Source organism: Hemiscyllium ocellatum, chromosome 11, assembly GCF_020745735.1.
Source record: "Hemiscyllium ocellatum isolate sHemOce1 chromosome 11, sHemOce1.pat.X.cur, whole genome shotgun sequence".
Lineage (NCBI taxonomy): Eukaryota > Metazoa > Chordata > Chondrichthyes > Orectolobiformes > Hemiscylliidae > Hemiscyllium > Hemiscyllium ocellatum.
In genome coordinates, this window is record NC_083411.1 from 72977018 (window position 1) to 73232049 (window position 255032).

At 41.7% G+C, this 255032-nt stretch overlaps 1 protein-coding gene across 1 annotated transcript; it reads left to right on the forward strand.

Moving 5' to 3' along the window:
• Positions 1 to 81251: 81251 nt before the first annotated feature.
• Positions 81252 to 223922, forward strand: LOC132820458 (fibronectin type-III domain-containing protein 3A-like). Its single transcript, XM_060832610.1, has 26 exons — positions 81252 to 81422; positions 138349 to 138480; positions 153733 to 153808; positions 155508 to 155584; positions 164858 to 165095; positions 170249 to 170542; positions 177536 to 177594; positions 181387 to 181544; positions 183018 to 183077; positions 183197 to 183335; positions 184733 to 184786; positions 185084 to 185205; positions 187102 to 187276; positions 188530 to 188616; positions 193177 to 193315; positions 197379 to 197447; positions 201919 to 202037; positions 203703 to 203808; positions 203901 to 204076; positions 204710 to 204823; positions 209781 to 209930; positions 210077 to 210360; positions 210478 to 210690; positions 211339 to 211505; positions 213539 to 213660; positions 221491 to 223922. The coding sequence occupies exons 2-26, from the start codon at positions 138376 to 138378 to the stop codon at positions 221806 to 221808; spliced, it is 3621 nt and encodes a 1206-aa protein (XP_060688593.1). The 5' UTR covers positions 81252 to 81422; positions 138349 to 138375; the 3' UTR covers positions 221809 to 223922.
• The last annotated feature ends 31110 nt before the right edge of the window (positions 223923 to 255032 follow it).

A 255032-nucleotide genomic window follows, 5' to 3' on the forward strand; every position in this document is an offset into this window, starting at 1 on the left:
ACATCCTCAGTGCTTGGGAGCCTCCTGTGAAGCGCTTCTGTGATCTTTCCTCCGCCATTTGTAGTGGTTTGAATCTGCCGCTTCCGGTTGTCAGTTTCAGCTGTCCGTTGCAGTGGTCGGTATATTGGGTCCAGGTCGATGTGCTTATTGATTGAATCTGTGGATGAGTGCCATGCCTCTAGGAATTCCCTGGCTGTTCTCTGTTTGGCTTGTCCTATAATAGTAGTGTTGTCCCAGTCGAATTCATGTTGCTTGTCATCTGAGTGTGTGGCTACTAAGGATAGCTGGTCGTGTCGTTTCGTGGCTAGTTGGTGTTCATGGATGCGGATCGTTAGCTGTCTTCCTGTTTGTCCTATGTAGTGTTTTGTGCAGTCCTTGCATGGAACTTTGTACACTACATTGGTTTTGCTCATGCTGGGTATCGGGTCCTTCATTCTGGTGAATTGTTGTCTGAGAGTGGCTGTTGGTTTGTGTGCTGTTATGAGTCCTAGTGGTCGCAATAGTCTGGCTGTCAGTTCGGAAATGCTCTTGATGTATGGGAGTGTGGCTAGTCCTTTGGGCTGTGGCATGTCCTCGTTCCTTTGTCTTTCCCTTAGGCATCTGTTGATGAAATTGCGCAGGTATCCGTTTTTGGCGAATACGTTGTATCGTTGTATAGGTGTTCTTCTTCCTCTTTTTGCAGTTCTGGTGTACTGCAGTGTGTTGTGGCCCTTTTGAATAGTGTCTTGGTGCAACTTTCATCAACAGATGCCTAAGGGAAAGACCACGGAATGAGGACATGCCGCAACCCAAAGGACTAGCCACACTACCATTCATCACAAACATTTCCAAACTGACAGCCAGACTACTGCGACCGCTAGGACTCATAACAGCACACAAACCAACAGCCATGCTCAGACAACAACTCACCAGAACGAAGGACCTGATACCTAGCATGAGCAAAACCAATGTAGTGTACAAAGTCCCATGCAAGGACTGCACAAAACACTACATAGGACAAACAGGAAGACAGCTAACCATCCGCATCCATGAACACCAACTAGCCACGAAACGACATGACCAGCTATCCTTAGCAGCCACACACTCAGATGACATGCAACATGAATTCGACTGGGACAACACTAGGGTGATCTGGGTTTAAGAGGTTGGGGGGAGGGGTTAAAAGGAAAGGTATGATTTGATGGGAATGCCTCCTTCCTTACTCAACACCAGCTCACACTGACAAAGCTGTTAGGTCATCCATTTGGCCTGGGCCTCCCCTTACCCATGTTAGAACAGCTGGGGCATGCACTTGGCCATTGATTGACAACACAAGAACCTAACTAGGCCCCAAACAGTACAAGTTGCCTGACGCCTTCTCCACCCACTGTAAAATGGCAGCTAGATTGGGAAGAACACCCACTGACTTACAAATTGGCATGGGGGTGGGCAAAGATGGATGGTGGTGGCAAGTTCATGAAATACAGCCTAAGGCATTGCTTAACCAGGTGCTAATGTAAGTCAGAATCGCAGGGCTGAATGGCACTTGATGTCAATAAGAACACAGGCTGGATGTAGTGTGGACAACCTAAGTTTACAAAGAGTAGTATAAGGGGGGGGAATCCACCAAGGAATTGTTAGAAATGTCACATCTAGAGGTGACAAAGGAAAGAAAAGGATAGCATCACTAAAGCAGATTAATTTATCCAATAGTAGGATTCAAATTCCTATTTAATAGCACTTTGAGTTATGCTAAAGCCATGAAAAGCACTATATAAATCCAAATCTTTGTTTTTAATTCTCAATTTTCACACATTTGCTATTTGGATCATCAGGAGAGCAACCAAACTGATCCATCAACATTGTATTCATGTTCATTCTGTTTGTTTCAGCTGCTGATAAGCAGAGTCACCCAACACTTCAGTTATGTACATTTTTGCAACATTTTGAAACACATTTGCACTAAACTGCCATTCCAGTGATCAGGCAATAATTTTGTCAATAGCAAAAGAAAATCCGTTTGATTTTACAGAACCTCGCACTGTTATCTGAAAACCACACTTTGCAATATTCTAAAAGTCCTACTATCCCCATCTCAACATCCAACTGTTACTTCAATGATTTCCTGTGTTTGCTTCTGCTTGCTGACCCAGAATCTCATTTCTCCTTTGTGTGAAAAGTAACTCCCTCATGTCAGGTTTAACTGCTTCTTGTAGTAATTTGAACCTACAGACTCTTTGTCCAGCTGTCATGGGTTTGTCGGAATTAATTTCTCATTCACCTCTCCCTCTACTCATCTGTAAAGTTCACGGACGGTACTCCCTCAGAAAATGAATCTCACAAACTACCTCAGCTGATTAAAAACAGCATCGTCTGACAGCATTGGGATTTTGACCTCTTTACTGAGAACCAAAATGTTATGACTAAATGACCTTTCAGTGCAAGCTGGATTCTAATTACTGTTAAAATTGTTTTGAGTCATTGATGTCATGCTGAACTGCTAACTTCCCATCACCACAAGATGGCATCATGTTACAAAAGAGATAAGTTGCTGTCTCAGAACAATTAAGTTTTATCACTAAGGTTACCTTTAAAAGTATGATCACTTGTAGCCAGTGGCACAGAAACTGTGCGTTGTGCTTTAGTCTTCTAATTAATGGCAGCACCTAGAAATTCACACCACATTGCTATGAAAGGGTAGGACAGCACAACCCCCAGTTAATTATACATGGTAAAATGGTGCCTATTCAGCTTGAAAAGACTTATCTACCACTTAGCATCCCAAAAGGCCAACATTACCAGCTTAGATCTGGTAAACATTGACCTGATTGTGCCCTTTATTTTTATAAATTTCATTTCATTTGATCAACCCCAATTTTATTTTCTGCTTGAAAGAGGAAGAGAGTAAATCTGTTCATTGAGTCATGGTCAACATGCAGTACTTCTTGCTGTGAGTGTACTGAATATAGTATTAATACAGTTAGTATTGAATTCATGCTAAGAAACATGAATCACCACTTCATGTAGCCAAATATGACTAAATACTAACATTAGGGCATTCCAACTATCTTGATATTTCCACAGCTTTGTCCCTGCCCAGCTAAGGAGAGTGAAAAACAGTCAGGTATTGTATCACCAGTTCCCAGTTAGCACGTTTTAGAATCAGGTACTTGAAAGCAGCATGCTGTGACCTGACCCTTCATTTGGGGATGTGGGTTTCTTTTGCTCAACACCTTCCTTGGGTAACCTTGGTTCAATGTTGACTCAGCACATTTTTAAAAAAACACAGTGGGAAGAAACCACGTTAACTTCCTGTGTGATTGCGTGCAGAAACTTCAGTCTGTCTATCGTAAACAGCAACTTACACGGCAATGCACTGAATGTGCTTCAACCAAATTGTCGGGTCACTATGTCTAAGTTCCCAGTCAAGCCAAGGGAAACTGTTGTCACTTAGTTAAAAATCACACAACACCAGGTTATAGTCCAACAGGTTTAATTGGGAGCACTAACTTTTGGAGCGCCGCTCCTTCATCAGGTGGTTGTGTAAGGCACAGAATTTATAGCAAAATTGATGAAAGAGTGGCCCTCCGAAAGCTAGTGTGCTTCCAATTAAACCTGTTGGACGATAACCTGGTGTTGTGTGATTTTTAACTGTGTACACCCCAGTCCAACACCAGCATCTCCAAATCATGTTGTCACTTAAGGGGGAATACCAGCACATTCAGTCAATATCATTCAATGTCAGTTCAGGAGCTTGGACAGAGTGAGACAGACACTTGTGGCAATCAGCTTATCATCCTGACTCTAATCTAGCAAACACACCCACTGAGGTGTCAGTGTCTGAGCTAGTGGAGGGTGCGCGAGAAAGCCTTGCCAGTGCATCCTCTGAGAGATCTGCATCCTCTTTCTCAAATGTGGACGAGGCGGCGTTGGCTGGACTGGTGACCCTGCAGACAGCAAGAGTCTTAAGGAGTTGTGAAAAAGGGGTCAAAGCTTGGGCATATTAAGAAGATATTCACTGAGGTGGTAATGGGAGAATGGCACAGCACATCAGAGTGAATTGTACTTGGTGCCAGAAAATGGAAGGTCTCAGCATCCCAGTATGCGTGGCCCCCATATCCCCCTCTCCTCATTGGGGTTAAAGAGATGAATGCCAGGCCATCCCATCATCTATCTTTGCCCTTTCTGCCCCTCTGTGTGCTGTGTTCTCCTTTAATGAGAAAGGATAGATTGAGTGAAACAAAAGTAGCCGGCATGGTTGTTGTGTTGGGTGCAGGTGGTGAAAGCTGGTGAGGTGCCCGAGAGAGTGAGTAGGAAGCACAAACGCAGGAAGGGTGAATAGTTTGGGAGAATGGGGTGGGTGAGAACCATTCGGGGAAGACGCTATGGGCATGGCTGGTAATGGTTCAATGGAAGGAAAAGGGGAACCGCAAGAACTGGAGTCAGGGGAATAATTTGGAGTGGCAGCAACAGCTGGAGATGACCTATAGTAAGTCACCCAGAGACCTGGGTTCAATTCCCGACTCAGGCAACTGACTGTGTGGAGTTTGCACATTCTCCCCGTGTCTGCGTGGGTTTCCTCCGGGTGCTCTGGTTTCCTCCCACAGTCCAAAGATGTGCAGGTCTGGTGAATTGGCCATGCTAAATTGCCCGGAGTGTTAGATAAGGGGTAAATGTAAGGGTATGGGTGGGTTGCGCTTTGGCGGGTCGGTATGGACTGGTTGGGCCGAAGAGCCTGTTTCCCACACTGTAAGTAATCTAATCTAATCTAATTCACTTTTGTGCTGTCACTAAGACTATCTATTCTAACCCCATTACATCATCCACATTCGCCACATCGCAGCTTGCCTGCAACTGGAACCTTCATCCCTGCCTTCAATATCTCAAGGCTTGACTAGCATCACTTAAACCTGAAGGAAGCCTTGCTTGATTAACTTTTTCTATTTTTATATTAAGCTAATATTGCCAGCTGGCACAGTGGCTCAGTGGTTAGCACTACTGCCTCACAGCGCCAGTGACCTGGGTTCAATTCCACCCTCGGGCAGCTGTCTGTGTGGAGGTTGCACATTCTCCCCATGTCTGTGTGGGTTTGCTCCAGTTTCCTCCCACAGTCCAAAGGTGTGTAAGTTAGGTCAATTGGCCATGCTAAATTGCCCATTGTATTCAGGGTGTGTTGGTTAAGTGTTTTAGCCATGGGAATTGCGGGGTTATGGATCTGTGGGTGGGATACTCTTTGGAAGATCAGTGTAGGCTCGTTCGGCTGATTGACCTGTTTCCATACGCAAGCATTCTATATATTCTATAGTATCATTAACTACCCTTGAAGAATTCCAGAGGTAAATGTACAAGAACAGCAAAAGCCACTGCAAGTGATTCATTGGCTACAACTAGATTGATGAGAATACAAGGAGGTGAGTGGAACTCCACTCAGCTGGATGACAGAAGAGGGGTGTTCCAATTGATTGGTGCAGTAAATTGTGTCAAAGGTTGCAGTCCATTGGTCAAGATGAGCAGGGATAGTTTGCCATTGTTATAGTCATATAGGTACAGAGTTTGTGATACTGATAAGAGATGTCATAGTGCTAAAACAGCAGTGAAAACCTGATTGGAGGCATTCGAACATGGAATTGCTGGAAAGTTAGGCTCAGATAGATGGTGAAAATATATCCCAGAGATGGGGGAGATAGCGTTTTTTTACACAAAGGATGGTAAGTGCCTGGAATGTGCTGGAGGCAGATACAATATCAGTGTTTTAAGAGGCATCTTGACAGTTTATGATGGGCAGAGAATAGAGGGATCAGGGCCATGTAGAGGCAAAAGTTTTTTAGTTTCAAAAGGCATCATGTGTTGGCACAGTCTTAGTGGGCCAAAGGGCCTGTTCCTGTGCTATACCTGTTCTTCATCTTTACTAAAGACTGCCCTGCAGCAATAATAATGACAGCAGCCTTAATGAGAGAAAAATGGAATTTCTGTCCCTCAGGGACAGGTGGTCCCATCACTGACAGCAGCCAGCCAATCAAGTGGCCAGCAGCTGAGTAGTCTCACTAGTGCCAGGGCATAGTGAAGGCCACTGTTGGAACTATAAAGGCATCACAACAAATGATCCATGCTGATTCGACTGAAAGTTAAATCTGGTTGGGAAGGAATTAAGAATCCCGGCAGAGAGGAGTGCAGTGGGGCCTTGTTAGACAGGATGTGGGAAGTTCTCAGCAGGTCTCACAATGACTGTGGAGTTAATATTTCAAGTCCAATATGGCTTCTTCAAAAGTGTTTGTCAAGATTTTTAGTTCTTAGAATTTTGTTTGTTCATCTTTTGAACTTAATTACCCGCTGGTCAAACTCTTTTCTATTGGCCATCAGTTGTACAGTTAATTGTTGAGGAATGTGCATACGTAAGGAACCATGTTTTATAATGTCAGGTATTCTCACTTCATCCATCCAAATACTTACTCAGGAAAATCCACAACTCTCCATCAGTGATGGAAGCAGATTGACGCACACTGAATTTTTGTGACTTGTCTGCTGATAGTCCAACTGCAGTACCTCTTACATTTGCAGTGTATGTGACCTCACTGACAGTGAGCTGTCTACATCAAAAACAGAGCAGATCCAACAAGGACAGGGAAGAATGCTGAATGCTGTTCTCACACCACCATGCCTCATTGTCCACCTCATTCACCCGAACCCTTACTGCCCCTTTCAAAACTCTTTGCCATTGCTCGCTTCTGATCGCTCAGTGGTCCCTCACACCTGGCTAGGTGTCTTCCTCCTGGACTCTCGCTCCCCTTTGCCGCCTTGCTCACCAATGATGCCAGTATGGAGGCAGACTGTGAGCACATAACTGTGACTCCACTGATGAAGAGAACGGGCAGAGCTAGCAGATGCAATGTGACATCCACAAACATTCATATGAATGGCAGAAATTGCAGTGTAATTGCCAATTGTCTGCTATCTTAATCTGTGATATTTAGTACCCTTGTTAAAGTGGCTGCCCAAGATTGCATTTAGCTGCATCAGCCTTAACTTCTGGAATTCCCTCCCTAAGCCTCTCCAGTTCTCCTCCTCCTTCTCCACTGTTAAGCAGTCCTTGACGATGAGCTCATTTATCAATCTTTTGATCACCTGCTGCATTTTGTTCTTCTGTAGCACAGTGTCAAACTTTGTTTCAGCTGCCTTGGGTCATTGTATTACATTAGAGGTGCTTTATAACTGTAAATCGATATTTTCGATACCTTACAAATGCAATTATATTTCAAACCCTGATTGTAAAATCCCTACCTTAGATTGTAACCTATCAATGCTTATATTTTATGTATATCATTCTTCTGATAACTGATGCAATCTTTCTGAGTTTAAATAAAAATTAGGCTGCGTCTGACTGCTGTGATGGATTCGAAACACCATCAATGCTTCATTGTTGTAACTAGCCACAGATCTGATAGTTAGTCTCTTGCTCACAAAGCTCAACACGTGTTATTTCTTTGGAATTTATGTCTTACATCCGTGACTATTTTCAACACTAGTAAGCGTACATAATTCACAAAGTATTGACACTTTTATCAAAGGTACATCAAGTTGTGGTTTTGTTGCCAAATCCACAACAGAGAACGGGATCTTCCTGTACAACTGAGTATGTGTAAAGCATTATAAGCAATTAGAAAAAGAGAAAAAAAATTGAAAAGAGAGCGATGTCAGTTATAAGCAAGTATCAAGTTTCATCATGTGTAATACATGTTCTTCTGCGTGAATTATAAGTGAAACCGTTGCCTCCTGAAAACAGATTAATCATTTTTACCATCAGGCTTCTTGACTTCTCACAAGTTTTAGAAACTTGGCTCAAGGATTTTGTAGACCCACTAATGAACTGCATTAACCCTTCCTGGGATCCAGCTGCATCGTTGACATTGTACAAAGGTCTTTGAAGTGAGTTGGTACTATTGACATGAAAGAGAATTGTTACAGGCGGGAATGACTGTCAACAGTTTCTCTGTGACTCACTGCCTATGGTATGTATATTCCCATGAGCCATGAAGAAAGGGGGTAATTTAGTCTCTTTGTAATAGGCCTCTGCGTAATGGCAGTCAAGAACTTAGCATGTCCCTGAGACCAGCTATTAAAATACCAGATGATTCGATGTAGGAACAAAGAACTCTGAAAACTTGAAATAAGGAGGGACTTATCATGTGGAGGGGGACAATATAGCAGAGAGTGAGTTGCTTCAACTCTCTAGGCCTCTGCCTTTTAGTTGGTAGTTTATTCATTTCATTCTTGAGCTTAATTCTTAAAGGCAAATAAAATCATATCTTTTAAAGAGTAAGAAAGAGCATCCATTTATATAACTCTTTTAATGCTTGTTAAAAGCACTCCCCAACTAATGGGCAACTTTTGAAGTGCAGTCACTGCTGTTTTATGGGTAAACGTGGCAGCCAATTCGCCAGATGGGGTCATGGATCTAACACGGCATGAAGGATGGTGTGTGTGTGTGTGTGTGTGTGTGTGTGTGTGTGTGTGTGTGTGTGTGTGTGTGTGTGTGTGTGTGTGTAGGAATTTACCCCTTGGGAGGGTGACTATGGAGGAGGCTTGATCCTTTTGAAATTTCTGACCGACTTGTTGTTTATTATTAGCCCCCGCAACCCCCCACAAGACCCAGTGTTGCCTTCCCCTTCGACATGAAATCTGATCATTACTGTACACTGCTTGGTCGCACTCAGTGACTGGAAAGGACTTCTTTGGGAGTTTTGGGAGGATTCTTTGTAAATCTGAGTTCACTAAAATAATGGGAATTACTGAGAAAACTGTAGAAGACTTTTTTTTTGGCATGTGAGGATTAGTAGTAATTCTTTTATATGAGTTATACATTTTGTACACTGCCTGAAAAGCTATCCTAGGCCACGTCTGCTTCTGTCACACTCTATGTCATTTTGATGTTGGTTTTGGAATTCCTAACAGTCTTTGTGGGACCTAAGGGTCAGGATTGGTAGACCAGAGTATCTAATATTTCTAGACTGGCATGTCAGATTTCCAGGCTCGCAATGCCCACTCATAAAGTCGCCGCAATTTGAAAGGAGGAGAGTGCAGTTTATTTGTCCAATAGCACACTCAGATATATCTGGGAAAATCCTGGCTCTATTACAATAATTTAGATTGGGATCCAGCCATAACCAGCTGGCAGAGGAAGCAGGCTAGAAACTGTACTCATTGACCCACAGGATCGGTCTCCATGTCCCCCATGTCTCCACTAGACAGAGTCTGGAGCCAGGGTGAAGGGCATCGAAGAGTGTGGCGCTGGAAAAGCACAGCTAGTGAGGCAGCATCCGGGGAGCAGGAGGATTGACTTTTCAGGCATAAGCCCTTCATCATAAGCCTAAAACATCGACTTTCCTGCTCCTCGGATGCTGGCTGACCGGTTGTGCTTTTTCAGCACCACACTCTTGACTCTGATCTCCAGCAGCTGCATTCCTCACTTTCTCCAGGGTGAAGGGTGTGATGATGTTGTGGAGGGATTAATTATGAAGGCCTGAGGATCGAGAGGTCCAAATTGACCTTGTAACTTCCAGGACTACCATTGGCATAACATGGCCCACAGGGAAAACTCAAATACAAAATTATACTTTTTAACTCTTTGTTATTCGCTAACGGGATGTGGGCATCACTGGCTAGGAGACCATTTATTGTCTGTGCCTAACTGCCCTGCAGAAGGTCATGGTGGCAAGTTGTTTATTTGAATAGCTGCAGTACTTTGAATGTAGGTACACTCACAGTGCAGTTAGGAAGGGCATTCCAGGACTTTTACCCAGCAATGTTGATAAGGTAATGGCATAGGCCCAAGTCGAGATAGTGAGGGCCTCGGAGCAGACCTTGCCCGATGCTGATGTTCCTTTGCATCTGTTGCCTTGTCCATCTCGGTGGTAGAGGTCAAGTATTTGAAAGGTTCTATTAGTGGGTTAATGCAGTGTATCCTGAAGATGGTACACATTGATGCCACTGTGCCTCAGTAGCAAAGGGAATGAATATCAAAGGTGACAGATGGGATCCCAGACAAGTGGTCTGCGTGGTCCTGGATGATGCAAAGCTTTCTGAATGTTGTTGGAGCTGCACTCATTCAGGCAAATGGGGAGTATTCCATCGCACCCCTGTCTTGTACCTTCTAGGTGATGGATAGGCTTAGGGGAAACAGGAGGTGAGCTAATCATCTCAGAATTCCTAGCCTTTATCTCAATATCTCCCTTCCCACATACTTGATTTGAGAGGAAAATTAAAAATTGCAAATTGGCTCCTGACAATGTCATCAGAGCCCACTTTGGAAAATTTAAAGAACATTCTGCCAGATTGAAACAAATATCTTGCTTCTCAGTTCAGAGAGCAGTATAAATAGATTACTAGGCAGAAAGGAAGTCCTTCTCATTACTACTGCAAATCCTCCAGCCCCACCATTCAGGATCCTAACTGTCAGGAGATAACATTGAGGCCATTTGCCTTCAGTCACTCATTGGGATTGAGAAATTCTCGACATTTCCCATATAGAACTCAGAACAGTACAGCACAGGAACACGACCTTCGGCCCACCCATGATGCTATTCTAAACTAATCCATCTGCCTGCACATGGTCTGTGTAACTCTATTCCCTGCCTGCTCATATATCTGTTGAAATGCCTCTTATCTGCTTCTACCATCTCCCCTGACAGCATGTTGCAGACACCTACACTCCAATGTGAAAACCTTTCTTCGCACATCCCCTTTGAAGTACTGCTGAAATTGCTGGAAAATAAAATAAATAAAGTAATAGTTCCCTGGTGCATTCTCCATGGCATGGTCTTGAGCAATCAGCGTTGACTTGCCAATCTTTCTCTCACCTTAAACCCATGCCCCTTAGTATTTGACATTTCCATTTTGGGAAGGCTACTCCGATCCATGCCTCTTATGATTTTATACACTTCTAACAGGTTGCCCCTCGGCTCAAGTGAAAACAATTCAGCCGCTTCTGATAGTGAATACACTCCAATCTAGGCAGTGTTGGGTAATTCACTTTTGCACCCTCTTCAAAGCCTCCACATCCTTCCTGTAGTGTGGTGACCAGAATTGCACATACTACATTAATTGTGGCCTAACTGATGTCTTGTACAGCTGCAGCATGACTTGCCAACTTTTGTACAAAATGCCCCGACTGATGTAGGCAAGCATGATGTACTCCTTCCTGTGTTGCCACATTCAGGGAGATATGGACCGGCACCCCAGGATCTCTTTGTACATCAATGCTCCTAAGTGTCCTGCCATTTACTTTATACATTCCTCTTGCATTTGACCTCCCAAAATGCACAATAGGCAATAGGTTTGGTTTGAACCAAAGCCTTTCTAATTTCATCAGTGGTTATGTGGATTTTCCATTTAAATGATAGAAGTGGTTGAATCGAGTTAAGGACACAATAGAAAGGATCCTGCTTTAACAAGTTAAAGAGCCTATGGAGGCAGTTGGTTATCTTCCAGGCCTCATTGATTTATTAGATGCATTGCTAACTCTGGATTTAAATGAGCCCTTCTTATAGTTTATCTCATTATTGTGGATCCTAGTCAATGATTCCTTTCCATAACATGATGGCACATTTTACATGAAGAAACGACTGCAAAGAAAGGAGTATGGAATGAGTCATGAAAGCGTAAAAGCAGGCCATTCAGCCCATTGAGTCTACACCAACCCTCCAAAGAACATCTCACCCAGATCCCCAACCCCTATCCCTGTAACCTTGCATTTCCCATGGCTAAAGCACCTGGCCTACGCATCACTGGACACTTAAAGCAATTTAGCATGGCCAATCCACCCAACCTGCATATCTTCGGGTCTTGGGAGGAAATTGGAGCTTCCAGAGTAAACCTGCACAGACACAGGGAGAATGTGCAAACGCTGCATAGTAACCTAAGGGTGGAATTGAATTGGAGCCACTAAAGCTGTGAGGCAGCAGTGCTAACCACTGAGCCTCTGTACCTCCCAATCTTTACTGTGTACTTTCTCATTCCCAACTTTATGGTGACTATCTCCTGCCATTCCAGAGCCAACATCCTGATATAACCTTGAATGCAAGAAGCTGAGAGAAAACATCTCTAGCAGTAAGTTCAATACTCAAGTTGTTATCGTCCAAATTCTGAGTGGTAATTCTAAATCAAACACGGTGTCCATGAAAAAAAAGCCCGAAGCTCTTATTCGTTAAAAGACCCACTCAAAGTTCACCATGGATTTATATTTGTATTCTGATTTGTTACATGCTGTGAGCCGAGAGTTTGAAGTACTGCTGAAATTGCTGGAAAATAAAAGTAAAATAAAATAATAGTTCCCTTGTGCATTCTCCATGGCATGGTCTTGCGTAATCAGCGTTGACTTGCCAATCTTTCTCTCATTCAATATAAATGACTGCTCCTTTTGAAGTGTGACATTCCAGAGTGTGTCTCGATGAACCCAGGATGAGAAGGTTCAACAGCCTGTCTTCCTTTATCAAGAATATTATCAAGGCATGCGGGTGTTTTGCCAGGGAACGGGAAGCTAGTTTGTGTACATGCAGGGAGTTAAATCCCCTGAAATCGTCAGTCAGTCTGAAGTCTGATGTTATTCCATCCTCTTCCAGGTTTCTGTCAGATGGGATTGAACACGAGCGAAGATCTATCAATTATCGATGTTATTAATTAAAAAATGATAAGAACTGATTTAACCGCCCATTTCTGCATGTCCCAACCAGCATTAACACCAGTTGCTCTATCCTCAGCCACATCATTCTCCACAGGGTAGAGCAGGAGGACGGAGATCCGCATGGGGATCACAAGGTCGAATCATAGAATCCCGACAGTGTGGAAGCAGGCCATTCAGCCCATTGCGTCTACACCAACCCTCTGAGGTGACACGGTGGCTCAGTGGTTAGCACACAGCGCCAGGGATGCAGGTTCAATTTCAGCCTTGGGCGATTGTCTGTGTGGAGTTTGTACATTCTCCCCGTGTCTACGTGGGTTTCCTCCAGGTGCTCCAATTTCTTCCCACAGTCCAAAGATGTGCAAATTAGGTGAATTGGCCGTGCTAAATTGCCCATGGTGTTCATGGATGTGTAGGTTAGGTGCAATGGTCAGGGGTAAATATAGGATAATATGGTAGGGCAATGGGTTACTCTTCAGAGGGTCAGTGTGGACTTGTTGGGCTGAAGGGCCTGTTTAGAACATAGAACAATACAGCGCAGAACAGGCCCTTCGGTCCTTAATGTTGCGCTGACCTGTGAAGTAATTTCAGCTCATCCCCTTACACTATCCCAAAATCATCCATGTTTCCATGCTGTACGGTTTCCATAATTTGTAAGCCCCAGTGCCACAGAAGGGTCAAGCTTTCTTGGCGAGTTATTGTTGAAGATAGCAGCCTCACGGAACAGGATCACTCCAACATGCTGTTGCATTGCCAGTAATCACCAAGGTACCCAATACTGGAGGATCTCCACTCATAGGCCTCCGCTTCTTGCCAAATGCATGGCTTTCCTTTGTGCACCGGAGGAAAAGAAAATGTGTGTGTGTGTGTGTGTGTGTGTGTGTGTGTGTGTGTGTTCATAGTGGCATACGTTGAGAGGAGGGAAACACAGAAAAAAAAGGAGTGAGAGTAGGCTATTCTGCCCTTCCAGCCTGTTCCAACATGCAATATGACCATGGCTGATCATCCAACTCAGTGCTCTGTTCCCACTTTCTCCCCATCCCGTTTGATTTCTTTACGCCGAAGAACTATATCTAACTTCTTGAAAACATTCAATATTTTGGCTTCAGTCTCTAGGTGAAGAAATTTCTCCTTATCTTAGACCTTAGTGGTTTACCCTGAATCTTCAGACTGTGATCCCGGGTTCTAGACTCCCCAGTCATTGGGAACATCCCTCCTGTCTAATTTTTTAATACTTTTTTAATAGATTTCAATGTGACTCCTGCTCCCCCATCCCCCACCATTCTTCTAAATTCCAGTGAATAGCGTCCTAACATCATTCAGTACCTCTTCATTCGCCAGACCTGCCATGCCAAATGGGCATTTGTGAAGGGTGACTGTGGGGCCTAAGTGCAAGGGGACAAAGGACAAGAGTAAGTCGAAACGTTGGGCATTCAAATAGGGTGTAAGTTAAATTGCAGAGAGAGGGGAGTGAGTCGGGTTGGAACTCATGCTGTCCTGAGAACAAGTTCCCAGGAGAATGCTGGGAAAGTCAGAGTGCGCGGCTTGATATCCAAATAGGTTCTGCCAGTTACCTTGGAGAAACTGAGGACTGCAGATGCTGGAGATCAGAGTCGAGAGTGTGGTGCTGGAATAGCACAGCAGATCTGATGAAGGACTTAGGCCTAAAACACTGATTCTCCTGCTTCTCAGATGCTGCCTGACCTGCAGCACCACACTCTCAGCAATGCCAGTTAGCTCTTCAACTCTCCAGAAGCTCAGAATGCTCTCAGTGCATTGATTCGAGGTTAGAGACTGGAGGGGACACATACTCTGGTGACTTCCTCTATCCTTGCTGTTGATTCTTGCCAGGCTAGCCAAACTAACCTCTTCATCCCATCCTTCACAGTGATTGTGTCACTGCCTTCCCTCAGATCCATCAGGTAGACCTCAAGATATGTCAAGGAGGCCTGGGAAGCAGTCTTCCTTGGTCTCCTCCCCATCCTTTTAGCTTTAGGTATCAAGATGCAGACGGTGGTATTTTATCCAGGCACATGGAGGCAGGAAGGTGAGTAAAATTTGAGAACAATGCCATAGGCTGGTTATGCCCACGCATATTGCCTGCAGTTACTTTCCCCCCTGAATAGGCTGAGTCTGATATCTGTAAGGAGAAAGTGAGGACTGCAAATGCTGGAGATCAGAGCTGAAAATGTGTTGCTGGAAAAGCGCAGCAGGTCAGGCAGCATCCAAAGAGAAGGAGAATCGACGTTTCGGGCATGAGCCCTTCTTCAGGAACCCCAACTGGAAGCAGCAGGAAACCACCTGAGCTGGGCAATTAAACAACTGACTGCATTCAAATCTACAATTTTCCCAGTGTTTTACTGGCCCCATGTCAAAGTGGCCCAGCACCTCAGCAGGGAGGTGCAGTGCAGTGGGAGTGTGGAGCGGCCTGGAGATTTCAAACTTTTCTCACCTCCATCAGCAAAACTCTCTTCTGCTGGCAGCTGTATGTCATTGTATGAAGATCTTCTGGAGACCAATGTCTCACTGTGGCACAGTAGTTAGCACTGCTGCCTCACAGTGCCAGGGAACCGGGTTCAGTTCCTGCCTCGGCAACTGTCTGTGTGGAGTTTGCATATTCTCCCCATGTCTGCGTGGATGTCCTTCGGGTGCTCTGGTTTCCTCCCACAGTCACAAAGATGTGCGGGTCAGGTGAATTGGCCATGCTAAATTGCCTGTAGTGTTAGGTGAATGGGTAAATGTAGGGGACTGGGTCTGGGTGGGTTGCTCTTCGGAGGGTCAGTGTGGACTTGTTGGGCCGAAGGGCCTGTTTCCACACTGTAAGTATTCTGATCTAATCTAGTCTCCCATTTTGCTAGGTGTAGTGCAGTAGCCACCTCTTCCTGTTGGACAGATCATATGTCTACTGCATCTGTTCCAGACCTTCTGCATTCCACTTAGCAGCAGCTGGAGTGGGGGTGCCAGCAACCAGCAGCCCGAAGCAGCCTAGTGCAGAGCATGACACCTGCCAGTGGCCAGATCACACAGAGGCTCCTTACACTGGTTTGCTGCGGAGTGTCCTTTGAGAAACACTGTGATGTTCATCTTTTAAACTCTTGCTTTTCTGCCCGGTTCTACTGTGCAAAACTGTGATGTAACTTTTTCTTAATTTCTCGATTCTGTAACTAAGGATTGTACTTAGGTAGTCCGAACCTAAGATGGTGCTGTAAGTGGTAACTTGTAAACTTTTCACTCTGCTCATTCGAATACGTGTGACAGGAAAGTTAACTCAATTCAGTTCTCACTGGAATACAGTGAAGGCTGCCTGCCTACCTCCCTCAAAATGACTAAATCAAACTCTTGCTTCCTCAGGCTGTCCACCATCTCCAGGTAACATGAAATTTAGTTGCATGGAAGACCCAAAGATTATGAAGCCTCGGGCGACTGTCTGTGTGTAGTTTGCACATTCTCCCTGTGTCTGAGTGGGTTTCCTTCATGTACTCCGATTTCTTCCCACAATCCAAAGATATGCAGGTTAGGTGAATTGGCCATACTAAATTGCCCGTAATGTTCAGGGATGTGTACGTTATGTGCAATAACCAGAAAGAAATGTAGGTTAATAAGGTTCTGGGTGGGATACTCTTCGGTGGGTCAATGTGGACTTGTTGAGCCAAATGGCCTGTTTCCACACTGTAGGGATTCTTTATTCCACTAGCATTAGGTTTTTACAAACAGGAAGGGTAATTAAGGATAAACAAGTAACTGCATGCACAGACTGACCATGTTGGTTATGAAAACAAAAAATACCAGAAATCACAACGGTTCAGGCAACATCCATGGAGAGAGAGCAAGCTAACTTTTCTGGGCTAAATGACTCTTCATCAGCGCTAATATTCGTTATCCTAGACTGAGGAATACCTTTGTCCATCTGCTTTTCCTTCTCATCAGAACAGTCTCCACCAAAGGCACACTTTCATTTTCAGTGAGAGTCAATTTGGCTTCTCAGACTGCCATCTCCGACATTGCCACCTGCTGGTGGAGGTCCTGGACAATTGGTCAACCTCCTTGCTCAATGCCTTCCCTCTCTGTTACCATCTGGAAGAGGAGGTCACAGACAAGTGCTCAGCTCTCTTGCTCCATGCTGTCCACCACCACCACCACTGCTTCTGGAGGTCATGTCCCCTCTATCCATTTATTTAGCAAATTCCCAAAGCTAAGTGATCAGCTTCTCATTTACTGAATGTAACATAATCAGTTCATCACTTGGCCAACATTCCTCAACAATATGCAGCATTGTTTCAGTCTTTCCACAAGTGCATAATAGCTTTGCACTAAGACCCCATTGACAGAGATTTGTTGCCCAGGGACTGTGGCCAGTCCTGAATCTATTTATCAACAACACAACAACATAAGAGCTAGGAGCAGGAGTCGGCCATCTGACCCTTCGAGCCTGCTCCGCCATTCAATATGATTATGGCTGATCTTTTCATAGATTCAGCTCCACTTACCTGCCTTCTCACTGGAACCCTTAATTCCTTTATTGTTCAAAAAGACCTATCCTAGCTTTAAAAACATTTACTGAAGTAGCTTCAACTACTTCACTGGGCAAGGAATTCCATAGATTTACAACCCTCTGGGTGAAGAAGTTCCTTCTCAATTCGGTCTTCAATCTGCTCCCCCTAATCTTGAAGCTATGCCCTCTTCTCTTAGTTTCACTGGCCAGTGGAAACATCCTCTTTATGTCTATCTTATCTATTGCCTTCATAATTTTATATGTTTCTATAAGAACCACCCCCCCCCCACACATTCTTCTAAATTCCAATCAATATAGTCCCAGTCTACTCAGTCTCTCCTCATAAACCAACCCTTTCAACTCCAGAATCAACCTCGTGAACCTCCTCTGTTCCCCTTCCAGTGCCAGTACATCCTTTCTCAAATAAGGAGACCAAAACTGCACCCAGTACTCCGGATGTGACCTCACCAGCACCCTATACAGCTGCAACATAACCTCTCTGCTTTTAAACACAATTCCTTTAGCAATGAAGAACAGAATTCCACTTGCCTTTCTAATTACCTGGTGTACCTGTAGACCAACCTCTGTGATTCATGCATAAGATCACTTAGTTCCCTCTACATAGCAGCATGCTGCAACTTTTTACCATTCAAGTAATAGTCCTTTTTACTGTTATTACTACCAAAATAGATGACTTCACAATTTACTAACATTGTATTCCATCTGCCAGACTTTGCCCACTTGCTTAAAGTATCTATGTCCCTCTGCAAAGTTTAACAGTCCTCTGCACACTTTGCTCTGCCACTCATCTTAGTGTCATCTGCAAACTTTGACACACTATATGTGGTCCCCAACTCCAACTTATCTATGTAGATTGTGAATAATTGTGGTCCCAATACTGATTCCTGAGGCACACCACTAGTTACTGATTGCCAACTAGAATAGCACTCATTAATCCCCACCCTTTGCTTCCTGTGAGTTAATCAATCCTCTGTCCATGCTAATACATTACCCGTAACACCATGCATCTTTGCCTTATGCAGCAGCCTCTTGTGTGGCACCTTGTTGAAGGTCTTTTGGAAATCTAGGTACACCACACCTACTGGGTCCCCGTTGTCCACTGTGCTTGGATTGTCTTCATAGATTTCCAAAAGTGGTAGTTCAATGACCATCATTGGGGTTTGCCATGAGAAACTTCCGGGGGGGGGGGGGGGGGAGCAACGGATCAACATTTACACTCTGTCCCATTGTCGACATCCTGACCCTGAGAGAAACAAAAACATTTTCCCAGTCAACTGAATTCTAAGAGAAAATTCAAGAACTATGAAGGAGTCCTGTTTTGGAATTTCAGTGGATCCTGCATTCTAGGCCTGCATTAATTGCTCAGAGAGCAGTTAAGAGTCAACGCTGTTGAAGGTCTGGAGTCACATGTAAGCCAGATCAGGTAAGGATAGATTTATTTCCCTAAAGAAAACATTCCTAAAGTGAACCAGACTGGTTTTATGATAATCAGTTGCCATTTGTATTCCAGATTTTTATTGAATATAAATTTCACTATCTTCCTTGGTGGCATTCAAAATGATGTTTCCAGAAGAACTGGCTCAAAGGTAGAAGACAAAGGGTGATGGTGGAGGGTTCTTTTTTGGACTGGAGGCCTGTGACCAGTGGAGTGCCATAAGGATCAGTGCTGAACCCACTACTTTTCGTTATTTATATAAATGATTTGAATGTGAGCATAAGAGGTACAGTTGGTAAGTTTGCAGATGACACCAAAATTGGAGGTGTATTGACAGCGAAGAAGGTTACCTAGGATTGCAATGCTTTCCTTTATTGGTCAGAGTATTGAGTACAGGAGTTGGAAGGTCATGTTGTGGGTCTATAGGGAGTTAGTTAGGCCACTTTTGGAATTTTGCGTGCAATTCTGGTCTCCTTCCTATCAGAAGGAAGTTGTGAAACTTGAAAGGGTTCAGAAAAGATTTACAGGGATGTTGCTAGATTGGAGCATTTGAGCTGTAGGGAGAGCCTGAATAGGCTAGGGCTGGTTTCTGTGGAGAGTCGGAGGCTGAGGGGTGACCGTATAGAGGTTTATAAAATCATGAAGGGCATGGATAGGGTAAATGGACAAGGTGTTCTGTCTGTGTGGGGGTGTCCAGAAATAGAGGGCATATGTAAGGGTGAGAGGGGAAAGATATAAAAGAGACCTAAGGGGCACCTTTTTCATGCAGAGGGTGGTATGTGTATGGAATGAGCTGCCAGAGCACGTAGTGGGGGCTAGTAGAATTGCAACATTTAAAAGGCATTGAGATGGGTATGTGATAGGAAGGGTTTGGAGGGATATGGCCAGGGTCCAGGCAGGTGGGACTAGTTTGCGTTGGGATATCTGGTCGGCATGGATGAGTTGGACCAAATGGTCTGTTTTCATGCTGTACATCTCTATGACTATGACTCTAAGGTTAACCTGTTGCTCTGGATTACAAGTCTGGCAATATTACAACGATGCCAATACCACAACCACCTCCTTTTAATTCCTGGAGATTTGGCATGTTACCTATTGTATCTATATACTGCTTGGGACACCCAGACTCCCAACAAGACGAACACGCAGGAATTGCAAATTACTACTGACTGGTAATGGCAGAATGAGAAATTGTGCTGGATCTTTAGTGCTTCTTCACCTCACAGTGGCCACCATGTCACGTGACTAAAATCTACAATTGTTGAATTGCAGTTTTGTGACAGTTTTGCCTTCTCGCTGCAGTTGCTATCTTAACATCACAACTGTAGCAACCCCAGACCTTAGCAGCAAAAAGGTTACTAGGTGAAAATGGGTACTAGAGATGCTGGACATTAGAGTCAAGGTTAGTGTGGTGCTGGAAAAGCACAGCAGGTATGGCAGTATCTGAGGAGCAGGAAAATCGATATTTCAGGCAAAAGCCCTTCATCAGGAATGAGGTTGGGAGCCTCAGGAGTGGAAAGATAAATGGGAGGGGGGTGGGGTTAGGGAGAAGGTAGCTGGGAGTGCAATAGGTGGATGGAGGTGGGAGTAAAGGTAATAAGTCAGAGAGGAGGGTGAAGTGGATAGGTGGGAAGGAAGATTGACAGATGGGACAGGTCATGAGGACCGTGCTGAACCAGAAGGTTGGAACTGGGGTAAGGTAAAGGGAGGGGAAATGAGGCAACTGATGAAGTCCACATTGATGCCCTGGGGTTGAAGGGTCCTGAGGCGGAAGATGAGGCAATCTTCCTCCAGGCGTCAAGTGGTGAGGGAGTGGCAATGGAGGAGGCCCAGGACCTGCATGTCCTCAGCAGAGTTGAACGGGAGTTGAAACGTTCTGCAACGGGGTGGTGGTGGGTTGGTTAGTGTGGGTGTCCCGGAGATGGTCATTTGTGGATTTGCAGGTGAAACTTTGATGGATATGGAAGGCTCCATTGGGGCCTTGGATGGAGGCGAGGGGGAGGTGTGGGCGCAGGTTTTGCAATTCCTGCGATGGGAGGGGAAGGTGGCAGGAGGGGACGGTAGGTTGTTGGGGGGCATGTACCTGATCAGGTAAACATGGAGGGGATGGTCTTTGAAGAAAACGGATAGGGGTTGGGAGGGAAATATATCCTTAACGGTGTGGTCCATTTGTAGGTGGCGGAAATGTCAGCGGATGATACGGTTTATGTTTAGATTGGTGGGGTAGAAGGTGAGGACCGGGGGGTGGGGGGTGGGGTTCTGTCCTTGTTCCGTGTTGCGGTTGGAGGGTGCGATTCGAGGGCAGAGGTGTGGGGCATGGATGAGATGTGCTGGAGGGCATCACCAACTACGTGGGAGGGAAATTGCAGTCTTTAAAGAAAGAGACCATCTGTTTTTTGTCTGTCATGGAACTGGTCCTCCTGGTAGATGCAGCGGAAGCAGAGCGATTGGGAATACGGGATAGCATGTTTGCAAGAGATAGGGTGGGAGGAGGTGTAATCCAGGTAGCTGTGGGAGTCGGTGGGTTTGTAGAAAATATCAGTGTTGAATCAGTCATCATTGGTGGAGATGGAGAGGTCTAGAAAGGGGAGGGAGGTGTCTGAGATGGTCCAGGTAAATTTAAGGTCGGGGTGGAATGTGTTGGTGTAGTTGATGAACTGTTCAACTTCCTCATGGAAGCACGAGGTGGCGCCAATACAGTCATCAATATAGCGGACAAAATGTGGGGAGTGGTGCTGGTGTAACTCTGGAAGATAGATTGTTCTATGTAGCCGACAAAGACACAGACATATCCGGGGACTACGTGGGTGCCCATGTCTACCCCTTTCGTCTAGAGCAAGAAGGTTGCTGTCTATCTCTCTCTCTCTCAAAAGTATAATCTTTAGACAATAACTCAGTCTTTGCCTGTAAAACTGGACTAATTCTCCAAGTAAAGGAAATACTTTTGCACTTTTGACTGCAACTCAGCTCCCAGGAGAGAATTGCAGCAAGTTCAGCCAACTGAAAGACTCCCAATTGGTCACTGATTTGTTGGAACCCCAGTCATATAAAACTCATCCAAATATATTTGATTTTTTTTTAAAAGAAATTCATAAGTTGAAATTTCCTTCTTGCCTTTCTCTTCCTTTCTACCTTGTATGCCTGTGTTTGAGTGAATTAGTGAAGCAATTACTGTGTGTTTTCAATGTCTTGTTAAGTAAATCCCACCTTTCATCTCACTTTAAGGGATTTCATTGTGGGTTTATTTTGAAGATTGAAGCTCAGAAAGCCAGAATTTGGGGAATACCTTGCAGCCAACCTCAGGAAGTGACTGGAGTAAAAATAGAAAGGAATAAATCAAACATTACCTCATTGTCGCAGGCTTAAGAGGAGGAAAGTGATCCTCATTGAAATTCATTGCATTCCTACTTTATCAGTGAAAATTACCAAAGAATGTATTCGCTGTCAGTGGCCGCACATTCAAATTTCAGGAGGAGCAGTTCTACATCTTAACAAGTAACATTTGAATTGACTTTCATACAGTCAAATGCTATTAAATATTTTGAGGTGTCAGTAGGTATTTACTAATGCATACACTCTGAACCCAGTGCAAGAAATGAACAACTTGCCCGTCAAACTCTGCAGGTTCAGGGCAATGAGCCATCCCATCATTTTTGGAGACATGGAGGAAAGCATTATTGCATCTTTTATGGAAATAGCAAAACCGACATATAGTGAGAAATTGCCAAGTACTTGTAAAGTAACATCAAGATCTCGATCAATCCTTCCAGATCCAATTTTCACATAAGTGGTCAACCGTAGTCCTGTGGTGGTTGTTTTCCCTTTGAGTCAGAAATAGTGGGTTCAACCTGCACTCTCATTTCAATGCAGTGCTGAGGGAGTAGTGTCCTGTCGAAGGTCCTGAGGAAGTGATGAAGAGGATTGCTGAAGGCAGAGCAGTGGATGTGACCTAGATGGACTTCAGTCAGGCTTTTGTCAAGGTTACACATGGTAAACTGGTTAACAAGATTAAATCACATGAAATACAGGGAAAGTTCCCATGGGAGACTGATTAGCAAGGTTAGATCTCATGGAATAAAGGGAGAACTAGCCATTTGGATACAGAACTGGCTCAAAGGTAGAAGACAGAGGGTGGTGGTGGAAGGTTGTTTTTCAGACTGGAGGCCTGTGACCAGTGGAGTGCCACAAGGATCGGTGCTGGGTCCTCTACTTTTTGTCATTTACATAAATGATTTGGATGCAGGCATAAGAGGTACAGTTAGTAAGTTTGCAGATGACACCAAAATTGAAGGTGTGGTGGACAGCGAAGAGGGTTACCTCAGATTACAACAGGATCTTGACCAGATGGGACAATGGACTGAGAAGTGACAGATGGAGTTTAATTCAGATAAATGCGAGGTGCTGCATTTTGGGAAAGCAAATCTTAGCAGGACTTATACACTTAATGGAAGGTCCTAGGGAGTGTTGCTGAACAAAGAGACCTTGGAGTGCGGGTTCATAGCTCCTTGAAAGTGGAGTCGCAAGTAGATAGGATAGTGAAGAAGGCATTTGGTATGCTTTCCTTTATTGGTCAGAGTATTGAGTACAGGAGTTGGGACATCATGTTGCGCTGTACAGGACATTGGTTAGGCCACTGTTCGAATATTGTGTGCAATTCTGGTCTCCTTCCTTTCGGAAAGATGGTGTGAAACCTGAAAGGGTCAGAGAAGATTTACAAGGCTGTTGCCAGGGTTGGAAGCTTTGAGCTATAGGGAGAGGCTGAACAGACTGTTTTCCCTGGAGCGTCGGAGGCTGAGGGGTGACCTTATAGAGGTTTACAAAATTATGAGGAGCATAGATAGGATAAATAAACAAAGTCTTTCCCCTGGGGTCGGGGAGTCCAGAACCAGAGGGCATAGGTTTAGGGTGAGAGGGGAAAGATATAAAAGAGACCTAAGGGGCAGCTTTTTCATGCAGATGGTGGTACGTGTATGGAATGAGCTGCCAGAGGATGTGGTGGAGGCTGGTACAATTGCAACCTTTAAAAGGCATCTGGATGGGTATATGAATAGGACGGTTTTGGAGGGATATGGGCCAGGTGCTGGCAGGTGGAACTAGATTGGGTTGGGATATCTGGTCGGCATGGACGGGTTGGACCGAAGGGTCTGTTTCCATGCTGTACATCTTTATGACTCTATAGCTATCCATTTGGATACATAACTGGCTCTAGGTAGGAGGCAGAGGGTGATGGAAGAGGGTTATTTTTCAGAGTGGAGGTTGTGACCAGCAGTGCACCACAAGAATCGATGTTGGTCCACTGCTTTTCATTGTTTATATAAATGCTTTGGATGTGAATATAGAAGGTATGGTTAGTAAGATTGCAGATGACATCAAAATTAGAGGTGTAGTGGACAGCCAAGAAGGTTACCTCAGAGGACAATGAGACTTGATCACGTAGGTCGCTGGGCCAAGGAGTGGCAGATTGAGTTTAATTTAAATAAATATAAGGTGCTGCATTTTTGAAAAGCAAATTAGAGCAGGACTTATACACTTAATGGTAATGTCCTGGGGAATGTTGCTGATCAAAGACACCCTGGAGTGCAGGCTCATAGTTCCTTGAAAGTGGAGTCTCAGGTAGATAGGATAGTGAAGAAGGTTTTTGATGTGCTTTCCTTTATTGGTTAGAGCATTGAGAATAGGAGATGAGAGGTCATGTTGCAGCTGTACAAGACGTTGGTTAGGCCACTGTTGGAATATTGCGTGCAATTCTGGTCTCCTTCCTATCAGAAAGATGTTGTGAAACTTGAAAGGGTTCAGAAAAGATTTACAAGGATGTTTGCCAGGGTTGGACGATCTGAGCTACAGGGAGAGGCTGAACAGGCTGGGGCTGTTTTCCCTGGAGTGCCGGAGGCTGAGGGGTGACCTAATAGAGATTTTCAAAATTGTGAGGGGCATGGATAGGATAAATAGACCAAGTCTTTTCCCTGGGGTCAGGGAGTCCAGAACTAGAGGTTTAGGGTGAGAGGGGAAAGATATAAAAGAGACCTAAGGGGCAACATTTTCATGCAGAGGGTGGTACGTGTATGGAATAAGCTGCCAGAGGAAGTGGTGGAGGCTAGTACAATTGCAACAGTTAAAAGGCATCTGGGTATATGAATAGGAAGGGTTTGGAGGGATATGGGCCGGGTGTTGGCAGGTGGGACTAGATTGAGTTGGGATATCTGGTCGGCATGGACGAGTTGTACCGAAAGGTTTATTTCTGTGCTGTACAAATCTAGGACTCTAAGAGGATGGACAGGTTGATGCTATTCCCCTGAAGCATCAGAGGTTGAGGGGTGACCTTATAGGGTTTATAAAACCATTAGGGGCATAGGTAAGGTACACAGACAAGGTCTTTTTCCAATAGTAGAGGAGACCAAAACTAGAAGGCATATGTTTAAGATGAGAGGGGAAATATTTAAATGGGGCCTAAGGGGCAACCTTTTCACAAAGAGGATGGTCAGTGTATGGAATGTGTTACCAGAGGAGGTTGGTCCAATTCCAATATTTAAAAAGCATGTTGTGTATGAATAGGGAGGGTTTGGAGGGATATAGGCCAAATGCTGGCAAATGGGACTAGTTTAATTTTGGATATGTGATTGGCCTGAGCAAGTTGGACCAAACAGTTTGTTTCCATGCTGTATATCTCTATGACCTCCATCTCTCCGATGAGGTGCAAAACCTGCCCTTTCTGATGAATGAAGATTTCATCACACAAGCCTTCACCTCCAGTCGCTTAACCATGGCAAACAACCGTCCTTACTTTTCCCAACATTTTTGGTAGCTAATAAAGAGATATAAAAGGAAGTAAAAAAGCATGATGTGTTTAATAGCCCTATGATTGTTCCTCAATTTTGTTCTTATAAGTGCTCAATAAATGAATCTTTCATTCCCAAGAGAGTTTGAACGATCCCCTTAGAGTCAATGACCTGTCAGAATCCAGTATCACAGTGCTATGGAACAGCATTACTGAAACAACAAATTCGACCCAACCAAACCAAGTATTCTTCAAATGAAGTAATAACAATCCATTCCAGTAAAACAAAAGAAACCTTGACGGTCTGTCCTGAAATGGCCTCACTGATTTTAATGCGGGCCAGGAATTCAGAATAACTCAGACTGGCTTCAGTCCAAAACCACCCACACCAATCTGTAAGGGACAAGAACGTTGAGTCTAGACAACTATTGTTTTCAAGATAATCAGCTTAGATAGCTATCTGTCCAGCCTTCAGGACAATTACAGTCTTGCCCCCACCCACTCCTCTAATTTCTTCTTAGCACACGGTTCCCTCCTCCTGAACCATTCCCACCATGAGTACAGGATAAAAACAAACACTTCTATCTTCAACAAATCACCAGCTTTTCAGAATTAGGTCAAGTTTTATATCGATAGTGGGAGTTTTGAAAGCAAGCAGTTTCTTTTTTTTTGTATTAGTAGCAACCGTGCGTCTATTTGGGAAACAAAGCGTTCTGATTCAGCGCTCCAATTCAGCAACAGAATTGTAGTATTTCCAATTGAGGGAAATTTGATTCTGTGATAGTAAAAGCTGTTTTGTTCAGGGCAAGTTTGAATTAGGACACTGGCACGATTTGAAGTCAAAAGACTGAATTGTCCGGTTCAGAATACAGTCAAGGAGGAGAGAGGACTATCTGCCCCAGGTATAGGGGCAATTGTTGCCATAATTTCTGGGACAAAACATACCAGGAAATAGAAAGGAGAAGACAGAGAGGAGACAATCTAGCAGGAGGAATCTGAACCCTGAGTAGAAGGTTGGTGCAAATTTTGAGATCATGGATCTGCTTCAGCAACTCCCCGATAGTAGCCTGGCTGATTCAACATCATTATAACCATCTCCCAGAACCCATCAAAATATCCCCTTGACTAAAATTTAATAATAAAAAAAACACCAATAAAAACCATCACAAAGTTTTTTTTAATCAAACAACATATCCAACTTTTATAACCATATGATTGGCTACCCTCGTGCATTCCCTTAATATTTGACTTCCCTCAGTGTTTGGGTGAAATATTCTGTTCCCTGATGGGGTATGAGCAGTGAAGAGTATAGTGTCAAAATATAGATATTGAAAAGGTCACAATTTCAATGTTCAGAGACATTTTTGCATACCTCCCCTCAAGTCTTTACATTGTGACTTCAGAATCTTTGAGGGGTGACTGCCTTATTTCCATTTGTGTGCAACCCAACAAAGCTCCAAATTGCCTTATTTATATACCAGTTTTAATTCTCATCTCCTTCCCTGAGAAAAATGATGGCGCAAATCCCAAAGGGATAAGTCAGAGAGGGGACCTGGTGGCTGCAGCCTGCTGAATGTTTGGCCCAGCCATCATTCATTGGCATCTCAAAACAATCTCCCTGCAGCCCCCATAGCCACCAACCTCCTGGATCCTTTATCCAGACGAGTTGGCACTGCTAATAGCCAGCATCTTCATATTGCCTTGCCTGCTCTCGTGCCAACTTAGACACCACTTCAACTCTTTGCAAGTTAGGGACAGCTAAGACTTGCTTTCCTCTGCTAGGTCACTTTGAGTGCAGGGACACACAATCATCTTATAAATCTGAACTTAGTTCGCTTTCACTCATTCACTCACTCACTCATTCCTATTTACCTGCAGGCGGCCAGTCTCTGGTGACTTCACTTTGTTTACTTTGCGCATATCTGCTGACTTCACCATTGACCTACAGGCTGCCATCCTATGTGACTGACATCACTTTTTGATGCAGAGGCAGACAGCTCATCATGGTAGGGAGCACAGAAGAGTCAATGAAGTGTACATGTTGCTGTATGGCACTCTGCTCTGTCAATGTCACACCAGCAGCTAATGCAGCAAACACACAACATGTGCCTCAAGAAAATGGTCATATGTGTGAAAGTCAAATGTCTACACTCAATCAGTCAATTGGCCTATCTGATTCAGTCCAGGGGCTGGCCAAGATCAGTCTGCCATACAGTCCTATCCAAGACCATAGATTTCTGTCTTGTAGTTGGGGTTTTGATCAGGATCAGTCCTATAGGTTAGTGCAACCAGTCTGGGAATTAGTAGGTAGTTCAGTCAGGGTGCTGTGGAGATATCAGTCCAGAAGGTGAGCCATATTTTTTTTCCCTGCAAAGCGATGGATTGAGCATGATGGAAGAACAGTTAGTGGTGATGGAAGACCCAAATGTGGCGAGTGAGTAGAAAGAGCAGAGTCCTGGAAGGGTTAATAGCTTGGGAGGATGAAATGGGTGAGAGCCACTGAGTGGACGTGACTCATAGGATCCTGCATATTGTAGTCCTTGAGCCTGAATGAGGCCCATGTGCAGTGGTAGAATTAGAGTGAGTAGTGGGTTTGTGAGAAACAGGCAGATGATAGTGGAAGGCTCACTGGACCCAAAACGTTAACTCTGATTTCTGCGCACAGATGCTGCCAGACCTGCTGAGTTTTTCCAGCAATTTCTGTTTTTGTTTTGAGGAATTTACCCTCTTGAAATACAGAAGATTACTGAACTACTTCTTCTACTGCTAGGCACCTGCTTCACTGATGCTCGCTGATGATTACACAATGTTCAGTTCCATACGTGATTCCTCAAATACTGAAGCGGTCCATCCCTAAATGCAGCAAGACCTGGACAAAATCCAGACTGGGGCTGATAAGTGAAAAATTACAGTCACATCACTCACGCTCCAGGCAATGACTATCTACAAAAAAACAGAATCCAGCCATCACCTCCTGACGCTCAGTGGTGAATTCAGAAAAGGTATTGCTAAAATCAATATCATGGGAGATACCATTGACCAGGAGCTGAACTGGATCAGCTATATAAATACTTTGGTTACAAGAGCAGGTCAGAGGTTAGGAGTCTGTGCTAAGTAAGTCACTTGCTGACTCTTCAGTGTCTGTCTACCATCTAGAAAGCATGAGACAGGTGTATGATGGAGTACCCCCCACTTCCTGAATGAATGCAGCTTCAATGACACTCAAGACATATGACATCATTCAGGATGAAGCCGTTTGCTTGATTGGCATGAACATTCACTCTCTTCATACCAATGCACAGTAGCAGCAGTGTGTACCATCTACAAGATGCACTGTTAAAAAAAACACCAAGGCTCCTCAAATTGCAGTTTCCAAAGCCACAACCTCTTCCATCTAGAAGGACAAGGGCAGCAGATACATGGGAATCCCAGCCACCTGCAAGTTCATCTCCAAGCCACTCACCATCCTGATTTGGAAATATATCGCCGTTCCTTCACTGTCACTGGGTCAAAATCTTGGAATTCTTCCCCTAATGGCACTGTAGAGGGGTGCCTACGAAAAGTGGACAGCAGCAGTTCAAGAAGCCTGTTCACTACCAACTTCTCATGGGGAACTAGAGATGGGTGATAAATGCTGGCCAGCTAGTGGTGCCCTCATTCCGGAAGTGAACAAAATAAAAACCAAGTCCTGATTGCTACACTACAAATGCCAGTACAAGTGACATAGAATGCCTATGTCTAAACTGCTACTAAAATTGGAACATGCAGTGACGGTGTTCCTAATCATTGCTACACAGTTGTTCTTATCTTGCTCCTGTGTGTGCTACGGATGCCCAGCTGGCAGCTCTTGGGTATTCAGAAGTATCAATCTCAGAGGGCGAGGGTCAGGCAGGAAGGAGTTACAATATCACTCCATCTGAAACTTCCACTCAACTCCACATCTCAGTGTGAGCATCAGAAGAGAGTTGAGATTGTGCAGAAGGTGGTCAGTTAGCCTAATCCTGCAGCACATGTCTAGCACCAGATGACATAGATCTATCATCTTTGAGCTCACCTTCAGGAACCCAATCTCCTCAACAGGGGTCCAGGGACAGGGCTGTACAGACCTCCATAGGGTTTACCCGAGCTGTGTGTACTACTATCTCCTACAGCATAAAATGAACAGACGTTTAGTGGCTGTGACATTGTGTTTGGTTGATGTGTCTGTCATTAGTAAGTAACCAGAGATGTAAACAAACAGCAAGAGCTGGCTGGCTGACTCTCAGCATTGGTAAGAGTGTGAGGCTGAGGTACAGTATAGGAACTTTACACATGAGTCCACAATGCCAGTAACTGCTGTCACGTGAGTGATGTGGGGGTAGGGCATTGAGCAGCATAAACTTGTGGCATGTTGTGTGAGGGTGCACAATCCCAACTGACCATCTGTGCATGATTCCTGTACTTTCAGATTGCTGTTGCCATGCCCTTGGTAACAGATTCTGAGCAGTGACCTCCACGCCCACACTGTGTTCTCCCTCGGTTCGAATATATACAGGGGCTTCCTGCCCTCAAGGAGAAATATAGTCTCTGTCCTTGATCCCATCCTTGGCACCAGAATGTTTAAGGCAGTGTAGGAAGTCTGGGAGCCTATTACCTTACAAAAACAGAAATAGCTGCAGAAACTCAGCAGGTCTGACAGCACCTGTGGGAAGAAAGCAGACATAATGTTTCGAGTCCGGTGACTCTTCATCAGTACTGTTAGTAGCTGGAAAAAGGTAAAGTTAACAATCACACAACACCAGGTTATAGTCCAACAGCTTTATTTGGAAGCGCTGCTTATTCATCAGGCAAAGAAGATGCTTCATCACCTGATGAAGGAGCAGCACTTCGAAAGCTAGTGCTTCCAAGTAAACCTGTTGGACTATAACCTGGTGTGTGTGATTGTTAACTTTGTCCACCTTGTTCACACCAGCTCCACCAAATCCCACAAAAAGGTAGAAGTTGGTAGCGGGATTGGATAGAAGTGAGTGGATAGGTGGAAATGGAACCCAGAGAGAGAGAGAGACAGAGAATAATATGAAAGGGATCAATAAACAAGGAGATTATGGATAGCAGGCCAGAACAGAAGAAAAGCTGAATAAGTGATAATGAGAGCTAAGAGTAGGAGACAAGGGTGAGTTGTACAGAATGTAACCTACATAGTGTGATAAAAAAAATAAAAGAACTGGGAATGCGATAAATCAGAAATTGCAGGAAAAGCTCAGCAAGTTTGGCACCATCTGTGGAGAGACTTCAGAATTAACATTTCAGGTCCAGTGACCCTTCCTTAGGACATGATGTGATAATGGGCCTAGGATTACATGAAAATGGGTGACTATGTTCAAAACTATGGCACACTTTCCTCATTCCTGAAGAAGGACTCATGCCCGAAACGTTGATTCTCCAGCTCCTTGGATGCTGCCTGACCTGCTGCGCCTTTCCAGCAACACATTTTCAGCTCTGATCTCCAGCATCTGCAGTTCTCACTTTCTCCTATGTTAAAAACAAGCCAGGCCACAACAGGACAGAGTATGGGGTAGGTAATTAGCATGGAAGGATGCAATCAAGCTCAAGACTTATTAAACGTGATGTTGAGTTCTAGACAATTGAGGGACCCTAAGCGGAAAATGAGATGCTGTTCTTTGAGGCTCACTGGAGTACTGCAGCTGACCTGCGACAGAAATGTTGGCCAGGGAACATGGTGGTGTGTTAAAGTGGCAGGTAACTGGAAGCTTGGGGTCATCTTTGCAGACTTTCCATTGTTGTTCTGATTTCTGCAATGTTGCTAATCCTTCCTTTGGCTATGCAACTTCCTTGTCGGCGTGTGAACGATGTTGATTGGACACTCCTGCTGAGTGCAGAGGCTGCAGACTGCATTTATAAGAGTAGCACAGCAACCAGTGTTCCCTCTTTCGTTTGCTGTGGGCAATCTATTCATTCAAGTACACAAACTCTTTAAGTCAGCTTGTGCTGCTTGGAGGAAACATTGGCAAGAGCTGCTCAGGTCATACGCCAATCATTAAAATGATGCGTGTACACTTTGTTGTGAAGGGGAGTGGGCAGGTGATAAATCATAAACCTCACACCTAAAGAGGACAAGGTGATCCGATTTCTTGCCCTGAATGTTTTATTGCATGTTGGGGCCAAGCACCTTGATTACTTGGATTTATTTTAAACTCTCTACTGCAAAAGATTACATATCGGCAAATCAATAATTACCTGCTTTTATCCTGTTTGCTTTTTTAATGGAGATAGTCCTTTTGAATGTGTTAATGTCCCTGTTAAATTTTTGGTAAAAGAACAAAGAGCAGGCTTTTATACATCAGTGATGAAATGGATTTTTCCCAGGATTGCAAAAGTGGCTGATACTGGAGTCAGAAAGATAGGTGGATCGTGTGTACAATGGGCTTCTGTGTCAGTTGAACTTATGTTGTGCTATTATTGAAGGAAAACACTCGCCATTTGATTGGGATTTCCACAATAAGTGGACATTGAACTTTACAGTCAATGGAATATATTTGAAGTCACTTTAATCATTTTTATAGGATACTAAACATAGAAGCCAATGTATGCACAATAAGCTCCCACAATCAGCAATAATCAGGTCATCTGTCGTGGTCATATTAACTGATGGACAGGACCATCAGGTGATATCAATCAATGATGAAGGAGCAGCGCTCCAAAAGCTAGTGCTTCCAAATAAACCTGTGGGACTGTAACCTGGTGTTGTGTGATTTTTAACGATGGACAGGCCAACATGGATAACTCACCTAGTGCAATGGAGTTTTTTTGTACCTGTCTGAAATGACAGACAACAGAGGCATTCAAGAGTGTATTGGATGTTCATTTGGATAGAAACGTCGTGCAAGGGTATGGGGAGAAAGTAGGAAGTTGGCAAGAGGTAAGAATCAAAGAGTGTGGCGCTGGAAAAACTCAGCAGTTCAGGCAGCATCTAAGGAACAGGAGAGTCGACGTTTCAAGCGTAAGCTCTTCATCAGGAATTCAGCTCTTCAGTAGGTAAGAATGCGCATTCGAAGGGCCGGTACAGACATGATGGGCCAAATTGTTTTGTTCTGAACCACAATGCACCGTAATTCAGTGACAGGGCCTCAGTTTAAAGACAACATTGCTGAACTGCGGTATCAGCTAGAATCATAGAACATAGAACATAGAAGGATACAGCGCAGTACAGGCCCTTCGGCCCTCGATGTTGCGCCGACCGAATCCTACCTAACCTATACTAGCCCAATAACTTCCAAATGCCTATCCAATGCCCGCTTAAATGACCATAAAGAAGGAGAGTTCACCACTGATACGGGCAGGGCATTCCATGAACTCACAACCCGCTGTGTGAAGAATCTACCCCTAACATCTGTCCTATACCTACCACCCCTTAATTTAAAGCTATGTCCCCTAGTAACACCTGACTCCATTAGCGGTAAAAGGTTCTTAGTATCTACCCTATCTAAACCCCTAATCATCTTATACACTTCTATCAGATCTCCCCTAAACCTTCTCTTCTCCAATGAGAACAGCCCCAAGTGCCTCAGCCTTTCCTCATAAGATTTTCCTACCATTCCAGGCAACATCCTGGTAAACCTCCTCTGCACTCGTTCTAAAGCTTCCACATCCTTCCTATAGTATGGCGACCAAAACTGCACACAATACTCCAGATGAGGCCGCACCAGAGTCTTATACAACTGCAACATGACCTCAGGACTCCGGAACTCAATTCCTCTGCCAATAAAGCCCAGTACACCATATGCCTTCCTCACAGCACTATTTACCTGGGTGGCAACTTTCAGAGATCTGTGTACATGGACACCAAGATCCCTCTGCTCATCCACACTACCAAGTAGCCTACCATTAGCCCAGTAATCCATCATCTTGTTATTCCTACCAAAGTGAACGACTTCGCACTTAGCTACATTGAATTCCATTTGCCACATTTCCGCCCAGCTCTGCAACTTATCTATATCCCGCTGTAACCTACCACTTCCTTCCTCACTATCCACAACTCCACCGACTTTCGTGTCATCCGCAAACTTGCTTACCCAGCTTTCAAGTCCTTCCTCTAGATCATTTATAAAGATAACAAAAAGCAATGGTCCCAAAACAGATCCTTGTGGTACACCGCTAGTAACTGCGCTCCAAGATGAACATAATCCATCAACTACTACCCTCTGTCTCCTTCCAGCCAGCCAATTCCTAATCCAAACCTCTAAAGTATCCTCAATGCCATACCTCCGAAGTTTTAGCATTAGCCTACCATGGGGAACCTTATCGAACGCCTTACTAAAATCCATATACACAACATCTACTGCTTTACCCTCATCCACTTCCTTGGTCACCTTCTCAAAGAACTCAATAAGGTTTGTGAGGCACGACCTGCCCTTCACAAAACCATGCTGGCTATCCCTGATCACGTTATTCCTACCCAGATGTTCATAAATCTTATCCCTTACCATTCTCTCTAAGACTTTGCCCACCACTGAAGTCAGACTCACTGGCCTATAGTTGCTAGGGCTATCCCTACTCCCTTTCTTGAACAATGGGACCACATTCGCTATCCTCCAGTCCTCTGGTACTATTCCTGTTGACAACGATGACATAAAAATCCAGGCCAATGGCTCTGCTATCTCCTCCCTAGCTTCCCATAGGATCCTGGGGTAAATGCCATCAGGCCCAGGAGACTTATCTATATTCATCCTTTCCAATATTCCCAAAACCTCTTCCCTGCATATTTCCAGGTCATCCATTCTAATTATTTGTGATTCCATATTCACATCAGCAACAGTGTCCTGTTCCTGAGTGAATACTGATGAAAAGTACTGATTTAATGTCTCTCCAATCTCCTCCGCCTCCACACACAACTTCCCACTACTATCCTTGACTGGACCGATACCTACCCTAGTCATCCTTTTATTCTTGACATACCTATAGAAAGCCTTTGGGTTTTCCCTAATCCTACCAGCTAAAGACTTTTCATGTCCCCTTCTCGCTTCTCTTAGCTCTCTCTTTAGCTCCTTCCTGGCTACCTTATAACTCTCTATCGCCCCTACTGAACCTTCACGCCTCATCTTTACATATGCCGCCTTCTTCCCTTTCACAAGGGACTCCAATTCCTTACTAAACCACGGCTGCCTCACAAGGCCCTTTACACCATGCCTGACTGGTACATACCTATCGAGGACACGCAGTAGCTGCTCCTTGAACACTCCCCACATCTCATTAGTGTTCTTCTCTTGAAGCCTGTTTTTCCAATCCACACATCCTAAGTCATGCCTCACTGCATCATAATTTCCCTGCCCCCAGCTATAGCTCTTGCCCTGCGGCACACGATTATCCCTCTCCATCACTAAAGTAAAAGTCACCGAGTTGTGGTCACTGTCCCCGAAGTGCTCACCTACCTCCAAGTCCAACACCTGGCCTGGTTCATTACCTAGAACCAAATCCAATATAGCCTCCCCTCTTGTTGGCCTGTCGACATATTGTGTCAGGAAACCCTCCTGCACACATTGTACAAACACCGACCCATCTAATAAACTCGAGCTATAGCTCTCCCAGTCAATATCTGGGAAGTTAAAGTCCCCCATAACAACCACCCTGCTACCTTCACTCTTTTCCTGAATCATCCTCGCAATATTATCCTCTACTTCTCTAGGACTATTAGGAGGCCTGTAGAAAACACCTAACAGGGTGACCTCACCTTTCCTATTTCTAACCTCAGCCCAAACTACCTCAGATGGCAAGTCCTCTTCCATCGTCCATTCCACTGCTGTGATACTGTCTTTGACAAGTAATGCCACGCCTCCCCCTTTTTTACCCCCATGTCTGATCCTACTAAAACATTTGAACCCTGGAACGTGCAACAGCCATTCTTGTCCCTGTTCTACCCACGTCTCTGTAATGGCCACAACATCGAAGTCCCAGGTACCAACCCACGCTGCAAGTTCACCTACCTTATTCCTTATACTTCTGGCATTGAAGTATACACACTTCAATCCACCTTTCTGGTTACAGTCACCCTCCTTAGAGATCGCTGCATTATTCCTAACCTCCCTACACTCAAGGTCCTGTACCCTAAAGCTACAGTCCTGGTTCCCATGCCCCCGCGGAGTTAGTTTAAACCCTCCCAAAGAGCACTAGCAAACCTCCCCCCAAGGATACTGGTGCCCCTCAGGTTCAAGTGTAGACCATCCTTTTTATAGAGGTCCCACCTTCCCCAGAAAGGACCCCAGTTATCCAGAAACCGGAATCCCTCCCTCCTGCACCATCCCTGTAGCCACGCATTTAACTGCTCTCTCTCCCTGTTCCTCGACTCTCTATCACGTGGCACGGGTAACAAACCAGAGACTACAACTCTGTTTGTTCTAACTCTGAGCTTCCAACCTAGCTCCCTGAAAGCCTGCCTTACATCCTCACCCTTCTTCCTACCTATATCGTTGGTGCCGACGTGGACCACGATCTGGGGCTGCTCCCCCTCCCCTTAAGGACCCGGAAAACACGATCAGCGACATCACGTACCCTTGCACCTGGGAGGCAACATACCAAACGTGAGTCCCTGTCGCCCCCACAAAACCGTCTGTCTGTACCCCTCACTATCGAGTCCCCAAGAACAATTGCTCTACCTTTCTCCACCCTACCCTTCTGAGCAACGGGGCCAGGCTCCGTGCCAGAGGCCTGAACCTCGTTGCTTGCCCCTGGTAAGTCATCCCCCCCACAAGTATCCAAAACGGTATACTTGTTCTTGAGGGGAATGACCGCAGGGGGTCCCTGCACTGGCTTCCTCCTCCCACTCCCCCTCACTGTCACCCATCTATCTTGAACTTTCGGAGTAACTACTTGCCTATAGCTCCGATCTATGACCTCCTCTGCCTCCCGAATGATCCGCAGTTCATCCAACTCCAGCTCCAGTTCCCTAACACGGGTTTGGAGGAGCTGGAGATGGGTGCTCATGTGCTCATGTCCTGGGATAGGTCTTGTCCCCACAGCCAGCTGACTGAGGTCACAGTGTTACTCATAACAACAGTTGTGCACAGTGACAAGTGTAATCTTCAATCCCAATATCTGAAACAACAATTATTAAACAAATATATTGCTCAAAAAGGGAACAAAACTATTTCAGTTTATCATATTCTTGAAGAAGTTTGAAACTTTCTTCGATCTTTCTCGTAAATCTACTTTGGTTAAAACTTAAAGAATAATACTTTAATGGAAAGAACCAGGTCTCTCCCCTTCACACATTAATTTACACCCTTTTTACACCCTGACTATTAACAACCCTTTTGTCTTTTGCACAGGACCCCATGTCATCTGCCGTCTTTCTCCTCCTCTGTCTTTGCCAAACATTTTTTTAAAAACCTGTTTTCCATCATATTTCAGATTCTGAAGAGACATACAGGACTTGAAACATTAACACTATTTTTCTTTCTCCACAGCCAAACCTGCTGAGTTTCTCCAACATTCGTTGTGTTTGCTTCAGGTGTCTGGCATCTGCAGCATTTTGCTTTAAGTTTAGTGACCAGGTTTTGTTCAATTTTATGACTTTGACAAATACAATCAAACAAGATTGCAAAGAAGCTGCTTGGATCATGCACCATTCATTTTAACACAAAATTATAAGTTTCACAAATCTAGGCTTCTGACAAAGAGCTTATCACTTGGATTGCATTAGGATCAGATATTGTCAATGCTCCAACATATTCACAACACAGCGCCTTTATCAGAAATGAGAGATCCCAAGATGGGGCAGCACAGTGGCTCAGTGGTTAGCACTGCAGCCTCAAAGCACCAAGGTCCCAGGTTTGATTCCAGCCTCAGGCGACTGTCTGTGTGAAGTTTGCACATCCCATGTCTGCGTGGGTTTCCTCTGGGCGCTACAGTCCTCCTACAGTCACAAAGATATGATTGTATTTGTCAAAGTCATAAAATTGAACAAAACCTGGTCACTAAACTTAAAGCAAAATGCTGCAGATGCCAGACATCTGAAGCAAACACAAAGAATTGGCCATGCTAAATTGCCCATAGTGTTAAGTGCATTAATCAGAGGGGAAATGGGTCTGGGTGGGTTACTCTTCAGAGGGTCGGTGTGGACTGGTTGGGCTGAAGGGCCTGTTTCTACACTGTAGGGAATCTTAAAACAAAGACTTTCCAGGAACTTTAAACGTCAAAGTATGACACCAAGCCATGTCAGGTCAGATGACCAAATTCTTAGAACCAAATGAGGTTTATTTTAAGAAGTATCTCACAGGAAAACATGAGAGATGCAGAAAACAAAGAAGTTGGTGGGGTTAGACAGGGAACAGTTGATGGAGGGGTGAAGGGAGGGCCTTTCAGATCTTAGGGCTGAGGCCACCGAAGATATGGCTACTAACAGCGAAGCCATTAAAATCTGGGATGCACAAGAATTTAAAACGAGAAAAGTGCAGATATCTTGAAGGGCTGGAGAGATTTGGAGAGGTGAATGCATGGAGGCAACAAGAATGAAAATTTTAAAATCAAGATATCATTTGACCAGAAGCTGGCAAACCAGGGGTGATAGTGGAACAGAACTTGTTCAAAATTGGTGTCCAAAGTAGTGATGGCAATTACTACTTTGTAGTGGTCAAAATGCCATTAATGTTTACTACCAATAGGAGGAGCTCCACAGATGCAACACATCGTTGTGTTATGTCTCGTAGCAAATTTGAGGTATATCTTTAAAAGACATGTTCATGGTGTCACCATGGTACCATGGCATGTGACCTGATAGTATAATGGTCTCAGTCTCCACCTTACTGAGTCCTCTTGACATGATAAGAGAAGCATACAATAGTTATTTTGACTAGCTTAGTTCAAGCCCAGATACTTTAGTGCTTGTGTTTGTAGTTTACATATGTAGATATCAGGTACTGCCATAAAAGTTAATTGAATTCTTCAGGTCAATGCGATCCATGTCTCATTAATTTGATAAAGGAGTTAATATAAATATACCAAAATAGGTGAAGGTTATCAGTTTTCTCGCCATCGCATATCAATTTGTCGTACTTTATTCTAAGCTGTCAACAAACCATGGAATTTGCCTCCAAGTCACAGACCAATCTGAGTTGGAATTATAATGTCATTCCCTCACTGTCGTGGGATCAAAATGTTGGGGAAAAAAATTTAAATAAATGTTTTCACACTAGCCTTTTGTTGTTTTGGAACTGTGTTTGGATGTTTAAGTTCTTGTAACATTGCAAAAACTGGTCATTTCTTTATTGTTTAGCCATTTTTTTACAGAGCAACCCTACTACATAAGGTGTTCTAAGTAGTACATTAAGGGTTAACTAAGCAGTGACATTTCTTGCCACATATCATAGACCAGTAGCAGCAGGTCACGATAATGGACTCAGGTCAATGGGTTTACTTAGCCTTTAAATTCAAATTTTGCATGAGAAGGTAAAAGACTAGCTGGTTGTTAACACGCTGTTTGCTCAGTCTTGAATCCAGGCGTGTGTTCTGTCTGCAGTTATTAGGTTGTAAAGATATCCCTCAATCTCAAAGACGTCACAATTCAGGAATGATTAACCAGTAAACAACACAAAATGAAATATCAAGCAAAATATCAAGCTTCACATTAGGGCTTTGCATTTTGGAAAAAGTGGTTATATCAGATAGCGCACAGCTGGGATTTTAGAAATTAGTCAAGCAGTGGCCAAAGTTAAAGGTCAATAGTTGCCTCATTTCTTTCCATATCCTGGAGTGACTAGAGTCTGTAAGGTATGCGTCACACCTGTGGTATTCTGATTCAAAGCCTAGTGAAGGCTCACATTACATTGTCAATAGTCTGTGGGAAACAAGACAAGGCTAAAAAGGGTTCTTGTGGTGCATTGGTAGTGTCCCTATCTCTCGGCTTGAAGGTTGGTGTTCAAGTTGCATTTTGCCCTGTGGATATGACGAAACATGTCTGAATAGATTGAATTAAAATGATAACACTCGAATGATCTGATGATGCTGGAAATCAGAAACAAAAACAGAAATTACTGGAAACCCAACAGGTCTGGCAGCATATGTGTACAGGAAGCAGAGTTAACCTTTCAGGCCCAGAACTGATGGTAGCTAGGACGCGGTGGGGGGAAGGGAAGAAGTAAATGCTAGGTGGAGATGGAGCCTGAAGTGAGAGAAAAATAGGTGGAAAAAGGACTGGAGTAAAAAGTGAGGTCTGCAGATGCTGAGATCAGAGCTGAAAATGTGTTGCTGGTTAAAGCGCAGCAGGTCAGGCCACATCCAAGGAACAGGAAATTCGACGTTTTGGGCATAAGCCCTTCATTCCTGATGAAGGGCTTATGCCCGAAATGTCGAATTTCCTGTTCCTTGGATGCTGCCTGACCTGCTGCGCTTTAACCAGCAACACATTTTCAGCTCAGGAGAAAGGACTGGGTAAAGGTCAGCCTGAGAGAATGAAAAGCTGCTAATGGGGATTGTTAGTCCGTGGCAATGATTAAAAATGATAATTTTTAATACGAGGTTAAATTTTTCCACTGTGGTTCAAGTTACACTATCATGGCCGATAGCCAGAAGTGACCTTGTATCAGTTAGCAGTAGGAGCTGGAGGGGCAGAGTCTCAACAGTGGCCAATCAAGTCACCCACCTACCCCTGCTCAATACCCTGCAATTACTTACTGAAACTGGAGGGCCTGCAGCCTCACAACATCACTACTAATAGTGGCCATTACTGAGTCTACAGCTGCATGAGGAACCTACACTGAGGAGTAGAGAATGTGGAACCAGTCAGACAGCACTCAGTTTTTCGAGGGTTGGGAGTTGTCCATCACAGAACACTGTTAGCAAAATGCCTCACAGAGGTGGAAAGTATTTCTTAATTGGCCTCTTAAGTAGCACTATTGGCTTCAGTTGAGCTGCCAGTTTTCCCTGCTGTTTGCAACATGGCATAGCAGTGGGTAGATGTTGAACAAACCACAAGACATGCCCTTGCTATTTTGCCAGTCTTCCCACCCCACTACCCATCCACTGTGGCCGGGAGAAAATCCTGATTCAATTGTTAGCTTCTGTTGAGTGACTGTTGTGATATTTTATTTGGTTAAGGAAAGAATGTTCATTTTATTTTATAAGGATGGTCATGAAGGGTTGAGTAAGTCAAGTCCAGAAGTAAACAGTGGTACCAGGTAAGTTAGATCTCTGTGATCCTGCCTGATCTGAATGGCGGGGTCTACTAACTTAAATAAAACTTTCTGGACTCCGGTCCATTTCATGTTTTATGCTGATGGTTCAGAACCCCAAAATATTTATAAACTATTTTTATTTACGATTTCAGAATGTTACAAGAGGACTGCTACACAGACAATAATTGTAGGGATTTAAAAAAACCATCTGTTCAGTCCATTGGATGGAACACCTAAAAGTGTCATGGAACAGATTAGACAATGATCTCTTGTGACATAGAGATACCAGAAAACTACTGTCTGTGGATTATGTCCCAAACTGTAGACACATTTTGTGTTTTTCCGTTTGGAGAATATATAAGGAAAGAGGTTAACATGCGGTTTCAACTCTTCTTGAGTGGACCAGGGGGACTGAACATTTTTGTGTGTACTACCCTGGGTTTGAGTGTTAACATAGTGGAAGAACTGACTCACACCTCTTAGGATGGGGTGTTCTGATATGGTAAGGGACAGTGGGGGTTGGGGGGGGGGGGTGTGACTGCAAATCAGGCAGATAAAGAGACTCAGAGAACGTGAGTGCAGGAATGTCAGCCTCTAAAATTGTCTAACAGTACTGAGGTTCTCTCAGCTTGTTTGGATGAAAGTCAAAAGTGAGTACTGCAGATGCTGGAGATTAGGTTCAATGGTTAGCACTGCTGCCTCACAGCATCAGGGTCCCAAGTTCAATTCCAGCCTTGGACAGACTGTGCGGAGTTTGCACATTCTCCCTGTGTCTGTGTGGGTTCCCTCCAGGTGCTCTGATTTCCTCCCGCAGTCCAAAGATGTGCAGGCCAGGTGAATTGGTGCATTAGTTGGCACCTAACTAATGTAAGGTGCATTAGTCAGAGGGAAATGGGTCTGGGTGGGTTACTCTTCGGAGGATTGAAGTAGACTTGTTTGGCCAAAGGGCTTGTTTCCACACTGTAGGGAATCTAATCTAATTAGAGCCAAGAGCGTGGTGCTGGAAAAGCACAGCCAATCAGGCAGCATCCAAGGAGCAGGAAAATTGACATTTTGGACAAAAGCCCTTCATCAGGATGAGAGCAGGGGCTGTGGGATGGATGAGTTAAAAGATCATAGCACTGTGGTACAGGAAGCCATTCAAGTGAGGTGCAGGGAACCATATGGTCAGGAGGATTGACATTGTTCTCTGCAGTAAAGAGTGGGAATCCAGATCCGTGCCAAGTGCCAGGGTTCAGGATGTCTGTGATGGGCTGGAAAAGAACTTGCAATGGGAAAGGAGGATGCGGTCGTCATGGTCCAAATAGGCACCAATGACATAGGTAAGTCTAAGAAAGTTGTTGTCCATAGCCTGTAAGAGTCAAGAGTGTGGTTCTGGAAAAGCACAGCAGGTCAGGCAGCACCCGAGGAGCAGGAGAATCAATGTTTCGGGCATAAGCCCTTCATTGGGAATGAGGCTTGTGGGCCAGGGGGGCTGAGAGATAAATGGGAGGGGGTGGGGTTGGGGGTGAAGGTAGCTGAGAAAGCAATAATTGGATGAAGCTGAGGGAGGAAGTGATAGGTTAGGGGTGGAGGTAATGGACAGATCCAGAAGGCGGTGCCGAGTTAGAGGCTTGGGACTGGGATAATAGTGGGGGTGGGGAATGAGGAAGCTGTTGAAATCCACATTTATCCCGTGTTGTTGCAGGGTCCCAAGGCGGAATATGAGGTGTACTTCCTCCAAGGGTTGGGTGGGAACGGTTTGGCGGTGGAGGAGGTCCAGGACCTACATATCCTTGATAGATTGGAGGGAGAGTTGAAGTTTTCAGCCTCGGAGCGGTGGGGTTGGGTGAGTGTGGGCGTCGCAGAGATGTTCTCTGAAACGATCCTTAGTCCAGGAACTCCCCACGTACATTCATGACACCACCCACACCCTTCACCTCCTCCAAGATTTTCATTTCCCCAGCTTCCAATGCCTCACCTTCATCACGGGCATCCAGTCCCTGTACACATTGATCCGCCATGATGAAGGTCTCCAAGCCTTCTATTTCTTCCTCTCACATCGTCACAACCAGTAACCTTCCACCGACAACCTCTCCACCTGGCTGAACTGGTCCTCACCCTCAGCAACTTCTCCTTCCAATCCTCTCATTTCCTTCAAACTAAAGGGGTAGTCATGGGCACCCGCATGGGACACAGCTATCCCTGCCTTCTTTGTCGGGTACATGGAACCATCCATTTATGCAGCTCCATTGGCAACATCCCCCACCTGTTCCTCCCCAACATTGATGAGTGTATCGGTGCCACCCTGTGCTCCCATGAGGAGATTGAATAGTTCACCAACTTTACCAACATCTTTCACCCTGACCTCAAATTCATCTGGACCATCTTGGAGACCACCTGCCCTTCCTGAACCTCTCCATCACCGTTTCTGGCCACCTACTAACCACAGACATCTATGACAAGCCTACCAATTCCCACAGCTATCTAGACTACACCTCCCTCCACCCTACCTCCTGTAAATACACCATCCCTTGTTCCCAATTCCTCCGCCTCCACCATATCTGTTCCCAGGATGACCAACTCCACCTCAGAAAGTCCCAGATGGCCTCCTTCTTCCATGATCACAACTTCCCCTCCCATGTGGTTGATGATACCCTCCAGCACATCTCCTCCTTCATGCACCACTGTCCTTGAACCCCACCCCTCCCAGCGCAACAAGGACAGAACTCCCCCCGGTCCTCACCTTCCACCCCACCAACCTCTGCATACATTACATCATCCTCTGCCACCTCCAAACGGACCTCACCACCAAAGATATATTTCCCTCCTTTCCCTATCAGCACTCCAGAGAGAGCATTCCCTCCAAGACTCCCTCATCAGTTCCATACCCCCCACCAGCCCACACCCCACTCCTGGCACCTTTCCTTGCCACTGCAGGGAGTGCAAAATCTGCGCCCACACAACTCCCCTCATCTTTGGCCAAGGCTCCAAGGGATCCTTCCACATCCGTCAGGAATTTACCTGTATTTCTACCAATGTCATCTACTGCATCTGTTGCACCCGGTCTGGTCTCCTCTACATCGAAGAGACAGGACGCCTTCTTGCGGATTTTTCACAGAACATCTCTGGGACACCCACACCCACCATCCCCACTGCCCCATGGCTGAACACTTCAACTCTCCCTCCTACCCTGTCAAGGACACGCAGGTCCTGGTCCTCCTCCACCACCAAACCGCTACCACCCAACACCTGGAGGAGAAACGGCTCATATTCCGCCTTGTGACCCTGCAACCACACGGGATAAATGCGGATTTCAACAGCTTCCTCATTTCTCCTCCCCCCACATTATCCCAGTCCCAAGCCTCTAACTCGGCACTGGCCTCCGGAGCTATCCATCACTGCTCCCTCTGACCGATCACCTTCTCCATCACCTTCATCCACCTACCGCTTTCTCAGCTACCTTCCCCCCAACACCATTCCCCTTCCCATTTATCTCTCAGCCCCGGCCCACAAACCTCATCCCTGATGAAGAGCTTATGCCTGAAACATTGACTCTCCTGCTCCTCGGATTTACCTGACCTGCTGTGCTTTTCCAGCATCACACTCACGACTCTGATCTCGAGCATCTGCAATGCTCACTTCCTCATAACCTGTAAGAACCAGACTAAGAAGCGAATCTCTGGATTATTATTTGAGTCATATGCAAATGAACACAGGGTAAACAAGGTTGGAGAGATGTTTGGGTCGCTGAAAGCCGAGCATTGGACGGATGGGTTCCAATGGTTCCAGTGGGCGGCACGGTGGCACAGTGGTTAGCACTGCTGCCTCACAGCACCTGAGACCCGGGTTCAATTCCCGACTCAGGCGACTGACTGTGTGGAGTTTGCACGTTCTCCCCGTGTCTGCGTGGGTTTCCTCCGGGTGCTCCAGTTTCCTCCCACTGTCCAAAGATGTGCGGGTCAGGTGAATTGGCCATGCTAAATTGCCCGTAGTGTTAGGTAAGGGGTAAATGTAGGGGTATGGGTGGGTTGCGCTTCGGTGGGTCGGTGTGGATTTGTTGGGCCGAAGGGCCTGTTTCCACACTGTAAATCTAATCTAATCCATGGGGTAATGACTCCAAGTGGGATCTGTACTGTTGGGACAGTCAACACCTGAACCATACAATGGGTGTTCTTATGAACTGCATAACCACAGACATAGAGGGGGCTTTAAACTAAACCATGGGTGCAATAGTCCAAAGTTGGGAACTTTGTGGTGATTCAAAGAGTGGGACAAAAACAAATGAGGAAGGAACTAATCTGGGAAATCATAAACAGACAATGTCAGGAAGGGACAGAAAGTGCAGATTACAAAATAATAAAAGTTCCAGAAAGTGTTCTTTTACATTGGAAAATAATTAACGTAACTCTTTTACTCAAAAAGAGAAAGGGGTGGGAATAGGGAAAAAAGCAGGGAATGTCAAGCTTAATGTCTATCATAGAAAAAAAGTTAGAAGCTACTATTATAAACATAACAGAAGACTTGAATAAAATCAAAGCAATCGGGCAGAGCCAACATAGTTTTATCAAAGGAGGATATAGACAGACTGGAGAGTTGGGCGGAAAAGTGGCAGATGGATTTCAATCCAGACAAATGTGAGGTGATGCATTTAGGCAAGACTAAATCTAGAGCGAATTATACAATGAACGGAAGAGGCTTGGGAAAAGTTGATGGGCAGAGAGATCTGGGAGTGCAGGTCCATTGTACCATGAAGGTTGCTGCACAGGTGGATTGAGTGGTCAAGAAGGCATATAGTACGCTTGCCTTCATTGGACAGGGCATTGAGTATAAGAGCTGGCAAGTCAAGATAAAATTGTACAAGACATTGGTTCAGTCACATTTAGAATACTGTGTACAGTTCTGGTTGCCACATTCCCAAAAGGATGTGGACACTTTGCAGAGGAGGTTTACAAGGATGTTGCCTGATATGGAAGGTGCTAGCTATGAAAAGAGGTTGAGTAGATTAGGATTGTTTTCATAAGAAAAGAGGAGATTGAGGGGGGACCTGATTGAGGTTTACAAAATCATGAAGGGCATTGACAGGGTGGACAGAGACAAGCTTTTTCCCAGGGTGAAGGATTCCATAATGAGAGATCACGCTTTCAAGGTAAGAAGTGGAAAGTTTAAGGGGGATACACGCGGTAAGTACTTCACACAGAGGATGGTGGGCGTCTGGAACGCGTTGCCAGCAGAGGTGGTAGAGGCAGGCACTGTAGATTCATTTAAGATGCGTCTGGACAGATGCATGAGTAGGTGAGGAGCAGAGGGAAACAGATGCTAAGGAATTGACGACCAGTCTAGACAGTACATTTGGATCGGCTCAGGCTTAGAGGGCTGAAGGGCCTGTTCCTTGGCTGTAAATTTTCTTTGTTCTTTTGTTCTTTGTTCTGGAAATCATTTTTAACTAATTTCTTTGAGTTCTTTGAAGCAGTAACTTGTGCTGTGGTTAAAGAGGAATCAGTTAAATTATATTTAGATTTCCAGAAGGAATTTGATAAGATTATTGTGAAAAATGAAAGCTGTTTGTTTGGAGGCGGGTGGGTATATATTGACATGGATAGCAGATTGGTTGTTTACGAGGAGGCAGAGAGTAGCAGTAGGTGGGTCCTTTTCACACTGGTAGGATGCTACGAGTGGTGTACCACAGAGGTCTGTAGTGGGCCTCGACTCTTAACAATTTATATCAATGATTTGGATCAAGGGATCTAATGTAATGGGAGCTAAATTTGATGATGACACAAAGACAGGTAGGATCATTAGTTGTTAAGAGAACATAAGGAGCCTACAAAGTAATATAAGACAGGCTGGTGAGTGGAAAAGATCTGGCAAATGGAGTGGGAAAGTGTCAAATTATCCATTTTGGCATAGAGAGAGTTAAAAAAAAGCATATCTAAATGGTGAGAGGTTGCAGAGCTGTAGGGAGTGCTAGATGCCTGATCGCATTAATTGCAGAAAGTTAATTTATGGGTACAGCAAGTAATCAGGAAAGCTGATAGAATGTTTTTTCTTATTGTGAAGGGAAGTGAATGTGAGAGGTTAGGCTTCAGTTATACACGGCATTGATGAAACCCTCACATCGGGAGTATTATGTACAGCACTGGTCACCATACTCACAGTCGGATGCTGATGCATTGGAAACAGTTCAGAGAATATTTACTAGACTAATACTTGGAGATGAATGGATTCTCTTATGAAGAAAGGCCAAACAATCTAGACCTGTATTCTCTGGCGATTAGAAGGGTCAGAGATGACCTAATTGAAATATAAGTTCCTGAGGGAATCTGACTGGATGAATGTTGAAAGGATGTTTCCACTTGTGGGGAGATTTAGAGCTAGAAGTCATGTTTAAATATGTGTTCACCTGTGAAGACAGAAATGAGGAAAATAATTTTCTCTCATAAGGTTGTCAGTCTTTGGAATTCCCTTCCTTAAAAGGATGCAGTGTCTTTTTTAATTTTAGGCAGAGGTGGATAGATTCCTGATGACCAAGGGGATGGAAGATTATTTGGGGCATGCAAAAACGTCAAGTTGAGGAAAATCAAATCCTGAAGAAGGGCTCATGCCTGAAACGTCGATTCTCCTGCTCCTTGGATGCTGCCTGACCTGCTGCGCTTTTCCAGCAATACATTTTAAGTGAAAATCAAATCAATCCTGATCTTATTGAATAGAGACAAAAAAAACCTGCAGATGCTGGAATCCAAGGTAGACAACCTGGAGGAACACAGCAAGCCAGGCAGCATCAGGAGGCGGAGAAGTCAACATTTTGTGTGCAACCCATCTTCAGTACAGGGGGTGCGTGTAAGGGGAGCTGTAATTAAAGGGGGTTGGGGACGTGCGGGGTGGTGAGGTAGGGCTAGGTGAACACAGGTAGAAGGTATGACCTGGATGGTCGATGGGAGGAATGAAACCGGATTCATTCCCATCGACCAACCAGGTCGTACCCTCTACCTGTGTTCACCTATCCCTGCCTCACCAGCCACCCACAATCCTGAAGAAGGGTTACACCCAAACTTTTGACTCCACCACCTCCTGATGCTGCCTGGCTTGCTGTGTTCTTCTAGCCTCTTGCTTGTCTACCTGATCTTATTGAATGGCAGAGCAGGCTCGAAGGACTGAGCGGCTTACATTTGTTAGTTTCTTATGTTCATATTATTCATTAATAGAGCTGTAAAGTTGTTCAACATTTTTAGATGGGTGAGCTTTACAAGGTTAACAGGTTCTGAGGGTGCATTAGGGACGTAGTTGCTTTAGGAATCTTCTGGATAGTGTTAACACAATAACTATCCTTGGCACATTTCTGTATTTTCATCCAAATGTTCATTATCTTACATAGAGCAGAGATACCACTGGCTATGTCTCAATTGTGGTTTTAGAAAGCTCTACTTTTGTCAGTCTACTATCCAATATCACTGGTGCCCACCCTTCATTGCAACACTGTACACCATAGGATCTCAAAGGCACTACCTGCAAAGATGTTGTGCATTTTTAATAATCATTGTTGAGAAATGGGAGCATTGTTTAACCCTTTCAGTCAATTTTATTTGGGTCAATCATGATCAAAATTTTCTCTTTTATTTGCTAACTGTATGCAATTCTTATATCATGCAGAAAAATGTTAAGTAAGGATTGTACTCCAGCACTACATCTGTTGGCAACAACTCAGGCTATCATTGAAGAGGAATGCAAGATGTTTCTTAAATACAGAATTTTTAAGGTTCTGTATCTCGTGTATATTGTGAACATGCAATTCACCATTATAACAATGGAAATTTGCTGGAGTTGATAGTGCTTGAGACTGTTCTGCTTTGACTTTGTAATGTTGGTAGATTATTGCACACGCTTTCCTTGTTTTTGTCCTCACATTGCAGTTGCAGTTATTCATTCCTACTTCGCTTATCTCTAAACTACTGATAACAGTGGCAGAGTTTACTTTTAAAGCTTTCCCCTCTATAGTAGAAACATTCCAGTGAGTCAAGGTGACTCAAATCTTTCTGTTCTGCAGAAATAATTGATAAGTACAACGGAAAAATCTGCAGCCTTTTAAAGAGCTTTCTCCTGACATCTTGTGAAAAATTTTTCCATCCGATTTTATTCTCGAGCTGCTATTATATTTCCGTTTCAAATCCATTTGGCTGGAGTTTTTACTGACTCTAGTGACAGACTAGGAAATGTCTCCAGTTGTGGAAATGTTAGGAACACGGCTGCCCACCGAGTTCAGGCCAGTGGGCAATTTGAACAATTAAAAGGCAATTCACTGGGCCACTGGCAAAGTGGTTTTCTCCAGTGTGGAAAGGCAGTGGGGTTTGGGTACACCATCAAGCCAGCTGCTTCAGCATTCCCACTCCCCCACCTCCAAGCTTGCCACCCTGCAAGCAGCCAAGTTTCCTATGTAATCACCAGTCAGCAAAGTATGTGAAGGGCAATGAAGATCAAACATACATTACATCCACTGCTGCTTCAATCCTTTCAATCTCTACAGTCATGCAAGGAATCACAAATTCCTGCAGGCAGTCTGCTGGGGCTGCGGCCAATACTTACTAAAATCTAAACTTAATGCGCACCCAACTGTTCCTGCACCAAGGAGCTTGTCGCTAAATTTCTAGCATGCTGTTCAAAACACTTCATGTCTAAAATGGTGAAATGTCTGGTTGCTTTGAAGCATGGTTATTCAGTAACTGTATGCTGGGCTGGGTTTAATGTCTCTGCCTCTGCTTCAATCTCTGAAATGATGCCCAGAGATATGTAAAACTGCTGTCTCAGGGTAGAACATATAACAATACAGCACAGAACAGGCCCTTCGGCCCATGATGTTGTGCTGAACATTTGTCCTAGCTTAAGCACCTATCCGTGTACCTATCCAATTGCCGCTTAAAGGTCACCAATGATTCTGACGCTGCCACTCCCACAGGCAGCGCATTCCATGCCCCCACCACTCTCTGGGTAAAGAACCTACCCCTGACATCCCCCCTGTACCTTCCACCCTTCTCCTTAAATTTATGCCCCCTTGTAACACTCTGTTGTACCCGGGGAAAAAGTCTCTGACTGTCTACTCTATCTATTCCCCGATCATCTTATAAACCTCTATCAAGTCACCCCTCATCCTTCGCTGTTCCAATGAGAAAAGGCCGAGCACTCTCAACCTATCCTCGTACGACCTATTCTCCATTCCAGACAACATCCTGGTAAATCTCCTCTGCACCCTCTCCAAAGCTTCCACATCTTTCCTAAAGTGAGGCGACCAGAACTGCACACAGTACTCCAAATTTGGCCTTACCAAGATCCTGTACAGCTGCAACATCACCTCACGACTCTTGAATTCAATCCTTCTGCTAATGAACGCTAATACACCATAGGCCTTCTTACAAGCTCGATCCACCTGAGCGGCAACTTTCAAAGAGCTATGAACATAGACCCCAAGATCCCTCTGCTCCTGCACTTTACTAAGAACCCTACTGTTAACCCTGTATTCCGCATTCTTATTTGTCCTTCCAAAATGGACAACCTCACACTGAACAGGATTGAATTCCATCTGCCACTCCTCAGTCCAGCTCTGCATCATATGTAAGTCCCTTTGCAGCTGACAACAGCCCTCCTCACTATCCACAACTCCACCAATTTCGTATCGTCTGCAAATTTACTGACCCACCCTTCAACTCCCTCTTCCAAGTCATTAATAAAAATTACAAACAGCAGAGGACCCAGAACTGATCCCTGCAGAACTTCACTTGTAACTGGGCTCCAGGCTGAATATTTACCATCTACCACTACTCTCTGAATTCGACCGGTTAGCCAGTTCTCTATCCAACTGGCCAAATTTCCCATTATCCCATGCCTCCTGACTTTCTGCATAAGCCTACCATGGGGAACCTTATAAAATGCCTTCCTAAAATCTATGTACAATACATCAACAGCTCTACCCTTATCCATATGCTTGGTCACCTCCTCAAAAAATTCAGTAAGACTCATAAGGCAAGACCTACCCCTCACAAATCTGTGCTGGCTGTCCCTAATCAAGCAGTGTCTTTCCAGATACTCATAAATCCTATCCCTCAGTACCCTTTCCATTACTTTGCCTACCACCGAAGTAAGACTAACTGGCCTGTAATTCCCGGGGTTATCCCTATTCCCTTTTTTGAACAGGGGCACAACACTCGCCACTCTCCAGTCCCTTGGTACCACCCCCCATTGACAGTGAAGACGAAAAGATCATTGCCAACTGCTCTGCAATTTCCTCTCTTGCTTCCCACATAATCCTAGGATATATCCCGTCAGGCCCAGGGGACTTGTCTATCCTCAAGTTTTTCAAAATGCCCAACACATCTTCCGTGCTAACAAGTATCTCCTCTAGCTTACCAGTCCATTTCATACTCTCCTCTTCAACAATACAGTCCCTCTCATTTGTAAATACTGAAGAAAAGTACTCATTCAAGACCTCTCCTATCTCTTCCGACTCAATACACAGTCTCCCACTACTGTCCTTGATCGGACCTACCCTCATTCTTGTCATTCTCATGTTTCTCACATACGCATAAAAGGCCTTGGGGTTATCCTTGATCCTACCCGCCAAAGATTTTTCATGCCCTCTCTTAGCTCTCCTAATCCCTTTCTTCAGCTCCCTCCTGGCTATCCTGTATCCCACCAATGCGCTGTCTGAACCTTGTTTCGTCAACCTTATATAAGCCTCCTTCTTCCTCCTTACAAGACATTCAACCTCCCTCGTCAACCAAGGTTCCCTCACACGACCATCTCTTTCCTACCTGACAGGTGCATACATATGAAGGACACGTCATATCTGTTCCTTGAAAAAGGTTCCACATTTGAATGACATCCTTCCCTGACAGCCTATGCTCCCAACTTATGCTCCTCAGATCCTGTCTTGCAGCATTGTATTTACCCTTCCCCCAATAATAAAACCTATGCTGTTGCACGCACCTATCTCTCTCCATAACCAAGGTGAAAGTCACAGAATTGTGGTCACCATCACCAAAATGCTCACCCACTAACAAGCCCATCACTTGTCCCGGTTTGTTACCGAGTAACAAATCCAATATGGCCTCCCCTCTGGTCGGACAATCTACATACTGAGTTAGAAAAGCTTCCTGGATACACTGCACAAACACCACCTGTCCAATCTACTTGATCTAAAGAGCTTCCAATCAATATTTGGGAAGTTGAAATCGCCCATGACTACTACCCTGTGGCTTCTGCACCTTTCCAAAATCTGTTTCCCAATCTGTTTCTCCACATCTCTGCTGCTATTGGGGGGCCTATAGTAAACACCCAACAAGGTGACTGCTCCTTTCCTATTTCTGACTTCAGCCCATACTACCTCCAAAGGCAGATCCCCCTCAAACTGCCTTTCTGCAGCCATTATACCATTTCTAATTAGCAACGCCACACCCCCTCCTTTTTTACCACCCTCCCTAATCTTACTGAAACATCGGTAATCAGGAACCTCCAAGAACCATTCCTGTCCCTCTCCTATCCACGTTTCCGTGATACCACAACATTGTAGTCCCAAGTACCGATCCACGCCTTAAGTTCACCCACCTTATTTCTGATACTCCTTCCGTTGAAGTATACACACTTGAGCCCATCTCTATGTGCGCAAGTATTCCCTGTCAGTGCTACCTTCTCCACAGCCTCCCTACATTCTTGGACATCTTGAAAAACAGCTAACCTTCTTGCTGGACTACAAGTCCAGATCCCATCCCCCTGCCAAATTAGTTTAAATCCACCCCGAAGAGTGCTAGCAAACCTACCTCCCAGAATATTGGTGCCCTTCTGGTTCAGGTGCAACCCGTCCTGCTTGTACAGGTCCCATCTTCCCCAGAATACAGTACAATTGTCCAAATACCTGAAGCCCTCCCTCCTACACCATCCATGCAGCCACGTGTTCAACTGCACTCTCTCCCTCATCCTTGCCTCACTGTCACGTGGCACTGGCAACAACCCAGAGATGATGACTCTGTCCGTCCCAGCTTTTAGCTTCCAGCCTAACTCCCTGAGCTCCTGAATGACCTCCCCAGGCAGGCAGGAAAGAGAGGGTAGGTGACAGCAGAGGTATTAAGATAGGAGTACAGTACAGAATTGAATCCCTACATTGTGGAGACAGGCCATTCGACCCATCAAGCCCTCACAGGCACTCAGAAGAGCATTCCACATTTCATCCAGACCCACCCTATCCCTGAAACCCTACATTTCCTGTGGCTAATCTACCTGGCACATCCCATGGACAATCCATCTAACATCTTTGGACTGAGAGAGGAAATTGGAGCACCCGGATGAAACCCATGCAGACACGGGGAGAATGTGCAAACTCCACATGGTCACCCGAGGATAGAATTGAACCTGGGTGTCTGGTACTGTGAGGCAGCAGTGCTGACTGCCCATCTTGAGCACTTCTACAGTAAGAATTCAAACAGTATTACTCTGCAAACTGAGATTATTCGCTGCAACTATCAATGTTAGGATCGTGGCTAAAATGGACTAATAATTTTGGACTTAAGTCCAACATCTGATTTTAACACCTGGGACCTCTCTCAGATTGAAACAGTCTTTAGAGTCATAGAGATGTACAGTATGGAAACAGACCCTTCGGTCCAAGCCGTCCAGATATCCCAACTCAATCTAGTCCCACCTGCCAGCACCTGGCCCATATCCCTCCAAACCCTTCCTATTCGTATATCCATCCAAATACCTCTTAAATGTTGCAATTGTACTAGCCTCCACCACTTCCTCTGGCAGCTCATTCCATACACGTACCACCATCTGCGTGAAAACGTTGCCCCTTAGGTCTCTTTTATATCTTTCCCCTCTCACCCTAAACCTATGCCCTCTAGTTCTGGACTCCCCGACCCCAGGGAAAAGACTTGGTCTATTTTTCCTATCCATGCCCCTCATAATTTTGTAAACCTCTATAAAGTCACCCCTCAGCCTCTGACGCTCCAGGGAAAACAGCCCCAGCCTGTTCAGCCTCTCCCTATAGCTCAAATCCTCCAACCCTGGCAACATCCTTGTAAATCTTTTCTGAACCCTTTCAAATTTCACAACATCTTTCCGATAAGAAGGAGACCAGAATTGCATGCAATATTCCAACAGTGATACTCTGACCAATAAAGGAAAGCATTCCAAACTCCTTCTTCACTATCCTATCCACTTGCGACTCCACTTTCAAGGAGCTATGAACCTGCACTCCAAGGTCTCTTTGTTCAGCAACACTCTCTAGAACCTTACCATTAAGTGTATAAGTCCTGCTAAGATTTGCTTTTCCAAAATGCAGCACCTCGCCTTTATCTGAATTAAGCTCCATCTGCCACTTCTCAGTCCATTGGCCCATCTGGTCAAGATAGAACATAGAACATAGAAAAATACAGCGCAGTACAGGCCCTTTGGCCCTCGATGTTGCGCCGATCCAAGCCCACCTAACCTACACTAGCCCACTATCCTCCATATGCCTATTCAATGCCTATATAAATGCCCATAAAGAGGGAGAGTCCACTACTGTTACTGGTAGGGCATTCCATGAACTCACGACTCGCTGAGTAAAGAATCTACCCTTAACATCTGTCCTATACCTACCACCCCTTAATTTAAAACAATGCCCCCTCATAATATCTGACTCCATACGTGGAAAAAGGTTCTCATGGTCAACCCTATACAAAACTCCTAATCATCTTGTACATCTCTATCAAGTCACCCCTAAACCTTCTTTTCTCCAATGAAAACAGCCCCAAGTGCCTCAGCCTTTCCTCATATAATCTTCCTACCACACCAGGCAACATCCTGGTAAACCTCCTGTTGTAATCTGAGGTAACCCTCTTCGCTGTCCGCTACACCTCCAATTTTGGTGTCATCTGCAAACTTACTAACTGTATCTCTTATGCTCGCACCCAAATCATTTATATAAATGACAAAAAGTAGAGGACCCAGCACCGATCCTTGTAGTCACAGGCCTCCAGTCTGAAAAACAACCCTCCACCCAACTACCCTCTGTCTTCTACCTTTTGAGCCAGTTCTGTATCCAAATGGCAAGTTCTCCTTGTATTCCATGAGATATAACCTTGCTAACCAGTCTCCCATGGGGAACCTTGTCGAACGCCTTACTATATAAGTCTATATAAATCACATGTACTGCTCTGCCCTCATCAATCCTCTTTGTTACTTCCTCAAAAAACTCAATCAAGTCTGTGAGACATGATTTCCCACGCACAAAAGTCCTTGCCTTTTCAAATACATGTACATCCTGTCCATCAGGATTCCCTCCAACAACCTGCCCATGACCGAGGTCAGGCTCACTGGTCTATAGTTCCTTGGCTTGTCCTTACCTCCCTTCTTAAACATTGGCACCACATTTGCCAACCTCCAGTCTTCCGGCACCTCACCTGTGACTATCGATGATACAAATATCTCAGCAAGAGGTCCAGCAATCACTTCTCACAGAGTTCTCAGGTACACATGATCAGATTCTGGGGATTTATCCACCTTTACCCATTTCAAGACATCCAGCACTTCCTCCTCTGTAATCTGGACATTTTGCAAGATGTCACCATCTATTTCCCTACAGTCTATATCTTCCATATCCTTTTCCACAGTAAATACTGATGCAAAATACTCATTTAGTATCTCCCCCATTTTCTGTGGCTTCACACAAAGGCCGTCTTGCTGATCTTTGAGGGTCCCTATTCTCTCCCTAGTTACCCTTTTGTCCTTAATGTATTTGTAAAAACCCTTTGGATTCTCCTTAACTCTATTTGCCAAAGCTATCTCATGTTCCCTTTTTGCCCTCCTGAGTTCCCTCTTAAGTATACTCCTACTTCCTTTGTACTCTTCTAAGGACTCACTCAATCTATCCAGTCCATACCTTACATATGCCTCCTTCTTTTTCTTAACCAAACTCTCAAATTCTTTAGTCATCCAACATTCCCTACACCTACCAGCCTTTCCTTTCACCCTGACAGGAATATACTTTCTCTGGATTCTCATTATCTCATTTCTGAAGGCTTCCCATTTTCCAGCCGTCCCTTTACCTGCGAACATCTGCCTCCAATCAGCTTTCCAAAGTTTTTGCCTAATACCATCAAAATTGGCCTTTCTCCAATTTAGAACTTCAACTTTTAGATCTGGTCTATCCTTTTCCATCACTATTTTCAATCTAATAGAATTATGGCCACTGGCCCCAAAGTGCTCCCCCACTGACACCTCAGTCACCTGCCCTGCCTTATTTCTCAAGAGTAGGTCAAGGTTTGCACCTTCTCTATTAGGTACATCCATTTACTGAATCAGAAAATTGTCTTGTACGCACTTAACAAATTCCTCTCCATCTAAACCTTTAACACTATGGTGGTCCCAGTCTATGTTTGGAAATGATGAAAAGAAGCAGTGATTGAAGATGGTCACAGTAATCACCTGTCCAGGTTGAGAAAGCCTTCATGGAACAATTCAATAAAACAAGCTAGTTTGAAAGGAAATGAACATATAATTAAAATGCCTGAAACCACTTATTGATGGTCTATTATTTAATTAGATTAGATCCCTACAGTGTGGAAACAGGCCATTTAGCCCAACAAGCCCACACCAACCCTCCAAAGATTAGCTCACCCAGACCTATTTCCCTCTGAGTAATGCACCTAACACAAATTAGATTAGATTAAATTCCCTATGGTATGGAAACAGGCCCTTCGGCCCAACAAGTCAACACCGACCCTCCGCAGAGTAACCCACCCAGACTCGTTCCCCATATTTCCCTCTGACTAATGCACCTAACACTATGGGCAATTTAGCATGGCCAATTCACCTGGCCTGCACATCTTTGTGGGAGGAAACTGGAGCACCCGGAGGAAACCCACGCAGACATGGAGAGAATGTGCAAACTGCACAAAGACAGTTGCCTGAGGCAGGAATTGAACCCGGATCCCTGGCGCTGTGAGGCATCAGTGCTAACCACTGGACCACCATGCCGCCCCCTTTTTTTTCTAGAATCTTTTTGGCACGCCCAATTCACCTGACCTGCATATCTTTGGATTGTGGGAGGAAACTACAACACCCAGAGGAAACCCACGCAGACACAGGGGAGAATGTGCACACATACAATCGCCTGAGGCTGGTATCGAACCCGGGTCCCTAATGCTGTGAGGCAGCAGTACTAACCACTGAGCAACTGTGCCACCCTAATTACCACCTTACTCAAAGATTCACCTGTTAGAATGAAAGACTAATCTGCCAATTATCCCAGCTGGGTGAAAATAATGAAGCCAGAGACAGATTTATACAATGGAAATGTATTTTAGGTAATAGATTTCAGGGATGTGGATACAGAAAGAAATGGATTCATAACAGCAGAACTGGAAGGCTCTTCATCACTGTCTCCAGTTTCACCCACTCAATTAAAAAAAAGCCTGATAATAAAATAAATTGAACAAATACTCATTCATTCTACAGATTTTGCCATTGCTGAGAATACAAATGTCAATTAAAGTACCATGATCTCTGGTTTCAACATAATTCTGCAAGGACTTAAGTATTTTTTCAAACTGCCATTACTTCATTTCTTTTGTACTAGACACTCTCCCCCTTTAAACACATACCTGTGTTTGTGTTAAATGTTGTGTTTTCTTGTTTTCCTCAGGTTCCTGAGCAATAAAACTCACCTTCCGTATACATTGCATCATCCTCCGCCATTTCCGCCACCTACAAACGGACCCCACCACCAGAGATATATTTCCCTCCCCACCCCTATCCCCTTTCTGCAAAGACTGTTCCCTCCTCGACTCGTCAGGTTCACACCCCCGAACAACCCAGCCTCCCATCCTGGTACCTTCTCCTGCCACCGCAGGAATTGCAAAACCTGCATCCACACCTCCTCCCTCACCTCCATCCAAGGCCCAAAAGGAGCCTTCCACATCCATCAAAGTTTCACCTGCACTTCTACACATCATTTACTGAATTCGTTGCTCCCCATGTGGTCTCCTCTATACGCAAAGCACTTCAGAAAACTATTCCAACAGTGGCCTAACCAGTGTCCTGTACAGCCTTAACCTGATCTCCCAACCCCTGTACTCAACACTCTGACCAATAAAGGAAAGCATATTAAATGTCTCTTAACTATCCCATCTACCTGCTACTCCACTTTCAAGGAGCTATGAACCTGCACTCCAAGGTCTCTTTCTTCAACAACACTCCCTAGGATCTTACCATTAAGTGTATAAGTCTTGTTAAGATTTGCTTTCCAACCTTCCAGCTCAGTACCACCCTCATGACCTGTCCCACCTGTCAATCTTCCTTCCCACCTATCCGTTCCGACCTATCATCTTTTCCCTCACCTCCATCCACCTATTGCACTCTTAGCTACCTTCTCCCCAGCCCAAACCCCACCCCCACCCACCCCCGAGGCTCCCAGCCTCATTCCTGATGAAGGGCTTGCCCTAAACGTCGATTGTCCTGCCTTCCTCGGATGCTGCCTGACCTGCTGTGCTTTTCCAGCACCACACTCTTAACTCTAGCATCTGCAGTCCTCAACCTTCGCTGATATATTCTTGTACTGTTTCCTTAAACACTCTAGATCATTCTCTGAGTTCCTCCCTCTCTGGTGCATATATCCTGATGAGGTCAACTTCGACAAGGGACCCTTGGAAATGTCCACTTTCATCCTCAACCGAGGATTCCCCAACACCGTTGTCGACAGGGTCCTCAACCACGTCCGACCCATCTCCCGTACTTCCATCCTCACACACTCTCTTCCCTCTAGCAATAGGGTTCTTCTTGTCCTTACTGACCAACCCACCTGCATCCACATCCATAGGATCATTAACCGCCATTCCCACCACTTCCAGAGAGATGCCACCACCTGGCACATTTTCCTTTGCCCTTTGTTTGCCTTCTACAGGGACCATTTCCATCGGGACACCCTGGTCCACACTTGCTTCACTCCCAACGCTATCCCGCACGCTCCACCGCAGCTCAGCCACACAGCACCTTCTCATGCAACTGCTGAAGATGCAAAACCTCCCCATTTACCTTCTCCCTCCTCAGTACCCACAGGCCCAAACATGCCTTCCAGGTGAAGCAGCACTTCACACAGTCAAGCTGACTGCATTCATTGCTCACAATGTGGTCTCCTCTACACTTCATAGAACACCTGCGTTCTGCCCACATAAAGGACTGAGCTGCCAGTTCCCCGCCATTCCAATACATCACCCTGTTCCCCTGGCCAACATGAGTCTCAGGCTTGCTGCAGTTCTCCAGTGAAGCTCAGCGCAAGCTGGAAGGACAACATCTCATTTTCCACCTGGGGACTCTGCAGCCTTCTGAACTCAATATTGAGCTCAATAGCTTCAAGAACTCTCCCATGTCCAAGCCCCCTACCCCACACACCAGGCCTGTTATCACATAGTGTGTAATATCAGACAATCTATTGTTAGCCACTAACAGTCTCCATGAACAGCTATTCACCCTCCCAGTCAGACCGTAATCCACTCCTTTGTCTGTCTAACTGTTCTTCTCTCTCTTTAGGCTCTATCACTACCTGTTGTTTACTCCTTATCCCCTCCCCACATCTGATCTTCTGCATATAAACCAACATTTTCCTAGCCGACGTTAGTTCGGAGGAAGGGTCACCGGATACGAAAAGCTGCCAGACCTGCTGAGCTTTTCCAGCAACTTCTGCTTTTAATTTTTTAAAATTGTTGATGCCAACTAAGGGAGTTCAAAAGAGAGGAGCCAAATCACCCCTCCTCACCTGGTTGTAACATTCAGGGCGTCTTTACAATCATTGTCTACAGCTCAAGCTTAAACACTCTCCTTATTTTGCCATCATTTTCTGTATAATCTGTTATTTCACATAGAAAATAGGGGATGGGGGGGATTGTGAATAACAAAGGAGAGCCATTTCACCACCTCCCCCACCTCCACATCTGGAAATTTAATGGTTTGGGGGATCTGTAACAAATGGTGGGAAGAGGAAGGAAGGGAGAAAAGAAGGGAGGGAAGAGAGGAAGGAAGGGAGGGAGGAAGGGAGGGAGGGAGAGGGGGAGGGTGGATTTATTGTCACTTTTTTTAAAAAACGCACTGAAAAGTGTGAATTGTCATCATGCTCCAGTGCCATTTTGAATTACTGAAAATATTAAAAGGTAGCGCTAAAACAGAGCCCATCTTCCTCTCTTCATGTTCCTACTCCATTGCTCTGCATGACATTGGCCAGGATCTCTTGCTGATTTCTGCCTCTATCCCTTCACAAGTTACAACACATTCAGAACATAGCATCACTAACAGTAACACATTGTACTGAATAGTGTCGTTATTGCAGTAAATGTGATCACGAAAAATTAAGGGATATGGACAGTAGCTGGGAAGAGTATCAAGCACGTCAGCCATGATTGTATTAACTAGTTTCAAGAGATCATGTGGACTGTCTGTATACCTATTACCAATGTTCTCATTTTCTTTAAACTTTACAAAATTTGATACCAAACCATGTAACAGATCCTAGGATAAGTGATCACCATTTTGGTCAACACATTAGGTATTAAGGTGTAACATAAAGGAAAAGAGAGCGCGTTTAGAGACATGTTCCAGAGCATTTTCTTCAGCAACTGAAGGTACAGCCATTAATGGCTTATCAATTCTAACAAGGCCTGTGTTACAGAATAGAGGTGAAGGAGCACAGAGATCTGTGACTACTGCATTTATTTGTCCAATTATTAAGGAACACAAAGGTTATGGGTAAAGGAGAAAATTGGAATTGAAGATTATCAGACCAGCCATGATCTAATTGAATGGTAGATGAGACTTGATGGACTGAATTGCCTATTTCTGTTCCTACATCTTAAGTAGGAAGGTATCTTTTCTCTTCTAAATGAACGTTATCAGGCATTGTTAAATGTAACTGCATATGTCTTTCTGGAACCCTACAGATTTAGGCTCCAGTTCCATATGATCTGACATCACTACAACATAGCTTGTTAACAACAAGCCCAGTAGTTATTCTTACAAGTGTAATTAACTCTTTACTTTACATTGTAGGGCTAAAGAGGGTGGCAGAGAAAGGATTTGGACCACAATGTTGAGAATTTTAAATTGAAGTGTTCCACACCAAGATCCAATCCATTCAGAGGAATGATATGTGAGTGGGACTTGGTACAAATTATGGCCACACTTCCTGTCTTTGCCAACTTTCATTGACCCTGGTGAATTTTTTAAAAAATCATGCCCACGACGTCATTGGCACATTTCCTTTGATGATCTTTCAATGAGTTCTTAGCGAAAAGCAAAATTGAGATAATTGTGCCATTGGTGGTCAATCTGCCACCATCTGTTTGACATTCCCTGCTATAGCTGAAGCTAGGGAGACACAAGGAGAGGATTCTCTGAACAATATGGCACTCCAAATGGCACAACTAGAGGTGTACACTATTTCTGCTCTCTTGCTTCCCCGTGCAAGCACAATAAAAATGGATGTGCCCATGTAGGGACAACATGTGCAATCTTGTGTCAGGGGACATTTTTCACTGGTGATTTGTTGCCAACAAACAATATTGCAGCTACAGGTGAATAATAAAAAACGTCCCCTGGGCAAAACAGAGCGGTTCTTCATCATAGTCACAGCTTTCCTTTCAGTTTCTTTAGAATTAATGTAAGACTGGGTGAACACAAAGGTGGGTGTTTTGCAAAATTAAATTTCACTTACAAATGTTCCACTTTATTCACGTATGCATCATTGTGGTTTATTGTGTCTTGCATACTCAGAGAACTAAATGTACTGGCACTTCATCAACCCAACCATCAGTTTGCTCGCTCAATCATTAATGAAGTGTCATTGAAAGAGCTACTAAGCAGCACCGGCTCAGTGACGCCCAGTTTGGGTTCCACCAGGGCCACTCAGCTTCTGACCTCTTTACAGCCTTGGTTCAAACTTGGATAAAGAGCTGAATTCCAGAGGTGAGGTGAGAGTGACAGCCCTTGACATGAAGGTTGCTTTCGACTGAATGTGGCATTAAGGAGCCCAGCAAAATATTGACTGGGAATAGTTTGGTTCAAGTACTTCAAATGGGTCAGTTTTCGTCCAATGTGTGCAGGAGGGTATCCTGACGTAGTATGTAGACAAGTCAACAAGGGGCAAGGCCACATTAGACTTGGTAATGGGTAATGAACCCGGCCAAGTGTTAGAGTTGGAGGTAGGTGAGCACTTTGGTGATAGTGACCATAATTCGGTTATGTTTACTTTAGTGATGGAAAGGGACAGGTATATACTGCAAGGCAAGAGTTAAAGCTGGGGAAAAGGCAGTTACGATGCAATTAGGCAAGATGTAGGATACATAGGTTGGGGAAGGAAACTGCAGGGGATGGGCACAATTGAAATGTGGAACTTATTCAAGGAACAACTACTGAGATCTGGGCAGGGAAGAAGTTGTCCAGCGAAGGAGCCATGGTTTACTAATGAAGTTGAATCTCTCTTCAAGAGGAAGAAGAAGGCTTATCTTAGGATAAGATGTGATGGCTCAGTTAGGGCACTTGAGAGTTACAAGTTAGCCAGGAAAGATCTAAGGAGAGAGCTAAGAAGAGCCAAGAAGGCACATGAGAAGTATTTGGCAGACAGGATCAAGGAAAACCCTAAGGCTTTCTATAGCTATATCAGGAATAAAAGAATGACGACAGTAAGATTAGGGCCAATCAAGGATAGTAGTGGGAAGTTGTGCATGGAATCAGAGGAGATAGGGGAAGCGCTAAATGAATACTTTGGTTGAGAATACAATGTGGTAGAGGAGAATAATGTGATACAGGCTACTAGACTAGATGGGATTGAGATGCATAAGGAGGAGGTGTTAGCAATTCTAGAAAGTGTAAAAATAGATAAGTCCCCTGAGCTGGATGGGATTTATCCTAGGATTCTCTGGGAAGCCAAGGAGGAGATTGCCGAGCCTTTGACTTTGATCTATATGTCATCATTGCCTACAGGAATAGTGCCAGAAGACTAGAGGATGGCAAATGTTGTTCCTTTGTACAAGAAGGGGAGTAGAGACACCCCTGAAATTATATACCTGTGAGCCTTACTTCGGTTGTGGGCAAAGCAATGAAAAAGGTTATAAGAGACAGGGTTTATAATCATCTAGAGAGGAATAAGTTGATTAGGGATAGTGAAGGGTAGATTGTAGCGAGCTTTGAGAAGATTTGTAGCTCAGGTTGAAGTAGGTGGTGCCTCACAAACCTTATTGTGTTCTTTGAGAAGGTGACCAAACAGGTGGATGAGGGTAAAGCGGTTGATGTGCTGTATATGGATTTCAGCAAAGCATTTCATAAGGTTCCCCATGGTAGGCTATTGCACAAAATATGGAGGCATGGGATTGAGGGTGATTTAGCAGTTTGGATCAGAAATTGGCTAGCTGAACGAAGACATAGCGTAGTGGTTGATGGGACTTCAGCCTGGAGTTCAGTTACTAGTGGGGTACTGCAAAGTTCTGTTTTGGATCCACTGTTGATTGTCATTTACATAAATGACCTGGGTGAGGGCATAGAAGGATGACACTATGGTTGGTAGAGTCGTGGTTAGTGACGACTGATGTTGTAAGTTACAAAGGGACTAGATAAGCTGCAGAGTTGGGCTGAGAGGTGGCAAATGGAGTTTAATATGGAAAAGTGTGAGGTGATTCACTTTGGAAGGAGTAACAGGAAAAGAGTACTGGGTAAATGGTAAGTCCAGATGAGCAAAGAAACATTGGTGTCCAGGTACACAGATCCTTGAAATTTGCTACCCAGGTTGATAAGGTTGTTAAGACGGCATATGGTATGTTAGCTTTTATTAGCAGAGGGATTGAGTTTCAGAACCATGAGGTCATGCTGTAGCTGTACAAAACTTTGGTGCGGCCACATTTGGAGTATTGCGTACAGTTCTGACCACTGCATTATAGGAAGCATGTGGAAGCTTTGGAAAGGATTCAAAAGGGGATTTACTAGGATGTTGCCTGGTATGAAGGGAAGATCTTTCAAGGAAAGGCTGAGGTTTGAGGCTATCTTCATTACAGAGAAGAAGGTTGAGAGGTCACTTAATTTGCACGGTGGCTCAGTGGTTAGAACTGCTGCCTCACAGCACCAGGGTCCTAGGTTCGATTCCAGCCTTGGGCAGCTGTGTGAAGTTAGCACATTCTCCCCGTGTCTGCATGGGTTTCCTTCAGGTGCTCCGGTTTCCTCACACAGTCCAAAAGATGTGCAGGTCAGGTGAATTGGCCATGCTAAATTGCCCATAGTGTTAGGTGCATCAGACAAAGGGAAATGGGTCTGGGAAATGACCCTCTTTGGAGGGTCGGTGTAGACTTGTTGGGTTGAAGGGCCTGTTTCCACACTGTAGGGAATCTAATCTAATCTTAATTGAGACATATAAGATCATCAGAGGGTTAGTTAGGTTGGACAGTGAGAGCCTTTTTCCTCAGATGGCAATGGCTAGCACGAGGGGATATAGCTTTAAATTGAGGGGTGATAGATATAGGACAAACATCAGAGGTAGTGTCTTTAGTCAGAGAGTGGTAGGTGCGTGGAACGCACTGCCTGTAACAGTGGTAGACTCGCCAACTTTAAGGACATTTAAACGGCCTGTACTGTGCTATAATGTTCTATGTTCTAAAATTGAAATAAATGGGAATCGAGTGGCAACTTCTCCGCTGGTTAGAGTTATACCTGGCACATAAGAAGATAGTCGTTGTTATTGGAGGTCAGTCACCTCAGCTTCAGGACTTCAGTGCAGGAGTTTCTCAGCACAGTGTCCTGGGCCCAATCTTCTTCAGTTTGTCAATGATGTTCCTTTCATCATAAGTCAGAAGTGGGGATGTCTGCTGATGATTGCACAATGTACAGCATTTTCCACGACTTCTCAAAATATCTGGACAATATCCAGGCTTGGGCTGACAAGTGGCAAATAATATTTGTACCACACAAATGCCAGGCTATGACAATCACCAACAAGATACAATCTGACCATTGCCCCTCAACATTCAACAGTATTACAATCACTGAATCCCTCACTATCAATATCTTGGGGGTTAGCAATGACCAGAAACTCAACTGGACTCGCCACATAAATTCAATGACTACAAGAACAGGAGAGAGGCTAGGAATATTGTGACGAGTCACTTACCTCCTAACTTGCCAAAGCCTGTCCACCATCCATAAGGCACAAGTTAGGACTGTGATGGGAAACTCCCGACTTGCCTGCATGGGTGCAGCTCTGACAGCTTGACACCATCCAAGATAAAGCAGCCCGCTTGATTGGCACTACATCCACAAGCATCCACTTCCACTACGGATGCTCAGTAGCAGCAGTGTGCACTATCTACAAAGTGGACTTCAGAAATTCACTCCGACAGCATCTTCCAAACCCACGGCCATGTCCATCAACAAGAAAAGGGCAGCACATAAAAGAGAAAACTCCCACCTGCAAATTCCCCTCTAATCCATTCAGCATTCCTGACTTGGAAATATATCACTGTTCCTTCACTCTTACTAGGTCAAAATCCTGGAATTCCCTCAATCCACAACTGGTTGACCGAAGTTATTCAAGAAGGCAGCTCACCATCACCTTCTCAAGGGCAATTTGGGATGGGCAGTAAATGCTGATCCAGCCAGTGAGCCCACATTCCAAAAAATGATTTACAGATCGGGGGGGGGGGGGGGGGGTGCTAAATGGCTTACTCCTATCCCAATGTTTCAATGATTCGTGCACAAAATGGTTACTGGCAAGTAAGCCACATTTCTTTTACTGTGGAAAAATTATGACTTTTTAAAATTTTTATTTTTCACTTTTTATTGAATGCCCAGTTTAGCACTTTTGTTGTACTCACCACTCTGTGGGTCATGACAGAACTTGCAGGCTCAATTAGCCCTCTCTTCAGGCACTGTAAAGGGCATTTTCTGAGGTCATTCTCAACGGGTATAGTTCATATATTGTAGCTGAACTCAAAGCCCGCGTAAGCCAGCCAAGTACCCGGAGATGTCAAGACATTTAGAAATGCTGACTCTGCCTTTAAAGACTGCCATTTTGTTACCTTGGCTGACCAATCCCAAACCACCCCTCCCCTCCAGCCCACCACCACCCACAAGATGCCAGTCCATTTCCACTTCACTCATCGACATGCTTCAACCCATTGTCTCAACTCCCAGAAAACCATCTCAACTCTTCCATGATCCATTCCACATGACATCCTCACCAGTGACGGCCTCGAGAGTCCTGTGCCTTTATGGAAGTTGCCTTTCTCCTGTCCCCTACCTCGTGCCATAGAGGCAAAAAGAAAAGTCTTCCGTGCGACTATACCAGGCTGACCGGTGCATGCCACTTTTAAGTAAATGTGAGATTTTGTGCTAAGAGGTTCTTGCATCAATGATTTTATCCTGAAGGTGGATTGTAATTTTAAAGGGTATTTACGCCAATAAGCATAATGGCACGCAAATACTTTACAAATATGAACCTGCTATCGGCCTGCATGAGACTGCACACACGGATTAAACACAATTCATTCCATCTCTGCATCATTTTGGGAAACCAAAACTTGGCAACCCTCCTAATTAAATCACCACACGATAGGTTTCCTGCTTTTCTGGGCTCCAAACAATCTACCCTGCATGAGGACGAGTCTCCTTTCCTGCCTTAAATTCTGCAACTTTGGCTTTGGCCATTCTTTAGCAAATTAGATAATTCTGAACAAGTATCTTGTTACTTAAACAAAACAACTTTCAAAGAGAAGAAAAAACATTTTAATCTTAAAAGTGTATTTAATATCAATTTGTAGTAAAAGGACCAAGCATCATCTTACCACAGAACAATAGCACATTAAAGGTATCATATTCAGCTCCTTATAACATATCATACCATCCAAATTACAAAGAGCAGTGCCGCAGGAAATCATTATGAATCACAAATGCATAAATAAAGCATCCTAAGTAACTCAGTCAGACAAGGAAACAAACCCTGGTAAATTTGTCCCTTGGCAGTGCCCTTACTTATGTGGCATTCCCCTGCCAGATCCATGACCATCTTTAAGACAACTTCTTGTTTGATTCTCTCCAATCAGATGTCTGACTGTGCCACAGTAATGAACCAGCTCTTAACCATGTCACAAATGATATCCTCCTTGATTGTAACAAAGGTAAACCATCCCAGTTCACCTCTCAACCAGCCTCAAGCTGTTGGCATGGCTGATCAAATCAGTTTTCTTCAACATCTCTCCACTGCCAGCCATCTGGATAGGCCTGTACTGGTCTGGCTATAGTCTTAAAGAATCATCGAGCATCATTTGTAAAGGTTTATCACTCTTAAAATCATTGTCTTACACCAGAAAAACTCTCTCTTTTTGACCCCTTGTTATTCCTTCTTCACATGGCCATTTACTGACTAAATATGAATATACGGCATTCATTGTCACCTTTATGCTAGTGACACAATCTCTACTCACCACCAGCTCTCTCAATGCCACCACAGGTATCAGACAGCAATTTAACTTTCAGTATTGAAGAAGAAATTTCCTCCGGTTAAAGATTGGGAAACTGAACCCATTGTCTTTGTGGCGCACTCCAAACTCAGTTCCCTAAGTAACTGGCGGCATCTCTCTCCTGGCAACAGTTTGCAACAAAACCAGGTGCTTCATGGTGTCAAATAAATATAATACTATTGTTATTCACCTTCACAACATTAGCCAATGCACCCCACTTTAGCTCGTGTGCTGCCCAGACTCTCATTTACTCAGTTTTTAATTCCCAGCTGGCCTCTTACATTCTATTCAGCTGTCCAATCTCTGCTGCTTGTGTCTTACATGTACTAAGCCTGGCTCCCAATCCAGCTACGCTTTTCTTTCATATTGCACAACGAACTTGCCTCTCCTTACCTTTGTAGTTTCTTTCGAGCCCCAGAACCCTCAAGGTATCGGCACAGATCTAATTCTGGCCTCTTGAGCATTCCTGACTTTAATTGTTCAATAATTGGTAACCAAACCTTCCAAAGCCTTGGTTCTACTTTTTAAAGTTTTCTCCTGAAATCTCTTTAACCAAGCATTTGGTCATTTGATCTAATGTTGTGTTGCATGGCTGGGCAACTAATTTTGCTTTCAGATGTTTCTATGAAGTGCCCTGGGATGTTCTAAATACACTATATATACACAAGTTGCAGTAAGCATTGATAAAGTTTCGTGTCACTTTGTATCATCATAAACCCCATTCTTGAGTAATATTAAATGGAATATGAAATGCACAACTTTGTTACATATATGTACAGCAACAGTGAAAAAAGTGTAATTCATGGAGTCATTTTACAAATAGTTAATTTAGAGTTAGACACCATCCCCACTTACTAGACACTACTAGTTGTTTAATTTACAAATGTCCTTTTTGGAATATTGGTCCAAAGTGAGCTGATGTAACTATGTTGTGGTTCTCCAGATTATTTTCTTTTCAGATGTCTTCATTTCCCTCCTGAGAATGCTGATTCATTGTTAGAATATGATTCTTGGAGTCTCAGTCACACAGCGGTTCATTGTCAATTATTCTGATTGGAGTGCACAGAATTCATTGCAATTTTGCAAAGAAGGAATGACTTGCTTTCTGCACTCATTACTCACCCTGCTGACTGTCTTTGGAAGAAGTGAGAACCAAAAGTCAACAAACGAGAGCAAAGGCAAGACCATGAAGAATTTCTTACAAACACAGAAACATAGAAGACCGGGTTAGGAACAGGAGGCAGCCATCATCGTGATCATGGCTGATTGTCCAACTCAACAACCTAAATCCTGCTTTCTCCCCATAACCTTTGGGGTTTCATTCGCCGCAAGTGCTATATCTAGCCACCCATTTAATATATTTAATGTTTTGGCATTAACTACATCCTGTGGCAATGAATTCCACAGGCTCACCACTCTGTGGGTGAACAAACATATCCTCAACTTCATCCCAAATGTTCCACTCCAAATCCTCAGAGTGTGATCCCTGTTTCTGGATGCACCCACCATCTGGAACATTCTCCTTGCATTGACGCAGTCTAGCCCTGTTATAATTTTAAGTCTCTATGAGATCCCCCTCCCTTACTCATCTGAACTTCAGTGAAAACAATCCTAATCCAGTCACTCTCTCCTCATATGTTAGTCCTGCCATGCCCAGAATCGGCCTGGTAAACCTTCGTTGCACTCCCTCATGAGCAGGAGCATCCTTCCTTAGAAAAGGAGACCAAAACTGCGCACAACACAATATTCTCGGTGTGGCCTTACTAAGCCCCTGTATAACTGCAACAACACATACCTGATCCTGTACTCAAAAGCTCTCACAATTAAGGCCAACATACCATTTGCCTTCTTTACCACCTGTTGCACCTGCACGCTTACCTTCAGCAACTGGTGCACAAGCACACACAGGTCTCGCTACACACTCCTCTCCTCTCTCCCAATTCACAGCCATTCAGGTAGGAATCTGCCTTCTTGTTTTTGCTTCCCAAGAGATTAACCTCACAGTTATCCAAATTATACTGCATCTGCCATTGACTTGCCCACTCACCAACCTGTCCAGATCATACTGAAGCATCTCTGCATCCTCATCACAGTTCACTATCCCACCCAACTTGATGTCATCTACAAACGTGATATACATCTGTCTCTATTGCATGCACATTGCCATTGCATTTTATTAATTTTATTATTTAGAACAACCAGTCAACAGTAAAATATTCAACACCTTATTACCGCCTTACATGGTTGTGTGCTGGAAGCGAAAACCTTCTTTGGGTGAAGTGCTTCTTTTATATTTAATTTACTCAGATTGTGAGAAAACAAAAGGGTAGATATTTGGAAGTGATGAAATTCGATGGCTGCAGAGATAAGGCTGAAGAATGGGACCAGCTGGGTAGCTCTTTCGGGAGCCAGTACAAGTACATTGCACCAAATGGCCTCCTTCTGAACTGTAAAATTCTCTGATTCATAAAAATCCTTTAGTAAAATACTTAACGGTATCTAAGAAAACATGAGATTTTTAAAAAGTTCAACCTTTTTGTTGGTTTTCTATATATAAAATTATTTTTATTTTCTAAAATAAAGGCAATGATAGAAACAGTAATTCAGCAGGTCTGACAGCACCCTTGGAGAGAGAATAGGAGTGGATGTTTTGAATCAAATATGCCTTTTTCAGAGTTCTAGAAATTAGCCATAGAGCCATACCGCACGGAAAGGGACCCTTCAGTCCAACGAGTCCATGCCAGCCATATTCCCAAATTAAACTAGTCCCACCTGCCTGCATTTGGTCCACATTCCTCCAAACCTTTCCTGTTCACGTACTTATCCAATTTCAAGTATCTGCATCTTCCACTCCCTCGGGCAGTTCATATCACACACGACCCATTCTCTGTGCAAAAAAAGTTGCCTCTCACGTCCTCTTTAAAACTTTCTCCTCACCTTAAAAATATGCCCCCTAGCTTTGAATTCCCTCACCCTTGGGGAAAGACACTCGGTATTCACCTTATCTATGCCTCTCATGATTTTATATATCCCTAAGGTCATCCCTCAACCTCCTACACTCCACTGAAAAAAAAACTCCCAGCCTGTCATATTTGACTCAAAACATTTCTTACTCCAAGATAACAGTAAGGAAATGGGACAGATCATTTAGGACAGAGATGATGAAAAGTTTCTTTATCGAGAGAGCGGAGAGACTGTGGAATTCTCTGCCACAGAAAACAGTTAAGGCCATAACATTGAATATTTTCAGGGAAGAGTTAGATAGAGTTCTCATGTTGAAGGAATCAAAAGGTATGGAGAGAAAGCAAGAACTCAGTTCTGAATCTGATGATCGACCATGATCACATTGAATGGTACCATGGGTTTGAAAGGTTAAATGGCCTAATCCTGCTCCTATCTTCTATGTTTCACACCTGAGTATTTCCAGAATTTTGCTTTATTTAGTTTCCTTGAATTTAACAAATGAAGCTATTTTTAAGTAATAACTTGCAGTTTAACTTTGAAATCTTGGTGCTCTATTGTGTCATTTTAATTTCACTCATAACTACAGGACATTATTTCTCTTTGCCCTGGACTCCCTAGAATAACTATGTGTTGCTAGCCTTACTAACGGTTCCACTTCCACCTAACGCAACATAACCAGCATGTTATCTGCTATGGTCTCTCACTCCCAACATTAAATCATCAGCAAAACCACCTGTTTCTACCTCTGAAATATTACCCACTTCTGTCCACAATGGAACTGTTGCTGCAGCTCTTATCCACACCTTTATGGACTGATCTGAAGCATGCCAAAGTGGCCTCCCAATCTTATCTAAATGCAAAGTCCTCCTCAATCGAAACTCTCTCATCAGCCCGAAATCTTTGCTGCATCTTACTCATGGCCCAATTCTCTCACCTGCTCCCTGTTCCAACATAATTCAGTTGGAGTTAGCATACAGAAACAGACAGGTTGAGATACAAGTCAAAATATTGGAAGTCTAATGTTGACCCTAACCTTCCACCACCAATTCGCCCATGTCTGGATTCGTGGAGATCTGGACATGGGATGGGTACCGAATGCTCTACACAGGGGTGGGCTGCAAATCTAAATATTTCTATGAAGCTGCAGTACTCTAATTTACTTGTTGGAGGGAGGAGAGAACAGCTTAAGGGAAAAAGGAAGTACATTTACAGCACTGGTTGTGGAGCAGGTGGAGTTTCCACACTCCCTCAGTTTCCCAATGCCTTCCATCACACTCAACAAAAGAAGCCCGGGGTTGGGAATTCAGTCCTCAGGGTTTAACATCCCATTCCTGGATTCAAGGATTGATCTTTGCCAGGATCTCTCCAGCACCAGGGATGAGAGATTTGTTGGACTTGGAGCCAGAGGTGATGAGTCAGCCTAATCAGTACTTTTCCTTAAACCCCTCCTTCCCTTTCCTTATCCTCTTTATGATAAAGTTCAGAACACTGCAAATGGTAAAACTATATCCACACCCTTCCACTTCAATTCACATCCTCTCTGTCATTTTCTAATGTTGCACTTGCGTGACAATGTTTGTGTTCCTGTAGCCTGCTCCCAATTTCTCCCCAGTTGACCGGAAGCCAAATCTGCCAAATAAGCTGACTTATCAGTCAAAGAGCTGCTAAGTTCAAAAGACAAAGCACCTTGGATTATATGGCAATAGCCCTGCCAACATAATAACCAGCTCCTATCAAGTTAAAAACGTCATGAGTTGCAAGCCCTTCTTGGGTGTATCTTATGATCTCCAGACCTCAAGAAATCTCAAGTCATGAAGTAAAACATGGGCAAGGAAACCTACCAATTACAATGTACTATCCATCCTCAGCTGATGAATCAGTACTCTTCCATGTTTAACAACACGTAGAGAAACAGTGAAGATGGCAAGCATGAAGAATGCAATCTAGGTGGGCGGACTGCAATGTCTACCACCAAGAGTGGCTTGGCAGCAGCACTACTGATTGAGCTAGTTGGGTCCTAAAGGTCATAGCTGCTGGACTGGGTAGGCGGTAGGTAGAGAGGGAACCAACAAGAGAGAAATACATACTCGAACTCATCCTCATAAATTCTGCCGATTGTAGATACACTTGTCTATGACAGTATTGGTAATAGTGACCACAGGACAGTCCTTGTGGAGGCAAAATCTCACCTTCATTCTGAGAATGCCTTACATCATGTTGCATGGCACTATCACTGTGCTAAATAGGAAAGACTTTTAGCGATTCAAGCCGAGGCACCAATAAGAGACATTGGGCCATCAGCAGCCGCAGAAATTTCTCCTCTGCAATCTGCAACCTTATGGCCTGACATCTCCCCCACTCAACCATTACCATCAAGCCAGGGGATCAACCCTGGCTCAATGGAGAGTGCAGGAGGGCATGCCAGGAGCAGCAATAAGCATACCTAAAAATGAGGTATCAACCTTGTGAAGCTACCAAACAGGACGACTTCACTGCCATACGTATAAACAGCAAGTGATAGTCAGAGATAAGCGATCCCACAACTAACGGATCAGATCGATGTTCTGCCTACCACATCCAGTTGTGAATGGTGGTGGACATTTAAAAAAGTCACTGGATGATGCGGCTCCACAAATATCTCCATGCTCAATTCTGGAAGAGCCCAGCACATCAATGCAAAAGCTGAGGCTGAAGCAATCGTCAGCGAGAAGTGACAAGTGGATGATCCATCTCCACTTCATCCAGTGGTCTCTAGCATCGCAGATAGCAATCTTCAGTCAATTTGATTTGCTCCACCAGATATCAAGAAACAGTACAAGCTATGGGTCCTGACAACATTCCTGAAACAATACTGTAGACTTGTGCTCCGGAACTTATGACATCTCCAGCCAAGATCCTTCAGAACAGTTACCTCATTGACAACTCTACAAAATGGAAAACTGCACAGGGTATACCCTGTCCACAAGAAAGGACAAATCCAACCTGGGCAATTACCACTTCATCAGTCTACTCATCAGTAAAGTGATGGAAGGTGTCCTCAACAGTGCTATCAAGCAGCACCTGTTCAGCAATAATCTGCTCAGTGACACTTCGCTTGGGTTCTGCCAGGGCCACCCAGCTCCCAACCTTGTCACAGCCTTGGTTCAAACATGGACAAAAGAGTTGAATTCCAGAGGTAAGATGAGAGTGACAGCCCTTGGCGTCAAGACTGCATGTGACAGAGTGTGGCATTGACTCCAGTTTTGCTTGGGCTCCTCAAAGTAAATGAAGGAGTAGTACCTGGAAGAAAGAAAGATAGTTGTGGCTGTTGGACGTCAGTCACCTCAGCTCCAAGGACACCTCTGCAGGAGTTCCTCAGCCCAACCATCTTCAGTTGCTTCATTAATGACCTTCCCTCCATCATTAGGTCGGTAGTGGTTGTTCAATATTTGCACAACCTCAAATACTGAAATTCATAAATGATTTTTAAAAAATCTATTGCTTGTTTGACCTTGTGTGCTGTATTCACCTGGGACCTGATGTTTGTTTTGTTTTAAAATCTGATTCACCATTAACATCAAGACCACAACCAACATAGTACTTACTTTTTGCAAGTGCATTGCTGAAAATCTTCATTACACTGCCTTCGACACCAAAGTCAAAGATGTCGCAAAGACCAACGTCATCTACAAAATTCCATGCAAGGACTGCCACAAACACTACATAGGACAAACAGGAAGAAAGTTAGCCACCAGGATACACGAACACCAGCTAGCCACAAAAAGACACGACCCTCTCTCCCTTGTAGCCCTACACATGGATGAAAAAAAACCCCACCATTTCGACTGGGACAACACATCTATCCTGGGACACACTAAGCAAAGACATGCCAGAAAACTACAACACCATAAACAAACACAGAGATCTAGATACCATCCATCAACCCCTCAGAAAACAAACAGGAAATGACATCACCACAAACCCCAGGAACCCCATCCAGGAGAAAGATATAAATAGAAAGCAGGAGACAACAGCTTTGCTTCACTTGGAGGTCACCACTGATGATGTTACCTAGCCAGGTAATGAAATGTCTGGATATCAAACCTACAGCTCAGCGAGGTTACACCCTAAATGGCTACAAATCTTAACTCACTGAATAGATCATTAGTCATCTCTTTTATTCTTACTTCTCCCCAATTTCAACTCATTCTTCTTCATTAAATATTCTGGGATATTTCATTTTCCAAACACACACTCAAAATGTCATATCAGTGGTTTTCTTTTGAAGTTTAAATTAGTCCAAAGAGTAAGAAAGGAGAAATATCAGTTCACTGTTAGTTATTACTGAAATAAGTTCACTTGTTTCCCCTTTTCCCAGAACTTAACACCGAATTAAGGAAACATAATGCTGGAACTTTGAACTAAGTTACCAAGAGGATAAAGAATTGGTGATTGTAAATTCAGGTTATACACTGAATATTTAAATTCTTCTTGTATGATCGAAGGGTTAGCTCTGGATTCAATGGCTGAAATTGAGGAGGTTATATTTCAGTAGTTGGTCAGAACATAACTGTTTCAGAAGGCCTCAGGAGTGAAACCATTGAGCAGTAATGGTGTCCTCACTGTAATATACAAGTTCGTGTTATTTTACATTCATTCCAAAGTGTGATACCATGTGCTCCGATTCAAATACAAATAATTGTACGTAAATTGTGATCAAAACAGGACAAACTAGATAGAAACCAGCAGGAAGCATAATTTCGGCCAAATTAATTCATCGTAGTTCAGAACAATGTTTTACCAACTACAGACAGAAAGATGCAAGAAGGTGCATTAATGTAATTATATCACAGACAGCAGGCATCCTAATCATTTGAGAGTCAGTCAGTCAGTTACGTGCTTTGAAACCAGGGTTAGCTGATTTTCTGATCAACTGTGGTTTTAGTTAAATTTTCTGAGAGATATGAAGCTAGAGGTCACAAATTAAACCAGCTGATTTGGAGCTAAGTGGTTGTTACAGTGATAAGCCGAAGCAAGAGCTGCGAGAAGCAATTTCAGCACACTGACTCTCTCCAACAGCAGCAGCAGCACACTGACCCTCTCCAACAGCAGCAGCAGCACACTGACCGTCTCCAGCAGCAGCAATGTGCACACTGACCCTCTCCAGCAGCAGCAATGTGCACACTGACCCTCTCCAGCAGCAGCTGCACACTGACCCTCTCCAGCAGCAGTAGCAGCAGCACACTGACCGTCTCCAGCAGCAGCAGTAAGCACAGTGTCCCTCTCCAGCAGCAGTATGCACAGTGACCTTCTCCAACAGCAGCAATATGCGCACTGACCCTCTCCAGCAGCAGCAGTATGCACACTGACCCTCTCCAACAGCAGCAATGTGCACACTGACCCTCTCCAGCAGCAGCAGTATGCACACTGACCCTCCACAGCAGCAGCGAACTAACCCTCGCCAGCAGCAGCAGTATGCACACTGACCCTCTCCAGCAGCAGCAGTATGCACACTGACCCTCCCCAGCAGCTGCGTATTAACCCTCTCCAGCAGCAGCAGTATGCACACTGACCCTCTCCAGCAGCAGCAGTTTGCACACTGACCCTCCATAGCAGCAGCGAACTAACCCTCGCCAGCAGCAACAGTATGCACACTGACCCTCCCCAGCAGCAGCAGTATGCACACTGACCCTCTCCAGCAGCAGCAGTATGCACACTGACCCTCCCCAGCAGCTGCGTATTAACCCTCTCCAGCAGCAGCAGTATGCACACTGACCCTCTCCAGCAGCAGCAGTTTGCACACTGACCCTCCATAGCAGCAGCGAACTAACCCTCGCCAGCAGCAACAGTATGCACACTGACCCTCCCCAGCAGCAGCAGTATGCACACTGACCCTCTCCAGCAGCAGCAGTATGCACACTGACCCTCCCCAGCAGCTGCGTATTAACCCTCTCCAGCAGCAGCAGTATGCACACTGACCCTCTCCAGCAGCAGCAGTTTGCACACTGACCCTCCATAGCAGCAGCGAACTAACCCTCGCCAGCAGCAGCAGTATGCACACTGACCCTCTCCAGCAGCAGCAGTATGCACACTGATCCTCCCCAGCAGTGGCAATATGCACACTGACCCTCTCCAACAGCAGCAACGTGTACACTGACCCTCCCCAGCAGCAGCAATATGCACACTGATCCTCTCCAGCAGCAGCAGCATGCACACTGACCCTCCCCAGCAGCAGCAGCAGTATGCACACTGACCCTCTCCAGCAGCAGCAGCAGCATGCACACTGACCCTCTCCAGCAGCAGAAGCAGCAGCAGCACACTGACCCCCTCCAGCAGCACCAGCAGCATATACACTAACCCTCTCCAGCCGCAGCAGCATGTACACTGACCCTCTCCAGCAGCACCAGCAGCAGCATGTACACTGACCCTCTCCAACAGCAGTAGCAGCAGCACACTAACCCTCTCCAGCAGCAGCAGCATGTACACTGACCCACTCCAACCGCAGCAGCATGTACACTGATCCTCTCCAGCAGCAGCAGTATGCACACTGACCCTCTCCAGCAGCTGCGTATTAACCCTCTCCAGCAGCAGCAGTATGCACACTGACTCTCTCCAGCAGCAGCAGTATGCACACTGACCCTCCCCAGCAGTGGCAATATGCACACTGACCCTCTCCAACAGCAGCAACGTGTACACTGACCCTCCCCAGCAGCAGCAATATGCACACTGATCCTCTCCAGCAGCAGCAGCATGCACACTGACCCTCCCCAGCAACAGCAGCAGCATGCGCACTGACCCTCCCCAGCAGCAGCAGCACGCACACTGACCCTCCCCAGCAGCAGCAGCAGTATGCACACTGATCCTCTCCAGCAGCAGCATGCGCACTGACCCTCTCCAGCAGCACCAGCAGCAGCATGTGCACTGACCCTCTCCAACAGCAGTAGCAGCAGCACACTGACCCTCTCCAGCAGCACCAGCAGCATGTACACTAACCCTCTCCAGCAGCAGCAGCATGTACACTGACCCACTCCAACCGCAGCAGCATGTACACTGACCCACTCCAACCGCAGCAGCATGTACACTGATCCTCTCCAGCAGCAGCAGTATGCACACTGAATCTTTCCAGCAGCAACACATTGACCCTCTCCAGCAGCAGGAGCATGCACACTGGCCCTCTCCAGCAGCATGTACACTGACCCTCTCCAGCAACAGATGCAGCATGCATACTGACCCTCTCCAGCAGCAGCAGCAGCAGCACAGACCCTCTCCAGCAGCAGAAGCAGCAGCAGCACACTGACCCTCTCCAGCAGCACCAGCAGCAGCATGTACACTAACCCTCTCCAGCCGCAGCAGCATGTACACTGACCCTCTCTAGCAGCACCAGCAGCAGCATGTACACTGACCCTCTCCAACAGCAGTAGCAGCAGCACACTGACCCTCTCCAGCAGCACCAGCAGCATGTACACTAACCCTCTCCAGCAGCAGCAGAATGTACACTGACCCACTCCAACCGCAACAGCAGCAGCATGTACACTGATCCTCTCCAGCAGCAGCAGTATGCACACTGAATCTTTCCAGCAGCAGCACATTGACCCTCCAGCAGCAGAAGCAGCACACTGACCCTCTCCAGCAGCATGTACACTGACCCTCTCCAGCAACAGACGCAGCATGCATACTGACCCTCTCCAGCAGCAGCAGAGACCCTCTCCAGCAGCAGCAATACACACACTGACCCACTCTAGCAGCAGCAGTATGCACACTGACCCAGTCCAGCAGCAGCAGCATGCAGTGACCCTCCCCAGCAGCAGCGTACTAACTCTCTCCAGCAGCAGCAGTATGCTCACTGACCTTCTCCAAAAGCAGTAGCACAATGTCTCTCTCCAACAGCAGCAGTATGTTCACTGACCCTCCCCAGCAGCAGCAATATACACACTGACCTTCTCCAGCAGCAGCATTATGCACAGTGACCCTCTCCAGCAGCAGAAGTATGCTCACTGACCCTCTCCAGCAGCAACAGTATGCACATTGACCCTCTCCATTAGTAGCAGCAATATGCACAATAACCCTCCCCACCAGCAGCAATATGCACACTGACCCTCTCCAGCAGCAGCAGCAATATGCACAATAACCTTCCCCAGCAACAGCGTACTAACCCTCTCCAGCAGCAGCAGTATGCACACTGACCCTCCCCACCAGCAGCAATATGCACACTGACCCACTTCAGCAGCAGCAATATGCACAATAACCTTCCCCAGCAACAGCGTACTAACCCTCTCCAGCAGCAGCAGTATGCACACTGACCCTCTCCAGCAGCAGCAGTATGCACACTGACCCTCCCCAGCAGCAGCATGTATACTGACCCTCTCCAGCAGCAGCAATATACACACTGACCCTCTCCAGAAGCAACATGCACACTGACCCTGATGAAGGGCTTTTGCCCGAAACGTCGATTTCGCTACTCGTTGGATGCTGCCTGAACTGCTGTGCTCTTCCAGCACCACTGATCCAGAATCTGGTTTCCAACATCTGCAGTCATTGTTTTTACCTGTACACTGACCCTCTCCAGAGCAGCAGCAGTATGCACACTGACCCTCGCCAGCAGTAGCAATATGCACACTGACCATCTCCAGCAGCAGCAATATGCACACTGACCCTCCCCAGCAGCAGCATATGCACACGGATCCTCTCCAGCAGCAGCAGTATGCACACTGACCCTCCCCAGCAGCAGCAGTATGCACATTGATCCTTTCCAGCAGCAGCAGTATGCACACTGACCCTCGCCAGCAGCAGCAGCACACTGACCCTCTCCAACAGCTGCAGCACAATGACCCTCTCCAGCAGCAGCAATGTGCACACTGACCCTCTCCAGCAGTAGCAGTGTGCACACTGACCCTCCCCAGCAGCAGCACTATGCGCACTGACCCTCCCCAGCAGCAGCAGCAGCAGTAGCAGTATGCGCACTGACCCTCCCCAGCAGGAGCAATATGCACACTGACCCTCCCCAGCAGCAGCAGCATGCACACTGGCCCTCGCCAGCAGCAGCAGTATGCACACTGACCTTCTCCAGCAGCTGCCGTATGCACACTGACCCTCCCCAGCAGCAGCAGTATGCACACTGACCCTCCCCAGCAGCAGCAGTATGCACACTGATCCTCTCCAGCAGCTGCAGTATGCACACTGACCCTCCCCAGCAGCAGCAGTATGCACACTGATCCTCTCCAGCAGCAGCAATATGCACACTGACCCTCGCCAGCAGCAGCAGTATGCACACTGACCCTCTCCAGAGCAGCAGCAGTATGCACACTGACCCTCGCCAGCAGCAGCAATATGCACACTGACCCTCCCCAGTAGCTGCCGTATGCACACTGACCCTCTCCAGCAGCAGCAGTATGCACACTGATCCTCTCCAGCAGCAATATGCACACTGACCCTCGCCAGCAGCAGCAGTGTGCACACTGACCCTCTCCAGCAGCAGCAGTGTGCACACTGACCCTCTCCAACAGCAGCAGTATGCACACTGACCCTCTCCAGAGCAGCAGCAGTATGCACACTGACCCTCGCCAGCAGCAGCAATATGCACACTGACCCTCGCCAGCAGCAGCAATATGCACACGGATCCTCTCCAGCAGCAGCAGTATGCACACTGACCCTCTCCAGCAGCAGCAGCTGCTGCAGCACAATGACCCTCTCCAGCAGCAGCAATGTACACACTGACCCTCCCCAGCAGCAGCACTATGCGCACTGACCCTCCCCAGCAGCAGCACTATGCACACTTATCCTCTCCAGCAGCAGCAGCAGCAGCAGTAGCAGTATGCGCACTGATCCTCTCCAGCAGCAGCAATATGCACACTGACCCTCTCCAGCAACAGCAGCAGTATGCGCACTGACCCTCCCCAGCAGCAGCAGCAGCACACTGACCCTCTCCAGCAGCAGCAGCAGCACACTGACCCTCTCCAGCAGCAGCAGCAGCACACTGACCCTCTCCAGCAGCAGCAATGTGCACACTGACCCTCTCCAGCAGCAGCAATGTGCACACTGACCTTCTCCAGCATCAGCAGTATGCATATCTACCCTCTCCAGTAGCACACTGACCATCTCCAGCAGCCACAGCATGTACACTCACCCTCTCCAGCAGCAGCAGTATGCACTCTGACCCTCTCCAGCAGCAGCAATATGCACACTGATCCTTTCCAGCAGCAGCAGCAGCACACTCACCCTCTCCAGCAGCAGCAATGTGCACACTGACCCTCTCCAGCAGCAGCAGTATGCACTCTGACCCTCTCCAGCAGCAGCAGTATGCACTCTGACCCTCTCCAGCAGCAGCAATATGCACACTGATCCTTTCCAGCAGCAGCAGCAGCACACTGACCCTCTCCGGCAGCAGCAATGTGCACACTGACCCTCTCCAGCAGCAGCAGCAGCATGCACTCTGGCCCTCTCCAGCAGCAGCAGCAGCAGCAGCAGCAGCACACTGACCCTCGCCAGCAGCAGCAGTATGCACACTGACCCTCTCCAGCAGCCGCAGCAATGTGCACACTGACCCTCTCCAGCAGCAACAGTAATATGCTCACTGGCCCCTTCAGCAGCAGCACCCTGACCGCTCCAGCAGCAGTACCCTGACCGCTCCAGCAGCAGCACACAGACCCTTTCCAGCAGCAGTACACAGACCCTCTTCAACAGCAGCAGCATGCACACTGACGCTCTCCAGCAGCAGCTATATGCCCACTGACCCTCTGCTGCAGCAGCAATAATATGCCCACTGACCCTCCCCAGCAGCAGCAGTATGCCCTCTGACCCTCTCCAGCAGCAGCAATAATATGCCCACTGACCCTCTCCAGCAGCAGCAGCTAGATGCCCACTGGCCCTCTCCAGGAGCAACAGCTATCTGCCCACTGACCCTCTCCAGGAGCAACAGCTATATGCCCTCTGACCCTCTCCAGCAGCAGCAATAATATGCCCACTGACCCTCTCCAGCAGCAGCAGCTATATGCCCACTGGCCCTCTCCAGGAGCAACAGCTATCTGCCCACTGACCCTCTCCAGGAGCAACAGCTATATGCCCTCTGACCCTCTCCAGCAGCAGCAATAATATGCCCACTGACCCTCTCCAGCAGCAGCAGCAGCAGTTATATGCCCACTGGCCCTCTCCAGGAGCAACAGCTATCTGCCCACTGACCCTCTCGCGCTGCCCCGGACCAGCCTACGATAGGGGCGTGGCCTGTGCGGGTGCTGCAGCGGCGCGCATGCGTCCCCCGCATTCCAAGATGGCGCCGGTGGTACGGGGATTGCCGAGCGCTGACGTCTTGGGCAGTGAGTGAAGGGTTGCTGCTGGTGGGGGAGTGGGAGGAGGGGAAGGAGAGACAGGCAGACAGACAGAGCGAGGGAGGGGAAAAAAGGACAGCGGATGAAGCTGCGGAGGCCCTGCAGGACTGGCTTCAGTAACTTCGGCGGGGTAAGTTGGCTGTGAAGCCGGGTTGCTGTGTATTGCCAGACCGCTGGAAGTTTGTGTGGAGCGGGTGGCCCCTATTCCCACCCCCCCCCCCATCCCTCCCATTCAGCAGCATTACTTTCCACAACGTCGGGCTGCAAATGCCACGTATACTTAAACTGGCTTAAACTGTCCCAGTGCCATTCAGGGCATGGGGGTGGGTGGGTGGTGAAATCGCCTTCACCTCCCTTCCCCCCCCCCCCACCCTCAGCTCCACCTCCCCCCTCCCAGATCCAGTTTACCTGCAGCAGTGGACAGGCACCAGCTCGCTGTTCGCAGCACTGTACTGACTTTTATTTATTGACGTTATCCTGAACTGTTTCTCCCCCCCCCACATTTTATTGAGGCTGTGGTTGCAGTGCTTGCGAACCGAACGCCTCGGCAACTTGTGCCCAACAACTTGCCTTTTAAAAACTCTCAGTCGGCATTCTGGCTATTATTTTCATGTGTAATTTTTAATCTAGCTTCCTCGTTGAATGAATGTTGCCCCCTCCCTTCTCCTGCTCTGTAAACAGGCCTTGTTTATTGTACTTTTCGTTCCTGATGTGGCCGTTATTGTAGTAAGTGCTTCTTTTTTCCTTGTGCAAAGGGAAGCTTTTGAATGTATTTTTAGAGTTGAGATCATGCAAAATCTTGGGTAAAGAAAACTGATTTGAATACAGTAAAAAGCGGCTCGCTTATGTCCTGTGTTGTTTTGTATACGTCACCAAGAAAAATGTTCTGGCTGTCTAAAGGGAAGTTTTAAACTGTTTAGAAAGGTCTGAAATATGGTAATTAAAGGTTGTAGAGCTCTCTTTAGAAGAAAAACATTTTCAATAGCCAGAGCTAAAGTCTGAACCAATTAATATTGCCAATTGAGAGAACCTGTTTTTGTATTTTAATAGTTTTGATTCTTCACCAGTGAAAGGCTATTTTAATTTTTCACAGTTCTGTATGTGCACTTAAAGTTGCATATTCTGTGTGATTTGTTTTATCTTTTGTATGGGTTGCCAAAAATTATCAATATTGATACCAAACTCCATTCCTTCTAGTTTGGCTTTGCCAATCGGATTCAGAGAAGACTGCACTCCTTAACTGCTGTTATTTGAATCAGATATATTTAAAAGCAGTAGTATCTTTAATTTGGCTTATCATTTTCTCTAATGGTTTAAACAGATTTTGTTGAGATGGCACAGTGGTTTAAGTGGACTCCTTCTGTGCTGTTTCTTTCTGGCACACAGGCTGCCTGCAAGCTAATTCTACACTTCTAGAAATTTGTGTAAATCTAGGCACAAGTTAATGTTAATTATGCGTAGGTGTTAGAAACTGTTCCAAGTTGGTGTATTTTGCAATACTGTCAGAACCTCATTTATTCAAAAATATTTTGGAATTGGCAATGGAAAACAATTTTTTTAATATAATTGGCTATTTATTTTCCTTCAGGCAGTATCCTGTAATTAAATCTCCTGTCCTGGTTATTTCAAGCATATGCTGTTTTTATCTATGGATTCAATTTTATATTTCAAGTAGCTGCTTTAAAATTTCAACTGTGGATTGTGTCAAATATTTAAATCTCCTTACTATATAATAATCATATAACGTCACCTTTAACTGTCCTGAGGCATCTCTCAGATATGCAAGGGAGGTCCTGTGCTAAGAAAGGAGAGATTCTGCGGGTGGCTGAAATCTTTCTCAAAGTAATGTATTTGAAGTATTTTGAAAGAGCAGAGGAAGAGTTATTGAAGTTCTCGAACAATGGTATTGACTCCTTGATTTGAAGCTTTAGTCGGCTTTCAGCACCTCTCCTGTGTAGCTGTTCCCCAGGTGCCTTCCCAGACACTAGTTGTTAAGCAATTTAATTAGAAGGAGCTTTCCTGCCAAGCTCAGTCATTCTTTTCCTGGCATCCATGTCCAATGCGCACTTTATAGTGAGTTCTAGTACGGTGAGGTTGAAATTCTGGCTGATTTTCCCCTTTTTCCAAACTAAGCTGGCTCATTGGGAACTCAGCATTCTTTGGAAAAGATATCTGGGAATTTTTAAAGATGTTTGATTCATCTATCATGGGTTTGACTGAGAAAGTTACTGCTCTCACCTGGGCATTAAATGTCTTAAATGTTAATTTTTCTTTGATCTCACTATGGTAACGCTCACTAGCGCAAATAATGGAAGCAATCCATACTGACCCTCCCCAGCAGCAGCCTGTGGAGGCAGGTTCAATTGAAGAATTCAAGATGCTATGAGTAATTATTTGGCTATGAATGGTGTGGAGGGATATGGGGAAAAGGCAGGAGATTGACAGTAGATAATGTAATGATTGCAGGCATGATGGGCCAAATGGTCTACTGCACCTTTGTGATTCTGTGATCAGCCCTACCAACAAATTCTTCCAAACACTGGTGGGCTGCTGCACAAAAATGTAGTGTACCTCACATGGAGTCATAGAATCATACAGCACAGAAACAGACTGTTTGGTCCATGTCATCCATGCTGACCAGATATCCTCAACTGAACTAATCTCATTTGCCTGTGTTTAGTCCATCTCCCTCTGAACCCTTCCTATTCATGTACTTGTCCAAATGTGTTTGTAATTATACCAGCCTCCGTCACTTTCTCAGGCAGCTTGTTCCATATATGAACCACCTGTCTGAAAAATTGCCCCTCATGTCCCTTTGAAATCTTTCCCCACTCACCTTAAACCTATGCCCTCTAGTTTTGGACTCCCTTACCCTTGGAAAAAGATCGTGGGCTATTCACCTTATCTATACCCCTAACAGTTTTATGAACCTCTATAAAGTCACCCCATAGTCTCTGACACTCCAGGGGAAAAACATTCCATCCTGTCCATCCTTTTGTTAGAATTCAAACTGTCCAGCCCTGGCAACATCCTTGTAAATTTTTTTCTTTAGCCTTTTCTGTTTAACAGTATCCTTCCTATAGCAGAGTGGCTAGAATTGTAAGCAGTATTGTAAAAGTGGCCTCACTGGTATCTCTGCGACATGATCTCCAAACTGTAGTACTCAATGCTGTGTGGCAAGTGTGCCAAACGCCTGCTTCATCGCCCTGTCTACCTGCGACACCACTTTCAAGGAATTATGAACCTGCACTCCTTGGTCCCTCTGTTCAACAGCACTCCTCAAGGCCTTACCATGAACTGTATGAGTCCTGACTTGGATTCCCTTACCAAAATGCGACACCTCACACTTATTGAAAGTTAAACTCCATCTGCCACTTCTCAGTCCATCGGCCCATCTGATCAAGATCTCATTGTACTGTTAGGTGATGTTCTTCATAATCCACAATACCACCAATTTTGGTGTCCTCTGCAAACTTACTAACCATACCTCCTACATTCTCATCCAAATTGATAAATTGATGAGCAACAGTGGACCTAGCGCCAACCTTTGCGGCACACTGCTGGTTACAGGTCTCCAGTCTGAACAACAACCCACTACCACCACTCCTGTTTTTTACCATCAAACTGATTTTGTGTCCATTTGGCTGTTTCTCCCTGGATCCCATATGATCTAACATTATTTACAAATCTACCATGTGGGACCTCATCGAGCACCATGTTAATAACTAAGTGGGAAACATCTACTGTTCTGCCTTCATCTGTCACCTTGGTAATTTGATGACTTATGTATTTAATGAATGTGACCTGAACAAGTATGTTCAATATACTACAAGTCTGGGTGCTTATGAATATTCAGAGTTGAATAAGTAGCTTGGTGTCTAGGCAGATTGTGATGACTTTATGCATATACCACCTATACCTTAACGGCTGTCGTTGTCCACCACTAGATTGTAACGTGTAAGGTTTAATGTACACTGCCATCTCTGCTTTAACTCCGATATGTGCTGATAAAGCTGATTTTGCTGAACTTGCACTATAACTATGTAACCAACTACACACATAGCATTTCAGGCTACTTTAGTTATTGTTGGGTTTGATCCTGAAATCTTGTGCAGTCTATTTAGTTTGTGCTGTAGAGTTTGAATACCAGTTTCAATATTCATAGACTTATAGAATTCCTGCAGTGTGGAATCAGGCCATTTGGCCTAACAAGTTCACACTGACTCTCTGAAGAGTAACACATTCAGACCCATTCCCCTACTCTATTACTCTTCATTTAGCCCTAACTAATGCACTTAACCTACATATCCCTGAACACTATGGGCAATTCCCTACAGAGTGGAAACAGGCCCTTCAGCCCAACCAGTCCACACCTACCCTCCGAAGGGTAACCCACCCAGACCCAATTCCCTCTGACTGATGCATCAAACACTATGGGCAATTTAGCATGGCCAATTCACCTGACCCGCACATCTTTGGACTGTGGGAGGAAACCGGAGCATCCGGAGGAAACTCACGCAGACACGGGGAGAGTGTGCAAACTCCGCACAGTCACCTGAGACTGGAATCAAACCCGGGCTCCTGGTGCTGTGAGGTAACAGTGCTAACCACTGAGCCATCGTGGCATACTAATCTATGCAGATGATTGTTTTTATGAAGAGTCAAAAGGAATACTGATAAGACAACAGAAACAATCTCTCACTGCAAACTCAATATTTTACTATCTTAGGCTCTGTTTTTGTTTTGTGCTGACTAGGCACCCTTTCATTTGTTGCATGTCTTTTAGCAATTCATTGTTGCCTGGGATATGCTTATATGCCCTTTGTGACTCATCTGTCCATAACCACATTGATTTCCTCTTACGTGGGATCTTTTTGATTAATTCTGCAAAGACCAGACCTGGGTTTATGTGGAACATAAAACATTACAGTGCAGTAAAGGACCTTTGGCCTTCAATGTTGCATTGACCTGTGAAACTAATCTGAAGCCCATCCAACCTACGCTATTCCATTCCTGTCCATATGCTTATCCAGTGACCATTTAAGTGCCCTTAAAGTTGGAAAGTCTACTGTTGTGGCAGGCAGTAAAAGGTGTGAGATGATTCATTTTGGAAGGAGTAACAGGAATGCAGTGTACTGGGCTAATGGTAAGAATCTCAGTTGTCATACAGATGTACAGCATGAAAATAAACCCTTCGGTCCAACCTGTCCACGCCGATCAGATATCCCAACCCAATCTAGTCCTGCCTGCCAGCACCCGGCCCATATCCCTCCAAACTCTTCCTATTCATATACCCATCCAAATGCCTTTTAAATGTTGCAATTGTACCAGCCTCCATCACTTCCTCTGGCAGCTCATTCCATACATGTACCACCCTCTGTGTGAAAGAAGTTGCCCCTTAGGTGTCTCTTTATATCTTTCCCCTCTCACCCTAAACCTATGCCCTCCAGTTCTGGACTCCCTGACCCCAGGGAAAAGACTTTGTCTATTTATCCTATCCATGTCCCTCATAATTTTGTGAACCTCTATAAGGTCAGCCTCTGACGCTGTAGGGGAAACTGCCTCAGCCTGTTCAACCTCTCCCTATAGCTCAAATCCTCCAACCCTGGTAACACCCTTGTCCTTGTCAATCTTTTCTGAACTCTTTCAAGTTTCACAACATCTTTCTGATAGGAAGGAGACCAGAATTGCACACACTATTCGAACAGAGGCCTAACCAATGTCCTGTACAGCTGCAACATGACCTCCCAACTCCTGTACTCAATACTCTGACTAATAAAAGAAAGCATACAAAACGCCTTCACTATCCTATCTACGTACGACTCCACTTTCAAGGAGCTACGAACCTTCACTCCAAGGTCTCTTTGTTCAGCAACACTCTCTAGGACCTTACCATTAAGTGTATAAGTCTTGCTAAGAATGCAGCACCTCGCATTTATCTGAATTAAACTCCATCTGCCAGTTCTCAGCCCATTAGCCTATCTGGTCAAGATCCTGTTGTAATCTGAGGTAACCTTCTTCACTGTCCACTACACTCCAATTTTGGTGTCATCTGCAAACTTCCAAAGTATGCCTCTTATGCTCACATCTAAGTCATTTATATAAATGACAAAAAGTAGAGGACCCAGCACCGATCCTTGTGGCACTCCACTGGTCACAGGCCTCCAGTCTGAAAAAGAATTCTTCACCACCACCCTCTGTCTTCTACCTTTTGAGCCAGTTCTGTATCCAAATGGCTAGTTCTCCCTGTATTCTGTGAGATCCAATCTTGCTAATCAGTCTCCCATGGGGAACCTTGTCGAACACCTTACTGAAGTCCATATAGATCACATCTACCGCTCTGTCCTCATCAATCCTTTTTGTTACTTCAAAAAACTCAATCAAGTTTGTGAGACATGATTTCCCAAGCACAAAGCCATGTTGACTATTCCTAATCAGTCCATGCCTTTCCAAATACATGTACATCCTGTCCCTCAGGATTCTCTCCAACAATTTGCCCACCACCGACGTCAGGCTCACTGGTCTATAGCTCCCTGGCTTGTCCTTACCGCCCTTCTTAAACAGTGGCACCATGTTAGTCAAACTCCAGTCTTCCAGCACCTCACCTGTGACTATTGATACAAATATCTCAGCAAGAGGCCCAGCAATCATTTCTCTAGCTTCCCACAGAGTTCTAGGGTGCACCTGATCAGGTCCTGGTGATTTATTCCACCTTTATGCGTTTCAAGGCATCCAGCAGTTCCTCCTCTGTAATCTGGACATTTTTCAAGGTGTCACCATCTATTTGCCTACATTCCATATCTTCCATATCCTTTTTCACAGTAAATACTGATGCAAAATGTGAATTTAGTAGCCATTTTCTGTGGCTCTACACAAAGGCTGCCTTGCTGATCTTTGAGCGTCCCTATTCTTTCCCAAGTTACCCTTTTATATTTGTATAAACCCTTTGTATATAAATATATTTGTAAAAACTCTTTGGATTCTCTTTCGTTCTGTTCGCCAAAGCTATCTCATGTCCCCTTTTTGCCTTCCTGATTTCCCTCTTAAATGTACTGCCTTTATACTCTTCTAAGGATTCACTCGATCTATCCTGTCTCTACCTTACATATGCTTCCTTCTTTTTCTGAACCAAACCCTCAATTTCTTCAGTCATCCAGCATTCCCTATACCTACCAGCCTTTCCTTTCACCCTAACAGGAAAATACTTTCTCTGGATCCTTGTTCTCTAAGTTCTGAAGACTTCCCATTTTCCAGCCGTCTCTTTGTCTGTGAACATCTGTCCCCAATCAACTTTTGAAAGTACGTGCCTAATACTGTCAAAATTGGCTTTTCTCCAATTTAGAACTTCACCTTCTAGATCTGGTATATCCTTTTCCATCATTATTTTAAATCTAATAGAATTATGATCGCTGGCCCCAAATTGCTGCCATGTAGATGAGCAGAGGGGTCTCGGTGTCCAGGTACATGGATTCTTGAAAGTTGCCACCCACGTTGATAGGGTTGTTAAGAAGGCACATAGTGTGTTAGCTTTTAGTAGAGGAATTGAGTTTTGTAACCATGAGGTCATGCTGCAGCTGTACAAAACTCTGGTGCGGCCGCACTTGAAGTATTGCATACTGTTCTGGTCACTGCATTATAAGAAGGATATGGAAGTTTTGGAAAGGGTTCAGAGGGATTTACTAGGATGTTGCCTGGTGTGGAGGGACAGTCTTGCGAGGAAAGACTGAGGGACTTGAGACTGTTTTCGTTAGAGAAGAGGTTGAGAGTAACTTAATTGAGACATGTTACATAATCTAAGAGATAGGGTTGTCAGAGCCTTTTTCCTCGGATGGCAAGGCTAGCACGAGGGGTCATAGCTTTAAATTGAGGAGTGATAAATATAGGACAGATGTCAGAGGTAGTGTTTTACTCAGAGACTTAAAAGTAGTTCTGTGATTTACATATTAATGAACCGAAATCTGCAACCCATTCTAAAAAATGAAAGACTTAGCAGCAATCTAGGTTTGTTCAATGTATAGTTTTAATTGCATGACACTGAACCTTTCCTATAAATTCTGCCTTATGGTCCTGTCCCACTAGTTACCCGATGAAGGAGCAGCACTCTGAAAGCTAGTATTTCCAAATAAACCTGTTGGACCATAACCTGCTGTTGTGATTTTTAACTCTGATTTCTTTGGACACTTTTTACGCCACCTAACTGCAATTAATTTACATAGTTAGGCTGAGTGAATGTGGCTACTTTTGCTGCTGAAACATTTGAAATATATTGTAGTCATACAGATAGAAAAGATCTGTGAATCCATAGTGTTTTAAAACGACCTGGCAATGCAAACTTGTGCAAGGAAGCATTTGCCCCGTACTACTTGCTTTCTGATTTGATGTTCTCATCATCTTTCTGTTGTTACTTTTACAATGAAGATCTGAAATTGCAAACTAATGCTATGATAAACTAGGCAAAAGTGAGGACTGCAGATGTTGGAAATCTCAGTCTAGATTAGAGTGGTGCTGGAAAAACACAGCAGGTCAGGCAGCATCCGAAGAGCAGGAAAACCGACGTTTCAAGCAAAAGCCTTTCGTCAGGAATGAAGGCAGGGAGCCTCCAGGGTGAAGAGATAAATGGGAAGGGGGGTGGGGCTGGGGAGAAGGTAGCAAAGAGTACAATAGGTGGATGGGGATGATAAGTCAGAGAGGAGGGTGCAGTGGATAGGTGGGGAGAAAGATTGGCATGTAGGACACGTCATGAGGATGGTGCTGAGCTGGAATGTTAGAAGTGGGGGAAGGGAAATGAGGAAACTGGTGAAGTCCACATTGATGCCCTGGGGTTGAAGTGTTCTGAGGCGGAAGATGAGGTGTTCTTCCTCCAGGCGTCGAGTGGTGAGGGAGTGGCGGTGGAGGAGGCCCAGGACCTGCATGTCCTCGGCAGAGTGGGAGGGGGAGTTGAAATATTGGGCCACAGGGCGGTGGGGTTGATTGGTGCGGGTCTCCCAGAGATCTTCTCTAAAGCGCTCTGTGAGAAGACGTCCAGTCTCCCCAATTTTGAGGAGACCGCATCGGGAGCAGCGGATACAATAACTGACATTTGCGGAAGTGCAGGTGAAACTTTGATGGATGTGGAAGGCTCCTTTGGGCTTTGGATGGAGGTGAGGGAGGAGGTGTGGGCGCAGCTTTGCAATTCCTGTGGTAGGAGGGGAAGGTGCCAGGAGGGGAGGGGGGGTTGTTGGGGGGCATGTCCCTGACCCGGTAGTCAGGGAGGGAATGGTCTTTGCGGAAGGCGGAAAGGGGTGGGGAGGGAAATATATCCCTTGTGGTGGGGTCCGTTTGGAATTGGCGGAAATGTTGGTGGATGATGTGGTTTATGCGAAGATTGGTAGGGTGGAAGGTGAGGACCAGAGGGGTTCTGTCCTTGTTACAGTTGGAGGGGTGGGGTTTGAGAGTGGAGGTGCGGGACGTGGATCAGATGTGTTGGAGGGCATCTTCAACCACGTGGGAAGGGAAATTGTGGTCTTTAAAGAAGGAGGCCATCTGGTGTGTTTTGTGCTGGAACTGGTTCTCCTGGGAGAAATATGGGATGGCATTTTTTTTACAGGAGGTAGGGTGGGAAGAGGTGTAGTCCAGGTAGCTCTGGAAATCAGTGGGTTTATAAAAAATGTCAGTGTCAAGTCGGTCGTCATTGCTGGAGATAGAGAGGTTCAGGAAGGGGAGGGAGGTATCAGAGATGGTTCCGGTGAATTTAAGGTCAGGATGGCAAGTGTTGGTGAAGTTGTTTAACTGCACAACCTCTTCGCTGGAGCATGAGATGGCGCCGATGCAGTCACCAATGTAGCGGAGGAAGAGGTGGGGAGTGGTGCTGGTGTAACTACGAAAGATTAACTGTTCTGCGTATCCAGCAAAGAGACAGGCATAGCTGGGCCCAAGTGGGTGCCCATGGCTACCCCTCTCATTTGGAGGAAGTGGGAGGATTCGAAGGAGAAATTAAGGGTGAGGACCAGTTCAGCCAAACGAATGAGAATGTCAATGGAAGGGTACTGTTGGGGACATTGGGAGAGGAAGAACACGGAGGGCTTAGAGGCCCTTGTCATGGCGGATGGAGTTGTAGAGGGATTGGATGTCCATGGTGAACATAGGGCGGCACGGTGGCACAGTGGTTAGCATTGCTGCCTCACAGCGCCTGTAGACCCGGGTTCAATTCCCGACTCAGGCTACTGACTGTGTGGAGTTTGCACGTTCTCCCCGTGTCTGCGTGGGTTTCCTCCGGGTGCTCCGGTTTCCTCCCACAGTCCAAAGATTAGCGAGTCAGGTGAATTGGCCAAGCTAAAATTGCCCGTAGTGTTAGGTAAGGGGTAAATGTAGGGGTATGGGTGGGTTGCGCTTCGGCGGGTTGGTGTGGACTTGTTGGGCCGAAGGGCCTGTTTCCACACTGTAAGTCTAATCTAATCTAAAATAAGGCGTTGGGGGCCGGGGAAATGGAAGTATCCTATTTGTTTCATTTTAGCCTACTTGACTCTGAGTGAGAAGATTGATAGATCAAACCTAGGTTTATAATCTGGGTGAATAACTGAACTCTCGGTTAAGTACAAATGCAGTGCTCCAATGTCAAAGATCTTGTCACCACTTTCATGTGAAACTTGCCAAACTCAGATGAATTTTCAACAAGGAAGTTACTCAACTAACATTTACTATTCAACCAAAACTGTTGAAATAATTAACCAGTTATTTTGATGGTGTTTGAAAGACCTCGCATGTCCATAAACTGAGTTGTTTCTGCCTTACAAATTAGTAACTAAACTCTTTTTAAAAAGATAATTATTTCCTTATGAAGAGGTCTCTTAGGTACTTTGAGTATCTGACGAACTATATAACTGCACCTAATTGGTTTTGTTGTGTAAGTGCATCTTCGTACTTCACTCTGTGTTCAACGTTTACTCTGATATTCCACAATATATATATATTAAGCCCTTTCATCTCATCATTACTACATGGCATCGGACTCACCATTCTAACTTTGCCTGCTCATTAAGAATGCAGCATTTCCATGTGCACTCATAGGGTCAAAATTTTCTTCAACAACTGATTTATTAAACCGCTGAGTTTAGCCTTCTAACTGGCTTCACAGAAAATGGTGCAGAAAGACACAGCACGTTTTGATTAGGATCTTTAAAAAGATTACAGTTAAAGATAGCAGTGATGTGGCACCAAACTCCATTTTAATCTTGGAATTAACTAGAAATAATGGATCTGAAAATGTCGGTGAGGATATTCGTAGCTGATAATTTGAGATTTTCCATACACATTCATTTGTGCAAAGGAAATGGTAAATATTCATAAATCAACAAATTAATATGTACACATGACATAGATCAGATGTGCTGGTTTCTTGATGGAAATAAAAATTGTGAAAGAAATTGTTTTGAAAAATTCCATGAAGTTGGCACTTGAGGAATGGGAAGTAAATAATATTATGTTGGTACTTGTATAGGAGCAGGTCATCTCACAGCTGAACAGGAGAGATGATTGGAAGCATTGTTGGGCTATTAAATGTTTAGAAAGAACTAAAAAGTTGTCTCCATAGATTTATCAATAGGCACTAAATTTGTTAGCTACAGCAAATTCTTTAGACTTAGTAAATTTATCGAGTTAGGTTAGGATAAACTTTAATTTTTTCAAGTTTGATATTCTGCATATTAACTATTTTACCACAGCTCCACTTATGAAACTCTGATGACAATTACGTCTGGTAAAATGAATTATTTAGCCAGCTGAATCAATAACATTCTTATAAACAGTTTATACTTTTAAATTATTTGGAGGAGTGTACTTGAGAAGCATTTTAAAGCTGCTGATGTCACCAAGTCTCTCAACTTGATATGAAAAGAGAAGGCCTTTAAAGTGAGGTAAATTAATTAAGCAGGTGTTATAGAATAATAGGATTCTAATACAAGTAAATGCAGTGTAATCCATAGTTTACAGGAAATGTGTTGTAAACAAAATGAAAGATATCAGTTAACAAAGGTGATGTGATTATCGATTACCTACAGATAGTATATTTACTAGAAATGCAAAACTGGTCAAAATCTAGGATGCTGAAAATGTGTTGCTGGAAAAGCGCAGCAGGTCAGGTAGCATCCAAGGAACAGGAAATTCGACGTTTCGGGCATAAGCCCTTCATCATTCCTGATGAAGGGCTTATGCCCGAAATGTCGAATTTCCTGTTCCTTGGATGCTACCTGACCTGCAGCGCTTTTCCAGCAACACATTTTCAGCTCTGATCTCCAGCATCTGCAGACCTCACTTTCTCCTCGAAAATCTAGGATGCATCATGAGGACATTATAAACAAATTGATTTTATTTGGCGAGCACTTAGCAATAAACAAGTCAAATGTGATTCTGATTTTATTGTCAAGTATTTTACAATAAGAATGCAATAAGATTCAGTGGAAAAACTTCCATTTGTCACCACAAAATTGCACAGTTTTGAATAAGGGGAAGAAAGGAAAGTATAGCTTCAAGAGAGTCCAAGTGTCTTGAGCCAGCTCATCATCGTCAAGGCTGCCTGCGCTGCCATACCTTCGCCATTGTTTCACTGCAGTCTACACCAGACAGATGTGGACAGTTTTTTAAACTTTTTTAAATAAACCATGTTTTCATAAACTAATGTAGAAACAAGAGCTCCAATTACATTAAAACATTTTTAGTTTGCCTCATGTGAAGTAGAGGTAGCCTAGATCTTAGACGCTCGTGAGCAGGACAAGAGTTAAATCTGTATGAGACAAGGAGGGTGATATATGTTTGGAGGCACAAGTGAGGCTACAATACTTATACCAGTATTTTACAGTGGTGTGTACTAAGGAAAAGGAATCTGACAAAATATTGATAGAAACAAAGGCAACATAATGGTTGCTACAAATTGAGGGGTGAAGATATTGGAAAAGCTTGCTGTACTTTATGCTGTAGGAGTTACCTGGTCCAATTAGCTTGCATTCCACAATGCTGAAGGAAGTGAGAGAATGGATAGCAGAAGGACATGCCATCTTCCTGGATAGAAGAAAAGAGTCAGTGCATTGGGAAATGGCAAATGCCGCACTTGTATTCAAGTAAGGATGTATGTTACAGTCTTGGGGTCAGTCAGTTAGTGTTAATGAGATATAAAGCTTTAGAAACTGTCAAGAAAAAAAAAATCCAGCAGGTGATTGAAGACGTTTGACTTAATTAAGGAGCTCCAACATAAGTTTGTAAAGAGTGGGTCATGCTAGGTTTGTAGATGCTACAAAAATAGGTGAAAACGCAAGTAGTGTAGTTAAGACAGTCTACGGAACTTTGTAAGCAGGTTAGGCAAGTGGGCAAAAACCTTGGCAGATGGACTATAATACCGAGAAAATGTGAGGTTACATATTTTGGCAAGGATTAAAGAGGAGATGATTATTTTAAATAGAGAAATACTCCCGTAAGCTGTAGCAGAGAGCAATTTAGGACTGTCATGCGTGGATGACAAAATAAAACGTAGCATACAAGTTCAGATAATAGGGGAGGCTTATTGGATCTAACAATGTTTGAGACACCTAAGTGTGGCAGCATCTGTGGAGAGAGAAACTGAATTAACATTTCAATTTGAGTATGACTTCAGAGCTGCTTTTTATCCTGAGGAAAGTCTCAGCCGACTCATCAGAGATGTTGCCTGACTTCTGTGCTTGTTTCAGATCCCCAACATCTGCAGTGGCTCATCTTTATTAAGCAGACTGTTGACTTTTTTCAAGGGGAATGGAGTATTTTAAAATAAAAAGAATCTTGTTAAAACTATGAGCTGCTGGATAGACCACACCCTATAATTCTGTGACCAGTTTAATGATGCCTTTATCTAAGAAAAGTTGTGCTAATATGGATTTATGAAGTAAAGTTGAGTTGTTTGGGCCTGTACTCGTTGGAGTTCATAAGAATGAGAAGTGATATTACCAAAATTTGTAAAATTCTGCAGGGGCTTGACAAAGTAGCTGCAGAGAGGTTGTTTCTTCTTGTTGGGGTGTCTTGAACCAAAGGCCATAATTGCAGAATAAGAAGCTATCCATTTAAGACAGATGAGGAGGAATGTCTTGGATCAGAGGTTAGTGGAATACTCCTCTGCTGCTAAGGCTGCATCCTTAAGAATATTCATGGCTGAGATAGATTTTAATTAGGAAAAGAATCGAGGATTATGGTAAAAGGCTGGAAAATAGAATTGGGCAATATGATATCAACCATGATCTTATAGAATTGTGGAGCAGACTTGTTGCATTGAATAACCTACCTCTGTTCTTGAGTCTTTTGGTTGTATTGGAATGCAGAATAAAGTTTATAAAATTACAGTTGATTCAAAATGTGAAGTAGTAAAGAGTGAGGCGGGTACTAATCAAGGCACAGACTAGGAGAATGGGTAGACTAGTGGGGGATGAGATTTGATAGATGTGAGTTTTGAGGCAGAGACAATATGAAGGTAATGGTGCAGTTCTTCCAAGTGTGTGCAGGTACTGAGGGACCTCAGTATATGTGCATAATCTTTGAAGCTAGAATTTACCAAGTCTGTGGTTAACAAATGATATGGATCTCGGTCTTCATAAATAGAGATGTTGAGTATTAAAGCCATGCTGAATCTTTATAGAGATGTGGTAAGCCACAGCTAGAGTTTTGCATCTGTTTCTAGCCATACTTCTAACTAGGATGTAATAGTTTCACCAGGGACTTGGAGATAGGAAACTTGGCTAGAAGGTTCGAGAAACTTGGTTGTTCTCTTGAAGCGAAGGAGATTTGAAAAATATTTAATATGGATCTACAGATACGGTAAAACTCTTCCCAAGAGATGCTGATAGCTTCATTAGGGAAGAATGATTTAAAGCTTTGAACAGGAAATGTGGGAAGAACTTTTTTGTGGAGTGAATGTTAATGACTTGGAATTCACTACCCTTGTGGATGGTACGAATAAAAACAATCAATGATTTCGAAAAGAAACTGGATGTCCACTTGAAGGAAAGAAATTTGCAGGGATTTGAAGGAATGTGACTAACTTGATTATTCTACAGAGAGTTAATAGCTATTTAGTAGATTGAATGGTGTTCTTTGCTTTAAAATGACTGTAAATGATTCCTTTTCTCGCAGGGGCACCTGTTACCTGAAATCTTCTGATACAAAATTGTTTCTAAAGTATTAGTTTATGATTTCTTGACTTTTTAAAATTAGTGGAGGTTGATATCTAATATGTTTTGAACTGAAATTGAGATGAATTGATGTCTCTGATGAAAGAATTTGAACTGCAAACTAGACTTATCCTTTGCCAGACTATATAAATTCTGGGCTTCCAGTTGTTTCCTTAATGCATATATATTGCACTGAACATCAATTTCCTAGTTTAACTGTGTTGTATGACTTGTTTTGGGAATTATGACACAAATTGAATTTTCGTGGCAACTATTTTGCCCTTTGTATTCATGGATCATGATTTTGGATTTTTTGTCTCTGGCGTTATTGGACAATTATTACATAATGCATGAATATGCACTGTACAAGGTGTACAGCAAAGTAGTTGATGCTGCATTCATTAGTTCCTTCTGAAGTGGGTCTGGATAAATATCTGGTTTAGAATTGGATTGAATGTTGTAAAAGATACGTTTATGTGGAGTGTAGTTGTTACTACTTTGGTGCCTGATTTGTATGTACTATTGGCACTGCAAAATGTTATTTTTATTCTCGGGCCAGAATTGTGGATTCAAAAAAAAAGCAGTCCTGCAACCCTTCCATAGCTTTAACAATGTAAATGTATGCAAACTGACAGACGAGCAACCTGTGGCTGCCATCTATCCTAAACAAACAGTGATGTAAAAAGCCTAAAGGCAGGTAGTGAGTGAAATCATCAAGTAGTTTGTGGAATGTGCTAATTTCTTTGCTGTTTCAAGGCTGAATATCTTCATTGTGTTCCTGGTTTCCTTATGGTTTAAAATTTCTAATTCTGCATCAAACCAATTTTCTACAGTTTAATTGGGCGGCACGGTGGCACAGTGGTTAGCACTGTTGCCTCACAGCGCCAGAGACCCGAGTTCAATTCCCGCCTCAGGCGACTGACTGTGTGGAGTTTGCACATTCTCCCCGTGTCTGCGTGGGTTTCCTCCAGGTGCTCCGGTTTCCTCCCACACTCCAAAAATGTGCAGGTTAGGTGAATTAGCCACGCTAAATTGCCCGTAGTGTTAGGTGCAGGGGTAAATGTGGGGGAATGGGTCTGGGTGGGTGCGCTTTGGCGGGTCGGTGTGGACTTGTTGGGCCGAAGGGCCTGTTTCCACACTGTAAGTAATCTAATCTAACCTAATGAATAAGACTGAATTCTTTAGACAAGTAATGTTCCTTTTGCACAGATTCCCTTCACCTTAATCTCTTGAATGAACTGTCTAGCCTAAGATATTGAAAGCCTGGATTGTTTTCATGGGCTAAACAACGCAGTGAATAACCTCATGTAACTTTCTGCTCTCCAGATATCACCTTAAGTGGTGAAGGATTTTTCAAGGAGGACCTATGGTTTGTGTTGAGCTAAATGATTTCTGCTTAGGATGACACAGAGGGTATATAGTTGGCATCAGCCTCCTTGAGTTATGCAGTGCAAGTTCATCCAGTCTCAATTACTTGCGCAACTGAAGGGTCACTGAATCCGAAACGTTAACTCTGATTTCTTTTCACAGATGTTGTTAGACCTGCTGAGCTTTTCCAGCAATTTGTATTTTTTAGTTTCTTGTTTACTAGCACTGACTGTTGCTGTGCAAAAAAATATAAGCACAATGAATATACATTGCACCAGGCTCAAATGTAATATCTCTACACAGTTGAATCGATAACATATGCCAGATTTTTATTTTGTCTACATTCTCTAATAGTGTTGGGACAATAGAATGAATAATTAATTGGGAAAGGTGTACCAGCAATAAATATAGTAAATTCCATTGACTTTTACATATGAGATAAAGAACTCATTTATGTTACACCTGTATTTTTTATTTAGAGGGCCTGTTCAGAACTCCCATTCTTCTTATTTCTGGCCTCCCTTCAGTTCTTCTTTGTACTGGGATGATGTAGAGGTGTCTTAAAATTAATCTCACTCAGACAAGTCACACAGTGGCAGCAATGCTAAATCGGAAATGTGGCATCGATGTAAATGAGATGTTCGGCAATGGGGCTGGACATATTGGTGCTGCACGAAGAGAATTTGACGGCACACTACTATACTTGATGCTACTTTCTGCTGGCATGAATGCTTGGCATAGCAAACGTTCTATCCAACACAAACATCCTGTATTTCAAGCTCAACAAATTCAGGGATATTTGTGCCATTATTGTTTATTTTAGATTTTCATCTTGAAGTGACGTTAAGGTTTGCTGAGAGTCATTTTATATGCCAGGAGGTAAGATGTTTAACCTGCTTGCCTGATGATTCTGTTTGCTTTTTAAATACAAATCTGTTCTACAGTGGCCAATTCTACTTGCTTGATCTTCATTTCAAAGCCAGGTTCAGAAAAGATGCATGCAGAGTTTTTGTATCAGATGAAATTGGACAAATTATTCTCTCAGTTCTATGAGCTTGTAACTTGTAACAAATATAAACTGAGGATGACAACTGGCATTTATAGGGCATCCACATCAAAGTTACCCTAAGATGTCTCGGAGGCAATAGAGTTAAACAGCACAAATACCATTTGGTCCAACTTGTCCACGCTAAATTGATCTGCTTGCCTACAGATGGTCCATATCCCTCTAAACTTTTCCTATTTATGTAAGTATCCAAATGTCGTCTTAAATGTCATAACTGTACCGGCATCTCCTTCCTCTGGCAGTACATTCCATATACGAACCACCCTCTGTGTGAAAAATTTGCCCCTCAGATCCCTTTCTCCTCTTACCTTAAAAACGTGCCCCGAAGTTTTGAACAGCCCTCCCTCTATCTTTGCTATTCACATTATCTATGCTGCTCATGACTAAAAATCTCTGTAAAGCAAACCTTCAACCTTCTATGCTCTAGTGAAAAATGTCCTAGCCTATCCTTATAACTCAAACCTTCCATTCCTGGCAGCATTCTGCAAATTCCTTTCTGAGCCATAGTCATAGAGATGTACAGCATGGAAATAGACCCTTTGGTCCAACCTGTCCACGCCGGCCTGATATCCCAACCCAATCTAATCCCACCTGCCAGCTCCCGGCCCATATCCCTCCAAACCCTTCCTATTCATATTCCCATCCAAATGCCTCTTAAATGTTGCAATTGTACCAGCCTCCACCACATCCTCTGGCAGCTCATTCCATACATGTACTACCCTCTGTGTGAAAAAGTTGCTCCTTAGGTCTTTTTATATCTTTCCCCTCTCACCCTAAACTTACGCCCTCTAGTGCTGGACTCCCCGATCCCAGGAAAAAGACTTTGTCTATTTACCCTATCCATGCCCCTCCTAATTTTGTAAACCTCTATAAGGTCACCCCTCAGCCTCCGACGCTCCAGGGAAAATAGCCCCAGCCTGTTCAGCCTGTCCCTATACCTCAAATCCTCCAACCCTGGCAACATCCTTGTAAATCTTTTCTCAACCCTTTCAAGTTTCACAACACCTTTCTGATAGGAAGGAGACCAGAATTGCATGCAATATTCCAACAGTGGCCTAACCAATGTCCTGTACAGCTGCAACATGACCTCCCAACTCCTGTACTCAATGCTCTGACCAATAAAGAAAAGCATGCCAAACGCTTTCTTCATTATCCTATCTACCTGCGACTCCACTTTCAAGGAGTTATGAACCTGCACTCCAAGGTCTCTTAGTTCAGTAACACTCCCTTATGTGATCCTTCCTATAGCTAGGTAACCAGAAGTGGCCTCACCAGTGTACTGAACAACCTCCCGATTCCAATACTCAGTCGTCTGAGCAAAGTAGGCAAGCAAACTCAATGCCTCCTTAATGACCATGTCTGGATATGTGCCTGAAGCCCTAGGCTCTTTGTTGGACAACACTACACAGGCCCTACCATTAAGTGCATAAGACCTGTCCTTGTTTGTTTTGTAAGAAATGTTTGGATATCTAGCTCGGTTGTGTGCATTTGAGGGTTGATGGGGAAATATGAAGAAATGAGAGTGACAATTAAAAAAAACTTAGGATGAAAGTTTTTAACTTTGCATTAGGCAAGTGGTAGCTGATCTAGAATAGCAACATCAGTGGATAAACACAATTTCATTTGTGATATGCTTTCAGCAGCAGAATTTAGATTGGTAAAGAAAATGGCATTAGTCTGCAAATGGAAGCCATTCATTGTCGTTGAGAGAGGATGAAAATGACAACAGAAAATGGGATTTTGAGGTATGGTGGGAAAGTTTTCTGAGGATGGCAGTGGCAACCATTGCAAGAAGCGCCCATCTTCTTCTCTTCTCTCCCCCCCCCCCCACCCCCCCCCCCCCCCCCCCCCCCCCCCAAAAGTAGGAACATAGTGGTGGAACCACGAAAGATGAGTAGCTCAGAAGTACACCTAAAAGGAAGGTTAATTGATGTTAGTCACAGAAGGTTGAGGAGGGCCAGGAGTGATGATGTAATGAAGGACTTAAAACAGCAATTTGCAATACCCATTTATTATTAAAGACATTTCTGATGTGATGCTTGAAGAGAAAGAAAAGAAAATTATGTTACCTGAGGTCTATTTGAATTTTACTAGAGATTTTCATTTTTATATATTCCAGTCAGGCTGCAGTATTTCTTCAAAAACACTCAAGCAAAGGTCTTTGCTTTGAGACACTGCATAAAGATTAGAACATTAAGATGATGGTTGGAGAAGTTTGGTAATGGGAATAAGGCCAAGAGAGCAGAGACTTGGTCTTAGGTGAAGTATAACTCAAATATACAAATTGGGGATCTGTAACTTAACTTGCTAGCTACGGGCATATTTTCTGTGGCACTGCCCAGGTCTTTTAAACTTCTGTTACCTGTCTCCGTTGCCTCTTCACATTCGTCTGTCTCTCTACTGTCACTGCTTTAGCCAACCCTCCTTAGGGTTTAAACCACTTTAATGGGCATTTTTTCTAGTGATACCTAATGTTATAAGATTTATTGAATTCAGTATCATAATTTGCTACGTCTGGCATTGAGTTTAACCTGTCTAATTTGATAACTACAACATTACTATGTCACGGTTGACTCTTTCATGTTAGGTTGTACATTTACTTATGCCTGTTTTATGTGCTGAATTAATTGAGTTTGGCTGCTTTGATTGTTGCTATTACTTTGCAATGAAAGGTTCATACATGTGACCTGTGGTCAACTGAAAAATGATTTGCCTGAGTTGAACTTTTCAGGTTACAAATGTATCGCATATATTTTGCAACATAGTGTTTGATTTATGTTCTGCTTCAAACTGTTTCTGAAGCTGCACTGCTAGTGTTTGCAATCTTATGAAGCTCTTGAATCTTTGAAGATAGTAATTTTGGCTTCACACTGTCCCTATTCAAATCCGAAGCATGGAGGTGCAGTGCTGAGATAGGGTTGTGAAGGTTGGTAAAATGGTGTTTATCCTACCACCTTTATTACCCCTTTGGATGTCATGCCCACATACCAGATTAAATAACTTTTCCACTGAAAAAGCATTTGTGTTACTAAGTTTTTCCATTTAAATTTCCCTGTTTGGAACAGACTTTAAGCTGTTAGTGAACTTTTTCTTTTGATTCCTGGTTTGAACTTCAGGTGCTTGCCTTCAGTGCAGGCTTATTTGCATTGGTATGTTGGACCACAAGTTAATTTGAAAGCATAGGTGACTAACAGTGCTGTGCGGGAATTGGCTGGCCATCTTTTTATGAAATCTATAGCAGTTGTGAGATAGGTTTGTGATAGATTTATCTCCTCTTTTAACATGCATTATGTTCAGCATAGATGATTTGACCAAAGGGTTGGTTTCTGTGCTATATGACTATGACTTTGCTAAGACTGTTGGTTGAGGCCTTAACTTCAGGCAATTGAATGTTAAGGAGATGGCCTTGATGCATTCTGGTGCGCCGGCAGTGTCTTCAGAGGCAACAAGTCTACGGGACTCAGCCAGCTTGTGAAGCCTGCAGTCTTGCTCTCCCTTCCACATGGAGTGGGCCATTAGTGGTGGCATGTTGTGGGATGGTGAGGCCCAGAACAGAACTATAGCAGCGAAGGAAAAGTTAGACTCTTTAAGTTACCTTCCTTTGTTTTTGATTTGATTTTAAATTAATGTGAATTATGCCTGTGCATGGCAATGGTGCACACTTTGCACAGCATTTTATATTGAATAATGTGACAATTTCATTAACATCTCACTATTAAATTTTGAATTTGCAACATTTTACCCATTCTATAAGGTTCTCTTTATAGTTTAATGTAATCTCTAAATATGAGATCAGCTGCCCTAGATAGACTGTATCCAGCTTTAATTGTCTCCTACCAAGCTCAATCCATGGTTGTGCCTCTGTTCTCGGAGATCAAATCATGTTTGGGGGATGAAACACTAATTAAAGAGCAAAGATTCTATCCTTAATTTGGATTCTATTCTCTGAGACAATCTGGCAATAGACAACCTCCATATCCTGATCTATATTGCAGTCTTCAAATCCAATATGTATGCTCTTGCCTCGACTACCAACTAGCGTTTTTATCATACCTATTTCACGTTACTACTAAAACTCTCATCCATGTGTTTGTAACATCTAGTGTTGACTTTCCAAACACTCCTAGCTAACCTCTCAAACTCCATCTTCTACAAATTCCAGCTCATGCAGAGCTCTTCTCTCTGTATTCCCCCCCCCCACCACCCCACCCCCAGTAATTGTTTTACTATCATTCAGTTCACCTTTTTTCACAAATCATAAGATGCCTTCTGTTGCATCCCTGCATTCCAACTCTGATCTTTAATGTTTTGGAATCTTCGCCATAACACATGGCTAATTGTGGCCTGGAAACTGGGAAATTTGTTCATAAACTGCTTCATCTTCATAAAGTTTTCTGTGGTGTCCAGTTACCCCTCTGAAATATTTTGTGATGCTTTACTAGATTAAAGTTACAATGGAGGTGCAAATGACATGAGCTACGTTAGCTCTCTTGAAAACAAATGTTTCAAGTTTAATTTTACTTTCTCAAATGAAGGATTAATTTTTAAAAGAAGCTTTAATGTTCCTTGTGGCTTCAAAAATGACAATTATTTGTCTTACACTATGCATTACTACAGTGGTAATTTATCTTAGTAATCTCCTAATTCTTCCCTGACACAAAGCATAATTTTTACAGAACACAGAAATTCACCATTCAACATACCTGCTTTGGCTGCTAGTTTTTTTGTGGTCCATATTAGTGTTCTGTTTTAACATCTTTCACACTGAATATGTTGAAGCTATTTGCGTTTTTTTGTTTGCTTTTACATTTTATCTTTTTTTAATTCTGCACGCAGCAGGTCTATAATAGAAATGATTGGAAACCAAGATTTATTCTCTCTCCAACTCTTCCTTCTACCCACCCTCTGGTTAAACAAAAATTGCTGTCCCAGATGGTGGCAATTTGAGGTTAAAGCAAAAGTCCAAAATTGAATGTTTAGCTTTGTGGCCTTTGTTTGATTCAAATAATTTGCACTTGATTTTAAGCAATGATGGTTAGCTGTTTGATCGTTGATTTGTTTTTTTTGTAGTGCAAGTTGTATCCAGCAAGTACTGCAGTATGGCAGGAGGACAGTTGTCTACATACAACAACTCTTTGTCACCATTGGAGAACAGTCTTATGACAGAGAGAAATGCAATATTTTAGCGCTGAGGTATAGTGCCATCATTTTTGCAGTTCCCATAACTGTTTGTCCAAAGAAGTGAAAAAAAATTACTGAAGTGTACTGGCTGCTATTCTTTCTCTCTCAGGGGAACTGCTACAGACATCTCTTCATTACTTATAGATTGTCTCATGTGCAATTCTGTTTTTCTGAATTTACCTTTGTGCCACGGGTGTGTTTCTGGGATGTTACTAGATTAGATCTCTTACTGTTTAGCAGTAAAATAACCTATTATTCTATTTGGTTTTACCATAAAGTTAAATTATTCTAAGTTCCTCTTTCTTTTGTTGTATTTTAACTCTAGCGTTTGAATAAATTGTATTTTGCTTAATGTCAAGTAGCTTCACCAATCGAATTGTATATGAAACACAGCACCTCACATTTACCTTTAATATCTACCTTTTAAGATATGTTTTGAGGGGAGTCTATTTATTAATAACAATAAAGGATACTTGTCTTGATCAGTCAAGGCATTTCTTATAAGAGCGGAGAAGTTCTTGCTGGAACCGAATAGGACTTTGGTTAGGCCTCAGCTGGCATAGTGTGTGCAGTTCTGATCACCACACTGGGAAGGATGTGATTGCGCTGGAGAGTGAGCAGGGGCGATTCACTGCTTGAGAGGAAGCACCTTAGCTATGAACAGAGGCTGGATGAGCTCAGGTTGTTTTCTTTGAGCAGAGAAGGGTCCAAATTGAGGTATATTATTATGAGATTACAAGGGGCATGGACAGTGAATGGATAGCAGCTGTTCCACTTAGTTGAAAGATGAATAACAAGGGGGCACAATTTTAAGTTGAAAGCCAGGAGGATTAAAGGGAATTTGAGGATGGTGGGGGTCTGGAATACACTGCCTAGAATAATACTTGAGGCAGGTAATGTCACAACGTTTAAAAAAGCAGTTGAGCGCGCACTTGGAATGTCATTCAGGGCGTTGGGCCTAGTACTGCAAGGTGAAACTCATGCAGCTTTGGCTGTCCAGACTGGATGGGCTAAAGGACCTCTTCTGTACAGTATGATTCCATGATATATACAGAATTGACCAAATGCAATGTTTTCAAGCGTGCTGATGAGACAAAACTGGGCAAGATTGAGTTGAGAAAAATGTAAAGAGGCTTCAGGTGATTCAGAAAAATTTACTGAGTGGACAAGCACAAATGGCTATATAGGAAATTATATACTTAGATGTGAAAAACCGGAAAGTAGTATATTATTTAAACGGTGATATAATTGGGAGTGTGGATGTATAAAGTGATCTGGATGTCCTTTTACACCAGTCAGTGAAAGCAGATAAGTAGATGCAGCTAGCTGTCAGAAAGGCAAACACTTAACATTAGGGTCCTGGGAAGTGTTGCTGAACAAAGAGTGCAGGCTCGTACTTCGTTGAAAGTGGAGTTGCACGTAGATAGGATAGTGAAGGTGTTTAGTACGCTATCTTTTATTAGACAAAGCATTGAGGATAGGAGTTGGGAGGTCATGTTGTGGCTGTACAGGCCACCTTTGGAGAATTCTGTGCAATTCTGGTCTCCTTCCTATCAGTAGGATGTTGTGAAACTTGAAAAGGTTCAGAAAAGAATTACAAGCATGTTACTAGGGTTGGAGGATTTGAGTTACAGGGAGAGGCTGAATATGATGAGGCTATTTTCCTTGGAGTGTCAGAGGCTGAGGGGTGACCTTATAGAGGTTTATAAAATCATGAGAGGTGTGGATAGGGTGGGTGGGTCCAGAACTAGAGACCATAGGTTTAAGATGGGTGGGAAACAATTTAAAAGGGACGTAAGGGGCAACCTTTTCACGCAGAGGATGGTGTGTGTTTGGACTGAGCTGCCAGAGGAAATAGTGGAGGCTGGGACAACTGCACCATTTAAAAGATATCTGCATGGGTGATTTGGAAGGGTTTAGAGGGACATAGGTCAAGTGCTAGCAAATGGGACTAGATTAGGTTAGATATCTGATCGGCATGAACAAGTTGGACTGAAGGGTCTCTTTCTGTGCTGTACATCTCTATGACTTTATGACTCTGTAACATTCCTTTTATTGGTCTTTGTATGCTGTATTGAACCACAGTTCATTGATGATAAGTCCTTCAGTTTAAAGGATCAAAAATGATGTTTGCCTGCAAAAAGAATAAGGTGACCATAGAAGTTTTGAAAATCATAACTTTCTCCACAGCAGTTGGTGCTGTTTGTATTCTGACTGTTGATTGTTTTGATTAGTTTCAAAATTTTAAGAACAAATGGCTGAGGTACATTTAAAAATGTTCTTACGTCTTTATTTAACAATTCATGGGGTACAGATGTCACTAGCATAGGTTATCCCATGTAGAGCAAACATAATGGGAGTGAACAGATGTTTTAAAGTTAAACTTCCTACGTGGTAAAGTAAATCAAACCAGGAATGTAAACAGAACATTTTTTATAGGCTATGGCGAACAGCTAAATTAGTTGACACAGCTAAAAAGAGGTTTTGAATTTATGCCTCTGTAATAGCTCATTAGTATACCAATAAAACTAAATACATTACTGAGGCATAACCTCAAAAAGCACAATTGTTGACAAGCATGCTGGTTGATAAAGCAACAATGGTGGAAAGTGAGTGCAGTAGGCATTTAACTCTATACATGCATTTCCACATTTTTTTTAAGGAGGCAATTTTTGAATATGAATTTCAGTTTCAAATTTGAGCATTCATCATTGAAGTCAGCATAACTTTGTGCCTTCAGGACGGTTCCTTATTTTTTAATGTTTCAAATTATGTCACATGAATTTTTTTCATCTATGTGAATGACCAGATGAGCATCAGATGAATGTCTATCTTGAATAACAGAGCCTCTGACTGTGTGAAGTTTTCATTCAATGATGTGCCAAATTCTTGATAGAATATGTGAAATGGGGCATGAGTGTAAACTCATCAAACCAACCTTCTTTGACAGCACCTTTCAAATCCTCAATACTAAGAAACATATGAGCAGCAGATGCCTAGAATCACCTGAAAGTTCCCATCCAATTTATGTATTATCCTGACTAGGAGCTACCTACATTTTACTCACATTTTTTCATTGTTGCTTAATCAACAGACATGAAACCCTTTTACAAACAGCACTGACTGCCTCTGCAGCAATTCTAAAGGGCTGCCAGCTTCTCAAAATGGATGGGCAACAAGTGCAGGCCATGAGAGCAGTGTTAACACCCTGTGGACACATTTAAAAGAAAAGGACAGTCTGATATGCTGAATTCGAAGGTTTGAAAGAATTGGGCAATTTGTCTGCGTGAGAAGTAAAAAAAATCTTAAATATTGCAAAAACTATACTGTTTCATTTGTTGCGTAAGTTTTTTTTTCTTTGTAATAGTTAAAACATTCAGCAAAATTTTGAATCAGTGCCTCACTTTACAGTTATTTCTACTGTAACCTAAAGGTTATTTATCAATGCTGTAGTCTATTAATTCATCTGGTAACGATGGAGCACCCTAACAGTGAAGTAGAAAGCAACATATGGAGTATGGAAACAAAGCTAATAGGCCATGGTGCTGGTGTTTAATGCCTAATCAACAGGATGAAAAGTGCAAAGCTCTATTTTGTTCCTGTCAATTAGAACAACCCATTATTTCAGTTTATTTGCCATTGTAATCCTTTTCCATATGAACCTCTGTTGATTCTCCAGAGACTCATCTTCATTGATGCTTTTGTGCAGGTGCACCTGGTTATTCATCCATTATTTATGAATCCTTTTAACATACTTTGGGCAGACTCTGACACTCAAACTCATGAGAAGTCCCCTTCGTTCTGCTGCCTCAAAGGCAGAAACGCATCAAAAGCCCATTGTTTCAAGATATTATAATACGTGAAGGTTAGTGACTGTTGCTATAGCATTACAGCCTATTTAATGAGGATTTTCTTAGCCACAACTGTTCAGGCCTATCAAAACATGCTGTTGTGTTAAAATATGCTTAGTGTCCTTCCAGAGGTGAAGGTACTGTGTAACTTTCAGTGCCCAGTCTACAAAATGCATTTTAAATATTTTTCTTATTAATGCGTACTGATGATTTACTAGAATAATCCTGAACGAATTTTGAACCCGATTACGTGAGGGAGCTTGATCTATTGTTGGTAGAAATATTCATTGTTTCATGATAAATTTTGCATGTTATGCATTTGTAATACTATGCAGTTGGCTTAATATTGCACAGTGAATGTACAGTAAATCTGTTTTAGTCACGCTATCACCTACTGAAGATGATTATAATATTCATTTCAACATGCCTCATTTTCCTCAGCTTGCATTGAACTCTTCCCATCTACTGATTTTGGAATATGAAAACAATAGACAAACAGATCACTCACTGGTAGATACCAATTCATCATATGCAGGCTGATTCTCCAGTATCTCCTGCAGTTTTGCACATATGAAGTTAATGTAACATTGGCATTGATTCCAGTCCTTCCTGCAATGTTCATTTGGTCTAATCAAGTGAGGTACTTTAATAACATCTGAGTCATGTTGGCTAGATTGACCAGCTGCATATTATCAAGTGTTTTGTTTCTTCTGAGTTTGAGGCAGTATATGCTTGAGTAGATCTCTCTCTGGATAGTGCTGCTTTAATTTGTGGAAGGTAACTTGGTGGTTTCATAGTCAAGAATTGTTCCATTCTCCTTTGCTTTAAACATAAGCAAGAATTCACTGCATTGAGAGAAGGTCCATTGGAATTAGGGTGTGCCCTTCTAATTCTTGGTAATTTCCTTGGAATAATTTAGACTTCTTTGACGCTAAGTCTACAGAGAACACTTCTAGTTTGATAACTGGCTCGCAGTATGGCTCATTTGCATGTATCAGAAACTGCGTATATTCATGTGCAAGGTTCTGTCCTTTGAAAACAGCTGTTCACACATTGTGCCTTTTTCAGCCAAGCAAAAACTTAGATGACAATGATTCCCTGGTCATTCACCATGGAAAGCCTGGGCTAATCAATTGCTGGAAATGCCTTGACTGATCAGAATTGCCATATCTGATTTGAATTTAAACAAAAACTTGCAAGTTAACTGTTGTCTGGTGCATTCTCAATTGTAGTGCCTCACCCAACCGAAGTATACTTGCTAACCAATCAACATCCTCTGCTCATGCAGTATAAATTTTCATTCCCATTCAAATTTTGTATTCTTGCAATTTTTGTCCTGATGAATGCAAAAGGGAAAATTTCAACAACATCTTCTTGTTTACGATGGGGTGTTGATCAGGTGTATTGTCTGATCAGTATCCAGTAATCTAGTTATGTACAACTAAAGAAATTATTTAAGGGCCTGACTTTAATTGTTCCAATATTAGAATATTTTCCTAACATTTGCTTGTTTGGTCAGATCATCAAAAGATGACCTCATCAGACAGGTGAATGCCAACCCATACGTATCCCCAACTGAAATTACCACCTCAGCAAATATGATTTAACAAAATCAGGGATAATAAATGAAAGAAACTTAAGATTCCTTCATAAATGTATATCTGATTTGATGAGCATACATAATTTTTGTGGTAGCTTAATTTAGAGAAATCTTTATAAGCAAATGTGCTCATCATCTGAGCTCACTTACCACACTTAGTTCCTGTACATATTTTTCATCATGTTTTGCGTCATATGGCAGAATCCTGCCTGATTCAGTTCCTGTCTTTACACTAAGTTCTTTGAAATTTGTGATGTAGCGGCAGTGACTTTACATCAGTCATAAGTTGGAATTTTCTTCCTTCCCACTATAATGAGAATTGTTGTAGTCAAACTTTTGTTTTCTGGCTCTTGAATTAAAATGAGTGACAGGTGGTGCTTAGCTGGTTGCTTTTAAGTTCCAGTTTGTTGCTCACTTACTGATATTTTGGAACTCTGACCTCCTGAGAGATGTGAATGGAAGTGTAAAACTTGAAAACTGAAATGCTTTCAAAATCAATGTATCCTTTCTGAACCATAAAGATAATTTAAAGAGTCATTTTCTATTGGCATGACTCAGCAGCAGATAGACCATAGGCCCACTTGTGAAAGAAATAAACTCAGCACCAATCTAATTGTGTGAACATGGGAACAGTTGGGCCTTGGTGCTCATCTAGATATTGAGGGCTGTATACTATTTGTTGATGCAAATACAGTCCAGCCCTTGCCTAATTATTACAACTGTGGGCTTGCCAATATTGACTATATATCGTGATCAGGCCTTTTTGTTTTCTGCACTGACCATAATCTAAGGTACTGAGACCAGTTGTAGCGCCCCATAGACGGTTAAGGCTATTTTAATATACCGAATCAAAGAATCGCACAGATCAGATCGAGACCATTTGGCCCTTCAGGTCTGTGCCAGCTCTTTCATTAAAACAATCAGTAAGTCTATTCCTTTCCATTATTCCTGATATTTTCCACTTCTAAACACTTGTACCAGGCCTGTGTGTACACTACCATTGAGTCTCTATCTACAACCGTAAAAATGGACATTCTGCATCCTGATCACCAATTAACGTAATAAGGTTTCTCCTCATCAAGTTCATGATTCTATTGCCAGCAATTCACCTTAAGCGGTGCTTATCGACTCTTCAGCCATTGAAAACCCTTCCGAAACCCTTCAAAATGTTAAACATTCTATCAAATCTCTTTTGCTCTGAGGCAAACCTCAACCTTTCCACTGCATTTGTACAATTGAAGTTCTTCAACCCCAGAACAATTCTAGTAGATCTTGGCTCCTTCCTAAACCCTGGTGCTGAGAATTAGCCCGGTACTCCAGCTGGTGAGTCAAATTAGGTTTTTGTATGTAGATTTAGAATAGCTTCCTAGCTTTTGGACAGGTCTCTATTTGTAAACCTAGGATCCTTTCTAGTTTTTCAATATGACCTCCCTTCATCAGAAGTTAGTGTGCATACACCCCAGGTCTGTTTCTCTTGCAGCCTTTTTAAAATTGTTGGAATTTGGTATGCAATTTTTGTCCATTTTTCCTGATTCTTACCTGCATAAATGTATTTTGTCATCTGTCCACCTATTTCAAAAGCTTGACAGTGCCCAATTGAAGTATTATTACCCTCATTATGACTGCACTTACAAGTTTATTGCCACCTTCAGATATTGTACCCTGTATCCAAAGTCAGTAATTGATATCACAAATAGCACTATCTTGATACCAAGTAAGAAATTCTTCAGCTAGAGAGTGGTGAATCTGTGGAACCCATTCCTGCAGAAGAGTGTAGAGGCCAAAGTATTCTATCTATTCAGACAGATATAGATATGTTCTTGATTAGTAAGAGGATTGAAGGCTATGTGGAGAAGTTAGTAGAATAGGGTTGAGAAGCACATCAGCCATAGAATGGCAGGGCAGACTTGATAGGCTAATTTTGCTGGATATTGTGATCTGATGGTTTAACCTTGAGAATCTATTGTATACCTGTATCCATTTCACAAAGCAGTACACATTTTTCTATCCCTTTACCAATTTTGTATCCATGCCACTGCTGCCCCTTTTTTATTCTATAGAAATCAGTTATGCGAATCAGTCTACTATGTGGTATTTTATTTCTTCTTTCAAGGAGTCCAATTGCACAACATTGTCTTATCCTTATTTCAGGAATATAGGAACAGGGGTATAGTTAGTAAGTTTGCAGATGGCACCAAAATTGGAGGCATAGTGGACAGTGAAGAAGGTTACTTAAGGTTAAACAGGATCTTGATCAAATGGGCCAGTGGGCGGAAAAGTGGCAGATGGAGTTTAATTCCGATAAATGCGAGGTGCTGCATTTTGGGAAAGCAGTTCTTAGCAGGACTGATACACTTAATGGTAAGGTCCTAGGGAGTGTTGCTGAACAAAGAGACCTTGGAGTGCAGGTTCATGGATTCTTAAAAGTGGATTCGTGGATAGATAGGATAGTGAGGAAGACGTTTGGTATGTTTTCCTTTATTGGTCAGAGTATTGAGTACAGGAATTGGGAGGTCATGTTGCGGCTGTACAGGATATTGATTAGGCTACTGTTGAAATATTGCGTGCAATTCTGGTCTCCTTCCTGTCGGAAAGATGTTGTGAAACTTGAAAGGGTTGAGAAAAGATTTACAAGGATGTTGCCAGGGTTGGAGGATTTGAGCTATAGGGAGAGGCTGAATAGGCTGGGGCTGATTTCTCTGGAGCGTCAGAGGCTGAAGGGTGACCTTATAGAGGTTTACAAAATTGAGGGGCGTGGATAGGATGAATAGACAAAAGTCTTTTCCCTGGGGTGGAGGAGTCCAAAACTAGAGGGCATAGGTTTAGGGTGAGAGGGGAAAGATATAAAAGAGACCTAACGGGCAGTGTTTTCACACAGAGGGTGGTACGTGTATGGAATGAGCTGCCAGAGGATGTGGTGGACACTAGTATAATTGCAACATTTGAAAAGGGATGTAGATGAGTATATAAGTAAGAAGATTTTGGAGGGATATGGGCCGGGTGCTGGCAGGTGGGATTAGATTGGGTTGGGATAGCTGGTCAGCATGAGCGAGTTGGACCGAAGGGTCTGTTTCTGTGCTGTACATCCTGAGAGTCTATGGACACAGGAGTAGACCATTCAACCCATTGAGTGTCCCCTGCCATTATATTAGATCATGGCTGATCTTTTCTCTCAATTTCCCTTTCCTGCATGATAGCTTATCCTTTAATATTGTTTATCTCCAGAAACGCATCAATTTTTGTCTTGAACATTATTCAATGACTGAGCTTAATAAGTATTAAATTCAAAAGATTGAATTCTGAATGTCCACACTCAGTGTTTCAGTATTTCCAGCTCTGGTTTTAGAGAAGGAACTGCAATGGGGGTAGGCAGAATACCCAGCCTATACAGAGATGGGGGGGATAAGGGCCTTCTGGCTGTGCTGTTACTTATATTTATAACATCCCCAGATTTGTTCTTCAGTAGTAGCTTGGGGAAAAAATATTGCTTCGGAGAGTATTCACTGTCTCCAGAAGATGAAATGCTTCCTCATCAATCTTGCAACCCATTAGGCAAAGTTAGAGTTGGATCTGATGGCAACATTGTGTGTGGCATGAGGACATGAAGGGAAATCCTAAACAGAAGTTGATTCTCTTCTATGGTTTTGTGTTTAATTTGTTTTTTTTTAAAAATGGACAACCATGTGGACTCAAAATTGGATGCTAGTTATGTTGTACTTCAAGAAGCATTCCAACTGAAGCTGACATAAAGAGCTGGAGACGAGACGTCTATTTCCAACCAACTATGACGGGCAAAAGCTTCAAAAACTACAATACTTCGCAAGGAAAACTTTGGGGAAATAAAGCTACACCATCAACTTAATGACCTTCCAGTTAACCCACGAAGATGGCCATCAGCACCTGCAAAACGTGTTCAGGTCACATGAGTGAAATTGAACCTTATTGAATCACTCAAAATACACAATTCTGGGATTCAAAGTCAATTGCTGTTTGACCTTCAGAGAGAGAGAGAGCGCAGGATTCTCAGCTGAGTTGGCAGCCTGCCTTCGATCCTCCATCGCTGTCGCCAAGATGCGGGCTGGAGAGAAGCTGCAAGTTTGTCAGTATAAAGAGAACCGACAGGAGGCAGCCCACCAAGGCAACCTTTATTGAAGACTTGAGAGTGTAGTGCTGGAAAAGTACAGCAGGTCAGGCAGCATCCGAGGAGCAGGAGAATCGATGTTTCGGGCATAAGCCCTTCATTGACCCTTACCTGATGCCCAAAACATCGAGTCTCCTGATCCTCAGGTGCCGCCTGACCTGCTGTGTTTTTCCAGCACTACATTCGACTCTGAGCTCCAGTGTCTGCAGTACTCACTTTCTCCTCCTCTATTGAAGACTGAACTGCAGGAAGTTGTAACTCTGGTGAACTGATATTAATGTCAATAGATTCACTAAAACTTTAATTTATAATTCATCACCTCTCCTGTCCTGTCATCCTAAATTTCCTGAATGCGTGTTTGTTTGTTTTTATGGATGCCTTATCAAAGCAATTCCTCTGTGCCCTCAGTCCTTTGCTAATTAACCCCATCTTTTATCTCACCTGAAAGATTTTTGTGCTCTGCGTTTATTTCATAACTTGGCATTTAAAAACCAATGGAACCCCCTTTGGCTTAGCTCAGCATGGAATGGAAGTAAAAGGGAAAACAGCATATAAAACAGCCCCTTGCTGTCTTGGACTTGAGAGAAGCAAAGCAACCATAATGCAAATCGTACACCACCCCATCGTTCCCCATTTGTTTGTGAAAATTGTAAAAGGCATAAAAAGCTAGTCATCTGTAACACAGCATGAAACCAGGAAGCCGTCAAAAGCTTTCATGTTTTCAAAATGCACATTGAAAACTCAAAATAAGAAGAGTTTTAAGTAAGAGCCTAAGTTGCCTGGTTGACTCATCATTCTTCCATCTATCCATCGGTGCAGTGCACACTGTCACAGGAGCAGCAAATTGACTGAGAATCATTGGACAGCAAATTGTTCTTCAAAGTTTGTAGATGGTGCTAACATTGTCAATGCCTTAGTGAGATCTACAGAAGTAAGGTTGAAGGGTTTGGACTTCCCTGAACTATAACTTTTGCAACTAGTGTATGGAAAATGTCCAGTTTATGTTATATATACTGGCACAAATTCCACATTGTGCTTCTGGGTGCATCCTGCCGACGAGTAGATGAATCTTTTAAGTATGGTTCTAGCAAAAGCCATTGCTGTGACACTAAGGAGCGAGGAGATCCTGAGGTTGTTGCATTTTTTTCTTTTGCAGGGAAAGGGAAGGTCACAAAGATGATGGAGAAGATGGAGAACTAGCTGTAAAGACGCATGAGTTATATATAGGGCAGCCGTGCAATAATTTAGTCATTGTGCACTTGAAAATTGCCACATTCTTAAAAAAAACAATGCTGTATTCAACTGCCTTTTAAAGCAACATTCACAATCATTGCAGCATTGTGGAATTTTGCTTAAAATAATAACATTTAGTGGGATTGATGCAACTGTGGTGAAGTTTACTTTGCTCTTAATTTTAAATGTCAAAAAATACGTAGCCAATATAAGTCACAACCACTATTTTAAAATCTTCAGTAGTGCAATCCATTTGGAAAGGCTATATTTAAACTTAACTTTCTAAGGGCTTACTGACGTTTCCCATAAGACAAAGCTAAAGACCATTGTACGCTTTTAATTAATTGATACAACTTAGAACTCAGAAATACACTGGAGTTTCGTTGTTAACAGATTGGGATGAAGAGAACAAGCCATTTAGTCCAAGGAGAATTGAGATGGGCAACAAAAATGGGCTAACCTTCAGTGACACACATTCCATGAAAGGGAAAAAAATAGATTATCTTGATTGGAGGTAGAATTCTGTAACTTCTGTTTATACTTGGATCAAGTTAGAAAGAAATTGAAGTGTGAAAGCAAATAGTCAAATTTGCATTGAGTGGATCTAGATCATGATCTGCTTCTGAAATCTCATTGCAAAAGAATTCCGATAACTTCACAAATACTGCCAGTGTCAGTGCTTTGCTTCATCTTATTTGTCCCAGTTATAAAGTAAAGAAATAAGTAAATGTTAATATCTCAATTCTCAGGTGAGTGCAATTTTTTAAAAAAGTGAGAAAATGTATACGAAATCAAATGCAATGTTTTAATCTGGACTGTAAAACCCATATGGAAGTTACTATAGCTGTGGATTTGGAGGCAGAGATGGCAAGAAGACAGTTGAACCTGTTGGTAAGGTAATTGATCCCAGTGTTGTTTTTTTCATAGTTTACTGTTGTAACTGTGGCTTTACATTTTGTTGGAAAATAAAACAGCATTATGCAACTGAATGAGGTAGGATTGTTCTGGTTTGGCTAACATCGGACCTTTGTTGTCAGGAGTTGTTTTGGTACTATGCAAAGGAAGAGAGGTGAAGTAACTTACAGCTGTAATACAAGAATGAGAATTTTTATTCGCGCATAAATTGACCATTGAGGCAGCACTATATTGATGAGAATGCTGCTATTATCCATTGGAATTCATCCGTAGGATAGGTCTATTAGCAGACATGGTTGTTTTCTTCGGTAACTTTTCAAGTCTAAACTTGGATACCTATTTTCACTTCACGTGACTGGACCTTGCTCACATACACAGTACAGTATACTTTATTTGCTTAAACCAGCTTTTGATTTTTTGAAACTATAAATCTATAATGTATATAGTGAAATTATGCAACTATTATTATTTTCATTGTCTGTATATTTGTATTTGCTAATATTTTTCAATGCCGAAGTTGATGCATTGAACTAATGTCTGACTGCAAGTTTTGAAACATATGTAGGTGCATCCTTCAACTTGAGGCAGAAAAGCATGACAGATGCCCCCAGATTTTGGATCACCTCTCACCCAACACTTAAAACCTGCACTAGATTACGGGTCTGCACTTAAATTGAAAATTTTCATTGGGTGAATAATCCGTGAATGAGTTGAATCATGAAAAGTGCAGTCCAGGACAGCTGTTCAAAGCAAACAATATACATACTGTCCTTTTGTATTCAATATTAGTGCTGGAAATGCTGAGTAACACCTGGAAATAAAAATGTCTAATGTTTGGAAAATTCTTGTTTCCCAGACTTCTGAGTTTGAGATACTTTACACATGGTCTCAAACTGGTATTTTGTTCAAAATATTTAGACGCTGTGAAATGTTAATGTGAACATGATAAAAATTGGATGAATACATTTTGTCTATCTACAGTAAAGTGCTTTTCCATTATGAGTCTGATACTTGCCCTACAAGCCCGGCCTTATAGGGTGACTGAATTAAAGCATAAAGTTTCAATTGAAACTCTTGTACAACTCAAATCCTATACTGTAGTAATTTAAAAATTTAAATGTTATCAATCAATTTATCAATGTATATAGGACAAATTTAGAACGATCTGTGGTCCTGCCAAATTACTTTTGCTGAAACATTTGCCTTGCTTAAAAACTATTGCAGTGCATTATGGGTGTGCAAATCAGTGATCATAAATGAGGATTTACAAAAATTTTCTTGCGGTTGTAGTTGGTACTTCAGGCTCAAATTTTTGTGATTTCTGGTTATGTATCTCTTCATGTTGATTTGCTCCAATATAATTAACAAGATAGTTTACCAGTGAACAAATAGATGAAACCAGTGGCACAACACTCTCATTTTCTGTTCTGTTCTGTTCCTCAGTCACCTGTTTTGATAAGTGTTGACATCAATGAATATAAACAGAAATTGGGCAAAGGTGTGATGTGCTTCATGAATGATTAACCTGCCCAGAAGTCTTTGGAATTGGCCTTTTAAACCTCTTTGCACCTCTATTGAATTCACTAGGGGAAAAGTTATCAAATCCTGTTTGTTAGCTGATTTCCAGTTAGTTGCTTCTGCATCTCCCTTTCTGGCTTTATCAGTTATTTGTGCACCTCAGTGTAAAGTGCCTTGCAACGTTGCGTTTATTTAATTACTTCAAAAATCAATTATTAGTTATATTCTTATGAAAATGCTTTTAAGCTAATGAATTCAATATCCAACATGGCAATAAGACACTGTTATAGTAAATGTGATCATCTTCTGTCAAGTAATGTGGTTGCCTAGGCTGTATGGCTTAGTATTTTGGCTTAAAGGAATGCTGTTCACATTTTTCTAAAACACAAAAACCTTCATTGAGACAACTGTACTCCTGGTGTGCCAGTTTGCTGAATTTAGGCTGAAGTCTGCACTATTTATTAAAATTTGTCTGTCTGCCTGCCTTTTTTTTTCCAACTTGTCCAGTAAAATGGAATCCCTACAGTGTGGAAACAGGCCTTTTGGCCCAACAAGTCCACACCGACCCTCCGAAGAGTAGCCCACCCAAACCTATTACTCTACATTTACCCCTGACTAATACACCTAATATACACATCCCTGAACACTATGGGCAATTTAACATGGCCAATTCACCTAACCTGCACGTCTTTGGACTGTGGGAGGAAACTGGAGTACCCAGAGGAAACCCATACAGACAAGGGGAGAACGTACAAACTCCACACAGACAGTCATCCGAAATTGAACCCGGAATCAAACCCGGGTTCCTGGTGCTGTGAGGCAGCAGTGCTAACCACTGAACCGCACAACAAAAGAGCCTGCTGGATCACTGTTCTTTATATAACTTTTTGAAACATTAAGATTTGAATGGTGGGATATATTACAGAAATCTAACCAATGCTTTAAAGTGTATTTTCTTCTGAATAAATGTTGTTTCACTAAATAAGCTCCTTGTGCCTTATAACAATTGAGTTAAATTCCTTCTGGCTTCTTGTGATGTACTTTTCAACTGGGTTTAGAGCAGATGTACAATTACAGAAGTTAGTCCAGTGATACCTGTTTATTATTTGAACAATGCAGTCAGTCTCAGATGTTCTGAATTCAAGGGTCACAAGTTGTTCCCAAGCACTTGGCTGTTTTATTTAGCACTAATGATAAATATTGGGTGCTTTCATTCTGATAGAAGTTCACAGAATTATGGGAAGCATAGAATCGTTTTCCCAGGTGGAAATGTCAATTACTAGGGTACATAGATTTAAGGTAAAGGTGGGTAAGTTTAAAGGAGACGTGAAGGGAAAGTTTTTTTTTACAGTGTACTAAGTACCTGGGATGCACTGTCAGAGAAGGTGATGAAGGCAGATACGAAATCAAAGTTTGAGACGTAGGGTCATAGAGTCATACAGCATGGAAACAAGCCCCTCCATCTAAATCATCTGCACCGACTATTCAAAGTTAAAAATCTCACAACACCAGGTTATAGTCCAACCAGTTGACTTGGAAGCACCCGCTTTCAGAGCGCTGCTTCATGTGATTGTGGAGAATAAGATTGCAAAACACAGAATTTATAGCAAAAATTTCCAGTGTGATGTAACTGATTATATATTGAAAAAGATCCAATTTTTTAAGTGTCTCATCTTTTAGAATGACCATATTGGTATCAGTTCGTTCATATGTAAATCGCAAAACTTTTTTTTAATTCAAGTGCATTTTAACAATTGGTATCATATCAGCTCAGATAAGGTATTGAAGGTGTTAACCCCCTATGAGGCTGTCTGTGCCACAATGGTCAGATTGATTCTAATCTAAAAAACGGATTTTCAGAATCTTATATGGATTCACACAGTTTTCAAGCAAAGAAAATGTAATTCTGCAAATGCAGGTTTGATTTTATACACCTCTGTAAGCAGGCCAAACACCGTCTTTACCATCCTGTGCCTCCACTTAGAACATTGAGGCTAGGAGTTAGGATAAAAGATTGCACCTGCATAAGATATCGGTGCTGCCACTTTTCGGTTACTGTTCGCCCTTCTGTAGAAAAGATATTGTTAAATTCAAGAGCTTGCAGAAAATATTTACATCTTTACAGAGGACTGAATTTCTATGCTGTATGACTCTATGCATGAATAGGCAGGGAATAAAGGAATATGGATTGCGTAGAGGCAAAAACTCTTTGGTTTCGAAAAACATCATGTGCAGTGTTCTTTCTTCTGTTCTTTGTTCTTTGAATCAAAAACTATTTATTGTGTTCTAAAAGATAAATGTGCCTGTCCACTTGGTCTGTGATGCTTGCAGAACAGTCCACCTGAGTGTTCCATTGAAGGCAGTGAGATTCTCTATTTTAAATAGATCTCAGTGGTTTATAAGCTGTCCAACTTTGGGAAATCTGGATATGAACTGAGATAAAAGCAGAAAATGCATAAACTACCCAAAAGGTCAGGTGAGAAAGAAAATTTTGGAATTTGATAGTGAACCTTTGGAATTAAACACCCCAGAGGGCAGACAGTATTCTTGATATGGTCATACCAATGCTTTGTAACTGAAGCAGAGCCTCTACTTAGTTGATCAATAGCATTCTCTTGGCCTTCGTCACTGGCTGTGTCTGCTTATAAATCTTTTGTGACATGCATGAGAGCACCTAGATTCCTCTGATCTTGCAACTTTGCAGTCATTCTCCATTTAAATAACACACTGCTTCTTTATTCTTCCTATCAACTTGACAGCTTTTCATTCTCTCAAATGTTCCACTTGCCAGATTTTTGCCTAGCTACTTAACAAGATTACAGTCTAATATTAATGTTATGTCATCTTCACAACATACTTTTCTTCCTGTCTTTTTCACCTGCAAACGTAGTCACCTTGCTTTCATTCCCCTCATCTAAATAATTGATATAAACTGTACAAGTTGAGGGCCCAGTACAGAATATTGTAGGACTCCACTCCCCACATTCTATCAATCTGAGGAAAGCCCATTTATGTATACTACTGTTTTCTGTTACCCAGGCCTGTCCATGTTTATGTGTTACCCTGTACACCAGAAGCTCTTAGTTTGCACAATAATGTTTGATGTAACAATAATGTTTAAATGCTTCCAACACAAACACCTGATGAAGGAGCAGCGCTCCGAAAGCTAGTGCTTCCAATTAAACCTGTTGGATTATAATCTGGTGTTGTGACTTTTTAACTTTGTGCACCCTAGTCCAACACCGGCATCTCCAAATCATTCCAGAAATCCAGTACAGTGCATCAATGAGCTCTAGTACATCCACAATACATGTCACCCCCTTCAGAGAATGCCAATAAAATGAATAAATACAAAACTCTTTTCACAAAACCTTGCTGACTCTGAATTAACTTGAGTTGTTCCAATGTCAAAGTTTGCTCAGTACTGCTTCCTTTGTGATTATGCTTTCACCGCATTGCTCTTTAATTTAAAATCCAGATTTTCAGATATTGTTTGATTATCTGTTAATTCCCTGTTCTCATCCTGTGGAGGACCAACATTAATTTTACTTGATTTCTTTTTTAGATACTTACAGAAGCTCTTGCTGTCTATTTTAACATTGCAGTCTATATGCCTCTGTTTTTCCCTGATTAACTGTTTAATCATTTTCTGCCAGTCTTTGTGTAATTACTACCATATGACCTGCCACTCAGTTTTGCACACCGTGATGTTTTTTCCTGACGTTTTATGCTTGCTTCATTTCTTTAATTAACCATGAATGGTGCATCCACTCCATAGGAATTTTCTTTCGAGTGGGAGAGTGTGCTTATTCTGAATAGACTGAAATATCCATTTAAATATTTACCACTGCTCATCTGGTATATCTCAGCCTAATATCCCAATTTGCTTCAGCTAACTCAGCTTGCATGCTCATGTTGTTGCCCATACTTACATGTTAAATACTATTCTTAGACCAATATGCTTTCTTTTAAACTTAAAAATCATGCAACACCAGGTTATAGTCCAATAGGTTTAGTTGGAAGCACTAGCTTTCGGAGTGCTGCCAACCACCTGATGAAGGAGCAATGCTCCGAAAGCTCGTGCTTCCAATGAAACTTGTTGGACTATATCCAGGTGTTGTGAATTTTAACTTTGTACACCCCGGTCCAACACCGGCATCTCCACATCATCACTTCTTTTGAACAGGTTGTAAAATGCAATTGTGTTATGACGACTGCTGTCTAGTGGTAGCTTTTTACTGAGGTTATTAATCCTGTTCCATGACATAATTACAAGTCTGTTATGCTTGCTGTCTGGTCAGTTTCAGAATGTGCTGCTCTAAGAAATTATTTCAAAAGCATTCTAAGAGCTCCTCATTGAGGCAACTATTGCTAATATGTTATTTAAAATTTATATCTAGATTAAAATCACTTATTATTTATGTCCCTTTCCCAAAAGTACCCAGTGTTTTTACTTGGACTTCTTGGTACGTCATTCCTATTCCAAGGCCTGTAGATCCCACCCACTTATGACTTATTTCCCCTGCTGTTACTCATCTCCACCCAAATCAGTTCCGCATCCTGATCTCCTGAACCAACGTCATCTTTAACCATTATGCAAATATTGTCTTTGCATTGGCATGCTACTCTGCAACTAATCATCTTGAATATCATACATCCCCAGATATTCTGTACCCAATCTTGTCGTCATGTAACCATGTCTTTCTGCAATGGCTTTCAGATTCTATTTATTAACTTTAATGCATGATAACAATTCAGTTACTTTATCTGAATGTTGTTTCACAGTACAGACCTTTAGTTTTCATTTGTCATCTTTGTAGCATCTAGCTCTGGTGTCTTCTTACTCTGACTCATTCTGTCATAATCTGACCTTTATTTTCCATGATAGTGTGTTGCTGTCTTGCCTCAACTCTATCCCTTAAATTTTGCATTTACTGAAATGATAAAGAAAGCTGAAGGGAAAAATATATTTCATGTTAAGTTTTCATTTTATTGTATCTTTTGTGAAATCCACACTTCATTTGGAAGCTGAGTTAGTGAAATTTGTATTCTGATGTCTTTATTATAATAATTAGTGGGACTTCAGAAATTTCTATAATACATTTCATGACCAGAGGACCATAAGAAGTAAGAACAGGACGAAGCCATTCACGCCCTATCAGTAGGATCATTGATTTAAAATACTAGTCTTAGTCACAATAGTTTTCCTTTCAAATTGGATATAAAATTCAATGGAATTTTGGTCATTGTTACCTAGAATAGCCTTTACTTCAGTCATTAATCAGCTCTGTCACATTACACTATACAAAGTTTAGCACAACCTGCTCTCTGGTTGGTTCATTGAGTCATAGAGATGTACGCACAGAAACAGACCCTTCAGCCCAACTCGTCCTTGTCGACCAGATATCTTAAATAAATCTAGTCTCATTTACCAGTATTTGGTCCATAGCATTCTAAACCCATGCTTTTTACATGCCCATTCAAATAGGCAAAAGTGAGGACTGCAGATGCTAGAAATCAGAGCCTAGATTAGAGTGGTGCTGGAAAAGCACAACAGGCCAGGCAGCATCTGAAGAGTAGGAAAATCGACGTTTCGGGCAAAAGCCCTTCAATACCTTTTAAATGCTGTAATTGTATTAGCCGCCACCACTTCCTCTGGCAGCTCATTCCATACACGCATCACCCTCTGCGTGAAAAAGTTGCCCGTTAGGTCCCTTTTAAATTTTTCCTCCCCCTCTTTATACCTCTGACCTCTAGTTTTGGACACTCCTACCTGGGGGAAAAGACCTTGGCTTTTCATCCTATCAATATCTGTCATGATTTTATAAATCTTTATAGGGTCACTCCGCAGCCTCTGAGACTCCAGGGAAAATACCCCCAGCCTATTCAGCCTCTCCCTTTCACTGAAGCCCTCTAACCCTGGCAATATCTTTATTGTAGGGAGACCATAATTGAATGCAGTATTGCAAAAATGACCTCACCAATGTCCTGTTCAACTGCAACATGACTTCCCAACTCTTATACTCAATCAATAAAGTCAATCGCTCCAAATGCTGCCTTCACTACCCTGCCTGCTTGCGACTCCACTTGCAAGGATCTATGAACCTGCCCGCCAAGGTCTCTTTGTCCCGCAACACTCTTAATTTGTCCTATCAAAATATAGCACCTCACACTAATTTAAATTAAACTCTATCTGCCGTTTCTTGACCCATTGGCCCATCTGATCAAGATCCTGTTGTACTGTGAGGTAATCTTCGCTGTCCACTACACTTCCAATTTTGGCATCATCTGCAAATTTACTAACCATATCTCCTGTATTCACGTCCAAATTATTTGTATTAATAACAAAAAGCAGTGGACTGAGCTCCGATCCCTGCAGCACATGGCTGGTCCAGTCCGAAAAGCAACCCTACACCACCCTCTGTTTTCTATATTCTAGCCAATTTTGTATCCAAGTGGCTAGTTGTCCCTTTATTCCATGTGATCTCACCTTGTTAACCAGTCTACCACACAAAATCTTCTTGAACATCTTACTTGTCTGATAATGTTCACTGCTGTGCCTTCATCAATCCTCTTTGTCAGTTCTTCAAAAAAATTCAATCAAGTTAATGAGACATGAATTCCCATGCATAAAGCCATGTTGACTATCCCTAATCGGTTATTGCCTTTCCCCCCTCAATTTCATGGTGCATTATAAAAATAAGTTTCAGGTTCACAATTGTATACATGGATTGGTGATGTTCCCACAGAAAATGTCAAGACCACGGGTGTAAAAGTTACTGAAATTTTACATTTCTGCAAGACTGAAGTAAATTTTAAGGCACAAGAAAAATGAGAGTAACTACAAGTCGCAACCAGTTGGTTCATGAGTACCTCTAAAATTAGAGCCATTGTCAATTAACTTTTACATTATACCCTTTCACCAAAGGATGAAACTACATTTGTGACAATCACGAATCCCATGCAGGTCATGGTTAAGGAAACAAAATATCAACTTTCAGTATTCTGAATGAAGTTCTGATATTTGTATTAATCAACAAAGAAATGACAGATGCTGTTACTATTAATCACAACAGAAAGGTAGCAATCAGAAAGGGGTCAAGGAAAGTATTATTTGTGCCTTGAAAAGTATTGACTGTAGTCAAAAGTTAGTATTTTCAAAATCTGGAGGTTCACAATTCAACATTGTTAGCCTAAGTTTATCAAGTATGCCATGAACTACACCGGTAGGAGGCTGGAAAAGCACAGCAAGCTGGGCAGCATCAGGAGGTGGAGAAGTTGCCATGTTGCTATATATAGAGGAATATCAACAGGTTAAGTAAGTAGGCAAAGTAAAGATGGAATGTGATGTGGCAAAATGTGCTCCTTGTCAGGAAGAATAGAAGAGCTGAATATTCAAATAGTGACTGCAGCAAGCCATAGCTCAGAAGAATTTGTGGTGTTCTCGAATCATAGAATCCCTTCAGTGCAGAAAGAGACCATTGGCCCCATTGAGACTGCACTGATTATCTGAAGAACATCCTACCCAGACTTAACCACTCACCCTATCCCTGTAACCCCACATTTCCCCTGGCTGGTCGAGCTAGCTTACACATCCCTGGACTCTACAGGACAATTTAACATGACCGATCCACCTAACGTGCATATCATGCATATCATTTGACTGTGGCAGGAAACTGGAGTACTCAGTGGTGACATGATGACACAGAGTGTGCCAGACAGTCACCCAAGGCTGGAATTGAAGCTGGGTACCTGGCAGTGTGAGGCGGCAGTACCTATCACTGCTGCCTCTAGTGCACAAAACACAAAAAGCTAGTACACCAGCTCAGCGGTAATAGGAAAGGTGAATGCAATGTTGTAGTTTATTGCAAAGGGAATGGAGTATGAAAATACGGAAACTTTCCTAAAACTATGTAAGATATTAGTTGGACTACAACTCGAATACTGTGAACAGTATTGGCTACCATTTCAGGATATATGTACTGGCTTTGGAAGCAGTCCAGAGAAGGTTCACGAGGTTGATTCCAGTTGTAAAAGGACTGTCCTATTCAGAGGTTGTGTAGGTTGGACTGGTACTCGTTGGAGTTTAGAAGATTGAGTGATACCTTTATTGAATTATATTGGATTTTTAGGTAGTTTGACAGGTAGACAGAGGTTGTTTCCTCTTGTGGGAGATTCTAGAACCAGAGGGCATAAGCTCAGAAAATCACTTATTTAAGACGTGAGGAGGAATGTCTTCTAAGTCTAAGGAATCTTGTAATTCTTTTTTGCAAAGGTTGGAGATGGATTTCCTCCATGAATAAAAACCTAGGATTATCGGTCATGTTTGAGGGTAGTGAATGTTGTGTCATTATTCAAGAAGGACTGCAAAGAAAGGCCTGGTAACAATAGACAAGTAAGCTTAATATCTCTGGTGAGTAAGTTACTTGAGACGATTGAGGGGTAAGATAAACATGCATTTAGGTTTGATTAGGAGTAATCAGCATGGCTGTGTGTTTGGAAGATCATGCCTCACAAATTTGTTAGAGTTCTTTGAAGTGACCAGGAAGGTTGACAAGGGCAGGACGTTAGACATCTATGTGGATTTCAGTAAGGCCCTTGATAAGATTCCACATGGTAGGTTGCTCTGGAAGGTTAGATTGCGTGGAATTCAGGGAGAGCTGGCAAATTGGATACAAAATTGACTTGATGGTAGGAAGCAGAGGGTGATAGTGAAAGGATATTTGTCAAACTGGAGGCCTGTGCCTAGTAGAGTGCCTCGGGTTGGTGCTGGGTCCATTGCTGTTTATATCCATATTAATGATTTGGATGAGAATGTGTAAGGCATGATTAAGTTTGCAGATGACATAGAAATAAGTGGTATCGTGGACAGTGAGGAAGGATATCAGAGATTGCAGCATGACCTTGATTAGCTGGGGAAGCGGGATTGAGAAATGGCAAATGCAATTTAATATAGGTACATGTGAGGTTTTGCATTTGGAAGGTCAAATTAATATAGGAGTTTCATGGTGAATGGTAGGGCCTTAAGGAGTGTAATGGAACAGAAGGATCTTGGAGTTCAGGTTCACACTTCTCTGAAAGTGGAGTCACAGGTAGATAGGGCAGTGAAGAAGGTTTTTGGCCTTCGTCAGTCAGAGCATTGAGTATAGAAGTTGGGAAATTATGTTGCGGTAATACAGGATGTTGGCAAATTTGCTATAGGAAACATGTTACTAAACTGGAAAGAGTGCAGAAGAAATTTACCTGGATGTTCCCTGGACTCAATGCTCTGAGTTATAGGGAGAGATTGGACAAGCTAAGACTTTTTTTCTTTAGAGCGTAGGAGATTAAGGGGGGGACCTTATAAAGGTGTACAAGATCATGAGAGACATAGGATGATTGTGTCAGCTTCTTTTCTCGGGTTGGGGAATCAAGGACGAGAAGCCGTCTGGTTTTAAGGTTGGAAGGGAAAGGATAAAAAGGACCTTGAGTGGCAATGTTTTTACATAGAGCGTGGTGCGCATATGGATTTAGCTGCCAGCAAGTACATTAACAACACTTTAAAGGCATTTGAGCAAATACATGGAAAGGAAAGGATTAGAAGGATATGGTCAAACTATTGCACTGGAAAAGCACAGCAGGTCAGGCAGCATCTGAGGAACAGGAGAGTTGACGTTTCATGCATAAGCCCTTTATCTGGATGGATATGGGCCAAGTGCAGGGAAATGGAGAAATGGTGGATGGATATTTTAGACCATAAGACATAGGAATGGAAGTAAGGCCATTCGGTCCGTCGAGTCCACTACGCCATTTAATCATGGCTGATGAGCATTTCAACTCCACTTACCCACACACTCCCCGTAGTCCTTAATTTCTTGCGAAATCAATAATTTATCAATCTCTGCCTTGAAGACGTTTAATGTCCTGACCTTCACTGCGCTCCGCAACAACTAATTCCACAGGCTCACCACACTCTAGCTGAAGAAAAGTCTCCTCATTTTCCATTCTAAATTGACCCCTTTTCATTCTAAGGCTAAGCCCATGGGTCTTAGTCTCTCTGCCTAACAGAAACAACTTCCCAGCATCCATCCTTTCCAAGTCACGCATTATCCTGTAACTTCCATTCGATTGCACTCAACCTTCCAAAATCTAATGAATATAATCCCAGGATCCTCAGCCGTTCATCATATGTTACGCTTACCATTCCAGGACTCTCTGCTGGACAAGCTCCAGTGCCAGTATGTCCTTCCTGAGGTGTGGGGCACAAAATCGGATACAGTATTCCAAATGGGGCCTAACTTGAGCCTTATAAAGTCTCAGAAGCACATCGCTGCTTTTATATTCTAACCCTCTTGAGATAAATGACATTACATTCGCTTTCTTAATCAGACTCAACCTGCAAGTTAACCTTAAGAGAATCCTGGACTAGCACTCCCAGATTCCTTTGTACTTTGGTTTAATGAATTCTCTCACCATTTACCTGCCTGTCCACGTAACTTCATATCATTGGCAAACTTCGCCAGAATGCCCCCAGTCTCTTCATCCAGATCAATAATATATAAAGTGAACAACTGTGGACCCAACACTGAACCCTGTGGGACACCACTTGTCACTGGCTGCCATTCCGAAAAAGAACCTTTTTATCCCAACTCTGTGCTTTCTGACAGACAGCCAATCCCCAATCCATGCCAATACCTCACCTTGAAAACCATGGGCCCTCGCCTTACTCAGCAGCCTCCCATGAGGCACCTTATCAAAGGTCTTTTGGAAGTCTAGATGGATAACATCCACTGGGGTTCCTTGGTCTACTTGTTACCTCTTCAAAGAATTCTAACAGGTTTTTCAGGCATGACCTCCCCTTACTAAATCCATGCTGACTTGATCTATTCCGAACCTGCACTTCCAAGAATTTAGAAATCTCACCCTTCACAACGGATTCTAGAATTTTGCCAACAACCAAGGTGAGGCTAATCGGCCTATAAATTTCCATCTTTTGTTTTGATCTTTTGAACAAGGGGGTTGCAAAAGCAATTTTCTAATCATCTGGTATTTTTCCTGACTCCAGTGACTTTGAAAGATCACAACCAATGCCTCCATTATTTCCTCAGCCACATCCCTTAGAACTCTAGGATGTAGTCCATCAGGGCCAGGAGCTTGATCAATTTTTAGATCTTTGAGCTTTTCTAGCACTTTCTCTTTTGTAATGTCTACCATACTCAACACTGCCCATGACTCTCCTTAATTGTTGGGACATTACCCATTGTGAAGACTGACACACAGTACTTCAGTTATTTCCTTATCTCCCAGCACTAGCCTTCCTGCATCAGTTTGGAGCGGTCCAATGTTTACTTTTGCCTCTCGTTTGTTTCTTATGTATTGAAAGAAGCTTGTACTATCATTTCTAATATTACTGGCTAGCCTACTTTCATATTTGATCCTCTTCTTCCTTATTTCTCTTTGTTATCCTCTGCTTTGTAGTCTTTCCAATCTTCTGACTTTCCCAGTGCTCTTGGTCACTTGATAGGCTCTCTCTTTATCTTAGATACATTTCCTGACTTCCTTTGTCAGTCATGTCTGTCTAATCCCTTCGCCGGGTAATCTTTCTTTTCTTTGGAGTGAATCTCTGTACTGTCCTCATTACGCCCAGAAACCCCTGTCATTGTTGGTCTACTGTCTTCCCCACTAGACTCTTTCCAGTCAATTTTCATCAGTTCCCCTCTCATACCCCTGTAATTCCCTTTATTTAACTGTAACACCATTACATCTGATTTTACCTTCTCTCTTTCAAACTGCAGACTCATCTCTACCGTATTATGATCGCTGCACCCTAAGTGTTCCCTTACTTTAAGATCCTTTAGGAATTCTGGCTCATTACATAGCACAAAATTCATAATAGCCTGCTCTGTTGTGGGCTCCATCACAAGCTGTTCCAAAAAGCCATCCTGTAAACATTCCATGAATTCCCTTTCTTTGGATCCACTGGCAACATTATTCACCCATGCCAACTGCATATTGAAGTCCCCCATGATCACTGTGACCTTGCTTTTCTGACATGCTGCACCTGTTTCCCAGTACGTCTTGCGTCCCTGGTGCTGACCACTGATTAGGAGGTCTGTACATAACACCCATTATGGTTTTTTTTGCATTTGTGGTTCCTCAACTTCACCCACACAGACTCCACATCATCTGATCGTATGTCATTCAGCCATAGATTTAATTTTATTCTTAATTGAGAAGGCAACCCTGCCCCCTCTGCCCACTTCCCTGTCTTTTCGATAAGTTGTAAATCCTTGGATGTTTAACTGCCGGTCTTGAACCTCCTGCAACCACATCTCTGATGCCTACTACATCATAATCATTCACAGTAATTTATGCCATTAATTCTTCATCTTTGTTACGAATACTATGAACATTCAGGTAAAGCATCTTAATGCTAATTTTCTTATCCTCCTTAATAATATGTCCTAAGTTATCTTTCCTTTTTGCTTCATTCCTAGTCTCCCTTGAACTTAAACCCTGCCTACATGCTCACCTATCTTTCTACCTGACTGCATACTCACTGTCAGTTTCTCTGTCTCTCCCTCTGCTCCTTCTCCTTGCCCCCCCCCACCGCTAAAAGTTTAAGGTCCTAGTGACCACCCTATTTATCCTTTTTGTGAGAACACTGGTTCCAGATCGGTTCAGGTGGAGACAGTCCCATTGGTACAGATCCCCCTGATTTTAAAACTGATGCCAATGTCCCATGAGGCTTTGGTTGGTATGGACCAGTTTAGGTCAAAGGGCCTGTCTCCTTGCTGTGGAATTCTATGACTTTCTCATTGATTAACAGAAAGTACTCAACGGCTCTTCTGCTCTTACGGCTTATGCAGATGTATGATTTATTTTAATGTAGTGAGTCATTCTAATCGACATGCACTTCCTGGGAGAGCAGTGGAAGCAAATTCAGTTTTGGCTTTCAGAAGAGAATTGGATAAGCATTCAAAAGGAAATTATTTGCAAGGTTCAGGGAAATGCTGGGGAATCAATTTAGCTAAATTACATTTGCAGAAAGTAAGCACAAATGGCTGCTTCCTGTATTCAATCTATGATCCTAATAAATTGACCATGAATCTTTTCATTCCTGTAAGTTTAACTGAAAATATAACTTGTTTTCAATACCACTCTTGCAAAGTTATGATTTTCTTTAACAACTGTTTGGTTAAGAGAAAAAGAATGCCATTGATTATAAGATCCATTGAAAGTGATCATTGAGAAATTAGAAGCAGAAACCAACTAAATGCATACTTGTATATTTCCAGAAACTCAGTTAGAGTTTATTGGTTAACTCCAATTGGATAACTTATTGAATTCAAGATTGTTTACCCTCATAATGGGTCATGTATAAAAAATGCTGTTTTCATAGTGCAAACGAATGCCAAATAACGTACGTACATCTTTCTTTCATCTCCCACCTGCAGTGAGTAGATGTGAACTCTATTTAATACTCTTAATAAGTACAGTACATGTGGCATGTTGACATTGCAGTATTTGAATCAGACAAAACTGTTGGGCCTGGGTGAATGATAGTCATTCCTTTTGAGTGGTCAAAGGAATGACTCATTCACCCAGAATTAGAGTTCAGAATTAGCCTCTGGTTTAAGTTGATATGATCGATTAAAGAATCTTACAGGTTTAAATTAATTATGTGACACGGTGTAGGTTTGATTACCTTAGAACTGCTTTTTTGGTTGAGCAGTTCATTACTGATTTGCTTCATCTAACGTTTCCTTCCTCTCCCTTTAGCAATTATTAAATTTTGGGTGTAAAGTTATTACTACACAATTTAGTAACAAAACTAAAAAAAAGTTTGCCTTCCTCCACTCTGAAAACCAAGTTCTGTTAGTGCAGAATCAGTTTATATTTTTTCTCTGAACTGTAGTAAAATGAAGTGAATAAGTTTCTCCAACGGCATCTTAATTTGTGTTGAAAGATGAAAGAAATCTACAGTGTTTCTTGAGTTATGTTGGCCATTCAAATTGTGGTATGCTCTGGTCTGCAAGAAAGCTTTAGTTATTTTGTGAAATGTGACCTGTTAATTATTTACTTGGTTTGGTATGAAATAAGTTAATGTGACTTCATCAAAATGTGAATCTTGATTCTTTGTATTTTCAGTTTCTATATTTGCTGGTGTTCGCTAATAATAAATATACTTTGATAAAACTAGCTCATAATTCGCCAGTGCCACCTGGTGCTGTTTTCACCACGCTGTTGTCCATACATCATTTCAGATGTAGAATACCCTTTAAATTTGCATCTAATGCAAATACTTGCTATTTAATCCATCAGAAAGACTGAAGTGAAACTTGTGGATTAAAGTAAATCAATACTTTTCAGTAATCTGAAACAGCGGTTGTGCAGGGCTATATGAACTGACCTCTTACCCCTCTCTCCCAACCCCCTGAAAAAAGAACTCAGCCAGACTTTAAGATTAAAATTCTTGGGCAGGACACATTTTATTGACTGCAGGCTGTATTGCTCATTGTGAAAGATCTAATGTAAATATTAGATTGTGTTCTCTCGGATGTTAAAATGCATTTGTATGATGACATTGTCTGAATCTGCAGGTGACCTGAGAAATACATGAAACTAAGCTGTTACATTTGAAAGCAAATACTTAGAACCAAGTAATTTGAATATCTTATTTAAAATAAAACATTATGTGAGGGATATTTCCCCTCTGTCTTTCATTGTTGGTGAGGTATGAATGACAGCTAATTGTATTTGTCTTCTGAAGCATTGTATTGAACAAAAGATCTAAACTGCATTTTTTTTGGAAAATATAACACGTTTGAAATTAAATACTGAATCAAAATGTTCCTTTTAACAATGTGCTTTATTATACATAGTTATCAATCTGCTAACAGAAAATATATTTTATGCTCTTCTATACATGTATATCTACTATATATTGCAAATATGTGTTAAACTGTCCAAAAGACGCTTCCGGACAATAACAAAACAGGTGTGTAACACCCATTGATTGCCATGACTCAGAGGCAAGAAGCTAATTATAGATGAGTGATGGATTGATAAATACTCAAACCCTTATTTGATGCCGTGTGAAAAAGGTACTCCAGCATGAAATGGGTGAAAAGATTATCCAAGTTGTCCCAATGGCTTTTTATTTTCTCCAGAAGAGCAATATGCCAGGCCACCAGTGGTGAATAGGCCTAGTGCTTTGAGAGTGAGGAAGTGGAAAAAGTTAATAGTATCATTTGGAGAAACTATCAGGGTCAGCCAGTAGTTCCACATATCAGGATCATGGCCCATATATGTTTACTGTAAAGTTTTGTTAAATTACTGCACATTTATTGAAGGTGCATGGCAGCTAGTTTTTTTTCATTGCGGGCTCCCATTCCATGGGATAATGTAGCTGTAATAAAAACCTTGGTGCAAACTGATCCAAAAGGCCTTGTGTTCAACTTTGATTCATAAAAGTGCTCACTTAACATCCAATCTGGATTGCATTTTTGACATACATTTCATGGCTTGTTCTCCTTAACCTTGGATGTCAAGATTATCACTTTTTTCACAATAGGAAATTACTGCATTTCTGGGTACAATCCCAAACTGGATTGGGCTCACATGTTATTCTACCTTGATATATTGAAAGAGACCACTATTAACGTCACTGCCTTTTGAGTGTTGGAGTGGTCGCAAAAAGTGAAGCCACTGGTGGTCTTAAAGCAATGTAGTATTAGTTTACTTCTAATTGACTTTTGTCTTGCACATTTCTCACCTGTTCCCAAGCCCACTCTTAATATCCATTAATTTCTTAAATGTGTGCTCAGTTGGATTATTCATGTTGGAGATAAAATGTAATATTTGTCTCCTTTGTCCTTTTAGTCCTGAAACCTTCAAAGACAATATTGTAAGTTGGAATATCATTTCGTGGCAGTGCATTAACCTTTGCAAGCACTCAAATAACCAACAGGGCATTTTGTAGTTATCTTACAATTGCATCAGAAATGTAAAAGGTCGTACGGTGAAGCAAGAGTACCACAAAGGTACGTTACGTGCTCTCAAAGGTATATTGTGCTTTGGGAAATTCAGCAGTGGGTGACATTGTCAGCTGTCTGTTTCTGCTCCTCGTCAGGAAGGTGAGTGAGTGTGTCATTCATGTGTCAGACAGTTTCATTCAGTTGTTGCAAATCAAAAATCATACTTTTGAGGCTTGCTTGCCTAGTTTTGCACTCACATCTTTTTGAACTTTCTTTTCAACAGCAGTTCCTGGACTGGACAATGAAACTAAGTAAACAGCTGGAATTATTACACCCTGGAACTGTCCAGGAATATCCAGGTTTATGGCTGGTTAGGGATTTGGTTGTTTTGGATGTTGTTTGGAAAAGTTAGTTGGGGTGCAGCCTGCCAAGACAAAAACTACCCAACACATTCTTTCCCAAATTCTTAAAAAACCTTTTTGGAAAGTATGAGAGCTGAAACAACTGATGGCAACTGTTCTTCTGAGTAAATTCTGGAAGGCCTCATTATCTATCTAAGTGTACCAGGATGCAAGATGGAAAGCCAACTGGAACATTACGGTCTCATCCTTTTTTTTTTCAAAATTGATTATAACTTAACTGAAGTTTTATTTCAAGTTAATCATTGCAGACCAAGTTTCTTTTTTTGAACAGGTATGCGCAAAAGACAATGCAGTCGCTCAGTGGTTAGCACTGCTGCCTCGCAATGCCAGGGAGCTGGGTTCAATTCCAGCCTTGGATGACAGTCTGTGTAGAGTTTGCATGTTCTCCCCATGTCTGTGTGGCCACCTTTGGGTTCTCCATTTTCTTCCCACAACCCAAAGATGTGCAAGTTAGGTGGACTGACCATGGTAAATGCACAATAAGGTGGAGACTGGGTCTGGGTGGGGTGCTCTTCAGAGGGTCGATGCAGAATTGATGGGCTGAATAACTTCGTTTTGCGTGATTCAATGATTCTATGACATGGTTATTTCAAAGAGTTGATAATTACTTTCGTATTTCAGACTGTTATAAAGCCTTGAATCTTTGTTGTTATGTCTCTATTTTAATAAAATAATAATTTGGTTTATTAAAGAAGCATAGTTCACCTTGCATTCTGAAACTAGTATAGATAAAGTATATTTTTCTGGAAATAGGCGCATTTAGCTTGACTTGAGCGCATCAGGACAACAAAGGGAAAGTATGGTCTATATGAGAGGAAAGTGCTGCTTGATTGGCAAGTGGACTGATTAATAGGTGTGTTGCCATGGAAAATACACCAGTAAGTGATGGCTGACTGCCAAGTCTTGTTTGCATTTTAAATTAGGCAAGTTGACTCTGGTCAAGGCATTAGCAGAGAATGACTAGCACTAATTTTGAGTTGGAACAAGTGCAGTGTGTAGCATCTTGCTGCAAAGAACAGGATTTTTCTTGCCTGGACTGCAAACTGCATAGATCAAGTGCACCATATTACAAAACTGAATCCTGAATTGGTTGGAACAAGAATGAAGAAAACCCCTCTTGTGCTAGAGCATGGTGAGCAACAACCTGTCCGGCGCATGTCAGCTTCAGAATACCAGAAGCACTAACACAGAAAAACTAACTCCAGAAAGCTGCAAGCACATCAGGAGCAGCTTATCAAAAAGAAAAATCCAATGCCAGTCAGCGGTTTCCCATATTCTTACACTCATCCCCTTATACATTTCCACTCATGTCATTTGAGCAAATCAAATCCCTATTGAGGGGCCAAAGCTTGCACTTCAGCTTGGATATAGTAAAGCAGGTCAGGGAAATGACAGAAATGCAAGATCAGATCCAAACTTAAAACACTTTTTCTGGCTCAATAAATCATTTGTTTAAAATGGCTGTAAAAGTTGCATCTAATAATATGCGTTGTATTAAAAAATACCATTCTTCTTTAAACTTTTTGTTACATTCCCATAGTTAAGGCTGACCTGCAGTTCTTTCAGGAGCAATACTTGCATCAAAATAGCATCTGTCTGTAGTGGTCATGATGGTGGTCTCATGGTTCATTGGTCTATTCAAGATATGGCAATTACTGTTCCTTTGACTTGGGTGTTCTGCAGGAGAATATATCACCATTTGCAAAGTGAAGGAAATGTCAGGCAGTTAAATCTGCTATAGCTAATTACTGAATGCACCCTGACTGTGAAGAGTAAATCACTGGCTATCTTCCAGCAGACGACAAGAATGCAAGATTAGAGCCAAGTTCAGGGCAGCATAACTTTGCTTGCTAATGGGACTACAGTGTGTAAAAAACCACTAACTCTTGACCTGACAATTGCTGTTCAGTCCTTCAGGAAGAGTCCTCAAAAGGACTTGTAATTACCCCTTTGGGACAGGATCACAGGTCAGAATTCCTGAAGAAACTGCATTTACAAACAGGAGAGGGGCAGGACAGATTAAAAATTAGTATCTTATTTTGCTTTTTAATGTTAGCTGAAAAACTTTGTACATAATCTTTGCCAACTTATCTTAGCAGATGACATCGGATGGACAGATGTTGAGGAATCTGGGAGTCTGCAGAAGGACTTGAACAGGCTAGGAGAGTGGGCAAAGAAGTTGCAGATGAAATACAGCGAGGGAAAGTGAGAGATGGTGCACGTTGTTAGGAAGAATAGAGGCATAGATTATTTTCTAAATGGGGAAAGACTTTGGAAATCTGAAGCGCAAAGGGATTTGGGAGTTCTAGCTCACAATTCTCTTGAGATTAACATGGCAGTTCATTTGGTAGTCAGGAAGACAATGTTAGCATTTGTTTCAACAGGGCGAGAATACAAGAGCAGGAGTGTAATGCTGTGCATGTGTAGACTCTCATCAGATCACATTTGGAATATTGTGAGCAGTTTTGGACCCCGTATCTAAGGAAGGTGTGCTGGCTGCGGAGGAGATCCAGGCGTGATTTACAAGAATAATCTCTGGGATGAAGGACATGTCATATGAGGAGCAGTTGAGGAGTCTGGATCTGTACTTGATGGAGTTTAGAAGGATGAAGGGGAATCTGGTTGAAACTTAAAGAATGCTAAAAGCCTTGGATAAAATAGACATGGAGAACATGTTTCCAAGAGTAGGAGAGACTAGGTCATTGAGGGCACAACCTCAGTGAGGGGACATTCATTTCAAATTGAGGTGGAATTTCTTCAGAGGGTGGTTATTTTATGGAATTGCTGCAGAAGGCTGTGGAGACCAAGTCATTGAGTATATTTATAACAGGTTCTTGATTAGTAAGAGGATCAAAGGTTAGGGGGAAAGAGGTAGGAGGATGGAGTTGAGAAACATATTAGTCATGATCAAAAGGCACAGCAGACTCAGTAGGCTGAATGGCCTAATTCTACTCCTGTATCTATGGTCTTGTATTCTTAACGGAGATAAAGACAATCAGATTTTTAAATCTGTCTTAATTTTTTTGCATCCTATGAATTTTTTAATGATGCAAAGCCTGAATTCTTCTTCATTTCTCAACTCCAATACTAGGGATCAGTTTTGTTTGTGCTGCTTATGCCTGAATTGGCCCTTACATGTACTGGTAATGAGCAGTTTTGCAATGTACCAGATTATGACACAGGTTCGTTTGGCATGTATGTTTAGTATAAACTGATTTTAACATAATACCCCATTGACTTTTCTTAGTGCCAGCTGAAATGTTTTGTACATGGTCAATGATTGGTCAGCTAGTCCTTCAAGTTTCTTTTGAACTTCTTCCTCAACTGGTTTGAGGTAAATATTAAGTGGCATAACTCCTACGACCCTATCCAGTGTGCATGCAGTGCCTTTAAATGTTTGAATGAGACTTTGTTTTCACTGATTAGCGATGTTCACTCTTTAGGTCTCTCTTTGTCTTTTGAGTTAAGTTGGTAGATTGCTGGGATGAGAGATTTAATTAGGCTGATGCAAAGATAGATGAAGTACTTAGGTGTCTTGTCTTTTTATTACTTTTGAAGATCATTAAGTCAAATTATCTGAATATTTGCTGGAATCATAAATGTTCAAGGTAACAGTGGAAGTAAATGAGCATTAATGTTTTTTATTTCTTAACATTAAAAATTCAGTCTTAATCTCTCGTTCATTGATTTATGCAAAACTGGAGGGTAGTTTAAATATTTGCCTTTTGATTATGGCGTAAAAGAATATGAAATCTCTTTAGTGGCTGATGTCAAAGGAGGGTTGAAAAGGAAATTATGTGCAGAAATAGGTTTCCTCTTTACTGACTTTATTTTCCTGAGTTTAGGAAATTGAATTGGGAATGAGTAATCTGTGTTCCAACTCCTGTTGTCATAATTAACTGCGTTTAAGAATTTTCAGATTAACCTTTGTTGAGCTGATTTACAATTTTTTTTAATAACATAAACAGAAGGAAAGTACAAGGAATGCTGCGTAATCAGGCCAGACTGAACATATAATGATAATATGCCAAGCTATGATCTTTGAGATTATGATACACTGACATTCCAACCTGAAGGCGGTTCAAAGAAAAGTTATTGAACTGGGCTCAAAAAACTGAGAATTGAGCTATGGATAAAGAAGTTTAGACCTATCTATTTTAAACAGAGGAAGCTAGCTTGGAGCTAATCTTAGCGTTATAATATTTAGTAGATGGTCTGACAGAAAAATTCAAAACATTGCACCAAATTAAAACAAATGCGAATATAACTTCTAATTAATGTCAATATATACTTGACACTGAATAACTAATGCCAATAGAGTTCTTTGGGTGAAGAATTAGGTAAAACACTGAAATTACTTGACGGATATTTGCATTTATGAAAATGACAATGCCAGATCTTTTAGGGCAAATGAGTTAAGATGAGGTAAATTGTCATCTTCATTCAGATATTGTGCAAGATATCAGTGCAAAACAAGCTGATATTGATAGATTATCAGTCTCCTTTGATTGGAGATTGATACTTAATATTAGATACCATAGCAATAAAACTTCGACAAAATTTTTAATTTTGAAAAGTCAGTAAGTTCAATATTTTGGTCACTATTTATATAAATTTAAATTTATTGTGATTTGTTGACAGGGAGAGTAAAAGCATTGCTATCAATGAATGAACATTCCAGTGATAATGGCAGAGCAGCCTCCGCTGGAATCTACTCTAATGAATGATGTTCCACTTCTACCTCATATAGTCAATGGGGACAGCGGACAACAGGTGAGTGCTGAACTAAAAGCACTGGGATCTTTTAGAAATTGAAAGCTTCACTTTATCCAAATGTAATGCAGGAGCTAACAAAGCTTAATTCATAATAAGCAAACTTGAACTTAATTGTTTTAGTATATATGTCAAGGATACCTGTTCCTAATTGGATATAGGATTTTCAAACCCATAGGTATAATTGCTTTATGTAAACAGTTTTGCATCCACCTAAATATTTTGTTTGCCTTCAAGGTGTTCATGATAATAGTTCTTGTAATAGATATGAGGTTCTGTTTTTTGAAGTTTGGTAACATTATTTTATTTCAGACTCAAAAGATATACTTTAAAGATCAGTTGCACTTTTCACTACAAATCCAAGGTCATGATGAACAGCATACGATGAAGGAACATAAGTAGACCATTTGGAACATCAACTATGCTTCACTATTCAATGATATCACAGCTGATCTAATAATCCTCAATTCCATTTTGCTGTTTCCCATTTCCCTTGATTCTCTTAACAATTGAAAATCTATGTATCTCAGCTTTAGTATTCTTAATGCATAGCCTCGACAGCTCTGTCTCCTCGCCTTTGTCTTAAATGTACTGATACTTCGAGCTTATGTTTCCTGATCCTAAACAAACCCACATGGGATAATGACTTCTCCACATCTACCCTGTCAAACCCCTGAAGAATATTTTATGTTTCAATAAGATTGCCTCTCTTTCTTCTAAACTCCAGTGAGTGCAGACCAAATTTACTCAACCATTCCTTGTAAGAAAATTTCTTCTCACCCAGAATCAACCGAGTATCCCTTCTCTGGACTGTGTCCAATGATAATATATCTTTCCTTAGATAAAGGAATTAAGCTGTTTACACTACTGTAGGTAGTGGGGAAGCAGTGGCCTCATAATATTATCACAGGTAATGTTCTAAGGACCCAGGTTCTGCCATGGCAGATGGTGGAATTTGAACTCCATTGTGAAAAAAAATACATCTGGAATTAAGAGTTTAACAATGACCACAAATCTGTTGTTTGTTGGAAAAAACCATCTGCATCACTAATGTCTTTTAGGAAAGGAAACTGCTATTCTGCCTGGTCTGGCCAAAATGTGACTCCAGACCCACAGCAATGTGGTTGACGCTTAACTGTGCTCTGAGCAATTAGGGTTGGGCAATAAATGCTGGCCTAGCCACCAGCACCCTCATCCTATAAATGAATATTTTTAAAAAGTGTGTTATGATCAGTGCCTTGTATAGTTTTAACAAGACTTCCCTATTTTGCTCTTCATTTTTCTTTGAAATAAAAGCTGACAATCTATTTGCCTTCCCTATAACTGATTGAACTTGGATGCTAGTCTGCACTCATTCCTTTATAATTTGGGGGCAGCATGGTGTTCAGTGGTTAGGACTGCTGCCTCTCAGTGCCAGGGACCCAGGTTCGATTCCACTGTTGGGCATGTTCTCCCCATGTCTGCCTAAGTTTCTTCTGGGTGTTCTGGTTTCCTCCCACAGTTCAAAGATGTGCAAGTTGTGTTATTTAGCCATGGAAAATGCAGGGTTACAAGAATAGAGCATGGGGGTGGGTCTGGGTGGGATACTGTTTGGAAGGTTGGTATGGACCCAATGGGCCAACTTGCCTGCTTCCACACTAAGAATTCTGAGTCTAAGAATTATCTTCATTTAAGTATAATTACTTCTAATCTGGGTTTCTCACAGTCAAACTGATAAATTGTGGATTCTGGATTAGTGGTGCTGGAAGAGCACAGCAGTTCAGGCAGCATCCAAGGAGCAGCGAAATCGACGTTTCGGGCAAAAGCCCTTCATGAGGAATAAAGGCAGTGAGCCTGAAGCATGGAGAGATAAGCTAGAGGAGGGCGGGGCTGGGGAGAAAGTAGCATAGAGTACAATGGGTGAGTTGTTTCCTCGGAGGTCCTCAGTGATAATCTTGTGGAGATGCAACTTAATAATTCAAATGCTTGATAGATTGCTCTGTTCATTATCCCTAATTAATTGCTGAAGAATACTTTGATATCAATATCAATGAAGACATCGGCTTCACTGTGCAAGTGATCTGAAATATAAAAGCCAAAAATCTGGAGGAAATTATGAAAGATACAATAAAATTAGTAAAAATATGTAGCTATAAATTTGCTTTAATAAACATTTTCAATTGTTTACTAATTTCTGACCTATTCACAGATTATAGATATGCAGTAAACTCTAATGCAGTAAACTCTAACCCAGTAAAGCCAACGAAAATTATTACAGTATTTTTGTGCTAATATGTATGGAGAACATCAGATACTCGAGAATGCAAAGCTACAATTCAATTGAGGGATTGAAGTAACTTGGTTTTATGATTCAGTGGATTTCACTAGTTTGGGTACTGTTGTATCTATAAGGATGTGGTACTGCAACTTAAGTGTGACTCAGGTGTTTGAGGGATTTTAGTTTGGTTGTGCTTGTGCAGTTTACAAGACTGACTTTTTCCCTTTTGGATAGTATAGGCTAAAGCTGCCGATTAGACTTATTTGTCGTGATTGCGCTTGAACTTTCTTTTGGACCTCTCACGTGCACAATAAACCTTTCTGTTGCAAAGTTGAAAATTTGATCCTTTGAAGAAGAATTTCTTTTATCTGCCTTGAAAGGCAACTCTCTTGTTTATTGATCTGCATTGGAACTTTTATTTCATTGGAGCAGGGCAAGAAAAATGGTCTCCTAGATTCTGTCATTTTAGGCATGGAATACTACATCCAGACTAAAGTTGTATGTTAGAATCATGTGGTATTTCTTTAAATATGAAGGACATGGGTGATCAGTGTTTTCTCAAAAAATGCCATGCATGCAGTGAATTGTCAGTTAGAGTCATAGTCATACAGTATTGAAACAGACCTTTGGGTCCAACTAGTCCATGCCAAACAGACAACCCAACCTGATCTAGTCCCTTTTGCCAGCATTTGGCCAAATCCCTCTAAACCCTTCCTATTCACATACCCATTCCGATACAACATTTAAAAAAGGTAATTGTATCAGCTTCTACCACTTCGTGGTCACCTTTATCTGTGTACTTCCCAAGGCAGCCTCAGCAACTGCTGTTACTTTCACAGCATTACTTTGGACAATAATGCAAGATCGACATTTGTGGTAAAAAAAAATCTTTATAACTGGTTTAAGCATGTTCCAATTATATACAAATATCTTCCTGGCTTTATATGTATTCTTGAAGCTAATCAATATTTGGCTTTTCAAAGTACGATTCCTGGTTGATACGAAGTCTTTAAACAAGGATACTTTCTTTGTCTTTGCCAATGCTACAACAAAAGTAAATGAGTAAGTTTTTACTTTTAACTATTATTCCTAGATGCATGTCAACAGAGTTCATAAATGGCAAAGTCAAGATCAACTATTTATCTGTTTTTTGCTGTCCTGTTAATATTTCTGCAAGCTGATAATTTATTATTGAGCATTATTGAGCTTCATTCAACCAGGTCAGACTCTGGGAGACTACACTGATCTTTGAACCTTGTTTTTGTTGATAGAGGAAGATCAAAAGATCCAAACTATCATTGAATGAAGTAGTCCAGAATCTTCAGTGCCTGTTCGATGTTTAACAGTTAGGGACAAATAGAGGACCCTAAGCTGTCACCTTAATTTTTATATTGCAGGCTTTGAGTTTTTTATGGAATATTTTAAAATAGAATCCCTACACTGTAGAAGCAGGCCATTAACCCAGCAAGTCCACACCGCCCCTTTGAAGATTAACCCACCCAGACCCATTTCCCTATATTTACCCTGACTAATGCACCTAACCTAGGCATCCCTCAACACTATGGACAATTTAATATGGACAATTTAATATGGCCAATTTACCTGGCCTGCACATCTTTGGATTGTGGGAGGAAACCCACACAGACACGGGGAGAATGTGCAAACTCCACACAGATGGGCGCCCGAGGGTGGAATTGAATCAGGGTCTCTGGAGCAGTGAGGCATCAGTGCTAACCACTGCTGCTCAAGGTGTTTATTGTTATTGTTTATTGTTATTACTTTAAAGTAAACTGTAGGGACTTTGCTTTGAAGTAATAAATCATTGCATATTAATAAGCTGTGAAATATTATAATTCTTAGTGCACCCTAATTTAAAATTCTTATGGTCCATCGTTGTAACCTGATGAGCACAGGTCGGGTGGTCAATGCTGATTTGTCATCAGTTGTAGAGGTCAAGAATTTATAATGAAAATACTTTGTGTAACTCATGGCTAATTATGCATCGTGGAGATCATTATCTTTTATTACTTTATGGATAATGCCAGTATTTGACTTTTGGAATATGGTCAGAAATGGACCTTCTTATAGGCAAAAGAAAATCTATATGAAATTCACCAGAATCATAAGTCGGAAATATTCTAGTTTAGTATTAGGGGTGGGATTGTGAATCACATTTAAGTTTCTTGAATAAACTAATCACGAATGTATCAACTGGTTTAATATTCCTTACAAACATTTAAAGAGACATTATTAACAGAGGAGAGATGTGGGATGATGTTCCCTTTTATTCACCTTTTAACTTCAGAAAGTTGTATTTTTCAAGCAATGTTTTAACCCTATTGAGTACTGTGACTTTTTAAAATAAAACCACTTCAGGTTGTTCAAAAAATGTTCAGTTTTTGATAGCAAACTATGTTTTTGTCATGTGACTATGCTGTCAAAGTTCTGCATTGTCCACAAATGATTTGATGTCGCAAGCCTTTATCACGCATCAGCACTCCAGATATGAACGTTCTCCAAATGTGTTTGTGTATTTCCATCTTCCTTCATAAGTTTTACAGGCATATGATGAGATCATAACAGAATCAAATACGTTAGCCCCCTACACGTAGGCATAGGAGAAATTTGCATCGGAAAATTGTAGTAACATTGCATAAGTATTTGGTTTGTGTTCACAATGGAAAACGCATATCACGTAAAGTAACCAAGAAGCTAATAAGAGTGAAAAACTTAACAGAAGAACATTGAGAGAAATCTAATGGTCTAAAAGCCAGCCAATACCCATGATATTGTTAAATGTATCAGAGTTTTAAAGAAAGTAGTCATATAAATAGCAGATGCACTAGTTGTGATTTCTAAAAATCTTTAGAAATCTTTATAGTTCCTTGTATACTGTGACAGTTTAGGCGAAGCAGTTTCATGTTGGTAGTATTATTTGTTTGGTAATCCATAACACCAGTCTAATTTTCCTCGGGTAGGAGCACGAATCCCACCATTACAGATGATAAGATTTGAATTCAATAAAAATTATCTGGAATTTAAAAAAAGTCTAATGATGACCCTGTACCAATGTTGATTGTCATTAACAATCCCGTTGATTCATTATTGACCTTTAGGGAAGAAAATCTACCATGCTTACCTGATGTATGACCTACATGTGACTCCATAACCACAGCAATGCTCTTGACTCTTCATGCCCTTTGAGCAATTAGGGAGAGGCAGTAAATACTGTTCTGTACAGTGATACACTCATTCCATGAACAAATAAAAATTGCTGAAATCTATTATTAAGTAATCTGAAACTGAGATTTTCTATACACAGCCTGAGTAGACAGAGTCGACATGGTATCTTGGAAGACCTGCCCAAAATGTCGACTCTCCGACCCCTCAGATGCTGTGCTTTTCCAGCACCACACTTTTTGACTTTTATGGAAGACCAATCACGTTTGACAAATGTCATTTTATGAGGATGTCACTGGTAGTATCAGCATAAGGGAGCCATTAGTTTTCATATGCTTGGATTTCCAAGAGTCTTTTGTGATGAAGTACCATTCAAACAGTTAATATGTAAAATAAAAGTTCCTGGAATTGCTCGAAGTTCATGTATGCAAAATTTGTTGACTAACTGAAATTAGAGTGTGGGGATACATGGAGTATTTTCAAGTTTGTAGATTATAACTAATGGAATGCCACAAGGCTTGTGCCAGAACTTCCACTATTTGTAGTCTATATAAAGGACTTAAAAACTTTGAAAATAATGCAAAACTAACAAAGGTATAAGTGTGAGTAGGTGTAATTGATATAGACAGTTTGAGTGAATGGACGATATGGTTTGACGAGTTGTAATATGTACTCTGGTCTAGGCGACTGAAGTGTTATGCTTGCAGGTGATGTACTTCATAGTATAGTTAAAGCTAGGAATTGTAGGTGAAGGGTAGGTTGGCATTCCCAAACTTGCCTGTATACTTATAATGAAATAAATTCACTTTTCCAACCAAATTACTTAATTGAACAGAAAAATTCCTGAACAATGTATGCCTGAGATATTACCTTACAAAAGGCATAACATTTTGTAAGGTGAAGGCATAACATTTAAGAACGATTAATTTATCACTCAGTGAGTTTTATCTAAAAATTATCATTTTCTGTTGCAAAGGGCAAATCATCAAAAAACTTTGATTTTTTTTGTTGGTGATTTCAAAAGCATGCCAACCTGCCTATTGAAAATTAGAAAACTTTTCTAATATTTTTCTAATCAAGAGGCTAAGGGAGGTGATCTCGGAGGAGTAAGGTAGAAGATGGATAGGCGAACTGCTACGAAAGAAATTTGGAAGTGTCAAAGTTAATATTGATATTGGTTTAAGGTTTATGAAGTGAAGTTTGAGCCATTGCATGGTTGAAACTTTCTGTAAATTTCGTGTTAACTGTAGTCTCTGACAATGTTCGGTCAATTTAAAATCAGTTTTACATAAATAGAAATTTGTTTTTCAAAAGTTGTTCAATACTAAAATATGAGATTGAAACAAGCACATTGAACCATACCATGCCCCTCCTTTCAGTTGAAAAGCGGCTGAGATGGCAATGCATATTTGCGGGAGAGGCTAAAAGAAGGTTGAATTGAACTAATCAGGGGTTGTACTGTAAGGGATTGAGGTTGCCTGGCAGTTTGTGAATTTGAAGCTGGTTTTGAGAATAATACAGCCATTCATTTAACCACATCAATAAAGCTGAGCTTATTTCTTGGATTCACAAGATCAGTTTTATGGTTAGATATAAATAACTTATCAACTGGTTTATGACATTGTTTTGAAAGGTAAATTTTAGTATTTCGAATTTAGTAGTTTTGGGAAAAGAATTAGATATTCTGGCAGTGAAGGATTCCATTTTATTTAATTAGGGAAGTAAACTGTTCAAAGCTGTCATTGTTCATGTCCAGAGATTAGTGTTTTAATTAAATGTTTGTTTAAAGATCTTATTTCCAATTGAAGAGCGTGAGAGGCAATGAGCTACTCAGTGCCATCTGGTAGTGATACGCTAAATTGATATTGATCTTTATTATTTGTTTGATAAATACATTTTTAACATTTCATCTGCCTGCAAAATTATAAAGATGACTGAAGGTTTGAAGCAGCTGAAAAGTTTATAAATATAGTTTGTAGGTTTTGTTTTTAAAAATCTCATCAGTACAAGTATTGTAGTCTGAGCAATGCAAAATGAAATCTACTCCTGAAAATATTGATAAGTAATCAGGTGTAAATGCTAGTTTTAAATACAGAAGGACCTGATAGAAATGGGTATGATTGGGAGACGTAGAATGGATAGAAAGATACTTTTTTCCATTTATAAGGGGGGTGGGGTGGTCAATCACCAAGGGTCATAGATTCTAAGGTAAGAGATAGAAGGCTAAGAAGGGAGATGAGAAATCTTTTCACCCAAAGGGTGGTGGGAGTCTGGAGTGTACTGCCTGAAAGGGTGGGTGTTCCAGAAACCCTTAACACTTGGGCAGGGTTTAAATATTCACTTGCATTGCCACAGTCTTCAGGATTATAGGTCAAGCACTGGAAATGGGATTAATGATCTTTGACTAGCACCAACATACTGGGCTGAATGGCCTCCTGCACTGTAAATGTCTAGTCTATGAAGTCACCATTACATTTAATACATTAAAGACTCATCTTGCTTAAATTTGGCTGAATGTTGCTTCTCTTGTAATGTGACACTGCTGAGTGCTAGGCCTCAATTCAATTCTGTCTGTAAAAAGGCTTTAAAAAACTGCTGCTTAATTTATTCTTATTTCTTAATGCAATTAAAACAGCCAATAAAGTAAAATTTAGTGAACTGGTTAAATAAATGTTCAATTAATCAGCATCTTTTAACAGAAAATTACTGTTGGGGAGGGGTTACTAGAGCTATGGCAATTGATTTTTTAGAAATCATATTTAACAGAAAATTAATAAGCCCTTAATTATTGCAGCATCTGTCCTATGCAATATGTATAAACTTAGGTTCACCTCTGGGAAGTAGATGTTATCCCTTTAAAGACCTTTTAGCACTGCCGTCAACAGTTAGATTATATTCTTACATTTTGAATTTTGCTTAAAAAGCTTCATTGCTCTTGACTTTGGTCCGCTGAATGTTCTTTTAATTTAAGTAGTTTAATTTCCAGTTAATTGTAGGTCACTTTTTAAATGAAATATTCAGATTTGGCAGTCTGTACGTCAAGAAAGGCCTGTGACCTTTGATCAAAAAATTGGAACGGATTAGAATTGTCATGGGTTTGAGCAAGTGAATAGAATAGAATATGCTTTATTGCCACGTGTTCTCCACTGTAGGAGTACATGGAAAAGCTTTTACAAGGTCTGCCTCATGATGCCATCTTTAATTGCCAGTGTCTAGGTACAAATCATGAATACAACCAAGGAATAAAAGTAATTGAATTATTTTACCCGAGTTGAAAAATAAATTTAAAATAGGGCATCATTAAAGGGTTGACACAGTGTGAGATATTGTGTTCTAGGCTATGTTTATTAACTTACTCACCAGCTCACTATATTCATTAATATCAGGTTCCTGTTCATTCATTCATAACCCTTGACTAACCCGTCACTTACAAGACATGGTTTCATCCATTCATTCATAAAACCATGGTTCTGTAGTATCCAAATTTAAACCATTATTGCATTCAGCATACAGAATAATACCAAACCCATCAAGTCTCTATGAAACATTATAATATTAATCAGAAGTACGTGTTAAATACCTTTTAAATGGGCTGTTATCCCTTTTAAGAAACTAACTGACAAAAACAGCACTTGCATGAAATTACATGGATGAATGAATCTCATACTGGCAAATAGTAAGTAAATCTCACCACAGCTGTGGTAATCAGTTTATAGTATACTTTTTTTAATGATTTCTAACTTATTTGAGAAAAACGCCTAATATTTTTACTAACGAATTTAAAAGACAAAAGAACTAATAACTCTAAAAATCAAGCAGACCAGACACACACACCCCATCAGAAGTACCAGCCATCAGTTGACACATTTTTAACCCATCTTCTGTCTCCCACGACAGAAGCCCTTCAAACCTTTGTGTACTATGGATGAAAAATGTAACACTATAGTAATAATATATAAGAACTGTCTTTCGGGATTCTGTTGCCAACTCAAACTTGTGCTATGGTTGCTGAAAGAGACTATTGTCGCCACTTACTGATTTCAGTTTTTACTTGAACACAATCCCACGACAGTAAGTTAAGAAACTTCAAATAAACATTACGTTGTAGCAGTGCAGGACCTCCACACATGGTCTGACTGCCCATGCCAGACTCTAGTGCAACAGCTGCCCCTTTCTGCTCCTAGTCTCCAGTCTGTTCCATACCAGCGCTCAGTTGCTCCAAGGTAAGTTCCAGGGATGCCTCCCCTGCACTGGTCTCTTATGCAGCTGCTTCCCCACATGCTGCTCTGGGACCTGCCTCAGGTGCTAAGAGGAGAGAAGAAGAAATAAAAAGGGCAAAAAAGGAAAGAAAAAGTACAGTTGGAGCAAAGGAGCTCTGGCAGAAGCATTCTGCTCTGCTGCCATCTACATGAATAGTCCCCAATGTAAAATGTAATAAGTTGGAAGATGTACTTTTTTGTGTTAATTTCGTGTATTGTGCTTTCCTATAGAACGTAGCAATATTGCTGTAATCCTTTTTCCCATTTGGGTACTTTTCTTATACAAGTCAGAACAGTGATGTGAAGCCATCAGGGCTAAACTTTGCTCAAAAAGAAACCTGACAAATATCTTTACTCCCCATGATTCTAAGTAATTATGGCTGTTGTGCGTCCACTGTGAGCCATGCTGAGATTAACTGATTTTTGCAGAAGTTGGACCCTGAGGGGCATGGATAGGATAGATAGACAGTCTTTTCCCTGGGATCGGGGAGTTCAGAACTGGAGGGCATAGTTTTAGGGTGAGAGGGGAAAGATATAAAAGAGACCTAAGGAGCAACTTTTTCACGCACAGGGTGGTACGTTTATGGAATGAGCTGCCAGAGGATGTGGTGGAGGTTGGTACAATTGGAACATTTAAAAGGCATTTAGATTGGTATATCAATAGGAAGGGTTTGGAGGGATATGGGCCGGGTGCTGGCAGGTAGGACTAGATTGGGTTCGGATATCTGGTCGGCATGGACAGGTTGAATCGAAGGGTCTGTTTTCATGCTGTACATCTCTGTGACTCTCCAATCTTTATGGTAAAGGCTATATTGAGGACCATTTCACTGGATGCTAATCCATAAGTTTGACTAAAATTAAAGTTCCAAATTTGAAGGAAATGATGTTTTATATTTTGTTCCATGTTGAAGAGTAGAAGACACTGAATACTGTGTGACTCACTGTGATATTCTAGCACCTGGCAAACTTGACATGGCACAGTTGCTTGTTTGTCCTCTGTTCAGGATTCTGCAGATTACTGGCAGCTCAAGGTTTGTGATTTGTATCCTCTCCTTGAGTTACCATAAAGAAACTTCTGGTGAACTGATATTTGAAATCTAACAGTGCTCGAAAAACTAAATTGCTCAAGCTGTCCAGATCTGTATCTTTGCTAAGTTCTGTTTGAGTCAATGGCTCTCTACGTTACAAAGGGGAGGGGCTGTAGAATCAGACTAGCTTGGGATGTGTTGTCTCAATTCTGTAACAATCTCCTTCAGAGATATTTTGGACCCACTCCTCCCCCTTCTACTGTGGGATTATTGAAGAAAGTTTAAGTTTTTAATGTCATATTGTACACTATTACTGTGTGAAAGCAGACGAAAATACCAGCTTGAATCAGGTTCTTATTTAAATAACTATTACTGTCTTCCATTGTTGAGGCACTGGTTTGCCTTGACATCCTTTAGACACAGCCCATGGAATTGTGCAGCAGTGTGGTCATGTTACAGCTGAGTGAGGATGAAGCTGAATGAACTCTTGCAACCTTTCAATTGATGTACCATGCAACAGTATCCCCTCTGAGTTCATTTGTACATGGTAAAATTGATATTCAATAATTGTAACATTTGTCTGAATTGTATTTGATTATTTTGTCTGTTGCTTCTCTGGACTTTGATTTAGAAGACCATTCTATTTGATGACCCTGTTAAATTTTCTATGAACTGCGCAAATCAGTGCCTGCCTATGCTGCAGTTAGTGACATTGTTGTTTTTGTTAGCATTCCAGGAACAAAAAAAAATCTCTTTTCTATTTGTAAATCTAACTATGCTTAAATTATATTTATATTTAAATCTGTTCCCTATCAATAAGTTGCTTTTGCAGTGGAAGTTCTGATAAAATGACTGCAATGGTCTCTATTTGTGCTGGTGAATTGAATTGTTTATTCTAACGTGTTACTTAATCAGAATAAGTCATTTTAATCAAAAACAATAGAGTAAAGGCTTGGTGAGTAGGCCATTCTCATCCCTACTTTAACCCTTCCAATGATTGTGATCAATTCAACACTAGAGACTGGACTGGGTTATTAATCAATATAATGAATGAATGAATGTTAGCATTCTGCTGAGTTGTAGAGGGACTTCACTGTAGGTTTAAAGAGGGGAGCTTTAACTCTGCTGAGGCATGCTTACTTATGCTTGGCTGAGATTTTGTTCTGTGAGTTGTCATGGAGAAAAGGAGAGGTATCAACTGCATTTTGCAATTGAATTCTCTTGCATCACCAATGTATTCAATGTGGTGCAGAATAATAAAGCCTAGTACATATGTGTAGCTACTGGCTGGGCTATGTCTCAATTCTTTAATGTTGAGATTGATTTGTGTGATTTTTGCAGTGTTTTTCTATTGAGCTAGTTGTCATGGTGACAGTTGCTGGAAACGAGTTTCAACTGGATTAATTTTGTAGAAGGTGATCTGTGGGGAAGGAGTTAACAATAGTAGAATTGTTTTCTGTCTCTTTAAGCATCTTATCAATACGTTTATTTTTAATCTTCAGAAAAAGAACATTTTTTATATCCTTCAATCAACACCACCTGTGGAAGAATGGTGAAACCAGTTTTGACTGTTTAATGTACATGGTATTTTTCATTCTCTTCACAGCATGAAAGATTTCAGCTCTTAAATAGGTGTATGATTTGGTCATCTGCTACACTGGTTTATGAATCTTTCAGCAGACTTTTGCTGCAGTTCTTGAAATCATAAAATTAAAGATCGTGTTAACAAGGTAAAAACAATGACTGCAGATGCTGGAAACCAGATTCTGGATTAGTGGTACCAGAAAAGCGCAGCAGTTCAGGCAGCATCCATGGAGCAGGAAAATCGACGTTTCGGGCAAAAGCCCTTCATCAGGAATACCTGAAATGTCGATTTTCCTGCTCCTCGAATGCTGCCTGAACTACTGTGCTTTTCCAGCACCACTCTACTCCAGGATCTGTGTTAACACCTCAATCTTAGCTAAATCAGTTTGTTGATGCCAAAAAAAACTTGGAGTAGTAGATTTTAAGTTTTGTATAAATTTCTTTAAGCAATAAAGCTGCACTGTATACATACTTTGAAAAAGTCATAACATTTTGTCTGTTTTTCAATTTGAATGGATTTGTCAGTAATACCATATTGCATAATTTAAATAATAGTTTCTCTCATGTATACTGAATTGGAATCCATAGTGCTCTGAGAGAACATTAATAGGATGTTTATCCTGTTTGGGGCAGTATTGAATATAGCAGGTCACTTGTAAAATGTCACTGCAAACCAAGAATTGAATGACATTCAATAAAGTGGTTTGAAAAGAACATTGCGTCAGAACAAGGAGTAACTTCTGGAAGTAAATACAGAATGTTTCATATAGCTTGTATTGCTTCAGTGATCATTGTACTTGTTTTTAGGGGTAAGCATAATTTTATTTTTACTTTGTCAGAACTGAAGTTTTAAATTGGTACTACAAGAACTAGTTTTTGAAAAAAAGTCAAAGGAAGGAATGTGTCCTTTTTAAAGTAGCCAATATTATATATTTGCAATGAACTTATCTCATTTCTGTATTTGACATCATTTTTATATATATGCATTAATAGTTGGTGAATAAAATGGGCAGCTGTTAATTTCGAAACTGGCTTGAGGTGAGATTGGTATTTTGAGATTGCTTACATCCCATGGCATTAAACAATGTAAAATCTATTCCTCCTCATCATCCATAGATACACACAATCACTATTTCTCTGAGTCTTTTTTTCTCTCTGTTTGGGTTTTCTCTGTTGTCAGTTTTTCTCATTTAATGTATTATGCATTTTTCCTCCAGTCTTGGCTTTAGAATATTTGTCATCCTAGAACGTTAGTTGAACTTATTTAATTATCATGTACTTGATCATTGTGTGGATGTCAAACTATTTTATTACTAAAAAGTTGTTTTGATATTTTACAAATCCTTGGTGAGAACAGCACAAGTAACTAAATTGGATTCTGCCTGCAGTATTTCTGAATCGCAGTCACTTAATTTTTGTGCGAACATCTCAAAGAAGAGGCAGATCAATCTTCCCACCACATTACAGTCCATAACCCAATAGGAGGAAAATGTGACACACTTAATGGGAATCACCTCTCTAAGCCATCTACAGATCACATTTGCATGCATTTAAATGAATTAATTTGTCACACCTTATGGAGCAGTATGTTTGAAATCAAATCCTGCTATTTCCAGAGTTGGTACAAAAGTTAAAGATTTTTAAAAATATGCAAAGATTCCCTAAGATACTAGATTTTCAGATCCAATTGACAGAACACACGAACCAAGTTTCTGTACTAAACAAAAATTATTTATTATGAATAATTAGAACCTGGCTACAAGTAAAACAATTGTAAACCATTGGTATAAAACTCCACTAATTAAAATTTTGATCCCCTTGTAACCTTTCCATTGCACATGCACACAGAAGTTTAAAAAAAGTGTGTCGTGGTTGGAGGGAAAGCAGTTCAGTGCTTCTTTATTACAGAAGTTACTGAGTCAATTCTCATGATTCTTCAGTCAAAGCTTACAGCAAAGTTAAAGGAAAGATAAGCTGGTTTTCTTCAGGCTTGAAGAGACTTTTACTGCTGATAACAGGGCTTGTTGAGATTGAAAGATTTCTCTACTTTGTTTGTAGTCCAAGTTGCTCAGCAATCTAAGAACCAGTTGCAGTTATGGACTTGCTGAAGGCCTTTATAATTGGAAACTGATTAATTTACAAGGCAGTCAGTTACTTGTACCAACCAAAGCTCTATCTGTATGCAGTGTCTAAGTTCTAGTTTATCTATCATGACACATTTGCATTGATCGAGCAAGCAGTTGTGTAAAAATGCTTACGATGATTGCTAGGTTCCTGCTTTAAAATATAAGGCAATTGTACAGCACTCCTTGGTTTTAAAGAGTTTTTCATTCAGTCCACAATTAAACATACAGCAAAAGAATAACATCTTTACACATTAGATGTGGACATTACTGAATTTTCCTTTGAGAATATGGTAGTGGGCAAGGCAGTTTCAGAGTAAATCACATTGCTGCCGGTTTATGGCTCCTATCAGTCGGATTGGATCAGGATAACGGATTTCCTTTCCTCCCTAAAGGGTGAGTGACCCAAATTAGATTTTGCATCAATCCAGAATTTTAAGGCTGTTTACTCATCTCCGCTTTCTATTTCAAAAATATTTAGTTGCTGAATTTAAATGTCATAATGTTGGTTTGAATTCCTGTCTTTAAATCATCAGGTGAGTTGTCTGGATTACTATTCCTAAACATAACCACTATAGCACTATTCCCCTAAAGTATGCAGCGCTGTGAGCTATATATGCGATAGATATTAGTTTATGCCAAAAGAACATGTATAATGAAAATGTAACTTTTTTGCCATCTTTTTGTTATAGAACATGAATATGAAATATTTTTGTATGTTGATGCTTGTGTAATATAACAATGTCATAGCGAAGAACATGTATAATGAAAATGTTGAAAATTGATATTGTTTTTAAGTGTTGGAATATGCTGATTTTCAGGTTATATTGGTGCAAGTCAATCCTGGAGAGACGTTCACAATCCGAACAGAAGATGGTCACATTCAGTGTATTCAAGGTATGTATGTCATGAAGATATTTAAAAAAAAACTTGATTTTAACATAGTTAAAATTCTATTGTTATTTTCCACAGAGACAGTAGCTTTCATAAAGCAATTAGTTTCCCAGTGACAGGCAGAACCAAAGAACATGGTTTCACGTAGTAGTGTAGTAAACAAATTAAAATCAAAACGGACCAAGCATTAGGCAGCAAGCGCACCAAACTGAAGAAAAAGTACTTTGACATCATCTTAACTAATGCAGGCACTGTGTGCCACACTTCCGGCAGGCATGTAGCTTGCAGGAAGAATCTAAAAGTGTAAATAACTCACAGATCCCAGAAAGCTCATTTCTCCCTCTGATGCTAATTTGAAGCTGTCAGTGTTTTTTAAAAAAAATCTGTCCAGGTTTTCCAGAGTTGATTTTCACTAGTTGGACCACTTGGTGAGAGAAAGTGATTTTGTATGAACATAATATCCATTTTCAGAATGTTTTATTCACCTCAAGTTAAAGGAGACGTTTTAACTCCTAACTGTCTCATGAAGTGTAACTTCATGCCATAATGTGAAAAAATGATGGAACCCTCATGGAAAGCAACTCTCTTTTGAAAAACAAATAAGCTAACTATCTGAAGAAATGCTGTTAAACCATTTCTCTCCTCCCTCTCCTCCCTCTCCTCCCTCTCTTCCCCCCCGCCCCATGTTTCATTAGCGTTCCTGAAAGAACATGTAATCAAAAGTTTTGAGAAGTGAATTTTTGACTGCATATCTGAAACAGTGAAAATATAATCACCTGATCAAAACGATTTGGAGTATGATGTGGATGAGGGATAATCTTTGAAAACACAATTTTTTTTGCTGTCAGCTAAATTTCATTTCTTGTCTTTGTGTGACAAAATTACAACTGTGTTGTACTTCATTGTTCATTTTTGTAAGGGGTAGATTTTAATTTTTTGGTATGTTGCTATTTGATTTGTGGTGCATCATGAAGGTGGGGTGTGACATTATTAAAAAAGCAGTGGGCATCATACTAGTAAAGTAATCCATCATCATCAGTTCAACAGAAGATACACAACCAAATTAGTAGAATCTTTGAGCTTTTGGAGAGCGGGTCTGCTTTTTCTCCTCAACACATCATCTTCTGCAGCAGCTTGTGAAATGATACCAGAAATGAACTAGGTCCAGTTCTGTCACCTCAAAGACCAGCAATAGCAGTCTTCTTCACTGGCTTGAGATGAGCATAGTTTTGCCATTGGTGAGTTCAAATACCCAAGATTCTCTAGATTAGGTTAGGATATCTGGTCAGCATGGACAAACTGGACCAAAGGATCTGTGTCCAGGCTGTGTAAACAGAATGAGAAGCAAACATTTGGAGAGTTAACAACCAAGATATCGGTGGAAAGTTCAAAGTGTTCTGGAACTTGCCTTTTTTATTTGCTAATTTTAATTCCTTTTTCTTTTAGTTTTGAAAGTTATGGTGCTTTGAGCAGCAGACTGTGTTTTGAATTTTACCAGTGAGTTAGACAATTTAGTCTGTGAGAATCAGCACATCATTAATAAAATGATCTTACCCTCACTTAACCTGTATCCATACATATTTAGCCGATGAAAAACAATCAGGATTAGGCCTTACTATTGAATAATATATAGAATAGGTCAGCCTTACCACGGTTGGAATTTTTTTTTTGTTTTTCATTCGTTCAATTTTTGTTATTGTAGGTCCCGCTCATGTTCCCATGATGTCACCAAATGGCTCAATGCCTCCAATTTATGTGCCTCCTGGTTATGTCTCACAGGTACTGTACATTCCCTGCATTTTAGGGCGCAATATCTAATGATGATTGCTAATTTAAGTTCTCTGCAACAGGATTTAAGTTTAAGGTTGAAATTAGAAATCTGTTATCTGCTTTGCTAAAGTCAGTTTCTTCTCTGTGTACTTAAAATAATTTTAAGATCAGACATGCTTTTGCACGTATTTATGTTGTTTATATGCAAAAATGTAAAGCCTTGGCATTGAAAGGGCAATTTAAAATTTGAGTGAAGCCTTGATCCAAAAATGTGTTCTTTGCTGATGCATTGTCTTGACATTTGTAGAAAGCTGGAGTTAGAGGACTCCTTTGAAGCAAAATTGCATTTTTGCAAAATAAAACTGAGATGTATAAAGTGACATCCATCCATGGTTCCAATACGGATGTAACAAATATTTTCAAATTATTTGTCAGGAATGGATATATTCCATTTGAATTTCCTTAGTTTAGATCACATACCTTTTACTTTTCTGACAGTGAACAGTTAGTTTCACAGAGAGCACTTGAGATATTGATTTCTCTAAATGACTAAGAAGAATGCAAAGAAGTAATATTTGAAGTGGAAAATACTTGAAAAATAATAGTCTCCACAGTTTTCTTTCTTTGTATTTAGGTCAATATTACATACTATGGTATGGAAGCAGAATGATGACGCTTGGGTTTAATTGATTCTGAAAAAGAAAGTACATGGCCATTCTTTACATTTCAATTGCATTTATGCAGGTCATTCTACAATAACTCAGCAGTTGCATTCCACTGCCATCTTGCTTTATAGAAAATTGCGCTGAAGTAGATCACTATACCCATTCAGCAGTAAGTTCACGTTACTCAAAGTGTCCACAATTTGCATTATCGAAACATACTTTATACCGGAACAACCTGTAGGATGCCTTTTGGTGACTTGTCCTTTAGAGGTGATGGAATTCAGACGGAATAATTTGATTGGATTCCCTACAGTATGGAAACAGGCCCATCGGCCCAACAAGTTAACACCAACCCTCTGAAGAGTAACCTACCAAGACCTATTTCCCTCTGACTAATGCACCTAACACTGTGGGCAATTTAGCATGGCCAGTTCACCTGACCTGCCCTGGGGAAGGAAACGGGAGCACCCAGAGGAAATCCACACAGACAATGGGAGAATGTGCAAACTCCACACAGACATTTGCCAGAGGCTGGAATTGAGCCTGGGTCCCTGGCTTTGTGAGGCAGCAGTGCTAACCACTGAGCTACTGTGCTGCACCTGGTTATAGAAAAATTGAACAAATAAATTAAGACACTGTTGTTGTAGTAGGTTGTGAAGAATCTTTAAAAGAGATCATTTATCCATGTATGGAGAAGGTGTTCCAGAGAAGAGTGCAAAGCAATAGACTTGAAATCCTGATTTGTCCTAATCTGATGGTATCCTTTCTCAACCAGATCAAGCAACAATTTCCATGCCTCACTAACCTGCACAAATTGTGTGAACAAGTGCTACATTTTGGGAAAGCAAATCTTAGCAAGACTTATACACTTAATGGTAAGGTGCTAGGGAGTGTTGCTGAACGAAGAGACGTTGGATTGCAGTTCATAGCTCCTTGAAAGTGAAGTCGCAGGTAGATAGGATAGTGAAGAAGGCGTTTTGGTATGCTATCTTTTATTGGTTAGAGTAATGAGTGCAGGAGTTGGGAGGTCATGTTGCGGCTGTACAGGACATTGTTAGACCACTTTTTGCAATATTGCATTCAATTCCCAAAGGAAGGATGTTGTGAAACTTGAAAGGGTTCAGAAAAGATTTACAAGGATGTTGCCAGGTTTGGAGGATTTGATCTATACGGAGAGGCTGAACAGGTTGGGACTGTTTTCCCTGGAGCATTGGAGGCTGACAGGTGACCTGATAGAGGTTTACAAAATTGAGGGGCACAAATTGGGTAAATAGGCAAAGTCTTTTCCCTAGGGTCAGGGAGTCCAGAACTAGAGGGCATAGGATTAGGGTGAGAGGGGAAAGATAGAAGTGCCCCATAGGTCTCTTTTCTTCACACAGTGGATAGTACTTGTGTGGAATGAGCTGCCAGAGGATGTGGTGCAGGCTGGTACAATTGCAACATTTAAGAGGCATTTGGATGGGTGTATGAATAGAAAGAGTTTGGAGGGATATGGGCCGGGTGCTGGCAGGCAGGACTAGATCGGGTTGGGATATCTGGTCGGCATGGACAGGTTGGACCGAAGGGTCTGTTTCCATGCTGTACATCTCCATGACTGTATAATTCTCTTAAGAGTTTGGCAAAAGTCTCTGAAATAAAATCTTGGGTCTTTCCCAGCATTTCTCTTAATTTTACTAATTTTCAGATTTCACTAATTCTGGAACTGGCAATTGACTGTTCTCGCTGGGATGAATTAATTGACTATGCATTATTTTAGTTTTGAGGTGAAACTCTCCATTTAAAGCACGCCAGTATTCTTTTACTCTGACTCGATAGATCGGGCTGGTTTGAACGTGCCAAGGTTTCTCTCTAACTTGTCATTTTTAAGTTCAATGTTAGTTCAACTGTCTTAATGAGCATTTTAGTTCAGAAGGAAAGTCATCTCCATCTAAATTATGCCTTTACCGAAATGATAGCTGTGCCAGTTTGTGACAGATTTTATTGAATGAGATCTGTTCTTTTCAGCCTACATTTTAGACTGGAAAGGTGCAGTGAGAAAGTTGTATGTATCTCTTTATCTTGCCTTGTTTACCTAGGAAGCACAAGTGGAAAGTCAGTGCAGGAAAATAAAGGCTACTCAGTATCGATAGGAAAACTGCAAGAATATTTTAAGGAGATCAAGGGTGTTGGATTATTTGTGCAAGTTGGTCAGGGAGCTGTTGACAATGTTGATTTCAACCTTCCATTTTTGCACAGAAGACAGGTTGATGAGCTCTGGAGGGACTAATAGAAACAGTGCCAGTGAGGAGGATGGGTAGCAGGGACTACAGACCTCAGAGACAGAACTTCAAGGAAACAGCCCTGAAAGCAAGCATCAAGTGTTAAGGAAGTAAAAAAAGATTAATCGTATTTTAAAAATAACCTATGCATGTCACAACATGTTACATGTATCTTTAATCTTTGTATTCTTTAATCATAGTTTTTTTCTTCATCTATGTCTGACATGATGTGCGCAATTTTCTTAGGTTTGTGATGTTCCCAATTACAAAATTAGTCCCCATGCTTGCAAATTGCCAAATTCCCCTTTCCACACAGAAGCTCATCTTCACAACACAACTACAAATCCCCCCCATCCCCCACTTGCTCGACTTAGACTTCGTGCCTGACAGACTATACCTTAAGTCCAACCCCCTGGAGATTTAAGGGCTCTAGATTGATGTCTGTGCATAAGCACAGTGCCGCTGCTCAAACCCAAAGAGGAGACTGAGCAGTCAATGCTCAAGACGTGGAATAGGAAGCCCATCAGTTCAAGGTAAAATTCATGTATAAAATAAGCATTTTGAGAGATTGAGCTCTTGTTGCCTCCAACTCACTGTTTGAAGAAGTAAAGCCCTGAACTCTGTTTTCAAGAAATGTTTTCACTGAAATAATAATTTGCAATTGTATGTCAGCTTTCAGAATCACCGGCTGGCAAAAGCACTTTGCATCAATTAGTCACATTCCTTTTGAATAGATGACCTTATTGCTCTGTTGGAAATACCAACCAGTGGTCACAAAATGACATCCCACAAGCACAAGATTATAATGTTCAGATAATCTGTTTTGTTGTTGTTTGGGTGATACATATTAGACATTAAACAAGGATAATTCCCTTTATTCTTCAAAATATTACCAATGTGTCAATTTTATTCATCTGAAGGGACAGATGAGGCCTTAGTTTAACAACACCTTTGTTGTGAACTGAACTTTGAACTGAGTTCTGGAGTGTAACTCGAAATTGCATCCATTTGATTCAAAAGCAAGATTGCTATCAATTAAGCCGCAGTTAAATGTTATTTGAGCTTAAAAGAAATTACAGTTAGAAGAGCTGATCTGGTAATCAGTTGTAATCATAAAAAAAACTTGTGTGATCTTGTCACTTAAGACCAAGAACTGATGGGTTTTGTGGGTTTGGTTTAAAGCAGAGCAGTATTCTTTCTGTTCATTTTGCCATTTGCTGCAGAGTCCAGTTTGGCAGTTAATGCATTTCTTTTTCCTTGCGCTACACAGTACACTCAGGCCTGAATTATTTACTTCCCATTAGTCATTGACTAAAATGCAAATAATTCCATTTACAAAGTACCTTTTAACTTTTGAAATATCTGAGTGTTTCACTTTGGACTGTTATTGTTTAGGCAAAGCAGTTAAATGTGACATTTAATTAAAAGAACAACACTGCAAAGTGGACCACTGTTCATGTGCAAAGTCATTATTAGTCTTTAAATTTGTATTTGGCAACAAATTACTTTGTCTAAAAAACGAACGTAAAAGTCACCCCTAAGAGTTCTGAGTAAATTTTAGAGGAATGATCTGAGGGAAAAAATTATAAGGCCTTTTGACCTTTTCTTTTATCAAAATAATTAACTTTAAAAAACTCTTCTTTCTAGGTATTTGCCAATTGACTGCATGGAACACTTTTTTTAAAAAAATATGAAACCATTTGAACTACATTTAGGAGTCACAGTATGTTTTACTATTAATTAACAAACCAAAATACTTTTGTCTCAGTTGATCAGAGAAAACCATTGTATATTTGATTTAACTGGACCTGTAATTATTGCAATGCTTATACTTAAAATCAGAAATATTCTACTTCAAGATGCTGTAGATGGTGCCAGTTGTCATCAAGATCTGTGACCTTGTGTATGCAACCTCACATGCACAGGTGGATCATGTTGGTTATATTTAATTGCAGGGTCAATCTACTGCTTGGGTACACAAATTCTATTGAAATCAGTGATGAGAGAAGAGAGAATTATTTCCCCTCATAACATTTTTAATTTTAAGGTTAATTGCTCACTTTCACATGAGTCAAAAGACTACTGCGTTTAAGTCAACTTCTGGACTTGAACTCATAGATCATCAAATCTGTGCCGTAGAGAATGCTGCACTGGCTGGGGTTTCCTGTCTTTCTGGTAAGATATTAAAAAGAATTTTGACATAAGAATGTGAAAGATTCCAAGACACACACTTAAAAGAAAACTGGTGTTCTCTTTCCATGATTACAAATGAACTGGTCACAGTGTTTGTGGAAACCTGGCTATTGAATCTCTTGATTCTTTGTGTCAGCAAAGATATTTTCTAAAGAAGGAAGTTCACTGGGATGAGAACAGAAATAAGTTAAGGTTTTTTTCAAGTGGCTGAAAAAAGGTTATTTCATCCTTCTAATGAAATATTAGGTACAATGGTCCCCAAAGAGAAAGCAAATGCAGTTGTGGAAACATCCAGAAATCTGATGTAATCAAAAGAAATTTAACTCACTTGGATGCTCTGGCACACTATCTTTTGTCCTAGATCATAATTCACAGCTGTTGATCAGCTGCAGTTTGAGTTGTTTCTCATTTATCTGCTTTTTAGTCCAATTGTATTTTTAAACAGCGTTTCTAAATGCTGTGAGCTACATTCTTGCCATTGCCCTTACATTGTGTAACACTGTTGAAAATGGTCCTTTAGGACTGATCCCAAAGTTATATCCTCCTCCACCATTAATGTATACTGCGGGGAGAGTTTTGCAGTATTCTTAAGATAACTGGCAATGTACCAACTCCCTCCAGATTCCTTTGGATAGCTGATAAAATTCCACGCAGAGTTGCAATAATGGAATTACCTACAGTTACCATCTGCTTACCTTACTGGCATCCACGCTTTGATGCGGGATTATTGGTGTTGGACTGGGGTGGACAAAGTTAACAATCATACAACACCACAATATAACACACAACACTAGCTACCTGACGAAGGAGCAGCGCTCCAAAAGCTTGTACTTGCCAATACACCTGTTGAACTATAACCTGGTGTTGTATGATTTTTAAAAAAACTTTTACCCATGTTTTGAGTAGTGTGCTGCTGAACTTTTGATTTCATAAGATGATCGATTTGTGATTAACCATTAGCAATTGTCTCAAAATTTACAATATAATTTGGCTGTTTTACTTGTATTAGATACACAGTTTAAGGTATCTTAAGTATTTCGGTCATGGATGATGATTCTGCAATCGTATCAGTTTGCCACAATGGTTGTATTGTTGCCTCTGAGTTATGGGTTTAAACTCCATTCCAGAACATGGTGAAAAGCACTTTGTCAGCAATAAAGTTCAGTGTTTTAATTGGCATTTTCTGTCATGCAGCACCATCAGGTTCATTGGCCACTCATTATTTTGCTTGGACAAATTAATTCCTGCATTTTTAAAAAATGTATTGAGGTATAGCTGTTACTGGTGAGGCCAACGTTTAATGTTCATCCCTATTTGTCCTTGAGAAGATCATGATGGTGAGCGAACCTCTTCAACCACTGCAGTGTGTGGGGTGCAGGTCCTAACATCACTATTCTGAGACAGGGAGAGACCCAGTGTCATGAAATAGAAGAACAACATTGCCTGCAGTTCATGCCGATGCAGCATGAGGAAGTGGAAACTGTAATTTATTTTATATAATTTGTCCAAAAAAGCATTAATAATAGGAATTACTAATGTTAATGCTGTTTATCTCCTTTATCATTAAACTGCAGTAATAAAGTACATCAGTCCAACACTGGTTGCAGGAGGGTAACTAGTGCAATTAATGTAACACAGATATTCAGATCAGAGTTTGAAACCCTATTTCTAACTCTGGTCAGGTTTAACAATTACCCACAACTTCTGATGACCTCTGCTGGGGCCTCCTTTTATGAACCTGTCAAAGAATCCTTGATTCCAGTAGTGAAGATCTTTGTAGAAACAACATCCCATTTGCAGCAGTCATTATGTCATGCTCCATGGCTTAATTGTCCAGTGGCACATCCAGCCACATTGATAGCTGTAAGGTTTTGATAGCTATCGGGAAATGCATAGTTGCGGTGGTCAATGGTGAGTTGGGGTGCTTAGTTTAACTATTGTTCAGGGGTTTGTGTAGCTGTTGATTCTAAGATTTCTTTAGTAACTATGTATAACTAAGTTAGCATCCAGGGTATTTTTTGTGAAGAGTTACAAAACCAGGAGAATTGCCATTTTGGAGATTTCACTTTCCTGAGCTATTCCCATTGAATCCATTGCATTGAGAATCCTGCATGATCCCTGAGGTGCAACTCCAGCCTGGGTTGCTTCAAAACCCTAGCAGGGTTTTGGAATATCTGGGCCTGTATTGCAAGGTAGCTACTAATCAATCAAGATCAAATGTTTCCTGACCGGTGGATCACAACTGAGAGATTCTGTGAGTTGACATACGATATCTGTTGTGATAATTGCAAACTGCTGGTCTGGGCTTCTACCCAACACTTTTGCTATGTTCCAGGTGCAAAGGGATTTTACAGGAAGTGGGAAATACTGAAGTCTCTGTTTTCTTTACCATATGTAAATAAAATTCCCATTTGTATTATACAGAATAAATGTATTCCCAGTTGCAGCCAGAGTATGATTACGCATTTAGTAAGAGGCATCTGGCTAGGGGGTTGGAAGCAATAGACTATGAAGGAGCAGAGGTATATGAAAGTGGAATGACAGGCATCTTCTGGAGGAGATTCAAGAAACAGATTGGAGTTTCACTATTCAGTTAGTCTCATAAATATACCCATGGATAATTAGGCTCATTTTGTTCTGGGAGTACAATCCTAAATCCATTTATTTAATTGGAGGAACCACTGATTAATTTTGAATGTGATTATTTTCAGCAAAAAGAAACAGAAGTGAAGGATGAGCAGAGGATATTCTTTTTGCCTCATGGAATGGAAACCAAGTTTTACTTACAGGTTTAGAGGTTGAAGTACTGAGGGTTTATGATAGTTGAGATGTGCTATGCTGAAGCACTGTGTCAGGGATGACAGAAATCATAATGGTATTCTAAAACTTGATAGTATTTTATATCATTTGACCTTAGATGTACAAAATTTCCATTTGTTGGGAGTGAGAAAAATTTAGATGCTTTCTTGTACAAATGAAATATGAAGCAAAAAAAATTCACAAAGTCTATAAAATTGCAAGTGCATGAGTTACAGCAGACCTATGTTGTGTCTGTAAACGGCATCACTACTTCTGCATTTGACATCTGATCTCATATCATCTGATGTGGCTCGATGTCACATTTTGCTTTTCTAGTGTTTGTTAAAGGCATTAAGAGTACAAGTTGTTGCTTAATTCTCCACTTGGCAAACCTAATCTCCTGCAAGTTTTATTTAAGTGGTTAATGCCACTGCAGTTGAAATTCTTGAGAAAAAATATTTACTACTGAGAGAGAAATTGTCTTTTCATTTTATGCAGTTGAAGCATAATATACTGCCACATTGGTAATGCTGAAGTGTTCATCAGGTTTGATTGGTAAAAAGGAAATCATTTGATCTGCAGACAACTACATATTACAGTTCTGTTGTACAATATGATGATGAACTGTTGCTGTAACACCATGCCATATTTAAGTTTTGGGTTTAAGTTTTGCCAGTCAGACCTGTGTGAGCTGTCAAATAATGTGCTGGAATGTTAGTATTATAATGATTTGGCAGATTGGTAATAGCGAATTGTTATTTACGTGCTGAATTGTAATTTCACCATTAGTCAAAGAAATCTAAAGTGCATAGCATGTTTTTAAATACAAAATCATCCAGTAGTGGTAATTACTATTTGCTTCATTGCAGTCTTAAACTTTCAAAAAGGTGATGTCGTGAGGGTATTCTTCAGATAGCAGAACTAATTTGGTGAACTAACAGTGCGATACAACAATTAAGAAAAGGTCTATAACATAATTAAGATGATTTGCTGTCAAGTAAAGGAAGGCCTAGATAGAGGAATGAAGTTTCCAATAGCCCGAAAAGAAATGTGCGATTTAAAAATAAAAATATTTAAGTACAAGAGAAACTGTTTCGAGTGATCAGATACAGAAGAGATTACAGGAAATAATGGAAATTAGCAAAATAAAGATACCATAAATGAAAGAGAAATGTGAAAAAGAAATATGCAAAAGATAGCTGGGGTAAAGAGGCAATGTTGATTGTTTTTATAAACTTAGGGTTTCCCTGGATTAGTTTAATATTAAAGCAACTTCAGAATTATATCCCCAAATAAGAGACATAAGCCTATAATCTGAAATTAATCTTTAAATTCATTTTTAAAGAAGAAAACAATTTGTTTTTCAGGTTATAGAAGAAAATGGTGTTCGAAGAGTTGTTGTGTTGCCGCACTCAACAGAATTCCACCCTAGTAATCATCCCTCAATGCATCCCCCTCCACCTCATGTGCCGCACTACATGCACCATCACCCTGCTTTAATACCACACCCTCATCAGGTTTACGCTCCAGTAACAGGAACAGGGGACATCCCTCCACAGTTCATTCCTCAACACCCTCCACCACCCCACGTTTTTGCAGATCAAGGTAAGGTACACAAGCAGAGGTATAGCAGTAAAGTATTCCTTATTAAATTTCAACTCTGTATGGCACAGAATTGGGAAAATCTACTAACTGGTGTAGCTTGCTAAACCGTGGCAAAAACATTAGAAAATGTGGTAAAGAATGGGCAGATGATCCCGATTGTTATAAATTTGAAGTTTAGCCTGTTTGTCTTCCCTCAAGCCTTTGCCACTGACTTGCAATTTTGAAGTTAAGTTAACCAGTTGTAAGTGTTAACTATTGGCTGGCTGTTGACTGTCCATCCTAATAGAATATTTCTAAAGTATGTATTTTAGATAGATGTTCCACAGAGCTGTGCCACACAAATTTTTGGCATATCTACTAAATGACATGACTTGGTATGTTGGTATTTGAAATTTGGTGCAGGGATGGGGTGATAAGTTTGAAGGAAGAGCCAACAGTAAGTAAAACATTGGAAACCAAGCAGAAAATCTTTCAGCATAACCAACAGAGGAGCAGCAGAGCTAAGGAAATCAAAAGTATTAATTTAGTCTATTCAGTTTTGTTGGTAGTATTCAGCTTGACTTAATAAGGACTTTGAGGTTAGTGCAAATTTCAATCAAGAGAAAATGAGCAAAGTGGTTAAATTTAAAAATTGCATTATAAAAGTATTTTTAATATAAAAACAAAATTTAACATTAATGCTGAATTAAATACACATTTACTGAATCTAGACAAGTTACCAATTAGTTAGCTGTTTCGTTATCAACTGATTTAATTAAAATGTAGTGTTGGCATTACGGTATTTGGAAGTGTTTCGACAAACCACAACTGACCCACAAACCACTCTGATTCAGAGATATTGAATTCGAGGGCAGTCTGGCAGAGGGTAAGTGAAGAATCTCCCAGATACCTTACACCAGAGTATCATCTCACACCCGAGGAAATAAGCAGGTATGGGAAGAGAAGAATAAAACTAATGCAACTAAGTTAGGGGCATATAGGTGGGATATTGAATGTGATCTAGCAGATATTGCTCCTGTCTGCAAAGTTAAAGTTGGAATTAGGCCACTAAAAAATGAGAAAGATCCATTCAGTTACTGACCAGATCCATGACAAGTAATCATTAACTACTAAATCTCTGTTTTTTACAAAAGGTAATTAAATCATGAAATGGACACCACTAAAAGATGCAAGTTAAAAATGTGTATTAAGCCATTTAGGTTAAGGGGAGAAAATAATTGACAACCTAGCAAAATTAAAAAAGGATAAAACTGCTGGTTAGATAGTGAGAGCCAATTCATACAAAAGGAAATGAGGCAGAAATAGTCAAAGTTAATGGTGGGCAGCTAACATTGTTAGATATAAAATGGAAGATTGACCAAAATCTGGAAACTATAAACTTGTCAGCTTCACATCATTGATAGGTAAGAAATTGGAATCTATTCTGGAAGAGGTGAAAATTGCATCAAGATATAAAATATTATAAAAGTGTGAATTCTGCAAATGTAGGTTGTCCATAACTGACATGTTAGAATTCTTTGAAAAGATAACTGAAAGAGTAGGCAAACACTGTATTTTCAAAAGGCCTTGGGTAAGGTACATATGGGCAGCTCTTAATGGACGTTAGGACTAGTGAAGTAAGTGACCAACTAGATGAACACATATCAAATTGCCTGGAATAAAAAGCAAAAGTTAGACATATGATAGTTACTCCGATTTGAAGGAAGGAAGCAGTGTTCCACAACAATCAGAACTGAGATCACTTGTTATTCATAACTTACATTTATAATTCTGACTTGGATTCAAGTAAGTCAGTGTCAAATTTACAGATGATGCTGAATTGAAGGATGTAATGAACATTGAAAATATAATGTAATGTAATGCAAGATGTCGTTAGAAAATTTGCTCACTAGGTAGTTAAGTGACAAATGAACTTTAACGGAGAAATGTGGTTGTACACTTTATTAGGAAAGTAAAAACATTACTTACATTGTAGAAAGTAAGGTAGGAGAACAAAGCAATCTACTGGTATCGGTGAACCCAAATATGTTGACAAAGAATTGGGCGATGTAGAACTCTTGATTCGTGAGTAATAATGAATAGGGCTGCAGTTGGGCTGCACTTGGTATAATGCATAGTTCTGATCTCCATGTTATAGAAAGTATGCACACAATTTACAAGGATGGTACTAAAACTTAACGACTACTGCTATTGGAAAAAGATTGAACAGATTGGAGCTTGTCCCTTCAGCAAAGAAAGACTAGCAGGACACTTGATAGTTTCAGTGGAATAATAGATGATTTGAACATGGTGATGTGGAGAAAATATTTCTATTTTTCTGAAAGTCTAAAACTACATGCAGTAAGTTCAAAATGACTACTATTAAATCCAGTATGGAATAAGGATGAATTCCAGTGGTTAGAATGTGAATACCATAAGATATAATTCAGGCAAAAGATGTTTACGGAAGGCCACATAAATACAGAGAAAATGGGATGAAGAGACAAACTGTTGTTCTGAAAAGTGCTGCTTGGAATAAGAGAAGCAGTTGGAAATTAAACGCCTCAGGTCAGTTGGGTTGAATGTTTTTTTTCTGTCCTGTGTTAGAAAAAGCATTTTTTAAAATAGCATAATTTTATTTTGTCTACTCCCTGCATATGCTTCTGACTTTTGTGACCTTTTAGAAAAAGTGTAGCGTTTTTTCATGTAAATTTCTTAACTTTGCAAACAAAAGATCAAGGAGAAGGCTCCAATCTGTTCTGCCATTCAAAAACAACTCTACTTTCCTGCCTACCCCCAATACCTTTAGACTTCATTCTTGGTCAATGATCTATCTAATTCATTCTTCAAAATATTTAAGGACCCTTTTTCATCAGTCTCTGGGAAAGAGAATTCCCCAGACACTCAACCGTTGAGAATAAACAGTTCTCCCCATCTCCATTTTAAATGAATCAACACTTCCATTTAAAGAGTATTCCCCAGTCTAACTCTCCCACAAGGGGAAACATATTTTCAACATCCTCACTATCAAATTCTCACAGGTGATTCTACATTTCAATATGTCTGCCCATATTCTTCTAAAATATAGTGGACAAAGGACCAACCTCTGCAATCTTTCCTCATAAGGTAACCCTATCACCCCAGGAATCAGTGGAGTACTCATGCAATGGTGTCCTTCCTTAAATAAGGAGACAAAACTGTACTCATTACTTCAAATGTGATCTCACCAATACTATATGCAACAGCAACCAAGGATTCCTATGTTTATATTGCATTCCCCTCAACCAACATTCCAATTTCCTTCCTAATTGCTAACTAGGCCTACATACTGATATTTTGTGATTCCTGTACCAGAACTTGCTGATTCCTCCACTGCAGAGTTCTGCAGTCTCTGTCCATTTATGTTATATAATGCTTCCACATTCTTCCTGCATTCTATTCCATCTTGCCAATTTCAAAATGACTAACTTTTGACTACTCTGCTTCTTGTTCGTTAACAAGTTTTTTTAATCCATATGAATGTTATCCTCTAGCCCATGAGCTCTTCTCTAATGTGGCACCCTCTCATCATTTGTAAATGTTAGATTCTGGCATTCACAGTGGTCAGTGACCTCTAATTAATTCAACCATCAATAAACCACAACAGAAAATGCAGATTTAAAGCAGGATGTTTTGTTGTTATTTTGAGGCCACTTTATATACAGTTTATCAGTAAGTTTGCTCAATAGCCATTTCCAGCAACTAAATTATAGTTCTAGTTTAGGTTTGACTACTTGCTAATTTTCAGTTCTTGAAGTTTACACTGACCTCATTTAAACTAAGTCAGTCCAAAAGATCACACTTGAACTCAAACAGTTTGACCATTCCAACAATGTTTACTTTATCTCGTGTAGACACAATTTGTTAAATATACAAAGTAAGAGCAATCATTGTTTTAGACTAAATAATCTATTCATATGTTTTCAGTTGGACTAAAACCTATAGATTCCATTGATAAACACAGAAATAAACAGTATTGAGTGAAAGTTGGCAGATGGAGTTTAATTCAGATAAATGCGAGGTGCTGCATTTTGGGAAAGCAAATCTTAGCAGGACTTATACACTTAATGGTAAGGTCCTAGGGAGTGATGCTGAACAAAGATACCTTGGAGAGCAGATTCATAGCTCCTTGAAAGTGGAGTCACAGGTAGATAGGGTAGTGAAGAAGGTGTTTGGTGTTTGGTATGCTTTCCTTTATTGGTCAGAGTATTGAGTACAGGAGTTGAGAGGTCATGTTGCGGCTGTACAGGACATTGGTTAGGCCACTGTTGGAATATTGTATGCAATTCTGGTCTCCTTCCTATCGGAAAGATGCTGTGAAACTTGACAGAAAAGATTTACAAGGATGTTTGCCAGGGTTGGAGAATTTGAGCTATAGGGAGAGGCTGAACAGGCTGGGGCTGTTTTCCCTGGAGCGTCGGGGGCTGAGGGGTGACCTTATAGAGGTTTACAAAATTATGAGGGGCATGGATAGGATAAATAGACCAAGTCTTTTCCCTGGGGTCGGGGAGTCCAGAACTAGAGGGCATAGGTTTAGGGTGAGAGGGGAAAGATATAAAAGAGACCTAAGAGGCAACTTTTTCACACAGAGAGTGGTACGAGTATGGAATGAGCTGCCAGAGGATATGGTGGAGGCTGGTACAATTGCAACATTTAAAAGGCATTTGGATGGGTATATGAATAGGAAGGGTTTGGAGGGATATGGGCTGGATTTTGGCAGGTGGGGCTAGATTGGGTTGGCATATCTGGTTGGCATGGACGGATTGGACCGAAGGGTCTGTTTCCATGCTATACATCTCTATGACTCTGCCTCTATAATAACTATGTGCAGCTTTTAGACATTTTTCAATTCAACATTCCACGATACTTCATCTGCCCTTAAACATTGTAGTCAATTCCTGTATGGGTTAATCAATGAGGTGTGGTGTAATTAGCTTATCGAGCACTGGATGCAACAACTCATTTAGCCTCTTCCATTATTACAGCTGGAAGTAGTCAAAATTGGGAAAATAAGGAAGCAAATAAAATAGTTAAGCATGGATTTCCGTGCGGATTGCTACTTTAGTCTAATAACAACAAAAAATGAAAACATGAAGTTGTTTCACAACATTCACTACTGTTTATATTTTACGTAGAATCACGCTCACCACACGGAAGGTCAAATTTCAGCCACAGAGACGAAAGGACTCTTAAAGTGCATGAACGTTTGCAAAAAAGACTTAAAGAGAGACAAGTGGGAGGACAAAAAGATAAACCTAATAGCCCCCCTTCTTCTCCACATAAAAGTCACTCTGTTTCACCTACAAATGTACAAAATGGATATGGAAAGGGACAAGCTGGTTGTGGTACAGGAACTGCAACAGGACCAGTAAAACTGAAGCCATCTGGGAAAGCACGAAGCAGCCCACCAGTTGATGCAGAAGCTGGAGGTAAAAACTTGTACTATGATGGTTACTTTCACAGCCAAATGGCTTCAGAAAATGGTATGTTAACAATGTTCTCATTGTACAAGATGCTTACTATGCTGTGGTATCTCTAGAGGCTTAAACATTTCAGTTTACAGTGAGCCATTCTAAGATGGTACTTAAGAATCGTTCGAAAGTGTAACAATGGGATTATGTTGTAGACTGTCCTTAACAGTAAAACATTTTATAATTATGATAGTTCTAAACCAGTCCAAAAAAAACTAATAATGATCATTTGGAACGTAAACTGAATGTACCCACAAATATTGTTCTTCTGTAACTGTATATATAATTGGTGAGAGAACTTTAAATTGTTTTGCATGTTTAAATTGAACCTTTTATTTCAATTCCCAACCTACGAAAGCTGAAGCTGCATGTTCACTGGGACAATTATTTGGCAGCAATAAACTTAGCTAGTGACTTTGTGTGCCATTCGCTCAGGACCAGGTATATTCCTACAGTTGCTTGCTTTATACATTAGGATGGACAATGTTCAATCACAAGACATCCCTTGAAAAAATAAATCCAGTATACAATCTTGCAAAGAGGAAGGATATCTGCACAGCCACCTCCCTGCTTTTACAAATTGACAGTTTCTGTTGGGCTTCACTCCCAATAACCTGTGTCAAGGATAAAATGTTCTTTTAGAGGAAGCTCTTTATCTTTTGGATTATTCAAATTTGAATCTTATTAAAAGCTGTTCTTGGTTGTAATTCTGATTCACAAGGTTTTCTGAGAATGAGGGAACTAAATTGGACTTGACTTGTGATTTCTTTCTTTGAAAAGTCTTCAGGGGTGTAGGTGAAGCCTGAGTTTTCCTTGGGGGAGGTCCCAGTGAGCCACTGCCTTGCATCACTTCATTCAATTCCTTAACTCTTGTACAATCACCAGCTCCAAACAATCCTACACTTCTTGGATTGATCAATTTTTTTGACAATTAACTCCATCCTTGTGAACATTGTACAATCCTGTAATGCTGTAATCATCCTAGTATACTCTGATGTGTCACTAAGACAAGCACTTGTCTTAACTTATAACCAATCAACGATGTGACTGTTTCGACAGCTCTGAATCACTCATACAAGTTCTTCATTGAATCTTTTTTGATCAGCAAATTATTTTGATCTCTTCCTCATTTTCAAATTTACAGGAAGGATTGTTTAATGGGAATCCGAAGGAGGGAACCATAACTAACTTTTCGTCTTTTTAGCCTGAGGCCAATTGTAGAATCCTCCTTCCATGCAATATCAGATCACCTAACAAAACAACAATACAAATCTCTTTATATCTAGTTTAATATGATCAGCTATCTGAATAAACTTGCTATGTCGACTAGAAACTGAATAATGTATGTAAAGGAAATTAAATAATATTTTGTCTCTTTTTATTGTACGATTTGGCTTTTCATGAGAAACAAAGAAAATTAAACAGGAGAAGACCATTTGGCCCCTTGAACCTGTTCCATCCTTCAATATGATCATGGCTGATCATCTTACTCAGTACCCTGTTCCTGCTTTCTCCCCATACTCTCCATTCTTAAGAACTACATCTAGCTCCTTAAAAACATTCAATATTTTGGTCTTGATCACTTTCTGTGACAGAGAATTCCACAGGTTCAGCATTTTCTGGATGAAGAAATTTCTTGTCTAAATACTAAATGACCACCTCCTCATCCTTATGCTGTGATCCTAGGTTCTTGACCAGCAGGTAGAAAGCCGGACCAAAGAGAGCGGTGCAGGACTGAATTGTGTGGAAACAAAGTCAGGAAAGAGGAAGATGTGTCAGAGGGACAGTATTTTGGTGATGGTGACCATAATTCAGTAAAATTAAAGGTAGTAAGTGCTCAGAATACTGGAGAAACCCCAGTGAGTCTGGCAGTGTCTCAGCGAGAAGGAAACAGTTAAAATTTCAGGTGCAGTATGAACCACCTTCAGTACCCTGAGATAGGGTGTAATGTGAAGTGTGAATAGTTGAAAATAGGTTGGCTGTACAGGAAGCAAGCCACACAATGCAATAACTAGGATTGTGGTGGGGAGGGGGGGAGTGGAGGGTAACCAATATGAAGAAGAGTGATCATGTTCTGAAATTTTTAAACTGAATGCCTGTATTGAATTCTGAAAGCTGTAAGGTGCTCAGATGGAAGATGAGGTGTTGCTCCTTCAGCTTGCCTTGAACCCTGTTCGAGCACTGCAGCAAACCTGAAACAAAAGTAATGGCATGGAACATGGCGTAATGAGGCAGCAGGTAACTGTAAGCTTGGAGTCGAGAGTGGGGTGCTGGAAAAGCACAGCAGGTCAGGCAGCATCCAAGGAGCAGGAGAATCGACGTTCAGGAATGATGAAGGGCTCGTACCCAAAACATTGATTCTCCTGCTCCTCAGATGCTGCCTGACCACCTGTGTTTTTCCAGCATCCCCACTCTTGACTCTGATCTCCAGCATTTGCAGTCCTTGCTTTCTCCCAGCTGGAAGCTTGGAGTCATGTTTACAGACCAAGCATTAGGTGTTTGGCAAACCAGTCACCCAGTCTACGTTCCATCTTCCAAGTGTACAGGAGGCTGTATTGTGAGCAGCAAATAGAGTAGTAGATTGAATAAGGTGCAGGCAAATTGCTGCTTCACCTGGAGTGTGGGAGTGGGGCTTTGGATGCTGAGGAGATAAATATGCAAGTGTTCCGCCCCCTTCTCTTTCACTGGAAGATACGCTGGGAATGTGGGGAGGTGCAGTGAGTGGAGGAAGAGTGGACAAGCATGCCCTGGAAGAAAACAACTGCAGAATTCTGATCAGGGAGGGGAGAGGAATGGATATGGATACTGATGGAATGGAAAGCAAGCGTCCGACTCTATTGTTGTGGGAGGGAAGGGGTGAGATCAGAAGGGCAAGAAATTAGTCGCACACAACTGAGGACTCTAACCATTGTTCCAAAGAATCCTCAGCTGAGGAAGTAAGCAAGTAAATCTGAGGAGTATTGCAGAAAGTACCATCATCAGAACAGATGTGATAGACCATGAGTTGCTCTTTATACAGCCAATCCATTTTCAACTATTCATCCTTGCCGTTAGCACCAACTGATCACCATTATTTCCCTTCACTTATCATCAGCTACCTCTTTGTTTAGCTGGTCCTCCTCTCTCTCCCTCCCTATTTCTCTAATGTTCCTTTCCTTTCCCTTTCCTTCCCCCCCTTTCCTTTCCCTTTCCTTTCCTCCTCCCTTTCCCTTTCCTTTCCTCCTTCCTTTCCCTTTCCTTTCCTCCTTCCTTTCCCCTCCCCTCCTCCCTTTCCCCTCCCCTCCTCCCTTTCCCCTCCCCTCCTCCCTTTCCCCTCCCCTCCTCCCTTTCCCCTCCCCTCCTCCCTTTCCCCTCCCCTCCTCCCTTTCCCCTCCCCTCCTCCCTTTCCCCTCCCCTCCTCCCTTTCCCCTCCCCTCCCTTTTCCCTTTCCCCTTCCTTTCTTTAGGGTCTCGATTAAGATGAATCTTCAAGGAGTTGAGAGTTCACTTGGGTAAATTTCAATGTACTCTGCAACTTTGTCATCCATCTGTGCCACTGGTTGGACTTCTCTGTTTTTGAGCATCTACTTCAGTGATGTAGAGTTTTGGAAGAGAATTTCTAATGCTCATCACTGACATTTTGAATTATGTAATAGCTGCACAATTATTTGTTTGTTGTGCAATCACAATGGCTGTGTTTTAAACTGGACAGTGTATTAGCACTCCTCCTTGATACCAATCAATATATTAAAGTGTGGGATTGGTGGTGAAAATCTGAGAGGTGGCAGTCGACATCAAGTTTGCACACAGGTGCAAGGAGCTAAACAGCCACCTCTTAATTGTGCACTCTTATATAATTCTGTCAAGTAGGTTTGCGCCAGGGCAGGTTTGATTTCAGTGAACAGGTGATTCATACAAAGGTTAGATTTTTTTCAGTAAAAGTTGGAGATCATCCTGTGTATCATATACATGAAAAGTGAATCACTTTTTGACTGAAAATTGGGGAAGCAACTTTACACAAAATCAGCAATTATCCAAATATATATGCTGTTGTCTCTTAAGTCATAGAGATGTACAGCATAGAAACTGACCCTTCGGTCCAACCTGTCCATGCTGACCAGATATCTCAACCCAATCTAGTCCCACCTGCCAGCATCCGGCCCATAACCCTCCAAACCCTTCCTATTCATATACCCATCCAGATGCTTCTTAAATAGTGCAATTGTACCAGCCTCCACCACTTCCTCTGGCAGTTCATTCCATACACATATATTGAACCCAAAGAATTATTTCTAATGATTAAGATTTGAGTCTTGTCTTTGAGTGATTTGAGTAGCAATGATGACGTTTCAATTTTAAGGCCTAAAAGATCAATAACTATTTGCACAAACGTAAAGTCTTTGGGATTTTATGCAATTGCGTAGTTGGAGAGATGTGTTTCCACACAATGTCTCCTGATCATGCACTGTCACTTTGGCTGTGTTCCATAAGAAACATCAATGAAAATATTGAGATTTCCAACTTCTCTTCTGGTGTCATTTCAAAATGAACCCCATTGAAATTAGTTGGTAGTTATGTTCTAGTTGAGTACGACTGAAATATTATTTTACTGTTCCAAAAAAATGCTAGATTAATCTAATTATATTTGATCAATTGTCTTGTTTCCTAACAAGGGTAGGACCAGCAAATAATAATTTCCAAATCGAGTAAAGTTAGTGTACATTGTTACATGGTGTACCCTATGGAATATGTTGTGGGATGATATGCTCTATGGACTTGAAATGTGTTGCAGAGACCTCTATGGTTCAAAAGTGGTGTTACAAGCAAGAAGTTGTAGCAGTTTCTTAATAGAGAGTTAAGTGTTGGAAATTGGCCAAGGTTTGAAAGGGACTTGACAAGGAAACTCCAGCCACTTTGGTGGTTTGTAGGACAAGTTCCTCTCTCCCACACACCCCTGCCCTGCCCAATTAGTTTCTGTAATATTTTAGTTGTTGTTGCCCCACAGGGAAAAAACACAAGCATTTCTAATGATCTGGGCCAATAGTGAAATAAACTACTAGTGACATTCCTAAATTGCATTATTTAGTTTATTTTTAATTCCACTGGACTTTAGCTTTTTTAAAATAACTAGAATGGAATATATTCTTCTTATGTTCGATCACAATATGGATAAGAAATTAAACCAGCCCAGCAGCTAGACTGTTCAAGTTGCAATCGGTATTTCATTGTGAAGATTCCAATTGAAGACTGATTTCCTCTTTGGGAAAGAAGGTCACTGTAACCAGAAGTTGTTGTTTTAAAATTGCACAGTCTTGTCATTAGAAACAGCACACACGGGGTCAGTGGTGTTTTTCCGAGAGCATGGTTGTACATTGTACAGAAATTGTACATTTTAACATCCGTGGAGATCAGCTAATATTCATCAAATGGAAAGCTTCGAAGCAGGATGTCCTTCTTTGGTAACACAGGCTGGATGCAAGGCAATCTCTTGTAGTTATCGAACATAGACCAAGTGAAGGGGTTAGCTGTTCTGCTGTAATTAAAATTGCCAACATTGTCCTTCAGAAGCAATTTTGGACACTATAATGTCTAAGCTTTCATTCTATTAATTTACCTAGAATGTTAAAGAGCCTGGAAGAAACCTCCATTCTATATTAAAACATGCCAGTGAATTGGGAAATGTTGACATTTAATCTGAAGTAATTGACAGTATCTTGCCTATACTTTAGACACATCTATACACGCAGAGACACATCCTCACGCACACAGGTATACAGACTGTCGTATGTTTTAGGCATATATATACACACTAAAGATGTTCTGCTATAATGCAATTGACAAATTGTGAGCATTGTTTTTAGAGTGCGAACATTTAAAATGTTGGCAGTAACACGATTGCATCGTCAACACTTTAAGCACTGTTTCTAAAGCACAATTTTCTATAGCGTGGGGTTATGTTATGCCAGATTGTATTTCCTCAGATAGAAACAGCTTTGCAGTTACAGCCAAGACCTATACAGCTGGGATTTTTAAAAACTCTTGCTAAGCCAGCTACATGTTAGTGTAGAAGTCGGTTAGAAAATGTTTGTTTAAAATTTTGCTCAGAGTGTAATCTTGGCTCAATAAAAGAGAGCACAAATAAATGTATATCTTGCTTCTTTTCACTTTTTTACACAAGTAAAACAACTTGAGTCTTAGCTCCTATGTCCTATGATTGCTTTTTGTTATTGTGTATTCAATTTTATGATTCAGAATACTAACTCTATGCTATATTCCAGTTGCTAGTGTACAGAGTAAAGATTGTATAGCTATCTCTAGTATCACTGATTTACCTAAATGATGACTGTAAACAGCACATTCCAGTTGTCAGACCCTGAACCAGCTGACAGCAATGATTGCTGTTGATCCTTTTGTGAACTTCTCAAGAATAAAACCCTTAAAAATGGCAGTAATGTTACTCTTTGGACTAGTAAAGGAAATGTGGTCTAATTAATGGCTTCAGACCAAAAGCAAACACTTACCATTCAGACCTGATCTGATTAACGCGAATTATTACCAATGCTGGGAATTTCAAGCAAGAGTCGAAAATGCTGAAGAAAATCAGCTGCTCTGACCATATCTGTGGAGAGAGAAAGTTACGTTTTTAAGTCCAGATGACTCCTCTTCAGAATTGGTCTAATTAATAGCTCAGTGTAAACAATTGTTCACCATTCACAATCGTGGAGGATAGAGAAAAAGGAATTTTTAATCAAATTGAACAAAAGTGACTTGTGTAAATATTAGATGTGTTGAGTAAATGTCACTATAATTTATTAAAATGGTAATGTACGTATGAATATTATGAGCTATGAAATAATCCCAGTCTAATTGGAATGTAGAATTACCATAAAATGCTGACTTTTGAGGTCCTATTACTTTCCTCTGTATTATATTTCTTTTTTAACCAGTAGTCTTGTGCTTTTTTGATTGCCAGATTCCGACTCGGAAACCAAATTATTACAAGAGCTTCTTTCTGGCATTGCTAAGCCTGTGGTAAGTACGATTAGAGATTTACCAAGTGCAAGTCAATTGATGTATTAGTGCCACATAATGGCTGGCTGATTTAATTGTACCAGGCACACAATCCCACAATGGGCTCAGGATCAATCTCTGGTTTATGCCCTGATTATTGATTCTGATATTATGGTAATGATGCTGTAGTTGTTTTCAGTGCTCCAGGGCAAGGAAGGGGGAAAGCAAGGAGGTTCCTTTTTCTGCTTGCTATCGGATATCTGTTTTCTAATTAATGTTCTTAGTCCTGTAGTTCTTGCTCCTATTTCTTATGCTTTTATTATGAGAAGATGGAATAGAACCTTTTTGGGATGGTCTACCTTTTGACAAGGTATACCTCAATCTTTAATGGGGAGGTAACGGCATAGGAGTATTGGCACTTGACTCTTAATCCAATGACCCAGGTAACGTTTTCAGGACTTGGCAGATTATGGAATTTGAAATCAGTAAAAACTTGGAATTAAAAACCTTGTGATGACCAAGAGACCATTGTTGATTATTGTTAAAAACCCATCAGCTTCAATGAAGTCCTTACCTGGTTTGACCTTCATATGATGCCAGAGCAACAGCAATATGGTTGACTGCCCTTTGAAGCAACCTAGCAAGCTACTCTATTGTATCAACTGCTACAAAGCCTAAAGAAAGAAATAAAATTGGACAGGCCACCTGCCATCAATTAATGCACTGGAAATGACAGCATACACAGCCCTGTTTATCCTGTAAAGTGCTCCTTACCAATATGTAGGGGTTATGTTAGGAGAGCTGTCTTGCAGATATGTCACGAGCAATTGTTTACTGAATCATACCTTGCAAATAATGTCCCAAGCAACATCACCATCCCTTGATTATGTCCTGTCCCATTGGCAGCACAGACCCAGCAGAGGTAGTGGTGTACAGTTGGGAGGGGCAGAGTTGTTCTGCGAGTCCTCAACATTGACTGTGCAACCCATAAAGTCTAATGGCATCAGGTCAAAGGTGGGCAAATAAATCGTCTTCTAATTACCATGTTTAACACTTTAACAGCCAAGCTGTTTCGCTACAGCTATAACACTGGCATCGAATTGACAATGCGGAAAATTTCCCAGCTATTTCCTGAAAGCATTTAACAGGAGCCAGTTACTGCCCCATCAGTCTTCTCTTGATTGACTGTAAAATGATGATATGTGCTATTAACAATACTATGAGCAGCGCTTGCTTAGCGATAATCTCCTCCACATCCTTTGAATGATTAAAACCAAAACATCCTTTATGGTAAACTTACCAAGAAAGTGAGAGCTCATGGATTCCAAGGCAAAATGGCATGTTGGATCCAAAACTGCCTGAGGCAGGAAGCAAAGGGTTGTCATGGCAAGATGTTTCTGTGAATGGGCATCTGTTTCTAGGGATTTTCCATGGGGCTTGGTACTGCGGTCCTTGCTGTTTGTTAATGATTTGGACTTGCCTGCAGGGGGAATGTTTGAGAGATTCAGGGATGACATGAAAGTTAGTAGTGTGGTAAATAGGAAAGAGAATAAACTATAAACCGCAGGAGGATATGGAAGAACTTGTTAGCTGAACAGGAGAAAGTGAGGACTGATGAAGGGCTTCTGCTCAAAACATCAATTCTCCTGCTCCTCTGTTACTGCTTGACCTGCTGTGCTTTTCAATTCACATTCTCAATTCTTGTTAGCTGAATTGAGCAGTGGCAAATGGAATTCAACCCAGAAAAATTTGGGAGGGCTAACAAGGCCAGCTACATAATGAATGGTAGGACCCTGGAAAGCATGGAAGTTCAGAGGGACCTTGAGGTACATATCCACAGATCTGTGAAGATAGCAGGACAAGTAGACAAGGTGTTTAAGAAGCTGTATAATATACTTGGCTTTAATAGCTGAGGCATAGAACAGAAGAGCAAGGAGTTATGCTGGAATTGTATAAATCACTGGTTTGGCCACAAATGGGAAACTGATTCTGGTCACTACATAATAGACTGGATGTGATTATATTGGAGAGGGTACAAAAGAGATTTGCCAGGATGCTTTCTGGGTTGAAGGATCTGAAATATGAGGAAAGACTAGATAGGCTGAGGTTGTTTTGCTTGGAACAATGAAGGTCGAGGGAGGATCTGATAGATGTAAAAGTTTAATCAAGGGCATGGGTAGGAAGACACTTTTGTAGTAGTGGTGGGGTTAATACCATTGAACATAAATCTTTGGTCAGGGTTAGAAGGCTGCAAGAAGAACCTTTTTCACTGAGTGCTGGGAGTCTGGAGTCTGGAACTCACTGCCTGAAAGGGTGGCTGCATCAGCAAAGCTTGTAACATTTAAACAATCTTTAGATATTCACTTGTGATGCCTCTAGACTCAGCACCAGAAGGTGGAAACTGAGATTAGTGTAATCAGATCTTTGTTGACTGGTATTAACGCGGTAGCCTGGAAGGTTTCTTGTACTGCAACTGTCTGTGACTATGATCCACTATGATCTTGACAGAGCAGGCTTGGAAGGCCAAGTGGCTTATTCCTGTTCCTTTTCTAATGTTCTTGCTGGGGTCCAGGCTGGCTGACTGAGATGGAACTGTTTTTCTGCCCAAGAAGGCAAGAAATGTTAGTCTTATCACCAAAGTCTTTGAAGGTGTTATCTCCTGTGCCCATCTTTTTGCAAAACAAAAGTACTTAAATACTGAAATTAGGTTTTTGTTCTTAGCCCAGCACTAAAGCAACCTTGATCAAAGTCATGATCGATCATTTTAATGTTATAGTACCTTATCCTTCCTCAAGTAAAAAGTGAGGTCTGCAGATGCTGGAGATCAGAGCTGAAAATGTGTTGCTGGTTAAAACACAGCAGGTTAGGCAGCATCCTGCCTGGCACCCTCTCCTCATTCCTGATGAAGGGCTCTGGCCCGAAACGTCGAATTTCCTGTTCCTTGGATGCTACCTAACCTGCTGTGCTTTAACCAGCAACACATTTTCAGCTTATCCTTCCTCAACCTATCTGCAGCCATTAATACTATCAAAAAAAAATCTTCTGCTGACACCTCTTCTCCATCGTTCCACTCAGTGGAACTATCTTGATTTATTTCATTCTGACCTATACAGTCATAGCAGAAGATCACTTAACAACAGCTTCTCATCCCACCCTTGCAATATTAAATATATATTCCTTCTAAAATCTGTCTGTGATCTCCATTCTGCTCATTATACTCAGCTGAATAGTGGCTTTTTGCGACTTAATGGTCCTGAGACATCTACTTTGTATTTAGGCTGCTTGTCTGCTTTTCCTCTATATACAGCTGGAATACCATCTAATTAAATATTAGTAAGGCTGAAGCTGTAGTTTTCCTCCCTAAGGTTGAGTGAAACCTTTTTCAAACAGGGATTCCTCCCTTTCCTCAGCGCATCTGCTACTGCAGTTATCTTCCATCATCTCACTTCCATTTCACGTTTGTATGTTTAATTCCTTGTGACCTTTCCGGTGCCTGTTTCCGTTTCTTCCAGCCCTCCAATTCGTCAAAACTTTACACTTTTATGTCCTGTTTTCACCCCATCATTAGTGGCCATGCACTTTTATATCCTTCCTAAAGATCCAATCTAATTTTCTTTCAGCTTTGCAACTAAGTGTGTCCTCCTTTTGATTTTGTAACTGTCTGCTTGATTTACCCCAGTGAAGTGAGACACGAGCATTTTTCTCCGTCCTCCACAGTATGATGCAGGTTGTAACTGATAGAAACTTAACAGGATAGTAGATTTGACCTAAGTGACTATATTCTGCATCAACCGTACTTTTTTTTTATTTCAGGTATCTGAAATTAAAGAAAAGTCCATTGTTTTATCCTGGAATCCTCCCTCTATCTCAGTGGAAGGGGAAAATAATACTGATCAGTTGCCAGCAAGCTGCACTTATGAAGTTACATTATCTAATAGTGGAAAAAGTGGAAAGTTCAAAGTGGTTTATTTGTAAGTGTGCTGGTATGATTCTCCTTCAGTTTTCATGTATACTGATCAAGATATTGTTTTGGCATCGGGCACACCTAAGCTGTAAAAGGCTATTAGTCACAAATTAAAACTCTTCACTCAGGTTTTTACCACTTAAGAGTGAGACAGTTAACCACATGTTGGTCACTCATGTTAAGCAGATATTGACTGGGAACAGGGTTAAGAATTCCTTAACCCAATAGGTTTGAATCAGAAGATCTCATTAGCATGAGCTAAATTTGAATCCGTGTGTTAATTTAGTTATGGTCTTTTTTTTGGTTCTTAACTTTTAAACAGTTTTAGAGCTTATTCAAAAAAGCAAACCGTTTTATTCATCAACAAATCAAGTGGTATTAATAATTGAAGAAAATATGTGCAAATGGTCATTTATTGATAGTATTGCATTGTAATAGATCCTAATTTCACCTTGAAACCACACATACTCGTTAATTATGTAAAATCCCTTGACAAATGAAAACCTTGTTCCTCGGGCTAAGTGTAAGGCAGTAACCGGTGGGGGAAAAAAAACTATTGTGCAGTGTAAAAAATTCTCTATGCTGCATCCATAACAGTAAATAGACTACTTGATCTCTGAGATTGAATGCTTCCATGTCTGTATGCCAACAATAGAAGGATTTCACTTTGAGTAAAGTATTTCCCTTTCTCCAAAATCCAGCAATTGCTTTGGAATGATCAATTCATAAGGCTTCAGTATTGAGTCACTTCATATAGGTTATATATGTCTTGATCGTAGCATTAAAATTCCCACTGTGGTGTCTATAACATCACCTGACTGTCAACTAGACTGTCAAGAGTAATCAATTGTGTCAGGAATTTTTTATATTAGAGTTGATATTCAAATACGTACTAAAGTCAGGAAGGTGCTTGAATGTGGAATCTGGGATATTTGGATAATATGGAATTTGGTCCCATGGGATGAAGAGAAAGGTACTAAGAATAGAGAGGATTTAGCAGATTTGCAACTCATGGTTGAGGGTTTCCTTGAGGTGAGAACAGAGAACCACACGTACCAATAACACTGAGAGCATAAGAAATATAGTATATTGAATAGTCCACCGAACCTACTTCGCATTCATTCCCTGAGAGAACAAAAATCTGTCCATCCCAGCCGCACGTGAGCAATGTTCACACTAATTTCAAAGGGGCTGTGCAAGACAATAGGGAGGTTGCATAGAGCAAATAGAAATTAGCAGGAACATGAGCCCTAAGCTTTGGAGCTTCTTCACTTCTATAAACCATCACCTCTAGACTTCTCTTTCCTCCTTTTTCCTTCAAGTTATCTCTTAAGACCTCAATCTTAATATTATATGTTTTACAGTATAATGTTGCCGTGTAGTTCCTAAAAAGCTTTATTTCATTGAGTACTATGTTGTTGTTTACAGCAATGTAGTGAGAACAGGGAAGTTCAACTTACAATCTGTTTCTTAATTACAGAGGAGAAGAAACAACAGTTACGATATCCGAACTCCGACCAGCCACAGATTACCATGTTAGGTACATCTTCATATTTGATATCATTTGAAAATATCAGTGATGAGTTTTCTGTTATATATTTGCAAGAGAATGGGAGTTTCTACTTTTGTATATGTAGCAACTGTGTTTTTCTCTGATAGAGTTGCAGCGATTTGTAATTCTGTGAAAGGATCCATATCAGAAGTGGCAAGCTTTACCACAGAAATCAGTAAACCTGATGCTCCAGCTCCACCAAAACTAATCAGTAGGACCAAAAACAGTCTGAGTTTGCAGTGGAAGGTATGTATTGTTTGATCCATCAGCAAATTATTCTGATATTCAAAGTTCTTGAAGATTTGTAGTTCAGGTTGTGGTTGAGGCTGTTGACTTGCTTGCTGAGCTGGTAAGTTTGTTTGCAGACGTTTCATCACCATATTGGGTCACATCATTAGTGCGCCTCTGGCGAAGCATTGGTATTTGTGTGTACCAGTTTGCTGAGGTGGGTAGTATCATTTTTGGTTTTGTTTCTTAGTGGTTGGTATATGGGATGTAACCCTACATGGTTGTTAATGAAGTTCCAGGTTGAGTGCCAGGCCTCCTGGAATTCCCATGTATGTCTTTGTTTGCTTCATATCCATCCCACAAGTTGTCCCAGTTGAATTGGTGTCTTTCTTTCTGTGTATATGGACACAAATGATAGTTGATCATGTCTCTTGGTGGCTAGTTGGTGTTTGTGTATTCTGATGGCTAGTGTGCTTCTAGTTTGCCCTAAGTAATATTTGTGGTGGTCTTTACGTGGTATTTTGTATGTGAAGTTGGTTCTGTTAGTTGTGGTATGGGATCCTTTATACTCGTCGGTACCTGTCATAGTGTTGGTACATCTGGGGGGAAAGTCGGTTGTTGTTCTCTTCCCTTCCTGGATGTAATGGTTGAATGCAAGGCCAACGGTGAGCTCCAGAACAGCATATACAGAAAGGCTACCATTACACATAAAGTGCACAACTCTAATAGCTAGCATTCCAACACCCATATACGAAGCTGCATCAGAACATTGCTCAAGTGAGCCGTAACACATTGCAGAACCCCGGAGCTGCACAGAGCCGAAGAAGAACACCTATGTAGCATCTTCAAAAACAATGGTTACCCAAAAAGCATAGTCTGCCGGTACCTATACAACAGGAAGACAACTCATCCAGATACACCAGTCACCTTGTCATACATCAGAGGCATATCAGAAATGACCACCACAAATGATACCACCTACCTCAGCAAACCGGGGCATACAGATAGCATGTGGGGCAGAATACCAATGCTTCACTGGAGGCTCACTGATGATGTAACCTAGTGTGGTGATGAAATGTCTGCAAACAAACTTAACAGCTCAATGAGCAAGTCAACAGCTACATTTTCTAATATTTTAAAATCTGGAGGAAGGAAGAGTAGGGCCTGGGTTTCTACATTTTAAATAAGATGGAGATGAACAAAGGGGAGCTTTCTTCCAATATTAACTCATGGAGATTCTATGCAAACATTCCCAAAACCCCAAGTCTAACTTATGATGCATGAAGTTGCACTGTAGAAAGAAACGCTTTGTCCTGCAGCAAGTGTTTTTGTTTGTGTAAGGCTATAGAAATTGCATGTTTTTAAGCCCAGTGAAGTACAGAAAAGTAGTAACACCTTTAATCTAATTACTGCAGGCACCAAATGACGGTGGTTCTAAAATCTCCAGTTACCTTTTAGAATGGGATGAGGTGAGTTTTTTTCTCTTGCTTTCTCTTTCTCCTTCTAAGAGTGTCACAGATAAGGCTGTGGTTATAAACTGTCAGTATGAAAATGTAAAGTTGTTATTAGTTGTAACAGATCATAGGTTGCTTTCTCATTAGAAAGAGGTGACTGGTGGTGGTTTAACCTGACAGTCACCATACCTCAGGCAAGAGGTGAGTTTGAGAAGGAGACACATTTGGGTGACCTCTCAGCTTGTTTGGGAATTGTCAGTAGCTGGGTATTAAGCAGCAAAATAATTAACTATGCAAACTTTCTTCATGTAGGGAAAGCAAAGCCCTTTCAAGGAATGTTACTTTGGACATCAGAAGCAGTACAAGCTGACTAAATTGTCCCCATCCATAGGATATACTTTCAGGCTAGCAGCTAAAAATGATATTGGACTGAGGTAAGTAACTTTTTATTTCGGAATATTTGAATGGCTTCAGTTCACTGGAACAGAAAAATCTATTGTGTGTAGTGGAGGCCATTTTCCAGTGAGCTGCTGATTGAAAGCCAGATACTCAAAAGAAAAAGGTATCACATGTTCCCGTAAAACAATATCTCTATTCTCCTCTTCTATGGCACCTTGTCATTGCCAACAATTGCTGAGTATAGATGTAGAAATACAGGAATAACTAAAATCTTTTAAAAATCAAAAGAACCGCGGAAGCTGGAAATCAAACAAAAATAGAAATTGCTGAGAAAGCTCAACAGGTCTGGCAGTACCTGTGGAGAGAAATCAGAGTTAGAGTTTCGTGCCCAGTGACCCTTCCTCAGAATTTGTTCTGAAGAAGGGTCAGTGGACTCAACATTAACTAAAATAACGCAGAAAAGAGGTAGGTAGATTTTTAAAAAACTGAAGAGAAAAGGGATGAGATGGAGTAAAGGAAATAAATTGTATTAACACTACAGAAGAGAGGATTCATTTAAGCAATGGACTAACACACAATTGTCCTTTTCATCTTTGGGGCAGAGTGTCAAATTGAATCCAGACTGATGGATTTGTAGCAACTTTCCTTTCTGTTTAAGTTCCTGGTATGCCATCAGCTCTTGCTGTCTCCTGTTTGAACTTGATTTTTCAAACTCATGCGATTGATGTAGAATTCATTTACCATTTCAACCTTCTCTCCTGTGGCTCAGTATCTACCTCATTTATCAATCTCTAGAGGACTTTGGGGAATTTAATATCGTAACAGTACAGTGCAAATTCATGCAATTTTGTGGCCAAATTGCTTTCTTGTGGATTTATGAGAATTGCTTAAAATTTAACTATCTGATCAGCAGACAAATGATCTTGGAAATCTGGCTTGATAGTTCTGTAAGAAGTAGGAACTCTATCTTGAATGAATATTATAAGCTTCCAGTCTTTCATTAGTTCACCTCAATCAATTGACTAAGCTAACAGTTGAAGTGAAAATATATTGAGTACAGTATTAACTCCATTCAGGTGAAAGTGAGGACTGCAGATGCTGGAGTTAAGAGTCGAGAGTGTGGTGCTGGAAAAGCACAGCAGGTCAGCCAACAGCCAAGGCGCAGGAGAGTTGACATTTCAGGCAAAAGCCCTCCTTTGGCCGGAAACGTCGACTCTCCTTCTTGGATGCAGGTTGACCTGCTGTGCTTCTCCAGCACCACACTCTTGACTCTTAACTCCATACAGACCGAGACCCAATCCATGTAAAATTACAAAGCAATCTCGAATCCATATTTTGTTTCAAAAACTCTTTTAAAATATAATTTAGAATGAAATGTATTTTTTTTTATCTGCTATAACAACTTAGAGCAAGAGAAGTAGGAAATAAGAGGCAATACAACCGCTAAAACCTGCGTGCCCATTCAGTTAGATTCATTGCTAATCTGCATCTTGTCTGACCGACTTATCCCCAAGACCTTTGATTGCCTTGATGTTTATGTTAATGTTTATAAGTTCAGCTGGTTGCTGTAGCCTCCACTGCAATGTTTGACATCTTGTTTTTTTCCAACCATCAGAGCAAGCAAGTGTATGCTGGCCTTTATAGATTGTTACAGTGTCAATCAACAGTAAAGGGCAAGCTGGGTACCTTGAAGCACATTGGCCCAAATTGAGGTTTAGTGAATATAAATAATCTCTCCGTGTGGAGCAGACTTTGACACTATGCAGCCTGCAATGGTATTGCAAAACATAGTCAAAATCAATATCTGATGTTTCTAGTACTGCCTCCTACAAGGCAAACCTTTGCTACATGTTCAGCAGATATGTGCAATGATGAATTGTGAGTTGCCTGCACTTTGTTTTAACTCTGTATGTTTTTGTTTTTTCCCATAGTGATTTCGGTGAAACAGTACAGTATTACACAGCAGGCAGTGTTCCATCTGCCCCAGATCCTCCTCGGCTAATTCGTGCTGGTGTCACGTGGATGTCGTTGGAGTGGAGTAGACCCAGTGGCGTTTCATGTGATGAATCCATTACATATATTTTGGAAATGGAAGATGAGAGTTCGGTAAGATAGAATCTGGGAAACTATATTTATGAAGTAATTTGAATCTAATTGAGAAGGTGAGGTATGAAACCTTTACTATTATTTAACCAGAATCCATTGCATTGCCAATCGTCCTTGTGTGTTGATTTGCAGATCTTTTCCGAAAATACCCAGATAACGTGAAAGGTAGCATTGTAGCACATTTACTGTAACTAAACCAAACAAAAGTATTCAGTAATTGAACTGGCTCCCTACCAGCATCTGTTCTCTCGAAAGTCAGAGAGAGACATGTGACAACTAAGCCAGGTTGTTAGAATCCACCTTTGAGGAAATAGCTAACATATTCAAACAATCTGCATTGGAAAATGATCTGATTCTCTCTTCTGCCCATTCCCAAAAGGAAAATAGGTAAACACGAGCTACAGTGGTATCCACAAACTGCCCACAACGATGCACAAAATACAAAACCCATTCCACATGTACTTAATCCTATAAATACCTAAATTGAAGCTAAGACTCGTGGTAGGATTTGAACGCATGATAAAATATTAATATGGTAAGAGTGCAGCATGCTGAAGATGCTGATCTTTTGGTACAGTATTAAACAGTACTATTACACATTTTAAAACTGGTTAGGGGATTCTCACAAGATATTGGCAACATCCATTTGATGCATTGTGGCACCATTATGTGAGGTTCCTTTATATAAATGGAAGTTTGCTGTGCATCTACCTGTGTTAAACAAGCAAGGTGTGCAGTTGCCATATATTAAAATAATTAAATCAATATTGCAAAAGTACTTTATATTATGTTTCATATCTTGCTCATTGCCTTAAACTGCACGAAGCAGGAACAAGAGTCACCATTCAACACCTCGGGTCTGTTCTGTCTTCAGTACGTCAGGGCTGACTTATAATTGAGTAGTTTTTCCTTTATTATGTAAGTTATAATTTTCCTTGTGCAAAGGATATGAGTAGAGATTTGGCATGCGGAAATTGCTAACCTCTGACCAATTCTCTACAACACATTCTCAAAAGGCAAACTGTCTTAATAGAAATGTACATCACAGTGGAGGAAATGTGATCATTTTTGGTTTTTTGGTCACTGTTATTTTTGGCTCGATATCTTAAGTAGCTATTGTAAGTCCTATGAGTAGAAAAGAAAGGAATTGTAATAATTGTGCCAAAATGTTTTTTGGCGCAGTACCATTGAGATGTCCAAACTATGAGTTAACTTGTAAAATTATTTGTAACACGTTTTAAAATTTTTAATAGGGCTATGGTTTCAAGGCAAAATACAATGGTGATGAGCTCGCTTGCACTTTAAAAAATCTCAGACGGAGTACCTCCTTCAATTGCAGAGTAAGTGTTACTTGCTTGTTCAAGCTTTGTTTTCTCTCTCTCTTTGAATGAAGTTGTCAAATTCAGATTATGAAATTAGGAGAGAAAGTAATTCAGGGAAAATAATCAGCGTGTCCACTTTCTTTATCCACTAATCTTTTTCTGAATGTGTATGAATGTTGCATCAGTCATCCTTCACATCTTGCTGTGATGCTTAGTGTAGTTAAATAGTCTGAGACTTGCTGAAGCTGAAGTAACACGTATGGCCACTTTAGTGAAACATAAGAGTGCTTGCTTATATTACATTTCAGTTATAAAACAGGTGAGACTGGTGGGGAGAATCATAGAATCCCTCCAGTGTGGAAGCAGGCCATTCGGCCCATTGAATCTACACTAACTCTCTGAAGAGCATTTCATTCATCTTTCCTATCCCTGAAACCCTGCATTTCCCATGGCTAATCCACCCAGCCTGCATAGCCCTGGACACTATGGGCCATTTAGTGTGGTCAATCCACACAACCTGCATGTCTTTGAACTGCAGGAGGAAATCCACGTAGACATGGGGAGAATGTGCAAATCCCACCCAGTTACCCAATGGGGAAATCAAACTCAGGCCCCTGGCACTGAGAGGCAGCAGTACTAACCACTGGGCAACCCTAATTGTTAAAGAATTACTGGAGGTGACATTTTATCACAGTGAAATAATTTTGGCATTTCCATCGTAAGACCTTCTGACGCTCTGAAGGGAAAGGGGGAGAAGACAAGAGCGCTAGTTATAGGAGACTCTATAGTTAGAGGGACAGACAGGCGGTTCTGTGGACATGGGCGAGACTCTCAGTTGTTTTTTTGCCTCCCGGGTGCCAGAGTCCGAGGCCGTGTCTTCAGAATCCTTAAGGGGAAGGGTGTGCAGCCAGAAGTCGTGGTACACATTGGCACCAACAACATAGGTAGGAAGAGGGGTGGGGAGGTCATTCAGGAGCTCAGGGAGTTAGGCTGGAAGCTAAAAGCTGGGACGGACAGAGTCGTCATCTCTGGGTTGTTGCCGGTGCCATGTGACAGTGAGGCAAGGAATAGGGAGAGAGTGCAGTTGAACATGTGGCTGCAAGGATGGTGGAGGAGGGAGGGCTTCTGGTATTTGGACAATTGTACTGCCTTCTGGGGAAGGTGGGACCTGTACAAGCAGAACGTGTTGCACCTGAACCAGAAGGGCACCAATATCCTGGGGGGTAGGTTTGCTAGCACTCTTCGGGGGGGTTTACACTAATTTGGCAGGGGGATGGGATCAGGACTTGTAGTCCAGCAAGTAGGTTAGGTGTTTTTCAGGATGTCCAATAATGTAGGGAGGCTGTGGAGAAGGTAGCAATGACAGGGAATATTTGCGCACATAGAGATGGGCTCAAGTGTGTATACTTCAATGCAAGAAGTATCAGAAATAAGGTGGGTGAACTTAAGGCATGGATTGGTACTTGGGACTATGATGTTGTGGCCATCACGGAAACGTGGATAGAAGAGGGACAGGAATGGTTGTTGGAGGTTCCTGGTTACAGATGTTTCAGTAAGATTAGGGAGGGTGGTAAAAAAGGAGGGGGTGTAGCGTTGCTAATTAGAAATGATATAATGGTTGCAGAAAGACAGTTTGAGGGGGATCTGCCTTTGGAGGTAGTATGGGCTGAAGTCAGAAATAGGAAAGGAGCAGTCACCTTGTTGGGTGTTTACTATAGGCCCCCCAATAGCAGCAGAGATGTGGAGAAACAGATTTTGGAAAGGTGCAGAAGCCACAGGGTAGTAGTCATGGGCGATTTCAACTTCCCAACTATTGATTGGAAGCTCTTTAGATCGAGTAGATTGGACTGGGCGGTGTTTGTGCAGTGTGTCCACGAAGCTTTTCTAATTCAGTATGTGGATTGTCCAACCAGAGGGGAGGCCACATTGGATTTGGTATTTGGTAACGAACCAGGACAAGTGATGGACTTGTTAGTGGGTGAGCATTTTGGTGATGGTGACCGCAATTCTGTGACTTTCACCTTGGTTATGGAGAGAGATAGGTGCGGGCAACAGGGTAGGTTTTACAATTGGGGGAAGGGTAAATACGATGCTGCAAGACAGGATCTGAGGAGCATAAGTTGGGAGCATAGGCTGTCTGGGAAGGATGTCGTTGAAATGTGGAACTTCTTCAAGGAACTGATACGACGTGTCCTTATATGTATGCACCTGTCAGGTAGGAAAGAGATGGTCGTGTGAGGGAACCTTGGTTGACGAGGGAGGTTGAATGTCTTGTAAGGAGGAAGAAGGAGGCTTATATAAGGTTGACGAAACAAGGTTCAGACAGCGCATTGGTGGGATACAGGATAGCCAGGAGGGAGCTGAAGAAAGGGATTAGGAGAGCTAAGAGAGGGCATGAAAAGTCTTTGGCGGGTAGGATCAAGGATAACCCCAAGGCCTTTTATGCATATGTGAGAAACATGAAAATGACGAGATCAAGGACAGTAGTGGGAGACTGTGTATTGAGTCGGAAGAGGATAGGAGAGGTCTTGAATGAGTACTTTTCTTCAGTATTTACAAATGAGAGGGACCATATTGTTGAAGAGGAGAGTATGAAACGGACTGGTAAGCTAGAGGAGATACTTGTTAGGAACAAAGATGTGTTGGACATTTTGAAAAACTTGAGGATAGACAAGTCCCCTGGGCCTGACGGGATATATCCTAGGATTATGTGGGAAGCAAGAGAGGAAATTGCAGAGCCGTTGGCAATGATCTTTTTGTCTTCACTGTCAACGGGGTGGTACCAGGGGACTGGAGAGTGGTGAATGTTGTGCCCCTGTTCAAAAAAGGGAATAGGGATAACCCCAGGAAGTACAGGCCAGTTAGTCTTACTTCGGTGGTAGGCAAAGTAATGGAAAGGGTACTGAGGAATAGGATTTATGAGTATCTGGAAAGACACTGCTTGATTAGGGACAGGCAGCACAGATTTGTGAGGAGTAGGTCTTGTCTTATAAGTCTTATTGAATTGTTTGAGGAGGTGACTAAGCATGTGGATGAGGGTAGAGCAGTGGATATAGTGTACATGGGTTTTAGTAAGGCATTTGATAAGATTCCCCATGGTAGGGTTATGCGGAAAGTCAGGAGGCATGGGATAGTGGGAAATTTGGCCTGTTGTATCGAGAACTGGCTACCCGGTCAAAGTCAGAGTGGTGGTAGATGGTACAAGATCTTGGCAAGGTCACATTTGGGGTACTATGTGCAGTTCTGGTCGCCTCACTTTAGGAAAGATGTGGAAGCTTTTGAAAAGGTGCAGAGGAGATTTACCAGAATGTTTCCTGGAATGGAGAATAGGTCATACGAGGATAGGTTGAGAGTGCCAGGCCTTTTCTCATTGGAACGGTGAAGGATGAGGGGTGACTTGATAGATGTTTATAAGATGGTCAGGGGAATAGATAGAGTAGACTGTCAGAGACTTTTTCCCCCGGGTACAACAGAGTGTTACAAGGGGACATAAATTTAAGGAGAAGGGTGGAAGGCATGGGGGGATGTCAGGGGTAGGTTCTTTACCCAGAGAGTGGTGGGGGCATGGAATGCACTGCCTGTGGGAGTGGCAGCGTCAGAATCATTGGTAACCTTTAAGCAGCAATTGGATAGATACATGGATAGATGCTTAAGCTAGGACAAATGTTCGGCATAACGTCGTTGGCCGAAGGGCCTGTTGTGGGCTGTATTGTTCTATGTTCTATCTTCTTCCCTATGCCCTGGTATTGTGACTGAGTGTACCAGTGTTTAGTGATATTCCCAGATCGAGTTGTCTTACCTCAAACAGTCAATGCCATTAAAGGAATTTCATAGACATATCATGAATTATATATGGGGCGAAGGTAGAAGCTTAAATTGTCTCAATCTTTTCGCAGTTGTTTACAAATGCAGTAAAGTAATTAATCAAATGGAACACGAAAGAACACGCTTTGAAAATGTGTACGTAAATGTGCAACTGTGTATGTATGTGTGTCTCTATATTCTCCAATTTGCTTTCTTGGCACTATTGAAACCCAACTGCAGGTCGTTCTGCTATAAGGCGTGTTTCATTAATGCGAATTTGCAAAAAGGGAATTGATGAATTGGGGACACTGTTTCTAAAGCGCGAATTTTTAAAGCACATGTTGGTTATAGTACAATTCTGGCCCCATTAGTTTAAATTGTGCTGCTATTATGCTATTTTCTTATAACATGGGATTGCATGAGAACAGAGCTACTGCGTTATGACAGAGCTTACTGTATAGTTGTGTGAAAACAGAAATCAGGAAGTTATCATGGATTCCCATGGGTGGGAGTGGCAGTACACCCCTGCAGTGCATTATTGAGTGACAGACCACAGTTTAGGATTTCTTAAATATTCTGCCCATCAACTACATCCTGAAGTGGTTAGTTTGAGGGTGACTGAGAGCGAATACTGACAGTTCAGTGAACTGTATCCCGCCCCATTGAAAAATTTGGGCCAATGTTTGATCTGTTGCTATGGGGATAAATTAACAACTTTTTTTGCATTCATCTCCTGTTTAACATTTAACTTGAGTTTCTTTTCTTTCCCCGCAGGTCTTTGCCTGTAATAGTGAAGGCAAAAGTAATCCTAGTGAAGTTGAGAAATATTGCACATGTCCTGATAAACCTGGGCCACCAAGTAAACCAAGTATAAAGGGAAAAGTTCATGCAAATAGCTTGAAGATTTTATGGGGTAAGCCACATCTGATCAAAAGTATTTATGAAATCCAATACAATGATTTCCAATAATTGTTTGATGAAGTGTGTATCAAATATTTAAGTGTCAAATGTATAAATCCTTTCAGAAGTAAAATCTGTTTACCTGAATGAGCGAATGGGAAAGCTATCAAGGAAGAACCAGCAGACAATGCTAACCAGAATGCATAAAATAAATGTTCTAAAAATTATGGCCCTGTGTTGCTTTTCTTTTCAGTTACTCAAGGAGGTAGCGATGAAAACTTTACACAAATATACATTTTTGGTCAAACCACAACAGTGCTACCATATTTATACACAACATTTCCTTTTTTCATGGAACTGACATTGTTTTTTTTCCCCAAATTCATTTTGCTCCATTGGACTCTTCTGATATTTCTTTTGGTCATCATGCATGTGCAATGAATTAAATTTCATATTTTTAAAGTTTCGTAATTCTTTAATGTTTAGATATTTTGTAACATATGGTTGAAGCAGCTGCATCTCTTGTATAAATAGTTCACTTGTGGAATGTAGTTCACTAAAACTTACTGTATTCCAGCTTTATGGTTAATTGCATTTTTTCTAACTTTTCTCACTGCCAAAAATCATTGCAGCTGTGGCTGTTTACTGTGTATAGAAAACTTGAAAGAAGCACTGGATGTTTTGAATGAGACGACAAATATTAATCTTTTTTTGTTGCTCAGGTATATTATTTCACTGCTTCGTTGACTTTTCATAATTTGTTTATAGAACTGAAAAATACATTAAATAAATGGTCTGCACTGAGGGCTTTTGCCCGAAATGTCGATTTTCCTGCTTCTCGGATGCTATCTGACCTCCTGTGCTTTTCCAGCACCACTGATCTTGACTTAGAAATATCACTGCTCACTGTTAATTTTGATAATTAGTACTTTCCTATTTCAGTTTTCTCTCAGGTGAGTAGTTGATTTTTAACCCTTTGAATAGTATCTAATCTTTGTCTGTAGCACAATTCCTGTGATTATGCCACACCCTTCGCATCAACATTTCATTACAAAATATCTGTCCAATGTCTGGCTTTACAGTTGGAGACAGAGGGTGATGGTGGAGGGTTGCTTTTTGAACTGGAGCCCTATGGCCAGCGATCAGTCCTGGATCACTCTTATTTGTCATTTTTATATAAATGTTTTGGATGAGAATAAAGGACACATGGTGGTAAGTTTGCAGATGAAACCAAAACTGGCAGGATAGTGAAGAGCAAAGAAGGTTAGCTAAGACTGTAAACTGAGCTTGATTAATTGGGCCAATGGGCTGAGGAGTGGCAGATGAAGTTTAATTTGCATAAATACCAAGGTGCTGTATTTTGGTGAAACAAACAAAGGCAGGACTTTAATTGTAGGGCCCTGGGTACTGTTAGAGAAGAGTCTAGAGGTTCAGGTATATAATTCTTTGAAATTTGTGTTGCAGGTAGGGCACTTAAGAAAGCAGTTTAGCACGCTTGCTTTCATTGCTCAGACTTTTGAGGACAGGAGTTGGGTCGTCATGTCAAAATTGTACAAGACGTTAATGAGACCTACCCTGGAGTACTGTGTCCAGTTCTGATCTCTTTGATATAGGAAGGATATTGTTAAATTGGAGCAGATTCAGAAAAGTTTGACCTGGATATTGCCAAGAATGGAGAGTTTGAGTTCTAAAGGTAGGATGGATAGGCTGGGACTTTTTTTCATTGGAGTGCATGAGGTTGAGGGGTAGCCTTTGCAGCAGCCTGGTGGCTCAGTGGTTAGCACTGCTGCCTCACAGCACCATGATCCCAGGTTCAATTTCAGCCTTGGTTGACTGTCTGTGTGGAATTTACATGTTCTCCCCGTGTCTGTGTGGATTTTCTTCGGGTGCTCTGGTTTCCTCCCACAGTCCAAAGATGTGCAGGCCAGGTGAATTGGCCATGCTAAATTGCCCATAGTGTTAGGTGCTATAGTCAGAGGGAAATGGGTCTGGGTGGGGTTACTCTTCAGAGGGTCAGTGTGAATTTGTTTGCCCGAAGGGCCTGTTTCCACACTGTAGGGAATCTAATCTAATCTGTGGGGAATCTAATCTAATCTTATAGAGGTTTATAAAGTCATGAGGGGTATTGATAAAGTCAATAGCAAAGGCCTTTTCACTAAAGTGGGATGTCCAAAACTAGAAGGCATTTTTAAGGTGAGAGGAGAAAGATTCAAAAAGACATGAGAGACAATGTTTTCACACAGTAGTTGGTGTGTGGAATGAACTGCCAGAGGAAGTGGTAGATACCGGTACAGTTACAACATTTGGATAGGTGTATGAATAAGAAAGGTGTAGAAGGATATGGACCAAACGCAGGCAAGTGTGATTACTTTGGAAACACAGTTAGCATGGACTAGTTGGATGAGGGTTTATTTCCATGCTGTATGAATGTGACTCTATTTGTTCATTCAAAATAGTGATTTTTTTTTTGTACAGTTCCTCATCAATATGAAAGCAGTTATAGAGTCAAAGGATTAAATTAATCACAAAATAGCAGACATTTAAAAGCTACACTAACAGCAGCAGAGCTCAGTGTTGCAGAGATTGTAAGATGTAAAATTGGAAGCTGGCAGCTGCTTGTGAGGTGTTCATGGAGAGGAGAAGGAACAAGTACATGGAGTGGAGTGTAGTGTTTTGGTAATTTTGAAATAGCTGGAATAGGAACATATGGCCAAATGATATATGTAGGCAAAGGGAGCATATTCTAGTTCTGTTCCAGACATGTAACATTGTTATCAAATTCCATCGTTAAGATGTGTCCATATTGAAGCAGCTGGAGGTGCTAAAAACTAATGATGCAGAGCACTGCCTACTGTTTGATGACTTGCTATAACAGCTATAAACAACAGGCAAATATTCATGCAGTCATTTCCCATGATTAAATATTTGTTGTTGGGTTTACTTATTATAAATGTTAACAGAGAAACCATAACTCAAAAAGAATGTGACTCAACAAAGTAAAGTATGCAAAGTGAGTGTCATATTGACAATCTTAACTATATCATCTTGTAGATGTAAAATCTATGTGCCTGAAATAAACAGGAAAAACAGTTAGCAAGTGGTGCTGAGAGAGACTCTCATTCTGAAAGGACCTCATTATTATTGATATTATTAATAGTGACTAATAAATTCCATGAAATTAAATCTGGTTATTTTAGCTCAATTGGTAAATTGCACTTTGTATTATTGCAGAGCTGCTGCTAAACAGATCGTTGCAAATTCATCATATAATTTATGGTTTAATACCATTTCTAAGTAAATGATTACATCTATACATTGGATATTCTAGTTAAGGTGGTATCTTGGGAAAGTTTTAAAAGGAAATGTAATTTGTATTTTTCTTGCTCAAAATATATTCACTATATAATCATGAAAGAAACATAGAAGAAACTGTAAAGCAATATCATTTTGATAAAAGTTGCCATAGACCTACTAGACCATAGGATTATGTTCTCATTGGAAAGAGAGATAATTGGTGGTGGATAAACTGAGGGTCACCACACCTCAGGCAAGGGGGGAGGTTGAGAAGGAGAGCTTTTCCTGGTAACCTAAGCTGGTTGTGAACTGAACCTATTCCATTGGATTCACTCAAGATCACAAATCAGCTGTCTAACCAACTGAGGTAGCCGACCTCCAGAATATTTTGATATCTCCATGAATATGGTTAAGATAAATAATCTTTGTTAACACAAGAATCTAGAATTGGTCTGTGTTTTTGCAGTATGCATCAGAATTGTAAATATTTGTGATATGTATGACTTGAAAGAACCAAATATATACTTTGTCAATATTATGTTGACTTTGATGTCACTTAGTACATTACATTAAGTTAGACCTATTCATGTCCCATGCCCCTCGAAGATGTGCTTACGTGCTTAAAAAGAAAACTCTATTAAATGTTGCTATAATAACTAATGCATTTGAGTAACACTGCAGCAGAATTATGGTTACAGTGAAATCTTACATATCTTTTTGATTCGGTAGAAGATATGCATCAGTCTTCTAAAGTATTGAGCATATTTAAATATTTTTTGCAGACCCACCGAAAGACAATGGAGGGTCAGAGATTACCAAGTACGTACTGGAACTATCAGAGGGTTTGAATGGTAAGTGTGCTGCTTTGACTTTCACTCTGGCTCTTCTCAAATATTTGTGCAAAACATTCCTATTCTGTGGATTGTGGAGTGGTGAAATATATAATTGTGGCACTTCAAAAGTTTTATATGACTTGCTAAACTTGTGATTGGTGCTACTATTCGTTATATAAATTGTTTTGTCTGTCACTTTGATATCACAGCTCTAGTTTGTTTGTTGAACGAAGCAAAACCAAAAGTTTTGATTTCAAAGTGGCTTTAAACAGTTTTAATAACAAATTTGCATGTGTACCTTCCAGATCCTGGGGCAGAAATGTGTTAGTTGTAAAGATTGTAGTTTTGAATTCACCTTAATTTTTGTATGTGGACTAAAATGGGAAAAGGGCTGTGTAAAGACCAAAGACTCAAGAAGGTTTTGCTACACTTCTGCAGACAACTTACTGGAACTCATTGTGTTGCTATAGAGTTCCTCTGTAAGCAGTGGGGGAGGGGAGGTAAGGTAGCATGGTACCAGAGATGTGTATGCAGAGAGAGATTTGGCCAGCAATGGATTGCTAATTGGTTTAAGCAATTGTGACGAGTTGCGGATGCCAAATTATCAACTTGACAGCAAGTTCCTGGGGAGCTGAACTGGTGTGTGAAAATGATGTGGAAGATCTTCATACAGTGTCGATCTCAGTACGGTAGAAGTAACAGAAACCTGAAATAATTGATATTTTCTCACACTGCTGTGGACCTGTTACATTTGGTTTTGATGAAGCAGCTGAAGATGCTTGGGCCTAGGATACATTCCTGAGAAACTGGAATATTATATCCATGCTTGAACACAGGCTATAGTGAGGTCTGGAGCTGAGTAACTCTTGTGGAACCCAAACCAAGGATCAGTGTTGTTAGGAGCAGGGGTAAGTCATTCAGAATATTGAGGAAAAAAACCAAATGAACGGCAGATTCTGGAATCAGAAACAAAAACAGGAATCGCTGGAAAAGCTCAACAGCATCTGTGGAGACAAAGCAAAGTTCATCTTTTGCGTCCGGTGACCCTTTTTCACAACTGATGTAGTTAGGAAAAGGTTGGCATTTATGCAGGGTGAAGATGGAGCCCAAAGCAAGAGAAAAACAGTTGGACAGACAAAGGAACAGGTAAAGATCTGCCTTAAGTAAACAGCTGCTAATGGGGACTGTTAGTAGTTAATAATGGAGTTGCAGCAGTGCATTTAATCACGAGGCCTGGTGTGTGAGGTGGGGATAAGGATGTGGGAGAAAGTGCTCAAGATGGCAGTTTTCCTTCCTTAAAGATAACTGTTTGGCTTTTGTGACTATCTGAAATGGTTCCATCATCATCATTTGACTTTTAATTCCAGACTTTATTGGCTTCACATTCTACCACCTGTCATGGTGAGATTCCAAACTGAATCTCTAGAACCTGAGTCTCTGGGTTCCCATGACAAAGCCACAATGCTATCTCCTCCCCAACTTAAATTAAATATAATTGACTCCCAGTGCTGTCAAGTAAATTGGAAGCTTACAGTTTCTGATATTGGCAGGTGATGGATGTTTGAATACAGAGTTGTCTGATGAAATGAATTTTTTAAGATAGTTATTTCTTGGATGTTACCATCCAGCCAACAGTGGGATTAATTCTGCACTTTTAGATGTGTAAACTATGTTACTGCTGACTCTGCTGTCCAATTTACTACACCTATGCTGGCGCAAGTTTTATTTGCAGTATCGTACTAATGGGAAAAGCACTGTAACTTTCCCTTCACTGTTACAAGCTTTGTCCACCACTATGAGAGGTCTCCTGGCAACTAGCCCTGAGTGATGTTTGATAGTGACTAGTCTCAGACTGGAATGCAGCGGGTGTCCGAGGTTACAAGCTTTCATTGTGAATGACAGTAGCAAATACTCTGTGACCAGCTGTCCCCTGATGGAGGCCCCTGGCAGGGTATCTGCACACTCAAAACATTTTCTCTTGGTGTGTTTGAGTGTGTGTCTATCCAGATTTATTCAACTTTATACCAAAACATCAGTGAAATTATTGCTGCCAATTTCATACAAATTCCACTGACTACAATAATTTGAATTGCACAAACAAAGTAGAGGCGATGTATACTAGTTATGTGCAAGAGTGGGCCAGATTCTTATTTGAGCCAAATCAATAGGATAGGATAAGCAAGATGAATAGAGGAGTTTTTATGGTACTTACAATGGTGACATTCATTTTTTTTGGTTTAATGGTATGGGAGACACTGGAGCTCCTCTCTCTCTATATTTAAAAATTGGTTGCCCACAAGTGAGTTGAAGTCAGTTGGTGATGATAATTCACTGTGTAGTTCATTATCAGTAGTGCATTCAATTGGTACACAACTACAGCCAGGGGTTCAACCTGAGCATCTTGCCTGAGGTTGGGGGAAAAAACCATGTGCGGGAGTTATCTTCTGGGTCCTACTTTGTCTACTAAGCAATTAATTAGCTGTTATGCTTCTACGACTTGAGTGTGGTATGAAATCTTTCCTCATAACACGACACATTTAGTCCCATTACCTTTTGGGGTATGAGGTTTGAAGTTTGCAGAGCTGGAGTATACTGGGGCCATGGAAATGGTGGTACCCTCAAAGTATGATGTGCAGTTCTGGGATCCACTATATAGGAGGGATGTGATAGCAAAGAGAGGGTGCAGAGGATAGTCACCAGGATGTTAACTGGGCTGAAGAGTTTTAATTATGAGCAGAGATTGGGTAGACTGGGGTTTTCCTTAGAGCAGAGGAGACTGAGAGGTGTCATGATTTGAGATGTAGACAATTATGACAGATATAGCATAGATGGGAAGGTATTTTTCCCCTTGGTGGAGGGGTCAGTAACTGCGGACACAGGTTGACATTTAGCAGGAAGTTTGAAAGGGATGAGATTGAAAAAAATCTTTCATCCAGAGAGTGGTGGGAATCTGGAGCCTTATTGCCTATAAGGGTAGTAGAGGCAGAAACCTTCATTTAAAAATGTAGATGTGCCCTTACAGTGCCAAGACATAAAAGGCTATGGGCCAAGTGACAGAATTTGAGGTTAGAGTAGTTGGGTGCTTGTTTTTGACCAGTGCAGACACAGTGGGCATGAGAGCCTTCTCTGTGCTGTAGATCTGTGATTCTAAAGTGCTTTCTTTTTAACTTTCTCATGTAACAACAAGGCTTTTCTGTTTGTTTGTATCTGTGTTCATGTGTTTAGAGGTTTAAAAAAACTGGCTTAGGGTTTCAAATAGTAGTTACTTTTGATGATTCATGGTATTGCCTATGATTAGTGTTTATTTGTTTGTAATAAATAGTAGTTCAAGTCCAGGAGCCTGGTTTGTGTTTTCTGTTAACTTGTGTTCATCAAACAAATAAAAGGTGGACTTTGAATGCTTTGATTGAATTACTAAGCTTGGTGACAAGCCTGAGTGTAGTAAGGCTCAAGAATCAGTTTACTTTCCCAAGTAAAAGGATACAAATGTATTACAGTGAAAAATATCAGCAAATAGAATGCATTCTGCTTGATTATAGTTCTGGCAGATTTGCAAAGAAGACTGACCAGCTTTGATCTATCCAAGTTAGTTATTTTTTGAAGTTAGACATAACTATTTTCAAAACAAAAATAAATTTATGCAGTTATAAATATTATGTATCATTTCTTTGTATCATAACAAATGCAATTCCCCCTGGGCAGTTTTGCTTTTTTGAAATGTATTGTGTATTCAAAAGTTTCAAGTATGGGCATCTTTTAGGTCTTGGGCCAGTCATTTGGAGAAATAGGACATATATTTGTGTCGTCTCATGCATCCTCAAGATTTCAAGTTATCAACAATAAATTTTTTATCTACATTTGATATGAGGTCCCACAGAACAGTCATAAGACAAGTAACCAGTTAACATTTGTGATATTGTTGATCTAAGAATAGGAATTGGCTAGAACAATGGAAAAACTCCTCTCAGAAAAGTCCAGAATCATGGAAACTTGCAGCACAGAGACAGAATGGTGCATTATCCCTGGCCAAGAGTGAACTATTTGACCTAATCCTACATCCAGCTCTTGGTCCATAGCCATGGGGGTTATGGCACTTTAAGTAAGTATCTGACAGGTTTTCTGTCTCTATCACTCCTTAAGGCAGGTACTTGCCCTCATCAATGTTTGGGGGCCTGTTACCATCCTGAGGAAGCAAGTGTTCTCCTAGCATGTCAAAAATCGCAGAGAGGCTAAGCTGTTTTGATGTGCACATGTGTGTTTTGAGTATAACTGGTTCTGCTGCTGTACCGTGCTGCTGCTGCTGTCAGACAAATGGTGCACATGGCTTTGTAACTTCTTGCAGAATTCACTCTAGCATGAAGAGAAATCTTGGCTAAAGTGATGTAGCAAATCATTTGGCAGTTATGGTTAATTTGACATCTTGTAAAAGATCTGGCCTAGTTTAAAAATCAGTCATTTGAATAACATAATATTAATTTGTGTTTTTCAGAGAATAAATGGGACATGGTGTATAATGGACCTGTCAGAGAGCATGTCTGTGATCATCTAAAACCTGGGACATGGTATAGACTGAGGGTTTACTGCATTAGCAATGGAGGTCAAAGTCAGGTAAGAAATTATTTAGCTGACTATTTTCTTAAATCATTTTGCTGAATCTTTGAACTCGTTAAGGCCCGACATTTTATTTTCTGTTCCCAGTTTGTGCATATTAATTACATTAAGATCTATAGAGGTAATGTTGCTTGAGGAAGCAATTCAACTTCCATTAATGTTGTTTAACTTCACCTCTGAAGAAGACTGCCTGTTGGCTTCCCCATTCAGGTACTCATCCCATATAGTTCAGTAAAATGGAAAACATGTCATATGCTCTTTGAATAAATAGCTCAGTCACCAAATCTCATAACTTAAATAGACTTTAGGGTGCCTTTTGAATGATCAGCTAAAATCTGTCTACAATAAAATTCAGTTCTTTTGGAGATAGTAAATCTTGTTTATTTACCTTTGGATAGCTGGCTTGGTGGTTAACACCGGGGACCCAGGTTCAATTCCAGCCTTGGATAACTGTAGGTGTGGAGTTTACACATTCTCCCCGTGCCTTTGTGGGCTTCCTCTGGGTACTCTGGTTTCTTCCCACATTCCTGAAATGTGGAGATTAGGTGGATTGACCATGGGAATACCAGGGTTACAGGCTTAGGATAAAGGGATGAGTCTGGGTGGGATGCTGTTTGCAGGGTCGTGTGTTCTCTGAGCCAAATGGTCTGCTTTCATATGTAGGAAATTTCCTATGGGAAATCAAAGAACTCCAGTTTAGCAATGTACGTAAATTTCCTAGAAATAATCCATTTCCGTTATAGGTGGGAGCTCTAGCATCACATAACTGATGTTATCATGATCTATACATGTGATCATATTGGAAAGTCATTCCCTAATCTGCGCACAGTCATGTGCCTGCAATATTTCCTCCTGCTATTGGCATCAGCCTGAGCTGAAATTTGGACAGTCTATTCAATTGAGTCGAAAGAGTTGCCTGAGAGTTTTACTATCCAAAGTGCAGGAAAACTTGTTCATTGAACTTAGTTTCACTTTTTTGAGGTTTTCCTGCATTTACCTGTGCTTTTTTTTGTGAAATATATCTGCTGAAGGGAGATGTGCAAGGTTGAGCCCTCTTTTACCAGCCTGCTCACTGATCAACGTACCATAAAGTAGCTCAGAAATAGTATGATGAGGTACCTCTGGGTTGGTTTCTAAACTCTTTGAAGATTGGGCATTCTACTTCCAATTAAGCAGCTTTGAAAGGCATCAGGGTTGTCCCTGTCGTGTTGTCAGAGTAACTTGGTAAGGAGGTTGATTAGGCTTTGCATGTAACCCCAAAAAAATAGCTTTTACTTAAGCTAGGCAAGGTTCTTGGGTGTATCACCCAACAATTTATTTTTGTAATTTTCCTTAATATAAGAATACAGAAGCAATTAGGCTCTGTGCCATGTATAAGTAAGAGTTTAATATTGAGGTGCACCCAACCATGAATCCTGCTGCTTTCCGACCAGTGTTGATGTTTACAATGGAATCTCCATATGTTTCCGACAACATTTAGCCTGAGGAAGTGCAAAGCTACCATGTAAATATAGTAGAAATCTTTTCAGCGTCTGCATCAAATTGCACAATCAAATATCTGGAATGTTAAGGAAAATTGAATCATTCCTAACAACTTTGAATTATAACCTAAGTAATTCAAGGAAAATGATGCTGTATTTAGTTTCTCTTGCCTTTAAACAGGTTTCTGAGGTTTTAGCTGTGCAGACTGCAGCTGTCATTCCTGGAACTTGTCAACCCATTCGTCTGTCTGGTAAACCTAAAGCTAGAGAGCTGGCACTCCGATGGGGTAAGAACTTTCCTCTTTATAATGCACTGCTGTCTGCACACTACCTACAGCTCAACTTAATGCTTACTTTTCTCTTCATCATCGCTTTGCAGCACCACCTGCGGTAGATGGTGGTTCCACTATAACGGAATACTCCGTGGAGATCGGAGAGCCAGGATGGGATGATCAAAGACTTGTCTACAGGGGTCCAGAACTTGAATGTGTAGTAGGCAGTCTTTTGCCCGGGAAGATGTACAGTTTCTGGATAAAAGCTGCAAACAAAGTTGGGGTAAAAAGCAAATTCAGAAAACTGATTTTAAATTTAACAGTTGAAATTAATGGTGGTGGCGTGACTGTCAATAACAGGATGTGTAAAAGCACAAAACACTTGAAAAAATTACATTTCAATGTGATTTTGAAAATTGTAGTTGAATGCAGTTATCAGAAACCTCACTTTAGTTATCTCACTCAAATTCAGTTTAAGGTAGAATCAATATTTGAATAATCTGTGAAATAATGCAATTCTAAATAAAATTAACAAAATAGAAGCTTATTAAAAATGTCCAAACAATGGAATAGTTAATTCAGACCAATGTGAGAATAATTTGTTGATTTTATGCTTATTAATTTTTAATTAATTTTACATTTGAAGATATATAAAAACAGATTGACAAATTTATTTCTAGTGAAGATTGAAATATTTTGAACAGACCATTTTAATACAATCATGGTATTTCTAAATGTATGTTGAAAGCATAAAACTCAATATTCCTTTGTAATTTTAATACTTGCAGTCTTTAGAGGAGATGTTCAAATGTTGTGTTCATACTTTAGTTGCAGTAATCGGCAGTATAGTTTTGATGGTTGATGTTGCTTTTAATTAATGCATTTTAAACTGCATGTGATTTGCTTTCTTTGATAGTATGGTCCACGTTCTGAGAGGACTGATATATCCACAGCGGCAGCCCCCCCAGACCAATGCAACATACCTGTTGTCACGTGTAAGACAGCCACATGTATACAAGTGCATTGGGAGGTACACTTACTTGATTTTAAAATTATTGAGTTTAGCAGTGTTAAAGAACAAAAATGTGCAATGAAATCAGAATTATCTTTCAATCTATAATCGATGGAGCATATCAGATATTTCATTGTTATGGAATGTATTCTATCTATCTATCGTAGAATATATCATGATCATCATAATATATTTGTCATTCAGTTGTCACTTGTTAATGACCAAAATTGTCCAATCTACAAGCTATTCTCTGAACTGTATTGCACAGAGATTGATTATTGTCAACATACAACCACCACAGTCAATTTCCAGATCCTTTCATGCATCCAAGCAGGAGTTCAAAGTTTCATGTATCCTTCTGTGTTAGGTCTTTAGCTAAACATTGTTGAGTTCTAATAGATTGTGTTCTTTCTGCATTATGTTTTTGGTCTGCTTTAAATGACTGATGAGATTATCCTGCACAGATTGCTATCGTTTGAAAAAAATTGTGATGGAGTAACACTGAGGCTGAGTCAGGGGTGTAGAAAGCGGTCAGGTTTTGATATATTGTTCTCATCTAAAGATTCCTCATCAGTGAAAAAGTGGCAAAGTTAGAAAAAATAAGAATAATAGCTGTGGCAGCATACAGCTACAGAGCTCAATATAAAAATGATTTCACCCACTGACATTAACATAAAAATTACAATTTCAAGATAAAATTTAATGCACTCAATACCTTCAATGTGTCTGAATAAAGCCAACTGAATCCATTATGTATGACACATTGTACCAGCACTTGCCAGAGAGAGAGCTTGTGTTAAAGATGCACACTATTAATAATGTGGAAATCAGCCAGAAAATTGAGGATATAAAGGTATTCCTTGATTTGTGAATCTCCACACATTTTCATTAGATTTATAGCATTCTAATGGTTTTCTTCCACGAGCTTCTCTTTTTAATAAATTGCCTATTAAATGTCCAAGAGTGAATAGTATAAGTACCCTTTTTAGCAATGTTGTCATTTTTAATACACTACCAATAAGAATATAAGAACTAGGACCCTCAAGCATGATTTTGATTCAGTTGTGTTGATCTCAACCTTGGCCTCAACTCCACTTTCCTACCCACACTTCATAACCCTTCAAACTTTACTAATTAAAATTCAGTCTGTCTCCTCCTTAAATTTACTCGATATCCGAGAATTCACTGCATTCTGGGGCACTGCATTTCATGGATCCCTGATGGGATCTATCAGAGAATACTGAGGGAAGCAAGAGGTCAAATTGCTGGAGCATTGACAAACATCATTGTATCCTCTTTGGCCACAGGTGAGGTTCCAGAGGACTGGAGAATTGCTAATGTTTAAAAAGGATAACAGGTATAATCAGGAAATTACAGGCCTGAGAGCCTCATGTCAGTGGTAGGGAAATTATTGGAAACAATTCTTGGACAAGATCGGTAAGCATTTAGAAACAAGTGGACTGATTAGAGTCATGGAGATGTATAGCGTGGTCACAGACCCTTCAGTCCAACTCATCCATGCTGACCAAATATCCTGTATAAATCCATCATTTGGCCTGTATCCCTCGAAACCCTTCCTATTCATTTATCCATCCAGATGCTTTTTTAATGCTGTAATTGTTCCAGCATCCACCACTTCCTCTGGTTATTCCAATATGCACCACCCTTTGAGTAAAAACGTTGCCCCTTAGCTCCTTTTTAAATCTTTTCCCCCACACCCCCAAACCTTAAACCTATGCCCCTCATGACTTTATGAATCTCTGAGGTCAACCCTCAGCCTCTGATGCTCCAGGGCAAATAGCATTAGTCTATCCAACCTCAAACCATCCAACCCTGGCAACTTCTGCATAAATCTTTTCTGAATCCTTTCATATTTCACAGCATTCTTCCTATGGAAGGGAGACCAGAATTGCATGCAATATACCATAAGTGGCCGAACTAACGTCCTGTACAGCCTCAACATGACCTCCCAACTCCTGTACTCAATGTACCAATGAATAAAGGCATGCATCCATACACCACCTTCATTATCCTATCTACCTGTGACTACACTTTCAAGAAACTATGAACTTACATTCCAAGGTCTCTTTGTTCAGCATTAGCGATAAACAGCATGGTTTTATGCAGGGAGGTCATGCTGCACCAACTTGATTAGTTTTTTTGAGGAGGTGACAAAGATGATTGAGGGAAACACATTTGATGTTTTTTTACTTGGATTTCAGTAAAGGCTAATTCAAAAAAATGAAGTCACGTGGTATAGGGTAAGTTGGCAAGATGGATACAAAACCGTCTTAGTCATAGACGACAGAGGGTGGTGGTGGGAGGATGCTTGGAATGGAGGGCTGTGACTATTGGTGCTCAGCAGGGATCAGTTCTCGCACCTCTGTTTGTGATCAACCTAAAACATAGCAGGTCTGATTAGTAGGTTTGCAGACAATACAAAGATTGGTGGAGGTACAGATAGTGAAGAAAGATTGTCAGAGGATACAGCAGGATACAGGTCAATTGGAGGCATGGGCAGAAAAATGGCAGGTGGAGTTTTATCCAGACAAATGTGAGGTGATGCATATTGGAAGGTTAAGTACAGGTGAAATTATGCAGTGAATGGCAGAACCCTCAGAATAATTGATATGCAGAGAGATCTGGGTGTGCAGACCAACAGATCACTGAAGATAGCAGTGCAGGTAGATAAGGCAGTAAAAAAGGCCTATGACATGCTTCTCTTCATTGGAAGGGGCATTAAGAAAAAGGATAGACAAGTTATGCTGCAGCTTTGTAAAACTTTAGTTAGGACACACTTGGAATATTGTGTGCAGTTATGGTCACCGTACTACCAGAAGGATGTGGGTGCTTTGGCGAGGGTACAGAAAAGGTTGACAAGAATGTTGCCTGATATGGGGACTTTTAGCTATGAAGAAAGGTTGGATCGACTGGATTTGTTTTCACTGGAACGTAGGAGGGGTGACCTGATAGAAGTGTGAATGGAATGGATTGAGTAGAATGTATGAAGCTTTTTCCCAGGGTGGAGAGGTCAATTACTAGGGGGCACAGGTTCTGGGTGTGAGGGGGAAGTTTAAAAGAGATGTGCGAGGCATGTTTTTCACACAAAGTGTGGTGAATGCTTGGAATGCACTGCTAGAGGAAGTGCTCGAAGCAGACACAGTAACAGCATTCAAGAAGCACCTGGATGAATACACAAATAGGAAGGGAATAGAGGGATACTGTAAGTGAAGAGAGTTTTAATATGGAAGGGCAAAATGTGTTTAAGCAAGCTTGGAAGGCCAAGGTTCTCATGCTGTATTGTTCTTTGTTCTTTGATCTTTGAATCGTGGCCATTTAAGAGAAATAATTTCTCGTTTCTGTTTAAATCTGCTACTTCTCCTAGAGCTAGGACCTCTCATTTTAGATCGTCTCACATGAAGAAACATCTGTTCTTCGTCTACTTTGTCAATCCTCTTTAGCATCTTTTACTCAGTTAGCTCTCCCATTCTCTAAATGTTGGAGACTATAAGCCTAATCTGTTCAATTTCTCGAGATTCACACCTTATCCCTGGAATCAATCTAGTGAACCCCTGCCGAACTGCCTCTAATACAACAATATCCCTCTGAAGTAAGCAGACCACTATTAGGTGCAGTACTCCAACTGCAACCTCATTGATAATCTTGCATAGTTTCAGCAACTCTTCCCTACTTTTGTGGTTTACTTCTGTTGCAATAAATGTCAAAATTCCACTTATCCTCCTTATTTCCTGCTGCCTGCATATTAGTTTTCTGAAACTCATACACTAAGACATCCAGACCCCTCTGCAATTGAAGCACCACTTGGCCCATAAAGTGAGCAGTTTAAACTCACTTATCTCATTTCTGTGTACAGTTACAGACTTGAAGTTTTTTTCTTACTTTATTTTATCTTTTAGCCCAATCTTTCTATCTTTTACTGTACCTGAAATGATTCTTAATTTACCATCCTTCATTCCTCTGTTTCATTGTAAATTGTCAAGGGTAATTGGTTGATTTTGCCACTCACTAAGGCCCAAATTACCTGTTGTCCTCTCAGCACCATTATTAGATCTTAGTTCTAACAATTTAGAGTGCAAACATTGCAGCAAAAAGAGTGAACAATGAAGTCTGACTAATGGTATAAAACCTCAGGCATCCTCCTCCTGTAAAATTGAGCCCATTTCTATTGCTTCTCTCACCAGTTGTGTATGACACCTCATTCCGTGCAAAGAATGTTACTTGAGCATGTTGTAGGAACATTGAAGAACATATACCAGGAACGTTATCTTATATGGTGAACTACTTTTAAACTGAGAAGCAAAGGATTACGCAAATGTGGCCAAATGAATACTGAGTGGCCCGGAGAAGAGGGTAGATGTTGAGAAGATGTCTCCATTGGTAGGAGAGACTAGGACCTGAGGGCATAGCCTTAGAGTAAAGGGAAATCCTTTTAGAACAGAGATAAGGAGAAACTACTACTTCAGCCAGAGAGTGATGAATCTGTGCAATTCATTGCCACAGAAGGCTGTCGAGGCCAGGTCACCAAGTATATTTAAAACTGAAATAGGTTCTTGAGTACAAAGGGTTATGGGAAGAAAGCGTAAGAATGAAGTTGAGAAACTTCTCCTCTGCCCATCAATCATGGCTGATCAGACTCTGGCCTAATTTCTGTTCCTATGTCTTATGGTTAGTGCAGGAAGTCTTAAATGCAGGTTCTCTCACAGTAGGTATGTGAAAAAATGCATGTTAATAGAATGTGCATACTTGGCAACACAAGAATGCAACAAAATGAAATTCGCAAGGGAACCTTCAATCCTGTTAGTTCAAGCACATTGTGAGCGGTGTCTGTCTTTGGGCATTTTATGTTCTGATGAGTATAAAATGGTTTGAAATAAAATATCTTTGTTGTTAATGCCAAAAGTTCCTTCATCGAGCTGCATTAAGTTAAACTTTATTTGTTTTTATTTCTCCTCAGTGCCCTTCATCTAATGGTTCTGAAATCACAGAGTTCAGGCTAGAATTTGGAGGCATGGAAGGTAGCATGCAAGTTATTTACTGTGGTCCTGCCCTGAGTTATGAAGTGAAAGCCCTGACACCAGCAACAGCATACTACTGTAGGGTTCAGGTATGAACAATGGGTTAATTTTAATATGGCATTAGAACAAAATTCTTTCTGGTTTTCATTTCTGTAATTACCATTTTAACAATTATTTTGCTTCACCTTTGCATTGTTGAAATGAGCCTTTTGCGTCTTTTTCTTGCCTCACTCAGGCGATGAACGTTGCAGGTCCTGGGTACTACAGCGATACTGCCATATGTATGACACCTGCCTCTGTGCCAGCTGCAGTCAGTGTACTGCAATTGATTGACGAAGACCAGCTTGAAAATGTTCTTCCTTCACCATCAACGTGCCTTGCTATTCAGTGGGAGGAGCCTTGCTGCCATGGATCTGAAGTCATTGGATACAACATAGAATATGGTGATAAGCAAATTGCAGGAGTAAACAAAGTCACAAGTGCCATCATTGAGGATCTGCAACCAGATACAGCGTACAGGTAATTGGTTAGACTAAGTTGATTATAGTTTGCATTATCTTCTGTGAACAACTGTAACGTTGAGAGTAGTTTTGAAATCGTAGTTATCATCATTTGACGTGTCACTGTTATTTTCAGAATACGAGTACAGGCCATCAACAGTATTGGAGCAGGCCCTTTCAGTCATTCCATTAAAGCCAAAACAAAACCACTACCTCCTGAGCCACCTCACCTTGAGTGTGCAGTTTTCAGCTACCAGAGCCTTAAGCTTAAGTGGGGGGATGGGCCCAGCAAAGCTTTAAACACGAATTCAACACAATATACCTTGCAGATGGAGGACAAATTTGGAAGGCAAGTATGGCTCCATTCAAATCTTTCTTTTATTTCAGATAACACAAATAGCAAAATTTATCCATGCATTGACCACCAGGCTACTTCCATTTGTTTCAGTTTGTTGTATTTTAAACAGTACTTTATGCAATCTGGTGATGTGGATGTCAGGATTTAAAGTCATGACCCATAAGCTAAGAAGTTCGTCGACCTTGCCAGGCCATCCCGACAGCAATCTGCAGAGTGGTTGGGAATTGGTGGCACCCTACATCATCCTGTTGCTGGCATTGTATAGAAACCAGCTGCTCCCACTCATTCTGAAAATTCATTGGTTTGCTGTAATGTGATCGTACCATCTCTGGTCTCTGTAGACATTACTGGAGTCAGCTATACTACCTATTGATCGGACTGATTCATTAACTATGGTTTTAATTTACATGGTGAAGTATTTCACATGCCAGAACTAGTTTATACAGACAAAAGAAGAGATTTTTTTTCCTCTGTTTATTAATGTGACCTCAATGTTGTATAGTGTGAATACTTCATTGCAGAAATGGCTAGTTATTTAATTTAATTTTGGTCAAGTGGTATAATTTACTTTTAAGGGTAGTGCTTTCAGCTGTCTTTATAACAGCTTGAATATAACTTTACTATTTGTGTATTTTACAGGTTCGTTTCTGTCTATAGTGGGCCTTGTCATACGTATAAAGTCCAGAGATTGAATGAATCCTCAACTTATAACTTTAGAATTCAGGCATACAATGATGCAGGAGAAGGACCATTTTCTGAAGTTTACACTTTCACCACAACCAAATCTCCTCCTCCTCCACTTAAAGGTAGGTCTGTGAAAGATCTGTTTTATTGAATGGATGTAGGTTTTGTAACACATACTAGAACCATACGAAATGATCATGGTTTCCTTATGAGAATGTAGCAACCAGAAAATCTTTGAATTAATTTTATACCTAGGTTTATTCCCATTCTGTTACATATCAATTTGCTTTTGATCATCCTGCAATGAAAAAAGATGTTAAATCACTATAGCAAGTTAGTCACTATTTTCTCTCTCTTAACAAAGATATTAAGGTTATTTTGTTTAAAGCTTGTCATTATAAATTGATATTTACTTGTAGACAACAATGATGTTGTCTCACCCATTGAAAAAAGGGGAAAAGATTAATAATCCCTGAAATAATCACATGAACTATTGGCGAGTTAAAGTTTACAGAGGGCGATACCTTTGTGGACTGATGTAATTGCTGTATATAATGTCAGTCATGAAAGTCATGAAGTATTTATGCTTAATATTCTCAAATGTATAGTTTGATTTATGTTGCACATAATGTTATGTGAACCTAGTAAATGAAGTACTAAAGGCTACCTTGCCACATTGCCTGTAACCATTAATTGTGAATTTCAGAATCACATAAGCAGAAATAATGTCAGTGAATGTAGCAAAAAAACGCTGTGTTGAATTTAAGATTCCATTATCAAAGAGTCCAGTACTAAGTTGTTGCAATGCTTTATTAGACGAAGAGACATTATAGTAATGGTTCTGTGTACTACTTCCCTTCAGTACAGGCATGGTATTTAAGCAATCAGTACGATTAATTCTCATTAAGTTTTAAAAAGCAGTTCCTTTAGTGAGGTGGTTTATTTATTCCCCTATTAGTTATCTTCTGTTTAAGAAAGGAGTAGGCTTGTTTAGGATGTTCATTGAAGAATTTCAGATGCAGGAATTGTAGCAATATGCTTCCCCATATGTTCCATGCCATATAAATACACCATGTTTCAGCAATTGCACCTTATTGATTCAGAATAAGTTTTTACTGTATTCAAGATATAACACTTGAATAATGAGAAAGATCTGATGAAATGAGCCTTGGGCTGTATAATTCAGTGGTGTGTAAATAAGTGCAAGTGGTCTTGCAAATGTCTTGTATAGTGTTGGAGTTGGAACTATGGGAATATATATTCAAACTTAAGTGTGAGAGGATGCCCTGGAACTTTGGAAGAACATTGAAAGTCAATATAACACAAGTCTACAATTTTAAAGGGGGGTGTAGGAGCAGAAGGATGTGGGTGAAGGTATGCACGGATCATTGAAAGTGCCAGGACAGATGGAGAGAGTGGTGACTAAATCATAATGTTCTCTGCTTTATTAATAGGGGCACAGATTGCAAGATCAAGGAATTGATGTTGAACTTGTACAAGACACTTGTTAGACCTGAACTGAAATATTATAAGACAGCCGTGTTATAGGAAAGATGTGAATGCATTGGAGAGAGTGCAGAAGCAAGTTACAACATGGGTTTCAGGAATGAGAAACTTCAGTTATGGGATTGGATTGAAGAAGTTGGGACTATTTTCCTTGGAGAGAAGAAGCTGAGAAGAGGTTTGATAGAGGTTTTGAAAACCATGAGTGGACTAAACAGGGCAGATGGAGAGTAGTTGTTTCCACTTGTAAAAACAGAATGAGAGTGTATAGATTTACAGTAATGTGCAAATGAAGTAAGGATGTTGTGAGAAAAATACTTTTTAGGGTGTTAGGGTATGCAATATATTGCCTGAAAATTTGGATGGATGCAGGTTCAGTTGCGACATTTAAGGCATTGGATGATTATTTGGATAGAAGTGGTGTGCAGGGATATGGGAAAAAGGTAGGAGATTGGCACTGTCATCTAGGGAGCCAAGTTTATATAATGGGCCAAATGGCTGTAACAACTCTGTGACGCATTAACTTGAGGTTTGCGTATATAAGTAAGTGACAGAAAAAAAACACTTCATTTTAACTTTTGGATATTCTCATTGGTCTCATGCTCTGATTTGTGTTGTAAACAGCTGTATTTTGTTTTATCTTTTTTTTTAGCTCCCAGAGTACAAATGTTAGAAGAAAACACTTGTGAAATCACATGGGAAGCACTGCAGCCAATGAAAGGGGATGCAATTGTTTACACACTTCAGATAATTATTGGGAGAGAAACTGAGCAGGTAGAGTTAATTCAGTTTTTTGATCTATTGCACAAGCCTTAAATATACCAAATGTCTGAAATGGAACTCTTAATGTTTGTAATGCTTTTCCTGTCACAGTCTAGCTTTCTCTGTCAGTCTTGAATTTCACATCAAATTTCTTATTTGATAGAATGAGCTAGATGTTACTTCATAAGGTATTAGCATAAGCTGGTATACAAATGTCTAATTAATTGAGGTTCCAACTAATAAATAGGAATGGAGAAAATTGATTAATTCAATGTTTCTGTCTCTGGTATAAGTTAATACATTAAATATTTAAAGGTTTATCTTCTCTGCTTGCTTTCTAACTTAGTCTTTTGAAATGACTTGGTAATTTAATACATGCTGCCTCCCAGTGAGTCAGATGTTTTTTTTGTAATTTCAAAGCTTTTGAGATTCATTATTTTTACCTGTAGGATGGTACAGTACTTCTCTTTTTCTATATTGAAATTATATATGTTTGTAATCTGATTTTTATTAATGGTAAATGTCCAATGTATAAAGAGAGCTAAATATGGATGCAGTTCATGCATCTGAACTACTGAAGTAGGGAAGAGGAATGGATTGCATTTCAAACTTACATTAGGTATTAATGCCACGGGAAATTGGGACGTTTCAAGAAAAATCAAGAGTTAGCAATGCTCTTGCTTAACTGAGAGCTTCCGTAGCTCCAGAAGGAAAGTATCGGAAAATCAGGCCTAAAGACTTGAAGAGAAGGGAATAGAGGCAAAGCATAGTTTAAGAAAAGGTTCTCGTTATTAATAATTGCTTGAGATCTTAATCTTGCCGGCAGTAATAGCACGTGTCCCATAAATTTCATGACAAAATGGTTACTGTCTATTTAAGAAGAATCATCCAATGAGGCTTTGAGAGTGGAGCTAAATAAGAAGGGGATGGTGACGTTATTGGGGTTATACTTTCAGCCCCCAAATAGTCAATAGGAATTAGAGGAACAAATATGAAGAGAGACTGGGAAGACGTGTAGGAGCAATAGGATTGTCACAGTAGAGGATTTTAATTTTCCTAACATAGACTGGGATTGCCATAGTGTTAAGGGCTTAGATGGGGTGGAATTTGTTAAGAGCTTTATACAGAGAGCCCTATTTGGGAGTGGGCAAAACTCAACATACTGTTGGGAAATAGAGCAGGACAGGTGACTGAGGTGACATTGGGGGAACACTTTGGTACCAGTGGCCCTTGTTCTATTAATTTCAAGATAGTTATGGAGAGGGACAAAACCGGTCCACAGGTTCAAGTTGTAAATTGGGATAAGGTGAATTTTGATGGAGTTAGGAGCCTGCAGGGGTTGGTCAGAATAGGATGTTTGCAGGCAAAGTGACTTCTATCAAATGGGAGGCCTTTAAAAGTGAGATATCTAGAGTACAAGGTCTATATGTTCCTGTGAGGGTGAAAGGCAAGGTTGGCAGGAAGACGGAACCCTGGATAACAAGAGATAATGAGGCTTTGACCAGAAAAAAGGAGGCAACTGGGATCAAGGGAATTCCTGGAGGTATGTAGGGAATACAGAAGGTTACTGAAGAAGGAAATCCAGGAGGGTGAACAGAGGGCATGAGATAAACTTGGCTGAGAAGATTAGGGTGAATCCAAAAACGTTCTTTAAGCATATTAAAGGAAAATGAATGACTAGAGAGACAATAAGATCCTTCAAGGAACAAAGTGGACTTGTATGTGTAGGAGATGGGCAAGATCCTCAATGAATATTTCAAAGCTTTTGTTTATCATGGAGAAAGATATGAAGATTTGGGATCTTGGGGAAGTTAGTGGTCATATCTTGAGGACAATCTATATCACAGTAGAGGAGGTGTTGGGCATATTAGAATGTATGAAGGCGGATAAATCTCCTGGTCCTGGTCCTGACCAGAAATATCCACGGACACTGGTAGAGAAGAAATTGTGGGGGCCCTGGCTATATGTTTTTGTTTCATTATTAGCCACGGGTGGAGTCCCATAAGACTGGAGTGTGGTAAATGATGTGCCGTTATTCAAGAAGGGCTGCAAAGAAAAACTTGGGAACTATAGACCAGTAAACCTAATACCTGTTGTAGGGAAGTTATTTGAGAAGATTCTGAGAGATCAGATGTACATGTGTTTGGAAAGACACAGTTTGATTAGGAGCTATCAGCATGCCCATGTACATGGGCAATCTTGCTTCACAAATTTGTTTGTGTTCTTTGATGAGTCACAGGTAGATAGGACAGTGAAGAAGGCTTTTGACACATTGGCCATAATCATAGAACATAGAAAAGCACAGCACAGCACAGAACAGGTCCTTTTGGCCCACGATGTTGTGCCGACGATTAACCTTAATGTAAAGTAAAATAGCTTGACTTACGTGCCTCTCAATTCACTGCTATCCATGTGCACGTCCAGCAGTCGCTTAAATGTCCCTAATGACTCTGCTTCCACTACCACAGCTGGCAATGCATTCCATGCATTCACAACTCTCTGCATAAAGAACCTTCCTCTCACATCCCCTCTATACCTTCTAATATCTTAAAACTATGACCCCTTGTGCCAGTCTTTTCTGTCCTGGGGAAAAGTCTCTAGCTATTGACTCTATCCATGCCCCTCATTACCTTGTATACCTCAATCAGGTCACCTCTCTTCATCCTTCTCTCCAAAAAGAAAAGTCCGAGCTTAATTCAACCTTTCTTCATAAGGCAAGCCCTACAGTTCAGGCAGCATCCTGGTAAACCTTCTTTGCACCCTCTCCAAAGCCTTTGTAACTTTCCTATAGTAGGACGACCAGAACTGGACACAATATTCCAAGTGTGGTCTCACCAGGGACGCATACAGCTGTAACAAAACCTTGTGGCTTTTAAACTCGATCCCCCTGTTAATGAAAGCCAAAACACCATATGCTTTCTTAACAACCCTATCCACTTGGGTGGCAACTTTGAGGTATGTATGTACTTGAACATCAAGATCCCTCTTCCTTCACACTGCCTAGAATCCTGTCTAATCCTATATTCAGCATTCAAGTTCGACCCTCCAAAATGCATGACTTTGCATTTATCCAGGTTGAACTCCAACTGCCATTTCTCAGCCCAGCTCTGCACCCTTTCTATGTCATGCTACAGCCTGCAATAGCCCTCGACACTGTCAGCAGCACCTTCAATCCTTGTGCCATCTGCAACGTTACTAATCCACCCCTCAATCTCCTCATCCAAGTTACTTATAAAAACTACAAAAAACAGAGCCCCAAGAACAGAGCCCTGCGGGACCCCACTCAACACTGACCTCCAGGCAGAATACTTTCCATCTACAACCACACTCTGCCTTCTGTCAGCCAGCCAATTCTGAATCCAGATAACTAAGTCTCCCTGTATTCCATACTTCCTGACTTTATGAATGAGCTTAACAAAGGGAACCTTATCAAATGCTTTGCTGAAGTCCATATATACCACATCCATTGCTCGACCTTCATCGACCTGTCTTGTCACCTCCTCAAAGAACTCAATAAGATTTGTAAGATATGACCTGCCCCTCAGAAAGCAATGCTGACTGCCATAAATCTCACTATGATAGTCATCCTATCCTTCAGAATTCTTTCCAAAACTTTGCTGACCACAGGTGTAAGACTAACTGACTGGTCTGTAATTGCCAGGGATTTCCCTATTACCCTTCTTGAAAAGAGGAACAACAAAATTAGCCTCCTTCTGATTCTCTGGTACGACTCACATGGAGAGTGAGGAGGCAATGTCAGTCAGGGCATTGAGTATAGAAGTTGGGAAGTTATGTTGCAGTTGTACAGGATGGTGTTGAGGCCGCACTTGGAATATTGTGTTCGGTTTTGGTCAACTTGCTATAGGAAGGATATAGTAAACTGGAAAGAGTGCAGAAGAAATTTACAAGGATGTTGCCTGGACTCCACAGTCTGAGTTGTAAGGAGATAAACTAGGACCTTTTTCCTTTGGAGTGATGGAGACTGAGGGGGGCGGGGGGGTTCCTAGAAATGTATAAGATCCTGAGAGGCATGGATGGAGTCTTTTTCCCAGGGTTGGGCAATTGCGGACCAGAGGGCATCAGTTTAAGCTTGGGGGAGAAAAGTAAAAGGGAATCTGAGGGGCAACCTTTTTACACAGAGGGTGGTATGCATATGGAATGAGCTGCCAGCAGAAGTTGTTGAGGCAAGTACATTAACACCATTTGAAAGGCATTAGGACACATGCACGAATAGGTTTAGAAGGATATGGGTCAAGTGCAGGGAAATGGGGTTAGCATGGTGGAATGTTTCGGTCTGCACAGACCAGTTAGAGCCAAAGGACCTGTCTCCATGCTGGAGGACTCTATGACTCTTAAGCATTTTAATAATTTCTATAAAATTCCCCCTTTATAATTGGCACCAATTTTTAAGAATGCCAAAGTTGGGTAACTGACTGTGTCTCGCTATTTAAACTCTGCCAGTTACTTGGTAAAAAATGAGGTCTGCAGATGCTGGAGATCACAGCTGCAAATGTGTTGCTGGTCAAAGCACAGCAGGCCAGGCAGCATCTCAGGAATAGAGAATTCGACGTTTCGAGCATAAGCCCTTCATCAGAAGGGCTTATGCTCGAAATGTCGAATTCTCTATTCCTGAGATGCTGCCTGGCCTGCTGTGCTTTGACCAGTTACTTGGTAATCAGTTTGGTTGCTATTATGTAAAATTATTCTTTAAAAAGTCTTAGTAAATGAGGGTGTCAATGTTAAATATTTTAGCCTCGAAATTCTACTCATATGCAGTAATGTTTTGTTTGCCAGAAATCGCAATCAGTAACTTAGTCTTCCTTCTCCTTTCAGATATTCTTTGTTGTATCTACCATAAGATCGGTTTGTTTTTTTCATAACATTGAACTTTGAAGTGTTATCTTTTTTTGTAAGATACCCTGAATATTTACAAATATGTATAACTTTATTCCCTGTGGCATTTCATTTAGGGAGTGTAGCGTACGTCCAGGGAAAACAGAAGCTTTTACCATGAAAGCATGAGTTTTTTTTTAAATGGGAGAATTTAAATTAGAAAAAAGGCACTGACATTTGTTTACATTGTACAATTGCAATATGAAATCGGAACCATCACAATCCTCGTGTTGTACTGCTTAGCATAGGTTACAGATGAACATTTCAGCACTGCTAATTAGGGCAGTAGGAATACTGCAATAGTTGAATAAATCAGTACAGCAGTAGGAATTTTTTTTAAGGGGGCTGAGACACTGGGGAATTCATGACAAATTTAATGAATCGAGAGACCTTTGGGCATAGTAACAAATTAATAAATTAAAAAACAGGCATGGTGAATTAATCAATTAATTGAACATTGACCACTGACAAATCAATAGAGTAAGGAGCACACTACACTCATTCATCAATGAACCAGCAGACAGCGACAATTTGGTAAGTTAATGAAGCAAGGAACACACTAACAATTGTTTGATCAATGAAGCAGCAGACACAGCTACCAACAAATTGCTCACTAACGCATCATTGATTAATGGTGAATCAAGGGGGCACTAAACAGGGATGGCAAAATAAAAAATGGAGGAGCAAACATCTGTCTAACTTTATAGCGAGCAATTCTATGGTGCCTCTACTAATTTATGAATGTACACATTAAGTTCCTAAACCAAATCTGTTTCAGACTGATGTAGTTGATGGTGGCATTTGTGTATAGCTTGATAAGTTAAAGACCTTGCATTCTTAAAGTGTCTTTCAAACCGCTGGATAAAACAAAGCACAATTTAGCTAATCAAGTACATTTGAGTAGTAATCAGTGTTAGAATGTAGGAAATGTCGATGTGTGAATGTAGGTCATTTAGATACAGTGGTTCTTCCTAGCATTAGAGGTTTTTTTGAGATTTTAAGAAAGAGTCATAGAAATGTGCAGCACAGAAACAGACCTTTGGATCCAACTTGTCCATGCTGACCAGATTTACTAAATAAATCTAGTCCCATTTGGCCCATAGCCCTCTAAACCTTTCCTATTCATGTACATAATCCTGATGCTTTTTAAGTGTTGTAATTGTACCAGCCTCCACCACTTCCTCTGGTAGCTCATTCCACACATGCACCACCCTCTGCTTGGAAAAAGTTGCCCCTTAGGTCCCTTTTAAATCTTTTCCCCTCTTATCCAAACCTATGCCATCTAGTTTTGGACTCCCTCCACCTTGGGGAAAAGACTATGTCTATTTACGCTATCCATGCTCCTCATGGTTTTATAAAGCTCTATAAGACCTGCCAAGGAAAATATCTCCAGCCTATTCAGCCATGATCTATATGTACTTCAGTAAGGCGTTTGACAAGGTTCATCATGTTAGACTGTTTAGCAAGGTTAGATCAAATGGTAAACAGGGAGAACTAGCCATTTGGATACAGAACTGGCTCAAAGGTAGAAGCCAAAGGGTGGTGATGGAGGGTTGCTTTTCAAGTTGGAGGCCAGTGACCAGTGGTGTGTCACAAGGATCGGTGCTGGGTTGACTGCTTTTCGTCATTTATATAAATGATTTGGATACGAGCATAAGAGGTATAGTTAGTAAGTTTGCAGATGACACCAAAATTGGAGGTGTAATATATAGCGAAGAAGGTTACCTCAGATTACAACGGGATCTTGCTCAGTTGGTCTAATGGGCTGAGGAGTGGCAGATGGAGTTTAATTTAGATAAATGCAAGGTGCTGCATTTTCAGAAAGCAAATCTTAGCAGGACTTATACACCTAATGGTAAGGTCCTAGGGAGTGATGCTGAACAGAGACCTTGGAGTGCAGGTTCATAGCTCTTTGAAAGTGGAGTCACAGGTAGATAGGATAATGAAAAATGTGTTTGGTATGTTTTCCTTTATTGGTCAGAGCATTGAGTACAGGAGTTGGGAGGTCATGTTGTGACTGTGACATTGGTAAGGCCACTTGTGGAATATTGTGTGCAATTCTGGTCTCTCTCCTGTAGGAAGGATGTTGTGAAACTTGAAAGAGTTCGGAAAAGGTTCAGAAGGCTGTTGTCAGGGTTGGAGGATTTGAGCTGTCGGGAGAGGTGAATGGGCTGGGGCTGTTTTCCCTGGAGTGTCGGAGGCTGAGTGGTGACCTTATAGAGGTTTATAAAATCATGAAGAGCACGGATAGGATAATTAGACAAGATTTTTACCCATAGGTTGGGGGAGTGCAGAACTAGAGGGCCTAGGTTTAAGGTGAGGAGGGAAAGATATAAAAGGGACCTAACGGACAACTTTTTCACAAAGCGTGTATGGAATGAGCTGCTGGAGGCTGGTATGATTACAACATTTAAAAGGCATCTGGATGGATACATGATTAGGATGGGTTTAGAGAGGTATGCGCCAAGTGCTGGCAAATGGGCCGAGATTAATTTAGAACATCTGGCCAACATGGATGAGTTGAACCAAAAGATCTATTTCTGTGCTATACATCTCTATGCCTCTCTCTATAGCTGGAACCCTCCAACCGTAGCAATATCCTTCTAAATCTTTTCTGAACACAGATTTCACAACATCCTTCCGATAGTAGGGATTCCAAAATTGAAGGATAAATATTGTCCAGGGCTGCCCTTCAGAGATAATTCCTGTGCTCCTCTTCAGAAAAGACCCAATACCTCATTAAATCCAGTTGAGGGGGCATTCAGACCTCAATTTAATGTTGCATCCTCTGCAGGTGCACCACTTTGTTGATATTACATTGGAGTGTCAGTGTAAGATTTTTATGTTAAGATCCTGGAGTCAGACCAAACACTAACTGAAAAAGTTGTTTAAATCTGTTTTGTTTAACAAGAGCTGAATTACTTATGTTGTCTTTGGGCTTAAATCTAGGTGTACAAGGGGCCAGGGACTTCATTTCGTTTAACAAACTTTCAGACAAACTGTGAATATCGGTTCAAAGTCTGTGCTGGCCGCCAGTATCGAGATGCTGCTGGAATGCAAGAACTATATGGACCTTACAGTCCCACTGTGCCATTCTCATCTCAGAGACAAGAACCCACATCAAGTAGTAATGAAACTACAGTAGATTTCACAAAGGTCAACAAGGAAACACTAACTGATGAGCAGTTTGCCGCCCTGATTGTTGCAGGCTTTGCTGTAGTTTCCATTTTGTTTGCTTTCATTATTCAGTACTTTGTAATTAAGTAGAGAATGGAAAACACACTAATGGCTATGTTTGTATCATCTACGATAAAGACTCTGGCTTTTTTCTCGGTTTATCGTCCAAATTAAACTGATTGGAAATTATTCTATGCTGAGAACATGCATTTCCATCTTTGTTACTGCTGACCAACGTGAGGCAGTGATAACAAAACCCTTAGCACATGCAAAGACACAGTTTTCATAAAAGGGTCAGCTGAGGCTTCTAATTCTCATAACAGCTGTTCTGTAGACAGCTAGGATTGCCTTAGTATTTTAGACTCTCAAGCCAGTGCTATCCAGCCAGTAGAGGTTTAGGACAAAGACTTTGCAAAAGGAGCCCACTTAAAGAGCTGAGAGAGATGCTGTAGATTTAAGCCAATTTTAAACAATAGTAGGGATCACACTGAGACTCAATGGTTTTTATGATCTAGAGCAGAGCTTTATTAGTGGTCATGACTTCAGATGAACTATGAACTACTTTAATACAAATTTCTAGTGCATATGATTGGTTTCATTACACAAAGGAAAAACCTAACTATTGCTGGCTGCAGGGTAATTAAATGTGTATTGAACATGAGTTTGGAAAAATGTAGTTTGTACTATGCGGTTTGAAAAACAAAAGGCCCTGCAAGTGGCATCACCTGCATATTTAGGTGACAGGGTTGGGCCCCAGATTTGCATTTAAACTTTTTTTGTTTTCTGGCAATCCATGAAGGTAATTCAGTGCTAATGTGTTTGCAGGAAACTGCAGCACTTTGTAGCAAAGCACAAATTTTAATAATGTCTCTGATTGTAACAGTGCAATATAAAAGTTGCAGTTTGTTATAAATGTTTCACTGTTTGGTTAAAATTGTGCAGTTTATTTCCCCAAAAATACAATATTAAGAAAAAAGCAGAAAACTAAAATGTAAGTTTCTTAGTTTTCCCTTTAATAAAAGTAGAGGAAAATAACACAGTCCTTAACTTTTGTCCCCAAAGGTATTGTGAATCTCAGAACAAACTTGCAATTTTAGATGATCATTTAATGTTTTGCTAAGCATGATTTCCAAAATGCTGCAGGGTACCCAAATGACCATTATTATTATATGTCATCTTACAGAATGTCAGTATTACATTCCATTACTTTTGCATCAGAGATGGCGCCATTTGGTTTTTTTAATGATGCCCAAATGGAAGAAATCTGAGTTTTAACATTTAATTTTCGACCAGCTCAGTTGGTTTGTGAAGAAAGGAAGGGTTGAGTCATTGTGTTGTGAAGTAGCAATATTTTTTTTTCTCCAAGGAATTTCATTTATGGTGCAATTCTAGAATAATCTCTCCAAATATATATCTTCCATTTTATATTTTATTTATTACGGTTAAGTCGTCCAGGAAATTTATGTATGAATGTATTGTTATACTTGTAGAAAGTCTTAACTTAATTAACAGTTTCTCAATGTAGTGGAACCCTTGTGTTTGCCCTGTTACAAAGTATGTTTCCGTATTCCGATAACTAAACAGAAGCAAATGTTTTAGTCTTTATATCCTGTAGAACGGTTTAAGTGCTTTTCTTTCTTGGTGAGCCTGTATCTTTGTTTCCTGTTTCATTTTTATTTCTTAAATGAATTGTGGCATTCAGTTAAAATAAAGATTTGGGATAGAGTTTTTTTTGGTCTGTTTTGCCAAAGGTGATATCTTTTGATTTCAGTTTCTTTTAATGGAACAAGCCACATAGGTGGTAGTTAGTTGTTTTATGGGTGGTATTTGGTTGAAACAACGCCATGTTGACATCTGGGCAAGCTGTGCTTCAGCAAGTCGTCAAAAAAAATACAACTGGCAGATTTCTCGACTGGAGTATTTTCATAAGAAACTTATGGTGCCTGATTCTGGATGTTTTACGTACAATAAACATAAATTGTATAACTGCTTCAACCATTGGCAGTAAGTTGATTACTGCAATTTATTGTACTGGGTACAGTAGTAATTTTATGTTGCATAGTTTTAATATTAAATATACATTCCAAAACGTACCTTAGGTGGCATTAATGTACTAAATCTTATTACTTTCAACTTTGTATTGTACTATATCGAATCATTCACAGATTCATGTTAAAACTGCCATTCCTATGTATGACTAAACTGTAACTATCAAATAGATAATATATTTAATAATGGCCAATAAAATGTAAATTAATTACATAAAATGTTAAGGTTTTGTACATCTATACCTTATTTCAGATAATAGCAAGTGTTTGGTTCTACATTTGATGTGTTGTACTCCTGCATCCATTACCTAAGTCTGAGTTAAGTCTCAAAATATAAATCATTTGACAGAAAATTGTGTTTTGGATCATAACTGAATTGTAAACTTTGACAATTTAACAAAAACTATTTTCACAAAGTTATTTAGCATGGAATTAACTTGGAGAAATTGTCAATCATGACTTGAAGGCTATTTTGATTTGCTTTATGAATTCAGATTTCCGTGCCAACATGAAAAAATTGAAGGAAGACATTTTTTCCAGTGATTGAGATTCTGTGGGCATTTTTTATATAAGTAATTTGCACATATCTGTAGATAACTAAAAGTCTTGTGTGTATATGATGTGTGGAAGAGTGCATACAGAATTGCAGGGCAGGGATAAGACAGCTATTTATAAAATCCTTTGTAAAACTCACTAACATTTTGAATGGAAATGAACTTAACAGTATTGAGTGACTACATCATTGAGGATGAACGCCTAATGTTGCACAAAGGCCATCATGTGCCTGAATTCCTACACTGAAAATTTTATAAGTGGCTAAATATTAGTTAAAGCACATCAGACAAATCAGTCCTGTTCTTCCTTACCAGTGGGATTACACTTCAAAAGTACCTCATCAGCATTTCACATTCTAATGGTCACAAAAGGCATTATATAAATGCAAACTTTTCTTCACGTTGCCAGACAGGTTCAAGTTTTAGCATTTACTTATGAGGTTTTATATGTTAGAGCATAACTTATTTACATAGGTTTAAAGATATTTAGCTAAAATATCCCACTGGGTCTTCCAACCTCCTGCCACAGCTTCATTAGAAACCTGAAGAAATATGTAGTCAGTGTTTTCAGCGTTCTTTCTAATTTCAGTTATTACAACAGAGACTACATTTCTATAATTGTTATATCTCTGATTTTTACCATGTAATTAAAGCTAACATTTAATGCAATCTATGGAAGTGCTACGCTACTCGGATCTTACTTTTTGGGGTCAATCATCAATCTGAATGTCATAATGACTCAGTAACACTCTTGTCAGAGCTTGAGGGTCTCAGCCCCACTTCAGATCACAATCCAGGTTAAATATCCAGTATTTTACCGAGGGGAGTTTCAGTCCACATTTTCTGGATGGCTTCATTTGTCTTAATGAGACAGTAACCAGGACCACCTCTTTTCTCAGGCAGGTATAAAACATCTCATGGCAGCATTTCAAAAGAGAGCAGGCATGTCTTCAGCCAATTCTCTGACCAGTATCATTAAAAGGCAGGTTATCTGATAATTGTCACAATTGTAGGAACTTTGTGTACAATTTGCTTATTGTATTATCAAAATTACAACATTTAAACACAGAATATTTCCAAAGTGCTTTATTAGGTAGAGGCCTGTTTCATAAACACAAAAATAAGTGATCAGATAATGTACTTGATGATGTTGGTTGATAAAGTACTTCACATCTAATAAAGTACTTTTGGGACAACCCGAGGTCATGAAAGCTTAGTATAAATATAGCTATTTGCTTTTGAGCCCCTTTTGTTTTGTTCTAATGGCTGTAAAAATATTCTCATGGCATTACTTGAAGAGGAAGATCCATTGCCCTGAGCAGCACTGAGGTCTCAATCAACATCACCAAATACATTATCTGATCATTTGTCTTCGTGTTTATGAAACCTGACTCTACAAGTTGACTCATGCATTTGCTTACATGACGCTGACTACACTTTGGGGAAACAAATTTTAGATTAGATTAGATTAGATTACTTAGTGTGGAAACAGGCCCTTCGGCCCAACAAGTCCACACCGACCTGCCGAAGTGCAACCCACCCATACCCCTACATATACCCCTTACCTAACACTACGGGCAATTTAGCATGGCTAATTCACCTAACCTGCACATTTTTGGAGTGTGGGAGGAAACCGGAGCACCCGGAGGAAACCCACGCAGACACGGGGAGAACGTGCAAACTCCACACAGTCGCCTGAGGCAGGAATTGAACCCGGGTCTCTGGCGCTGTGAGGCAGCAGTGCTAACCACTGTGGAGCCCTTGATTGGGCAACATAAATATGAGAGTTTCTTTTCGCAAAAAAGACTTCAAAAAATTTAAATATTTGAAGGAGAGCAAATTGCAAAGCTATGGAGAAACAGCTGGAGGAGTGAGACTAATTGTCAATAAACTGCAAACCATTGTCTGACACAATCGCAACAGGAATCTCATGGAGCAAATGTTTAATACAAGACACTAATGCCTACTATTGTGGTGATGAATATTTTGTTTTACCTCTGTCCACTGAAAAATACTCAACAATCTAAGGTAAGACTATCCACCAAGCATCTCTTCCTACTTATTCCCATGTTTTGGTGGGAAAAAGTTGTGGGGATCAGCGACTCTCTGCTTAATCCTCTGACTAGAATATGTGTCACAGCAATGAAATTTTTAATGCTCTTGTGGTCAGTACACTTGTTGGCTGAACCCTGTTGTTGTATTTGCTGATCTCTGATGTCCCCAGTGCACCTTGTCTAGACTATCTGGAATGGTCGACCTTTTATCAAATGCCAACAAGTCATCAGCAATTGTGAAATGTTATTGATGTTCAAATTCGGCCTCCCAGCCAACGTTTGACACTGCCAAATAATGACAACACAGTCTCAGTCTTAAGTTTCAGTCCAGACTTGATTGAGCCACTGTGGCCTGAGTATACAACTCTGTTCCTCTGATAACACCTACGGTGACTAATTCAAATTTATGATGATGAAGGCGTGTACTGTACCTTTGAGAGAGTGAATGGTCTTCTGAACTGAGAGCTTACAAGCACCTATGTGATACGACTTAGATGGCAGTCTGAGTGTACTGGAAGACTGAATATGTAACATTTTTCTGTGAAATAGATAACTGAATTGTTGCTGTTTTGATAACAGTTTAGTTAAATTCAATCAGTTTAAATTTTGCCCCAGGATACAAAAGCCCAATCAAGTTTGGTTTTATGTTGGCAAAACAATAAATTCAATGAAACAATCTGATGTTGGGGACATAAAAAAGGCAGGCATTTTGAAAATTGAAGACACAGCAACTGCCGTCAACACAGTTCCAAGAAATTAAGAAACACTCTCTATCAAAGGTACCTTTTCATATGAAACATATTCGCAATAAAAAAGACGACCCGGGGAGATCTTCAACCAGAAGAAGACGGACTCCGAAGACGATAGCCGCTGTGTAGTTTTGAAATTAAGCTGATGTAATTTTAATAAGTGTCTTATTGGAATAACATATTATAAAGTTGGAGTCAGGTAATAATCAGTCAAGAGAAAAGGTAGCTTAGAATTGTGAATAGTTGTTTAATGTTCAATTTTGGAGAAAAAGCAATTTAAAAACTATTACAGTTCAATTGCAGATCAAAGTAAAGTATTTAGTTTTGGTTTTATTGTATTATTATGATTCACTCAGGCAAGACAGCTACAGTGGAATGAAAATTGATTAAAGGATTGGGAGGTCCTAGTATTTAGTACTATAGTATTTCTCAATATTTCTATTTTGTATCTAGTATTCTGGTATTTACACAACATCATCTGCCTTGTCCTCATCAATCATCTTTGTCACTATATCTCTCTTAGCTAAGGCACCCAAAACTGTTCACAGCATTCCAAGTGTTCTGTCTAGTTTGCCTGGTATAGTTTTAGCAAAATGTCCCGACATTTATATTATATTCTCTTCGAAATAAAGGCCTACATTCCATTTATCTTCCCTATTATCTGTTCAACCTGGATGCTAACTTTTTATGATTCATTGATTATTCCCAAATACCTCTGTGTTGTAGTTTGCTGCAAACTTTCTCCATTTAAATCATATTCAGTTTCTCAATTCTAAATGCTCAAGTGCATAAACTCCTCTTTCCCCTCATTATATTCCATCTGCCAGATTTCTGCACACTCACTTTGTCATCCCCTCTCCATATCAGTTGAAGCAAACACTCAGAGACACGGTATGGCTAGAGAGTGTGGTTGCCCATGTACAGAAAGACATAAGATCTCAGTCCTCCCTTGAACAACAGTTTCTTCAGGAATTATATAATCACTTACAGGGAGCAGCATCCAAATAAGGCAAAATCTATATTGATTGGGTGGCCATCCTGATGAGGGGCTCTGGCCCGAAACGTCGAATTTCCTGTTCCTTGGATGCTGCCTGACCTGCTGTGCTTTAACCAGCAACACATTTTCAGCTCTGATCTCCAGCATCTGCAGACCTCACTTTTTACTTGACCATTACAATCTGCAAGCATCAACAGTAAAAATTAAGCCATCTGGCATTGCACATTAAATGTTCTTCATCTCGTTAAATAACTACCCTTGCCTCCAGCACCTCATTGTTTACTGAAAGTTCTTATCTGGTCAAATTCATGCTAGCTGGGCTTTTTTCATGCAACCCTAAACTTAACTCTTTCCATACCTACTCATACCTGAAAGACATTTTCAACTTAACCTGTCCATGTACAGACTCTTTGTGTCATCCTTACCAATTGCTTTCCCACTTGTGCTTGCATCATCTAGAAACTTGCCGATTGTACATTCAATTTCCTCATCCACGACATTGATATAAATTGTAAATAATCATGGTTTCAGTACTAATCCTGGTGGCACTCCATTAGTTCCAGATTGCCATCTGAAAATGCTCTGCTTATCCCAACTCTGGCTTCTCTTAGTTAATCACTCCTCCACGTACTACCTCCAACACCATGGCCTCGTACCTGGTAAGTAGCATAATGTATGCCTCTTTATCAAATGCCATCTGTAAATTCAGATGTGCTACAGTTACTGTTTCCCCTTTAGCAATTCTGCTTATTACCTCCACAAAGAATTCTAGTAAATTTGTCAACATGATTTACCCTTCCTGAAGATATGCTGACTCTGCTTGAGCATGTTATATAATTCTAAACGCTGTTGTTAGATCTTTTATAATAGACATGAACATTTTTTCAATAACAAACAGCCAACTGGCCAAAAGTTACCTGTTTTTGTCATTTTCTATTTTATATACATTGGCAGTTTTCTCGTCCTCTGGGACTTTTCTCGGAGCTAAGAATTTCTCGATGTTTACTACCAGTGCATCCATTATCTCTGCAGGCACTTTCTTTAATATCCTAGGATGCATCCCATCCGATCCAGGGGACTTGTTGATCTTTAGCTCTGTTAGTTCCCCTAGCACTACTTCTCTCGATAGTTATACATTTTTTTCTCCTTTGGTCCCTTAAATATTTAATAATTTTGGGATAGTATTAGTGTCGTTTTCTATGAAGACAGATACAAATATTTATTGCTCTGCTTTTTCCTGGTTCCCCATTATTATTTGACCCAGCCTCATTTGATAAAAGCTGAAAATGTATTGCTGGTTAAAGCACAGCAGGTCAGGCAGCATCCAAGGAACAGGAAATTCGACATTTCGGGCCAGAGCCCTTCATCAGGAATGAGAAGAATGTGCCAGGCAGGCTAAGATAAAAGGTAGGGAGGAGGGACTTGGAGGCGGGGCGATGGAGATGTGATAGGTGGAAGGAGGTCAAGGTGAGGGTGATAGGTTGGAGTGGGGTGGGGGCGAAGAGGTCAGGAAGAAGATTGCAGGTTAGGAGGGCGGTGCTGAGTTGAGGGAACTGACTGAGACAAGGTGAGGGGAGGGGAAATGAGGAAGCTGGAGAAATCTGATAAAAGGCCTGTTTCCACTTTGGTTTCTTGCTTCCATTTTATACATTTTAAAAAAGCGCTTGCTGTACATCATGATATTACTTGCAAGTTTATCATCTTGTTTATTTTCTCCCTTTTTTTAATGCTCTCTTTTTGTTGGTTTTTTTTAAACCTTCCAAATTCTCTGCCTTACCACTAATTTTTGCCAGTGTTTTTTTTCTCACAATCCAACACTAATGTGAACTTCCCCAGTTAACCATGATTGGCTGATCCACTTTCTTCTAGATTAGAGTGGTGCTGGAAAAGCACAGCAGGTCAGGCAGCATCCGAGGAGCAGAAACATCGACGTTTCGGGCATAAGCTGTATTCCTGATGAAGGGCTTTTGCCCAAAATTTTCCTGCTCCTCGGATGCTGCCTGACCTGCTGTGCTTTTCCAGCACCGCTCTATTCTAGACTTTGGCTTTCAGCATTTGCAGTCCTCGCTTTTTACCTTATCCATTCTCTTGCATCATTCTTCTTCACTGGGATCTGATTTTGCATGAGTGATCGCTTCACTGTGAAAATTTACCACTTGGCTTTTATACGACTGTAATTAAAAACTAATGGAAGAAAAAAAGAATAATTTCCTGATTATAATTTGAATCAGCTTTATTGTCACAAGTGTTCAAGACTATAGTGAAAAATTTACACATTGTCACTTACAGCACCATCTTGGATACTAAGGTATCTAGATGCAGAGTTTAAGTACAAATTCTTAGGGGGAAAATATAGAAAAATAAAAGACCAGCATTAAATGAGAAACAAGAGTTCAGACTAATAGTCCTTCCACCTGGATCGTATCAGACTTAACCTCGAGGCTTGAGTGCCAGGAGTCAAGTTGACGCGGAGGCTGGGAGTCTCTGTTGGCTTTTACCCTGGACATTGCCAATGCTGCCTCAGGATGGGAGGTACAAAGGAAAAGGAGAAAAAAAGAAAGGAAATGGATGGAGTGGACGACCTCTGGCTCAGGAGTCTTCCACTGCCGTCATCTTGGAAGTATCAAAACACTGTATTTAGTTTAAGGGAGGAGTTTTAGATTGATGAATGACTTCAGAATTTTTAAGAATAAATTGTGAAGTTTGGAATTTAATTTTCTTGTGTGAACCTCCAGACACTCTTTCATCATATGGTTGAATCTTTAACTCTGGCTAATAAGTTATAGTTTACTGGTGTTAATTGGTATTTTAGGGAAACTAAAAAAAGCTTGGAATTTTTTTTAAACAATGACAGTGTAATTTCTGTGAAAACATTTTGACTCATTGCCCTTTCAGACACACAAACTCATTGTTTACTTCCTATTTACAGAAGAACCTCGATTATCTGAATACTAATTATCTGAAAATCAGATTATCCGAAGGAGATCTCAAGGTCCCTTTGGAAACATTACATCAAAGACGTGTTTCCAACAGTGGTCGCATCTTTTGCTTAGTGATTAAACAGGTACTGTCTCCAAAAGACTGACTGCTTCCACACCCCACACTTTCCCTGGAGTTCTGCGCAGGGGCGTACCCTAAACCCCTCCTTGCCCAGATAATCTCTCCAATATTGTCCTGTACATGGCAAAGGTGGAACCTGTCAAAAAGGTGCAGTAAAAAGTTGTGTGTGGCTGTGCTCTGTGTGTGTCTGCGCGCGCGCACGCTCGTGTGCTCCTACTTGGAGACTTACTCGCACAAAGGTAGCTGCAGCAGTTTGTTGGTGTCCAGTCCAGCTGCCCTGGAGAGGGGGTGGTGGGACGCATGGGAGGGGGGTTTAGGAGGGGGGTGGGGGGAGTGTTGAGGGCGGTGTTGGGCAGGGGATGGATGCTCGCGCATTGTGTGCTGCTGCAGTCTTCTGAACGGAAAGTAGACTTTTAAAAACTCAAAGTCCCAGAGGAAAGGCATTTAATCGAATTAACCAAATAATCGATTATCTGAATGAAATAGTGCCCGCCCATCTCGTTTGGATAATCAAGGTTCCCCTGCATACACACTCACTCTCAGTGCTTATTCCCTGTACACATAAGCACTCTCATTACTCACTCCCTGTACATTCACACACACAATCAGTGCACACGCCCTGTATATACACACGCGCGCACACAGTTCCCATGCCCTGCCTTTCATCTGTTGTAGGAAAGGTTTTGGAAAGGATTATAAGAGATAGGATTTATAAACATCTAGCAAGCAACAATTTGATTGCAGGTAATCAACATGATTTCGGCAAGGACAGGTCATGTCTCACAAACCTCATTGAGTATTTTGAGAAGGTGACCAAGTATGTGGATGAGGGGAGGGCAGTTGATGTGGTATACATCGAGTTCAGTAAAGCCTTTGATAAGGTTCCACATGATAGGCTGCTGGAGAAAATGCAGAGGCATGGGATTGAGGGTGATTTAGCAGTTTGGATTAGAAACTGTCTTTCTGTAAAAAGGCAGTGAGTGATGGTTGATGGAAAATATTCAGCACAGAGTCCGGTTACTAGTGGTGTGCCACAAGGATCTGTTTTGGGACCGCTGCTGTTTGTCATTTTTATAAATGACTTAGACATAGGCACAGGTGGATGGGTTAGTAAGTTAGCAGATGACACTAAAGTCAGTGGAGCAGTGGAGAGTGTGGAAGAGTGTTGCAGGTTGCAGGGGGACTTGGATAAACTGCAGAATTGGACCGAGAGGTGACAAATGGAATTCAATGCAAATAAATGTGAAGTGATTCACTTTAGGAAGAACACTGGAAGGCAGAACACTGGGTCAATGGAAAGATTCATGGCAGAGTGGATGTGCAGAGGGATTTTGGAATCCATGTACGTAGATCCCTGAAAGTTGTCACCCAAGTTGATAGTGCTATTAAGAAGGCATACGGTGTGTTAGATTTTATTGGTAGAAAGGATTGAGTTTGGAGGCGTAATGTCATGCTGCAACTGTACAAAACGCTACATTGTGTCCGGTTCTGGTCGCCCCATTATAGCAAGGATGTGGAAGCATTGGAAAAGGTGCAGACGAGATTTACCAGGATGTTTCCTGGTCTGGAGGGAAGCACTTATGAGGAAAGGCTGAGACACTTGGGTCTGTTCTCATTGGAAAGAAGGCGACTAACGGGATTTAACAGAGACATACAAGATAGGGTAGACGGTGAAAGTCTTTTCTAGGATGATGACATCAAGTTGTTCGAGGGGTCGAGCTACAAATTGAGGGGTGATAGATTTAAGACAGATGTCAGAGGCAGGTTCTTTATTCAGAGATTGGTAAAGGCGTGGAATGCCCTACCTGCCAATGTAGTTAACTCAGCCACATTAGTGGGATTTAAACAGTCCTTGGATAATCATATGGATGATGATGGGATAGTGTAAGAGGATGGGCTTAGATTAGTTCACATGTCGGTGTAACATCGAGGGCCGGAGGGCCTGTTCTGCGCTGTATTGTTCTAAGCTTACATATACGTACATTACACACACACAAACTTTCAGAAGCCACCCTCTGTATAAACACACACACAGTGCCCTCTCATGTATTATATACACACACTCTCAGTTCCCACCCCCCACTCGAATGCGAATGTGTGCGCATACATACAGTTGCCACTCCCTGTATGTTTACAGGGAGAGGATACTGTGTGTGTGTGTGTGTACTGTATACAGGATACAGGGAGTGGGAATTGAGTATGTGTGTATTATACAGGGAAAGGGAACTCTCTCAGTGCCCACTCCCTATATAGACAAACATGCTCAGTTTCCACTCCCTGTATATTACACACACACCTAGTTCCCTCTCTCTGTGTATATACAGACACAGTTCCCTCTCCCTGTATATATACACACACGCACTGTTCCCTCTCCCTGTATATACACACACACACACACACACAGTTCCCTCTCCCTGTATATATACACACGCACACTGTTCCCTCTCCCTGTATAATTACACACACACACTATTCCCTCTCCCTGTATGTATATACACACACTATTCCCTCTCCCTGTATGTATACATACACACTGTTCCCTCTCCCTGTATAATTACATACACACACTGTTCCCTCTCCCTGTATAATTACACATACAAACTATTCCCTCTCCCTGTATGTATACACATACACACACACTATTCCCTCTCCCTGTATGTATACATACACACTGTTCCCTCTCCCTGTATATATACACACACAGTTCCCTCTCCCTGTATGTATACATACACACTGTTCCCTCTCCCTGTATAATTACATACACACACTGTTCCCTCTCCCTGTATAATTACACACACACACACACACACACTATTCCCTCTCCCTGTATGTATACACGCACTATTCCCTCTCCCTGTATGTATACACACACACTGTTCCCTCTCCCTGTATGTACACACACACTATTCCCTCTCCCTGTATGTACACACACACTATTCCCTCTCCCTGTATGTATACACACACTATTCCCTCTCCCTGTTTGTATACATACACACTGTTCCCTCTCTCTGTATAATTACACACACACACAGTTCCCTCTCCCTGTATGTATACACACACACTATTTCCTCTCCCTGTATGTATACATACACACTGTTCCCTCTCCCTGTATGTATACATACACACTGTTCCCTGTCCTTGTATATACACACACACACTCGGTTCCCTTTCCCTGTATAATACACACTTACCCAATTTCCACTCCCTGTATATATATATATATATATATATACACACACACACACACACACACACACACACACACACACACAGTACCCTCTCCCTGTATACATACACACAGTTGCCACTCCCTGTATGCGCACACACATTTGCATTTCCCTCTCCCTGCATACACACAAGCACACACTCAGTTCCCTCTCGCTGCATACACACACTCAGTTCCCTCTCGCTGCATACACACACTCAGTTCCCTCTCGCTGTATATATACATACACACACTCAGTTCCCTCTCGCTGTATATATACACACACACACACTCAGTTCCCACTCCCTGTATACATGCACATGCACACACACTCAGTTCCCTCTCCCTGAATATAAACACACACTCCGTTCCCTCTCCTTGTATATACACACCAATTCAGTTCCCTCTCCCTGCATATACACACACACAGTTCCCTCTCCTTGCATATACACAGTTCCCTCTCCCTATAAATACACACACACTCAGTTCCCTCTCCCCGTATACACACACACACATACTCAGTTCCCTCTCCCTGAATATATTCACACACTCAGTTCCCCCTCTCTCTATAATACAGACACACACAGTTCCCACTCTCTGTTTACACACACTCAGTTCCCACTCCCTGTATAATACGCACACACAGTTCCGTCTCCCTGCATAATACACACACTCATTTCCCTCTCACACTCACACTGTTCCCTCTCCCGGTATATATACACACAGTTCCCTTTCCCTGTATATACATACACACACACTGTTCCAACACACACACTGTCTCTATCCCCACTGCCTGTATATACACATTCTCACTCTCTCTCTATCCCCACTGCCTGTATATACACATTTTTCTCTCTCTCTCTCTCTCTATCCCCACTGCATGAATATACACACACTCTCTATCCCGCACTGCCTGTATATACAGTCTCTCTCTCTATCCCCACAGCCTGTATATACACACTCTCTCTATCCCCACTGCCTGTATATACACACTCTCTCTATCCCCACTGCCTGTATATACATAAACTCTCTCTCTATCCCCACTGCCTGTATATACACAAACTCTCTCTCTATCCCCACTGCCTGCATATACACACTCTCTCTCTATCCCCACTGCCTGACTATACACACGCTGCCGCTATTCCCACTGCCTGTATACACTCACTCTCTCTCTATCCCCACTGCTTGTATATACACACGCTGCTGCTATTCCCACTGCCTGTATACACTCACTCTCTCTCTATCCCCACTGCTTGTATATACACACGCTGCTGCTATTCCCACTGCCTGTATACACACAATCTCTCTCTCTCTCTATCCCCACTGCCTGTAGATACACACACACTCTCTCTCTCTATCCCCACTGCCTGTATATACACACACTCTCTCTCTATCCACAATGCCTGTATATACACAGTCCCTTTATCCCCACTGCCTATATATACAGTCACTTTCTCTATGCCCACGGCCTGTATATGCACATTCTCTCTCTATCCCCACTGCCTGAATATACACACACACACTCTTTCTCTCTATCCCCACTGCCTGTATATGCAGTCTCTCTCTCTATCCCCACTTCGTGTATATACACAGTCTCTCTCTCTCTCTAACCCCATTGACTATATATACACACACTTTCTCTATCCCCACTGCCTGTATATACACATTCTCACTCTCTCTCTATCCCCACTGCCTGTATATGCAGTCTCTTTATCCGCACTGCCTGTATATACAGTCTCTCTCTCTCTCTATCCCCACAGCCTGTATATAAACACTTTCTCTATCCCCTCTGCCTGTATATATACATTCTCTCTCTATCCCCACTGCCTGTATATACACACTCTATCTATCCCCACTGCCTGAATATACACACATTCTCTCTATCCCCACTGCCTGTATATGCAGTCTCTCTCTCTCTAGCCCCACAGCCTGTATATAACCACTCAATCTATCCCCTCTGCCTGTATATACACATTCTCCCTCTCTCTATCTCCACTGTCTGTATATACACACTCTCTCTATCCCACTACCTGTATATACACACACTCTATATCTATTCTCACTGCCTGATACAAACTCTTTCTATCCCCACTGCCTGTATATAGACACACTCTCTCTATCCCAACTGCCTGTGTATACACAGTCTCTCTTTATCCCCACTGCCTGTATATACAGTCTCTTTCTCTCTATCCCTACTGCCTGTATATACTGTCTCTCTATCCCCACTGCCTGTAGATACACAGACTCTTTATCTATCCCCACTGCCTGCACATACACACTCTTTCTCTATCCCCACTGCCAGTATATACTCACTCACTTTATCCCCACTGCCTGTATTTACAACTCTCTCTATCCCCACTGCCTGTATATACACAGTCGCTCTCTCTATGCCCACTGCCTGTATATGCACATTCTCTCTCTATCCCCACTGCCTGAATATATACACACACACACTCTTTCTCTCTATCCCCAATGCCTGTATATACACAGTCTCTCTCTCTATCCTCACTGCCTGTATATACAGTCTCTCTTTATCCCCACTGCCTGTATATGCACAGTCTCTCTCTATCCCTACTTCGTGTATATATACAGTCTCTCTCTCTATCCCCACTGCATGAATATACACACACTCTCTCTCTCTATCCCCACTGCCTGTATATAGTCTCTCTCTCTCTCAATCCCCACAGCCTGTATATAAACTCTCTCTATCCCGTCTGCCTGTATATATACACATTCTCTCTCTATCCCCACTGCCTGTATATACAACTCTCTCTATCCCCACTGCCTGTATATGCTCTCTCTCTCTCTCAATCCCCACTGCCTGTATATACACATTCTCTCTCTCTATCCCCACTGCCTGAATATACACACACTCTCTCTATCTCCACTGCCTGAATATGCAGTCTCTTTATCCCCACTGCCTGTATATACAGTCTCTCTCTCTCTCTATCCCCACAGCCTATATATAAACACTCTCTCTATCCACTCTGCCTGTATATACACATTCTCTCTCTATCACCACTGCCTGTATATATACACACACTATCTCTACCCCAACTGCCTGTGTATACATAGTCTCTCTTTATCCCCACTGCCTGTATATACAGTCTCTTTTTCTCTGTCCCTACTGCCTGTATATACAGTCTCTCTATCCCCACTGCCTGTATATGCACAGACTCTTTATCTATCCCCACTGGTTGCATATACACTCTCTCTCTCTATCCCCACTGCCTGTGTATACACACACTCTCTCTATCCCCACTGTCTATACTCACTTTCTCTCTATCCCCACTGCCTGTATATACAGTCTCTCCCTCTCTATCCCCACTGCCTGTATATACACACTCTCTCTATCCCCACTGCCTGTGTATACACAGTCTCTCTATCCCCATCGCCTGCATATATACACACACTCTCTTTATCCCCACTGGCTCTATATACAGTCTCTTTCTCTCTATCCCTACTGCCTGTATATACACACTCTCTCTGTATCCCCACTGCCTATACTCACTTTCTATCCCCACTGCCTATATATTCACAGTCTCTCTCTCTATCCCCACTGCCTTAATATACACACACACTCTATCCCCACTGCCTGTATATACAGTTTCTCTCTCTCTAACCCCATTGCCTGTATATACACACTCTCTCTCTATCCCCACTGCCTGAATATACACACACTCTCTATCCCCACTGCCTGTATATACACAGTCTCTCTCTCTCTAACCCCATTGCCTGTATATACACACTTTCTCTATCCCCACTGCCTGTATATGCAGTCTCTTTATCCCCAATCCTGTATATAGTCTTTCTCTCTCCCTATCCCCGCAGCCTGTAGAGAAACACTCTCTCTATCCCCTCTGCCTGTATATACACATTCTCTCTCTATCCCCACTGCCTGTATATACACACACTCTCTCTATCCCAACTGCCTGTGTATACACAGTGTCTCTTTATCCCCACTGCCTGTATATACAGTCTCTTCCTCTCTATCCCTACTGCCTGTATATACAGTCTCTCTATCCCCACTGTTTGTATATACACAGAATCTCTATCTATCCCCACTGCCTGCATATACACACTCTCTCTCTCCATCCCCACTGCCTGTATTTCCACACTCTCTTTATTCCCACTGCCTGTATATACACACTCTCTCTCTATCCCCACTGCCTATACTGACTTTCTCTCTATCCCCACTGCCTGTATGTACAGTCTCTTTCTCTCTATCCCCACTGCCTGTGTATACACACACTCACTATCCCCACTGCCTATATATACACACACTCTCTCTATCCCCACTGCCTGTATATACACACACTCTCTATATCCCCAATGCCTGTATATACACAGTTTCTTTAACCCCACGGCCTGTATACATAGCCTCTCTCTCTCTCTCTCTATCCCCACTACCGGTATATACACAGTCTCTCTCACTCTCTATCCTCACTGCCTGTGTATACACAGTCTCTCTTTATACCCACTGCCTGTATATACAGTCTCTCTCTCTCTCTATCCCCACTTCCTGTATATATACAGTCTCTCTCTCTAACCCCACTGCCTCAATATTCACTCTCTCCCTCTCTATCCCCACAGCCTGTATAGACACAGTCTCTTTCTCTCTATCCCTACTTCCTGTACATACACACTCTCTTTATCCCCACTGCCTGTATATACAGACACTCTCTATCCCCACTGCTTGTATATACACACACTCTCTATTCCCACTGCCTGTATATACACTCCCCTCTCTATCCCCACTGTCTGTACACACACTCTCTTTATCCACACTGCCTGTATATACACTCTCTCTCTCTCTCTATTCAGGCAGTGGGGATAGAGAGAGAGAATGTGTACATACAGAGAGTGGGGATACACATTCTCTCTCTCTCTATCCCCACTGCCAGTATGTACACATTCTCTCTCTATCCCCACTGCCTGAATATACACACACTCTCTATCCCCACTGCCTGAATATACACACACTCTCTATCCCCACTGCCTATATATACACAGTCTCACTATCCCCACTGCCTGTATATACACACTCTTTATCCCCACTGCCTGTATATACACACTCTCTCTCTATCCCCACTGCCTATACTCACTTTCTCTTTATACCTCCTGCCTGTATATACACAGTCTCTCTTTATCCCCACTGCCTGTATATACAGTCTCTCTCTCTCTCTATCCCCACTTCCTGTACATATACAGTCTCTCTCTCTAACCCCACTGCCTCAATATACACTCTCCCTCTCTATCCCCACAGCCTGTATGTACACAGTCTCTTTCACTCTATCCCCACTGCCTGTATATACACACACTCACTATCACCACTGCCTATATATACGGACACTCTCTCTATCCCCATTGCCTGTTTATACACACACTCTCTATATCCCCAATGCCTGTATATACACAGTTTCTTTAACCCCACGGCCTGTATACATAGTCTCTCTCTCTCTCTCTCTCTATCCCCACTGCCGGTATATACACAGTCTCTCTCACTCTCTATCCTCACTGCCTGTATATACACAGTCTCTCTTTATCCCCACTGCCTGTATATACAGTCTCTCTCTCTCTATCCCCACTTCCTGTATATATATATACACAGTCTCTCTCTCTAACCCCACTGCCTAAAAATACACTCTCTCCCTCTCTATCCCCACAGCCTGTATAGACACAGTCTCTTTCTCTCTATCTGTAAATGTGTTGCTGGTCAAAGCACAGCAGGTTAGGCAGCATCTCAGGAATAGAGAATTCGACGTTTCGAGCATAAGCCCTTCATCAGGAATAAGAGAGAGAGAGCCAAGCAGGCTGAGATAAAAGGTAGGGAGGAGGGACTAGGGGGAGGGGCGATGGAGGTGGGATAGGTGGAAGGAGGTCAAGGTGAGGGTGATAGGCCGGAGTGGGGTGGGGGCGGAGAGGTCAGGAAGAGGATTGCAGGTTAGGAGGGCGGTGCTGAGTTGAGGGAACCGACTGAGACAAGGTGGGGGGAGGGGAAATGAGGAAGCTGGAGAAATCTGAATTCATACCTTGTGGTTGGAGGGTTCCCAGGCGGAAGATGAGGCGCTCCTCCTCCAGCCATCGTGTAGTTGTGTTCTGCCGGTGGAGGAGTCCAAGGACCTGCATGTCCTCGGTGGAGTGGGAGGGGGAGTTAAAGTGTTGAGCCACGGGGTGATTGGGTTGGTTGGTTCGGGCGGCCCAGAGGTGTTCTCTGAAGCGTTCCGCAAGTAAGCGGCCTGTCTCACCAATATAGAGGAGGCCACATCGGGTGCAGCGGATGCAATAGATGATGTGTGTGGAGGTACAGGTGAACTTGTGGCGGATATGGAAGGATCCCTTGGGGCCTTGGAGGGAAGTGAGTGTGGAGGTGTGGGCGCAAGTTTTACATTTCCTGCGGTTGCAGGGGAAGGTGCCGGGGGTGGAGGTTGGGTTGGTGGGGGGTGTGGATCTGACAAGGGAGTCACGAAGGGAGTGGTCCTTGCGGAACGCTGATAGGGGAGGGGAGGGAAATATATCCTTGGTGGTGGGGTCCGTTTGGAGGTGGCGGAAATGGCGGCGGATGATACGTTGTATGTGCAGGTTGGTGGGGTGGTAGGTGAGAACCAGTGGGGTTCTGTCTTGGTGGCGGTTGGAGGAGCGGGGCTCAAGGGCAGAGGAGCAGGAAGTGGAGGAGATGCGGTGGAGGGCATCGTCGATCACGTCTGGGGGGAATCTGCGGTCCTTGAAGAAGGAGGCCATCTGGGCTGTGCGGTGTTGGAATTGGTCCTCCTGGGAGCAGATGCGGCGGAGACGAAGGAATTGCCACCTCCAAACGGACCCCACCACCAAGGATCCGCCACCTCCAAACGGACCCCACCACCAAGGATCCGCCACCTCCAAACGGACCCCACCACCAAGGATCCGCCACCTCCAAACGGACCCCACCACCAAGGATATATTTCCCTCCCCTCCCCTATCAGCGTTCCGCAAGGACCACTCCCTTCGTGACTCCCTTGTCAGATCCACACCCCCCACCAACCCAACCTCCACCCCCGGCACCTTCCCCTGCAACCGCAGGAAATGTAAAACTTGCACCCACACCTCCACACTCACTTCCCTCCAAGGCCCCAAGGGATCCTTCCATATCCGCCACAAGTTCACCTGTACCTCCACACACATCATCTATTGCATCCGCTGCACCCGATGTGGCCTCCTCTATATTGGTGAGACAGGCCGCTTACTTGCGGAACGCTTCAGAGAACACCTCTGGGCCGCCCGAACCAACCAACCCAATCACCCCGTGGCTCAACACTTTAACTCTCCCTCCCACTCCACCGAGGACATGCAGGTCCTTGGACTCCTCCACCGGCAGAACACAACTACACGACGGCTGGAGGAGGAGCGCCTCATCTTCCGCCTGGGAACCCTCCAACCACAAGGTATGAATTCAGATTTCTCCAGCTTCCTCATTTCCCCTCCCCCCACCTTGTCTCAGTCGGTTCCCTCAACTCAGCACCGCCCTCCTAACCTGCAATCCTCTTCCTGACCTCTCCGCCCCCACCCCACTCCGGCCTATCACCCTCACCCTGACCTCCTTCCACCTATCCCACCTCCATCGCCCCTCCCCCTAGTCCCTCCTCCCTACCTTTTATCTCAGCCTGCTTGGCTCTCTCTCTCTTATTCCTGATGAAGGGCTTATGCTCGAAACGTCGAATTCTCTATTCCTGAGATGCTGCCTAACCTGCTGTGCTTTGACCAGCAACACATTTGCAGCTGTGATCTCCAGCATCTGCAGACCTCATTTTTTACTCTTTCTCTCTATCCCTACTTCCTGTACATACACACTCTCTTTATCCCCACTGTCTGTATATACAGTCTCTCTCTCTCTATCCCCACTTCCTGTATATATACAGTCTCTCTCTCTAACCCCACTGCCTCAATATATACTCTCTCCCTCTCTATCCCCACAGTCTGTATAGACACAGTCTCTTTCTCTCTATCCCAACTTCCAGTACATACACACTCTCTTTATCCCCACTGCTTGTATATACAGACACTCTCTATCCCCACTGCTTGTATATACACTCCCCTCTCTATCCCCACTGTCTGTACATACACTCTCTTTATCCACACTGCCTGTATATACACTCTCTCTCTCTATATTCAGGCAGTGGGGATAGAGAGAGAGAATGTGTACATACAGAGAGTGGGGATACACATTCTCTCTCTCTCTCTCTATCCCCACTGCCAGTATGTACACATTCTCTCTCTATCCCCACTGCCTGAATATACACACACTCTCTCTCTATCTCCACTGCCTGTATATACACACTCTTTATCCCCACTGCCTGTATATACACACTCTCTCTCTATCCCCACTGCCTATACTCACTTTCTCTTTATACCTCCTGCCTGTATATACACAGTCTCTCTTTATCCCCACTGCCTGTATATACAGTCTCTCTCTCTCTCTATCCCCACTTCCTGTATATATACAGTCTCTCTCTCTAACCCCACTGCCTCAATATACACTCTCTCCCTCTCTATCCCCACAGCCTGTATGTACACAGTCTCTTTCTCTCTATCCCCACTGCCTGTATATACACACACTCACTATCCCCACTGCCTATATATACACACTCTCTCTCTATCCCCACTGCCTGAATATACACACACTCTCTATCCCCACTGCCTGTATATACACAGTCTCTCTCTCTCTAACCCCATTGCCTGTATATACACACTTTCTCTATCCCCACTGCCTGTATATGCAGTCTCTTTATCCCCAATCCTGTATATAGTCTTTCTCTCTCCCTATCCCCGCAGCCTGTAGAGAAACACTCTCTCTATCCCCTCTGCCTGTATATACACACTCTCTCTCTATCCCCACTGCCTGTATATACACACAATCTCTATATCCCCAATGCCTGTATATACACAGTTTCTTTAACCCCACGGCCTGTATACATAGTCTCTCTCTCTCTCTCTCTATCCCCACTGCCGGTATATACACAGTCTCTCTCACTCTCTATCCTCACTGCCTGTATATACACAGTCTCTCTTTATCCCCACTGCCTGTATATACAGTCTCTTTTTCTCTGTCCCTACTGCCTGTATATACAGTCTCTCTATCCCCACTGCCTGTATATGCACAGACTCTTTATCTATCCCCACTGGTTGCATATACACTCTCTATCCCCACTGCCTGTGTATACACACACTCTCTCTATCCCCACTTTCTCTCTATCCCCACTGCCTGTACATACAGTCTCTCCCTCTCTATCCCCACTGCCTGTATATACACACTCTCTCTATCCCCACTGCCTGTGTTTACACAGTCTCTCTATCCCCATCGCCTGCATATATACACACACTCTCTTTATCCCCACTGGCTCTATATACACAGTCTCTTTCTCTCTATCCCTACTGCCTGTATATACACACTCTCTCTCTGTATCCCCACTGCCTATACTCACTTTCTATCCCCACTGCCTATATATTCACAGTCTCTCTCTCTATCCCCACTGCCTTAATATACACACACTCTCTATCCCCAGTGCCTGTATATACAGTTTCTCTCTCTCTCTAACCCCATTGCCTGTATATACACACTCTCTCTCTATCCCCACTGCCTGTATATACACATTCTCTCTCTCTCTCTATCCCCACTGCCTGAATATACACACACTCTCTGTCCCCACTGCCTGTATATTCACAGTCTCTCTCTCTATCCCCACTGCCTTAATATACACACACTCTCTATCCCCAGTGCCTGTATATACAGTTTCTCTCTCTCTCTAACCCCATTGCCTGTATATACACACTCTCTCTCTATCCCCACTGCCTGTATATACACATTCTCTCTCTCTCTCTATCCCCACTGCCTGAATATACACACACTCTCTGTCCCCACTGCCTGTATATACACAGTCTCTCTCTCTCTAACCCCATTGCCTGTATATACACTCTTTCTCTATCCCCACTGCCTGTATATGCAGTCTCTTTATCCCCAATCCTGTATATAGTCTTTCTCTCTCCCTATCCCCACAGCCTGTAGAGAAACACTCTCTCTATCCCCTCTGCCTGTATATACACATTCTCTCTCTATTCCCACTGCCTGTATATACAGTCTCTCTCTCTCTCTATCCCCACAGCCTGTATATAAACACTCTCTCTATCCCCTCTGCCTGTAAATACACATTCTCTCACTATTACCACTACCTGTGTATACACACTCTCTATATCTATTCCCACTGCCTGTATATACAAACTCTCTCTATCCCCACTGCCTGTATATACACACACTCTCTCTATCCCAACTGCCTGTGTATACACAGTGTCTCTTTATCCCCACTGCCTGTATATACAGTCTCTTCCTCTCTATCCCTACTGCCTGTATATACAGTCTCTCTATCCCCACTGTTTGTATATACACAGAATCTCTATCTATCCCCACTGCCTGCATATACACACTCTCTCTCTCCATCCCCACTGCCTGTATTTCCACACTCTCTTTATTCCCACTGCCTGTATATACACACACTCTCTCTATCCCAACTGCCTGTGTATACACAGTGTCTCTTTATCCCCACTGCCTGTATATACAGTCTCTTCCTCTCTATCCCTACTGCCTGTATATACAGTCTCTCTATCCCCACTGTTTGTATATACACAGAATCTCTATCTATCCCCACTGCCTGCATATACACACACTCTCTCTCCATCCCCACTGCCTGTATTTCCACACTCTCTTTATTCCCACTGCCTGTATATACACACTCTCTCTCTATCCCCACTGCCTATACTGACTTTCTCTCTATCCCCACTGCCTGTATGTACAGTCTCTTTCTCTCTATTCCCACTGCCTGTATATACACACACTCACTATCCCCACTGCCTGTATATACACACACTCTCTCTATCCCCATTGCCTGTGTATACACACTCTCTCTATCCCCACTGCCTGTATATACACACACTCTCTATATCCCCAATGCCTGTATATACACAGTTTCTTTAATCGCACGGCCTGTATACATAGTCTCTCTCTCTCTATCCCCACTGCCGGTATATACACAGTCTCTCTCACTCTCTATCCTCACTGCCTGTGTATACACAGTCTCTCTTTATCCCCACTGCCTGTATATACAGTCTCTCTCTCTCTCTCCCCACTTCCTGTATATATACAGTCTCTCTCTCTAACCCCACTGCCTCAAAATACACTCTCTCCCTCTCAATCCCCACAGCCTGTATAGACACAGTCTTTTTCTCTCTATCCCTACTTCCTGTACATACACACTCTCTTTATCCCCACTGCCTGTATATACAGTCTCTCTCTATCCCCACTTCCTGTATATATACAGTCTCTCTCTCTCTAACCCCACTGCCTCAATATATACTCTCTCCCTCTCAATCCCCACAGCCTGTATAGACACAGTCTTTTTCTCTCTATCCCTACTTCCTGTACATACACACTCTCTTTATCCCCACTGCCTGTATATACAGTCTCTCTCTATCCCCACTTCCTGTATATATACAGTCTCTCTCTCTCTAACCCCACTGCCTCAATATATACTCTCTCCCTCTCTATCCCCACAGTCTGTATAGACACAGTCTCTTTCTCTCTATCCCAACTTCCAGTACATACACACTCTCTTTATCCCCACTGCCTGTATACACACACACTCACTATCCCCACTGCCTATATATACACACACTCTCTCTATCCCCATTGCCTGTGTATACACACTCTCTCTATCCCCACTGCCTGTATATACACACACTCTCTATATCCCCAATGCCTGTATATACACAGTTTCTTTAACCGCACGGCCTGTATACATAGTCTCTCTCTCTCTATCCCCACTGCCGGTATATACACAGTCTCTCTCACTCTCTATCCTCACTGCCTGTGTATACACAGTCTCTCTTTATCCCCACTGCCTGTATATACAGTCTCTCTCTCACTCTCCCCACTTCCTGTATATATACAGTCTCTCTCTCTAACCCCACTGCCTGTATATACACACACTCACTATCCCCACTGCCTGTATATACACTCTCTCTCTCTCTCTCTATTCAGGCAGTGGGGATAGAGAGAGAGAATGTGTACATACAGAGAGTGGGGATACACATTCTCTCTCTCTCTATCCCCACTGCCAGTATGTACACATTCTCTCTCTATCCCCACTGCCTGAATATACACACACTCTCTCTCTATCCCCACTGCCTATATATACACAGTCTCACTCTATCCCCACTGCCTGTATATACACACACTCTTTATCCCCACTGCCTGTATATACACACTCTCTCTCTATCCCCACTGCCTATACTCACTTTCTCTTTATACCTCCTGCCTGTATATACACTCTCTCCCTCTCTATCCCCACAGCCTGTATATACACACACACTCTTTAACCCCACTGCCTGTATATATGCACTATCTATCCCCATCCTAACTGTCTGTATATACAGTCTCTCTATCCCCTCTATCTGTATATACACACACTCTCTCTCTATCCCCACTGCCGGTATACACACAGTCTCTCTCTTTCTCTCTCTCTAACCCAACTGTCTGTATATACACACACTCCCTCTCTATCCCCACTGCCTGTATATACAGTCTTTCTCTAACCCAAATGCCTGTGTATACACTCTCTCTCTCTATCCCCACTGCCTGTATATATACACACACTCTATCCCCACTGCCTGTATATATACACTCACACTCTCTTTATCCCCACTGGCTCTATATACTCAGTCTCTTTCTCTCTATCCCTACTGCCTGTATATACAGTCTCACTCTATCCCCACTGCCTGTATATACACACACTCTCTATCCCCACAGCCTGTATATACACTCTCTCCCTCTCTATCCCCACAGCCTGTATATACACTCTCTCCCTCTCTATCCCCACAGCCTGTATAGACACACACTCTCTTTAACCCCACTGCCTGTATATACACACACACTCTTTAACCCCACTGCCTGTATATATGCACTATCTATCCCCATCCTAACTGTCTGTATATACAGTCTCTCTATCTCCTCTATCTGTATATACAGACACTCTCTCTCTATCCCAACTGCCTGTGTATACACAGTGTCTCTTTATCCCCACTGCTTGTATATACAGACTCTTTCTCTCTATCCCCACTGCCTGTGTATACACACACTCACTATCCCCACTGCCTGTATATACACACACTATCTATCCCCACTGCCTGTATATACACACTCTCTCTCTATCCCCACTGCCTGTATATACACACTCTCTCTCTATCCCCACTGCCTGTATATACACACTCTCTCTCTATCCCCACTGCCTGTATATACACACTCTCTCTCTATCCCCACTGCCTGTATATACACACACTCTCTCTATCCCCATTGCCTGTATATATACACACTCTCTCTCTATCCCCACTGTCTGTATATACACACACTCTCTATATCCCCAATGCTTGTATATACACAGTTTCTTTATCCCCACTGCCTGTATATACACACTGTCTCTCTATCCCCACTGCCTGTATATACACACACTCACTATCCCCACTGCCTGTATATACACACACTATCTATCCCCACTGCCTGTATATACACACTCTCTCTCTATCCCCACTGCCTGTATATATACACACTCTCTCTCTATCCCCACTGTCGGTATATACACACACTCTCTATATCCCCAATGCTTGTATATACACAGTTTCTTTATCCTCACTGCCTGTATATACACACTGTCTCTCTATCCCCACTGCCTGTATACACACACACTCTCTATCCCCACAGTTTCTTTATCCCCACGGCCTGTATACATAGTCTCTCTCTCTCTCTTTATCCCCACAGCCGGTATATACACAGTCTCTCTCTCTATCCCCACTGCCTGTATATACAGTCTTTCTCTAACCCAACTGCCTGTATATACACTCTCTCTATCCCCACTGCCTGTATATACACATTCTCTCTCTATCCCCACTGCCTGTATGTATACATTCTCTCTCTATCCCCACTGCCTGTATGTACACATTCTCTCTCTCTATCCCCACTGCCTGAATATGCAGTCTCTTTATCCTCACTGCCTGTACATACAGTCTCTCTCTCTCTATCACAACAGCCTGTATATAAACACTCTCTCTATCCCCTCTACCTGTATATATACATTCTCTCTTTCTATCTGCACTGCCTGCATATACACACTCTCTATCCCCACTGCCAGTATATACACAAACTATCTATCTATCCCCACTGCCTGCATATACAGTCTCTTTATCCCCACTGCCTGTATACACACACACTCTCTATCCCCACTGCCTGTATATACAGTCTCTCTCTCTCTATCCCCACTGCCTGTATATACACAGTCTCTCTATCCTCACTGCCAGTATATACACACACTCTCTATCCCCACTGCCAGTATATACACACCACTCTCTATCCTCACTGCTTGTATATACACACACTCTCTATCCCCACTGCCTGTATATATACAGTCTCTCTCTCTATCCCCACTGCCTCTATATACACACACTCTATCCCCACTGCCTGTATATACACACACTCTCTATCCCCACTGCCTGTATATACACAGTCTCTCTCTCTATCTCCACTGCCTGTATATACACACACTCTCTCTATCCCCATTGCCTGTATATATACACACTCTCTCTCTATCCCCACTGTCTGTATATACACACACTCTCTATATCCCCAATGCTTGTATATACACAGTCTCTCTATCCTCACTGCCAGTATATACACACACTCTCTATCCTCACTGCTTGTATATACACACACTCTCTATCCCCACTGCCTGTATATATACAGTCTCTCTCTCTATCCCCACTGCTTGTATATACACACACTCTCTATCCCCACTGCCTGTATATATACAGTCTCTCTCTCTATCCCCACTGCCTGTATATACACACACTCTATCCCCACTGCCTGTATATACACACACTCTCTATCCCCACTGCCTGTATATACACACACTCTCTCTATCCCCACTGCCTGTATATACACACACTCTCTCTATCCCCATTGCCTGTATATATACACACTCTCTCTCTATCCCCACTGTCTGTATATACACACACTCTCTATCCACACTGCCTGTATATACACACACTCTCTATCCACACTGCCTGTATATACACAGTCTCTCTCTCTCTATCCCCACTGCCTGCACATACACACACTCTATATCCCCACTGCCAGTATATACACACACTCTCTATCCCCACTGCCTGTATATACACACTCTCTCTGTATCCCCACTGCCTGTACATACACACGCTCCCTATCCCCACTGCCTGTATATACACACACTCACTATCCACACTGCCTGTATATACACTGTCTCTCTCTCTATCCCCACTGCCTGTATATACAGAGTCTCTCTCTCTCTATCCCCACTGCCTGTATATACACACACTCTCTATCCCCACGGCCTGTATATACACAGTTGCTCTCTCCCCATTGCCTGTATATACACACACTCTCTCTCTAACCCCACTGCCTGAATATACACACTCTCTATCCCAACTGCCTGTATATACACAGTCTGTCTCTCTCTCTCTATCCCCACTGCCTCAATATACACACACTCTATCCCCACTGCCTGTATATACACACACTCTCTCATCCCCACTGCCTGTATATACACTGTCTCTCTCTATCTCCACGGCCTGTATATATACACACACTCTCTATCCCCACTGCCTGTATATACACATCTCTCTCTCTCTATCCCCACTGCTTGGATATATACAGTCTCTCTCTCTCTCTCTCTATCCCCACTGCCTGTACATACACACACTCTCTATCCCCACTGCCAGTATATACACACACTCTCTATCCCCAATGCTTGTATATACACACACTCTCTATCCCCACTGCCTGTGTATACACACATTCACCATCCTCAATGCCTGTATATACACACACACACACGCTCTCTATCCCCACTGCCTGTACATACACACACTCTCTATCCCCACTGCCAGTATATACACACAATTTCTATCCCCACTGCTTGTATATACACACACTTTCTATCCCCACTGCCTGTATCTACACTCTCTCTCTCTATCCCCACTGCCTGTACATACACTCTCTCTCTCTATCCCCACTGCCTGTACATACACTCTCTCTCTCTCTATCCCCACTGCCTGTACATACACTCTCTCTCTCTATCCCCACTGCCTGTACATACACAGTCTCTCTCTTTCTCTATCCCCACTGCCTGGATATATACAGTCTCTCTCTCTCTATCCCCACTGCCTGTACATACACACACTCTCTATCCCCACTGCCAGTATATACACACAATCTCTATCCCCACTGCCTGTATATACACACATTGACTATCCCCAATTCCTGTATACACACACACACACTCTCTCTCTCTATCCCCACTGCCTGTACATACACACACTCTCTATCCCCACTGCCTGTATATACACACATTCACTATGCCCAATGCCTGTATACACACACACACTCTCTCTATCCCCACTGCCTGTATATACACACTCTCTATCCCCACTGCCTGTATATACACAGTCTCTCTCTCTCTATCCCCACTGCCAGTATACACACACACTCTCTATCCCTACTGCCTGTATATACACACACTCTCTATCCCAACGGCTTGCATATACACACACTCTCTATCCCCACTGCCTGTATATACACGGTTGCTCTCTCCCCATTGCCTGTATATACACACACTCTCTCTCTAACCCCACTGCCTGAATATACACACTCTCTATCCCAACTGCCTGTATATACACAGTCTGTCTCTCTCTCTCTATCCCCACTGCCTGTACATACACACTCTCTATCCCCACTGCCTGTATATACACACATTCACTATCCCCAATGCCTGTATATACACACAACACTCTCTCTCTCTATCCACACTGCCTGTACATACACACACTCTCTATCCCCACTGCCTGTATATACACACATTCACTATCCCCAATGCCTGTATATACACACACACACTCTCTCCCTATCCCCACTGCCAGTATATACACACACTCTCTATCCCCACTGCCTGTATATACACACACTCTCTATCCCCACGGCCTGTATATACACAGTTGCTCTCTCCCCATTGCCTGTATATACACACACACTCTCTCTAACCCCACTGCCTGAATATACACACTCACTATCCCAACTGCCTGTATATACACAGTCTGTCTCTCTCTCTCTATCCCCACTGCCTGTACATACACACACTCTATCCCCACTGCCTGTATATACACACACTCTCTCATCCCCACTGCCTGTATATACACTGTCTCTCTCTATCTCCACGGCCTGTATATACACATCTCTCTCTCTCTATCCCCACTGCCTGGATATATACAGTCTCTCTCTCTCTCTCTCTATCCCCACTGCCTGTACATACACACACTCTCTATCCCCACTGCCAGTATATACACACACTCTCTATCCCCAATGCTTGTATATATACACACACTCTCTATCCCCACTGCCTGTGTATACACACATTCACTATCCCCAATGCCTGTATATATATACACACACACACACACACACACACTCTCTATCCCCACTGCCTGTACATACACACACTCTCTATCCCCACTGCCAGTATATATACACAATTTCTATCCCCACTGCTTGTATATACACACACTTTCTATCCCCACTGCCTGTATCTACACTCTCTCTCTTTATCCCCACTGCCTGTACATACACAGTCTCTCTCTTTCTCTATCCCCACTGCCTGGATATATACAGTCTCTCTCTCTCTCTATCCCCACTGCCTGTACATACACACACTCTCTATCCCCACTGCCAGTATATACACACAATCTCTATCCCCACTGCCTGTATATACACACATTCACTATCCCCAATGCCTGTATATACACACACACATACTCTCTCTCTCTATCCCCACTGCCTGTACATACACACACTCTCTATCCCCACTGCCTGTATATACACACATTCACTATGCCCAATGCCTGTATACACACACACACTCTCTCTCTATCCCCACTGCCTGTATATACATACTCTCTATCCCCACTGCCTGTATATACACAGTCTCTCTCTCTCTATCCCCACTGCCAGTATATACACACACTCTCTATCCCCACTGCCTGAATATACACACACTCTCTATCCCAACGACTTGTATATACACACACTCTCTATCCCCACTGCCTGTATATACACACACTCTCTATCCCAACGGCTTGTATATACACACACTCTCTATCCCCACTGCCTGTATATACACAGTTGCTCTCTCCCCATTGCCTGTATATACACACACTCTCTCTCTAACCCCACTGCCTGAATATACACACTCTCTATCCCAACTGCCTGTATATACACAGTCTGTCTCTCTCTCTCTATCCCCACTGCCTGTACATACACACACTCTCTATCCCCATTGCCAGTATATACACACACTCTCTATCCCCACTGCCTGTATATACACACACACACTCTCTCTCTATCCACACTGCCTGTACATACACACACTCTCTATCCCCACTGCCTGTATATACACACATTCACTATCCCCAATGCCTGTATATACACACACACACTCTCTCTCTATCCCCACTGCCTGTATATACACAGTCTCTCTCTCTCTATCCCCACTGCCAGTATATACACACACACTCTATCCCCACTGCCTGTATATATACACACTCTCTATCCCAACGGCTTATATATACACACACTCTCTATCCCCACTGCCTGTATATACACAGTTGCTCTCTCCCCATTGCCTGTATATACACACACTCTCTCTCTAACCCCACTGCCTGAATATACATACTCTCTATCCCAACTGCCTGAATATACACAGTCTGTCTCTCTCTCTCTATCCCCACTGCCTCTATATACACACACTCTATCCCCACTGCCTGTAAATACACACACTCTCTCTATTCCCACTGCCTGTATATACACTGTCTCTCTCTATCTCCACGGCCTGTGTATATACACACACTCTCTATCCCCACTGCCTGTATATACACATCTCTCTCTCTCTCCCTCTCTATCCCCACTGCCTGGATATATACAGTCTCTCTCTCTCTCTCTATCCCCACTGCTTGTATATACACACACTCTCTATCCCCACTGCCTGTATATACACACATTCACTATCCCCACTGCCTGTGTATACACACACACACACTCTCTCTCTATCCCCACTGCCTGTGTATACACACACTCTCTATCCCCACTGCTTGTATATACACACACTTTCTATCCCCACTGCGTGTATATACACTCTCTCTCTCTATCCCCACTGCCTGTACATACACAGTCTCTCTCTCTCCATCCCCACTGCCTAGATATATAGTCTCTCTCTCTCTCTATCCCCACTGCCTGTATATACACACACTCTCTATCCCCACTGCCTGTATGTACACACTCTCTCTATCCCCACTGCCTGTATGTACACACACTCTCTATCCCCACTGCCTGTATGTACACACACTCACTATCCCCACTGCCTGTATGTACACACTCTCTCTATCCCCACTGCCTGTATGTACACACTCTCTCTATCCCCACTGCCTGTATGTACACACTCTCTCTATCCCCACTGCCTGTATGTACACACACTCACTATCCCCACTGCCTGTATGTACACACACTCACTATCCCCACTGCCTGTACATACACACACTCTCTATCCCCACTGCCTGTATGTACACACACTCACTATCCCCACTGCCTGTATGTACACACACTCACTATCCCCACTGCCTGTGTGTACACACACTCTCTATCCCCACTGCCAGTATATACACACACTCTCTATCCCCAATGCTTATATATACACATACTCTCTATCCCCACTGCCTGTGTATACACACATTCACTATCCCCAATGCCTGTATATACACACACACACTCTCTCTCTATCCCCAATGCCTGTACATACACACACTCTCTATCCCCACTGCCAGTATATACACACAATTTCTATCCCCACTGCTTGTATATACACACACTTTCTATCCCCACTGCCTGTATCTACACACACTTTCTATCCCCACTGCCTGTATCTACACTCTCTTTCTCTATCCCCACTGCCTGGATATATACAGTCTCTCTCTCTCTATCCCCACTGCCTGTACATACACACACTCTCTATCCCCACTGCCAGTATATACACACACTCTATCCCCACTGCCTGTATATACACACATTCACTATCCCCAATGCCTGTATATACACACACACACACTCTCTATCCCCACTGCCTGTATATACACACATTCACTATCCCCAATGCCTGTATACACACACACTCTCTCTCTCTATCCCCACTGCCTGTATATACACACTCTCTATCCCCACTGCCTGTATATACAGTCTCTCTCTCTCTATCCCCACTGCCAGTATATACACATACTCTCTATCCCCACTGCCTGTATATACACACACACTCTATCCCAACGACTTGTATACACACACACTCTCTATCCCCACTGCCTGAATATACACAGTTGCTCTCTCCCCATTGCCTGTATATACACACACTCTCTCTCTAACCCCACTGCCTGAATATACACACTCTCTATCCCAACTGCCTGTATATACACACTCTGTCTCTCTCTCTATCCCCACTGCCTGTAC

Coding starts and splice junctions, on each gene's coding strand:
- LOC132820458 (XM_060832610.1), top strand. CDS start 138,376: ATGAACATTCCAGTGATAATGGCAGAGCAGCCTCCGCTGGAATCTACT. Junction 202,038..203,702: donor GCAATGGAGGTCAAAGTCAG/GTAAGAAATTAT, acceptor GCCTTTAAACAG/GTTTCTGAGGTTTTAGCTGT. Junction 210,691..211,338: donor ATGGAGGACAAATTTGGAAG/GCAAGTATGGCT, acceptor TGTATTTTACAG/GTTCGTTTCTGTCTATAGTG.